The following is a 248,139-nucleotide window of genomic DNA, read 5'->3' as shown; positions in this document are numbered from 1 at the left end:
AGAATGTGTTTTCATTTGAAAATGACTACAATCGAAAGCCAGTGGATTGCATGGATATTGGCTGGATTTAGTCAAATGTCATAAGACAGACACTGTTTTGCTATGTAATTGTGCGCACTTTGTGTTATTCCTCAAGCTTTCAGTAACAGAATCAAATCAGTAGTCGGGCATACCACAGAAACATCATACACGTATGCATTTTTTTCATCCAGGCTTTCACATGCTGTTGTAAAGCCTTCTAGGACAACATATTGAGCCTGTCCAGTCCTCAGCTCCACACCTTTTTTTTACTACCTCATCCAGTGGTAGCTGTCAGATGTAGAGATGTAACACAGATGATACTAAGGTCGTTGATGTAATATCGACACCTGATTCCATGAAAAATGTACGCAGAAGAAAAATGGAGAAAGAGAAAACGCTTTTCTCCCAGCTTTCAGAAGACAATAATTGTGAACCTACAGATGAAGTGGAAGTACAGACATAGATGCCAACGGAAAAATACAAGAATTCTTTTTGAGAATGACATCAGTGATAAAAATATTAGATATGAGGAAGCTGAATGCAATGTAGCACCAAAGCTAGAAGTAAATACTGCAGAGATGTATGGGCCACATACGTCACTGAAAGTTTGGTTGCCTCATTCTGAATCGCAGAACATAGCGCAGCACATACCAGGAAATGTTATCTATTTTTTTGGTGTAAATTGGAGGTTTTACAAAACATTACCCAAACATTTACAACACACATTGTACACATTACTGTGTACATTGCACTTTTATTGTGGTTTGAAGTGCATTCATCAATGCTGATTCTTTCTCCCAAAATATAAAAATAGTTGCAGTTTCCCTTTAAAGCTCTTGTTTTGTTACCATGGAGCACTGCAACTGGAAAATGAACTAATAAGTTAATTTACCAAGTCTTAATAGACTTTTTTTTTCTGTTTTCCTGACCTGAAATCTTTTCCAGGACACTCAAACATGTTCTGACGTGCTTTCTTTCAATCTTCCCCTCCCAGTTTTCATGTGTTTTCAATAGAAATGCACAACATTCACAATTGTATTTAATACAACAAATCCGTCATGTAGCTCAAAAGCATATTTACAAAACTGCATGTTTTTTCCCTTACCACAATGTAAATCTTCTTAATTATTGATGTTAAACGAGGTAAGCTGCATGTTCTTTGACTTAACCAAGTGATCTGGTCTGCACACCAGTCATTTGTCTTCCATTTTCACCTACATATGAATACACTTACATTTCACAAAGTTTTGGGCTCTTGGGAGGTATGTTTGTAATTTTGGTAGATGCCGCTCTATTAGAGTATACAGTAAATTAATTATAGGGGGAGGACATTTGAGTGGCTGTTCCTTTTACAGTACCTGGACTTGTGCCCAGGACAAAAATAAGGAAATTGAAATATGGACAGCTGTACCGATCAATAAATAATGAAATTGTTTTGCGTCAGTGATAGTAAATGCTGAAACAAAGGTCTCAGAACTCAAATAAATGACAAGAAGTCATCTTTTATTTTTTCTAGAGAAGTGCCCCAGGACAAAACTATTGTTTTACCTCCCAGGAAAAAGTGAAATGATTTGGGGGCAGTGATTTTAAATACTGGGACAAAGTCCTTGGAAATATTTAAAGTGAATGTGGTGATTCTTTTCCCCTGGACGTTTTGTTATTGTTTTTTTAGAGAAGCAGCACAGAAATGTTTAAAAATACATTGTTTCAATTTCATATTAATTAAAATGAAAGAGCTTTCATAGAATCTTGGCTTCCTTCCACAATCTGCTATAAGTTTTGCTTTGTGTTCTGATTTAACTAGCTTTTGGAAAAGTGCCCTGGGAAAATTTCCAGACCTTAATCACCAGAAAAATATATGTACTCAACCATAAATATATTAAACACACATGTCACAACAGAATATACAGTATTATAGCCACAACAGGTTAAACAAGAATTAGTTATTACATTATTTTGCAAGTGAAGGTGAAATAGCTAGTCTAATTTTACTTTACACATTTTTAAAATGCATATTTGAGCATCTAGTGACTTAAAGTTCTAATTTTTATTTTGAATATGTACAGAGAGTCATTAAAATATAACACTTTAGTGGTTCTAGTGCTTGTCTGTTGCATTTTCATGTCTCTCTGTGTACAGTATATGAACCTTTACTTATCAACAATTTTTTTTCATTGTTAAATGTAATATTTTAACTTTTGGAATGCTGTATGTGCACCATACAATTTGCACAGAGACAGAAGGGGGCGTCCAGTGTCATAAAAGCAGAAAGGGAAAATAACACCCTGGTCTGCTGATGAAATCCGGGGATTTGCTACAATTATCTTGAGCCGGTATTCTGGAAGAAATGAAATGGTAGATGCTTGAAGTAGATTGAAATGAATAATAATGGGCACTCCAATCCACTTGTTGCATGATGTTTTTCAGTTGGGACTCTAGGAAGTTAAATGGGCTTTCCTTTCAGAAGTTCAAATTTCTATGCACAAAGATCATGCGCAGGGAAATAAAACAGACTGGTAAATTTCAGTAACCCCTTTAGCTTTATGGAAAACTGACTGACATGATTCAGAACAAATACTCTACAGGCCAGTGGTTCTCAGTCCTGGTCCTGGAGCAGCTCTGCCGAAACAAACAAGCAGATTAATTAATGGCATTAATTAGCACTGGTGAGTGAGGAACAAAATAAGGTGGAACAACCACCATAAGACACAAGTGTTACTCAGGACCAGGTCTGAGACCTAGTGGTATACAGTAGGAAATATATCTCACACCAGGAGTTTATTCCAGAACAGTGTAGGCAGTGAAATTCTCAAACAACCGAAGCTAAAACTACTACAACATGCTTGTAGTAATGTAGTAATATTTCTATTTATTTTACTTACTGATTGATCTACACCCCAGGGGCTGTTTCAGAAATCAAGATTATACAGGTAACCAGACAACTTTAGTAAACATGTTGACATAAGCCTGGATTTTCCGTTTCACAAAGCAGGATAGAATTTCATCTGTTTAAGTTACTATAGCAGAATCTCCTCTACTTCCTGCTCCAGGCGGGTTAAGTCAAAATTAGCCCGACTTTGAGGCTAAGAGCTTGACTCCCCAGACCAGTCCGCTGCAAAAAATGAGATCACTTTTTCGTCAGAGAGCTAATTGATATGAGAGTTTTGTGGAGAGAATGAAAGTTAAGAGATCTTCAAAACTCCAGTTTGCTGATCATTTTTATTTTAAAGATAATTTCAGCACCATTTCAGCAGCCAGGATATACTTTAACAATCTCTTAAACCAGTACATTCTTAATAGAGCACTGCTTGTCATAGGTCAGTGTTCAAAGAAACTAAAACTCTGTGCATAGGGCTGAGTTTGCTTGTGACTGGTACAGTTTTTTACTGTGTTGGTGATTCAGAGCGTTTCAGTAAAGCAACTGTGTCAAGCATTAGGGAAAGTGCTGTTTGCACTCAAACAGTTCTTGTCTTCATTCACATTTCCTCACCATACATAAGTGAATACCATCAAACAGAGGTCACTCTACTCAAAGCACCTTACAGGTAATGGGGACTCCCCTCCACCACCAATGTGCAGCCCCACCTGGATGATGCGACGGCAGCCATAGTGCATCAGAACGCTCAGGACACATCAGCTATTAGTGGGGAGGAGAGCAGAGTAATGAAGCCAATTCATAGATGGGGATTATTAGGAGGCCATGATTGATAAGAGCCAATGGGAAATTTTGCCAGGACGCCAGGGTTACACCCCTACTCTTTTAGAGAAACGCCCTGGGATTTTTAATGACCACAGAGAGTCAGGACCTCAGTTTTATGCCTCCTCCGAAGGAGCTTGTTACAGTAGTGTTTATGTGCAAATTGATTTTTAGGGGCCCCTTTCCAAGATCTTGCGCAGAGCGCCCTAAAAAGCTAACACTGTCCCGTATATACAATGTTTATCCATGAGGTGGTGGGCAGAGTTAGCAAGCCATGCTGATGAACCCCAATCATGAGCTCCTAAGAGCTGCTTGCTAACTGCAAAGTGCTCAATACAAAATTAGACATTTGTTTATATGGTTGTTAATAGGGCTAGAGATCATTATAAAAAGCCAATTATAACAAATGCATGATCTTACAAAAACACCACAGCCCTGAAGTATGTTTTTTAGGAGTGTACTGTATAAGCTTACTGGAGTATTTGTCCACAGCACTTTTCCTTACTTTAAATTTATGGAAGTTATCCACTGAAGTTTGGGAGAGATAAGTCAGTCTCACCGAGCTGTTCCTAATCATAACTGGAATTAGCTACTGTACATCCAACAAGAACACCTCCCTACACATTTCTCTCATGCATAACACCTCTCTGAAGAAGGACCCCTGCCTCCTCCTCCTCCTGTGTCCAGAGGGCTGCCCCTTAACCAAGTGGGTTTAGCCAAAACTATCCCATCAAAACAATACTGAACCCTTCACAAAATGTTGGATTTTTGGATGTTCCTGTCCTTTGTGAAATGCAATTTGGTCTTTGTCTTTACCAACAGGAGTTACCCCAGAAAAGTACATTTTAAAAAGCCCATAATACATTGCTTAGAAATAAATTCTAAGTAATATGATAACAATGAAATACTTAGAAAATAATTAAATATACTCCACACGATCTTCAGAAAGCTACATACTACATTGGTATGACCTGATTTTAAGATAAGATCACTTTATTGGCCATATACAATATCTTGTATTAGGAATTTGTCTTTTTGCATGCCCCAGGTTGCTCTCCATGAGACACACAGACAGGGAGAGAAGCTCAGGGTCAGAACGCAGGGTCAGCCATTTATACAGCACCCCTGGAGCAGGGCTGGGGATAAACTCAGGGGCCCAACAGAGGAGGATTCCTTTGCCGGCAACGGGATACGAACCGGCAGCCTTCCAGCCACAGGCGCAGATCCTTAGCCACCGCTCTGCCATCTATTCGTTTTAAAAAATTAGGCCAGCACAGGGAATTGTTTCGTTTTGCAATTACCAGTAGTTTCATCTTATGCACCGTTTTCCAGTATTATCAGTAGAAACCTGGCATTCCAATGACCTGTCAGCAGTCAATTGCACATGTAAAGGAACGATCATCAATTAGTCGTGTGAAGTCACTTCTGCTGAGCATTCGCCCTCGGGGAACTTTCATGACATTCTTTAATTGCAGTCATACAGGCATCAAAGGAATGCTCCCGAGGATAAATACAATTAAGTTTACAACCGTGTCTTCACATTTAATGATAAGGAGACGGGTTTTTTTTCTGCAGGAAAAACGTTGCTGTTACCAAAAGCTGACGTGTGAAGCAATACTTACGGTAAATCTACATCCACTGCGCCCACGCCTTAATTTCGACTGAATACTTTAGGCTCAAGCAGCAGCATCGCACGTGATGAGGCAAGTTGCACATCCTCTGTCGCAGAGCGTTAGTCACGTGTCTCTAAGGCAACCACCTGCTCAGATTTTCCATCGCCAGTCCTTAGGCTCTGCAGTCCATGTGCCTTTCCTCGCTGTGATTTTATTTTCAGAGCACAATCTGAATTGCAGAATTAGCCAATTCATTGCTAATTGGGTTAGATAAGACCAAGGTAAACTCTGCATCACACCTCTTCAGTATGGGCATTGAAAAAGAGAAGTGGTGAGGCATTATTCAATTAACATTTCCTTTTGGAACAATTTGCTATTCAATCTTGTAAGCCTCAGGCATGTTTTGTTTAAAAAAGGAATAGTAAACATACCACATACAAATGTGGTATGACATTTTACTAAATTAAAAAAAAAATTGAATGCCTAAGTAATTTAACATTAACCTTTTGGGTTTTAAGCCACTCCAGTGTGGCTATTGCTGTATGTTTTGGGTCATTGTCCTGTTGGAAGACAATTCATCTTCCAAGACCCAGTTCTCTTGGGGATTGCAGCACATCTTCCTCCATTCATTTTTCCTTCTATCTTTGAGTTTTCTAGTCCCTGCTGCAAAGAAGCATCCCCAAAGCATGATGCTGCCACCACCATGCTTCACTGTAGGGATGGTGTTCTCAGTGTGATGTGCTGTGTTAGGTTTGCGCCAGACATAGCCCTTAGCATTGAGGCCCAAAAGACCATAGAATCTTCCTCCAAATTGTTGAGTCTCACATGCCTTTCAACAAACTCCAGATGAGATGTGATGAGTTTCCCCCCCCCACCAACAAAGGCTTTCTTCTTGCCACCCTTCCATACAAGCCAGATTTATGAAGCGTGCATGCTATTGTTGTCTCATGCACAGTTTCTCCCATCTCTGTCATGGAGGACTATAACTCCTTTAGAGTTGCCATAGGCCTCTTGGTGGCTTCCCTTACTACGGCTCTTGCCCAGACACTCAGTTTTGGAGGACAGCCAGTTCTGGGCAGATTCAAAGTTGTTCCATATTTTCTCACCTCTTTAATTGACTTCACTGTGCTTCAAAGTATATTCAATGCCTTGGAAATGTTCTTATATCCTTGTCCTGACTGGTATTTTTCAAGAACCTTGTATCAGATCTGCTTAGAATGTTCCTTGGTCTTCATGGTGAAGTGTTTCCTTGGAAAAGCACTAAGTGGGGAAGCTCCCAGACACAGGTGTATTTATTCTGAAATCCTGTGAAACACCTCAACTGCAAACAGGTGGACTCCAGTCAAGTAATTATGTGACATGGAGAAGTGAGTTGGTTATTCAGAGGTAATTTGGGTGTGTCAAAGCAAGGTGGTGAAAACTTATACATTCAATTGTTTTCAGTTTTTTATTTTTAATTAATTTAGTAAAATGACTGGATTTTTTTTTTCACTTTGACATTATAGAGTACTTTGTGTTCATGAGTGGCACAAATTTTCAAATACATCATGGTTCCATGCTGTAACACAATAAAATGTGACAAAGTCCAAGGATGGTGAATACTTTGTATAGACACTGTATATGTTTATACTTGTTCCTACATTCAACAATTGAAATATGAAGCCATCACGCCTTGTTGACTCAAAACTAGGTGACAAGTTGTTAGAAACAAATGTTGTGATAAGAATTAACACGATGTGAGAAACTTTTCCCTGAGCTCCTTGTCATTTTCCACCTAATGTAAAAGCAAAACATTTCAAACAATAAGTGTCAATAATAATAATAATAATAATAATAATAATAAAAAAATAATAACCACTTAAAACAATAATATATATTATAATAATATACATTTGGGCAGCATGGTGGTGCAGTGGTTAGCATAAGATGCCTCACAACACTAGGGCTCTGAGTTTAATTTCTGGGGTGCTTCTATAATTTCTATGTGGAGTTTGTATGTTTTCCCCTTGTTTGGGTGGGTTTCTTCCAGATACTTTGGTGACCTCCAGAGACATACTGGAAGGTTAATTTGCTTCTGGGAAAACTGTCCCTGGTGTAAGTGTTTATGTTTCTGTCTTGGTGTGGTCTGCAATGGACTGGTCTAACCTTCCCTGCACCTGTTGCTTGCTGGGATAGGCTCCAGTTCCCCCATGACCCTGAATTAGGTGAAGCGGTTAGAAAATGGATGGGTGGATAAATATTCAATTATTTCTTTTGCAATATAATACACATTTTAAATACACAATTTGAGTGCTCTGAGGCGTACTTTGATATGTTTTATAAAAGTGCTGTATAAACTTAAAAGATTACATGTCGGAAAAAGGAATGCAATGTGCATTGTTTTGTGTAATAAAAAGTGTTGAAAGCATTTTTCTCACTTCTACATAATAGAATGATCTTATGTACCATTCCATTTTTAAGAAACGAAACAAATGCTAAATTTTAAACAATGAGAGGTATGCTTCAGTTTATGATGATTGATGTAAGAGCAAAAAAAACTGAAACAAACCTAACCTGTGTATTGCTGTGCGTATTTCATATCACAATAGACTTTTGTTCACAAGCATGCAAATAAGTCTTCGAGCAGGATGTAATGTATTGTATTCCTCTTAGCTTTCTGATTTAATTTTGCATCATAATACTAATCTTCCATTATCCAAACCCAATGTTAATATCCCGAGAGTGGAAAGGTCTACAACTCTTCTCCCTGGGCTTTCTGCCTTCATGGGTAGTGTCCACTTACAGTATGTTCTTTTCATTGCCTGTTGTCATTTTGTTTTATTCCAGGGAGTCTGAAAGCTGTCTTGCAAATATAAACTTTAAGATTTTGACCAGAGTAATATCCGCCAGGATATTACATCCAGACCTAAGCGATTAAGCAGGTTTAACAGTACAGACAGATGCAGACTTATTTTTGACACTTTGTGCATTAGCTTTATATTTTGGTCTTTTCCTCTCGTGGGGTGGGGCTGATCAAGCTCTCAGTTTTGGTCTGCAGCATGCAGACTACATTCATTAGGGAAGCTGCAGGTGCTGCAGTATTCTTGCCTGGACAGGTAACCTGTTCAAAGGAACATAATGGGAAAAAAGTTTTCTTATCTTTGTCAGTAAATGACAGTTAGTAAAAAACCTTCTGGCATGTGAATATGTTCTCCTTGATTGTTGTGAAGATGTGGATAATTATTTTGGTGCTCACTTTTGAAACTGGAGAAAAGCTAAATCTGAGAAAAAAAGGGATACTCACAAAAGTGTTGTAGGTTTTTTAATTTCAATTATTTTTCCTAATAATTATCTATTTGTTTTTCTCTTGAATTTTGTTGGTTGCAAGGTCACATTAAAGATGGGGGAAAGTGTTTGGCGTGATTTATCTTGATTTCTGGCTTTACATCACAAAAACCTGCAATTTCAATAAGGGTGTGTAGACTTTTTATAGCCACTGTACATTCACTAGGTTTCTCAATTGTTTTATTTTACTTTTATTTTTTCTCATGTATTTCAGTGATTTTTTTATCAGATAAGACCATGTCACTTCAGGTACATATGGGTTTCATCACATGGTTATATAACAGGAAAATAGCATTGAATATCAAGGACTTATGCCAAATGAAAGATTACACATATGGAACATCTCTACCCAGTTCTTACAGTGACTGACGCAAACCAATTTCCAATCAGAACAGATCCTCTTTTATTCTTCACAGAAGGAATGACATCCTTTTCAAGCCTCACCCTTCTGCATGAATCACTCTGCTGGTAAGACTGTCCAATCCTGTCCAAAAAATGTTTCATTAAGCATCAAGTCTTTGACTTGGGAGTTTTTTAGTTGCTTTTGGCAATTTCATGTATTTTCTTTTTATATTGCCAATGAACTCTGCTAAAAACTCCCAAATGTGTATTATCAAACTCAAATGGTGGTCATAGGGTCACAGTGTCCTGATCATACCAGTTTTTTTATTAATCCTAATTGTCACCCTTAGGTGTTATATCCACTATCAAACCACTTTTCTCACCACACATTTGGCTCCAACTTTATTGTACTTTTGTAATGTACTTTGAATGTTCTTTTTTGTACATTTAATTTATGTACTCTTCCTGGTGGGGTAAGCAATCATCGCATTAGCCTTCATCTTAATAATGGATACATTGATGAGATATCTGATATATTTTTTCTAAACCAGTTGGTGAGATCAATGATCTTTTAAATTCAATCTATGCACAGTTCTCTCTATTTCCCTGTGATATGGTCCTGAGTGTCTTTGCTTCTAGCTCAGCCATCTTTAATGCCCAGTGGCAGTCAAAGTGACTTCCAGAAGCTTCAGGCTTCCAGAAATCTCTCCAGTGAAGTTTTGACCTTGTAGCTAAAAGAAAACCTTTCTTTGCAGTTTTAGCTTTTTAAAAGAAAGAATAGTTTTTTTAGCTTTAAGATTAACCTGTACTTTGCTCCATTCCTTTTTCCCTCAGTCTTGACAAGATCCCCAGTCCCTGTGGTTTGGAAGCAGCCCTAACACTGCTGCCTCCGTGCTTGACAGGTAGGAATGGTGTTGACTGCGCTATGTGCTGTGTTGAGTTTGCATCAGACTTAATGCTTTGCATTCAGACCAAAATATTTGCCGTATCATGTAAACGCATTGTTACGAGCTCCACACAGGAGTTGAGGTTATTTTTTCACTACTGCTTCCTTCTTGCCACTGTCCTTCCACGGTTTCTAAATTTGGAGGGATAGTCTGATACAGATGGTATCTGTATGAAATACTACACCTTCCACTTCTTAATAAGTGAAATCACCACGCTCACAAGGATACCGCGTGACATTCTACAACTTCTTCCTTGTTCTGTTTTAAAATTTCTTTGGTCTTCATGTTTGAAATTTTGCTTTAAATGCACTACCTGCATTTATTCTAGAATCATCTGAACCACTACTGTTGTACTCACTACTCACTATTGATGAGCATAGGTGGCATCTTTCCGGCCTAAATGTACATTATCAGGCCTGGAGAGATTACTTATCTGAATATAAGGTTACTATAGAGTCTGCTAGATCCACCTACTTCTCTCACATCATTGAAAATCACCAAAACAACCCCAGACATCTTTTCTCCACCATCAACAGACTGCTCAAGCCAAACTGCCCTACCACATTACCTGCCTCATCACAACTTTGCAACACATTCTTAGATTTCTTTAGTTCTAAGATTGACAACATCCGGCATCACATTCTCTCCACTACGGATATAATTTCCATACCTCCTCCCTCCTCATCCAACTTCTCTGGTTCCTGTCTCTCCAGCTTCTCTCTTCTTGACTCAGCATCCCTAAACAAACTAGTTACGCGCATGAAACCCACCACATCTATTTTAGATCCCATTCCCACCACTTTATTCCAGTCCTGTTTCTCTTCTCTCTGTCCCATTGTCCTCAATATTATACATGAATCCTTGAGCACCGGCATTGTACCAATGGTCCTCAAAACTGCTGCTATTACCCCCGTACCAAAGAAGCCTAACATGGCTCTCGACAATCTTAACAACTTTCGCCCCATCTCCAACTTACCCTTTCTCTCTAAAATTCTAGAACGTGCTGTCACACTTCAGTTACATAACCACCTCATGACAAACAACCTTTTCGAACCCCTCCAATCTGGCTTCCGTCAACTTCACAGCACAGAAACTGCCCTGGTCAAAGTCACCAACGATCTCCTAATAGCTTCTGATTCTGGTTCTTTTTCCATACTCATCCTTCTTGATCTCAGTGCTGCCTTTGATACTGTTGACCATAACATCTTACTTTCTCGTCTCGAGACTGTGTTTGGAGTCTCTGACACTGCCCTCAAATGGTTTAAATCTTACCTCACTGATCGCTGTCACTTTGTCTCTCTCAATGGGTACAGGTCTGAAATTGGTCTTGTCAAGTCTGGTGTCCCCCAGGGCTCAATCCTGGGCCCCTTGCTCTGACGATACTCAAATATACATCCATACCAAACCTGAGACTGATGTGGCTGTCTCTATTCTACCTAATTGCATCTCTGACATAAAAATTTGGATGACTCAAAACTTCCTTCATCTTAACTGTGACAAGACTGAAGTCATGCTTATTGGTACCCCCCATCAACTTTGTAAAGCCAGTCCTGTAACCCTATCTATAGATGGCTCTGTAGATTGAATCTTCAATCAAAATTGAAAAACCTTGGGGTTATATTCGATTCTGGCTTAACATTCGACCCACATGTACAGCATACTGTCAAAACATCTTTTTTTCACCTTAGAAATATCGCAAGGCTACGCCCTATGCTATCATTAACTGTGGCTGAAAAGCTGATCAACATATTTGTATTCTCTAGAATTGACTACTGCAACGCTCTACTTGCTGGGGTATCTAAATCTACTCTGAACAAACTGCAGTATGTCCAAAATTCAGCAGCCAGAATCCTGACCAGGTCTAGTGCAAGTGTTCACATTACTCCTATCCTGAAGTCCTTGCACTGGCTTCCGGTCAAATTCCGCATAGACTTTAAAATCCTCATGCTCACCTATAAGGCTTTACATGGCTTGGCACCTCAATACCTGTCTGAACTTTTATCGCCCTACTCCCCACCTCGCAACCTCCGCTCTTCAAATTCTGCCTTCCTTACTGTCCCCCAAGCCCGTCTACATTGTATGGGCGACAGGGCCTTCTCCTGCTATGCCCCCAAGCTCTGGAACTCTTTGCCCAAGGATATCAGAGAGTCACCTTCTCTGAACTCCTTCAAATCCAGACTCAAAACCTTCTTCTTCAGAAAAGCCTTTACTTAACTGGTTACATTCTTCACCCCTCTGCTCTTCTTAGTACCACCTTCCACGGTCTCCTCTATTGTTATTGTTGTATTGTTGTAATTGTAATTGTGTCTTATCTTGTGAAATCTTCTTATTTATTGTTACTGTCATCCTGTAAAGCACTTTGAGAAGCCACCTTTAAAGGTGCTATATAAAATAAGTTTATTATTATTATTATTATTATTATTATTATTATTATTGCACTCAGATTGAAACAATTCAACTAATTGTATAGCTTATCAGAGTAATTTTGTGCACCAGACATAATTTAGGATTGCCATAGCAAAGGGGGTGAATACTTGTGCAGTAAGTATATTTTTGTTAGATATATTTTTTGCAGTTTAACTTTTTTACTCATGAAATGTTGAGTTTGAGCATTCAATGCTCAATTAAAAATATTCACTTTAATAAATACACCATACAACTTTTGTAATTCAACAAATGTAACACCTTTGGAACAGAAAGAATACTTTTGTAAAGCTCTGTACATCATTACCTTTTGTTATTCCACTGAAATGTTCAGAACTCCTTTTCATACATTATCACTTTTTAATTCCTAAACACTAAATAATCTTGTTGTTTAACTTCATTTACTTTGATAAATCAAGGTTTCAAAGTCATGGACAGCCTGAATAAATTTGGAGGCTACTGTAGATGAATCTACATCTGCAATAATAGATCTGAAAGATGAAATCAAGTATAATCTCTCTCGTACCTTGTTGACATATTATTCAACTTGTCATTTAAATTGTTTAATCTCTTTCTTTCAACCTTCTTCAGAGCATTAATATAATCAACAAGGAGTCCCTTCAGAATGTGTGATTTTGAGCTGTGTTCAGTCATCTATGTCTGATGTTCTTTGTTTTGTCACAGATCACAGTAGACCAGCTTTCTCACTTGAAACTTGGTGAGTTTCAGTTACGTTTTTCAAGACATCTTTAATTTCCCTCTGCTCCCCTAGAATTGTTTCAGTTGGAACTCTGTGTTGTTGATGCCACTATCATCACTGCCAGCAGGGTCAGATTTCCTGCTTTTAATTCTAACATTTTTTGGAGGATCTTGTTTTCAGTTGTGGTCTTTGTTTGAATTCCAGACATTATTTATTTTGCTTCTTTACAAGAGAGGGTGGTGTTTAAAATCATTAAGTATATAAAATAACCATTTATTAGAGTTCCTCAACACCAAGTGACTCTGTATTCTCACAAGATATTATGCTTCCCATACTCACACCACTCAGGCATGAACAGGTGCACTGACACAAAACATCTTTAAGAGCAGGCAGGAGGAAGGACATGAAATAAAAGTGCTGGTAATATTAACCATATTATTTTATTCACAAATACCCTCATTCAGGGCAATTTACAATACATGTCCTTGTACAAAAAATACAGTAAGAATCATATCCATACAAGCTGACAAAATGGAATGAAACATATAGAATATATCACAGGTAGTAATAATAATTTAGTTGGCACAATCATTTCCATTCAAACATAAATATGTAAAATATAAAATATAAATGTGTGAAACACACAAACTAAAGAAATCAAAACTAAACAAAACTTAATAATTTTAGAGAATTCAATGGCAAGATCACTGAATAAAATTATTCAGATACTAGGAATTGTAATTACAGCAACTATACTTTTGAGTTTAACAAAAGCAATATAATAAAAATAAAAAAATTGCTAAATTATTCAATGATCCCAAGGCAAAGCCTAGACAGGAGAGACTGGAGGGGGGCAGAGGTGTAGTGTTAATATTTCTAAGTGCATGGTTCCACCACAGGGATTAAGGGGAAAACAATGAACACAGGAAGCAAGAGACCGTGGAAGGAGAATGAATATAAGGAGACAAGAGGAACTGCAGAACACAGGAGAAAAAATAAAAAGTAGGATAAAAGACCATGTGTTTCGGATCTGAGCATAGAAAGGGTGAACAGAAGAGGGGTGTACTCATTTGTCACTGGTGTGAGTGCCATACCAACCTTAGGCACAGCCCTCAGCCTCTGGTTTCCAACTACACAAATCTGATTGGTGGCGTTTTAGCTGACCTGCAACTGGATTTTATGAACCATAACTGTAACTTTTAACCATAAGCCAGTTTGCAAGCAAACCAAGACTTTATGCTAAGTCAATAAGCCATCACATGTAAACCATAAGCTATAACCATAAGCCCATTCTCTCTATGCAATCTTAAACCACAGCATCAGTTTTCTCTATTACATAACCTCCTCCAGGATTATTGATAACCTTGTTTTACATCCCGGGAAATTCTCAGTTTCACACTGTGATGGGGCTTCTTTTCCCCAGGCGACCGATCATGAGGAGTGGTCCCAGACTACCACCTCAATGCCTTCTGAGGGTTAACCCACTGCAGGATTCCCCAACACCCAACCAGCAGACTTACGCTCAAGGGACCACTCACAGCTATCTAGTGACGTACGGCAGAATTATGCCATGTAGGAGCAGTCTCCCTTCCATATTCAGACAACAACCCAAATCTCCCCCAGGATGGCCAACATCCCCTTCTGGACCCAAACCCTGTCTCTCCCTCATTCTTAAGGCATTGTTCAACCTTAACCTTAAATAATTTTCGCCAGCAGTAGCTCAACTTGTCCTTTCTGTCCATGGACGCTAAATATAACCCATCCTTGTTCCCCTAACACAGCAGCAATCATGTCTGTTACTACTTTACTGAAACAAAGCCAGGCCACACCCCACTGGGTGAGCTCATTACAGGCCTGTCTGTACATGATCTGTGAATCACTCCCATAGTTCAATCCACTCAGTTCTCTTCTTTTTCTATTCTTTCTTTTCTTGCTTGCCCTTCACAGCTAGCTCATAACCTCTGAAGTGTGTTCTCTCTCGCATCCAGCCAGTCTATGTCCAGCACACCCTGTCAGAGAGCCAGGAACAGACAGGTAACACCCTCCACTCTTTAAGCCCCACTTTGGTCTCCTCCAAGCTGCTGTCTTTTTACCACCTTTGTTCCTCACACACTCACGAGTTTGTGCAGCCCACAGCCGATCCCTTGTCCAGACCTACCGCATCACAGGTGATTGCAGCCAACAGCTGTGTAGACATTGGTGTCTATCCATGTGGATAGCTACATATTACTGGTGGTGGAGGGGAGTCTTATCCCTCAAGAGAGCCACCCATGCTTCGCCCTTCAAATTAGCCTTAGCATACACATCACCTATCCCATCTAACCTTCACAACCGAGAGACTGCTGATAACCACAAAGCAACCAGGAGCACAAACTGTCTAATCATGATGTCAAACCTTCACAAACCTAAAACCCTTTCCCAGGCACTACAACTAATAAAACCACAGCTGTCCTGTTACAAGGGGTTGTGTGAAAGTGAGGCAGAGGGGATGATAAGCATCAAATACTAAGACTAAATATATAACATGCAGTACATATTGAAATGAAATGGGGATACATTCATAATGAGGAAGGATAAATAGTGGTTTCTCCATTGCACTGTTAAGCCTATTGTTCTTGTGAATTACCGTGCATCTTCTGTCCTCTGGTAAAGATTCACAATTTTGGCATCATGCAGTTTTTTCCATGTTCTGATTTCCAAATCATAGTCATGATTGAGGTAAAAAATAACTTCAGTTTTTTTCTTGTCAAAGTAGTAATTGGGATACTTTGCATGGTCTGCTGTGATGAACCCATAGGCATCCACCTGAAAGTGAGACAGATTGCAATCAGAAACTGTACTGTACTGTGTTCATGATCGTCTGAGACAATTCTTTTAATATAAATACAAAATGTATGGCCTTTGTTCCTTGTCTGCTGTGATAATAATTAAGGTAATTTAATCAATGATCTAGAGTCTAATATATTTAGTAAACACGTTTGCAGATTATTTCTAAAACAGGAGGACAACAGTGCAGAAGTGTAAATATCAAGTGCAAGTTACTCACAACATCACAGGTGTGAAGTGCCAAAATCATGGTGAATGCCCCATTGGTTGGCCGGTAGATCTGCCAGTCTTCAGTGTTAAGTTGGCTGGCCCTGAGGAACCTGGATAGCAATAAACAGAATGATGTGACATTTCATTTGTGTTTTATGATCCTTTTCGGTATATTCATTGGGGTGTTATCAGAGAATGTATATTTTACATCCTGTGGTGTCTCCGGGGGAATAGTTTATGTAAACGAAGGTCGTACTTACACCACACTTTACTGTCCTCCGATCCGTGGCGTTTCTTCCAACAACTGTCTTCCTAATACAGTCCGTAATCCGTTCCCTTAGTCCTGATTCGTTCCGAGTTCCAAAAGTTCGTAATAAAGACAATCCGCGATGTATCCTAAACCAGTGTCCGTAATCCAAAATCATAAACCTTTCTCCTTGCAGTCGTTCGTTAGCCCGATCCTTGACATCCACCTCTTTCCACTATTTTCCTCCAAAACGCATTCACCTTACCGGCTGCCGCGCTGTTCACTGCCTCCGGGCCACTTATATCCCGGTTCCTGATGCGTCTCAGCTGTGTCTCGTTGTCTCTTAAGGTAGACCCTTTCCATCTACTGGTCAGCTGATTCTTTTTGTCCGCCATCTCGCTAAGGTCCATCTCTAGCATTTTCAGCGTTTCGTTTCGGAAGTACCTGTTAGAGATGACCCTTCCCCGTGTCCTCTTACATTCCCTCCCCCTGAGATCAGCCCCGACCCCGGGCGATCTAGAAAAAAACAAACAGTGCATTCGGGAGAGGGCGTCTACATTTCCTTGTTTCCTTCCGGGTCTATAGACCGTCTGAAATTGAAATCTTTGCAGACTAAGACCCCACCGCGTAATTCTATCGTTTTTATCCATATTTTGTAACATCCATGTTAATGGCGCATGATCTGTGTATAATATAAATTGTCTTCCCAATAAATAATACTTCAAATAGTCTAGGGCCCATTTGATTGCTAGACATTCTTTCTCTATCGTGGAATAGTGTTTTTCGGCCGGATTCAACTTACGGCTGATATATAGAATAGGATGCTCCAGTCCTTCAATCTCCTGCGACAGAATGGCTCCAATCCCAGTGTCTGAAGCATCAGTTTGTACCATGAAAGGCTTACTGAAGTCTGGTACCTGTAAGACGGGTTGAGAAGTGAGAGCTGCTTTTAAGTCTTGGAAAGCCCTCTCTTCCACGTCGGTCCATTTTATTTTCTCCGGACAGCTCATCTTCGTCAGATCGTGTAGAGGGGCGGCCATGGCTGCAAACCCTGGGATGAAACGCCGATAGTAACTTGCCAGTCCCACAAACGTTCGAATTTGCTTCTTGGTAGGGTTTGATGCTGGTTTGGGCCAGTTCTTGATTAATTGTACTTTCTGATCTTGGGGCATGATCAATCCTCTCCCGATCGTATAACCCAGGTAATTGGCTTCCCTAGCCCCCAGACAACATTTATTTGGGTTAGCCGTTAATCCTGCTGCTCGCAACGCTCCAGTCACTGCTTCCAGGTGATATAGATGTTGTTCCCAGGTCATGCTATGGATTACAACGTCATCCAAGTAGGCGGCTGCAAAATCCCGATACGGTCTCAGAATTCGGTCCATCAATCTTTGGAATGTTGCGGGAGTGCCATGCAAACCGAAGGGCAGGACCCTATACTGATATAGTCCTTCAGGTGTGGCAAAAGCGGTTTTGGCTTTATCTTCTTTGGCCAGCGGCACTTGCCAATATCCCTTTGTAAGATCAAGGGTGCTGATGTATCGAGCGTTACCTAATCGCTCGATTAGTTCATCTATACGGGGCATGGGGTATGCATCAAACCGCGAGATCTCATTTAACCTTTTGAAATTGTTGCAAAATCGGATCGTTCCATCCGGCTTGGGGATCAGAACTATCGGGCTAGCCCACTCACTATGGGATTCCTCGATTATTCCCATCTTCAGCATTTTACCCACCTCTTCTTTAATCAGTTTCCTTTTGGCTTCTGGTACTCGATACAGGGGTAGCCTTACCTTTTTCCCCGGTTCCGTGACGATCTTATGTTGTATAAGGTGGGTTCGACCAGGTGTCAGGGAAAAAACATCTTTGTTTTGGGACAGGAATTCTTGTAGTTCCTGTTTTTGTGCCGGAGCCAGGTCTCCCACGGCTACCGCACCTGTTTCTTCTTCCAGAGGGTCTGGGGAAAAGTGGGTGAGCAGAACTTCGGAGCCATGCCATTTTTTCAGCAAATTGACGTGGTAGATTTGATGCTGCCGTCTTCTGTCATGTTGCTTGACCTTATAGTTGACTGGCCCCACCTTTTCCACCACTTCATAAGGTCCCTGCCAGGATGCCAAGAATTTACACTCTGGGGTTGGAACTAGCACCAGTACTCTGTCCCCAATCTGAAATTCTCTCGCAACTGCTCCCCTATTATAAATTTGTTGTTGTTGAGCCTGGGCTTTCTCCAGGTTTTCTTTCACTAAGGGAACAATAACATTTATTCTTTCTCTCATCTGTTCCACATGCTCAATGATAGTTTGTAGAGGGGAAGGTTGATGTTCCCACGATTCTTTGACCACGTCCAATAGGCCCCGTGGTTTCCGAGAGTATAATAATTCAAAGGGGGAAAATCCAGTCGAAGCCTGCGGTACTTCTCGAACCGCAAACATGAGATACGGGAGCAGCTGATCCCAATTTTTGCCATCCTTTTGCATCGTCTTCCTAAGCATGCTTTTCAGGGTCTTATTAAAACGTTCTACTAGACCATCGGTTTGAGGGTGATAAACAGAGGTTCGGATCTGCTGTATACCCAGCAGCTTACATAAGTCTCGCATGACTTTCGACATAAAAGGTGTTCCTTGATCAGTTAGGATCTCTTTAGGAATTCCGACTCGAGCAAACAGTTGTACTAGCTCCCTAGCTATGTTTTTGGCGGTGGCAGCTCTCAACGGAATGGCTTCGGGGTACCTGGTAGCATAGTCTACTATTACTAGAATATATTGGTGACCCTTGGTGGTTCTGATCAGGGGCCCCACCAAATCCATCCCAATCCGTTCGAAGGGGGTTTCAATAATTGGGAGGGGAATCAAAGGGTTCCTATAATAAGGTTGTGGCGCACTTTTCTGACACTCGGGGCATTCCCGACAGTACTTCTCGATGGCCTTATAGATCCCTGGCCAAAAGAACCTAGAGAGGAGTCTCTCGGATGTCTTCTTTACCCCCAGGTGCCCACCCAGGAGGTGGCTATGGGCCAAGTTGAGGAGTTTCATCTGGTAAGGCCGGGGAATAAGGAGTTGTTCCACTTCTTCCTGTCCCTTCTGCTGCACTTGATAAAGGAGATTATTCTTCGTCATAAAATATGGGTAACTCACTGTGTTAGGATCAGTACACCACTCCCCATCAATTTTCCTGACATGTCCCCACGCATGTCTCAAGTTCCCATCTTCTAGTTGGGCCGTCCCAAACTTACCCCGACGTTCTGGGGGTACCCAGTTTGGTAGTTCCATATTTCCAAACTCAACTCCAAGTTCAGTTCCGCTTTCTTGTGGGTCCGTCTCATCAGGGTCGTCGGCAGGGGCGTCACCACTGTCTTCCGGCCAGGGGATTGGTCTTGGCCTAGCTGATTGGATCGTGTTCCAAATCTGGAGGAAATGGGGACAGTCTCGTCCCAGTATGACAGGGTATGGCAACTGCTCAACCACTCCTACCGTTGAGCGGTAGGTCCCCTGTTCTGTAGAGATGCTCAATTCGACCGTCGGATAGTCTTTGGTGTCCCCGTGAATGCAAGTAATAGGTATTCCCTTTGTTCTTGGAATCTCTAGTCCTCCCGGAAGTATTGTAGGGGTCACCAGGGTCACCGCACTGCCAGAGTCCAATAAGGCCTCGATGGGTTCTCCCTCTATCTTGATGTTCGTAAGATGGGGATCCTCGCGGGTCGGGATCCCCGCTGTAAGGTAGTTGCATAGGGCTTCATCTCTGGGGTCTACCTGCATGGGTTCGGGCAGGCCAGGGCAATAGCTGGCTAAATGCCCTTCTTCCTGACAATTAAAACATCGCCGGGTTTCTTCCCATGGCCGGGGCCTTGAGTCAGACTTCCCCCGAAGGGTTTTTTTTAACTGTATAGGTTCCCGATAGTCACTATACTTTATTGGCCGGTACTTTAGTTCGGTTTCCAGACTCTTGGGGCTTCTTCTCTCCTCCCTCCGAAAGTCCCCTTTTCTCTCCCTAATCAGGGCCTCTGTGGCATGGTGTCTGTCCACCCAGTCCACGGCTTGATCTAGGGTCTGGGGATCCCCTTCACTTACTTTTCTTTTCAGGTGCACAGGCAGACTCCTCACGAAATGATCCAACACCACCCTTTCTACCACCTGTCCTGGGTTTAATTCTTCTGGCTGGAGCCATTTCTTTGCCAGATGTACCAGGTCAAACATCTGAGACCTCGTAGGCTTGTTCATCTGGTAGCTCCAATTGTGGAACCGGACTGCTCGTATCGCCATGGTTACCCCTAGTCTTGCCAATATTTCATTTTTCAGAGTCTCATAATTCTCTGCATCTTCTTCTTTTAAATCATAATATGCCTTTTGGGCTTCTCCAATTAAATAAGGGGCTACTCTCCCAGCCCATTGCTCTTTGGGCCATGCATTTCGAGCTGCAGTTCTTTCAAAAGTGGTTAAATACGCTTCCACATCATCAAGCTCAGTCATCTTTTCTAGCGTAATTTGTTCTTCCTGAGCGGTGCCTCTCCCCGCTACCGGGGCCTGCCGGATTTCTTCCCTTAACCTGCACAACTCTGCGCGTATTAATTTTTGCTCCTCTATAATTCGTTCGTTGGTTTCTTTTTGGATTTGGTTCGCCTCCAGTTGCGCTTCGTTAGCTTCTCGTTGTCCTTGCAATGCCTGGAATTGGGCGAGGGTGGCCTGGGACAACTGCTGTATTAATTCTTCCATAGCGTTTCTTCACACGCGCAAAGCGGAACCCGCACACACACAAAAAAAAAAACTTGCTCTCTTCGATTCTCAAACCCGAGCGGGAGCTGCCCGCATCCTCCACCAATTGTGGTGTCTCCGGGGGAATAGTTTATGTAAACGAAGGTCGTACTTACACCACACTTTACTGTCCTCCGATCCGTGGCGTTTCTTCCAACAACTGTCTTCCTAATACAGTCCGTAATCCGTTCCCTTAGTCCTGATTCATTCCGAGTTCCAAAAGTTCGTAATAAAGACAATCCGCGATGTATCCTAAACCAGTGTCCGTAATCCAAAATCATAAACCTTTCTCCTTGCAGTCGTTCCTTAGCCCGATCCTTAACATCCACCTCTTTCCACTATTTTCCTCCAAAACGCATTCACCTTACCGGCTGCCGCGCTGTTCACTGCCTCCGGGCCACTTATATCCCGGTTCCTGATGCGTCTCAGCTGTGTCTCGTTGTCTCTTAAGGTAGACCCTTTCCATCTACTGGTCAGCTGATTCTTTTTGTCCGCCATCTCGCTAAGGTCCATCTCTAGCATTTTCAGCGTTTCGTTTCGGAAGTACCTGTTAGAGATGACCCTTCCCCGTGTCCTCTTACAATCCATATAATATAAATGGAAATGAACGCAATTATATATTTTCTGTCACAGATAGGAAGGAAAATCCATTCTACAAACTCCATTCTTAAAACATTATATAAAATATCACTATGTATATATTCATATCGCACACCTGTTCCAATTGAAACACAAAGTTTAATATAAAAGGAACATATGTGAGAATGCTCTTTGTTGATTACAGCTCAGCATTCAATATCATAGTTCCCTTAAAGCTTGTCATCAAGCTCCAGGACCTGGGACTGAACACCTCCCTCTGTAATTGGATCCTGGACATCTTGACGGAACATCCGCAGGTGATGAGGGTGGGCACCAACATACCCTCTACCCTAACTCTAAACACTGGAGCCCCCCGAGGCTGTGTGCTTAGCCCTGTCCTCTACTCCTTATTTACCCATGGTTGTGTCGCCAGGCATAACTCAAACTCCATCATTACGTTTGCGGATGATACAACAGTCATCGGCCTGATCTCAGATGGTGAAGAGTCTGCGTACAGGGAGGAGGTTGAAACCCTGGCAGCATGGTGCCAGGAGAACAACCTCTCTCTGAACATCAGTAAGACTAAGGAGATGATTGTGGACTATAGGAAACACCAGGGAGGAGATCACACACCTATCTATATCAATGGGACTACAGGTGAGGTCAGCAGTTTTAAGTTCCTGGGAGTTAACATCTCAGAGGACTTAACCTGGACCCACCACACCAACACCGTGGTCAAAACAGCACGGCAGCGCTAATTCTTTCTCCGTAGGCAAAAGACATTTGGCATGCCATCACATATCCAGGGCAATTTCTACAGGTGCACTATTGAGAACATCCTGACTGGTTGCATCACTGCCTGGTATGGGAATTGCTCTGTCCGGGATCGCAAAGTACTGCAGAGGGTGGTGAAGTCAGCGCAGCTCATTACCGGCTGTGAGCTGCCAAACATCCAGGATATCTACTCAGCCAGATGTCTTAAGAAGGCCAGGTCTATTCTCAAGGACCCCAGTCATCCCAGTCACAAACTGTTTTCTCTCCTACCGTCTGGTAAACGGTACCGAAGCATTCGGTCAAAATCCAACAGACTACGGAACAGCTTCTACCTCCAGGCAATAAGACTGCTAAATAGCCAACCTGGAGCTCCTTCAGCAAATCACCTGTAATGGCTACATGGACACACAGTTTTCATTGTATTCAGCATACTGCACTACTTGTATATATTGCATACACCGTGGACACATAGCAACTGTATTCATATTGAGTTTTATTCAATTTCTATTACATTATTATCTATTATTATGTAACCTTAATTTTGTGATTTTTGTGATTCTGTGAACTCGCAGAAAAGACATTTCATTCCCAGCAACTACTGCTGCACACTGTATTGTTGTGCATTTGATAAATAAACTTTGATTTGATTTGATTTGAAGTCTACTTTTATCACTACAAACTAATGTATACATACAGTTACTGTATGTGTAATGAGGCATTAATATTCTGAAACAGCAGAATGGGACATGCATTTATTGAGTCCAGCAGATAATGACACAGTTTTATAAATTACGGATTTTCAAAAACAAATATCCACCTACTTTCCATAGACAACTGAAAGAAGGCAAAACAAATAAGGACAAAATAAGTATTTTGGCCATATTAGTAATAGCATATTACTATTATTAGTGATATATTATTAGTGATTAGTGGTGGTATCATATCAATAATGTACAATAATACAAAAAAGATCAATAATGATCAATTCATGCTTGTGAGGAGTGAATTTAAGATTTGTGCTACTAATCTCATCAGACAGGTAAAAAGGCTAAATATTTAACAAGTAAGCTCATCTGTACACAACCTAAAATGGTTATTCATTCTGTAGAATTTACAATGACAGACTTTGATCAGCCACAGCACAAAAGGGATACATTTGTTCAAGAAAGAGCTCAAAGATGAGACAGACAGTACTGAAAGCTGGGTTCCAATCAGAGAAGCTGAATCTCCCTCTGAAACATACAATGATCTGCAGGAATGGTGACTGAGGTACCTGGATATTAAACTTTGTAAAGGACCAATGAAGTCAACCCAAAAAGCATCTCCTTGTGTAAGAGTTCCCTTTGTGTAACACAACCCTGTTACACAATCATGTCAGACTTTGGTATGATTTGGAGGTCTGACCACATCTGCTAAAATGCTGCAGATGCAGAATATAAAGGTGACCTGGTGAAAAACTAATTGGTTAGAAACAGGAAAGGATAAGGATCGTAAGATTCCAAGTGTGTTAAAATTGAGTCCCTAGCCTGCTGTGGTAACACTCCCTTTTCAGATGATTGGTCTTTTCATTAACTTTTTTTGTGAACTTTGTGCCATGAGATGTAGGCTCTCTGAGTTCAGACATACACTACATTTATGCTAGGGAGTTTTCGGTACACGGAGAAAATGCCAGGATGAGGAAAAGGCCGAAATAAGAGTCTTCGGTAAAACTGGAGGTCTGTGGGTCATTAAACCGAGTGCACCATGTCCTCTCTCGTGTTCTTACCTGTTCCGGACGTATCGGAGGAAATCAGGGTGAAGCACAAAGAATCTTCTTGGATCAAACTGTCCACTATAAAGCTTCCAGGGCCTGGAAAACCAAGACACAGATGATAGCGCTTGTAGTATGTGTGTTTGTTGCAATAATGCAAATATTACTCAGTGTAGCCCTTGAGGTTACTCAGTTCCCAACCTCTCAAGGCTTTGGTTTAATGGACTTGAACATCAGGGCAGAACATGTTTACATATTTCATTGCAGAGCCTGCAATCCCAGGCTCTCTACAGAAAAACTTTGCTGCTTCACATACTATACTGTATATCATACTGTACATTGCACTGAAAAACCCTCCGTCACGCACACAAGCTAACCCATGGGTGTGCTTACTGTTCCTTCCTGTTTAGCTGGTTCTGTTTTGTACTGCAGGTCATTAATTTGTTCCTTAGGTCCACGTCTTGAATTCTTGTAATTTATTAAGCTGACATGATTTTCAGTTAAATCGACATTGAATGACTCTCATTCTGCAACCCATCCACTTTAACAGCAAAATCTTGCTGCCTTTTCTTACTCAGTAAATATCTTTTTTTTTTATTTATGCCTTGTCCTTCCTGCCTTTTCTTTCCCTAATTTATCCTTTAACTTAATCACACGGACTGTAGACTTGAATGTTTATTTTAGCATTGAGGATACAAAAACACAACTCAATTTTAATGAGTAATAATGTCAGAGTGGTTTGTAAATTCTTGTCCTACCTGAATCCCTTATAAGGTCCAGTGGCAACAGTGGAGTTCTTCAACAGGCCTGTGAGCCACTGAAAATCACGCATGCCTTCCGGGATCATGACGTATCTGATGCCCTTGAAGAAGGAAGGGAACTGTCAATATGCGATACGCCAACATAAATGATAATCTAAAGGATGCTAGTTTCCAAAAGACGTGGAGCTGTGGACTCAGCTTAATTCTTAAGAAAAGACAAAAGGGTTCTAAACATTATCAAAGCATATTGGAGCATCATCCAATGCCTTCACTAATGCAGTTAATTTAGTTAAAATCAAGTTCATGTTTTCTTATCATTGAGATCCACAGGAAATAATTGTAATATTTATAACAAGGTTTTAATTGTCTATGTTTTCAGAAGATGTGGTCTTTGTATTATCTCAATTCCAGACCTGGGGTGGTATCTGCATGGAGTTTGTATGTTCTCCCAGCGTTCACATGGGATTCCTCGCCCACTCCAAAGACATAATGTAAGTTAACTGGCTTCTGGGGAAACTGGCCCTTGTGTGAGTGTGTATGTGTTTGTGTCTGTGTGTCCTGCGATGAACTGGTGTCCCATCCAGGTTGTATCCTGACTTGTGCCCATTGCCAGCTGGGATAAGCTCCAGCTCCCCTGATACCCTCAATTGGATGAGGCATTTGATGAAAATTGATGGAAGGACGTTTTGTGTTTTCAGTAAGCCACAGATCATGTAGCAATATACAATTATTATTAATGATACTTTTAGTTAACATAATGCCTTTGTCTTTCACAGGAGCAAATACTCATTCGAACGATTTGTGGCAGGAAAGCAATTAGCCGTTTCACGTTTGTCGACTTTTTACTATCTAAAAGACGGCAGATGAAGAGAAGCTGTGAAATGTTATTCCAAAAAATGTCTACTATTGAAACTACATGGAAAATAATTCTAAGATGAATAGGAGAAATGTTCAAGTATATGTGTAAACGCTTAGTATCAAACAGTAGTACCATTCCACCCTGACTAAATCCGAACTCGTTTTCAACCGTTTACTACTGTGTGAGAGGCAACAGTTTAAGAGCTACTGCTCTAAAACAAAATAAATAACTACTAACCTACTGCTTTAACGTGGTATCAAACAATATATACTAGACGTTGCAATATATTGTAACGCTTACGGCCGACAAGCAGTGTGTGTAAGAGCCGGCGTACCAGAGCAGGTGACGTCACCGCCCTTCCCTGTGATAGTAGGACCACAGCTACTGGGCTGTGGAGAGATCTCTCTTTAGCTCACGGGGCTAGGTCGCTGCAGAGAGACGCGGAAGTCCCGGGTTTCAGTCGGGATGGGGCCGACCAGATGCGGGAAGGGCGCCCGCCTGAGCCCCCGTTGCGTTACAATATACTGTATGTTATAGCTAATGAAGTATAATGTAACACAACTGCAGCAGCGCTGTTGGACGTTTTGATCTGAGACTTTCAGCGCTGGTTTGCGCTGTTTCAGCGAGCGTCTTTCGATTTTGCCCTGAATCTGAAAATAAAAGCACATCTAAATCAAGCGACTGGACTGCAGAGCCTAAACAACACATGACCAACGCTCTGTTACAGAGTAACTTGTCGTAACTTGCCTCATCATGAGGGATGCCGTTTGCGCCGAAGAAGTATTCTGCAGTAGTCAAGGCGTGGGCACTGTGGACGTAGACCGACGTTTTGCGTCCCACGTCCTCTTCGTAGCCTTTGGTAACGGCAAGGTTCATTCTGCAGAAAAATCTCTTTGTCATTAAATCATTATATAAAATTATTAATTTAATATCTATTATTAATTAGCAACTATGGTATGTCATTAAAACCTCCATGCGGGAGTTGCTAGTTGCCAATGGCTACTAAAAAATTATATCGGAGCCTATTTACTAATCAGACGACTTAATTGCCAACAATTCATATATTCCTTTTTAATTAAGTCATTTCTGTTCATGTAGTGAACTGAAGTAGTGTAAATGTAAAAAGTTAGTGTACTCGCAATTAAACATTTTCTAAAACTAACGTCACCTGTAAAGAAATCTGATTTTCTGAACTGAGCTTTATAACGGAGAAACCTAACCAGCGCGTTCTCTTCCTGGAGTTATCGTGGAGTTTATTTCATTCTTTCTGTGATTTGTAACTGCTTTTCTTTGTTCTTCTTTATTGTTCATCTTTACTGAAAATGTAACAAAATTCCAAAAACAATTTTAAACATTATGCGAATAATCCAGTAAATGTGTACACATAGATCTCGAGAGGGAATTGTACATGAGAAAAACAAAGACAAACACTGTAGTATTTCTCCAGAATAAACAGTGAAACAATATCCAAAAGAAGTACGTTTTGGTTTGTAGTTTGGAACTACAGACAAGAGGTTTTTTTAAAGAAAAGGAAGGCATTTTTTTACACAAAAAAAGGATGAGCTAAATGACCCTATTTGTAGCTTTTCATACAGTTTTGTACTACGTTTCCTAGTTTAAATGTCCATGACTGTACAAGCATAACATTATTTACATTTATGCTTTTTTCCTATTTCTTCTTCCTGATGTTAGATTTTAATTTTTGAAATCCATGGAACTGCATTGGTCTAAAATGATCTTCATATATGTTTCTAGATCTAGTATTGCTTTTTTACATCTTTTCTAGACTAAAAAAAAACAATACACTTTTCATATGTAGCAAAAGACAGAGCCTGTATAGGATGCAAAAAATTAACATAGGAAATTCTGACTCTAAATGCATCCAAAAACCCACATTCAACTCAAATAATCCTAGACATGGATTTACATGGATTTAATCCTAGACAAGATTTATATTATTATGTTCCCAATTTTCAGTCACACATATTTTGTTTTAAACTTTAAACATTTAAACAGTTTTGTAACAAAAATACAGAGGATTTTTTTTATTTGAATCCTTGCATAACGAAAAGACCTTGGTTTATTAGGAGAATGAATATAATACTATCTGCCACCTGTCTGTGCAAGAGATTGTATGCATGTTTTCTCCTCACGAAGACCCGTCCACAAACAATTTAGTAAAACAGTGAAAACTAAAGACTCTGTATATAATATGCTGTTGCACTGAAACAAAAAGGACAGAAGTCAGAGCTTACTGCCTCAATGTAATGCAAGCTTCCAGTCTACCCCCACCCCAACACCACCATCCAACAATTTAAATAGTTATACTGTAGAAAGAGACAATATATATATAAACTATAGGAAAGACAAATTGTGTGTAAAATGTTGTTTTAATGTTGATTTGAATTTGAAAGAGGTGCACATTAGGTGGCACAGTGGTTAGCATTGCTGCCATGCTCTGGGGCCCTGGGTTCAGTTCCAGTCCTGGGGTGCTATCTGTGTGGAGTCTGCATGTTCTCCCTGCATTTGTGTGGGTTTTCTCTGGGTGCTCCAGTTTCCTCCCACTGTCCAGAGACATACTGGCAGGCTAATTGGCTTCTGGGAAAACTGGCTCTGGTGTGAGTGTGTGCATGTTTGTGTCTGTGTGTGCCCTGCAATGGACTTGCATTCCTGTCCAGAGTGTACCCTGCTTTGTGCCTTTTGCTCGCTGGGATAGGCACCAGCTCCCCAGCGACCTTGTATTGGATAAAGCCGTTGGAAAATGGATGGGTGGAGTGTTTTAGTTCTGGCTTTAGCTCTAAAAGGCCTCTTTTGTGTTCAGTGTTGAGGCCTCTCAACACTGACAATATTCTGTTGAAGGATCGCTCATCACACGGAACATCTTACCGAAATACGTAGTCATGGTCATCAATTTCTTTGCCCTTCCGGGAACCGTTCAAAATCCCTCCACTTGCAACAACGGCACAGCGGATACATCCCTCTTTGTCAGTTTTGGGAACAGGCAGAAGCTGATAGTTTTGGAGTTTTGGGATCAGTTGCACAGCCTCCCGAAGTACTGCAGGGAGCATCAAAGAATGACATTTTCCTGAATAAGCACTGACGTGAGTAGTTGGCAAAACATCAAAAAGAACACATGACAGAACCATCCAAGCACACCTAAAAAGAAAAGAATTAAACTGCCAAATTTGGTCTGGAGTGTCCTCCTGGCACGGGCTGTGTATGTTTACTCACCAGTGTAGTTAGCATCCATATAGCCAAAGGGGTTATTGAAATGTATCAGCCGGTTCCATTCCTTTATGCTGAAGTGCTCCTTGTGCATGAAGATTTGAATGTTGGGAATGAAAGCCTTCTTAAATTTAGGATCTTTAGAGAACATGACAGACTCTGGGCAGGTCTGAAACACAATAAGAACAGTGATTTTTTCAAACCCTAGTTTTCTTCACTGAGCTCCCAAGCAAAGTCAGCCCAGTTATAAAACAGGACTTAGGATCCCTGAATCGTTTAATTAATGTCACTTAACATTTTGCACAATATTTACACCACACACCCCCTACATAACCTGCAGAACGCTGGCTTTCCCCCTAAATTCCCTGCTATTTAAAGATTTGGTTCACGTTTTCAACTGATGAAAATTATTAAAGATGATCCCATTCCCCACCACTACACACACTCACTGCCTATGGACTTCAAAATACTTGACACAACTTTTGATATTGTAAAAAAGAAACATTACAAGTTTTTTTTTAAATACATGTAGAAAATGAGAATGTTACCTCATAATTATCACTATCCATTTCATTCTTTTTTTCACAGATTCAAACCAAACAAACCCAGAGATGAAGAATTCGGCATATATCCAAAGGAATTTATAGAAAGAGTGTTTTACAAACTTCTTTCTATAAAACTAGAATTGAAGTTATAAAAGAAAAGAATGCAGATGTGCTCAAATGTGTAAAAGACATTGAGAAGTATGTAAAGAGCATGAATGTTATCATTACAGATCTGCTCTATTCATATCAGAAAGTAAAACATAGTTAGCGCTAGTGCCGGAATCTATTCCAGAATACAATGTATTTTGCATAAAACCTGCAGCAATATCATACCCCTGATTACTCAAGCAAATTAATTTAGGCTGCTAGACAGAATCGCTCAGCTCTGTGTTGACGGTTATAGAGCTGGTGAGCGAAATGGCGTTATGAATGCTTTGCGGGACGCTGTGGAATTTTTACCTGGTGTGGGAATAATAGCTACATCAAGCTCATTTTCTGTGCCAACATATAAAGGCTGAGCTCTGGAGTGTTTAGAGCTTTATTTCTATAAGTACTTTGTAACCTGTGTGGGTTTAGGAATTGTGTAATCTGTCTCTGAAATGTTACAAATAAAATAAAACAGATTTTATTTCTCTTGTCCTGAGAGCGTTCTTTACCTCTACACCCCATTGTGTGTTTTGAAATGGATCCATACCCTGTGCATGAATGGTTTCAATTTAATTAAATTCAGTTAAAAATTCCATTCAAATTTTGAATGCAGTCTCTTCCCTACATATCACGCCTCATTTTAGAGTACACACCACTTCATACGTTTTCCTAAACTGTCTGATACTCCTCACTGGTGCCTGAGACGCTGAAGGTGAGATTCAAAACTTCTAGGCTTTCGGACACCTTTATTTTTCCCAACCACACTTGGTTTTCCCGAACTGCTTTGTCTTTTGTGTTTGAAACACTTCTCTGGTGCTTAAGACGGTGGAGGTGAGATTCAAACCTGTGAGCTATTCTGACCCTTTGCCCACTCAAACTAGGTTTCCCCCCTGAGCTGCTTGTGCTCAGGCCCTGCATGTCGCTGGAGCTCCCTGACTCCTTACGCCTGCTTTAGGGACATCTCCAGCCCTGGTGACCTTCAGGCTCACACCTCAAAGACCATTTTCAAATGCACACGAGTACCAAAGGACGTCGGCCTATGACATGGGGCAGGCCCAGGGGAAATAGCCCCTAGAAAAGGGGGGCATTGCCACCTGTTAAAATGTTTGACGATGAGTGTATCTACCCACTCCTAGCAGGTGCTCACCTTTAATCTGCTGAGCATCAACCAATCTCTGCACATCATGGGAAGGAATCAACAGTTTGCGTACATGCAATTGTTAGGAATTACACTAAATAGTCATGAAATGCTCAGTTGTTGCATTTTCTTTTGTTGTACCATTGTACTCATCATCCTGTCCTCACTGTCTGTCCCTTTCCTTCTAGCTGCCTGACTATAGTGCATGTCTTGTGGGATATTCTATCACTGTGTGTATTCTAAGTGATTACTACTGGTTGTGCTCTGTGGTGGATAAGTACAATATGGAGTCTGAGGAAATAGCTCAGTTGAAACATATCCCAGGGTATGAATAACAGTTGAAACATAATTCAGAGGTTTATTAAATACAAAATCTCAAGACTGTGAAAGTTACATTTGACTCACAATGGCTAAACATAAAATGGGTGCCTGAAAAAAATTCTATTTTGAGAGAAAGAGTCTACTTGACTCCCAAAGTTGCAGGCTGTTTCAAGACACATAGGAAGCAAGTTTCTTACCGTCTGTCTGTGATGGGGATCGTGGAGATACACATTGTCATAATCCGAGTGGGGCATGAATTTAAAATCATCTCTCTTCAGTGGCGGCAAAATGAGTGTATCGTCCACAAACAAAAATCGCGACCATATATCACCTTTGCTGAAGGTATAGGAAACAATTATGATGTGTTTTTATTGTATTGTCATTAATCCATTAAATATAACTTAATGACATAATGTTAGTTAAAAAGTAAATATACAGTACTATACATACATGTATATATACACTACATTTTCTTAATAACATCCCTGTGTGTTTTTCCTTCTAGCTTATTGTGAAAAAGTGCCCTCAAAGTACAAGGTTCAAATTTCACTTGAATTCATACTTGCAATGTCAACTCCATAAAGGAGCATCACTTTGAATCACAACATCAAGTTTTCAAGATAAATCACGATCAGATAAAAACTCTGTGCACATAACTGGTTATTTTCCTTTGTTTTAGTTTCCTGTCATCAGAGCCATGATTTACACATTAAACAAGGCTTTGCTGTCCACATGTCGTATCCACTTCAGTATCCCCTGGGAATCTGTATCCTCATAGTCACCCCCTCGGTAAAGCGCACGCTCTCCACCAACCTTTCCAGGATAATGAATGATATAGGCATCTCCTCTTCCTGCGTGCACGGATAGGATATGGGTCATTACAATATGAATAAAAAGGAGCCCGTTGTTTGTGTGTGTTTTATATCGCTTTATTTAATGCGAACCGTACTTTTTACTCAAGACAGAGGAACACGAAAGAAAGCATACAAAGGTAATGTGCATCTTTTGTCCTGTGTGTTACAGTACATACAGTATACATCATTTTATACAGTATGGGCCTGATGAGAAAAATCATGAGATAATTGCTCAGGAGTGGGATACAGATTTCCAGGGAATACTGAATTTGATACGACACCGACAACTGCAATCATTGTTTAAGGAGTTTACTGACAAACTATCTAAAGGCATTTTGTTGCCGAGGTTGCCTGGTTGTGCGACAATTTTCTGGCAGGTGCAAGTTTTATTTTAATATTCCGGACACCCCCCCTTAAAAGTTTATCTTGCATATTTAATTTTTACAATATGATTTAAAACTCAGCCTCGCGAAATAAAATCCATACTGAATTACCACCTTTTGGTACGGTTCTCGCACTTTTTGATTGACATTTTTTTTACCAAAGAAGCGCTTTCTTCAAAATATAGAACTACATAAATAGAAAATGTTACAAACGCTGTCTTTTAGCCCAACTAGCCAGTAGGTAGGAGGTAAATTAATTGTTTCAAGCATCTTATCCACACTGTGAGACCAAGATATACCTTTACACTCGGAAGCGCATTTCTCTCTAAACTGACTCCAGATTAAAATCGTACACAATATTCTAAATGAGATTTTACCAGACCTCTGACATTGTCTCTGTATTGCTTCCCCGCATTGTCCAAAAGATGACAGAGATTTATCAAAGTAAACACTTATCTCTTTGAGAATCAAACCGTCGTTTGAGTTAAATCTCATTTGTACGTGTACGGTGAAATACAAAACCAGATATTTTATATGGGGTGCTCTGCACGCTACCAGCAATAGAAAAGCATATGGTTATAATAATACCCAAAGCCATAAATTGTGGAAACGATAAATTCAGAGCTCAGGTACACCAGTGTCATTGTATAAGGCTTTAGCCAACAGTATATACTCATGTTGAACAATAACCAGTTTCAGACAAGACCTCTCGCAGATAGCTCATCTTTGGCAGGGAACCGAACTGGGAATGTTATAGGTGAGTTGTTCCTAATTTTTTTCTTTAATTTCTAATCGGGGGGACAGATTTTCTGAACCACTCCTTCAGTTCCCACTTGTTAACCACTTTCTCCTTAAGAAGCTCCACTGTTATTCACTTCTATTCCTTTAAGAAACAGGTGTTTAAAACTTACCGAATGTCGTAAATCTTCTTAACATCGAAAACGAAGCCATAGAGGATCAAACATATCAAAGACATAATCAGTGTTAAAAAGAAAGCTTTCCGAACCGTCGTTTTCATTACGTACTGGCACATAAGCTCAAACACTTGCACACAGGCTAAACAGCGAGGTCTAAATAAACCTACAGCTCCCTTCTGGGCTATGATCAGAATGGAACTACGGACAACAACAGAAACTGTAGCCAGTGCGAATATTACCTCGTCAGTTATGCCTCCTGTCGCATACATTCAGGTCTCAATTCACCTGAGTTTGAAAGCACCGCCCTCTCTTGTGAAAATACCTGGAGTAATTTTAAACACGAGATACTTTTACGTAAAATACAAAAGTTTTACCTTTTAGGGACAAAATCACTTTTTTATATAAATTGAGATGTAACCAACATGAATTTGTATTACAGCTGTGTAATAACAGACAAAATCCACAGGAATTTACATAATTTAATTTAATTATTTAATTAAATATTCAATGTGCTTTACTTCCCTATAATTACTGGATTTAAGAATAACAATATGAACATGTCGATTATCATAATTATGTCACGGAGCCAATGGTCGCTTATGTTGTATGTCATGAAGAAATTTCGATAACACTTTATTTTAAAAAGTTATTTTAACGGTATCATCCCACGTTTTAAACTGGAAGAGATTTGCCCATCTGATTACATTGTTGCTCTGCATTTCCACTGCCAGCCCATAGTTTCTGTTCCGTTTCGTTTTGTTTGCACGGGACTTGTATTGGTGCTGCTCATTTTATTTGTTCCTTATTGTGTCTGCACGATTCCTTCTTAGTTTTGCACCAGGTATTATTATATTCTAATCCTTCTTTCTAAGAACTACGTCATGCAAGTAACTATCCAGTATTAATGAGCAATAAACTTTTATCCTGTATAAAATTCTTTCATTCCTTCATTAAAAAGATTTGCGACCAAATTTCGAGACAGGAAACATTATTTTACGACTTGTGGTCTGGAGCACTTCCAAGCAGCAGGTGGAAAACGGAATATGCCCTTGACAGGCTGCCAGTCCATCGTTGACTACACACAATCACAGACACAAACACAAACGTGCAACGTTTCCTGCAAATTAACCTTCCAGTATGTCTCTAGACTGTGGGAGGAAGCTCATGCAAACACTGGGAGAACATACAAACTCCACACAGATGGCACCCCAGGAATAGAACCCAGGGCCTAGCTTAGAGAGGTTTTGAAATGAGCTAGTAGTAGTAGTAGAACTATTTCTACTACTACCCCACTTCCTCCTCCTACTACTACTATTATTAATAATAATTAAAATTCCTTATACTTACACTCAAAGCGCTTTACAGGTAATGAGGACTCTCCTCCCCCACCAATGTGTAGCCCCTACCTAGATGATGCGACGGCAGCCATAGTGCACCAGTACTCTCACACACCAGCTCTCAGTGGAGAGGAGAACAGAGTGATGAAGCTGGTTCATAGATGGGCATTATTAGGAGGCCATGATTGGTAAAGGCCAGCGGGAAATTTGGCCAGGCCGCTGGGGTAACACCCCTACTTCTTTTGAGAAACACTCTGGGATTTTTAATGACCACAGAGAGGATTTTTAATGACTCCCTGTCACTATACTGGGGCATTAGGGCCCACACAGAGTGCAGGGTTAGCACCCCCTACTGGCCCCACTAACATGGACATTAAATGGAATGTAGTGGACAGGTCCTTCTGTAGAGCACAGTAAAACCATACTCTAAATCCAGTCTTTTTCCAGGACCTTTTGTGAAATATTAGCTATTTTGATTTAATCATCTCAAACTTTCACATTGTTTACCATTTACTGCATTCTTAACAACTCTTTTGCTGTTATAAGACTAAAAAAACCTTTTTTCTTGCTTTGTGCCTTTCTTCTGCTTTGTGTGGTAGAACTCCGATTAGTCTGTATTTCTGGGACTAAGGGAACAGAACTTTGGCTTAAGAAGGAAATTATAAATGGTCTGTGGAGACCTGCCTCCTATGGGATACTACTGCCCGGCAACCAGTTTGTCTCGGTTAAATCCTGTTCAGAAGTTTGGTAACAGCATGTACAGAGAGGCTGACCTGGAAAAACATATAATTCATTCTTCTTCAGGGTAGTGTACAGTGACACTAACATGTTTGTATGCTTGAACAGACAAAGCCATATTTAAGAGCTAACAAAATCTATAGTCCATTGTTTTAAGAAAAACATTGTATTTATCTAATACTATACGTTAGAAATCTCAGCATATCTAATGTAAATTGTGCAATTACTTGAACCTTAAGGTTACTGCACTTTCCTCTAGTTTAGAGCACGAATCTGGTAGACCCAGTTTTATTTGTGCTGACCAGTGTGAAAGGGCAAACAAGTTCGGAGGGGATGGCGTGAATGGTATTTAAATGAATGACGTAATGGAAAAAAAAAACACCTGAGATACTGTTGTGGGAAATTCTTCATCAGAGGAGCATTACACAGTCTTTTGCAGATTCAGTTTTATTGAGCTCAACAAGTCCGACAACGCGCGCTGGGTCTGCTCCACAGAACAGACAAACTGCAAGGGTTTCCCAGCTCTTATATGCAGTCAGAAGAAAGTTTGTTTCACAATCTGAGTGCTTGTCCTGTTCTTTGATATGTAATTATTGCTTGTCCTACGCTGTCTTGCTCTATGTTCTGTCCTTTGATATGCAGCAGACATTGGTCTGCTTTATCCTGTTTGTGGGTGTTGTTCCTGTCTTTTATTATGTAGCGTAAAGCCACTGGGGCTGCTAAAGCAAGTCAGCTTTATGGCACCTTAGTGTAACTTTTGTTTGAGGCTAAATTAACAGACCCCATCAACACCTCTCACAATGTGCTTAAGTGGTGATACTTTGATGCTGGATAAGTGAGATATATACATATCCCACTTCAGATACCATCATGCATAAATGACAGTTATGGGAGCTGTTATTAAGTGCAATATTTTGGGGCTCATGAACCTATCTTACAGATACAGATAGGAAGATGATATAGCTATTGATGATACAGTACATGGTGATATGATAATGATAAATGATGATAGAGCTGCTGTCACATGTTGAGTGAAGTAGCATACACCAGGAATGTTACACACAACCGTTCATACAGAGTTATACATTTTACTGCATAGTTCATACATTTGATTTGACGGGGGTGCCTGCATTGAGCTGAGACAAGGCTTTGAGATTTTGAGGAGATCGGTGTGCCTGTATTGAGGTGAGACAAGGTGTTGAGACCTCGAGGAGATCGGGATGCCTGCACAGAGGTGAGACAAGGCATTCAAATCTCAAGGAGATGGGGACCTTTGTTGAGGCTCCAAACAAAGCATCAACACTTAGAGGAGATCTCTCCTATATGGTCTTCTGTATCCCACATTTACATGGGATACCCTAGTCTACAGGAAGAGAATGAATACTCATTGCCCCTGGAGAGGGGCAATCAACTGTTCTCTACAGAATATGGAAAGCAGTAATAATAATAATAATAATTGCTTACACTTATATAGCGCTTTTCTGGACACTCCACTCAAAGCGCTTTACAGGTAATGGGGACTCCCCTCCACCACCACCAATGTGCAGCATCCACCTGGATGATGCGACGGCAGCCATAGTGCGCCAGAACGCTCACCACACATCAGCTATCAGTGGGGAGGAGAGCAGAGTAATGTAGCCAATTCATAGAGGGGGATTATTAGGAGGCCATGATTAGTAAGGGCCAATTGGAAATTTGGCCAGGACACCGGGGTACACCCCTACTCTTTTCGAGAAGCGCCCTGGGATTTTTAATGACCACAGAGAGTCAGGACCTCGGTTTTACGTCTCATCCGAAGGACGGCGCCTGTTTACAGTATAGTGTCCCCATCACTATACTGGGGCATTAGGACCCACATGGACCACAGGGTGAGCGCCCCCTGCTGGCCCCACTAACACCTCTTCCAGCAGCAACCTTAGTCTTTCCCAGGAGGTCTCCCATCCAGGTACTGACCAGGCTCACACCTGCTTAGCTTCAGTGGGTTGCCAGTTGTGAGTTGCAGGGTGATATGCCTACCAAAAATAATTATAATAATTCAGTAAGTATTAATACTCAATTTATGCAGTGATATCCAGTTTAGTGGAAATTTGAAATATGGCTTTGTTTGAATTTGCTCTATTATGTATGGAAGCCCGTTTCCGCCAGGGAGTAAAAAACAATGCGCTATGGTATCTCACAATTGCGACTTTGTATCTCAGTATTGCGACTTAATATTGTGCAATTGTGACGTTTTATCTCACATTTGCGACTTCGAAATGCCCACATTTCATTGTCTGTCCTCGTTATTGTAACTGTTATCCAGCTGCTTTCAATTCAGGCAACACACCCGATTGAGGGCGGTTCTGAAAATAAGAAATTATTACAGGATTGACACCAATTACAATTCCCATCTGAGCTTTTAAGAGCTGTTACCACAGATGCCACAAGTGAAATCAAATATCCTGTGATTAAAAATTTGTCTGGAGAAAAAAACAGCAGACCCAGTGATCTTTCAGGACCAGGGCTGTGAACACCTGGTCTAGACAATGACCAGCCTGCACCATTCATGTTCTAAATGGTGAAGGACTCAAATGAATTTAGACAGAGTTTTCCAATGTCGAACAGTTACAGGTTTAGCTTGATATCTTCAAATTCAAGTTGGCATCTGGAAACAAGATTAAAAGGAGGAAATGAAATCTCCAAGTAGGAATTCTGGGATTTGCTTTCAGAAAAATAAGAAGAAAGAATAAGTGGAATGAGTTGTCCCTTCCAGGGTGCAGTCCCTACCTGGTTCCCTACACTTACAGCATGGGATCTATGGTTTCGATGTCCTACCTTGGAAGACATAGTCTGCTAATGGATGGATGCAACAAGCTGTAAGGTTTTATGTGCAGCTCTATAGTAAGTCAGGTACTGACCAGCACTGTCTTGGCATTTCAACAGGGTATCAAGTGGCAGAAGCTGTCATTTGATCTAATTCCTTTATTTTCGTTTGTGAGAAATTTCATCTGTGAATTAAGAATTTAAGGGTATTGATTTAAGTTGTTGTTGAGTTACAAGGCATTTCAGAGCACCTTGCAGAACTTGTGCCCTCGCAGAATACTGTTGAACAAAGACGGAATGTTAGGGGCATATACTTTGAAAAAGGGTTTCACTTTCTTTTGTTGTAAGGAAATGTAAATACTAATTCAGTGTCTCCCTTACATTATTATTATAACCATTATGTAATGGTCACATGAATAAGACATTTCTCATATAGAAACACAAAACACAAAGATATTAAAATGAAAGTAGAGACCTTTGTTTAAATTATCATTTTTTTAATATAATAAAGCAGTTTTAACACATTTTGCCCCAGAGGTTGCAGTACAATTCGCAAACCGGAGAAATCCTTCAGGTTGGCTTTATACTGAGGAGCAATGGCAATGCAATATAATTACTACTGAATTTCTAAAACTTAAGACAGAGACTGGTATGTTCATGAGCTTTCCTTGTTTCCCAACAGACATGGAATCATGTTACAGCCATTTTCCCAGCATATGACTTCATTTCACTTATCATTCAAGATGACAGCACACAAGGGCAAAGAGAGAATGGAAAAGGAGATTATTTCCTATAAGCAATTTTTGAAAATCAAGAATATGGAAGAAGAAAAATTTAAAAAATTAAATTGAAAATAACTACTATTTGGTACTTAGTAGATTTCAGGTCCGTAACGTTTTATCGTGGGCTTTTTAATTAGCTGTTTGGCTTTGTGTTTGCATGTGTTTTCAGTAATTACTGTATACGTGAAGTAACCAAATCATTATTGCAGCTGTTATGTACAGAACCACAATGAATTGATAACTACATTTGTGCTCATTTTAGTACAATGCAGTCTATGTCCCAATGAAAGAAGATAAAGTTTAAACAAATGAGCATATTTTTCAATATTCAGGTAAATGTACTGTATGATTTGCATTTGAAGGTATGCACTGGCATTTACCGTCTTACTTAATGCTGAAAACAGTTTACTGTTTTACTATACAACATATTTAAATCACTAGGCATGCACTGAACTACAGAGTTCCAGCTCCAGCTATATAATGTTCTCTGTAGGTGGAAAGTACTTGAACCTGAACAGGATTGGCACATACTTCACAAGATATTGAAATACAGTATTCCCACAGTCTTGCAGTTGAGGTTGTGACACGTACTAGATAATATCTGCAACACTAATACACTTCACAGGTTTCTGTAGGTTGCAATATGATTAAGATCTGGGCATTGCTGATGGAAATCTGAGTCTGAAATCATGCCAACCCTTGAATGAGTCAATTTATTTGGGAGGGGGATTTGGGACATCCTAATGTTTTGCCACTGAATGTAAAAAAAATATATAATCATTTTTATATATTTTGGGGAGCTAAAAAAATAAAGGGTGTTGAAATGTAACATGACACAACATACCATGCTTAGCAGACACTGTAATTCACAAAATGAAACATTTGTACCTATGTTTTGTCATTGTCTTAAGTGGAACCAGTGAACTTAGTTTTTTTTGTTAAAACAATATATATCGGCAATTAGACTGGTAGAAACCACTGTAGACATATAAAGTGTGCAACAGAAAATTCAACTCATCTAACAAACAGACTTCAGCAATTGATATTTTACCATCACTGCCAAGTGTAATACCCAGATTTCTACTAACTGTTTCAGATCAAAGGGTATTTAGAGCTAAATACTGTAGCAATAACTGGAAAACCAAGTACGAACGCTATGAGAAATTAGCTATCAGTGCAACTATTAAATGTTGTGTAGCTGTCCCTAACATCCTGTTTCATCACATAAGCAGCTGATTATCACTACTGTGCAGTGTGGCAGGTCGCTTGATGACCTGAACTCAGTTTTCTACAGGAACTCATGCACCACAGTGCCAATTCTTCACATCTGAGGGGAGAAGCCACAGCAGGGACACTCATCGAAATGAGAAAAGGCCGCTACCAACAGAATAACAGTTAACAGAATAACACACTATATGACCGATAGAAAAGTCCTGAGAATAAAACTGAAAGAAAAAGCCAGAACACATTGACTGTGCAGCTTTTTCCGGTCCATTCTGAATATTTTCACACCACCAAGTGCCCACATCTTAGGTTACTTGTTTTTTCCTTTTTTCAGGGAAGTTGAGAACTGATTCTGATGAAAATTTAAAAAACTGGAGGAGCACAGCTGTTGGGCAGCTTTTCTCCTGTGAGCTATGGGGTGCCTGCAACATTGGCATCAGCAAGAGAAACAGTGCTGCTCTGATCGGCGTTAACCGTCCTGTAAGGCACTATAGAGCCAGCACGGCTGATGGCTGAGCCTAATGGGCGTGTCAGAGGGGCACGTCCGCAGTAGGAGCTGGCTCTGGCCCACTCACTGTCCTCACCGTCCCCGTGCAGTACAGGAGTCTGCCCTATAAAGCCGAGTAGGAAAAATGTTGGCGATTCCACATGGAGATGGTAATAAGAAACAAATGCTTCTAATGCTTTTTTTAAAAAATGTCCGGTGAAGTGATAAATGAGATGAGGCAAGGAATGAAAACAGATGTCCTCTTGCAACCCTGCAGGAGCTGAGTTGTATACTCTGTTCTGGACACGTGAGCTTTCGGGTTCACCCTTTTCCGCACCGATGTAAAAACGCCTGTTTTGTTCTCCACGGTAAAGGGTGAGCTGAGCCCTTCTAAATGGAGTAGAGCTTCAGTTGTTCCTCCACGTCCCCCTCTGTCATCTCCCCGAACGTGTCCTTGTTCTCCTTCAGGAGTCTGAAGATGGCAGCCAGCTGCTCCCGCTGGACTCTGAAACACACACACACACGTCAGCAATCTGAGCAAGCTTTTAAAGTGACTGGCACAACTTAAGACCACACAGACAGGATCGGAACATCACAGGAGAGTCAGCTTGAGCTGAGCTGCTGTCTGATTCAGCCGACAACCTTCCTCCTCTGCACGTTCTCCTGGGACGACTCTCAGGGTCGAGCTTGGCTAGGCAACATGATCAAAGACCTTCACACCTGCCTTGAATGCCCGTGACAAATACATGGCACACATCTGCAAAGGCCACTGTAAAATGGAGGCTGACCTGCTGTGGGAACTGCCAAAACCTGAATGGGAAGTTGATTTCTGAACATGCAAACGACTTTTCGTTCAGCAGTGCCAGCTAACAAGGGCTCATAGTGCAAAACGCAAACCGTACAGCCTGAAAACAGGAAAATGAGACAGCCCCTGATGCACATTCCCGTAATTTTCACACTCAGTAAGCAGAGATCTCTATCACACAACCTCTGCTTGCCGACATTGTAAGACCTTGTTTTAGTTTATGTCTTCAGTTTCAACGAAAAAATGACAAGGTTGTGCAAGGCATCTTAGCAAGTAGCTCAATATTTTAAATATTTTCATTTGAAAATAATTGTGGGTTTGTGCATGCAAATGTTTCATTAGACAGTATGGTAGCAATCCCTTTTATTTTAACAAGCCTTTTATGCTGTAATTAAAAAAAAACATGAACACTTATTCAAAGAATCAGGCCAGAATATCCTTGTAGGTGAAGTTATATTTTAAACTAGCATTTCAATGCAAACATTGAAAAAAAGAGTTCCAAATACTTCAGTTAATTTCAGTGAAATATGGAGCATGGGGTTTTATTTTAGAGCTAACATTTATACTGGGGTTTAATAACATTGGGAAATCCTTTTTTAATGGTGTCAATATACCACATTGCTCAACAGAGAGCAACTATGGAATTTACATCTGAGCACCACTTTCAGCCCCTGAAAAAGACACTTGAGGAACCAGTGATAAATCAGGTCACTCGACAACGACCTTCAGTACACACACTTCAGATAACAAAAACACACCAGAAACTCTAAGAACCATTACAGAATTTATTTGTCATCAAACAGTTACATATTATAAGCATATGTAAGCCTACACAGTAGTGTGCATATTCACTACATAACCTCAAGATCTTCCATTTATAAAGCTTTGCACACAAAAATGCATTCATTTACTACAGAAGGTACTATTTTTGTGAATTCATGTTACATTAAACTCATTCAAAGCTAAATCTCAGCTATGCCTTAAAGTGTCTTTAATGCTAATATTTAGTGTAGCCACCTTGGCTTCAAAAACAGACTGACATCATTTTGGCAAGGTACCTTCTAAATCCGTGCTGCTTTCCCGTGATTGGAGTTCAGTACATTTCCCCCATGACCTGCCACTAGACTATCTCAATGTTACAATTACTACAGAAAATGCTTATATGGACAGTAACAGTGGTCATGCACATTATGATGATCTAGTTAACTCAGAAAAACTAACAAAAGCACTGCACCAGCATGGTAAATGAGAGTAAAACTAAGATTCGGTGCACATGAGAAGTCATTAGGCATATTTATGGTGGTAAACCTTAAGAACACAAAAACATGAGAGTAAAACTTAAGATTCGGTGCACATGAGAAGCCATTAGGCATATTTATGGTGGTAAACCTTAAGGACACAAAAACAAACAAGAGAAAGTTGTTCAACATATCTTTCTCACTTCATTGCTTGGTCCAAGAGCTTGTCCAGCCATGTTTTAAGTATCTCTGAGAAATCTATATATAGATAGTATAGCTGGGCAGCTTGTTCCATCCCACTACACCTCTTTGTGTAAACAAGGGATTCCTTTACACACAGGGTTGATGTGATGAGTGGGATCTTCCACTTAGCCTGTACTCCTCAGGAGTCTTCCTTGGCAAAAACAGAATTCAGCTCTACATCTGTACCAAGCTGGGATACGTCCATTTTGAAATTAAGCAAATTAAAAAATTACCATAGAGTTCTCAGGACTAGAGCACTATATCTCTAGTGGTAGAAGGAGCAGCTGAACACTTTCCAGAAAGCACTCCTTGACCGAGGCAGCTGGAGGTTTGTCTCCTGTAGGTTCTGCACACTACAAATTCATGACCTTTGGATATTACTGACTGCGGAACTCCTGAGCAGCAAATTATTGTTGGACTTGCACTGCAATGTATCTAGCATGATGGGGACAGCCAGCAGTTTAAAAGGATTTCCAAATACTCTCCTCTTTGAATAGATGTGTGACTTAGCACTGAAATTGCACAAGTGTATAGAATCTGAAGTACAGAAAAACCTCCTCGTGTTTTAGGCAAGCTATTTGCTTCTAGAGGCTGCAGATTACTTGGAGAAAGTGGATTAAGCTAATCTGATTTGCATTATCAAGTCATGCACATAATTCAGCCCATTGTTTATATGCTAAAAGGTCATATGGATCATTGAAATGCACAGAGAGAATTATCTTATTTCAGTTCGCCAGGACATACAATTTTCACTGACTCGTGTGCAAAGTAAAGACCTTTACTGGATTACTTGAGATCTCCTTTACCTTCCCTGTCCTTCTACCTCATAAATGGTGCAGCCAGCACAGAAAGATTCAAGTTTCAAAGCTTTAGCTTTTTAGCAAGGGCCTGAAAATCAGGCCTATATGTCTGAGTGTTCATTTTGCTCACCATCAATATGTCCAGATAAATAAACACGATTGGTGATTCTTTCTTCCTTCCATCCATCTATGCATTTTCTAACCAATTCATCCAATTTGGGGTTGCAGGGGAGCCAGGGACTATCCCCACAGAAAAACAGACACAAGGCAGGATACAGCCTGGACAGCACACCAGTCCATCACAGGTCAAACACAGACTCACACAATGGGCCAGTTTTCCCAGAAGCCAATTAACCTACAGTACCAGTGTGTCTTTGGACTTGAGGAGGAAACCCACATGAACGTGGGAAGAATATACAATTGCCACGCAGATAGCGGCCCTAGTCCGTAACTGAAACCATGACCCCAGAAATGATGTGATGCTAACCCCTTCTTATTACCTTGAAATGGCAGATTTTTACTCCACTTAAGTGGTCTTAAGCAGAATATCGGAAAAACGTTTGCAGCTGAGTAATATTCCACCTCAAAAAGCAGTGAAGGATAGAATGGACCTCAGTTGCTGTTAGCACTACATCCACTTGACTTTAAATTGCCAAATTACATGGGCCTTTAGCATGATTCCAAAACAAACCTTAAGAAACGACAATTTGTGTTAATGCATTCACATGCACTGCTACAATAGTCACTTTTAGAGATGGACAACTAACTGCTGTACTACTAGCTATTTGCTTTAAGGTAGCCATGACAGGATCTCCTGAAGATGATTCTTATCTCTTTAATGTTGCACACTGAAAGCAACAATAATGAGTCAGAAAGACAATCTTAATAGAACCTGTTTCTCCCCCCCCAGCACCTCTGCCTTTTACAAGTGCTCAGCTATTGCTATAAAGAATGATTACACAATAAATCCACTGAGACTTTAAAGACATGGGCATAGTGAAATCTCTTTAACATGAAGACCTAGGATTAAAAGAGACAATAATCAGATCTCTTTTTGGAAAACCTACTGCATACTGTTTAAAACTATACTGGAACTTACCATAGAAACAAGCAGCTGTGTGAACAGGTACATATTAATTGGAGATCTGACTCAGGGTATGCACATGTGGAATAAAACACTAGTGCCAAAGTGAAGAGTAGCTTTTCAAGAGGTGTTCCGTAAGCAGGTGGATGATGATATATAAGCACAGAGAAGGGGATGCCACTATTAAGGTTGGGATGCCAGTAGCCAGGGATGTAGTTGCTGTTGTTATTGGTCATTTTGACCCCCGGAAACTCAGCAGTTTAAAATCCTTTGTCTTATGACTTTTGCACAATAAAACTTTTGTAATATGATCTTGGCAGACCTTTAGTGTTTCTAGACTAGCTCTTCTTGAACAAACACACTTTGGCACCACCAGGCCTGTTTTATTCTTAGAGGCTACAGAGTTCCCAGTGCATGACTAATCCTCTGACAGCTCTGCCACAGCAGTACATATCAGTTATGTTATGCATACTTTTAAATCTCATTTCCTCAACGTTGAATCGCTGTCAAAGGGAAACCTGTTTATTGTTCAATGCCACTTAGACTAACATTCTCTCGATTACAAAAGGGAGGGACTCAGCTGCTGGATTAGTGAAGAAACTCCTTTAGCTAGGGCATCTCATTTTGGCTTATCAAATGGAAATGATTAGTTAACTTGGAGTCAGCAATAGCTATTAAATAAGCAACAATCGACCCTAATTGCTCTTTGAACCTTCAGCAGGTCTGTCAGTTTCACCAAATTTCATAATGTTCCCCCAATTCAAATTCTAGTTCTCTCGTCTCCCACAGATTCTAAGTTTTCATTTAAACCAAGTTCTCAGTTACTTAACTGAACTCAAGTTCCTAAATTAAAATAAAAAGTAGGGTACGTTGTGAGTCTCCAATGTAATGGCCAAATGGAAACTCCAGCTACAGTACATTTGAGAATTTAAATTGAAGTAAATCATAGTAGCTGTTCAGTTAAGGGTTCTGAGAGCTCAGCCAGAATTAAAAGCTTTGTGTCTCTACTGTAGATGAAACGGGGAACTATTGCCAAAGAGTTTGAATTGCACACAGAATGGGAAGATGCAGATAGAGGAACAACCCCAGTTATACACACAGGAAAGTGTTTTTCTAGAAAGGAACCTTTCCAGAAGAGCAACCAAGTAACCAATATAATTCTAGAGCTCACCCTTCTTTAGTTGTGATACATAAGGGATGTTTGCCTGAAAGGTAATATTTAACAAGGTGTTGCAAAGACGAAGGCCAGAAGAACTCAATCTTAGCATAAAAGGGTATGCAAAGGACAATGAAACATGACTCCTTTAATCACAACATCCAGAAGCGGTCAAGAAGTTTTTAAGCACCCGTCTTTTATGTACTCACTTCTAAAATTAAGAATTTATTTTTCTCTCATAATAACCCATGGAAAGGTAGTGCAATAGAAATGTTACAAGCAGGGCAAAGCACACAACTCCATGCTCTGTATGTTGGCCATTCTTCAGCGTGTATGCAACAGTTAACCAAAGGAAAGACACATGCATTTGAAAACAAACTTGATGTTGAAGCATACTGTAGGATTAATTAATCCCTCCCAAACTTGATTGATTTTATTTATTTTTTGAAAGTTTGAAGCCTTATGCTTCTGTCCATCAGAAGAATAATGACAGTTTTCAACAGCAGAGTGCATAACAGAGATTGGAAGGGATAAACTGCTCAGGAAAGGTCGTCAGATTCTTCTTAGGGTTCATTTCTCTCAAGAAAGTGTGAAGGTTCTTTTAAGTCTACTCTTCAGGTCTGAAAAACAAAAAAACAAAAAAAACAAAACAGGATTAAACATATCTGGTATGTTCTCTCCCTCTCTGTATTCTTACGACACTCCAGGAAATAGAAAAATTAATAAATTAAACAACAAATCAAGTTCAGACTTCTCGCTTCAAAACTGGAAATGACCTTTATTCATAAAATATCACATCACCTAAATGCTCAGCTGCAACCTGTCAGAGATAATTAAGGGTTACAGTACTGAGGATGTTTTTTGTTTTAATGTGAGAGCAACCGAGAAGACGACAATACACAAAAAACACAAAACAAACAGTGGTTGAAGACTTTTACCTCATCATTAACTGGTTTTTCCCTGCCTTTAAAATGATCTTTTACTTTCCAGAAGCACCACTTCTGCCAGCTGGTACAAGCAGACCCCAAAACATCCAAAAAGCAATGGGGACCTTTTTTTATTCCACATTTTCCAAGTATTTATTCTTTCCAGACACTATCACTGTAAAAATGTACTGCCCAAAACTCACCCCATGACAATCACTGAATGGGGATTTTCAACACTCATTGATAAAACCATGAGGAAAAGATTCCTCTTAGCTGTTTTTCAAACAGAAGCATTTACATTTTGCAATTACTGTTATTAATAATTTTTACCCATAAAATGGGATGGTTTTAATTACACACTACAAAATACCTCCTGAACCTAATTATGTAGAAAGACGGAGATATGCAAGACACTCTAAAATAACTAGTCCTCAACTGTCCTAAAATAAGTTAAGTGTAATTTGATTTTTAACCTACAATTAAAGCTATAAACATTTAACACATCAGTTAATATGATTAACCATCATAACAAAATTGTTCTCATCAATATTCAGAAACAAAACAGATACATTACAAAAATGAAAGCTTGTGAATTTTGAGTCTTTAAAAGGAAAATAACGTCTTCATAAATTAAGTTTCACGGACCTGGTTTTAATGCCAAATGTTTACTGATTAAAGTGGATTCGAAACATCTCCTTTAACTATTTTATTTTTTAAGTTTAAATCAATTTCATACTCATTGCACATTCTCAGTCTTCACGTCCAAGGGATGACACTACTTTCTGAATCAGGAAACAGAAGAATGGATTCTTTAGCCAAACAGCATTCCTGTTTAACTAAGCAGTCATTATAAATACTACCTTTATCAAAGGTATTCATACAGAAACCTTCACAGCGTTATAATCAATACATGTCTTACAAATCCATTAACAAACTGAACAACAATCCTGATGACATGTCATCTCCTATTTAATAAACATTCACAGAGTTCCTACGTGTGCATTATGCCCTACACTTAAGGCAGAACCCATGTATGTAAATATGCATCATTGTTGGTTTTACTAGGAGTGAAATTTGACTAAACAGTGATGACACCTTTTAAAAACAAAGTACATTTAAAAGTAAATTTACAGGATATTACCATACAGCTGGATAACCGATAGACTGCTCAAGCACAAATAGCTTCTGGGACATGATTCTTGCCCTTGAGTAAAATTTTCAACAGCGCTGCCACTAATTCTTCGATAGAGTCCACTGACGTGCTTCACTAATTTAATTACTCCCCACACATCCTGCCACACAAGTTTCTGTAGAAATGTATTTGACAGAATGCCAATTCACCTCACCATGGCAATCAAAACACCTGACAAACACACACTTGTTCTAGTCAAGAAACGGTATACAAAAAACAAATGGGTGAAATAACTCAAACGTGAATTTCAAGTTATTGCTTAAGTAAAGAACGTACAAACCAACTTACCTTCACTACAATAGAGCACTGGAGTTGGTGTCCACCCAGGGTCATTAATCATGCAGGGGAAGAAGCAATCTAGCATGAACTGCTGTAGCCCAGCGACGCAGAGCAGCACCATTAAGGTTATCAGAGAAACGGCAGGCTGCTTATGAACAGAACGTGCAGGTCTAGTGCTCAAGGCTGGGGTTAAAAAAAGGGTTAGAAGGGTCAATGGAAAATGAAAAGGGTTAGTGGAATTTGTTAGTTTCCAAAGGTTGCATGTTGGTCCAATGTGGCTAATTAATTCAGCAGGGCAGGAGCATTGCTGTGAAAGCAGTATTCAATGTCACCAGCAATTTTCATATTTTCAGGCAGCTGGCTTTCTTGCGAGCATGGTTATTGTAAAAATCTAAATGCAGTCATTCATTAATCATGTTCACTTCCTATTCAAGCAAAAGAAAAGGACTGTGCTGCTTCAGCAGATCTTAGGTCACACACGATCCAGCAGAATGAGCTCAAAGGCCGCTTTTCTGTTGATCTAAAGTGGTTATACTGTACACACACACACAACATGAATCCTACATCTCGGAACCAGGGAAGCATTTTAGTATAACACTCGCTCAGATTGCCATCGGTTGTGGTTCACTCAAAAGCTACCCCTGCAATCTTCCTGGCAATCTTCTTTGCGAGTATTTTTAGAAATGTTTTTGCAGGAAATTCAAAATCTGAGCAAAGCCGCGTGTACATATTGTAGGGTCTGTAAAATACTGAAAATTTAAACCGCAGATCTTAACAGAAGCTACAAGAAAGTGTTCAACAAAACCCTCTGTGCACTCTCGTCATCCTGTTGTTCGTTTCATTTTTCTCAGGTGAGTACGTGAAAGTGTTAACTTCATTAATTTTCACAATTAACAGCAGTCAAAAAGCTAAACCAAGCCTTGGATTTCCCTGGACATTTTACTCCATAATTCCAGACAGGTGAACAATCAGTAGTCATGACAGAAAACAACAACAAAAAATACACTCAAGAGCATGAAACAAAAATATAAAACATGTTTTCAAAATGCTTTCCTCTAAGGGCAAATATGAGTCCTGTTTTGCCCCAAACAGAGGAGCAGGTCACATTTTAAAAGACATTTTGTTTTTGCTTTTTCGTTCAAGCACTTTCCTAGATCTGAATGAGGTCACTCTGATGGGCTGCCTACACAACCTTCCAAGAAAGGCAAAGAGACCCCATGCATGTTGGTTTACGAGTCTTTAACTAATCCTACTTTCGAGGTATGAGAGGATAAAAATTATATTTAAGGAATTTTACATTCCACCACTCAAATATTACTTTGGAAAAAGTTGTATAGGCACACATTTATTCTAACAAGTTTCCTACCAACACTGAGTGATAAACAAGAACCAAATCTCAGCAGATCTCCAATGATCCTTTCCTTGAACACAGATCAATACAGTTCACTTACAGTTTCCCTTAAGTGCTTCTCTGAATAATGCAGAAAACATGATTGATGGAAACAACCACTCTTTTACCGAACAAGATTTTTTTTTTATTCATTCACATCCTTAAACAAATGTTGAGCATTTCATTCACTTCATTCCTAGTTGCTGTTATGCAAGTGTAACGAGTTATCAAAGCTGTGTTTCTCTTTTTCTGCTCATGATCTCATCTCAGATGCGCAAAGAGGGAAAATTCCAATGTAAGAACATAGAAATAGTTTTGTTGCATGTCAGACATTGAATCCCAGCAAAATTATGATGGCAAATTAACGATAACCCACTGTTTTCCACATCTACCAGCCCTAAAGCTCACTGAGGACCAGCCTTAACAGAGCCCAGTCTGTAGACACAAGACCAGTGAGTCATGCTCTTCACAAGTTTTGAGCATTGAATTTTGGCTGTACTGTGGGAGCTCAGTTTTGGCCATGATCACAGGATGTTATAAAAAAGATGCCCATCAGTTTTCATTTTGAGCGACCTGTTCTATTCAGGTTTTAAAAATACATTTAGATTTTTTTTCCTACATGTGGTTGTAACACAGTTGTGTGGAACCTTGTGCATTTTAAAGGGTCTAGAACAGGGGTCCTAAAAAGGTACCTGCTGATTTTCATCATATCTGAGCTCTTTGTTAAATTAATTCTTAACTTAAGAAACATAATGCATAAGAACCAAAAAAGAAAACCTCCCAGATGTTCAGGAACTAAAAACAATTCCAGAGTCCACACTTAACCTATTTAGTCTCCATTTGGTATTCAGTTATTTAATAGAGTGCTCAGATGGAACAAAAACCAGCAGGTCTATGAGTTCCCAGGACCAGGATAGGGAAGCCGGGCATCAGGCATCAGGATAGAGGGCTTTCAGTACAAGTACATAAGGGACAGTCAGGTCGCCAACAGCACTGTACAACTTATCACCAAGATGTTAATATGGAACTAGAGTGAACTGATACCAAATTATAAGCCAGTTTAAGAGATACTTAAATTTTAGAAGCACCCCAAGATGGCTCCTCAGAAGGACTCGAGGATCATTGGGCATGTGAAAGAAAAAGTGTCCTTCGTTGGTACTTTTAGACCTTGATGACACTGAAAGCTCTGAACTGCAGGGAACCAAACTGAAAACTGTCTGTCTTGGATCAGGGTTCCCAGTTCCTTGTCCTTGGAAGCCCATACTCCTGCTAGTTTCCCTTCCAGCTAAACAAAGCTGGAATTGAACTAACAAATGGCTTAATTTGAATATGTGCCTTTTTCCCCCCCCATTAAAAATTTAGCAAAAAGTAAAAGTTTGGGATTTTATTTATGGAATTTTCCTCAAACAAGCTTCAGCTTCAGCTTGGGCCAAGCTTCAGTTGTCAGGGCTCAGTTGTGTAACCGCGATTTCAACCCCTTGAAACATTGTATTCTCCTGCAATGAGGGACACAGTCTTGTGGAGGTCGCCAAAGTCTCAGTAGTGGCGCTGCGTCTGTGTTCTCAGCCTGTGAGCAACTGCGATCGAATCCTGACATGATCACGGTAAGGCACTGGACAACCCCGCATTTAGTTATGTGCCACAATGATGCAATTGGGTGTCTGGAAAGATGTAGAGCCTTGTTCTCTCACTAGATTGAGCCCACCATTATAACAACCATCATCTTTTTTAACATACTCAACATTTGCAGCAACATCTGCAGTTTCCCCCCCCAAGTGTCATATGAATGCAAACTGTGTTATTGTGAAGATTTGCAATTTGCGTTATCACATTTTGTGAACATAAACATAATTATTTCCCAAGAGATAATGATCCAAAACCCACTGCTAATGTAGTCACACCAGAAGCTGAGCTGGAAAGTGTTGGAAATACTTGAATGTCCACTACAATGTCTAGACAAATATCTGACAAAATGAAAGAGGACTCCACAGAGTCTGAGAAAAATAAGAAAGATCCTTAAACCTTAGACTTGAGGAATGCAGAACAAGACCTAAAACTTACGAAAATCAACACTGGTAACTGTTAAATGTAGACAGACTGAGGACACTAAAGGGTATAAAAAGCAGGAGTGTTTTTCAATTCAATTTATACACTTTTTTGCAATGTTTACACAGTTCAATATATTTTGCTAAAATTATTTTTTTTGTTAAAAAAACAATACTTTGATGCAGCAGTAGTAAGTTCTATGTTCTAAGCTCTGAAACATGTGCACTGTCTTCACCCTGATTGTGCCAACACAAGGAATCTTAGCATAGGGTTATAAAATGAAAAAGGTGCATTTCAGAGTTTTTTTTAAAGAAAGGACCTATCCCACATTCTAACTGAAGGGATATATTCTTAAAATAGTTACTGCCCTCCTTTTTCACACTCAATTTTTAAACCAGAAAAACACACAGGTGCATAATACACATGCTTACAAAGCTCTGTTGAGTCTCCAAAAGCTCTTTGAAAGTGCAGTTTTAATTAGATAATGACAAGGAATTTTTTTAATTCAGTCCAATACAGAACAAATGAATACAAACCAACTATTTACCCAGCTCAACACGCCTTGTGTGTAGGAAGAACAATTTATTTTCAGGTTCAAAGGTTCTCAGTTCTTGAAATCCACACACAAACAGGCCAAGTCAGACGTCACATCCACATCGACTCAGAAAAGACAGCCTGTCGTAAATTATCTACTAACAAGAGGGAGTGTCAGATTGCAGTCTTTTAACCACCTCTTGCCACACTGGGCGTTAGTTTTTTAACATGACAAAATTATTCCCATTGTAGAGAAAAATGATGTAAATGCTGAAGGACTGCAAGTCAGACTCTACAGATGTGCAGTAAATGCCCAGAAATATAAAGCCAGCAACTTACTACAGATTTTGAATATGACAATCGCATGCCATGATAATCTTTCACAAAAGGAGCAATGATCAAAACCAAAGGAAAAGTCAATATCCTCACACAACTCAATGACTGGAGACCACAAACAATTAATGAAGAACTCTAATAACTGCAGAGGCCAAGACTTAGCTCTTAAGCAGCATTCACTCTGGAGCCAATTTCAGCTTCACATCCATATCAATCCTCTCCAAACCAAAGAATCGGCTTGAGGAGCTGGGGGCTGCTTTCGTCCATGAAGGCACTGTGCTTGAAACCGAAACTCTAACCACCCTAACTATTTACTTTTCAAGCAATAAAAATTCCTTTTAAGACCACGGAAAACAAAACAGACAACAGAAAACAACTAAGCAGATGCAGCAGGTCACAGGACCTGATAAGTGATTTTCAAGAAGTCAACAATCAATGCAAAGACCTCTAGTCAGGTATGCCGGGGTATCTGAACCGTTGCGAAAGTGACAAACAGTCCAGTTCACTGTGGTGATAGATGTTTTCACACACAGATCCACCTGTGAGATTATTTCCCCTAAAACAAGACTGAAGGGTCATTCAACTGCCAAACAAGTAAAACAAGTATTTATAAGCAACATGTTAGTCCTCTCTCCTTTAAAAATAAAGAAAGGTTTGGCTGGCATAATTAAATCCCGTTCCTGACCTATTCCACCACACAAAATGGGTTTCAAAGGAGATGTCTGAAGATATTGGATGCCAATTAGATCTTCCTTGACTTAGTACAAAATCCTTCTGCTCCTCATTCCAGCCCATCACTCCATTACATTAGATCCATCAGAAATGTTAGGAGCTGCCTAACTAATTGTTTAATACAATTAATTAAAAAACACCTGACTCATAATGTGGGCTCCAAAATTACAGATGTATTCCATTTATTATGCTTGAAATGCTTTCATTTTTCAGAAGAATGCTTTCAGTAGCCATGTACCTCCACATCAAAGGTCTGATTATTGAAAAGCAAACTCTGGCAGATTATGACTCAGCTCTCCAACTCAAAAACATAAAACTAGCAAGAAACAGCGCACTTCTATACAATCTGACCTTGTTTTGGTTCTCCAGACTGTGACAATTGTTCTCTCCAGTTACACAAGAATTCTCTTCCGTCATCATCGACGATGTTTGTGATGCATTCTTACGTTTTTTGTTTTGTATTACAGAGTTAACAATTGGCTTTGTGACTTATTACCATTTTTTTTTTACTTTGCGAATTTGGAGCCAAAAATCAACACACTTCTCTCTTCTTCCTCCCAAATTCATTTTCAAGCTGGCAATTCAGCTTAGAGTCAAATGAACTTGTACGCCACAGGTTATCCTTCAGAAGCAAATAAATTAACAAACCCAGCAGAGTAAGAAATTGAAGATGAGCTAAAATGTCATAAACATGAATCTGCAGTTACACAACACTGAAGCTTCCACTTGCAAACCAGCAGGAAGCCTAAAATTCAAATCAAGACAAAACCTTCTTCAGAAAGACTAAGTGGTTCTGTGCCTGCTGTCCTTTGCTTTCCCACTATATTCCAAGCCCTTATTGTAATTGTGTATTTCTGCTGTTTCCTCTCATTGTGTGTTTTTTTTTATTTCTTACTGGCAGACACTTTGAGAAGCCATTTTTAAAAGCAGTATATAAAATAAAGATTATAGAAATCAGGAACACTTTGAAATTAAGGTAAAGCCTAGTCGGCTTTAACTAAGAAAACTAAAACCATCACCAGTACTACTTTTAATACTTTTCTGCATGTAATTAACCTCTACTTGTTCCTTTGCCCTTACATAGAAACGTTATAGTTAGCCTACAGCCCCCCTAGTGGCTGAAGAGGAAGGTACAGGGACTCTCCCATGTATTGTACTGTACTCTGACAGTACCCGCACAGCCTTCTTGCAATATTATTATATATTTATCAATGCCTTGTCGTAGCCATGGATTCACGAAGACTACGCATAACCCTCATCATTCACAAGCTTCTTTTAATTACTCAGCATTTTTACATATTTGGAAAAAAATCTTGAACCGGCTTAATTAATGGTCCCCAGTGACCAAAAGAATTCAGCTGTTCATACTCAAAATCTGCAATACCAGAAGATAACACGGGGCTTCATATGTACACCATCCTTGTAAAATACAAGAAAAACGGAGCACTAACACAGAAGGGCGCAACCCTGTACTTCTTGAAAATTCATCCATCACCCTGCAACTCACAACTGGCAACCCACTGAAGCTAAGCAGGTGTGAGCCTGGTCAGTACCTGGATGGGAAAAACTAAGGTTGCTGCTGGAAGAGGTGCTAGTGGGGCCAGCAGGGGGCGCTCACCCTGCAGTCCATGTGGGTCCTAATGCCCCAGTATAGTGACGGGGACACTATACTGTAAACAGGCGCCGTCCTTCGGCGGAGACGTAAAACCGAGGTCCTGACTCTCTGTGGTCATTAAAAATCCCAGGGCGTTTCTCGAAAAGAGTAGGGGTGTAACCCCGGCGTCCTGGCCAAATTTCCCATTGGCCCTTACCAATCATGGCCTCCTAATAATCCCCCTTTTTGAATTGGCTACATTACTCTGCTCTCCTCCCCACTGATAGCTGATGTGTGGTGAGCGTTCTGGCGCACTATGGCTGCCGTTGCATCATCCAGGTGGAGGCTGCACATTGGTGGTGGTGGAGGGGAGTCCCCATTACCTGTAAAGCGCTTTGAGTGGAGTGCCCAGAAAAGCGCTATATAAGTGTAAGCAATTATTATTATTATTATCTTCTAACCACTTTATCCATCTCAGGCTCGTGAGGCAGCTGGAGCCTGTCTTGGCAAGCGATGGGGATAAGGCAGGATGCACCCTGGACAGGACACCAGTCCAATCGCAAGACACAGACAGTTAAAGGCACAAAAACACACTCAAACCTGGGCCAGTTTTCCCCAGAAGTCAGTTCACCTAACTGTGTTTTTGGTTTGTGGGAGGAAACCGTAGCACCTGGAGGACAGGTAAAACATGCAAACTCCACACAGTTAGCACCACATATCCATAACTGAGACCAGGACCCCAGTGTTGTGAGGCAGCAAAGCAAACCACTACACATTTGAGTTCACCCTTTCTTGGAAATCTATAAATCTAATTTACAGCAACATTACATTGAAATACTGAAAATGGAAATAGAATGCCATCCGTTCCATAATTGTAGGATAAAACTCTCAGGGTGAGATGTGTCTAAAGTCTTAAAATGTTTTAAGTTCTTAGAACAAAGGGTATTTCGCAGCTGTTATAACTAGTAGTGGCACGCACAGAAAAAAAAATCTGCCTGTTCATCACCTAGGATTTTGTAACATTTTTAAAGACAAAGATTACTGAAACTGTTAAATATTACAGCATTTGTCCACTAGAGGGGGTGGTGAATTAACTATTGTATTTGTGCTGAAGGGGAGAATTAAATATTGCACAGCCTTACATGGGATGAACTGAATCCATCTGTGTAGCTTACTTTCAGAACCTTCTTGAAACACTAATGGTATTTCCGAACTCAAGCGTAAGAGGTATGAGACAAGAAAAATGGCCTTGATAGATTAGCAGTTGTGCAAAAACGTTTAGCAGTTGTGCACTTTCCTAAACATGAAACCAAGGCGAAAAATATCTGGAAAAATAGTCCATCCTATATTTTCCAATTATAAAGTCCCAAACACAAAGTTCACTTACAATGTCATTGTTCATTATAACTATAAAGTCATGTTTATGACCCTTCATTGTGAAAAGTCTTGTGTTCTACTGTACCTCCCGTTTCTTTGTGTACCATTTATAGCCACATGTGTCCTATAACCGTGCTGAATAGAGCCTTGTGTCCTGCCATCCAGGGCCTGGAGCTCCAGCTGTCTCTGGAACTACAGCAGGCAGAGTCAGACCTTGCTTTCTTACAGGGAAGCAAACACAATATAACAGGAGGCGCACAATGCTGGCCCTGAGGTGGAAGAGTTTAAATTAAAAACACAGCTGTATGCGCACATGTCCACGAAAAGGAAATGGGATTGTGTGTCTGCACCCCGTCACCGTGGCAATGAACATGACGGACCACAAAAATCATTGAGCCTCGGGACCAAATCTCCCTATCCAGTCTCGACTTGCAGCCTACAAGGTTTAAAGTTGGCGAGTATGTCTCTTAGGGCTGGGGGCAGTCCCAGTTTCTGCGGCTTCAGAGTAGGCGAGATTGATGGACCACGCAGTTGTGTTACAGGTTAATTCCTCCTCTGAACACTTGTGAGTATGTACGCAGAGCTGACAGCAGGCAGCCATCAGGGTGACGTTCTTTGCTCCAGCTTGCACTGGAGCCACACTGCTTCCTATGGAGGGAGCCCAAAATATGTCTTGGCAGTTTTGAGTCAAGTATCAATAGTTAAGTTAAACTGCAAATTCATTCTTGCACTCTGCCCACAGATACTCAAAGAAAGGTGGCTGCACCTTCCTCAGTAAGGAACAGGAGCAACAAACACGCTGTTAATCTGAAGAGCCTTAGCTTCGCAAACCAGGGGTCTGCTGCTACCACTGCCACAGCTTTCGTTAACTACAAGTTAATCAGCCTGTCAGTGTGCACACAAATGTTTTCAGTGGACTCCACAAGTTCATTTAGCACTTGACACAGTTCAAAGTGTAAGCGAGTTTGCATTTGCCATTTCCACCAAGCAAGTGACAGATTCCAGACATCTGCAGTCATAATGTCCCAGATTACTGCCAGCTCTGCCTCAGTTACTTTCAATGCAAAGCAAATAAGGTCTTTCCCTGCAGCTCTCTCTTTTCCGTGAGCCGGATGTGAATACTTGGTGTATCCCCAATGACATAGCCTTATTGGACGACACCATCTGCCCTGTGCTTTCCCAGGATTCCAGGGCTTGACTGTTCTCCAAACACAAAAAAAAAGCTACCAGTTACAGCACATCCATTAATCTGGAGCTTGGGAGGCTTCAATAATATTCCTAGAGGACTTCAGTTTCAGAGAGGCAACATTTAGTACAATATGCTTTCATCATAGAGGTTCCACACTGCAAGACCATGAACACAAAAAATGGTACCAATATGTCCCTGCTGTTACGTCCTGCCCTCAGCTCTGCCGATGGGAGGAAAAAGCCGGGGGTACAGGTCCTCACATCACAGATCAATTCTATTCGGACAACTTTGTTACAATATTACAGATTGCTGCGCTTTGTAGACATTTTATAGGACTGCCATAAAGAGAAGTAAAAAAAAGGTTGTTATTTTTTGGCATTTAAGAACACCCTTAATCAAAGACACTTTTGGTCAGTTTGCTGTGGCATCAAAAAATCCACAATGACAAGGTGCTGGGATTTTTTTTCAGGAATTTTCAGCATTCATTAAAATCTGTCTCCAAAACAAAACAAAAAAAAACTAAGAAATAAAACCTGGTTCCTAATACCGGTCCTGGAGGCCCACATGCCTGGTTTTTGTTCCAGCCATGCGCTCAGATACACATCTGAACCCTTAATGGACTTCGTTAAGAGGCTTCATTTTTATTTGAATTGGTTTCATTTCCAAAACATGCAGGTGCTTCCTTTTATGAATGCTTTTGAAATTCATAAGCAAAATAAAACCCTGAACCTCCAAGTAAAAAAAAAAACAACAACATGCAAATATTCCAGTCAAGCATTTTGTTAGATCAATTGATCGGATACATTAAGGCTTCAATTAGGTAATTAAGCTTGGAATGAAAACTAGCAGGTGTGTGGATCTCCTGGACCAGGATTGGGAGCCACTGACCTGGGACACTGTGTAATGTAATGTGGAAATGCACCATCACACTGGTGTTATATGTCACACAGTATGGTTATGTATCAGAACTGGCTACTATCTAAATGACAAGACAACACAGTCAGTATGAAAATGGCACTGCTGTTGAAACAGAGAGCAGTCTGTTCTGGCTCCAACATGGGACAGACCTTGTTTATTAACTAACTGTTGCATCAGAAATAACTGGATAACAAATACAACTATGTGACACTGACAATGTTGCTGAATTATAGAGGTTGAGAAAAAAAGGTCATATGAAAAGCCAATTTAATAAAAAGGATTGACAAAATAGGAACACGGCCCATTTTGAGAACTCCAGTTAGTTCATATTTGGAGATGAACGCACGAGTAGAATTAACACAGCAGAAAAAGGACATGACTCATCTCTTGTCTGGAGTGAGAGGGTGGTTTTTAAATATGATGGGCGGAAGGACAGGAACAAGCCTGTCTGAGGAACGACAGTCAGATCTGACCAATGGGAGCTGCTGTACAGAACTGCATCTTTCAGAGCTGGTTTGAAAAATGATATTGACCACTTGTGTTATCACTATTTCTTCCTATGTCAGGCAATGTAAAAAAAAAAAGTGGGTCTCAGGCTATAAGGTACAGCTTGTAAACACACAAGTCCAAAAGGAGAAAATGAGAAAAATGAAATTGGTCTGTTAAGGAATCATGGTGTGGAGGGGTGGGGAAATTTAAAGTGAAATTTATACTTTACCAAGGGCTTTCTAACACACACTGCTTGTCCTTGTTGTTTAAAGGGAAGTAAAATCGGTTGTGAACTCTATCCTGGAACGATAAAGGCAGGGAAAAGCCATTACATTTTGGGTGGGAAGCGTATCCGTTTGCCTGCATCTTGGGGTGCTGGTTTGTGTGCTGCTAACCTCTCTGTGATGAACAAAAAAAAACCCACACATTTAAATCTCAGGAACATTAGCCCTTGTTATATTAAAATGGGCGTCCTCTTATGCAGTGGAAGTGTCAGATTTCCCACAGCTGTTCTGAGCTCTTGGTGTAAAGACACCAGGCAATCCACAGAGAACTGTGGCAGTTTTGATTTGAGGTTGGAGGCTCCTCCTTGTCTCATTTCCATGATACAGGTCTTCATTTCAGTACGGCAGGGGCTCAGTACCTCTAGCATCAAATTTTGAAGACTCCGGGAAGGAAAAAAACCAACAAAGAACTGGTTAAATAAAAGTTGTTTTCCTTTTAACTCCATGATAAGCAGGTTATGAGGACAGACAATTGAAGAAATGTGGACCTGTGCAACATCACCTTTTATTTTCACATCTTATACTTGTGCATCTTCAGAAGTAACAGTTTTTGGTCAGGTTTCTGGTCAGGTCTGTGGTTATTCAAGATACCCTTCTGCATCTCCCAATTCCACAGCTGGCAGCTTCCAGAATTTTCTGTCCTTGCCAGCATGCTTCTCTAATGGCACTTGAGGGGGCAAACTAAACACTCCAACATATCTATGAACTCCACAGAACACAGCAAGGGGAAAAAATAGTATTCACAGGAGAGAGAGAGAGAGAGAGAGAACCATATTCAAGGTTTTCTGGCACACCGAATCCCTGCTGCAACATTTTCGCTTTCCTCATCCATGGGAACAAAATAAATTATCAACACAGCCCCTGCCTTTCCACTGAGAGATTATTTTTAGGCATGATTTCACTCCCCTGTTAAAGATGCAGTGCTCCAGTGAAAGCAGGCTTGAGACATCTCCTTCTTTTTTACCCAACACTCCTTCTGGACAGCATCTGTGAAAAATGACCTTTACCCACAATCCCAAGTCTTGACAGGGCTCTGAAAGCTGGAGAAAAGATAGGAGGAACATTGCTGCCTATTTCTCTATTTCTATAGGGACCTCCAGTTTTAACACAAAGAAGTGATAAGCGGACACAAAAGGCCTCTCTTCACCAGATGGTTCAGTTAAAGCTGAATTTTATAATTTTGAGATAAAGGCTTTTGTAGAGGCTGCTTTCTTGGCTCACCAATCCCCCTTCATGCTCACGTGTGCTGTGTACCAGCCCTGACAGCTGCTGCACTTCAGCTGCTCCCAGAAACCCCCAGTTGTTCCGTTTCATCGCAGCCCTGTCAAAACCACGAGCATCACCCAAATCCCCCCCAAATCAGAAGAGTCATTGTTGTTCGGATCAACACTGAACTGTTCAACCAAGGTGGCAACTAGGATTTCCTTTTGTTAAAATGCCATTCAGGTAAATATGTGGTCATATCAGTCACGATTTTATTACAGCGTACATATTAGTCTCAGCCAAGGTGTACATTTTAGCGAAAAGATAAGATTTGAGGTTCAATACTGCTATAACATAACAATTCTAGCCTTAAAAAGCTGATTCCAGTTTTCCCATTGCAAAATTCCCCAAAATTCGACACTAAATCCCTCAAAGGGCAGACACTGTATTGTATAAAAATAAGTCATTTGGGGATCTTCTTTTTTTGAAAATCCACCAACAGAGGTTGAGACTGGACTACACACTAATAGCAGTTCCTGCATGATCCTTTATAACTATTATAAAGGTGTGGTTTTAGCAGACCCTAAGGGCCTAACACAGACTGAAAGTTGACCATTTGAGCCGTGTCTTACAGTAAGACCTTGGTTTTACTTCTCAGCTGAAGGAAAGACCACACTGAGGTTCAGTGTTCTGTTCGGGGTTTGAACTGGGAACCACAAGCCTTTATGCTACACCAAAGGACCACCTATGGAAAGGAACGCTGGGAAGTATAGAAACAGTGTTGACCAAATACACTCACAGGCACTATATGGAAATACATTTCTAACTGGATCACATTTAGATCACCTATCCATGGGAAACAGTAGGAAGCTAACTTCGATAAATGCTTACTTATACAAGATATTGTTTCCTCCCACTGCATGAAAGAGTGAAGTGTTTTACTTTGTTCTTATTCTTCCTATAAAAGCCAAAGGATTCTACAAAAATGGACAAATCCAACAACACACTAGGCAATAGATACTGAGAAAGCTTAGATTTTCTTTCAAAACAACAAAAAAATAAAAATCCTTTGCAGTGGGTGTGTTTCGATAATTTTTTTAAAAGATGATAACGGTATGTTATCTGGACACCACCCTGACTGCCACTTCTGATTAGAGAGACTAGTAGGAAGTCTCTAGCCAGGTTTTATCATTACCATCTGGCTTAGAGAAGAGTGCTTCATGACGACTAGCTCAGTGGAGCTAGCTATTGCACACGGAGCTTAGGAAAAAAAACTGGGGATGTAGGTAGTCTTTTTCTGATGTTAATTTATATACACAACAATTATGGTAATTTTCATTTAATTCCTTATTTTCACTGATATGGACTGCGAGTACATTTCTTCCATTATACAGGACTACAGTATGTGTGACTGTGTTCAATGCACTAACTAAAGACTGTGCACTAAAATAACTGCTTGTGTGCACCAAAACATAGCAAAGACATAGAAACAAGACATGAAGGCTCGTAAGGAGCATCTCTTCCTTTACTATTTGAAAGGTAGACGTGTGACCTTCTGTAACAACACAGCCTTACAGTGACATTCTGATTTAGGCATGAGTGCATGCATTCATCCCTCTTTGACCATTTTCCACCCCCGGGAAAAGATTTTCAGGTCTTTTTATCAAGTGCCAGACACTACTACTACTTGCATTAATGGGATCGCACAAGAGCTGACAGCAACATTGTCATGAAGGGCTCAGGTATCAACGCGTCCCCTCCTTTCCCTGTAAATAACATGCAGCAGTTTGAATAAATGGATGCACAGCGCCTTGCCCTGCGTCCGGCTGTGCTCATGCCCAAGCCTGAACAGCTCAGATGTGATCTATACCTCTGCTCCTCCTCCAGCTCTTCTTTGGTCATCATGTTCTCATACTGACTGGCCCTCAGCTTCCCAGGACTGTACTTCAGAGACAGCTGGACCTCCTCCGCCTCTTCAGCCACGGCTGTACCTGCAGGGCACACGGAAACATCCGCTCAGCACACAGCTGCAACACGGGGCGCAGGGGAAAGTGACAAACATTACACATTAAATTTAGGGGGGGGAGTAGAATTTGAAACGATGACCCATTACACATTACAAAAAGAAACTCTAAGAATCACCTAACAGCGATCTCGCTATAATGCATGACCCTGAATAGCACAGGAACAAGGTCTTCACTAAGACTTTACAATGTCAAGACCTGCACACAGGCAAACTGCTTTCTTTCAGGGAGTCCAAATCTATCTATTCAGATAACACAGTGGCATCTTGATTGCCATCAAAGTCCACATTAAAATCGGTCTGAAAAAAAAATAATTTCCTTCTTCAGACTGCATTGTAATGATACTTGTAATGAACTACATTTGGGAATGTAGTTGTTTACAGTCTAGTCCCACTATATATGATCATATAAAGGCTGAAAACCTCCTAAGTTCCTCCTAAGAGCTTCCAAGCATCTGCTGCTCAGGTTTAGTTAAGACTCAAACCCATTCTTTGTGTGAATCTAAATGCATAGCTTTAACACAGCAAACCTCCTCTTCCTCTACTTGTGTGCTGGTAATGTGTTTTCAAGCCAGGCAGGACGACTGGATGCCAGTCCATCGCAGGGTACATCCAGAGACAAACAGACACACTCACAGCAGGCCCATTTTTCCAGAAGCCAATTAACCTACAGTACCAGCATGTCTTTGAACTGAGTAAGGAAACAGGACAGCACCCCAGGGCTGCAGCTGTGAGAAGCAGCAATGCTAACCACTGGGCCACTGTGACACCCTGTTTTGTTGACAATTAAGTGAGGATGATCATCTTCTTAGGACAATGGCAACAAGCCTTTATTGGTTCTGAGCTCTAAAAATGAGTCACGAACTAAAGCACAACTTACCCGAGATCCAATTCACTTGTGAATTTGCTTGTGCTTTAGTAGTGCCTTGTTGGTATGTCAATATTCATGTTTGATGTCTGTTAGCTTTTTATAATTAAATTAAAACAAACAATTAAAATGTTTTTAAGCTGTGGTTTTACTTAGAAACATCTCATTGTTTGTGGCAGGTAAGTGAAGAAAGAGGGTCTCAAATGTGAGAGAATAGTAAGTGATATGCTTGTGCTGTGCAATCTAAGTATAGAACACAGAAATTGGAATTAATGCAGTTATACTTCAGACACACAAGCACTCCAGTAACAAATAAGTCTTCATATTTGAATAGTGAAGAAAATATGGGTTACAGTGCAATAAAATGATGCCAACAGTACAATTCCCTTCTGTGGAGGCTTACTGTACTTGTATTGTGTCAAGGACTTGTAAGATTCACCCGAGGGAAACATGCTTATTCTCCTGGAACTATAATAATGAACTGAGAAAGAAGGGTTCTTTAGCTTTCCTGTTCTGAAGTCTTCGTTTCCCCCTAGAGCAAGTGTTAAAGAATTCGCAGTTCACAAGACCTTATAAACGAAATCAATGAAAGATAAAAACAGTTAGGTTATAACGTTTAAATACGCTTTTGTGACATGAGCAATTTGTGCAGTTGCAATCCAATTTTAGGTTTCTGGATCCTTTTTTTTGTACGGAGAAAATCCTTAATTGAATAAGTGCTTAACCCCCCCCAACTCGCTTTAGCAACCATGGCAACAAATGTCTGTCGGTAGCACAGTCATTTAATGAAATCAGTTTCCCATATAACTGTCAATTTTAAGATAAGGATACGGCCATTACATGCAAGTCCTAAAAATATTCACCTTTGTGCTAGTACAGTATAATCCTCAGGAAAGACCTACTGTATTACAACTGAATTAAAAAGAAGGGATCCAGGGAACAGCAACACCATTAAATCCTAGACAAATGTGCCAAACTGTTTCCCAAATTCATTTTTTTTTTTTTTACAATGAACACGAACAACATACCTTTCTCGTGAGCTGGTGCAGTATTCTGGGACTCCTCCTTCTCTGCCTCATGATGGGGTACCTTAAATGAGAATTTAAGAAGGATTGTGGCATAAAAAAAGTAAAAAAGTCAAACGCAACTCAAACTGTATGCTGGGCAGAACACACACATGCACACACACCCAAAGCTCTTGCAAGCCAAAATCAAAACTATTTGACAAAATCTGAGCAGCCTTAAATATCCATTGCATATTCACAGACAGATTATCATTGATCAGACCTTCTGGGTAAAAGCAGAATATTACAAAGGACAAGACAATGATAGGGCAAATAAGCTGGGCTAAGATAGGAAGTCATTTCTGTGCAGCAGAAGTACACTGACATTTCTGCCATACTGCTGTTGTACTTTATGGTAACAGATGTGGGGAAATGTATTTGGTCATTATTAGCAGTGCAGTTGAGTGGATAATTAAACCAGAAAAAAAACCTTTACCTCTGTCAGGTCAGGTAACATCAAAATAAAAAACAAGTTACTAATACTCACTGCATCCTGCTAAATGTCAAAAAGGCATTGGGAAAGAGCTAGTTGCCCACCCACACGCTAGGCTTGCTTGGGATTCAACTATAAACTGTTCCTGACACTTAAATATTAGTGCCTGTAAAACAGAATTACTGGAAATAAACTTGAATCTCTGGATTAATCATCTCTCCCCCACCTTCTCTATGTTATCCTTGGGTAAAATAAATTATAACAAAAACCACAAACACATTTCTCTTAGTTCTGACTGACAGGTGACATGTGCAGCCATCTGCCTTTCTCCTACACAAACACGCAGTGCCAGGGCTCTACACAGCTCGAGCTCTCCTCACGCCTGCCTGTGACATGGAGACAAAAGGTTGGAGCCCACTCCAGCCACACAAGACCTCTCCTGCCTGCCTCAGCCCCAGCCTGACCCTGACACCCACAGGCCAGAGCCGCTCCGCCAGGCGAGCTCTTCCACTCCTACGTCCTCAGACTGACGTTCGGTCACACCTCAAGCGAGCACAGCAGAACATTTGTGCTGTACAGGCAGACAAAGGAGCAAGAATGGTTCATGAAGGGTTACCTCTCTTTTTGATGTGGTAAGTGCCTCTCACATATGCACTCCTGAAGCAAGAATTCCTAAACTAACCTCCCAACAGGGGTGCCACTGCCAGAATGTTTCAGAAAGGATCAGGCAACTCCCAGCCACAATTTGCTGAAAGATGACCAAGTAAAACCAGCTGTCATAGTCCGTCTGGTCTAAGGACCGCCTTAAAATGAACTGCCAATCAAATTACTCTCTGAAGCTTGTTAACTCGAGGGTCTGCTCCACAATCATCTCACCTCCAGGACTTTGACATCCCTCTTTCATAGCTGTGATTGTGAGCAGTTCTCATAGTCTCCTAGAATGGGTCAAATGTTTTGATTTTTTTTTTAGCAAAATCAGGCCTGTGAGATTCCATATCATCACATTTTTGGTTAGAAGGCAACATTCTATTTTTTTTTTTAACATGAACACCTAAATCACCAGCTTCATGCTTATTAAAACCTAAACAATGTCCTTAGACAGGTCCAGTTCCTGTTACTCTAAGGGAAGTAAATTAAATATTATAGTACTCTCAGCACCACATCAGAAATAACCTTTTCCTACATATTAAATGAGACCGTAGGTGTTTGACTGGGGGTTATGATTACAAAGTTTAAACACTTTGTACAATTAAAAATAAAAAAAAAAATCTGACCAGACTATTCCCCCCAGCACAATATAGCTTCAGAGTTTCAGTACTGGAACATTAAGTGCTCAGCTGGCTGCTCATTTAACCGTATTGGAAAAATGCCATTAAGCTCAGGAACTAAGCTTTTTTCCCCAGTTACTAGCCAGATCTTACGGAAGAAACAGCTGAGCAAAATAAAGTGTTATCAACAACATGCAGACACTGTCAAAGTAGCTTTAGTGACGTACTTCTAGTTCTTTAAGCTTAAAATCCTTAATGATTGAAAACAGAAACAACAGACAGTTCTAATCCTACCAACCCCTCTTCTTGTGACCCATCAGTCTAAAACAAAACTCAGTAAACAAACCAGGGAGGAAAGAATGCAGAGCTAAATATGAAATAAAACGCCAAATACCTAACTAAACATAAAACAGGCTTCCAGGTGTTTACAAAGAGGCCTGTAGCAGATTACACTCTGGGCAGAGATCATTACATTCATGAAGACTTTTCTGACCTTACTGCAAAAAACCTTATGTTAGCTGGTGGGCTTAGCCATGAATTCCTAAAACATTTTCTTCTTCTAGTATTTATATTTTTACCTCTTGGCAGCCCTTACAGGACAGGACTGGACTGCAGTGAACAAAGCACCAAAAATTCTTTTCTCATCTGGCACATGCTTATCTTGTAACTAGAAGGAATCTTAATTGGTTACACTTTACCCAAAAAAGGCATTTTCTAGCAGTTTCCAGTGGCACGTGCTCTTTACAAGCAGAAAGACTTTACAATGCATCAGTCAGATACAAATAATTGTGGTTTTGAGTGCCATCTTACACTTAGCTGTCCCCACAGCAGGGGGAACTGGGCAAAGCACAACGGTCTCTCTTATCAATCAGGAAAAGACCTCGAACGGGTCAATATCAGCCAGACGTGCTGAAAGAGAACATATAAAAGTCATCTGGAGGTTCAGATTCAGCTGGTTCTATATAAGAGATGCTGGTCAGACAGTAAGATGACACTGAACAGACCAGTCCTTCTGTCATGGGTCTCATACAACAACATACAAATAACACTGTCACATTCCATTGTAAGAAAACGCAATGCAAAAGACTCCAGTAAATTACATACCAAACAGCACCTCACTAATGAGGTCTCTCTCCTTGTTTCTTAAACCTAAAGCAAGGCTTCACAGTTTCTGTCTTGGTCAACACTGGTATTTTAATTTGCATTACAAAAGATCTTTAAAACACATTTTTCCCAAAAGATTGTTTAAAATTTGTATTGCATATTTGGTATATTTCAATTACGTTTTACCCCTAGGAATAAAATCTGATAAATTTCACTTCACAGGTCACACAATACAGATTTCACACAACCAACCACCCTTTCACAAAATACTACCAAGTCATTATGAGCAGAGATACCAGAGGCTCATTGTCTTGAGTGCTTTCCGTGATACGCAGACGGCCCATGGTTAGATACCAGCAGAGCAAACCGTTAGATAAATTCATTAGATAAGCTTTGTACCTCTTTAGGGGATGTATTCAGCTGCATTGGCAGAGATCTTTGTGGTTTCTTTTTCGAAGAACTGTGGAGAAGGCTTGCGATTTGGAGTCACGTAATGACTGCACAAACACCACTTTCTGAATGTCACAGAACACCAAATTCTAAATCCAAGACTGCGAGACATTACACCACCTTGTCTTGGATTTGATCATTGCCAACAAAACCTTTCAGCCCAAACCTTTGCTTTTGGGTATCTGAGCCACAATGGATCCAATTTTTGACCGAGTTTCATACAAACCAAGGCAAGCCTCAGGCACAGCAGCTTACAAAACTGAAACGGTCAAAATGGAACATTTTGTCACCACAATGTCACCACAATCATTTTGTATGGTACAGAGGACTGACTTATGAATGTTAAACTTTAATTAATGTCATCTCTCACTACATTCCTGATCCAACCAATGGATCAAGGTGCATGTATTTAAAAGTTAGCAATCACACAGTGGTTTAAATAAAAAAATCTACCCTGAAGAAGTGAATGGCTTTGTTGCTTTCGACGAGACTACAGAATCTTAAGGAACTGGATACATTATTTATATTCATCAGATTTTTTATTATGGGTTATAGGCACATTTATTGTATACGTCCCTGTCTAAACTGTATATAGGGAACACATCTCAAACTCATTACATTATTTTTTATGTATATTTATTCCCATTTATAAAAGTCTTTTCACTTTAAGTTGCATTATTTAGGAATGTAACCTGGAATAACTGTACAGTATAACGGGACCATCTGTACTATATTTGGTTAGCTGCAAGTGAAACACACTCGGTCTAAGTTATGGTCCCTGGTCCAACTTTATTCTATTAGGTCTCATTGGAAAAGCCCACATTAAGTCAGAGTAAGGACTTTGCCCATAACAGTCCTGAACCCCCCATGTTTACAGTATCCTAATGTTAAAAAAACTGTTAAATACATTATTTTGCTACTATACACGTTGCAACTTTCGGTTCCCTAAACCCAACGTTTAGTATACCGGGTCTGCCTGTATTTGGTTCAATTAGATACTACTAACCAAATGAGCCAGACTAGGCCAAAAGGTTCTCTCATTTATAAGCTTTCAGTAACAATAAACACAACAGAGATCATAAGCCTATTAACTTGAGGGTAGCCAAGGGTGCCCAATTGTTGCTCCACTGAGATTCTTGTAAAGAAACTGTAACAGAAGAAAAACAGAAGAGCCAGCGATACTGGGCCATCATAAAGCCAGGTGATGAACCTGGATACAGGAATTCAGTGTCTGAGCGCGTCTCAGATGGAAACAGGCAGGAGTGGGTCAGAAAGGCAGCCAGACCATCACGTATGTGGACAAGCATCATGGAGCCACATTTCAAGCCACAGATCAATCCTCCGCAGCTCAGGCAGTCAAGGCCGCACTCGCCTGGCGCAGTGGCCTTCAGAGTCTCGCAAACAGATAAGCACTTCCGTCTGCTTTACGCTAGAAGAGAAACAAACAACGCAAATAAAAGAGATAAAAAGGCTTGACTTAAGCCTGTTACTTCCTTTGGATTTTTTATCAAATCACCCCAGAGCTGCCTTTTGTACAACATATATAGGAGCTAAATATTAATGATCCCATTTTGCCTGTGGCGGGGACATGTCTAAGCTGCTGTCCAGCCATCGGCAGACAGTTAATTCAATTTCTGAATCTGGACCGATGTCGATATTTGTCTGTCAAGGTACATTCTTGAATGACAAAAATATGTAGCCTTTTCCTTTCTTCTGAAGTGTCAGGACCTAAGCCTTCATTACTTGCAACAGAACTGATCACCGGTTTTTGTGCCATGATGAGAGATTATATCAAGAGCTGTGAGTCAGACAATAAATCCTGCCTGTTACCATCTGTCCTGGTTGGTCTTTTGGGGACTCACTACATCTCATTGATTTGACAAGCTAGGTGTGTGCAAAGCAGTGCTTTCAGCTGAGGGGCGTAGGTAACTAAGTGGAACTGAAACTCGGAAATAGGCTGGGATGTTCAGGGTAGGTCTGCATTTCTTAGAACCGTTCAGGGGCCACAAATCAACAGCGGGAATCACAAAACAGTGAAAGACTAGGGACCCTGCTCAGTGGATGGCTGGTCTGCTAAGGCTTTAGAATCACCAGCTGAGATTGCATTGCACCAAGCAGAAGATGGGAAAGAAAGAAATGTGACTTTCAGTGAGCTTCCTAGGATCTGCTAGAAAATTTGTGACAGAACTAGTCTTTCACGTAGCCGAAAATGCCTCGTGATGAGGGCTTATGCATTTATTTGCGTTTACCCACATCCAACACGTTCGTCGCCGATTTCAGTCGACCACAACTAACACGCTTTGAGACTCCTCTCACCGCACAGCAGTCACTTGCCTCCGCTGTGGGATCACATGAATGCGTTGCGCATGTTTTAGCAGGAGAGCGAGCCAGCCCTACACCCCACAGAGCAGGACTACACCCTGTACGAGATACCAGCCCATTGCAGGGAGCATGCGAGAGCACACAGGGACAACTGCAAGACACCGAATAACCCAGGAAACATTTCTGGGACATGGAAGGAAACGAGAGCATCAGGAGAAAACCCATGTGGGTATGGGGGAACAATGTGAACTCCACACACACGGTAACCACAGCCAGAATCGAACCAAAACCCATGAGCTGTTAATGACTGCTAACCACCATGCCATTGTGATGCCCCTAAAAGCAATTCATATATGTGAACAGAAGCCCAGGTGAATATTATATGCATTAAACCCCAAATATAATGGAAATAAGATCCTTTTTAGGATATGTATGTCAATAAGGTTTTTCAATGTTTACTAGTTCAAACTTTCAAATCTTTTTGTTCCGTTTTTGAGAATGCCCTGTAAATTATTCCCGGACAAGAAGCGATTTTGTGAGTGACGCGTTTGAATTTATTGAACCGTAACAGGTAATCCAGTATTCTTCCAGGTTTAAATTCCAGGATCCCAGAGTGAAAGGACAACAAACAAATTAAATTCCAGAATTCAGATGAATCGGATTTTCGTCTTGGCATAAAAAAGACAGATAAAAGCCTGCTGCAGACAGCGGCATTCTGCCTGACTGCACATAACCTTCACTGGAGCCGAGCCACCATCAGGAAAACTGTCCCCTACTTCTCTGGTTTGTAGCCACATCCGTTCTTTTTAATCTGACATTACCTCTGTTGGACAGATTAACAGACTTTTTATCAATCATTCACTTTCAAAACTATTTGATTCCATTCAATAGTTCGTTCCATGAGCTAGCGGAAGAAGTACAGCACACTCTGGTAGCAGTGACTTAGGACTCTCTAACCAGTTTACCAAAATAGGTCTCTGGCTTCACTGATACTGTTGAGCAGCCTCTTTTGATCACCATTATTATACTCTGAGTCATCTGGATTAAGGAGAGAAGCCAGGCCAGTGAAAAATGTTCAACAAAACATCCAATTCTCATCTAAATCAGGAAGCATTATTTTTAATGTGATTTAGTGATGACTACAGGGCTGTGCATTACATAAATATCAACAGGGAAACAACTCAGTCCATCTAGCTTCATTTGCTAGTAGCAAATTGATCCAAGGAGTCTGATCATCAAAATCAACCATTTCTTCAAAAAGGTCAGGATATCAGGATTGACAACACAAAGGGGTAGTTTGTTCCACAACCCAAATCTGGGCCCTTATGCTGGATATAATTTGTGTAGCAGTATATAAAGGGATGCTACAGCATAAATGTAAAGCATCAGGCTTTTGTGAACAATTTTCCATAATTTTCTTGCTCCATTAGCAGCTAAAAACTGCAATAGAGAAAACCAGTATGAAACATTCACTGGCTATACCTTGTGATCAAGGATGTTGGTTTTTTTACAAACCCAATGATAACTGATAAGACAAACTCTGTTGATTCTAGACCTATCTGGTCTTGTACTGGGCAGTCCAGTCATGACAGTTTATCTTCACCACTTTCCTTCCTCATTCCGATAAAAAATATGAGGCTCCTGTCCCAGATATATCTGGTTCATAATCTCCCAGGAGCCGATACCGATGTTGCATTTTTTGCTTTCACAATGTTTCTGTCCTTTTTGGAGGAAAAACAAAAATATAACTAGAAGTCTCTAACATGTATGCCTAACCCACCATTTTCTTTTGGAAGCTGACAATGTTTTTTTTTTTCATTTGAAAGTGCTCATGAGAGTATACACACACATCAGAGCCTAACTATGCAATTTAAGTGTTAAGCCATATTCATTAGAAACACATTTCAGGGATGAAAATTATTCTGAAGAGCTGGATTCAACACACCTCTACTTAGGAGAAACACCACAAGTATCAAACCTGATAGGAAATGCTGAGGCCATAAAATAAAACTAAAATAAAAGCCAGATGCAAAAATCTCTTCTCACACTTTATCTCGACAGTCCTAACTGCCAACTCTCTTCACGTTATATTCATTTATGAGTAAAAATGAATTGGATCCACTACTTAATGAGGTTGTCCCACAGTGGAACATTCCCACTGTAGTTTCAATTTGAGCATAATTGTGATCAGCAAAATATACTGATCATCAAAAAAAATTATCATTCTATTTATGTATGTTTTTTTAAAAACATAAGTGTACATGTTTTGGTGATTATTAAACATTTGTGCCGTTTAATAGATCATGCACAACTGACCACAATACAAGTGACTTTGCTGCATAAGTACTAAATCCACTCATTATGGAGAGATTAAAAAATCTGGATGTCAAATTTGGTAATCTACTAAAATCTGCTAATTCTTCTAAGCAAAATGCAGAAAGGAACCAAAATAACTAACATGGTATCAAGAGAGCAGAAGCGGCATGCTATTGGTACAGTGCTTTGAAGGCCAGAGCAAGCCACCAGAGGTGACTACTGTAGAGCCCAGTCTCCTTCAACGATCAACCATGGTTTTGCGTCGACCGCACCGATGGATGTCGGTAAGTGCGACGCACCAAGCGTGAGCAATAATTATCTAATTGTTATACAAAAGACAAGTGAATTGGAAGTCCAAGTATGATGGGCTGGACATGAGCATCTAGTCGGTGCAGATTCCCAACTGTAGAGATTTTTTTTCAGCCAGAAATGTAAAGGAATAAATCTGAGCAATTTTCTGGCATAATATGTTCTAATCATCATCAAATGCTCATTTCCTGCAAAAGCCAGTGATGGGGGGAGACACCTCCTCTAAAATAAGTCTGCTTCCTCTCCTACCTCCTTTAAAACTTTCCTTGCAAGCTGTACACCTCCTCAAAAGATTATTTTCTCTCCATTTCCATCAGAAACGTTCAGCTCGCCCTGACCTGGCAGATGCTACCATCAACTGAAGTGTACAACCATAGATTACAGAGCACTGTGATGGTCAAGATCTGCAAGGCTGATCCACAACTAAACAGTAAGGAAGCCATTGCAGGGAATGCACATTAAAGCAAAAAATTAACACCAAGTACCACAGAAAAGAAAGTGTTTAGGATTTACAATAAATGTAGTGAAAAAGCAGCACTTTGCGTTATAGGATCTTCACTAATAGTGCTTATTTTACTAGGTAAGATACAGGAGGTTCAAACAGGATTGAGAGTGTAGTAGTTAAATCTCTGAAACGGTAGAAAATTCTCCAAACTGCATCCCCAACCCAGTTTAACCTGTGCTAGTGGACCATGATACTGAAGTAATTAATCCCACAACAGGCTCATTCCTTTAGCCAAGTTGTACTCTTTTATAACAGGAAGGCTGCAGGACCCAAGCATCAATGCACAATGCTGGCTTTGTATGCCATACTGTAGTCTATTTACTTCTGGCACAGCTCTGGTACCTTAATATTGCCACTGTAGGGCTCTGGGATTGGGAGTACCATGCAGAGAGCTGACACCACACACTGTTTTCAGACATGCTTTCACAACTTAACAGGCTGGAGACAAAGGTGTTTCTTAAACCAGGGGGGTTATACCATTTACCCTCTCTAATGTTTTATCAATACATTGGATTCTTACTGTATATATCACCTTTCAAACAAAGGATTCTCGGGTTTCTGGAAGTTAGAATCGTCTCTCCATATTTTCCAAAGAACAGTTTACGAAGAGAAGACATCTTTAGACATTACTTACGGTTATTAGGTATTTATTTATTTAAGTAAAACAGACATCAGCTGGTTACAGCAATTACTTTAGAAGATGAAAAAGGGTTTGAGCTCTAAGGATCATAGTCTCACCTGGTTTTGTAACCAGATGAGGTTCCAAAAGGGAGAGAGGAAAGGAAGATATTCAAATTGAAGATTCAGCGATTATCAGCAGAGTAGAAACTGTGCTTTCAACAACGCAAAACGATTTTTAGAAGGATAAAGTTTGTGAAGTGTTCAGAGATTGCTTGTCTGAATTTGTGTTTACCATCTGAGATGAGTATTTCTCAACAGGCAATTTAGCTGAGGATCAAGAGGGTGCTGAGGTGAGCCATGACTTTCTCAACTCCTCTGCCATTACCTGGGACACTGCGGGATCATATTTGATCAATATGGGTCATATCTGATTAATAATTAAATAGTTAAATGAAAGCTTGGATTCTTCCTACCCAGACCTAGATGTGTTAATAAAGTTAACATAATATTAGTAAAAAACACTAGTGCAGAGTACATAAATTGATGCTTATAATGTATTGATTGCAAGTGTTTTCTGAAAATAAGCACCAAACGTACAACCAATTCAAGATATTTTATCAGGAAAATGACAATGTTTTTGGTAATCAGGTTAACAGACTTATTGAAGAGATACTGCAAAGGTCGATTCAATATGCTGCTGAACACGTGTCAACAGGATTGATCAGTAGTGGTTTACTGCACAGCCCAGACACTAACAGTGCGTGTGCCCACTATTGAAAGCAATATACAAGTCTTACTACTGTAACGCACGCTTTAGAGATAGAGATTATTGCTTTTTCACATCACCACTATTGGAGACTACAAGTGATAAAACTGAGACTACTGTCTGCAGTAAAGCTTGTATATTGTACAGCCTGAAAAGAGCTGTGACAGGCCTGAAGTAATCCATCACGCAGGGTCTGAGATATTCTACTCGGGCATGGGACAATCTGACTTTTTCAGGGTTGTGACCTTTTTAAAATGGAAAGGACGTAGACCAGCACCAGCTGGTGCACCTCTTGTCCCTGAAATCAAGATGAAAGAAGCAAATGACTAGAACGCATCTCAGTTTTAAAACATGTCAGTGACAAACAGTTGGGCTGAGTAAACAGACGTTTAAAGCAGCACAGACGACATAACCAAGAATCATTTAAAACTTGGAAAGTTGCAAACTGACAAGCAAAGAAGAGGGTTCCGATTGCAACTCAAGTGACAAAACTGCGCAAAATAAAAGTGGCGCCTCAGTCTGAGCCCCGTCCTTCATTTGAGTGCTTTCATTCTGACTCAGAGGAAAATACAAAAAATACATTCCTCATACCTATCTCATCTCCTCTAAACAGCAGACAGTGGTGTGTTAGTTAACAAAAACCAGCAATAATAATCAGTGACAGAGAATGCCTTTCTTCACTTCTCTCCACACAGACTTCACTTGTTCCTGCTTCACTGCTCTCCTGGTTGTAGTAGATTACAGTGCGAGAGGCAGATCACAGATTTAGACAAATCAGAGCAACAGCAAGGATGGACAGGAAAGACTTCAGTCCCGTATTCTGAAACGGGAGATGCTCGCATCGGGCTGGTTTACACCACCGGAGAAGTTAAAAACAAAAAACTCTTTCAAAGAAAATGAGAGAAACCAATGGCAAACAGATTTTTGTGTCTATCCGAAATGTTTCTTTGCATTATCCGTAACACAGAGAAGACTCGTTTCATCGTGCTGCTGAATTTTCCTGAAATCGCGCCAAATGAAATGGACATCAGAAAGCATGAAGCGGGGATACCTAACCCTGCTTTACATACTTCAACTGCAAAGAGTAGCACAGAAGTCCACGCCGATGGTATAATCACACTGCGGGCAGAGAATGAACGAGGAACAAACCCACAACACATGGCTTGCCTGATGCCAGAGTTATATCAACTCAGCTTTTAAACATGGCTCTATTTGCACAAACATGAAAAGGGAAAGGGAAAAAAAATGTTCCTTTTGGCCCTATGTGTGCACACCCAAGGATTTCAATTCACAGTGATGTTCGGTTTTCCAGATACAGATGTTGGATTAGGCCACTAACTAGGACTTTCCCTTGCTACATGTTTCAGCATTCAGGACAGTTACACAGGTTTCATGTTAAGAGGATTGCTTTAAGAAAAATGAATTACTTTTGACATTTCAGGAAATGGTCTGTGTAGGCAGACATGAGCAGGGCTTACATGAGCTGTAAGAGAGTTTCCAGGTTATAAAGCTATCATTTTTATTGTTTAAGATCAGCCAAAAGCTTACACAGGCTTAGCTGAGCTTCACACCAAGGTCCTCTTGGGAAATATTTTGGGGTGCACAGTGCAGGCTCAGTACAGGAAAGAAAACAGGAAGTTTATGGTGTTGCATATGCACGTGAGCTCACTTTATTAGATACATATGTACCATAGGGCCTTATGCAATGCAATAACGCCACTCATACAAAGGGCTCCTGTATTACTTGTTGCCGAAGGGAAGGCTAAGCAAGTATTCAGAAAGGAAATTTAATCACTCCAGCACCAGTACATCTGTTCTACTTCAGTGAATCACTTAAAATTGGTATTCAGTTCTGAAACCAGAACTAATAAAGCAGAAAGACAGGAACTAGGCACAGCCAGCACTCAAAGCAATAGGACATTACATCAGACAGAGGCAGACTTTAAATGTTCCTTCCATTCAATGAATTTCCACTGTCTATTGTGCAACATAATCTTTCTTAATCAAAGGGAACACAGACCACAGGGTCTTCAAAATCAGGATTAATTAAGCGAATAAACTCCTAGATGGGCCAGATAAAAGAGTAGCTGCAGGAATAACATACAAACTCCATACCAAAGGTGCACCAGACAAGAACTGAATCTAAGAACCAAGAGCTGTGAGGCAGCTGTGCTAACCACCCTGTCACACTGGGTCCCTGCCTCATGTATTTTACATTTAATACATGTGGTGCAGAATATGCAAATGTCAAGTGCAAACAAAAAGGTTTCAGACTTGCTATGTATTCACATTTAAAGGTCTTCATACTGTATTTGCACTCCCAGCTCTCAATTGCTTAATTTGACAAATCAGTCAAATGTAAAAGGATGTAAAACGTGAAAATCCTTGATCCACCCCGTAAAAAGTCTTTCCTACACATAAAGCATTTTTTTTATGTATATTGTTCGTTTTTTAATCTGTGCTGTATACCTGAGTAATCCCACTACAGCAGCTTCAAAACAAGTTTAGGAAGCCAGGCAACCTCATGCAATTGTGACATCAGTTCAGCTGCCTTCAAACAGGAGGAGGTACCACTATCACTTCTGTGACATGCCAACAAATGGCTTGAAATGGATTTGCTATTTGTCGATATGACTGGTCTGATCGTAAAAAAAAAACAGAAACCCAGATCAACTATTGAAATTGCTGCATCACCTTCCTGAGTGCCAAGATGAAAGTAGCAGGCTGAACACAGGTTTCGTACTCTGCCTTGTTTTGGACTGCAATGCACTTCACACATGGATAGATTATCAAAAACACATGGGTTTTAATGTTATTTGGTGCACATGAGCATATTGTTTATTTACAACTAAATCCACAAGCACACAATTGTGGAATTATAGTGAAACTTCCATCTAACCACTAAATATACATCAACCGAAAGGAATTAGTTTCCTCCTTGTGCAGGAACACGGACCATTGTGCCAGAGTCCTAGCTGAGACTGACTGGAATATGACCTCCTTTTCCATCTGTAGCTTCATCTCTGTACTGAGCTGGGGAGCCAAAACTGGTTTGCCAATTTGAGTGTCACAATATTGTATATGACATTCTGAAATCAGGATTTTGATGGCCTTCGCCCAGTTAAGCGGCTCTTCTGGTCTTATTTCCCACTCCTTGAATAACACCCTCTCAATCAGGAAAACGTGAAAAGCTATTTAAATTTAGTAGTTCAAAAGGGTGCCACTGGCCCAACAGATTCTGGCCATTCACTTGTTTCCTGGGTGCAGTAAAAAGTTTTGAATGCAAGCGACAATTTTCCATGTGAAATAATGTAGGACACTAACCTTAGCCCTAACCATGAAACTGACTTACTATCTATATATGCATTAATAACATTCTGATCTCAATTTTTAGGAAATTAACCATTAATTAAAAACCTAATAAATCTGTACGCAACTTCATCTGTGACCAAAAACGGCTATCTCCGAGACCAGGGAGATCAAGGCCCCTGCCTGCCTCCCTCATTACTGCTCAAGGAAGGCTGAGGAGAGCGGCACAGAAGGGAAATTCCATCAGGACAAGGTCAATGGAAACAGACCAATAAGAACAGAGACACTCAGATTCCATTGTAAGCAGAAAATACCAGGAGAAACACGAGGAAACAAGAAATGGAGGAATTTCCTGGAAACTGACCATGGTGGAGTTCTTTCCTTCTTATATTCAGTATACCCCAGGTTTAAACTAATCAAAACTTTAGATGCTGCGCAGGATAGAAAAACAACTGCTAATGAGATATATACACATCTGCCTTCTTTGCTATAAAACTGAAATATTACTGTCTTTTCCTTAAACTTCTCAGATTATCAAACTGGAAAATTCTGTGGATTTTACTTCCCCTTCTGTGGAATCGATTTGGAATTGATCCTATATTTGACAAGCTGCCATTGTAGACTTGTTGCTTACATTGTTTCAGTGTCTATACTGGCAGGAGAATACACCTTTTACTTATTTCAACCCTGGAAAGCTATGTCTTAACACTGTAACCATCACCAGATTACACAGATACCACAGCACCCAGCGCACCTCTAGATGAAAGCTCACGTCAAGAAGACCAGATTGGCTTGAATTCCCATTTCATACCGAGACCTCCCAAAAGCAAATGAATTAGCTGCCCAGTTTTGATAATCACAAGAAATTTGACAGAAACAGTTAAAAAGGATGGCAAGCAGGACAAAAGTACAAAGGGAAAATACATTTGTTTTTCTGTTAGGAAAGGTTCTGCAGGTTCTTACATTGACATACAAGAGTACTCAGCTGTCTAGTGCATTATTAAATGAAGCACAGTACTGTAACCATCATTCATCAGTATACATGGGTCTGTGGTTCAATTTTCAGTTTTAGGACTGAGACTTTATATTCTGTAAACCTGGCTAGTGACATACTCTGTAAAATTAACACATATCGGCACAGCGTCTCTCTATGGCAAATGTGTACCCTACAATTTGACTGGCATCCCATCCAGGATATATCCTGCCTTGCGCCCAATCGCATGCTGGGATAGGCTCCGGCTCCCGAGAGATCCTGACTTGGATAAAGAGGTTAGAAAAAGGAGACATCTCCGTGACACAGAGTAATTGTGTTACACAACTGCTCTAAAGAATATTTCAAAGTCTCAATGAAAGAAAAGTTAAAGAATTCTAAATATACTGAATGCCCACACATGCTGTTTTCTACAGGTGCAGCATGGCCCTTCTGCAGAAGAAGTTAGGACACCGGCGCACTCATTCAGCTTATAAAGAACGAACCGAGATCCAGTTACATACACTATTCTGCCATAAGTGGATTATCACCTTAGGATTGAAAACTATGTTTTAACAGGTATATAACAAACATACTTAACATTACAGTTTAAATGCGTATTGAGAATGCCTTTATTTCTTAACAGCTGGATCACTGGTATACAAATACTGCTCACATTACTACAGGAAATTCAGTCTTGTGCACAAACGCAGCAGAAAATCTAAGACAAATGTGTTTATAAAGAATTGCAAGTCATCTACATAAGTAAATAAAATATACAAAATAGGACTGTAAGTACACTGGTCCACCCACTGTGTAACCAAAACCCATTAAGTAACGTAAATTATTTAAAATTCTGTCTCGGGGGAAAAACACGATTAAGTACACTAGGCTAAAAGAGACTAAATTGAGGCGCTCTGTAGTGTGCCAAAGAAGACTGCAAAGAATCTGGCAGCAGGGAGAATTTTTTCCCATCTGAAAACACATTGCCATTTAGGGTGGACTTTTCGTTCCAGGACTGATGCAACCACATGCAAGACTTTCACATGATTCTGGGGGGGGGGGGGGGGCTGAGGTCTTCAGAGAGATCTCATTCGCTGAAGAGAACTGGTAGTACTGATGCCTTCTCAAATGGGAAGGACAAACAAGGAGGCAGAACCAGAAATTAAACAAAATTCCCCCCCTGCAATGCCATAAAATCCAACCAAAATATTGTTTCCATATGAATTCTTACAACCTAAAACAGCCAGTATGATCCCATACAAACGCTACTATAATACTGCTGCAGCCCTTGCACCTGCCTGGGAGAGAAGGGAGTGACACACATTAGAGTATGTAAGACATGTGCATGGCCCAGTCATCGCTTTCTTCTTGTTCCAACACCTCAGAACGCTAGCAGCAGGCCTTGCCCATCGAACAGTTGGAAGACATTCCCCTTGAGACCAACCCCTCCTTGACAGGACCTCAACAGCCAGCTTTGCTCACCTGAAGTTCCTTTTGCCATCCTATACCATCCTCCAACAACTGTGGGCCTGGCACCTCAACAGTCTGGACCTGCCCTGCCAACCTCGAGGTCAGAAACAGTGCCAATGCACTTTCAAGTAGTCTTTGGTAAGACCACATGAACTATCAGCTGAACAGCAATTTAAGAGCTGCTTGTACCAAATAAAGGATAAAATACTATGGGGCTGGAAGGTTCAGCGTTTCACACAAAAAGGATGCAGGTTAACACAGAACCCCTCATCATCATCATCATAATCTTTTTGTGTTCCACAGCAATATAAAGTAAATGAATTGGTTTAAACAATATAGCAGCAAGAATCCAAGAAAGGTTCATGGACGTCCTACGGGAACAACTCTCTGAAATGCAGACCAAAAGCATCTGTCTCCAGTGCATAAAAGAACAAAGAATAGTTCCAGTGGCTTTACCTAGCAACTCGGCTGCCCAGCAACCTCAGCTCTCTGCCAGTGTGGATGATGTTACACGAGTCCAAGGGTCAATAAGCAAAGCTGGGCATTAAAGCCATGGAAAAAGCAAACACCCATAAATCTGATGCCAACAGGCGACACTGTACAACATGACAATTCTCCAAGCGCCTCTATTGAAATGTTTTTTCCAACCCCATTTCCTTCCTTTGCGTAGACTTGAGAAGTGAGAGAGGCAAATGAATGACCTGTGTAAATAAAAACCTCATTTAAAAACCAAAGTGTCGTATTTTTCCGTACAGTTTGATAATGGAGCCATTTTCAATAAATCAACAGAATACAAATAAGGTTCTCTTCTCCCAGATTAGCTGAGACAGGCGTGCAAGAGGAGAAAAGAAGCATTTCAAAATTGTCCTGTCCCTTAAAAAACACCTGCTCATCACGCCACAGAGGGTCTGGGCTGGATTAGAAGGCTACTCAACACTGTAAAAGGGACAAGGAGGAGAAACAGTCTCTCCTGTGTTATAGAAAAGGCTTTTAGAGATGCACACTGACTGTTAAAATCAGAGATTAAGCAGAGCCATTTGCCCCCTGCTGAAGAAGTTGGTTGGTGCTCTCTCAGAACACTGCACTTCATGAGAAACCACACAAGCCATTGATTCCTGAGAAGCCATACAAAAAACTGTGCCTAAACTGTACATCATCTTGATACAACCAATTCCTTCATCAACTGACAATTGGGGGGTGATCATGAAAGCACTATTTTTGGGGGGGAAGAGATTTCCGTGTTAGATGGCAAGAAAGCAAACCCATGGCTTTTGAGTAAAACTATTTTGTGCATTTCAATAGAACACCTTGTGTTTTTGCTGTAAATACAGCATGTACTGTACAATGGCACATAAATGAAAGCGAAAACAGGTTAAATATATTTTGTAAACACATTTACTGCAAATTACGTAAAAACACAAATGTGTTTTGAGAATGTAAGATATGTTGACAGAAGTGAAGAATGCTGGCCTGTGGTCTGTCACGTTTGATGGATGACCAGAGATGATAAACATTTGTTCCTAAAGGAATCTTCTGGTACCAAATTTCTACCTTCTGACTTTGGAAGGTCAGCTTTACAGTAAATTAACACAGCCCTATTCTTCATAGAGGCTTTACTTGTGTTTGGAGCTTGCTGGCCTGGTTTAAGATACTTTCTCTCTAGAAAGAAAAGTCAGTATTTGTGAAGACTCTATTTTGGTAAAAACTAATGGCTCTAAACTCTTGATTCAAATTTTCTAATGGATTTACAGAGCAGAACAAGGACACAGTAATTACAAATGTAACATCTATAAAGTGATACATTTAAAAAGTTAGTCAAACATTTTTTTTCTAGTTATGATGTCAAAATAAGTTTGCTTTCTTGATATTTTTGGTAAAGCATCAATATCAACACTTGACAGCAACCCCCCCAGTTCAAGGTGAAGATGATTCTTTTAAGACAATTCCATCTTCCAACAGTGTGATTTAATCACATTTTCCTGTCTGGGAGCTGTAAAACTACACTAAACAGAATGGTTTTGGTTTAAATAATCCTTTAAACTTGTTTATTTCTTCCTCAGTTCTTTCTACTTAACATACCAGTTGACTGTATCCCAGGTCCTCCACACCCGACAGAAATGTGCTCTTAGCCTTGGTTCCTGAGCTGTTTCTTCAATCATGGCCATCTGTGGAATGCTAGGCCATTTTTTTGCCAGTGTTTCCTGGGGTTTCACAGTTTGGCAGTGCCTTATTCCATGGTCAGCAGAAAAGGAACGCAGCAAAATGTGTTTCTAATTATGCACAGAAAAACCACACAGTGGAACATAATCGGCTCTTATTTGGTTCAAAATGCAAATGTTGGAGATTGTTTAGGTGTTTAGCAACAATGTTAATGCACTCAAAAGCTTCACAAAGAGCAATACCTACCTCTGTAGAAGTGCTCTCTGAAACATCTTCCCCTATTTCTCTAAACACCTTTAACATCTTTTGACTTAAAACATCAAAGGCATTCTACACCTAGACAGAGAAGCAGACTTAATCTGCCCCCTGCCTCCATGCAAAAGTTTATTATAGTGTTTTATGCACAGGCCTGTAATTAATCACCCTGTATGCAACCAACAATTCCATTCACCTCATTACTGCACCAAAGAAAAATAGTTGGGAATTGTTCTCTGATATATCTGCTAAAGGATAGTTAATATAATATTAAATACTTCACTAAGACTAGTCTGTGAATTTACAGCACCCTCATTTTTGACAGGTGGCATCTTATGATGACAGTATAAGTTCTATCACTCTTATCCTCAAATAAACATGCTGACTTCCAGAAACACACCGATACGTTTTTGGGGAGTTTTGAACAAATCTGAGTCAGCTAAGCTGAGTAAGCTCTGTAGGACCTGGGCTGAACACTTCAGGGCATTTAATTATTTAATTTCATAATCAAAACAACACAAATAGTCAGACTGAGACCTGAACATCTTGCTATTCTGCCCAGGACAATCAATTGGCCAGTTTTCTCAACTTTATGATGCTTTGTGCAGTAAAGTCACAAGTGGGTTTTTCTGTACATAATGAGAAAACTGACAGCTCAACCTCTTGTCTATAAGAGACTGACTTTGCAACAATATGTGAAACTAATGCAATTTTAATCATCAAGTAAATGGACACCAATCCTGTTCAATATTCAAACAGCAGAATTTCTAAATGATTACCATAACCCCTTAGACCTTTTTTTTTGTTTTGATTGATAGGCAAGAAATCACATGCCTTAACACAGGCAGGACAACGTCCTAAAGAGTCACATCCAAAATACCTGCCAATATGCCAGAGACGCTGCTGGAATTCTTAATGCTGATGAAAGACTGGGAAGCTGGTCAATACGATTGGCAAAGCTCTGCACATTTTTTACGCCAAACCAAAGGGAATCGAAACCTCACCAAACTGGAGAGATCAATAGCCGCTTTTAAAATGCTTGCAAAGCATGTTATGTGGGTATTTTAGCCAGCAATGAATTTTGTTTTCAGTAGCAATTCTGGTCCACTTGAGCAGGACACAGTTAATCCTAATGAAGAAGGAAGATGAGAAAGCCATTGAGCCGATCATGCTTGTTTGGTTGCCAGTGGGTGACCACCCCAGCTGAGGTATCCGCTTTGACAACGAGGATAGGCAGCTTGCTCCACCACCACCCCCTAAAATAAAGACATTTCTTCCATTCCCAGTATCAAATGCCGCTTTCACTTGTGTCCACCCACTTGAGCATTGTAGCAGAATGCAGAGTCATAGTTGTTGCTTGTTTATAGGAGATTTGGGAATGCTGTTACTGTTACAGTTATTAGGAAGCAGACCTCAGGGGATTAATAACCCATTTCCAGGACTGCCTGAGCACAATCATCACACACACATTCCAGTCAATCTTGTGGAGGAAATGGAAACTAGCAAATGTGAATTCTAATGGGGTTAACTCACACCCAGCCAGCACCCCAGGAGCCAGTCAGGACAGACAGCTGTCCACTGGATCTGCAAGATCTTTTCACAGTCCATCGGCTTCTCCAGTGCTGCGATACAGCAGCTGCAAATTCCATACCAAGGATTCCAAACACTATGGGCACTCATCGAGGCCCTGCCACACTGTCACATCACTTTTTGCCAGCCACAGCATGGCACAGATAACAGGCTCATGTTTGAGAAAAACCAATGAGCTCATTCACATGATCTTCACAGATCATGAGCAGCCAGGCTCAGACACTAAACTTATGAATCATTGACGTAGAAGAGTACATAAATGTCAAATTTCAACTACATTAAAGACGCTCCTTATGTCGCACCACTCCACTCCTCCTAAAACATCTCGGGCAAAATACGAAGGTTAGCTCTAACTGGAGATTCTATACTTTTAGGGCTCCCCCATTGCGGACTGAAATTGCCAACATTAATATCAGCTGTCCATGTTGATGATGAGGCATTCCAATCACGACGCACGTTTTTCCTGAAAAAATGCAGAACGTTTCTGACACCATCCAGACTGAGCGCAAGACGCCTTACAGTTTGAATTATAACGTTGTGCAGAGAGTATCAGGTCAATACTCAAGGCTGATTTCTGCTCTTATTACCTAGTTAAAATAAAAAGTCGGGGTATTAAGTTGGAGATGCCAACATCATTCGAAATAGACAGTAGAAAATGCACTCCGCTGTTTTGAACAGACTAATAACGCCAAGTTCATTTCAGGCATGCGTGCTAAGAGGTTTGTGTACATTAACTGGGATAATCTTGAAAAACAGAAGGCGCACCATGTGCGAAAGAAACGGTTTTTATACATGAGCGGTTCTATGCCTTCGCCACTGCCTGAGAAGAAGCTAATACATCTAAATCATTAAACGTCTCGGAAGGGCGGATTATTCTAGAAACAACCTGGAATCCCCGCGTTACAAAGTAGCGTCCAGACATGCAAGAGGGTAGCTGGCGTTCTCAGGATTTCTTGCCTTAAGTAAAAGCAACAGTCCATTTTGAAATATTTGCTGTTGACTAGCTACCCAACTTCTGGAAGAATGTATAGTTAGTATAAATAATGCAAGGCGAAAGGAATTTGTTTTTGGCCAGCTGACAAGTTTTTCCTCCATTTTAAACAACAATGATGTTTAATCGACTACAACGACATGGGGTCTGCAAACTTCGTGCACTATACGCGTGTCCAACATAAACGCATTGCATTTTGGCGTCTGCGTCCTGAACGGGAAAGTGGACCCCACCTTTTTAACAAAAACGTAGTAAAACAATTGAGTTTTCCTTACTTGACTTTCCGTTTTCGCAATACTCTCGTCGAGTACCGTGTCTTCCCGCACCGATGCTTTCTCGGCTTCTTGCCGCGTGTGCTCCTTGTTCACCTCTCCATCCTCGGCTCCTATCTCCTCTACACCCTTGGCACCTCCAGCGACTGTCTCTGCCTTTTCTCTCGGCTCAGCAGGCTGCTCCGTCTTCGCCGCGTCTCCTTTCGCCTCTTCGCCCTTTACGTCTTCCTCTCGACTTACCGTCGCCGGTTCTTTTTCGTCCGTTTCGGACCTCTCCCCGTCTCCAGGATCCCCCTCCGCGTTTGCCTTGTCACTCTGAGCCCCGTCCGCCTCGTCCTCAGGCTTGCACGGTTCTTTTTCGGCTGGGGCAGACTTCATTTTAAGAAATACAGATGCTAAGATAATGGCAAATAAAGTGAATATAATTGTCGATGTAACTATGTACATATCTATGGCAACATCCATGATGATCTATTGCTCCGATTTTCAATTTGTTTTTCTTGGCTGTTTTAAGTGCAGTCTCGCTTATACGCTATTCTTTGCACGCAGCTCTGCACAGTCCGGCAAATGGCCCTGGTCTCCTTTCAAGCTCTAAGAACTGTGCTGGTCAGTTGCGCTTCTGTGTAGCATCACTACTGATTCCACAGACAGATGTTCTCGCTGCACCGCTACAACATAATGCGGGATCCTGTTTCAAAACAGAGCGTCATTTCCTACAGCCCTCCCAGCGCACCGCCTTCTTAAAGGAACCGTTTCTCCCCGTTTTGTTTTGTTAATTACTATTCAGGAAAAATGTGTTCGTCACTGTTTAGCCAGTTTAGCCTGACCCAGCTGCGCGGGGGTTAAGTTGTATCAATGAGGCGCATACTAAATTTACTGTTTTAGACACAGAGAACTGGCATCTACGAATATACGAGTTAGCGTTAAGTCTTCGTGAAAGGACGACACCTTCATTTCGATTATTCCCTGTTAAATAATAGAATGAACTAATTATTAACAGGCCATTCGTTTTTAAAGGTTAAAGCGATGAGACAGATATGCAGTTTGTGTGTTACACTACAGAAATCTGTCACAACAATGTAGCTATTGTCTGTAGTACTGCAGACATACACTAAGTGTTAGTAATGGCTCAGTACGTTACTTAAGACACAGTACGTTAAACGTTATGTTTTAAAACAAGATATTCCTCGTATACTTATGCCGGTTTGGCGCCGACTAACCTGCAAACCTATATAAGACTACCTGGTTATTGAAAATGGATGGATTAACATAGGAATTTGTTCCAAAGATCTCATCCTGTTTTGACTTTATGAATTAGGTGGCAGGTCAGCACACTGGTTAGCATTGCTACCTCACAGGGCTGAGGGCCAGGGATCAATCCTTTGGCTGCAATCTGTGTGGAGGTCTTCCCAGGTGTGTGTGGGTTTTCTCTGGTGCTTAGGTTTCCTTTCACAGGCCAAAGATGTATGAGTTAGTCAACTGGCTTCTGAGAAAAACGACCCTGTAATGGACCGGTCCAATCCAGGATGTACCTTGCCTTGTGATCGTTGCTTGCTGGGATAGGCTCCCCCCATGACCTTGTATTTTGGTAAAGCCACTAGAATAGATGAGCATCAAGGAACTTGCTTCAACAACATGGCAGGGTAACTTCTCTCAGACACACACAGCCCTTTCTGTAAAGAATATCTTCAGTCTTGAATGCACATCCTCTTTATTTGGTATTTATACCTCTGGAACCATGATTACTTGTGTTGTGAAGAATACTTGACCTTTGTTTTGAAGTAACCTGACTCCACTGATCAAGACAAAATTAATTAATTAATTGCTTACACTTATATAGCGCTTTTCTGGACACTCCACTCAAAGTGCTTTACAGGTAATGGGGACTCCCCTCCACCACCACCAATGTGCAGCATCCACCTGGATGAGACTCATCTGTTCCCTTATTCAATGTATGGCATTGCTACAAGTAACCCAGTTCCTAAATTGGAACTGAATGCTTTGCACTGTTCTTTTTGTACCATGATTGTACAATAAACAATAAAAACAATACTTTTAAACATAAGACATTACTACTCTATTGTACAGTATGCACAATCCTGTATTTCAAACACTGTTACATAAACCTCTGAATGTGAGGCATTTCCCAATCTAACAAGCTTGTTTTTGTATACCTTTATTAAGAAAAACAGTGATTTTTGCCTCAGAAATATCAATATGTTCATTATTTGGTTGTAAATTATGAGTTACTAAATGTGGTTCAACAGCTGGTGTACATTGAAAAAGCTTTTAATAATGGTATAGAATTTCCAGTTTAATAGTGAGCACTCAAGTGCATTTGCCTAATGCGAAATTTCAGTGCACATTATGCATACATCAATTTCTCTCTGCAAGCAAAAATAAGTGCTCTGTTTTTAAAATATCCTTATCAGTTACAATATTTATTATTTTTTCTTTTTTCTATTTCCATAAACAATCAAGGTGTAAATATGAGGACTCATTTGTGGCAGGAGACAGAATGTTAAGCCCTTAGGTGGAGCTGGGTGTTTGTGCTATGCTGCACCACTGACCCATACCCCCTTAAAACCCAGCTATAATAAAACTCAATAAAACCAAATCTCCACCACAATCAGCAAGGCAATGACTTCATTTCAAACCAGGAAACAAATCTTAACAGTATCCATTCAATGCTACAGGAGTGTGGAAAAAAAGAAGAATTTTCTACATTTTCACCCTTCAGTTTTTGTCTGGAGTTCATTTATTATTACCCAAATTCCCTGATATATTAGCATTGGCCAGAACAACTCCCCCCAATGCACACAATACCAGCACCATCTCACACAATGATTAAAACAATGCTTTAAAACCCAGGTGCCATTTATCCTTCCTGTTTTCATTTTCCCACATTTTTAGAACCTTTAAAATGTTTACGACAATTTTAACCATTTGGAAAATGTAGCAAACACCTCAAGGAAAATTGCTTCAACTCATTCTGTATACAAAAATTAAAAGCGTAGCAAAAACAATTAACCTTAACTGCCTTTAGCAGATTTTTTTCCAGGGCTGCTTTAAAGTAGAAATTTCAATTGGTTCAGCATGAACAGGCACTTATTAAAAAACAAAACATAAGATAGAACTGTAGCCATCTAGCACGCTCAACAAGCATACACCAGTATTCAATGTATTAATAGCAAATTAACATTAAATATGTTTTTTCTGAGGGGAAATAGTCATAAGGCTGTTTGATGAAACTTAACAGGTACACCAAGAAAGTTTCATTTCTAGCACATTACATTTTAATTCAAAAGTGAAAAAAACATCATTCTGGTATAACAAATACTGGTGAAAGAAGTACATGCTCTTTTTTCACACTGATTTAAAAACGTATACCATTTTCACTAATAATAAATGAGTCAGACTGATTTTAATATTCTGCCACTAGACATACAGTAATTGTTTCCTAGAAAAAAATCAGAAATTATTTAAAATTTTCATTCTTTCCATTAATTAAACAATGAGTGAATCTGGGGGACAGATTGCAAAATAGAACTCTCATGAATGTTTATGGGAAGCAAAAAAATGTTTCTGATCTACTGTATATAATAATGAAAGGTTGGACCCAGGTGCTTCTTTAATTCTTCCTATAACCAAAACCTATATTAAGTTAGATTTTGTACACTGACTGAGCTGGCTTCTCTTGGGATTACCAGTCTTGCCAGTGTGTGGCAAATCCTTGCAAGGCTATATCCATCATGAAGATTTTCTAGCTTTTCTTAGGCTCATGCAACACAAGATTAGGATTATGCAACAGAAGGAAACTGACTCAAAAAAATTTAGGGATTGACATAATCCCTCCATTTTTTACAATTTGTTATTTTACCAATATAATAAAAGTCAAAACACCTATGTTGGATCATGCATCTCAAATTGCTACTTAAACGTGGCCTAGGCAAGCAGCAATGAGCAGTTTCAAAAAGTTGCCAAAGGCCAGAAAGATGGGCAATAAAGCTTAGCTGGCAGGAAAGCCAATAGACTGTAGACAAAGACCAGAGCTGGCCATACTATTTACAGATAACTCCAGTCATTATATTGTTATTCTAGAGCCATGACTTTATTTGCCAAAATAATAACAAAAATTACAGTTTGTCTTTATAACTAAGAAACTAGTAAAAGAAAAAAATGAGACTTTGTTTTCTTCAAATAGGTAGCCAGCCATCCAGTGCATTGTTTTCCCAGACCAAACTCCATACCACAAAGATCCTTCAATAATAATTAAAGACTCTACTTTTTGTAATTTTATTACAATTTCCACTGATTATGTATTTATATTGCCGGTCTCCATCTAAATAAGCTTACACCACATCAAACCCAAGTTTTATCAGGTGCAATAAAGTGCCCAAAACACAAATTTAACCATTGTAGTCAGGTAGGAATGCCACTTTACAGGCTAAACACAACAGTAAAGGTAATCAAAACGAACCATGGCTTTATTTTCTGCAGTTCCTGAACAGTGTGTAACAGGCGTGTGCCCTTAAAACAGACACCCATTACAAAGGTGCAAGAACAATGTACTCTATTCACTCCCTCAAATCCTTACCTTCAGCATAAAAAAGTACAAAGGGATAAGTAATTCTTATAGTTTGATGGGGGAAACTACAAGGTGAAAACAACAAAGCTTTCTTGCTCATACTTTAGCACTACGACAATAAATAATTCTAAATAAATCCTTGTTTTTTTAAATGTCAAGTGTTAGGTCTTTGTCACAACTGAATTTAAACCGTTAACATTTCTGACAAGCTGACTTTTACTACTGACTTATAAATAGTGGCGTTTTTAAGGCTCCATTGGCTCCTACTACTTCTTTGATAGTTACTGTTCAAGATTATCTATAGCACTCAAATTATATTTAACTGCTCTTGAAAAACCTAGATGTATTAAGATATGAGCTCTATTTAAGAGCAGAACTTGAATGGTTTAGTGTTGGGCAGTGGATGCTGTCAGACTCCCTGTCAAGCAGCAGAGAAGACAGTAAATTCCACGTATATACAGGAACCGTTTCAGATTTGGGCTTAAGGCATTAAGGAATTCTGCAGTTCAACTAACCCCTCAGATAAAAAAAAGTGATGTGCAGTGGAAGTAACATCCGCTACAAACTTGATGATGAGAGTTTTAAGCAATAAAGCTATTCCTAGTGCACTAATGAACAGTTTTCCAGGATAGGCACATCAAAGGTCAGGATAAACCTTACTGTCTGCTACGAACCTCAGAGGGTGTGCCTGCTATAGGACAAAGAATATTAGATCTTACTGCCTATGCTACATCAGACTGAGAAAAATAAATTCAGTGAAGAGCAGTACAAAGTGTTTGCACCAGCCCTTTTCTGCTCCAACTCCACAGACAATTTTAGACGTAAGCTTTCAGATAGTATACAGCCATGGAAAGTTCTTTCCACACATTTTTTAGTATTTTACATTTTTTTTAAATCATTTTTGTATTTATGGTTAAACTTAACCATTCAATGTTAAATAAACCAACCTTAGGTACAAAAAATGTAAAACATCTAATCTGGCAAATGATATACAATACAGACATTTCAGTATTTTTTGACAAGTCTTTCACTCACATGAAGTAGAGGCAACCTGCCACTTTTTCTAGCCTTGGTATGACCACAAATTAATCCCACAGAACACAGTTTTCTTGTTAATTATCAATGAACATTTTTTTTGAATTTTCAGACTTAAGCATGTTCTGTTGCAGATCAAACCCTGTTACAACTATCCAAATACCCAATACGATCAGATTTCACTGTTAACAAATTACAGACTGCTAGTTTTCCACCCAGATTTTCAGATAAATATGACTAGCTGCTCGTCAAGTGAAGATTAAAGTCACTACAGAGCAGATGGCTCAGCCCTAGGATTACGTCCAGTCTGCTCCTGCAGAATTTTAACGAAGTGCAGTAAAACACACATGATCCCCACAGGAGACAATACTTCCCCAAATCTTTGCGCTGATGATCTATCAAAAAGACTTTTGTGCAAGGAAAAAAAAAAAGACTTGCTCATTTTGTTATTGGTTTCAATATAAAAAAACATTTAAGTGACATTACAACTTTCATCTCCATCTGGCTTAAAACACAACGGTTTGTTCAGTCACACAAATAAGACAATAACTTCCAGGCAAACCTCTTATTAAAACAGTAAGAAGCATAGGTTTAAAACTGCATGCCTTGCACTCCAGCAGTTTGTGGATTCTGCTTTTCCTCGGGGAGGCAGAAGGCACACACCCCCTTTTCCTAATAGTTCCTGCTGGGAAGGACCGGGGAAAGAACACTGACATGGGTGTCACCGGGAGGAGCTGCGCTCTTTGTTCACACAGTCATCCTGAGTTGTTGAGTCACCATTTCCCATCATATTACAGGTCCTCCTCTTTTTTCTGCGGTGCGACATGGTGTCACCCTCTGAGCCAGACTCACACTGCAGGAAAAAAACATCCATCAGTCATTACTGCTTCCCAAGTCATACCAACAAGCTACTGCATGGCTGTTATGAATCCTACGAACAGGCGCATTATAAAAGAAAATGCTTGAAATCACTGTAATCAGTACTGCTTGAAAGGAATAGTAAAATAAATCTGAATCTAAAAAAATGGATGTGCACCACCTTTAAAATATTATAAAAAGAAAGACAGTTATCCACCTCTACAGTGTTACACAACAACAAATAGAAACAAGTAACAAAAGCCAAAAGATAAGTGACTATTACACTCATTCAAGTAAACAGCGGATTTCTTCATTCATCCAAGTTAATCTTATTATAGCTTATTATTCAGACAGGAGATTTTTTTCTCAGTTCATTTCATTATTAAGCAATTAACTACTGTACATGACGTTTGCCAGTAACATAGCCTCAAGACTAAGGACAAATATTTCAATTAAAGACATGCTTACAGCCACTAGATGTCATCATATGCACACAAATATGTAAAAGTTTGTCATTATGGGGGTCCAATGTTTAAAGTTCTACACAAGTCAGGTCTTACGCACCTGTTGTGAAATGTAGGAGGCTAAAAACTCAGGTCTAGTTTTCTTTAAAGATTTGTCCATGAACAAATAAAGACTACAAAACCTGGGTACTATTCAAACAATTTTCCACAAACGCAAATATGACAAGAGGAGGCAAACAAATCCTGGGAAAGCATACTTGGAGTATCACTCAAAATATCTTAATTATGAGGTACAAGATTAATAAGAAATAATATAAAGGCCTGGCCAAAATGAAAGTGTAGCAGTCTATCAAGATATGTAACCAATCCTTAACTTAAAGGGAGTGAAAAATTGTTTGTAGAAATCACACCTCTTGTGCTTAGATGTCAGAATTCTTTGTGACAGAAAAGTAGATCTAAAGTAAAAATATGCAATCAGAGTTTAGAGGAGGAGTCCAGGACTTCAAATTTAAGGCTTCAGAAGGAAATACTTAAGAATCAAGACACATTTCAAATTTTGCATTTTCTGGTGTAGACAAAAGGTAAAAATGTTTGTTGATTTTTAATTTGAGCTCGAAATTTCTGAATGATTGTCTGAAGACAGAGAAGGAAGTTCAACTTAATGATGTTCCACAATTGCATATAAAATTTGTAAGATGCAGGAGTTTCTAATCACTGGCTAATGATTTCGCATTATATTTTTGCATTGCAATACCAAGGCTTCAAATGCTCATGAAAATGATCGCTCCTATCAATGCACTCTCCGTGCTAACTCAATTTGGATTTCACTACTACTTTCAGTAGGAGTCCGTGGAGTCTGTCAGTGCTGAGCTGAGGGATGATGCGCTATCCCCTAAGACGTCTTACTTGAGAGTCCGAGTCAGAGGAGCTGGAGGATGAGGAGGAAGACGAGTCGCTGGAGCTGTCTGAGGCAATGCCCGTCGACTCCTGCAGATCTACAGAGTCTGCTAACGCAGCCAGCTCCGGGCGTTCTTGCTTCAGGATCCTGGCACATAAACAGAGATGTCAAGTTATCTCTGTAATGGCTATGCCTCTAATGAAATCATAAGAAAAAACGATTTATATAAACCTCATCACTCGATTAACTCATTCTAAAACCAATAATTGACTCTGAACGAAGAATTTGCTTTCACCTGCTCCTCAAACGTAAAAATGGAATAACCCAGATACGGGGTAAGCAGCCTTAAAGTGAAGCCAAGTAAAGATTTCTACCTGTACCACTTCCTCGAAAGTTTGGGTCTGCCTCTCACAGTCTTGTGCCACACAATGGGGAAATTAGTGGTACTAGCAAAGTTCTGTGTGACAGCAATTGTCGTGTCCAGATTGAGAACCACATGCCACCAGCCACCTGCATGTTAAAGGCAAGGAGCAAGACATTAATAAGATTCAGCAAGATTTTCTGTGTAAGTATTAAGATATGTATGTACTATTATACATAATCAAAAATAGCTGGAAACCCATAAATATCGAATTAGTGAATAATTGCTGAATTGATACAATGAATGATTTAGAGATATGATCCTCAGACACTACAGTCACAGAAACTGGCAGATTACAACTGTTGCTCCTACAGCATAAGATGAAATTCCCACAATAAAACTATTCCCCCTGTCCTGTACAATTGTGAATTACATGAAAAGACTACAATAGCTCTACATAATATGGAGCACACCCATAACAAAGGAAATAACAAGTGAATCAAGACACAGCTTGAGCATTTCTCTTTACATGGGGGAATTCAGATTGGCCGGGTTTCATCAACATGGTCAGGATACAGCACTGAGGGCAAAACTAGGAACAATACAATATTTTCTGCAATGCAGCAAGGCAGATGCATAAAAAGTATGCTGAAATGGGCGAGCTGACCTGGAACAAAGACAGTCTCCCCAGGCTTTTGCAGGATCTCCAGTGGTTTGAACTCAGCAGGCCAAGTGGGCAGCTGAGTCCGAGGGTAGATGACACTGAACCAGGTGATGGCCTCATCCTGCTGGTTTCCCCCTTCGTCACGAGTCACTTTGATGAGCTCGCGAGGGGTGTGGGTGGGGAATAGACACCAGCGCTTGTGACCTTGGACCAAGGAATTCCAGGCACTGGTGCCCAGTGGGTCGATGTGAATTCCGGTGCCTGAGCGTCCTGGGCCCATCACAAACCACCTGCACGTGACAGACAAAAAACAGCTTGATATTCAAGGCTGTGCGTACACACAGCAGAGAAACAAAGGTACATGCAGCAATGCTTTTTGTGGTGAACAAGGGATCAGGTGCAAAACCTTACATTACTTGGCACAGATATTGGTGGCAATATCATGAAGAATAAAAAAATGATACTATAATAATAAAACCTTGCCTGGTAAAACCTTTGAGTATTCTATATAAAACTATAAAACCATAACAAACTGAAAAATTAAAGAACTACATAGAACTGTATTTTCGTAAATATCAGAAAGCTTTCAGTATCTTCCTACTTATTTACTAATTTTAATGGGTTATTTGGTAGGAAATTATCCTAAGAATGAACTTCCTCCTCAATTGCATACAGTACATGATAAAAGCCTTTTGCAAAATATTCTCCTGCCGTGTAATTTGGATCTCTTCTTCTGAAATGTGATCAATTGATATGTCCCGAAAGCTAGTCTGCCATCTCCTCCTTACTGCTCCTACCTGTAGGGTGGTCTGCGCTTCTCCCCTGCGAACTGGAAGAGGTCGTCCCTGAAGAAGATGGGCACTTCGTAGTCCTCCAGCAGCTTGCGGCGCTTGGCGTGCTCCCCGTAGCTGCTGTCGAAGATGTAGAGGGGGCTGTCGTCTCGCGTGGACTCCATGTACTCCACGTAATACTTCATCTTCATCTTGACCGAGTAGCCGTCATTGTCCTCCCCGCACTTGAACTTTTGGTTGCGATATTTGCGCTTCAAACGCTCCAGGGTCCACTTCTCCTGGCCCGGCCAGTTGTTCTGGCAGCTGAGCAGCACCACGGGCTTGTAGGGCTTCTCGTAGCGCTCGATGAACTCCTCTGGAGACAGATGTCGGCTGTCCACCCTCTCCACGTTATCCTAGAATAAAGCAGGGGTTACATTTAGCACAAGTTCTGAGAACAGCAGTAACACGCTGACCTATACATCCCAGTAGCCGGGCAAAGCTCAGTCCTCCAAGAGCACAAACACTCAACAGCTTGGCTAAAGTCTGCTGATTTTGCACAGCTTGGAGAGAACACAAAAGGGACAGGCAGTGATATCAGAGGATGCACACAGGGACTACAACACCAAAGGCAAGTCTGGTGTGAACCAAGGTGCGAACTGGGGAAAGTGGGGAGGGTGGGCACAGAAATACAGTGGAAAAAATAATTTTATATCTAAGGTTACTGCACATGTGGACTGAAACCACTGGAAATTAATTCATTTAAAATATTACAGCTTATGAAGCAAAATGCCTCATCAATAAAAAATAAATAACCAATATCTGATTAACTCAAGCGGTCCTGAGTAAAACGCAATTCTTCAGGAAAAAGCCCCTCAGGTGCAGCAGAAAATGTTTGCTTGACCTTGAACTTCAGCTTCAGATGTGAAATAGAAAAGTGGCATTTCTAACCTCATACTCTAAGAGTACATATTCCAAGAAAACGTTTCCAGAAGGTTATTTAAAGTTTACATAGATATATTTAATCAATAAAATATTATTTACAGGGGATACCTAGGAGAGTGGCACGGATAAAAGTGGATACATTTTGCAGAATTAAAATCTTTGTCACAGACAAAATAACACATTAAAGTTCCTTTCTACAAAAGTCTAATACCAGAAATCCCTACACTATAGGACCAGTATCATGTTCCAAGCCTAAACTGCTCAAGAACAGAAACAGCCCTAATCAGAGTCTCAGGGGCCTGTGTCAATGTTTCCACTCACAGCCTCACTCAACTCATTTTAAGAGCAAAATCATGTTACTTCTGCAACAGACAGCAAACAGAACTTGTTTACTGCCAGACCTCTCTAGCTCGCTGCCTCTGCTGTTTCTGTGTATTAATAGCCGCCCCCACCAGGAGACTGTGTTAAGTGTGCAGTGCTGCTGGAGTACAGTACGTGCAAGACATGAGCAGGCCATCTCCTCTGCATCGCCAGCATAAACTCTCCAGCACCTGACTGCTAGACCAGGCACAGAGGGCCAGGGGAACCACTCACTGCTCCTGTTAAAACCTGTTATATCTTCGCATGCAAGAAGGGAGGTTTGTTTCATTACAAACTTTTCTTGGCTTGACACCAATTTAAAAAAACTCTCAAGGACAACAGGTCTATAAAAAATCCTATGGTAACACATAAAAAGGTATTCAGAAGAAGTGTTCAAACTAGGGAAACAATTTCTCCTATACTAATTGACCACAAAAGGATGACATTTCCAGCTTTGCAAATGGGGAGCTTCTAAGAGTTTCAGCTCACAGGTAGTTAAGGTCCTTTTGTTCCATGTGTAATCTAAGAATATTGGCACATAAATGGTAAAATGCTCTCTTTTGACCACTTCAGTATCACATGTGGGTCACATGTGAGTTGGGCTGGTTTGAACATGTTAATCGAGTGAACTGATTCCATTAATCCAGGAATGACCAAATGTTTCTCAGTGTTCCTGAAACTATAGGGCATCAGTATTTGCATTTCACAGAGATCATTAAATTACATAACATGTACCACATCACCAGCTTCAGTGGTCAAAGCTGCTGAGGAACTCATGATTTAAGGGTGACCCATTAAAACCTGCTGGCTTGTGGTGCTGTACAAAGGAAGGCCACCCCGATATACAGTATACTCTTTAACAGTAGCAATTAATTGAAGATTCACATGACATTTGCAACACCCACTGAAGAATACACAAGATGGGAATCATACTGAATAATCGGTTTGGAGAATATCTGTCTTAATTATAATTCTGGCAATAATCCTCTTTTAGGAGGCGAGATCGAGTCTGTGGTATCGATTTCAAGTTAGCAAATTAGATATTTGAACTGAAGCCCTCAAACAAATTTAATCTCAATCTTGCTCCTGAAGAGCAAGACACACCAGGAAACGTTTATTAACACATTTCTCGGGATCAACCGCACACATTTTGAATTACGAGTAAGCTACCCAAATGCCAAGTATGAAGGTTTTGCCACCGAAAAATATAAACATCCCGCCTAGCTCTGATCTTAGACGTCGATCGGGCGGCTCTGCGAAAGACACGTCCGCTACCTGTTCCAACCAGATGCGCACGGGTGGCCAATTCAGTCCTAAGCCTAGTTCAAGACAGTCTAACGAGCTAACCACATGGCCGAAGAAAGCTTCTTGGCAAGGGCTTGGTGACTTTAAAAAATAATCACGGGGCATCACTCAGGAGCAGAGGGGCGCAGCAAAAATAAAGGAAGAACTTTCGCTAGTTTTAAAAGCAGTATTCCTCTGAACCCTAAGCGCTTTATAAAAGGGGGAGAAAGAAGAGTTGGGCTGGTTGATGACTAGGGAGGCGAGCTAGTTACACACGTAATCGTGCGCCTCCGCACGTTCTCCAGAAAGTGTTGCCGGGACGAGCACAGGCGCACGTCTCTCATCCCCAACTTCTCACTTACTCGGTTACATCCCATACGGAGAAACACGTCGCTAGGGGGTTACCTTGACTGTCCGGTGTGATAAATCGAAATTCTCGTAGTACCCATGTTTCGTCCAGTCTAATGAGTCCTTCAGTTCGGGTCTGGCGCTCTTTTTCGCCTCTTTAATCCGCTTCTTACTTTTATGGTTCATTTCTTCGCTGCGACAAAAGAACCGGACTGTAGCAAAGTGATACTGCTTTATTGACACTGTGCTTAGAATAAACTAATGAACAACAAACAGCCTAAGACGAAGATACAGCGTCTGCGAACACTTTTTTTTTGTCGTGTTCGCAGAAGTCGAACCTTTTACTCCGGCACCGAGCCTCAGTTTTAAAACCCAAGACCCTTCATTTCTAGAAATTTCACGCCGCCACACTCGCTGCTTGGAGTTGAAACCAAGCACGCGCACTCCCTCCCGCTCCGCCCTCGTGACCGAAAGTGGTTGTTGATTAGTAAACGCTCGTGGTTGGAAGCTTGGCCTGGCGATTTGATTGGACGAGACAGAGTCCCCGCCTCCGCCACCGCGGGCTCATCTGAACTCTCATTGTAAAGGTTGGTTGTCGCGGGAAGCTCCTTTAAGAAAAAACTGCGTTAGTGTCGGCTAAATAATATCCAGTTTCCTGATTCGCCATGTTGAGAATAAGGAACGCTCATATGTCATTTTACATAATTATTTCTTTTCCATATATATAAAAGTTTTTCTTTTTGACTGGGTTAGATCACACAACTTAAAAGGAACAATTAAAAAGTGATAACAATAGGCTATACTTTCATTACATCATCTTTGTCGTGCTGTAGCCAGAAGAACGCACAGTGCCAGATATTATCACCGTTATATAAAGTACCCTAAGTTTGCTTAGTTGCATGTTCTATTGCATCTATAAATAATGTTTTAGGTGTGAGCGGTGTGCGTAGGCGTAAACGCGAGAGATGGGGCGGAAGTGAAGTTGAATTGTTGGAACGCGGACTCCTAGTTTCCCACAGCAGTGATGTCTACCTTCTACTATCGCTGTAGACTTCACTGATCTTCCACTATAACTGCTGTATTTTAATTGTCGTAGTTGCTCATCTGTTTCTTCTGAGGTGATAGTGAGGGCATGATGTTTCCGTAGTTGCTGTAGTTAGTTTAATAGTAGAATGAGCGAGGCGGAGGAGTTGAGGACTGGACTGAAGCAATTTAAGTTCGAAGACGAGGGACAGACTGAATCACAGTCCTTGATTGTTTCCATACCTGAGGTTACTATGTTAAAATGTGTTAATTTTTTTCATTTCTTAAATATGTGATTCAAGTAATACAACGCAATTGGGTAGTCAATGTCACATTACCTTGATGTTAACCTAACGGCAATACCAAGTCTTGACTTCTATCGTTTACTTGAATGTTTTGTTACCGATAGCAACTATGTATACATCATATATGTATATATTCGGAAGTAATCTGAGTGAAGTACCTTGCTCAAGGCTGCAACACCATCTCACCTGGGATTTGAACCCAGAAATGAAACAGCACAAGGAAAACAAGTACTGTATAGTGTTTAGTAAGAAATACATAATGTACGATGGATTGAATACAGGTGTTTAAATTATACCATTCTAACAGTTACTAATTTGTCAAAAACAACATGTTCTAATTTTGGTATATGGGCAGAGTATGTTTTTATATCCACAGTAGGGGGGTGTCTGCTAGCCGTTGACCTTCCTTAGCAGAGAAATCTGTTAGTAAAAAAACTTTTAAAATAAAATGGCGAAACTTATACTATCATTAATCTCTAGAGTAGCACTGGTGGGTAGGAGTGTGTACGTATTGGGTAGCATTTTAAGGCATAAGCTCCTTAATAGATCTGTTCACTTGAAGCTGGGTACACTGTCCAGTTCTGGTACCTAGATTTGAGGCATCTTCCCGACTCCCATGCTAGGCTGTATGTGGTGTGTGAGGGGTCAGGAGCTGACCTCCATTAGCCCTCTGAAGAATCAGCCACCGTTTCTGCGAATCTCTTGCAGGTCGTGGACCCCCAGTATGGGATGTACGTGTGGCCCTGCGCGGTGGTGCTGGCGCAGTACGTCTGGGGGCACAAAGAGGAGCTCGGGGGGAAGGATGTGCTGGAGGCAAGTCCTTTAGAATCTGCTGAATGAAGTGAGGCCTCAGGATTCAGAGCGCTGCAGCTTACGAAGAGACTGCGGCTTGGCGCCGTTGCATGAAACGAGTGCTTGAAATCGAACTCTTTGCTCTTTGCTAAGCGGATGTACACTGGTATGAAGAGTACAGTGCTTTTATGGGTCCTGCCCTGCTGTATGGATATAGTAGGCCCTGCGTTCCCATCATTCACTGAACCAAGGCAACAATAAAATTCGGGCACAAATCACAAATAAACTATATACCCATTGTCTTTTCCCATGCTGCCATGTGGGGACAGAGATAAGGTTAGAAGGTTGCAAACATGCATGAGGGGGTCATTCAGCCCATCTTGCTTATTTAATATTTTAATAGCCAGCAGGATCTAAAATTGTATCCACACCCATTTCTTGAAGCCTAGGGTTTTGGCCTCAGTCACACTTGACACCAGACCCCCACTATTGGTTGTTTAAGGAAGTGTTTCCTATTCTGTGGTCCCGACTGGACTTCCTTTTAGTTTTCGGAGACCCCTGTCACACTTGGGTGACGCCATCTCTTGATCCTTTTGTTTTCGATTAAAGATGTAGCTCGTACAGCTTTAATTGATGTGATCTGTAGCACAACAGGGAAAATGTGGTTACTCCTTCTCCAAATGCTGCAAGTGATGGACTTCGCTACCAAGGTCAATGTCCTTCGGCCAGCGCCTGCGGCCTGAGCTTTGTAGTGTCTCGATGTCATTGAAACTGACCTCACTGCGTCCCTGCTGCCGTCCTGACCAGGCTGTCTGGTTCTGTAGATCGGATCGGGGGTGAGCCTGCCGGGTGTGGTGGCAGCGAAGTGCGGGGCGCACGTGATCCTCTCGGATGACGCGGAGCGGCCGCAGTGCCTGGAAAACTGCCGGCGGAGCTGTGAGGCCAACGGCCTGTCGGACATGCGTGTGATGGGGCTCACCTGGGGGAGGATATCTCCGGACATGCTGCTCCTGCCTCCGCTGGACATCATCCTCGGGTCGGATGTCTTCTACGAGCCGGAGGGTGAGCCTGCGGTTTTTTGGGAGCATGTCTGTCCTGGTTTCTTTCTCCACCCCCCCTTTTCACAAGGATATAACAGAGCACATGACTTGTTGTAATGACACGTCATCAGTTTCAGTATTTCATCTGTGTCTTAAAGGAGAAAAGCTGGAGAAAATGTAAGGGGGAAATGCTTTTGTTTATCCCAAATACACCTGCGGTCCAATTCTGCTTGTGCCCTTGTGTTGTTTAGTCTGTGAGCCACAAGTAGACCTTCTTGACTAGCTTTTAGGATGTTAAAAATATTTAAGTTGGCTCTGCCAACTCTCATGTTCAAGACCTAAGAAATTCATTTTCTTTAATCATTTTTGGTGTGATATTTCTTTGCTAGAGATGGTTCCAATTTGTATTTCATTTAGCTCATTGCTGTGATACAAAAGCAGTAAGTTCCTGTTCCCAATTTTGGATGAAGTACCACAATCTGACACTCGGGAAGGGTTAGTGGTTCCACAGGAGTTGACTTTTTAAATTGAACTCCCATTAATTGATGATCCATGAATCCTGCTTTCCTTAGGAGGTACTGGCAATGCATGTGGAAAATTTAATACCAGACAATTCGTTCATTTTAAGTAAGATCAGAAATGGAATGAAAAGACAAATCCTCTGACCCTTGAGGACAACCCTTGACTATTCTATCTCTAAGTAAGATAATATTAAGAATAAAAAATTACAGCCTCCTGTTTATTGAAATGATTTATATAGACATCACTAGAATGTTTGCGTTTCCTCTGCAGACTTTGAAGATGTCCTTGTGACCATCTCCTTCCTATTAAGGAGGAGCAATCGGGCACAGTTCTGGATGACATACCAAGAGAGAAGGTGAGGGTTTATAGACGTATACTGTACAGTGCAATGTGAAAGCATTGTTGAATTGCATTTTTTACATAATTGTTTGGCAGAATAGCCCCCCTCCAAAACCTGCTTTTGTTTTATTCAGTTACTGGTTTATTTTGGTTACCCTCTTGTGTACGATGGCTAACTTGGTTCCAGTTTTACCTCATTAAAGCCTGGTTACTAATGACTAAGTACTAGTGACCTGTCTCTTAGCCAGCATGCCCAAACTGCAGCCTTGTGTGAATACCAACTTTTTTTTGTAGTGCAGATTGGTCCATAGAAGTTCTCCTCCGCAAGTGGAACCTGCAGTGTGTTCACATTCCTCCAGAAGCATTTCATGCTGATAAACAGTGCTTGGCAGGGTCAAACCTGCCCGGAAACCACACTGTGCAAATGATGATCATCACTATGAAGGAGCCTTGAAATAGTGATGCTGAAATTACATGTGGAAACAGATGGACCTCATCTACACTGTCCTGCCAAATACAAACCTACTCATTTAGTGTAAGCATAAAGAATACTATGAGCACTTTGTGTAAGAATTAATCTTAATATTAGTTTGCTGGAATTAGTTTCAAATACCTACAGGTGTATGTTGTATGTCTAAATTAATAAAGGTTTCTCTCCATCATCACGTCTAGGGAAATGATGGGGTACCAGAAGTCAGGAATAGATACATTTACTGTATAGGCAAAACAGCTATACAAAAAATAAGCACAAGCAGGTTCCAGCATCAGAATTTCCTTACAAGTTTAGTTCAGAACCACCCCAAACCTCTAAGCATCTTCCCTTAGATTCTTAAGATTTGATTAGTTATAGTTGGGAGAGATTTATTGAAGGGCTATTCTTCTCTGTGGTTGTCATCCTGGGTTAATGGAGACTTGCAGTAGTTATATTTGATTTTTATTATAAATTGTACTATTTATATGGGAGAAGCAAATCACACAGACAAAAGTACTGGGTGATAATTTGAAACATTTCTGCTTGAAGCACAAGGAGAATGACTACTTCACTAAGCATAAGCAAGTCCAAGCATGTTAATTTGGCTGGTACTATCTCCCCTTCCCCAAGGGATTTCCAGGTGTAACCATTAAAGAAAATGGACATTTCACAAAGTCCAGGTGAAAAAGTGTCCAGCCAAACATTTAGGCTAATTAAAAGGCAAGAGCCCCATCTGCTAATCTCTACTACTGTTTAGGTAAGACTAAGATGACTGCATGGAATAGTATACAGCCTTTTCCAGTCATTGCAATTTTTCTTGCTTGGTAAAACTGCTTAATACAACTGAAAAGGCTAGTTTAATATTGTGCAGGTCAGCACATTACAAACTTACAGATTAAGTTTACATTATGGTATTTGAAACCCTGTACTTCATATAATGTAAATGCTGTACATATTAAAAACTTGAATGTCTCTGCAATAAAGTTGTACACTAAAACTTGGCAAGAACTCCAGTATTTATGGTTAATCTACTGTACAGGTAGATCACAATCCAATTTGACTACAACCAATTCCTTCTTCATTCCAACTTCAAAAGGCCTTTTGAATAACTTGCTGTAATTCCTTTGTTCACTGAAGTGAAATTTCATGAAACATTAATCCCACCAATAAAAATGTAATCCTACTAGTCCAGTTAAAATGAGATTTGTATTTGCATCCAACAGATCAATTCCAGGTCCAAATTGGTAATGCTATTCAACAGCATTAAGGAGGAAAATACTAAGACTTAGGATCCCAAATCCTAAACTGGAATATCCTAGAAGAAAAGCCTGCAGAACTATTTTTAGCACAAAAACTATTGGAAGTAGGTTATTCACATCAACCGCAGAAGTAACTGGGTTCTAAAAAAACAGATTAACCAAACCTGGAAAAGCATCTAAAATTTAACAGCTTGCATAAATTTTGATCAAATACTATAAATCATACTCCCTTTTCTTGTGGAATTACCGATAAAAGTTTAGGATGCATGAACACTTAGCTACAGAAACACAGTCTAAACAAACTACTCAGGTTGTAGTTTTGAGCAAACTTTTAATGACTGGAACGGTATGGTCTTCTACATATGTATTGTTTGTGGCACCCCCCCACAATTACCAGCATTCATGCAAGAAACAAAAATAAGGTAAAAAAACCATTACACCAAAAGAATTTTAATAGCATTCACATGAGTGGTTATCAGTACAGAATACATCATAGCAAAAGAATTACAAGGGAATGCACCAAGAACAATGTATAGAATGCAATTAAAATACATTTCTCAGTTTAACAAGTTACCATTACTGAAAAACCATAAGGTGTGTATAAGAATGGCAAGATGTGCTCACTGTATGCTCCAATTAAAATTATCTAAATGAGGGGTGGGGAGTTGGGGGGATGACCCATGGTGCAGCAGACCGGCATTTTAGAAAAGAAAAAATCTGCAGCAGCCCTTTTATGCATCAGCACGCCAAGGCATCGTTACACTGGAGCAATCGGGAGAAAACTGGAAACAGCCAAGCACTCTGCACTGCAACACGCCACCTTAACAGCTAACCAGCAATACTCAACTGCTACACAACTGCGCCTAGTGCACAAAAAATACACAAGAGAAAAGATTAGAATCACAATAAGAAAAACTGTCATTTACAAAGATGCAATTCATTAAATCAGTGCTGGATTCATTTAAACTGAGCTACTCAATATTGGTAAATCCTAATTTGAGAAAAATCAGCTCTCTCCTGGCTCTTTCTGGAGAAAAATGTGTGCTAATAAGAGCACCTAAATGTTAGAAATATCCAAATGTATCCTGCAAAGCCAAAATTGGAAAATAGCATTTTTAGACTACCATATGCTCCCTGGGCCACGTGTTTATACTCAAAACTATATACAAAAAGCCTCAGCACTGCATCACATTAAAACAGAAAAACAAATTACCTCACTTACAAGCCCATAAAGTATCTGACGTTCTTCCTATTCAGTGAATTACAAGAAATTGGAAAACATGGCACAAAATAAAAATCAGCCTTGTTATTCTAGGCAACTCAAAGCAAAAGAAACTCCTTTAAAACCTTGGAAACTAATTTACAATAATAACCTTTTAGCCAGCAAATTTCTCTTGGGGAAAGGGGGGTCCTCAGCCTGAGACCTTTACTTTCGATGGGGTGTCCTCAGTGGGATCGGTCATTCACGTGAACAATCTAGAAAGAAAGAGAAAGGGGTGAGCAAGCAGCAAAGGCAAGAGAAGCGTTATGGCTGACTACCTTTACTTCAGAGGCACTATCTAATACTGTACATTAAACTTGGAAATCACTATACATTCAAAGACTAACTCAGTTTAACTGCAGAAGTCATCATTTAGTTTGCCGTTACCTTCAAGTTTGCAAGTGAGGTGGTAGACACTCCTCAGCCATGCCAATGTCTAAGTTACTGATACATGTAGGGCTTAGACAAGAAAATTCTCAGTGCTTGTGTAGAACCAGCACCATAACCAGCCTATAGATGTAGGAAAGGCAACCAAAGAATTCATAGGTTTGTATTTTTACTGTAAAGGGATTTTATACATTAAGTCCAATGTTTAGAAAAAGTCTTGGGAAAGTGCAAATTTTACTTAAACAATAGTTTGACCTTTATGTCCCTGACATGAACAAATAGGCGCACAAACCTTTTCACTCTCCTGCTTTAGTGTGTGAGCCCACAGTCATGACCGCATGACCTGGAGGACAATGCAAGGCTCCTCTCCATTGTCCTGCAGACGTACCTCAACACCACCTCATTACTGACTGTGACCGACCTGCTCCAAAGCATACCCCAACAGCAGGAGGCGGCCCCTGGGCGGATCACACAACCTCTAACTGCACAAACTGCCCCAAACTCCACTTTTGCAAACAGGAAACAGCAGCTTGGAGGAGAAAATTCCACATTTTTGGTGAATATATTTTACTTCTGTACCAGTCTTAACTGCAAAATATTTACTTCATGTACAAATACAAATTGCCGAAACTGAACAATTTTCAAAAATTACATCAAAGTGATGCAAGTTGTATATTCATTATACAAACTACGGCAAGTTCAGAAATGTACAGGTCAAGTAGCTTTCTCCAATCTATTGCACCTTCAGTTAACATCACAAAGCAAGAAAAACAATTCAAAACCTTTTGGGTTTCTTCCAGAAAGTTTCTTCTCAGTCTTGCCTTTTAGGCAGAAGTGTCACATAACCGATACAAAAGGCTGGAGAAAGACTACTATTATAGAACAGCTTTTTAAATCATGCTTGAAGCAAACCATAAGGATGCCATACTCCCAACCCCCTCCCTCAACAGCTACCCCCTTACCACTAACAGTACAATCGTGTTAAATACATGCTGCCCTACTGCTGCTGCTCACTCACATGCCCCAATGCCAACGAATGTACTCATTCAGCTGCACTTACCATAACTTCACGAGGAAACTGCTCCTTCCTCCTCTGGGGACTTGGGCACACTCTTCGACCTCGATCTGGACTTGGAGTCTCTGTTGGAGGGCGGCGTGCGACTTCTGGACCGGGAACGGGACTTGGACCTGGAGCGGGATCTGGACACGGACTTGGACTTGCTCCTCCGTGGAGAGCGGGATTTGGAGCGGGATCGGGACCGGGAATAGGAGCGGGAGCGGGATCTGCTATAGCGGGATCTGCTGCGAGATCGGGAACGGCTTCTGCTTCGGGACCGGCTGCGTCTACGGCGGCGAGGACTGCAAAAAGAAAAGACCGCAAACCCTTATCTTGGCCCCTCCTATAAATACCGCTTCTTTTTGAACGGAAGGAATATCGCCATCTAGGCGATACATAACTTGACTACCTGCTCCCCTGCGACTCAGTGTAAGCCCCTTACCTAATCAGGAAAGATTACTCTCCGTAAGCACTACCAATAACTGGAGATCTTCACATAAGTGGAGAATCTTTAAGATCCCTCCACAAAATGTAACCTGAATGCAGATTATGTCGAACTTCACCCCACGTTTTCTATAAAAGCAGAGTGTGCGCGCGTTACTACACTTTGCAGTTCTTTGTTCTGCATCCAGGAGTCTCCCCCACAATGCGGTTTATCTAGCCCCGGAGCCAGCGCCGTTTAACCCGCTGAAGCTCCACCGCCCAGCCCTCACCTCCTGCTCCGCCGGCCGTAGCCACTGTACCTCCGAGGCGGGCCGCCACGCCGGCCGTAGTGCGACTCCGGTGGCCGGCCATATCGGGCCATCTGCACCCGCAGCTCCCGCCCGTCCAGCACCGCGCCGTCCATGGCGTCCATGGCGTCTTCGGCGTCCCGCTTGTCGTGGAAACGGACGAAGGCGAAGCCGCGGCTCTCCTTGGTGTACCGGTCCCGGGGAATGTAGACGTCTCCGACCCGGCCGTACTTCTCGAAGACCCGCCGAAGAGTCTCCGGCGACGTCCGGTAGGTCAGGTTATCCACTTTGAGGGAAGTCATGCCCTCGACATCGGGCGGCGGCCTACCGTAACTCATTTTGTCTCAAGAGGAAAAAAACAAAAACACACCGTCTAGAAACTCAAACCCGCTCAGACACCCTACTTACTTGTACTTTCACTGTCGTTATTTTCAAGCTGATAATCTACCCAATAATAACCATAGTAACACTTAGTACAAAAAAACACGCTACGCGCACCAACAAAGCACCACAAGCCCTGCTTTCGCTCTCCACACCAAATGGCGGATTGAGCGCCCAAAAGCTGCTATTTATAGACACTCTTTTAAAACTATTATTATTTTATTCTAAATTAATCAGTATCCACACATTACGGTATAAACATCGCTCTTGAGTCTGTAAAAATATTTCTAAAATAAAAATCTTGTTATTTTCAGTTTGTTTTTGGTGATATTTTGCCTAGCAAACCGGATGTGACACCGGAAGTTAATTATATGAACGGTCATTAGTAGGGAAGTTTGAAAAATCGATTGAAACTCCACGTAGAGTGTTAAAAAGTACATAGTATTTATCTCTTAGTATGAAATGTGAGGTACAATTTTGCCTTCCTGTTCTTTCAGTCATTAGTCATGTTGTCCAGAGCTTTTCCAAGATTAGGAACCATTATCGATTAACAATGCCAACAACTACCGAAACATGACACCGTGTAAAGTTATAACTCAGTAACAATATAACAGTTATATTACTGTATATGAAACGATGAATTATAGTTTAATGCATCTGCCAATGTCCATTAAAACGAAACAGTCAATATTTTTGCAGCTGTGTTTCCTCTCAGATTTTAAACCACACTACAAGGAGAGAGAAAGTTAGTAAAATGCAAAAAAATCTAGATACGGGTGGAAAATAAACCGTGTTTTAGGGCATTATTGGAGCACTACGTTGTAGGTTAAAATTGGTTTCTACTCTACAGAATGGTTACTGAATGTACACAGTTCTTTTATAGTTCAATGACAGATTAAAGAAGAGATCTGGCAAGGGTGGTTCTAGTACTGTATGTATTTAAATCAAGCAAAAATACAGTAACCTGATGATGTAACCAGGAACTTAAAAATACGATATTTGCCCTATGTAAGTTTCTTTTTACCGCCCAGAGGACCAAGTTCACGTACACTTGTCATCGTTGTTATTACTATTAATTTTAGAAGCAGTAGTAGCATAGCAGTAGTACAATTCTAGTGGTACCGCATTTGCAGTTCAGTAACAGTAGGACTATAGAGTTGTTGTTCACAGTAATCGTAGCAGCAGAAGTATAGTAGTCTATCGTTTCATTTATCGATATCGTTTTATATTATAAACAGTAAACGTAAATACTCGACTTCTAAAAAAACATAAAGTTTTAAAAGGAATAAGTTCACAGGATCTTAATATAGACTATACAGTATATGTGAGTTTTGGGATCTTGGCATGCCGTTGTATGTCATTCAAAGCACACCATGCAGAAAATACATAGTAAATTAACTCGAAAGTTACACGAGGCACGTGCAGTGTCAATAACCGAAACATTAATTGTATATAAATAAATCAAGCACAATATGAAGCCAAATATTTCATGTGAGAACCTAATTAAACTAGCTGACGCGGTTTTGAATGTTACTGTTTATATGATCTAATGTAATAAGTTACTTAGCCGATAGAGACTGGACATTTACACCTGTTCCTGCGTCTCCACAAAGTATCCCCTCGCCGAACTCTCGTTACCCTCACAAAAACGTAGGCTTTAAAAAAAATAATTTCATTGTGATTACAAATACAGTAATTCTAAATATATGATATACTAAAATACCGAGCATTGTACAGTGAAGGTAAAAGGACGAGCAATATTTCAAAGATTGTAGACTAACCTCTTCAACTGGAGAGCATATGACAAACTATTAAACTGGTGTGGAAACTAAATCTGTGCCCTTCTGTCTATTTATGTACTACGCGAACTTTGTGTGCTTTCCAAACCCTATTACAACACTGTCTCCGGGGTCAGAGATACCAAAGACTGGAGCAAAGCGTAAGATTCTAGTGTAAAAATTGAGACTCCTTACTGGTTTCCTGAATGTGAGAAAATGTGTGTGTCCCGTTTGATTCTGTTCTTGCTTTTTTGATAGAATGGAGCACACACCAGTTTAAGCGATTATTGGTTATTCTCCTCTTTAAAAATGTTAACACATTAAATAATTTAAAGAATAAGAAAACTGTAAAAATGTTTTAATTGCATGTGATATTCAATCAGTTTCTGTAGTTAAGGGCTGATGTATTATTTTGAACTCTGAATCACACAACCTGACAGCACAATTTTATATAGGCGTATTACTCTACTTGATATTTAGTTGCGTTATTTTATCTCATAAACATTCATGTAGATTCATGTACACGTTTCATTTCCATGATTAAATACAGACATTCAATTCCTACAGATACAGACTAGCATATGTGTCCGATGTCCGGCTCTGGCTAGCGAAAAAGCAGTGACAGTCTTCCTGACAATAAGGGACAGACACTCTATCCTTGATTGCTACTAAGACAACACATAATACATTAACTACTCCAGAGCACCATTTTCAGTTTCACTCCAGCCTATGACAGACTTGGAGTTTGCATCACCCTAACTCAGGACTAAAAATGATAAGTGATAGTGATAGTGAGCACTTAAGATAGGCACTTAATTAGCATTTTTTATAACTGAAAAATGTCCAAATACATTGAAGAATTTGTCATTTATAATCAACTTTCAATGTGTGTCAGTACTCCATGCAGATCTCTGTAGACCAGCAAATCGCAATGTCCCTCTTGGATCCATGGCGGTGATGCAGCATCCAACTCAGATGATGCCCAGTCAGGGTGCCATCTGGACATATGGGGAGGAGAATAGGATAGTTTGAAAATAGGTTTTCAATCTGGATTTAAATCCTTTGATTCACCTGGCATCCCGTACGTAGGCTGGCAGACTATTCCATAAACTAGGGTCCTTGTAGCTAAAGGCTTTACTGCCAGCTGTTTTTTTATTAATATGTGGAATAAAAAGAAGACCTGCATTCTGTGATCTAAGTGGGCAACTTGGATTGTATACATTAATCAGCTCCACTAAATAGACAGGTGCCTGACCTCTGAGAGCCTTATAAGTAAGTAAAATAATTTTGAAGTCTGTCCTGTAGCTGACAGACCAATGGAGAGAGCCAATGGAGAGAGCTAAGTATAGTTGTTATGTGGCCATACTTTTTACTACTAGTAACAATTCTAGCTGCTGAGTTTTGAATTCGCTGTAAGGTATGGAAAGTTCGATAGGTGATCCCTGATAGTAGGGCATTACACTAATCTAATCTGCTGTATACAAAAACATGTATTAGTTTCTCTGTGTCTTGGAAATACCTTAGTTTTGCAATCTTTCTTACCTATAGGAAGCACACCTTCGATACTGCATTAACATGAGAGTTAAATGAGAGCCTTACGTGCCGAATCTTTGAGGCAAAGTTTTAAGAGTTGAGTGCTGAGGTTATAGCAGTCTTATCCAAACAACAGCAGTAGCCCACAAACAACAGAAACTCAGTTTTATCAGAGCTGAGTGACAAAAAGTTTTCACACATCCAAGACTTCACTTAATGCAATTAGCTAAAGTGACAATTGACAAGTTAGTCATTAGTTGTAAATTAAAAATGTATATTTTAGTGTAGCATAGGAATGAAAGGTAATATTCTTCATAATGCTTTCGTATTATCCTACCTAGTGGCAACGTACAGAGAGAACAATACTGGTCAGAGCACTGATCCCTGTGGTACCCCAAATTTGACTGGTGACAGTGACAAAGCAGTAAAAATATTAGATGTTTTAACATAGTGAAAGGTTAGTTAAATAGGAGGTAAACCACTTAAGGACATAGGCCAACCCTCAGACTCAAGCCCGTGTAGCAAAATACAGTGGTCAACTGTGTCAAAGGCAGCACTAAAATCTAGGAGCACTGTTGGATTCCCTGCGTCAGTTGCTAACAGAATATCATTTAAATCTCTTGTTAATGCAGTTTCAGTTCTGTGGCCTGGGCGGAAACCAGAATTTCTCTGGTTGTTTCTTTATAACTCGATTGCGGCCGCAGCTCAGCGGGAGGTAAATTAAAAAACTACACATCCCAGAAGCCTCTTTGCTGCGGTCTCGCAGATCAGCTGAGCTCCTCACATGACAACTCATCAGTCTCGGTCTTGCACACACAGTAAATTACAGTACTTTATTACCGGCGGATTATAGTTTCCATGCCCGACGGAAAACCGTAGCTACGGATAGATCATCTGACTCTTCGTCTGGGCTGAGACGATTTCAGAATGGTTACCAGCAGTACGAAAAGCTGAACTGCGGACATCCACGCCCGTCCCGTAACGCCGCATAGATATTATCCGGAGGTATGCTTTCGCAACCGTATTATTAATTCATATCTCAGGAGGTAGAGGACGCAGTTCTCGGTTTTTTAACCTTTCCCCAACTGTCATTTTTACAAGTAACTAAAGATGTGTGATGGTGATTTCAAGCAAACGCACGATGAGTATAATATGCCCCTATTGCGGTGAAACCAGTGATTTCCTGGTACAGCTGTGTGGTTGTTTCAGGGTGTACATACCTGTGAACGACACGAACTCTGAGGCACATAACTACTGATTGCTGTCTTTCACCCTGTAGGATTTGCCGAGGTCCCTTTGCTGGGTACAAGGACAAGATCGCGAGATGGGTCCGGATAAAAAGATGCTTCTTAATATCGTCATCTTGGGGTTCGGGTTTATGTTTATGTTTACCGCCTTTCAAACCTGCGGCAATGTGGAGGTAAGTTAGTTGATCCACGTCCTTGTCACCCACGGGTAAAGGATCTCAAGATCGCTATTGTAGAATCAGCAACACCTTTTCTTCAACGTTTTTTTAGTCTTTGGCAGCGAGACGCTATCCCAGCCACCACTATGTGTAGTAATTCATTCACTAAACCAAATATATAACTATTTCCAAACTAAACGCCGAACTTCAGATCAAAAACCCAGAAACAGACCTGACGTCGGAGATGTTTTACTGAGGGGCAATGTTGATTTTTACACGCCGCTACATTTTTGTGTCCACTCATGTCAGCCTGAGGGAGCTCCTCGGTTCAGAACAGCTGATGTTTCAAACTGCACATTCTAGTTGCTTAAAGTCTTACTGTCACAAGGAGAAAAGAAACTCCTACATTCACAGAGCCTTTAGTCTAGTTAGGCTTTCCATCAGATTGCCATTGAGTACAGATAATAATCCAACTCCTAAAATCCAAAATAACCAGTAAGGAAGGTGTCTTACCTGAACTAGGTGCTTAGTGTATCCTCCTTTGTTTTTAAGAGATTCTGGACAAGTAGGAAAGATGTGCTGTTAGATACTTGATGTGAATTCAAATACTTTTCAGTAGTGATGATTCCTCTGATCAGATAGTGTAAATATGCCCTTCTGAAATTAGGCAATATCTCTGATGAAGTAATACATCAGGCAGGCTGCGTTTCATGAAGAGGTAATGAAGCAAATGCTGAAATATTAAGAGCCAATTTGTTTTGCAGCCCTTACATATGTTTTCTGCAAGTAATTGGTTAATACATAAATTTAGAACCAAGAGTGTACATTTATTTTACAGCATGGCTTGGCAGAGAAAATAGTCTTGCCTTCAGAAATTCGTTAACACACTTTGTGTAAAATCCATGTAGATATACAGTAGTATGTTACCCGTGTGTCCTTGGGCCAAAGTCTTTGTGCACACCATCTGTAAGAAAAGACAGCCAATAGTATTAATGCTATGGCACATGCAAAACTAATCTTTGCTACAGCAGAAAATCAGGAATCTAACGTGTACATTATACATTTGCAAATAGAGACGTACTGCACTTGCCTTGTGACCGTGCTTCACATGCATTTGCTATTTTCAGGACTGGTTCCTAAACTGGATTTTTTTTTTTGTTGTGTTAACAGTTTTTCCACTTACATCGTTTTAATGCAGAATTGGTCATTTCAGCAATGTGGGCTAATTTGGGACGAGACAGTAGTCTTTTAGGTTGCAGAGGAGCATATTGTTTTTCAAATAGCTCCAGCGATGAGTCATATCGCTTCCTAGCAGGGACTGGCAGAGGCCTGTGGTCGGCCATTTAGCTTGATATTCAACAATAGCTGCTGATTAATTAGCACTGACGCAAACAGAGCTCACTGGAGGCAGACTAAGCTCTGGGGTGGGTGAGAGCTGACTCGGAGCTTCTCTGAATTATATTAGCAGATATAACCTAAGAGGGTCTTCTATTTGTAAATATTTTTTTTCTATCTTTGCAGCAAACGGTAATAAAGAATTTTAACAGCTCCGAGTTCCATGGCAGCGGATATACAAGGTATTCCTTTTTGTTTCTTAGTTAATAGCTGTTTGATCTGCATTCATAACAGGACCTTGGACTGTTTTATCTTTCTTTACTGCTGTAGGCCGGCCTTCAATTCTGCTTGTTAAGGGAGCTGTTCACATCATTTATGTCAGATTAGTACAAATGGTATAAATGTTAAACTTGTTGCCTCACAGCACTGGGGCCCTGGGTTCAAATCCCTATGGTGCTATCCGTGTGGAGTTTGTATGTTCTCCCCATGTTTATGTAGGTTTCCTCTGGGTGCTCTGGTTTCATCCAACAGTTCATGGACAGACTGGTGGGTTAATTGGCTTCTGGTCTCAGTCCCACCTTGCTCTCATTTCTTGCTGGGATAGACTCCAGCTCCCCTGTGATCCGGTATTGGATAAAGCAGTAAGAAGATGGATGGATGAAACAAATTTTTTAAAGCTTGACTGACTTATTAAATCCCCTAGCCAGAGTTTGTGGGTCTCAACCTTTGAACAGAGCTCACAGGTCAGGTGAGCTTCCTCAAAGGGTGTGTTTCATTTATGTCAGTCTTCCATTAAAGGCTGCCGATTGCTCTCAAGCAGGCTGAACCTGTTTTCGCAGGGGACACATTACACTTCCTGTGTGTCTCATGACCGCCATGTGATGAAAATACACTGTTGCTTTCAGCAGAAATGTAGGAGCCCTACTGAAATACTGTGATCCAAGCAAAATGTGAAATACACGTTTCAAACTGTGACCTTGTTTTTAACACAAGAGTAGAAGACAAAAACAGTCCATTTCGAAATATTTTAGTTCACATGTTTTTGTCACCTGTTGAAATGCACTTAGGTAATACAAGAGACAATTCCAGTGGGTTGCCTTTTTTGGATAATTCAGAAAGCAAAATATGTCAACATTTTAGTCCCCACCCCACCCCGAAAAATGAAAGATACTTTAAAAATCCACATTGGACAGACATTAAGAAATAGTAGCTTTTTTGCAACGGGTAGTTAATTAATGTGTTATATACTAGTGGATGACACAGGGGCAGGATGGTCAGCATTGCTGCCTTGGAGGACTGAGGCCTTGGGTTCAATGCTTGGGGTGCGATCTGTGGAGTATGTATGTTCTCCCTGGGTTCATGTGGGTGTCCACTGGCTGCTCCGGTTTCCTCCCACAGTTCAGAGACATACTGGCAGGTTAATTGTCTTGTGAGTGTGGGTGTCTCTGTGTCTGTGTGTGCCCTGCGACCGACTAGCTTCCCTTTGCTTGCTGGGATAGGCTCCAGCTCCATCACAACCTTTTATTGGATGAAGTGGTGAGAAGATAGATGGATGAGTGGAAATAATAGTGGGTTCCCACAAAGGTATGCTAACTACCCCTGTTGGCTGGGTGGAATGCCCCCAGCCCTGGCTTTGTCCCTGAACCGCACATGTGATAAGTCAGTGACTGTATCGGTCTAGTAATTGACTGCTGTAGTTTCAAATTCCCTATTACTACATCATCCACCACTTGTTCTTTTCTGGCTGTTAGGCACATGATTAACAATCTGGGACTTAAATCTGTTAACAAAAGGACTGATCCAAAAACCTGACTTCTTACCCAAAACACTGGGGATCATTAAGTACCCACCCAGATTCTCATTCAAATCAGCTTGCCCCCTCACTTAGAGCAGACTTTGAAAACTTCATAGTTACTAAACATGCAGGTCACACAGTCAAGTCTCAGGAGGAATCATATGGGGTTCTATAAAGTACCTAGAAAGTACTCTGGAGCAAACAATTTTAAGACAACATATCCCTTAACACTAGTGCAGAGAGCCCGTTTTTAGATGTAAAGGACAAAAACCCTCAAATAACTCATTTTGATTACTCCCTGTGGGGGTGTTTCATTGTTTGAAATAGTTTTTTACTCTATGTAGCTTCTCTAAAATGTGTTTAGACATAAGTAGAAGTGTTATTACTGAATTTTCCAGTTTACCGAATAATGAGATCAGTTAAGTAAGTGGCAGTCTGGGTGACCAGTTAAAATCAAGTACCTTTCTCAAGAGAAAGGTACAGAAGCAGTGTTCCACCCATGATTTGATCCCAAGACCTGGCCCAAACCACTACTCCATGCCCCTGTCTAGGTACTATATGACTTGTTGCGTATCCCTGCCTGCAAGGAGTAGAAATGTGACCTAATTGTCCATTCTGGCCTTAACAGCCATCTTCTAGGATGCTCTTTCAGAATAAATTTAACAGTTCACTGTAATTGTCAGATATACAATATTAATTAATTCCTTATTAATTCCTCTTGGGAATACATTCTCATACATGGAGACCCATAGCTGTCCTGGAGCAATGTGAGTGAATTACACCAACCACACATTTGAACCCACAACCCCGTGGGCTGGAGTCCATAGTACTGGTCAGCTCTCCACTGTTTATTAGCATCATATGGTCTTCTCATGAAGTATTTGTTTAAGGAATAATTTTCTTGGGTGTCAGAATTTTAGCATATGCCTTTTCATTAAAATCTCTTGCAGATCTGCTTTCAGTGTTAAAAAGTGCAGGGAAACCACTTATCAGGCAGGCCCACTGCACTCTAGAATGTGTACACTTCACTGTCTCTGCTTCCTCACAGCATGGCCATCATCTATGGCGTTTTCTCTGCATCCAACTTGATCGCTCCCTCCGTGGTGGCTGTGGTGGGGCCTCAGCTGTCTATGTTCGTCAGCGGCCTGGTGTACAGGTAAGCAGGGCTTTGTCTCAAAGATTATCGGGGGGGTTGAGCTTTAATTGGATAAGGTGACTTTTTCTTATGACAAGAATAGTCCTTCTACCTAGGTCAACAGGTCTTGATTGGTGTCGAATCTCGTACCCTGGCACAGTGAAACACATCCCCACTTTGGTAGTTTTCCCTGAAGGTGTGAAACCAAAGTTCAGAGTAAATGCTAAAAGACGTAATTTTTCTGCCTCCTGGCCAGACTGATTTCAAATTTGCATTGTTGATTAATATGCAGTAACGAACCATGTCAGCTTTAGAACTTGATTATTCTTAACAATTTTTAGTACTTATTAGTTATAATATACCTGACCATATTTGCGTAACTATTTACGTTGATGACACTGTGTTTGGCACATGTTCCTTAAAATGATTGTGTGTGCATGCTGTACCACCAGAGAGTGAGGGGTCGTGGGATGTTGCTACATTGCGGAGAGCTCAGGGCTCTTCATTGTTGTATGTGCTGTGAGGCCATATGGTTTAGTTGTGGAATAGCTCCAGCCCGAGCCTTCATTTAGCTCCTCTATTGGCTTTGACTGCAGGATTTCTTTTTCCCTGAAGTGAGATAATATGTCTTCTGTATGTGAAAGAAATCTGGTGGGGGGAGTTTTCCCGAAACCAAAGTTGAAACAGTAGTTGGTCAGTTAAGTTTGAAGCTGAGATGGAAATATGAAAGTTTGCAAATGAGAAGAGCTCATTCAGCCCATGTATTCCACTCAGTTAATGAAAGGACACGAGAGCTTGCTCTTGTACACAAGGTTCTGTAAGCAGCAGATACTGTTGCCAGCTCACGCCGTGTGCTTCTTAACTTTGAGCATTGTTGCATAGATAGACATACAGAGAGAAAATTTAAGTATATTTTTGCTTTCCTGCTTCATCAGTACAACTTCTACCACAGCCTACAGTAGACATTTTATTTCCTTCCTGAAAAAAATAATAATTTGCGATGTAGCAAAGATCGGTACAATTAGAAGGCATCATTGACAAGTTAATTTTAATGAGCAATATGTGTTTAACTAAATTTTTCAGAGAATATGTTTGTATTCATCAGATACAGGGAATGGGCTTCTAAATTTCTTTCTGCAGGCAGCTTTTGAATCAAAGTTAAAATAATTTTGCAAGGGGGAGAGAGACCTGTGTTTCATCGTGTTTCTCGCCTTGTATAAATGTTTAAAGATGTAATACTATTGGTTCTTATTAATACTATACTTGTACTAGTACTATAATAATACTTATTACTACTATCCTGTACATAACCATGCTATTTCATTTCTAAAAAGACCATTGTAGATGACTAACTGAACTGTTGTAAATCACAATGATTTATGGCTCTTTGAAAACAAGCTAACAAGAAACCAGACTTCAATGTATTGTTATTTTTATTGAAATGTTAGCCAGGACTTCCTTGGTTTATTGATAAGGTGCCACCCCTTGACAGTATGATATATAGCCCTGTTGTGCCTATTTCTTCTAACCTTATGTGCTTTCTTCCCCTGCCCTCAGTGGTTATATTGCAGTGTTCATCTATCCCCTGACCTGGTCTTTTTACATGGCCTCTGTGCTTGTCGGAATAGCGGCCGCAGGTAAGGGGGTGTGTCTGTGCCTTTTCCAGTAATCCTCTCCTCGTGCAGCAGCCAGTGGGGAATTTTGATGTCCAAGGTTTGACTTCATGCCTGGAAAGGCACGCAGGGCAACCCAGAGTGGCTCAACCGTTTAAAAGCGCTTGTTTGGCATGCAGTTCAGGCTCCACAGTCTAAGTGTACATCTTGGGTTCGAGCTCATGTCATGAAATGCCTGTGGGTAGTAAAGCAGTGGCATACTGGAGATGCTGAACAAGCTTCAGAACCCAGATGTTACAAATAAGATGAGGCTCTTTGGCCCATCTGGCACTTTTGGTAGTTGGTAGAAAAGAAGTTAGGGTTTCAATTTTAACAACATGGCTGGATAGCTCGAACTTGAACTTGGTTGCCATACTGTATGTAACTGGTACATGTACTGGTACAATGGAATTCTTACTTACAGAAAGTCTCTCGATTTGTTAAAAAAAGTGTAAAAACACAAGGTGCAGACCGTGCATCAAGACAATATACTGTACAAACAAACAGTAGACAATGTACAAGTAAAGAAATAAACAGTTTGAATGTAAACAATGCAGACATGTAAACAATGGCTGCAGATGTGCAATAAATAAGAAATTCTAATGAGGTAGATGGTGTAGGTGTGGTCCGAGGGACATGGCTAAATGTGTTCTCCAATTGCACTGCTTGTGGGTAGGAGCTATTGAAGAATCTAGTGGTAAGTGTTCGTATGCTCTTGTATCTCTTGCCTGAGGGCTTGCTCTATACTTCCCCAACTCTGTGCGTAAAGTACTACCCGCCTGGTGTTCTCGGATTTAAATGCACGTGTGCATTGTTCCCAGTTGAATTTAGCCTGCCACGCTAAGCACAGCGGTGGAGCCCAGGCGCTCCAGGGACTGGGGTTCTAGTCTGACCTTGGTTCTTGAGCTCACAGAGGAGGATAATGTGGTTTCCCGAGGAGAGAGGAAAACATTCCACTTCCGTATCACCTCATATTTCTATCACAGTGTTGTCTGAAGCCCCCCTGCTGCAGTTGAAGTGTTGCTTAGAAACCTATACAGGCATCTGTTCATACCCTTTTGTGTTATTGTAACCTTCAAGAGTTTCTGCAAGCTTTTAATGGGGCCTTTTCAATCTCAAAATGCTACATCTCATGAAATACTGCAGTAATGGGGAGTTTTAAAATCCATTTCCTACAGCACAAACATTGCTTCACCAATTCTGTTTGCTACAAAGCTCTTAAGTGATATTGTATAACTACCTGTAAACAACATTTGTAGTCACTCTCAGTGAAAGGGGAGTAAATCTAGCTGAGGAGCAAAGAAAAGGTTTTGAATATCGCCCTGAATGTATGGGCAAAAGAATGAATGAATACTTAATTTACTGGAGTGGTATGCAGACAGCTTTTTTTAATGAAGTATTGTGGGTAGACAGGCTTCTGTATATATATATATGATACTGGTTTGGTCTCCCTGATCTTGCATCTCTCCCCCATCAGTGTTATGGACTGCCCAGGGTAACCTCCTGACAATCAACTCCACAGAGCACACCATTGGGAGAAACAGTGGAATCTTCTGGGCTTTGCTGCAGTGCAGGTGACCTCAGTGTTTTTTGGCAGTTCATTGGATCATAAGATTCAATCAATTCAATCAGTTGATCATAAGATGAAATGGACATGACTACACATGATGAAAATGCTATCTTTCTCCATCATGTGTGAATGACAGGATGAATGTATGAATAACAGGAGAAATCCACATCTTCACAGACACATTTTGTTTGTTTGTAACTCTGTTTCAAAGAATATCAGTAAATTAATATTCCATACTGTCTCTTCTCAATGTGTTTATACCATTGTTCAGATTTTATTAACAATTTCCATATGTTTTCTAGGGCCTCTTTTATATATGGGGGTTGTTTACTGGCTTCTTCATCATTAAGCAAGATTGCTTTCTCAATATATTTGACTAACCCTGAAGGGCCGATGAATAAACGTATGCCTTTTATTTAGGTGCTCAGCTTTATTTTTAGGTGAACAATACAAACTCTTCTCTTTCAGCTTGTTCTTTGGGAACCTGTATATATATTTTGCTTGGCATGGCAAAGTCCACATATCAGGTATGTAGGCAGAACACAAGCCACTCTTTTCTTATTGATTATTATTATTAGTATTCTTTAGATTTACTCCCCCCCATGTAAAACAAAAGTACACTGACTTGATTTTTTTTTCAAAATATAAAGAAACAAATTCTTTAGCACTGAATTAAGGGAAGAAAAATCATTACTGTATTCCCAAAATAAAGATAACGATAAAGCCTCAGAAGATACTGTGCTACTGCAGTAGGGCTGTGCTGGATTTCAAAATTCCGCCTGAAGGCCCTAGATTTTTTGCCTTCTCCCCTGTCCTCAGAGACTGCTGAATCTTGAGTGAATTAAGAAGACTTCAAAAGAGGCACAGTCATAAAATATTTATCACCTTAATACATTTACACCTGCCTCTCACACAAGAAGAAAACAGTGCATTGGCAGTTGTAAGAGCTCCTAAAAAATAATGTTGGTTTAACATTTCCAGGAGAGGACTGAAAGTCCCAGAGATTTAACAAGGAAGTGTTAAACTCTTTTGTGGAGACAGGTTGTTCTGACACATGTGGCCCTCAGATGCACTATAAATTAGACAGTGAGAAGTCAAGGATGAAGAAGTGATCAGTTCAGCTCTAGTGATCGATTTTTAGAATATATGGCTTCTGTAAAAGAATCGGCCCAGGTGTGAGTGTGTGTGTGTCTCTGTGTTTCCTGTGATGGACTGGCGTCCTGTCCAGGGTGTATCCCACCTTGCACCCAATGCTTTTCGGGGATAAGCTCCAGGCCACCATGACATTAAATTGAATAAGTGGTTATTGAAAGTGATGATGATGTTACAAAAGGGGTGTGGTTTGTACTATATAAATTAAAGTTTAAAGCAGTCCCTGTAGGTAGTGTTTGTACTATATAACAGTAGTGCAGCCTCACTATTTACACTTCTTTCTTCTGCTCCCTCAGACAAGGATCGCCGGACGGTCTTCATCTCCCTGACGGTCATCAGCCTAGTGGGCAGCTTCCTGTTCTTTCTCATCAGAAAGCCCGACCCCGACGCGGGCGTCTCCGAGGCGTCCGAATCGCTCCTGCCACCCGACGGGGTCTCTGACAAGAGCCCTGAGCCGTGAGTTGCATGCTGCCCCTGTCAAGAACATCTCTTGACATTTCAAACTAAGGGACCATCTTCTGCGCATTCACAACCACACGTCTCAGCCTTCAGAGAAGCTGGCCGGGACTTGAGCCTTACGTGGGTCCACTTCAGGAGGAGCAGAACTTGGTGTTTGTGTTTGGTGTACACAGACCCTTTGTGGGCAACATTAATAGTGTACAATACATTATAAATTGGCACAGTTAGCAGTGCTGGGAATTAAATTCCAGACCTGTGGTTCTGGTCTGTGTGGAGTTTGTCTACTATCCGTGTTTGTGTAGATTTCCTCCAGGTGCTTCATTTTCCTTCTGCAGCCCAAAGACATAATTGTAGGTTGATTGGCTTCTGGGAAAATGGGTCCTGGTGTGAGTGTGTTTGTGTCTGTCTGTACTGCGAGGGATGAAACGCCAGTCCAGGGTGTATCCTGCCTTGTGCCGTTGCTTGCTGGGATAGGCTCCGGCTCCCCCACGGCCCTGAATTGGAAGGTGGATAGAAAAGGGATGGATGGATGGATCTAAGTTGGATCATGAAATAAGGGCTTCGGAACTGTCGGACGGAGTTAATATTTGTAAAATAACATTGCATTTTCTTTTTGTAGGTCACCTCAAGGGCTATGCTCTCAGGCTCTGGAAGCTTTCAGTAAGTGATCAGTAACTGCAGCTCCATTACACAGTACTGAGGTTTCAGTCTGAATGAGGCTCTTGAAGGGGAGGTGTTTTAGCCTGTTTGGATTTGCATGAGCAGATGGAACTTCTTTCACTCTTCTTTTACTTCTTTTAGTGGGGAGGAAGGGTGGGATCGGTTGAACACGTGGTGACTTGTGCCAGTTTCTGGAGGTGGGGTACCAGGGGAAGACTTTGTGGTTGAACCTCAAAGCCCACTAACAGGTGTCTTTTGCTCCTTCTGCAGAGAAAGCTATGAAGCTGTTTTATACCAAGGAGATGCTGTTGCTAAGTGCCTCCATCGCATACACAGGTATGAGCAGGGCTTCACAACTCACTGCCTTCCATTAAGAGCTCAGGACACTAGTCTGTGTGAAAGACCTATTTTTCACATTAAACCAGGGCTTGGTCAAGCTCTAGATCCTCAAGGCCTCCATGCCTTCCAGTTTACATTTCAGCTTGAGTACACGGTTAAACAATTTTCTCCAAGAACAAGATCAAAGATTTGGAAAGGGCATTTTGCATCTGAAACACAAGCACAAGCTTTGCCCAGCTGGTCATTTTAAGTGCTGTCAGCTTTTAAATGCAGCATACCTTTGTCCATTCATTTAGCCTGTGCCATGTGGTAAAAAAAGAAAAAAAAACATAATTGCTAGGGAACGTATTTATAATGCTGTCCGAACCTCTTAAATAATCTGCATTGTTTTGTTCTTTCCACCTGCTTTTTCCTCCTTTGCTCAGAGACACAATTTTGTTGTGTTCATCTGAAATTTTACCCATTTTGTTTATTCTTAATCTTGTATTCTTAATCTGTAATTTTAGGTACAGAAAGTACAGTAGGCTTTTTAGCTTTATGCATATGTGGAGAGGAACAAATAATTTAAATGATAAGGAGTAGCTGACTAAGTTAATTACATTTGATCAATTTGATGGACTGGCTTTTTCTACAGTTCAGATTGACTGCTTAGTCAAATGTGAAGAATTTGTAAATGACGTTTTTCACTGTACAAAAAGAAAACACCTGATTGCTTCTTTTGCAAAGTAGTATATAGTTTGTAAGCCCATACATTTCAACATTTTCTGTATCTTAACATAGTGGCGCAGTGATTAGCATAAGGCGATGAATGGAAACAATTAAAGTAATTTTGATCTTGGATGTTGTAGATTTGTAGATGTAAGAATTTCCTAACAAAAAGACAAGTTTTGCAGAGCTTTAGGCTTTCTTTGATACTTCAGTCCATCACTCTTTTGTCTGGTTATCTGTGCCTATGCCACTTTTCCTTACCTCCTGGTCATTCGTGGGGACAGACAGCACACATCTTGTTCCACTAGTCTGTAACCTCAGCTGCACCCCATCCCTGTACCCCTGCAGGGCTGGAGCTGACGTTCTACAGCGGCGTCTACGGGACCTGCATCGGCGCCATGACTCGCTTTGGGGAGGACGCCAAGGGTCTCATCGGCCTCTCTGGCATTTTCATCGGCGTGGGGGAGATACTGGGTGAGTCTGCAGAGGCCACCAGAGAAACACTTTGTGGGATAAAAAATGTTAAATGTTGGATTTATGATAGCATTTGTGACAGTGGTTAGCATTGCTGCCTCGCAGTGCTGGGGCCCTGGGTTCAATTCCTGGGCGCTCTCTGCATAAACTTTGTATGGTTTCCCCGTGTCTGCATGGGCTTCCTGTGGGTGCTCCGGTTTCCTCCCGCAGTCTGTAGCCATACTGGTAAATGAATTGGCTTCTGGGAAAACTGGCCCTGGTGTTAGTGTGTGCTTGTTTGCATCTGTGTGTGCCCTGTGATAAATTGGCATTGCATCCAACATGTACCCGTTGCTTACTGGGGTAGGCTTCAGCTCCCCCATGGCCTTGAAGAAAATGGATGGACGGATTTATGACGGCTCATTGTGTCTAGCAGATAAAACACCTGTGCCACTGTTTATTTAAGAGGAAATTATTCTCACTCTGTCTTTACTGGAGTAGAAGCACAGCTAAGCAAATCCAAATCTTCTGTCCCGCCCTCACTCATGCCATCCTCTGGAATGAGTGTGCATTTTAATGACAGTGAAAAAGAGCTTCTTGGTCCATTTCCTCCTACCTCACTGTCCTTTTGTGGCATCTGATTAGGAGGTAGTGTCTTTGGGATGCTGAACAAGAGCAACCGATTTGGGAGGAATCCAGTGGTCCTGCTGGGCTTGTTCACCCACTACCTGGCTTTCTACCTGATCTTCTTGAACATCGCCAGCGACGCGCCCATTGCCCCCGAGGAGGGCACAGATCTGCAGGCCTTCTTAATACCGAGGTAATTGTAGAACAATTCTCAAACAATAAATGTGGCAATATTTTAATGCACTTATCTTGAGATCTCAAGCGCCCAGATCCCTGGGATTCCACAACATATCCTGAGATGAATCCCAGGGTTGTCCCTGACTGTGCTGTGCTGTGATTTCAGTAAGGAAGTGGCGTTGCTGTGCAGTTTTCTGCTGGGTTTGGGGGACAGCTGCTTCAACACCCAGCTGCTGAGCATCGTGGGATTCACGTTCCCCGAGGACAGCGCCCCAGCCTTTGCTGTCTTCAAATTTGTACAGGTGATCCTCTCTCATCAGACAGGTCTCCATGCCAGAGTATTTGTCATATCCTTTGTCTGATAGTCAATCCCAAAGCATAGAAAGAAGCCATGCATAGCAGGAGACTGCAGGGACCATTGCAGTTATTTGTAATCCCTGTTTATTGCACTGAAACATCTGTGCTACTATAGCCCTGTTTTTATGAATTGTGTTATCAACAAGGTCTCGAGGCTGAAGGACATTTGCAATGTCTGCATTTCCAATGTGCGTTTGGATCTGAATTTTGATGCGTTTCCTTTAAATGATATTCAGATTTCAGAAAACGACAAAGCCCCTTTGGAGACAATAGCCCAGAAGTTTGATTTAAAGTTTGATTGCACTGTTTTTATTGTGATTGGATTATTTGGACTCTTTGGCATGTGGATCAAAAGAATAGTAAAGTATCTGCCTACGTCACAGGTTTTGTGAAAATGTAAGGTCTATATAAGGTCCGTTGTGTTCTCGTATTAACAAGAGCGTATCACAGGGAACATGCGTATCTATAGCAGGCGTGGCCACTCATGGTCCTTGAGATTTATTCCAGCACATCTTATACTGTAGGTCACCTCTCAATTATCAGTTTGCAAAATGTGTGTTTTGATTAGTTGGCTTAGTCAGCTGTGGTCCTTGAGAGCTAGAGGTTTCTCATTCCAAAATAATCTCTAAACGATTTAATTGGACAGATCACTAGCTCAAGTGGTTGAGACGAAAGTGTTGGGTAATTGAGTTCGGAGCGATCTGCTGGGACTGGTGTTGTTCGCCTGCGTCCCGTATCCTCCCCTGTCCTCCCCTGATAGGCATCTGACCTGTTTGGCGGAGGGGATTTTGTTCATGTCGGAGGGGGCTGGGAGGTCTGGGGGCCGGGAGGAGGCCGGATCTCGGCTGGGGGAGGGAGCTGTGCGCGGCCCGTCTGCTGTAACTGTGCCGTGACTCCAGACTCTCCCGCCTGTGTTGCAGTCCATCAGCGCGGCGGTGGCCTTCTTCTACAGCAACTACCTCCTCCTGCAGTGGCAGCTGCTCATCATGGTGCTGGCCGGCTTCTTCGGGACCCTGACCTTCTTCATGGCGGAGTGGGTGTCCGTGTCCAAGCGGCGTGACTCTGACTATGACAGTATCTGACTGGAGGGGGGAGGGGCGGAGCGGAGCGTACTGGTAAGTGGGGTGGCAGACCGGTCCTGATCAGTCCTGGGGGACCATCCATCGACAGATCTCTTCTGCCCACTACTCCCACCCCACCTGGCCTCCTGCCCCCTGGAGCTCCCCGTTCTTCAGTGCTGCTGCCAGAGGAGGCTTCACACTGGAACCCACAGGGTCCTCACAAGTCCTTCACCTTCTTTCCTGATCTGAAAGAGGATGTTTCTTCTGCACTGAAGAGTGGAATTTTCCAAGCTGGTTTAATCGACTTGCATGGGACAGCAGTGACAGTCTGGCTTCAGTTCTGCTGAATATGTGAAATGAGCTCAGGCGCTATGTTAGGAATAAGTCTGTGTAAAGTTTAAAGAAAACTTCTTTTTACCACAGATCAGTCTGGCTCGAGAAAAAAAGGACAGCAACAGCAGTGAAGCAAATATTAGCAGTTTTATTCAAAGGGGGAAATGATAGAATCGTTCTCTCTCTCTACCATATATGCTATATACAAAGAAATGAAAAACAGCCATCACAAGTGGAAAATTGGGAAATTGCACATAAAATACTGAATATTCATCCATTTTGGTGATTCAATGTACTTCAAATTTTAAATATTTACACAGATATTTTTTTATTCATTTTTATTCATCGGTTTGGATGTTCCTTTTTTTTTAACTTCCACCAGTTATCTGAGCCATTTTGCAAAACGCACGATGTACACGTAATAAGGATTTTAACTGTCTGAAATGCAGCTGTGGGTGAAGAACTGTAAAAGCAAGAAGAGAAATGGACTTTGATTGTTGCAGGTAGTGAAAGCATTTCACTGTAAACAACACAAAACAACAATCATTTGGAGTTGCATTGTTCATAGCTATCGTGGCTTACAACCTAGAAATCTTGGCAGCCTCTAAATGATGTGGAAGCTCCTGACAGAGAAGCCAGGATAAGACTCCCAATGCATAGTAGGTTCTCCATTGTAGGTTTTATGCAGCTCTCAAATACATCAACTCATGTCAAACTTCTACCCTATAGAAAATTTGCAATGACAGATGTGATCAGATATTATCCCAGGCTTAAAGTAATGTGCCACCCTGAAAGCCATGTTTTTGAAGCTTATACCTTAGCTTCTTACAAGACATGACCGGATCACTCAACCGCTGGTACCCAAATGAGCTAAAAGGGCAGAGTGGTGCCCTCTCATTTGTAACCTTTATTAAGTTCTGCTGATTGTCAAATATACTGCTCTGCTGCTCTGTCATTAGTTTGACCAAGAGTCTGTTTGCTCATATTGCCTATAATGGACTGAAGTGTTGCACTTTGGGGAGTCTTTGCTGTTGCCCTTCTATGTTGTTACCCCTTTGTTTAAAAAAAAATGCAGATGCATGCATGTTGTTGATTTATTGATTAGGAGGAAGGTTGGTGTTGTCCTACCAGCATCCTTGCCAGAGGCTTCGGTTTCAAAACGTGATGCTGGACTTCTCTGTTTGGAGTTAAAGATTTTATGGCTGCCTGACATAAAAGTGCCATAACTTAAGTATCAGTCCTCCTAAGTTTTCATATCACTTTGTATCCTGGACATATTTTCCAACTCAGTTTTGACTTTTGGGATTTTTTTCTCAGGGTAAAAAATGTTTTTGTTTTTTAGGTAGATGGACAAATAGCAGCAAGAACATATGACACATTTTCCCCAGAGATCAGGGAACCCCATTCCTGGTCCTGGAAGTCAGTGTCTCTCCAGATGGACTCTCAGTGACCTGAATCACCTTATTATTGGCTTAAGTGACCAGTTTAACACCCTCTTCCAGTGCTGTAGGTGCTGCTGCTTTAAAGAGACCTGGAAAAACTACAGACACACAGGCCCTCCAGGACCAGGACTGGACACCCCTAGACTGAAATAAACTTCAGTCTAGGTCTGTACTGTACTAAAAAAGGAAATCTTATTTAATTACCACTGTAGAGGTTGCCATATATGAAAAGCTGCTCCTAATTAATTGAACAAGAATGCATCTGATTTAAACTAAATATCAGTGCTGACTCCTGCCCTGTTGGTCGTGTTCTCCTGTTGATAATTGTGAATGCAGTGCATGGTGGTGCATAAGTGCACAAGAGCAAACTCCATCATCCTACACGCATGGAATAGGGGCAGGACCACTTCCTTTCAGAGCAGGGAAAAAATGCACACAGAAGCAGTATCCGCCAGAGATGTACATTGTGAAAGGGATACTTACAATGGACTCCATGACAGGACTCCACGAACACTGAGGTGTGCTCCACCCATGGGGTTCATTCTCCAAACACTGTCCCCCATGTTCTCCATTTGCAAGAGAAAATCCTTTTTGATCTCCCCCATGCTTCTTTATCACTGCCTTCCCAGCTGTGACATGCTGATGTTTGGAGCTGCAGTTCCTCTTGCAATGGGTTCAGATTTTTTTCTCGTTGGTTATGTTTAAAGGTGCAGAGTGTCTACATTTCTAAACACAGCTATGAAAGCTTGGTGCAGACAGCAACTGTGCCAGTTAAATGGAAATAGTGGTAAACAGGGAAATATAGGTCCCTGTATTCAAAACACTGAGGTGCTTCAATCACTATAGGATTTAATGGGAATGGGAATTTAATCGCATTAGTGTTTCAAAATGGAGTCTATAGTGCCCTTGTGCTCTATTCTATTTCACAAATCATTTGATCACATAACTTTTTTCCAGGATTCCTTTAAGATAAATACGGTACTGTATTCACTACAGTGTTTGTAAGATAAATGCATTCAATGAAGAATAAAGCTTTGCAACAGGAAGCTTGAGAAACAGAAATCGTGGGTATAGTTTTTATGTTGAATCGCTCGGTATTTTTGTTATACCTACCAAATTTGGAATCGCGCGTTGTGAAGTCTTCAGGTCTTCACGATGTGAACCAGCACCAGCAGTGGCGCATGCCTGCAATAACCTGGTAGACCACAAGGGGCGCTGTGTCGCCGAGAATTGGAGAGAGCCCTGGTGGACTAATCACATCCTACCTTCGGTATTGCTCAGCTAGAGATAAAGACTCGAGTCGAACCCGGGATCACAGAGCTCAGAAGTGGTAATTGTCGGGGGTTTCATGACAAGCAGGCCTTTTCTGATTATGATTACCTTGATCAAGTTTAATGAGGGGTAAAAATTGAGCTATTGCTGCAAAAACTTTGAAGAACGATGAAATGAAGACAGTCATAGAAGGATTCTCTCCTCCCGATTAATTAGGATGTCCATTGTGATGAGGGGCAAATTAGAAAGCAAGAACGTTTGTAGCAAAACCTCAAAGATCACCCTGGTAACAGCACAGCAGACGTATGTATTATAGGAACACCATCACACTACTTATTAACATCCCTACTTGACACAAGGTAAAGACAGCACAGTTCTTTATAACCTTTGGTTTCTGAATAATCAATGGGTATGAAAATCCATTTCTCCAGACCGTCATGTTCTGCGGATACAAGGTGACATTTAATGTTCAAGCGCCCTTTAATACATTAAAGCGATGTTGATCATGAATCGCTGAATGTCCATTTCACCTAGTGACCATTTCCTTGGCATGTGGAATGCACGGCTAGTTCAGGAAAGAGCATTGAGCTCTGATGTTACTTCAACAGTTTCCCCGCAGGTGCCGCTCGAACTAGGTATTTACACATTTAAGTGCTTATGGGATATTGAGAGCGGCTCCTATGTTTTACAGCATATCATTATTTAAACGTGTCTAATATGATACTTGAATGTAAAGTATATGAGAATGATCTCGGTTTTGCTGCTTTTTGTTTTTAGCCTGTTTTTATCCTTCATTGGCTTCATACTTTCAATACAAATAAATCCCGCCCTTAGTTCTAACTGAAAGAGTCGCTGATTCTTGACCAATTCATTTCCTCCCTAAGGTTGGCTACTTTTGTAACTTGTGTATTATTTTCAAGTCCTGCCTCTGTCCTTCTTGTATACCTGCTAACCCTGATAACAGCGCTGTTTAGAGAATTGCGCCCACCCAGCCCCTTCATCTCCACCCCGAGGTCATAGAGGAGCGATTTTGAAGACGACGACGTGGGATTTCAGCCTCTCCCCCTTCAGACCTCCAGACAGGTGTGCTTTCTTTTTGCCTGTAATCAGTTGCATTACAGTGCTCGGTATATGGACACATTCGGATCAACTCAAGAATGATCTACCAGACGTAATGTATATAGGAAGAAATCTGTAAATATACAGATGGTCCATTTTTAAAAGACGCCAAAATCTGTCTTTTGTGCGGATGCTTATTTGGAAAATCTTGAAGCGGTAAACGTTACACGGGTTCACTTGAACCTGTGCTAAAAAAATCTTGGTGAAGATAACATCAAACGGAACAGGCTGCAAAAAGTCTGTAATTGCAAACAGCAGATCCCTTATTATTTTATGATACTGAAAAGGGCCTCTGTAACGGAGCCCGGGAGGGGCCATTAGTAGGAAAAAAGGTTATATCGAGGAAACGATTTACAATTCGTGCGCACGAAATAATGTTGTCTAACTCCCCCGTTTTCTTTTTGTCACGATAGTTGCACGCACATAGAAAGCTTCTAAAACGCCAGCATTATCCACGGTTCCTAACAACTTTATCAAACGCTAGTTAAAACGTTATCGCGTCTTTATATTAGTACAATAAAGCCTTACTCTCTGACACTGCTGTAGATTAGGATAAAGTATAAAGATGAAGTGATTAAGTTTTATTTTGGTTTGGGGATGAGTTAGTAGGGCATTGTAGCTACTGTACTCTTGAACTACTAGTTTAGACTGCACCTCTCTTTCACTGCTAATGCCTCACCTGTCCTTGCGAAGGAAAGAGTTAGAAAACGTTATTTCGTGCGCATGGATTAAAGAAAATGTAAATCGTTCCCTCGATATAACTTTTTTTTCTCCTACCGATGACCCCTTCCGGGCTCCATACACTGAACTGCCCGATGTCTGTGTGCTCTGTACAATGCAATTGAGAGTTTGCTATAATTATAAATACGGAAACCGCTCACTTATGAAGAAGTTTATGTTAATTTTTTACTATAGTGTTGAAACGTTCATCACGACAAAGATATATCATAATGAGATTCAAAGTGCTACATGCAGAATTATGAATAAAAGAATTATTCCTGCCCCGTGCTCTGGGAACTAACCCCGAACCCACATGGACGTGGGGTAACAGCGGCTGTTGCTTAGTTACTTCAAACGCTATGACTCAACAATCATGGATGGGCTTTAGAGTTGATTGACAGGTTGTATATCCAACAGAATAGATGTAAAGAATTTACATCTATTGTTACGACCAATCCACGGTAAGCGTGGGCGTGGTCATCGACTGGGTAGGTTGAAAAAACTTGGCAATAATTAAAGCAAAGCTGGAGCCGTCACAGGCGTGATTAGTAACTCTACAGGTCGCATAGCTACAGTTATTGGCTTTTCAAATGTCACCTGTAATTTAAATTATATAAAAATCTATTTGGAATATATAAATACAATCTCTTTAAACGGCAGCGCGTTTTTAATAACTAAGATTATTTGATACGGCATAGTTAATTTAATTAAATACAGAGAAAATAAGGAAAATATCCTTTATTTTTAATCAACTAATTTAGCAGCTTTTTTTTGCAGCCATGTAGAACTAAAGCCAAAACTACCTGAAAAGAATGGGTCTGAGCTACTAAAATTCTACTACTCTTTTTTTTCCCCCATTTTTACTAATATATAATCACAGAAGAAAAACCGGTCATGGCTGCGGTGGTAAGTCTTTTTGACTTGGCCAACTTGGCCATTGGTAGCCCAGAAGTTGGTGCCGTCAATTTCAACGCCCTGCACGCCCTCCTGCACGCAATTCTGCGCCACCTGAAGATTGAGGATGTGACGGCGGAGTGGAGAGACGAGGAGCCCCAGGCACCGTCCCGGCAGCCGCCGCACGTCCGAGGGAAACCCAGCCCCTACCATCACATGGAGGACAAGCTGCGGGACATCGAAAGGCAGATGGCCGTCCTGAGCCAGTTGCCCACCGGCGCCGACCTCCTCACCCGCTCCGGCCCCGGCAGCACGCCCGTCAGCGACATGTGGCAGATGATGCAGCTCGCGAAGAGGGTGGAAGCGAACTCGGACGGCACCTCCAAGGTAAGTCGAGAGACCCGCTCTTAGCGGTGCCACCTAGGTGAGCAATCAATATACGACCACTCTCGGAAGCTGTGGCACTGCTGTTCCTGAACTTCGCTACCACGGTTTATAATAGTAATCGGCACGGACGTTCGGCTTCGTTTCTGTATAGAAAAACTACGGTTATACGTGAAATCTACTGCGCAAGAAATCCGGGTGTATATTCTACATAATCTTACTGTGTATCATTTCTCTCATGCTATCATTTTTTTGTTTTGCAAGGTCGCCAGCATCTACAGTGCCAGTTGTTGGGATTGTATAGAGACGCGTCAAATACAGTGTTGGAAAAAAATACTTTTCAAAACCATAATTCTTTACAATTTCAAGTTACTTGTACAAGGGGTTACTTTCTAAATTTACAAAAGAAGTAACTGTTTCAGGGCACCTAGGCTGTCTGTCTAGCTAATGTCCTCACTGTGTCTAAGTAAAAAACAGTCCTGATTTTCACTGACTTTCCTGTCATGCCTTCTGCTGTGTTTGCCTTTAACCAGCTTGTTGGTGTCTAGCCTGTTAATATAAGTAGATGCGTAAGTAAGACTGCTACTTTACCTTCAACATTACTGTATGTGTATTTTGGCTTCTGTTGTTACCCTTAAAACAGAGGTAAAATTACTTTCAATATGACAATCGGTAAGGCTTTTGGCGGTATACAACATACAATTATTACACAATATGCTGTTCAATTATTACATAATACACAGGACAACCAGGTGGTGCAGTGGTTAGTGTTGCTTCCTCACAGGCACTCCCTGGGTACAGTTCTTGGGGTGCTATCTACAGAGTTAGTATGTTCCCCCCATGTTCATGTGGGCTTCCTCCAGGTGTTTTGACTTCCTCCCACAATCCAAAGACGTACTAGTAGGTTAATAGGCTTCTGGAAAAATTGGCCCCGGAGTGACTGAGTGAGTGTGTGCTTTATGTATCTGTGTGTGGCCTGTGATGGACTGGTGTCTCACCCAGGGTGTATCCTGCCAGAATGGGCTCCAGAAAACCCGCGACCCTGAATTGGATAGAGTGTTTAGGAGGAGGATAGATCAAAGTCAGGACAGGATCACATGTCACAACTGGAATTTGAGGGGAGGTGTCATTAGCATTGATAATAACAGGTACTTCTTTGCAGAAAGAGTAGCAGGTGTCCTAAAACAACCCATACTGTTATATTTAATAAAACAGCCAGGTGGCCAGATGATAACAAAACGGGAGGATTAAGAAGCACAGTAGAAGTAGAAAATCAAATATATTCAGTCAAAATTCAGGACTGGGCAGATGACATTTAACATGGACAAGCAGGGATTTACACGCAGGTAGTGAAAACAAATGATAAATAAAAAATGGGAAATGGTGAGCTTTGTATGAAAGTGACTTAGTTGTTTATGGGTACACATGCACTGTATTTACATCTCCTAGACAATATGGGGAAGCAATAAAAAGGCAAACAAAATCTTAAGATGTATAGTTAAAAGTGTAGAATTGAAACTGAAATTAGGGGACGTTATGTTCAATGAACTAATAAAGCCCCATTTAGAATATTATTTACAGTTTTTATCACCATGTTGTAGAAAATATATTGCTGCTCTGGTAACCATCCAGAGAGGAGCAACCAGATTTTCGGTGCTAAAGGCACTGTCCTACACTGACAGGCTGAAGGAACTGGGCCTTTTTAGTCTTGAAGAGAGAAGATTACTGATTCAAGTATTCAAAGTCCTCAAAGGCACTGACAGTCAGTGAGCACAGCGAATGTCTTCAGAATGAGCAGAAATCACAAATGGAAACTAGTGGAAGTGCGTGTAAACTTGAGAACAGAATGCACTTCTTTACCTAAAGGGTTGTGGGTGTCTGAAACAAGCAATGGGACAGCCATGTTGTTAAAGATGATATGATAGATATTCTAAAAGGAAAAGATCCATCAGATAAGATGATGTCACTTTCAATGAGGATGATGACAGCTGTCATTTCATCAACTGCTATGAGTGACATTAGAGTGACAGATGCCTCTAGAATACAGACGTCTGCATGAATACAGTTTGACTTCCGCATAGTGGGTTTATAAGTAACGGAATACTGAATGAAAGTGAATAAATTCAAAATTCCAGAGCATTATATTTAAGTATTCCTTCAAACACTTCATGATATATAGCATTATACTGTTGTTAGTCTGCTATTATCTATGCTACCCTTGAAATATGCAGCTTGGATGTCTAAACTTGGCCATCTAATAACTTTTTCTTATTTTCCTTCTAAAAAAACAAGTTGAACCTCTGCACTTTTGTCTTTTAAAATGTTTTAAAAGATCACTCATAGTATATTAAAAGAATTCAGCTCAAAACCATCAAAGCATGTTTGTAATCTTCTTAGTGTCGTTCTTATTTAATTTTCTTGGGTGAAAAAATACAATATCAGGCTGCATTGCCCCCAAAATACAAACACCCCCACGATGACACTCAGCCTTTTCCAGCACGTTAAGGAAATTTTAAGAGCTAAATGATCCAGTGCTCCAGTTTGCAAAATTAAATCAATTTTTATAACTGAACAACTGCAATGATTAAAGGAAAATCCCAAATTCCTAAAGTGCTTTGGTCCTTGACATCTTAGTCACACTAAAATAAAATAAAACAGCACTGTGTTTGTGATAACTGGGTAGACTGTGAATTATTTCATAAATGCTCATTCAATTTCCTTATTTCATTAGAGAGAAAAACAATTCAAAATAACAATCAGAATTAATCATTTCTGGGAATACTACTAATAATGACACAAATAATATTTTAAAAGCACGCTTTAGTCAATAATGGTAAGTCAGCAAAATCCAGGAAAAGATGTATTAGATATTGCTAAGACCTTTCACCTCAGACAGGTGTTTCTCTGTTTATGAACAAATTTACAGGCACAGACTCTGTGAAGAGGTTCTAAGATCTTTCAATTTACGATAAAGTACCTTTGGAATCCCCCATTCTTTTAATTCTGTAAATCTATATACTCGTTGATGATAGCTGCATTGGGGAAAAATCGCTCCACTGTAGTTTTTAACACAGAGACATAAAATGTAAGGAATCTAAGCTCTTGGTAACCAAGTGAATCATCTCTCTGCAGGCAGCTTCCCCATAAAGAGTCACACTGCTCTGAAGGCAGTGCTGTGTCTGTTTACTTATCCTCTCATCACACAGAACAAGTCCCAGCACAGCCTTCAGGGAATGAGCTGTGAGCAGATAACTGTATGTCTGACCTGTCTGACCTCCCATGACTGTTCTCTCCCCTCCTTGGACTGCAAACTGCACGAGCATTTTATACTGCCGTGCAGGGGATGAAAAGGGGTAACCTGTTCCAGCCTCCCACAACCTTTTGTGTAAAGAAGTGCCACCTGTTCTCAGTTTTAAATAAACTTTCCTGTAGTTCCCACCTCTGGTACAGGTATTTGTTTCACTGCCAATAGAGTAACCTCTTCTGGGTCACCCTATCACATGAAATGTGTGCTTCTTAATAATGTCACTTCTCACTTGCATTACTGAAAAAATGTGGCTCAATGTACACTTTATTGTTAATTTACTTAGCTGATGCTTTTTTCAGGTTTCGATTAAAGACATACTGAACTGTAAAACAGACATACAGTCCGAACCAAAGAAAAGGAATTGTGGGTAATATGATGAGTGAACCAATACGAAGCAAAAGCTTTTTTAACAAACACAGGAAGGAATTGCAGGATCTGTATGGTCTGCACTGGTGAGTCTTGAAAAAGGCTACAAGTATGCCATAGTTGGCCAAGATGTTTCTGGCAAAGCAACGAGCACAAGGTGGGATACACCCTGGATTGGATGCTAGTCCATCACAGGATAAACACACAGACACAGACGGCAAAACACACACTCACACCAAGCCAATTTTTCCAGAAGGCAATTAACTTACCAGTATGTCTTTGGACTGTGGGAGGAAACTGGAGCACTCAGAGGAAAACCTATGTAAAAATGGGGAGAACATACAAACTCCACACAGGTAACACCCTGGGAATTGAACCCAGGTCAAGGCAGCAATGCTACCCACTGCTCCACTGTGGCACTCTTAATTCTTTTTGGTTTCTTTTTTTCTTGGTATAACATATAAGGCCAGCGAACAGCCAGGAACATGGCAGTTAGCACCTTGTTTCGATAGTAAAATAAATTAATAGAATTTCTAATATCTAGGATGTCATCGTACTGAGCTTTTATTCTCTTAAGAAGTACTGCAAATTTCAAATGCGATCAATTACTTTGAGTAACCTTGCACAGTTATACTATACAAAGCTGAAGCAGTATGTTTATCTCTGCTGCTTTGAAAGCTGAAAGTATGCACACTTCTGTTCTAGAGAGGTGTTATATGAAGGTCCCTGGCACTGGAGAGATTCCATTACCGCAGAACCAGAACTGGCATCTTACCAGGCGTAGTCCTGAAGGCAGTGACATCCAAATCCCAAATCCCTTTTATGTCGTTCAATACACAGGGTTGTCAAGGTGAGCACTGCAGGGGGTCAGGGGAGCTAATTTTACACCCCCGTGTCCCTGATTGCCCCCCGATGACAGAGTCGAACACAATGAAGCCAGCAGTCCATCGTCTCAAATGCCTTCTTCACATTTCTCCATTTACAGGACTCACTTCACATCCTACCTGATCGCTTGTGAATCTCTATTATATTTTGATTGTGCACTGTCCTCAACCTATTTGGCCTCCTCAGCCTAAAGTGTTAAATTCTACCAAATATATTTACAAATCGTTCCTTTTCCAGATAAAGAAGACAGGCTTTTAAATGGACGTGGCACATGGGTTTTCCTAATCATATTCTGATGCATTAAGTGATAAAATGCGCTGTTTTAATGTTTTTGCTGTCATCTGCTACAGAATGCGAAGCAATTTCTTTCAATACATCAGTGATCCAAGTCTCGGGACCATGGTGGAGGAGATGGTAAAACCAGTCTTTCCTAGCGCAGTCATGTACCGTACTGCTGTACAGGCTGGCTCCAGAGCTGTGGGGGATGTCCATCTGTGGCTAATTAATCCCAGCAGAGCCGCCTGTCGGGGAAAGAATAGGCTCAGGTGATCTGAAAGGCAGTCTGCGGGTGGGGAACAGGTTCTTCTTTTAGAGCACTCTCAATAATTCATGGTAGCCGGTTGGGACTGGTGGCTCATGGTGTTATCTGTTTCCCCCCTGGCCTACCCTGGTCAGAACATAAAGGGCCTCTTCTGTTTAAGGATCATTTCACCAGAACAAGCACCTCCCTTGTCAGAGAACCTGCCCTGATCCTTGTGCCCCTGGTGGGCCTTCAGATAAGGGTCTTGTTCAACTTTTTTCTTCTGGAAAGGTCAGACACAGGTCCCACATTTTTGTGAACGGTTACTGTGGTGAATTTGCTTGTTAATCTCGTACTTTCACAGGGAAGTAATGCAAGACTCCAATTGCGTAGCACTTTGATCCATGTCCAGTATTTTGAGCCACCAGTGGGATACCTGCTGTTGAGTAGATTATCAAGAGTTTTTTGGGGTGTTTTAAAAAGCTCCATTTTCCTTTTTTACCTTATAACTTGAAATAAATTGAGTCTAAAAAGCCTCAAAGCTCAGACAACTTTATAATGGGAGTTTTATTAGTCACTCTGATTTTATGATTTTTTACAGTAATTATGGTTTCTTTTTAAGTATACTTATGGTTTTGCTATGTGTGGACTGCACATTGCCAAAAGTGACCACTAGAATGATTTACCATAGTAACCATTAGTTATTAAGGCAACACTGGTCAGCCCGTACAAGCACTGTCCTTATTAAATCCTGTTAATGCTGGAATCCTGATTAGTAATGCACAGTGAAACTAAGGTGAAACTAAGAAGTGAAAATACTCATTTCACTTCTGTTGGATGTTTAGTTCACTCCCAAACACATTGCAGGGGAGATTCAAATTCCCTTGACACCCAGGGGAGCCACAGAACGCAGGAGTGTGATTACTGTCTCCTCCATTTTCTTTTTCGACTAGATTAAACTCTTACAGTTAAATGCTGTAAATCATTCGCAAGACTGTAATATTTGTTCTTCCCTGAAATTCTGCTGCTCTTTATTTCAGACTATCCAGACCATTAATGATATCATAATGCATGTGTTCTTTCCCAAAACAGTTTGGTTTCAGAGTTAAAAGTTTTCCAAAACCAACCAGCCAAACTTCCCAGTTTTAATCCTCCAAGGAGCAGTGTGTATAACCTCAGTGTTCTGAGCTTTGCCGTTCCCAACTTATGACTTATTGTATCATTCGTTAGACTGTGGCTGTGTTGTCTGTGTTAAGCTGCTGTTGCACTGCAATTTCCCTCATGGGATCAATAAAGTATCTATCTATCTTATTCTACACCGAGATATGCAGTTAGATTTGCCACTTCTGACTCGCAGAAAATGGGGACATTATGTAAATCAGTATTAGCTTGCTTAACCCTGTGCAGCAATGAGTACACTTACTACAATCTTCAGATGTACTGCTTCGGACAGCCTTTTTCATTTTTGGCTTGCGAAACCTGTCTTATTAAATGATTTTAATGCTATATTAACCCCTTTTGTCATGGACCAAGAGCAAGCATGTCGGCAACAGTTTTGTCAACCACTTCTCTGTTTGTGGACATGTTATCATTTAATTTTCAGGATTCTTCTGCCCTCTGCGCTCCCAAATATTCTACCCATATACTGTGTGAAACTTGTCAAGATGACTTGTCTGTTGAATAGAACGTCACCTACACCGTTAATTGGCCTTAGCTGCAGTGTCCAACCAGTCACGTGCAAGAACTGCCATTGTGTGGTGGACTTATATGAGCTTGCAAGACCTCATTTGATGCTCACAATTGTGGAAGAGTGGAGAACACCTTATAAAAATGCATATATCATGTTTTGAAACAATATAAACATATTGTTACTGAGATGTGCTAAACTGATTTGAAGAAATCTACCAAAAGAGAGACATTTAATGTCATGGGAGGTATTAAAGATTTCTCGAGACAGCCATCTCAGAAAGAGAACAATCCCAACACAACCTGGACAGGTCACAACCTTGTATACAGTATGTGTAGGGCCCAGCTTTCCCTGTTTCTGTTTAGAATATATGCCACATCAAGTGATTATTTCAATCATAAAGAACTTATGATGAGATGTGGATTGCGCTGGATTCTGCTTGCAGGGTCACTCACCGGACTGTGACTCAAATTCGCCCATGTTCTGTATCCCCTTCTCTCTGAATGGTACATTTATTATAAGGTTGCTTAAGCATGCAGTTCACAGGAAGGTATCAAATAATAACAGCCCTTGTGCAGCAGGGTAAACCATATCAGTGGCCTAAGCTGTTTGCTCACTTCAGAATAGAGGGAAAGTGCACGGAATGTGTATGGAGTATGGAGGCACTTCTTGGAGTTATCTTTAAAGTGTGGGAAACCCCTGCTACATGGGAGGCAGCGACGGTGGGGGGGCTTTTGGAGCAGCCGTCATGAAAAACAACATTTTTCCGTATTACTGTGTTTTGCCCAAGGAAACACTTGGGTAAGACAGAAGAATATTAAGCAGAGAAAGTGCAGATCTATAAATTGTGTTCTGTTCCTGATTCGGATCCTTCACGCTATCCAGGAGAATCTCACTTAGTGAGGAGAGAGATGTGAGATCAGTCTCCAGACCCCCAGTGATCTTCATCCTCTTGCTGGAGTTTAGAAATGAATGTGTGTGTCAGAAGACTCTCACTTCCTTCTGAGATATACATACAGGTCATTTACTGTCCTTTAAGGACCTAAGAACCTAAGGTTACAGGATGTCCTTGAGTCTAACTAGCTCGTTTGATTGCTAGTAGGTGATAGGTCCAAGGATCCTGTCTGGCTGTTTCTTGAAGGTGTCACCCTCAACAATGTGGTTGGGTAGTTTATACCACACTCCCACATCCTTTTGTGTAAAGAAATTCCTCCTGGTCCTAAGAGTGCCCTTGCTCCTTTTTGACACACCCTAGTTCTGCAACCTCTCCCTCATAGCCTACCTAAACATAAACGTACCTCACTAGTTTAAAGCATCATTAAGCCATGAGTGGACATTAGAGCTCATCTAACTAGCCATTTTAAGGAACATATTGCTGACTCAGTAAATAATATAGGCTTGGGTCTTAATATACAGAGACAGCAAAACACTAGAAACTGTGCCACTTACTCCTTTTGGAATCATTTCATGTTTATTTAAATTGTACTAGCTTATCTGCTGTAAGGTTTCAGATTTGCATTTTGATTTAGTTGTGCATTTTGGGGTTGTCAGGGGGATTTTGGAGGCATATAGGAAAATGGTTTTGACTTGATTCTTTCACTTCCCTGGAAGGCCATGCTGCATCATCAGTTTACTGTCTGTTCTTAGTGAAGAAACCAAACCACCTGTTGGTCTTTCATGTGACTTAATAGTTGACTACTCTTCATGTGGAATTGACAAAGAGTACCCATTAGTGGAACAGATCAGCCCTCTGTGACTCAGACCTGCATAGCTCTGTCTTTAGAACAGAAAAAAATAATTTAAGTTCAGTAATTTCACATTTTTCTCTCCTTGGTTTGGATCTTTCCTGGTTTGATTGGGTACGGGGTTCACGTGGGTATTTCTGGACATTAGTCCTATGCAGGTGTCAAGATTTTGGAGGTCTCTTTCCTGATACTGACACATTGCTCTATTTACAGTAGGAACCTTAGACTTTTGAAGAATGATTCCAGAAACAAACAGGCAAATCTCCAATGCAGGGCCATGTTCAGGATTTTAAAGAGGGACCAGGTAATTACACTGATACCAGTTGGGCAGCGGTCCTGTAGTTTTTTCAGAAATGCGAAAAAGGGTATGAAATAAATTCTGATTGCCGTGGGTCTCCCTGAGTAAATTTTTTTCTGATTTATTTTCAAGTGCAAGTTTCTAATCCCTGCCAACCTATTTAAAGTGTTTATAGAAAATGTTCTGTTTTGGAATGTGAATGTGTTAAAAGGCAGAGATTATGATGTAGGTGGCTTAAACCCTCTGTGTATTTATTGTTATTGCAATGGCTAAGTAATAGACTCACTGTGTGCTCTGTTTCGGAAATGGTCTCTTGGTGATGGCTAAATGATCAATAAAACAGCAGTTTCTGTTCTCCCGCATACCGTGACATCAGTGTTGTTTTGAGTGCTGCTCTGTGAGTCAGACAGCAGGGCGATGGGTAACTAATTAATAGGATGCTATTCACTGGGATGAGCAAACACCAGCTCAGTTTTGTAAGTCTTAACCTTTGGTGCGGAGTCAGCAATGCAGCATGTGGAAAAAGAGCAGTCTCCTACTTGTGACAGAAATTAAAGCCACCAGGAGTCAAAAGCTATTATGCTGTTGATTCAGTTATCACCACAGAAAAAAAAAAACAGAGTCATAAACTGTGGTTGCTGACTGACAGCTATGCCTGCTTTTAAATATTTAAAGTGCAAACAAAAGATGTTGGTCATTGAGTTAAACTGGCAAGAATATGGACATCAAGGATTGTGGTTAGACAAATCCCTAAATACAGGGAGGCCATCTTTAACATACACAAATTATATCCTAATCCAAGGGCTCTCCATGCTTCACTGGTTTCAATGCAGCCAGAAGTTAATCATTCTGTTCTCACTTAAACATGAAACTGTCACTTTTCAGTACAAATGAGGAAATGTGTGTGTTGTACCCGGAGTGTGTAATAATTAGCATTTTTGGTTCTGGTTCGGTGGTATGGTGGATCAAAGACTGTTGGGGGAAAAAAGACACAGAAGACAATGGCTGTTTCTGCTCTCTAATGGACTGAGAATCTTCCTGGTGTTGAAGAACCATGCTGATGGAAATGCTAGACCAGTGATAAAACATAGGACATACTGTTGTCTGTGGCGTTGCAACAGTCAGAGAGAACACATGGGGGTATGTGATGTAGTCCTATAAAATGGTCAAATACAGTTCATTTCATTATATTATACAGCTATTACATGCTGTAGGTGTGTACATCTAACGTGTTCTATTAATGTGAGATCAGATTAGGGTTAGGGTTCACTGCTGTCAATGTGGTAACCACCAGGAGTTTACTGGAAGATGACACCTTGGATTCCTTCCTGTCAATCCTTGTAGTTCTTCCTGAGTCGCACATTTGAACACAACAGACAATTTTCAGAACATTTTGCCCGAGCTCACAATTTACTCTGCATTCCCTTAACTGTGATTAGACTTCAGCTAATTTTCCACATCTATTTTATTGGAAAAAAATACAAAACTGGGTAAAAAATACAGACATCAAGCTTTGCTCTGGAGCAAATAGCTCTTAGATATGCTTCAGTTGGTCAGTTTGAGGACCTTCAGCTGGTGTTTCCTGGGTGACCCTGCAAATGGATTCCCTCTGCACATGGCCCTGATCTACTTTGTTCAAACCTGTCACCCAAAACCTTTTCAATCTGACCTCTGGTCTCCATCAAACTCTCGTTTGGTACTTTGAAGAAGCTTGGTCAGCCCTGCGGCTCCTGGCTCCTTCCCCTCTTGACTTCCAGCAGGTTTGTGTGTTGCCAAGGCGACAGTAAACAGGCCTCTTCTATCTCCTCTGGAGTCTCCTTTGGCCACATGTCAGAAAGGACAGCGTCACGGGCGCCAGGTCTTCACAGTATATGAGACAGCTGCCTGATCAAGGAAAGATTATTTTTAAGTGTCTTGGTGATATTGTACATTACAGTTACTGTACTTCAAACTTCTAACTTCAAACAAAGAGTTTTCAGCAGGATTTAAATTTGTATATTATTTTCAGATTATCTGAATTGTAGAGCCCCTTTCGTCACTGCAGACTGCAGGACTAATGGTATCTAGAATATACATAAAGAAACCTGACCAAAGAAAGTGTGTTCAAAAAGTTGTGCAGATGGCTTCAATTTAGTCATGGAACATTTAAAGTAGCAGTTTTAAAGTATTGTAAATGTATCTGCTGTGAATCTGTTTTAATTTTCCAGTATTCCTTTTTTTTCAACCTGCTGCTGAAATGGTATATAAAATGAATTTGTTTTGTGCCGTGTACAGGTTAAGATTACAATGAACACTAAAGTTTGGCTAAACGTATCATTTTGTTTGTTTTAAAATGCAAAACATACAGTAAGATTATTTAGCATGAAGAAAGGATGTTCTCAAAGTTTTCATTTTTGACCATGATCGACTCAGCTTAGCAAAAACGGCAAAATTGGGCCGAATTTCTTTTTCGAGAAAACAACAAAACAACACTTTTCCTGCATTTCAAGTGCATCCAAAAGCACAGCGAATTCATCACAAAATGTCTAGGTGTTGTCCAAACTCTAACCCTAACCCTAGCTCAGGCACCAAAACATACTGTATTATCTCTCTGTGTTAAATAATTTACCCAATTGACACCAATTTAATCAGAGATATTTAAAGTAGCAGTTTTACAGTATTTTAAATATATCTGCTGTTAATCTGTTTTAATTTTCCAGTATTTCCTTTTTGCAACCTGCTGCTAAAATAGTGTATAATTTGGCCAGTTTTGTGCCGTGTACAGGTTAGGATTACAATCACCACTAAGGTCTGTCCACAACTTGCCAGTGTAACCTTGCCAAAGTCTCATTTGGTACCAAGCCTGCTACATTTATTACCTTTGGAACATGGATTGCACTGAATAGTCTGCATCAGACCCTGCACGATGTGCAAAGCCAAGCCTCAAGCCATTGGATGTGTTTGTGCGCTCTCTATGTTGTGCTTAGTATTATACCACTGTATCACATGAGGTACCTTGTGTGTATATATATGTCCCTGGAAGTAAACAAATGAACAGAAGCAAGAAAATGGCCTATCCTAGATCAAGCAAAGTTGGTTTTCAATGTAGTGTCAGTTTGATACCCTCTGAAACTCTTTTGAAAGATGACTTTTCAGAACGGTTGCTTGATCAGACCGGTATGACTGGTTCTGTCAGAGCGGACAGATTTATTTAGTCTATCCCATGTGCCAGGCGATGACCCTCATCCAGGACGTGCTGAAGGAGATCAACGAGCTGAAGAGCTCTCGAGACGGCCTGCGGGACGAGACCCGGAGGCTCCAGGAGCAGCTCTCTGAGGTACAGTGCTTCAGTGTGGAACAAGCACAGGCCTGTGACCATGTCTGCTGCCATGACAGCTGATGCAAATGTTACTGCAGTCACCTCCTTAATTATTTAATTGGTAACTAGCATTACCAGTTTAACAGGACAGGTCCCAGTTGGATTGCGGTGCTGTGTCAGGGGGGATTGAAACAGGCGATTCCCATGTTTTGGAGTGTAGAGGATTTTTGAGGACACTGGGGAGGGGACGCAGGAGGGCAGGGGGCTCTGTTATGCAGCGCAAGTCTTATACCCAGAGACAGTGCAACTACATACACTGAGACTGAACAACAGGCCAAAGGCTTCAGGCACATCTCAGCTAGTCATTCGACATTTTCTTTTTATCCAATCTGACAAAGTACAATACTACACGATCTCTAATCTGATAATATTGTACTACAAGGGAACACGTTAGACAAAATTTAGCTATGTGAATTAAAGTTCAGAGCTAAGTTCAGAGCTGACTTCAGAGCTGGATGAAGGGAACCCCTTTGTATACTAAAGCTCTTTCGGATCATTTTGGATAATAATAATAATAATAATAATTGCTTACACTTATATAGCGCTTTTTCTGGACACTCCACTCAAAGCGCTTTACAGATAATGGGGACTCCTCTCCACCACCACCAATGTGCAGCCCCACCTGGATGATGCGACGGCAGCCATAGTGCGCCAGAACGCTCACCATACATCAGGAGAGCAGAGTAATATAGCCAATTCATAGAGGGGGATTATAAGGAGGCCATGATTGGTAAGGGCCAATGGGAAATTTGGCCAGGACACCGGGTTTACACCCCTACTCTTTTCGAGAAGCGCCCTGGGATTTTTAATGACCACAGAGAGTCAGGACCTCGGTTTTACGTCTCATCCGAAGGACGGCGCCTGTTTACAGTATAGTGTCCCCATCACTATACAGGGGCATTAGGACCCACATAGACCGCAGGGTGAGTGCCCCCTGCTGGCCCCACTAACACCTCTTCCAGCAGCAGCCTTAGTTTTTCCCAGGAGGTCTCTTATCCAGGTACTGACCAGTACACACCTGCTTAGCTTCAGTGGGTTGCCAGTTGTGAGTTGCAGGCTGATATGGCTGCTGGCTAAAAAGCAAAATGATAAAAAGCATTATATAAATGTGAAGAAATGTAATTTGTAATTATTCTATATCTCCTGATATCCAAAAACTGGATAATGATCAGAATTCTTTAAATTACAGTGCCGTAATTACTTTCCTGTCTGTGTAACCAATGTTTTCTTTCATTTTTTTGCAGCTCAATATGAAGGAGCTGCTGGACAAGACTGCAGCCCTGGAGAAATGCTGCCATCGAGTGGACAACCTGGAGAAATTGCTAGTAAGTTTCTCCAAGGCTGGGAAGAAAATTCTTGTACACGATAAGCTTAGGCAACATCTCTCGAGTATGTCGGTTGCTTCATATCGAAGCATGTTAGGAAATATGGAACAAACTTACTTATAGAGCGAATTGGAATCTGGTAATGAACATTTCAGTCACTGTTGTAAACTAGGCACAATTCTCCTATCAAAGGGTGGCAGTGGTTAGCATTGCTGTCTTGCTGTGCTGGGGCCCTGGGTTCAGTTCCTGGGGTGCTCTTTGCATAGAGTTTCTATGTTTTCCCTCTGGTGCTGCGGTTTCCCCCGGCAGTCCGAACACAACACTGGAAAGTTCATTGGCTTTGGGAAATCTGGCCCTGGAGTGAGAGTGCGCATGTTTGTGTCTGTGTGCCCTCTGTGATGGACTGGCATCCCGCCCAGGGTGTATTGCAACCACTGCTTGCCCAGGATAGGCTGCCCCTCAACTCGGCATTGGATAAAGTAGTTAGACAACGATTGAATGGGTGGGCTCCTGTCAGCAGTTCAACTGAATAAAGCTTGTAGCCTCAGTGACAAATGTGCTTCTATATTTTCTGGATTCAGTTTGGATACCTTGTCCGTCAGACCTCAATGAACTGGTCATGGACGCATCTCAAATCATGTTCTAACATTCCTGAACATGGAAAGGGTGTCTTTGTCACGTTTTGGTGAATGCGGAAGAGAAAGAGGAGCAATGGGGCGATCTCCCCTGTTTCCCCAGCATGACCTGCAAGCCAGGATGAGCCTGTACCCAGAGGACTTGGACAAGTTCATCACCTGGGACATCCTGCAGGCGACCCTGGTGGACGAGCGGGCCCAGCTGCAAGAGGTACCGCTTAGCTCGTCTGCCAGCGTCCACCGGAAAACGACAGCCCGCTGGCACACTGTGGTCTGAAGTCATTCGCAAGAATGCATAGCTGGCGAACGCCTCCTTAACCATTTTCCATCTGTACGCTGCAGAGTCCTTCCGCGTTAAAACGAGCATCCCCATACGTAAGCTGATGTACAGTTTTGCCATAACACATAATACCAATCTGAATGAGAACCAGTGGCAGACCCCACGTGGTGCAGACAGCCAGGTTGCGGTCGTGTTTGTGCCTGCTCCTTGTTGTGCCACACCTCCACTCTACAGTTATTTTCACACTCACGTTTGCAGTTAACTCTATTTTTAAGTTTGCAAGTGAAACTCTAGTACTGCACTTCTGTAAAGAATGTCATTAGCAATATTATTTCATATATTAATCATTGATAATGTATATGCATTGATTTTTCTTTTTTCCTTTAAATATCCAGCAGCTCAAGGCCCCTCGTTCTAAAGCCCAGACTCCAGTTCAGGCTCCAGGCCAGTTTCAGGGCACGCTAGGAGCTACTTCTGCCACCCTTCCCTCTGCCCAAGAAAGCTCCGGCTCTCCAGCCCAGCCTCAGGCTCCGGAGTCCCAGCCAGAGGCGGAGACACCCTTGCCCTTCGCCAGCCCGTCCCAGTCCCCCCTGCCTCATGGCAGCCAGACCCCCGGCCAGGATGCTTCTGTCCCCGTTCCCGGCTCCTCCCCGGGTCAGACCTCACAGACCCATCCTTCTGGGACGCCCGCCCAGGTCCCGTCTCCAGTTCACCCTGGTGCCGCCTCTCCGGACAGCCCCGCTCCCAGTGGCGCCAGCCCACCCTGCGATGCCGCCTCACCCCCCCGCGCCCAGTCCGCGCCGAGCAGCGGCGGCCCCTCCGCCCGGGGGTCGTCGCGGGCCAGCAGCGGGGCGGACCGCTACCCCGAGACGGTGGAGGCGCTGCGCCACGTGGGCCAGCTGAAGGAGCGGCACGACGCCCTGGAGGAGCGGGTGGAGCTGCTGGAGAGGAGCAAGGCCGAGCTCAGCCAGCTGCAGCAGCTGCGGGGGCACCTCGCCGAGCTGGGTACTCCCCCGGAGCCACGGCCTACTGCTGGGGGAAAACACATTAGCGCTGGCAGTTTCCGTATATGCTTCCACATCCCGTCTTGCTTCTGTGGGTGGCAAGGTGGTTGGCAGTGCTGCCTTGCAGTGCTGAGGCCCTGGATTCAATTCCTGGGGTGTTGTCTGTGTGGAGTTTGGATGTTCTCTCTGTTTGTATGTGTTTCCTCCGGGTCCTCTGGTTTCCTCCCATAGTTAATTGTCTTCATCGGAAAATTGGCCCTGGTGTGAGTGTGTGTATTGCTGTCTGCGTCTGTGTGTTTATCCTGCAGTGGACTGGCATCCCATCCAGGGTATATCCTACCTTTTGCCCGTTGCTTGCTAGAAACATCTACATCTAAACATACAAAGGCAGTAGTAGGTTAATTAGCTTCTGGGAAAATTGGCCCTGGTGTGTGTGCCCTGTGATGTACTAGCTTCCCATCTATGGTGTACCCTACCTTGTGTCCGTTGCTTGCCAGTTCCCCGGTATCCCAATATTGGATAAAGCGATTTAGAAAATGGATGGGTGTTGCTTTTGCAAAACATTTACTCTGGACTGCAGTTTCGAAGAATGAATAATGCATGAATCCTATTTAAGAACTCCCATTCTTCACCACTGCTTGTTTGCGTTGTCCAGTGATGCCCTTCTGCGAGCTCCACACAGGCACTGCACATAAATGAGACTGCTGACGTGCTGGCACAACCTGCGCATTTCTGTATTCTGATCGCTTTCTTAGATTTTCCAAGCCGTGACCATAAAAGTTCATTTTCCTATTAAAAAAAAGTTTAGCAGACGTTTTCCATGCTTGGGTTGCAGTTTTCCTCTCTCTCTTCACAGCCAAGAGGGACCTTCCTGACAACCTGCTGGAGCAGCTGAACTGTCTGACGGCCACGGTGGAGAGCCTTTCCACGGACAGGGAGAAGGTAACATGTTTCCCCCAGACACTCAATCGATTTGTTATTTATTAATGACGACACAAAGATATGCAGGGCCAGAGTCCTACAGCGTTAAAACGAGCAACTCCAACCATAGCTGATGTACAATCTTCCCATAACACATAATTCCAATCTGAACGAGAATCCGTGTTGGGCCCCAGGTGGTGCAGAAAACCAGGTTGCTGTCATGTTTGTGCCTGCTCCTTGCTGTGTTTGGTGCTGTGTCCCATACACATGACGTCTGTTTCAAGTCTGTTTGTTTTCACGTGCGGTTTCATATTAATGCCCAGAACATAATGTGCAGTTCATAATGTTAAGCATATTGAGAGTGCCCAGTCCTTGGCCAAGGAGAACCACAGTGTCTGCAGTTTCACTCTTTGGTGTTTCTTGGCTTGATTCAATCTGAGTCTTTAAGGTACCATCTTATGCCTTACAATTTTCTTAGGTTTTCCTTAAGTGTTATAATTTCCTGGCAACTTTTTTTATTTGCTAATTTCTACACGGCTTTGAAGGTGGAAATTTGTCAACTTGCACATGTACTCAGAATTGAGTCTATATTCTTTGGTTCGCTTCGGTAGACTACTTTATATGCAAAGTACCAGAAGCTGGTACAGCTGATGATGCTGTAAACGAAGAATTTCTACACGCCAACGAAAGGAGAACACGGCCACCATCTCATACTGCATTTCATTACATTTCACAACTATGGCTCTGTTTCCAGAAGCCAGGTCTGGAAAGGGTCTTCTCTGACAGTATGATGTGATGGTTGAACAGACATGCTTGTCACTGCTGGCTGATTGGGGCAGAAGGACAAACAACCTGACTTTACTCCGGGTGTTGTTTCACAGGAAACTCGGCTGTGCAGTTGGAGTTGGTTTAACAGCTGAAATGTTTACCTCTTGCAAGATGTTGCCAAATAAAAGAAAACAGTATCGCTTCAGATTAAGTTATATAAACATTTTTTAAATAGGTATTGTATTATCAGTTCACTATCAGTTGAAGTTCTATGTTTATAAAGTGAGCCACTTTAGGAAAACCTGCAGTAAAATCCTAAGAGGGCTACGTAGTTTCTGACCTTCTTGAAATCCAGTCCATTACAGAATTGTGCTGGACATTTTTATTTGATAAGTAATAAGTGCAATAGAACAATTCATATTGTGGTTGAATTATATTGGTCTGAACCAGAAACTCTGTGTTTTTATAGGCATTCGGGAAGAGACTACTACTGTGGTTAGGTGTCATTATATAAAACCTTTATATATATATATGATTTCATTAACTACATTTTACAGTATAGTAGTAATATTGTAACATACATTACTATACAAAGGTCTGCAAATGCAGGAATAAAGTCCTAGATGCTGGTAAGGTGCTTGTGCTCTATATGTGGAATAATGAACCTTGGATACAATGCATCTTTGCCCTCTCCAGACTAGATCATAATGCAAGCTGAGAACCCTAACATCCAGCGCAGTGCTAATGCTGAAGAAAGCTGAAGCAGAAGTACAGTATAAAGACTGGACTTTTACTTGCATGGTCAGCAGGGGGCAGTAGAGACAGGTGTTCTTGTGCTTGCAGCAGAAGGAGTTTCAGAAGCTCTTTCAGACATTGGCTGGAGCTTCACCCGGGAAAGGAGAGAAGGCAGAGCAGGGGCAGACTGTGGACGGAGAGATCAGTTTTCAGATATTGTACCTCAGGTAACTGCAGCTTTCCCAGGAGTGAACTTGTGGACCTAGCAGACCTGACATCTGACTAAGTAGTCTAGGTTCTCCAGCCAGTCTGTTGAATTAACTTTCCTGCTTTTGCGTCAGGCAGACAACATCATCAGTATCATCTTTCTGCCTTTAAGTGCGAAAGGTTGTAGAGTACAGATGCTAGAGAGTTGCTTCCAGCAAGCGTCTAAGGTCTTCTACCATTTAAAGAAAAAGATATTTCTGTAGGCCTTGAGGAGCAGATTGAATTTAATTCTAAACTAAAAGAAAAACTAAAAACCATTGACCTTTGACCTTTGGCCCCACAAAGGTCTGCTGTGCAGGACCTAGAGAGAGAGGTAGAGGAGCTCAAAAGAGAGAAGCAGGGGAGCAAGGAGAGAAAAGAACAGCCCAGCACCAGGACAGACAAACATCTGCAGGAACAGGTCCAACAGATTAAGAAGAACCGTGTCATGTAACTGTATTCCTCTAACTCAGGAATCTCTGTTCCTTTTCTGATCCCCACTTTTTCAGGAATTATTAACTAATTTAGCCAATAGTTGATTCAATTAAGTAACTTACAGCTGAATGGGAGTAAAAGACTCTCCAATACTAGGTTTGGAGGCCTGCTCATCTGTCTTTGCAATCAAACTTTTCCTTATTTAGGAATCATGTACGTTTGGGACTATATTTCTGTAACCTATATTTAGCATAGTAATTGCTTATGGTTATTGGAAAAATATCCATTGCAAAACAGTGAATGTACTGGAGTTACTAAAGGTTGTAAAATCTGCTCTTACAACATGTCAAGTACATTTAATGTATTTTTTTTTCGTTGTTCACGTCCAGACAAGCTTTTAGATTTTGATTTTGTCAAACCTTTCACAATTCCACCTTGTGAAGAAGAGCATGCCATCAGAACAGTTTATTGAGAAACATTAGATTACATTGCAGTAGCATTTAGAGAAATTAGTTTCTCCAGCAGCTATACCTGCCCTGTCGTCTAGCGCATGGAAGCTGACATCTTGGAAGCTCCTGGCTGTATAGTACATCTGCCCTGAAGTCAAGCTGACTTTCTGGCCTTCATCAGAAGAAACATGACATCATAAAAAAAAGGAATTTGAGATTAAGTGTATTTCTGCATATAAGTGCAACAGGAGTGCAACTGAAACTGATTTCAGGTTATCTTTTAAGAAGCATGTGGGTGTGAACAATGAGCATAGTAACTCAAAATGATCTCCCTCTGTTTAGAACTGCTCTCATGTATTTGTCAGAATGTGAGCAGTGAGAAAAGAAAGCAGAAAGGCGGGCTTATTTAAACAGCTATAGCAACTTGTGATGCTGCCTAGCATATTTCTGAAGGCCCAGTACTTTCTCTTGAAAAGGTAGCCGTGCTTTGACACTGTGCTGTGTGGGTGGCTCAGGTGCAATGTGCTCACATTCATGTTCATACAGCTAGACAAGCTGAGAGTGACCCTGGAGAGCACGATCTCTTCGTCCTCCACGTTACTGCAGAGGAGCCTGGCTCAGCAGGAAGAGAGGCAGGGCCAGGGCGCAGAGGAGCTGGGGGGCAGACGGGGGGATAGGTCCCTAGGGAGCCGGGGGGAGAAGGAGGACACCACCTACCCCTCCTGCTGTGTGGATGTCAGCAGGAAGGTCAGCCAGCTGTTCCGGCGCTATGAGGAGCTGCAGGGGCTGGTCAGCAGTCATCTGAGCAGACAGGGAGACAGGGTCAGGACAGGGCCTCTGAGCCAGGTAAACATATTGAAAATAAAACACGTAGAGTTGTGCTTATATTAAGGCCTTATCTTTCACTACCTACTGTTCAAGAAAACAGTTTCGGCTAAAGATGATAAGTTTAGGATAAATTATATTGTGTACTTTTCCCCCCTATCTTAAGTTCAGCATAGAAAGCCTCTGAAATATTTTTTTAGATTTTGGCAATGAATCTTTATTGTACGAAAACCTTTACAGAAGTGCAAGCAGGAAAAGGTGATTTAATTCGAAAACCACAGTATTATCTCAGGTCAACATGCAAATACATACGACTTGCATGTATGTAGAGCTTTGCAGCGCTAAAGATCCTGAAGCTCTTTACACACAGGAGGGGGGCTGCTTCACCCACCGATGTGGAGCAGCACACACCTGGGTGACACGCGCCTGCAGTCCCACTACACAGTGGCTGAGGTGGGGGAGCAAGAAACTGCTTCTCCTATTGAGCTAAGGCGGAACTTTAGGCAGGAGTGGAATTTAGCCATAACACCTGAGTTAACACCCTTCCAGTTATGAACAATGACGTGAGATCTTTAATGATCCTGATTTAACACCTTATCTGAATCACAATGCCTCCCACAGGACAGAGCCCCGTCATCATAGTGAAGAAGGCTTCACAGCCAAAACGTTGTGTTTTCTCTCTTCTCTTTTCAGCATGGAATAAACCTATTACTTGTTACTATTACTTACATCATCCATTTATCCACAGTATATAAGTGTAAGCAATTATTATTATTATTTTTATTATTATTACAGCAGCAACTTGGGTTACCTTGGAGGACTCCCATCCCAGTTCTGACCAGCGCTAGCTTTACTCACATTCTAAGATCTGACAAGATCACGTGTGTATACAGATTTAGTGAACATTTTCGTCAGAACGCAGCACACCAAAATGAGCACACAGACAAACGCATGGCCTCATTTTGTTTTTGGCAGAGACGCTGTCTTTGTGTTTTCAGAACTCGGAGGTGATAACTCAAGTGCAGAACGCCATCCTGCAGCTGCAGGCGGAGTGCGAGAAGCTGAGCAGCACCGCCAGCCACCTCCTGCAGGAGCACAGCCAGAAACAGCAGGACATCGCTGTGAGTCGAGGGAGCGGAGGCACACAGGAAGTCCTACAAATGAGCACTTGGAGTCACTGGGGTCAATTTGAGGAAAAAGAAAGGGAAAAGTAAAGCTTTAAAATATCCCAAAACAGGCAAAACTGTCATTGGTGCATTACGCAAAACTCCATGGTCCTCAGTTGCCGATGTAATATTCTCTACGTTTTAACATGATGTGATGATGGCAGACATTTCTTGGTTTGTCATGTACCAGATGTAATATTCATGTACCACACATTTTAGCACCTTCAGGGCTATGACTTGGCAAGATTGGGGGGGGGGGTTGTTGTATTGATGGAGCTACTGAAGTGTAAATTGTGAGAAATAACACCTTAATTACTCTCCAGGTGGATTTAGAAGTAACAGGACATTTACTTCAAGGTGGGCAGTTAACCTGCAGTGGAATATTAAGGGCTTCCTGTTTTCTCTTTCTTTACAATTCCATGGATTAAATCTTTGCTTGGGAGAGTTTTGTTAACAGGCATTGAAAGACTTCAAACTGTCCTGATCTTTAGAAATGAAAAAAAGTAGAGTTTTCTTTGGATAAGAAAATGCCTCTATGTGAAAATGCCTATATGTATCTCCTACATCTGTTATTGGAAGACAGAAACACTGTAAATGTGAGAAAAGGGGAATCTAGATTGATGCAGAATGACCAAAGAATCTTAATGATTTTAGTAGTTTGAATGAATGCGAGAGAAGGACAAATGCGTATAAAGTATTTGGAGAGGCTCGCCTAGCTCAGGGAATGTCAGAAGCTTGACAGGGAGTTTGCTGCAAGGGTGTAGAGGGGGAGGCGGAGAGGATACAAGGGAGAGATTTGCGAAAGGTGCAAGACTTGTATACGTAGGCGAGCGGAAGTTTGCAAGATTAAGATCTAACCTTCCTCACAAATTTCTGTTCCATCTTACTGTATAATTCCATTCATGAGCTAGGTCTTAATTGAAAACTAGATCCGATTCCTGGGGACAACAGTGGCCAGCCTCTATCACAACGTTAATTACTCAAGAGTGACTAATACCTTATATAGATGAACATCCTTCCGAGTTAGGGTAGTCGTTAAGAGCAGAAGTCACAGCTCAAAGCAGCTAGCTTCCGAAAAGAAAGTATCCAAACTACCATTTGAAGTCAGCTGCAGAGAATGAACCGCAACAAAAGGTGACTCCAACTTGCCACCAATCAGTTGAGTGCCAAGTGAAACAATGTTGTACAGTCAGATGAAATGAAGGTTGTGCTTTTTAGAGCATTATGTTTGGCATAACAAGGATGAAGCTCATTTTGAAAAAACATTCATGCCTATTGTGAAATGTGGCTGAGGGTCTTCTCTGTTTTGGGGTAGTTTTGCATCCACATGCCCTGGAACCCCTATTACGATGGGGAACCATGAACTTCAATATGGACCAGGACATTTTGGACAGAGATGTGGCTTTCTGGAACGAAACGCAAGCTCTGAAATGGACATTCCAGCTTGACAATCATCCAAAGCATATATCCCAAATTGAAGAAGCAATAGTTAATGTGGTTAACATACCAAATAAATGTTCTTGACCGGCCATTTCAATCTCCAGACCTCTATCCACATTTGTGATTCTAACTCAGGATGGCATTTGGAAAACCAAAGGAGGAATGATCATAAATTTCCCCTCTGAAGGGGTGTGAATAAATGTGATTCTCATGTTTTCTGGACTTAAGTTATTTTTGGCAAATATGATTTTGCTCTGTGCAATGCTATTAAGATTACTGTATAAAATTTTAATTTTGTTAGGATATTAGGACATTTTGTTTATTCAATAGATAAATCATTCTGTTATTCCGTTTTTATTAATCGCATTGCAGCATTGCAGGATATATTTGGAGGGCACTGTGTGTATTGTGGGCATGACTATTAATTAGGTCTTTGGACAATCACAATACAAAAGGACACAGCTTTAATGACTTCTCATTCTGCCTTTGTGCATATATTAGTCAGAATTAGCAGACACGGACAGAGATCTGTCCTTATCGGAGCTCTTGTCCACAACTATTGCCTGTTGTTGTTCCAGTCAGAAGGTATTAAAGCTTTTTTGTGTTGCATTTTCAGCACTTGTACAAGTCCATGGAGATTCTAGAAGAAAAGAAAGCTGACAAAGATCGTGTGGAGATGGACATTGATGTTGTGAGTCTTCTCACATTGATTTCACAATAGAGACATGAGTGCTGTTTCTTCAGCTTTTCCCCAAGTAGATGACCCCCAAGTATCTCCAGACCCTGGAAGGACCTGGAACTAAGAGGGGTCCAGTGACCCACCAAAAGGCTCCTACTAGCCCACAACACTAATTGTGCTGTCATCAGGTGGTCTAAGGGGGCAGTACTTGTCAGACTAATCCGAGTTCTCTCCCACAGAAAGCAGACAAGAGGGCCCTGGAGTTGAAGGTGAGCCGACTGCAGTTTGACACCACGACCGAACAGCTGAACAACATGTTCCAGGAGTTATTGAACAAGATCTCTGGGCAGGAGCAGGACTGGCAGAGGGTGATCGAGAAGATCTCTGCTGAGATGGATTGCAAGGTAGAGCAAGTCAATGGGACATCCCAGGCCTGGCCTGACCCATTTCCGAGCCTTAACTACAGTGTAAAAAAACAACAATGTCAGTCTGAAGCTAAGGTCAAGAAATTCTGAAATGCTTGTTAGAAAATGCAAAAAAGAATGCTCAGTGATTATAAAAACATCGGATAACTTTAGAAATAACCACAGTCAACTCGTAAGAAATCAAACTGCGTGTTGAAAGGGCTCTCAGACCATTTTGCTTCTTGTGGCTTCTAATTATACATTCTTTCACTTCAGCTACAGTGTAATCAGCTCAGAAATTTGAGCACAGTGTGAGCAATAATCTGTCTAGAAGAATTTTCTTGGGTGTTCTAGCCAGACTTTTACTGTCTTGCAGCTGAGAACGGAGGAAAATTTTATGACATTCAGCAAAGCTTGCCATTTTCCTGTGAATGACGCGCTCATCAGAAGTGAACTTTGAACAATGCCAGAATCTTGGTCTGCTTTATTATAGAATTCTCCAAGTTGAAAATGAAAACTCATTGTGTAGCTCTGTGGAGAAGATAGTGTAAGTCCTGGTGTGCTGGTATCTTCTGTGCCTGCAGCTGGACCGCATTGAGTTGGAGCCTCTGAAAAGGCAGCTGGAGGACCGCTGGAAGGCAATCCGCAAACAGCTGCAGGAGCAGCCCACCCCCCAGTATGAGCTGGACGACGCTGCTGGTATAAGGAAGTAAGGAAGCAGCAGGCCTGCCATGGCAGAGAGCTCTTCTCCATCCCTAACCTGTCCAATCCAACACGCTGTCCAAGAAGAACCCGAAGACGCAAAAGAAATCAAAAGTCGGACTGTCATGATTTGGTATCCGCTGCCAGTTAAGCACTTAGCTGCTGTCTTGATATTGATTGCTAAACGTCTCTTCTCTCTCACAGGCAGCTTGTGGCTCGATTCCACTGTATTTCCTGTGACAGACCAGTGGACATGTTGACTCCTGGACCGTAAGTGCAAGGATTATTTAACCTGTAGTATTTTCAAGGCTAAACCATTGAAATCCTGGTCTTCAATGGAAAGGAAGTAATACAGCTCAGTGTTCAGGCCTGATCTGAGTCTAGGATATCTCAGCCATTTGTGATATTAATTTTATATAAAAAAAAAAATATTGGTATAGAAAGAAGCATCTGGACTGGGAATTGCTATCTGGGTAATGAATACTCATGGCAATAGTTCTGATGATGATGAAATTGTATTTATTCTACAAGAATTGTGTTGACAATTGGACCTGGATGAATAAGTAGTACTCACGTGCTCGTCTGGGACATTTTGAATAGTTATGTTTCCTAAGGCTGTACATAAAACTAAATAGCATAAAAGGAAAATAAATAGAAGTTATTCAGTTTGTAAACCAGCAGCACAATGGCCTTAAGTCTGCTACATAATGGATGATGAAGTTATAGATCTCAGCTTCTTTTAACCACATTATGGAAGTTTTATGTACTACTATTAAGAATTAGTAGGAAGAGAAACCCTAAATAATGCTATTGAAGTAAAGCATTTTATTCAATAAAATTTATTGCTATGTCTTAGTTTAGCATGCTTTGGGGGGAAGACCTCCTAACTACATGAGCTAAGAAGTCAGAACCCCCTATAATAACCCAGGGGATTGCAGTATTGGAGGCATTACATTTCCTTACCAGTCTGGGATAGTCAAGGGATGTTAGTGTGATAAATTCCTGTAAATCATGGTCTAAAGGCGTGTTTCCACCTTGAAGACGTGTGATTAGTGGAATTTTTTTTGGGGGGGTGTCCTTTTCACACAAACTTCCAATATGAATTCCTGTAATAATAATAATAATAATAATAATAATAATAATAATAATACACATTGCATGCATAACAAAGCGACAGTTCCAGTTGAAACATTTAAGACACTTAAGCAGGAACTACTTTGGACACTGCAGTGCAAGAACAGACCAATTGATACACCGTACAGGTTCCAGCTGTAACCCCCAGTGGCCCTACGGGGCTTCGTTCACAGGCACGTCGTGACCATGCCCTCGGTGCCCAGCCTGCCCTTGCACAAGTCCAGCCGGCCCTACACCGTGTATGAGCTGGAGCAGGTGCGCCAGCACTGCCGGAGGTGAGAGCTGCTCACTGCCCTGGGACACACGCCCACCCCTGGGCCTGCACATCCGCCTGATCCAGCCGGATTCGTGTTTGACGGATCGCAGCCGCATCACCCCGGCTCACTGGACTGTGGCTACTGGGGAATGCAGGCTCTCCGTAAACACTGCAAAACTGGGGCGAAATCAGATTACACCAAAAAGAACGCTGCTTTAATAATGTGACATTACTAATGCTGGCCCAGGAGAGACAACCCGTAGTCATGTCGAGAGAGCTGTTTTATTGCTTGTGTTCAGTATAAGGGGGAATGACCTTGTGATTTGCATTGTATTAGTGAGTTCTTGCAACAACCAGAACTAGCCAGCTGTTCAGCAGATCTCCTAAATTGTTGCAGTGCTTCTTATTTTCATTCAAAACGCTAGACGTTTTAGAGCATTCTGCTGATTGTATCATAATAATCCATAACATATTAAAACAATAGTTTCTGTTCCTGTTGATATTTCTGTTTCCAAACCTACTTTAAAATGATCTAATTATGGTCTTGTATTTCCCATTCATGCAAATGTGAGAGCTTCTGAGAATAGAAAGACTCATTGAGTGTGGCAGTTTTCATATTTTAAATTCTTTCTGAAAAGAATAGCTCTTCTACACAGTTTGAAGGTCTTTCCTGTTTCCTGTGGATAACACAGCACATGTGCAAAACTGTCAACAAACAATTGTCTTGTTTTTTCTAAAAGAGTACAGTGCTGTTAGGTCTTAACAGTTCCATCTTCTCCAGCTGCAGATTGTCATCTTTCTGTGGAAAATGTGAGAAAAGTATCAGGTACTTAAAGATTTCAATAGTGTTACTGATGCCAGTGAGTGGTTCAGAATAAGCAGAAGAGATGAAGTGGGATAGTTTCTCTCATCGTATCTGTTGCATGCTCTTGCGATCTCAGAAAACAGATACTCATCTCAAGAAGGCCCACCTCAGGACCACGAGAAAAATGTGGTTTGGTTGTGAACAAGCCTATCTGCTGCACCAAACAAAACTAAACAGTGATGCTCTTGCACAAAAATGCATTGCATTGCAGACCTAGAACTGGTGTATTTATGGTCAACTGTATTGATAATTGCATCTCCCTATGACTTTAAGTTCAGCATGTCCTGTCTTGGATTGACAATATGGAATATATCAGCTTAAATTACAAGAAGTGTTTCTTATGAAGTTGTGTAACAACTCTATTCCTGGAAAGCTGCGGATATTATCCTCAGAAATTCATTCTATTTAAGTTCTTAGTTTTTGACCTAATTATTTGACCAACTACAAAAAACCAGCACATCTCTCTAGATCACTTTTTAGTTGTTGTGGTTGGCCCAGGAGTTCAACACCCTCTTCCAGCACAACATCTAAACGTCAGGAGTCTGTTGTCTGTCCCTGACCTCCCCTGTGGGATACGGGGTCACACGGCTCGTTTGTAACGCCCGGTTTCCTTGTTTAGCCTGAAGCCAGGGAGCAATCAGATCCACTTCGAGATGGCAGCGTCAGAGAAAAGGATGGTTCACACGAGGCAGCTCCACACCCTGCTGTGCCGTCAGATAGATAGGGTCCAGAGCCAGTTCAGGGGGTCAGAGAGAGTGTCGAGCCAGGGCTACAGGGAGCACAGCCAGATGCGCTGTACTACAGCTACAGGGCTGCCACACAGAGCCAGCGACAGTGTACCCAGGCAGTGAGTAAGATCAAGACAGGTCCCAAAACCCAGTGGAGCTTCATTTACCCCTTAATTACACAAAGTGGACAAGCGCATTGTTTATTTCAGTGTTTAATACTCCAAATGTATTTGAAGCATTTGAAGTTTAGTTTAGTGGTAATAATACACCAGATTATGAAGCTTAACCCACATGCTTCTCTATCTGGGTCTGATCTGATGCCGTGGTTTGAGAGACCAGTGGTCTCACCTTACCGATGAATCTCTTATCCAGAACATATTAATGTCAGCATCAAAAACATCCAAGGCTCTGTAGAAATATGAGCTGTAATTTGACATAATGACAGTAATCCACACTGATATCCAATTAGTCTTGATTATAATTTCCATCCTTCCACCTAATGACAATTGTAGCAGATGAATTGCTTGTTACGGTTCATAATGTCTATTGCCAGTGACAGCTCAAACCGAAGGAGACATTACAATGATGCTGACAACTGAAAAGAGTACTTTCCATCTGATGAGTTTCATGGCTAAGATTACAGGAAGATGCTTATTTGATCTTGAATTAGTGTTTTTTTTGTTCCTAGGAAATCAGTCACAAATTAGATGCTGTAAAACCTTTCGCCAAATTTTTTATTTTTCTTAATTGTTGTGGTTCCACCCATAGATAGTGCTTATCATACAGTGGTTCTCAAGAAGTTTTTGTGTTCTAGAAGATGTGAATACACCACTGGCAAACAGCAGATCGGGGTGATGAACGAACTACTTCACTGTTTTTTACGTAACCATACATAACAGTAGTGGTGGCATGGTGGTACAGTGGTTAGCATTGCTGCCTCACAGCACAGGAACACCATATTCCTGGGGGCTATTTGTGTGCAGGTTGTATGTTCTCACTGTGTTGCATGGCTTTCCTCCCACAGTCCAAAGTCATACAGGTAGGTTAATTGGCTTCTGGCATAATTGGCCGTGGTGTGAGTGAGAGAGTGTTCGTGTCTGTGTGTACCCTGCGATAGACTGGCGTCCCATCCAGGGTGTATCCTGCCTTGCACCCGTTGCTTGCTGGGATAGGCTCTGGCTCCCGCACAGCCCTGTATGGGATAAAGTGGTTAGAAAATGGATGGATGGACAGATGTAAGAGTGGGCCTAGGTGTAGGATTTAGGTCCTGAGAGGTCAGTGTGGGAACCTGTTTCTTGTCTGTCCCAAAGCGAGCGGATCCCGGAGCTCTCCGACTACGGCTACCTGGCTGTGTCTCGGAGCTGTGGGGGCAGCCACACGCTCACCTTTCCCAGCCGGCGCTACACCCGCCTGCAGCACATCGCCCACTTTATCCAGGCGGAGGAGGAGGCCCAGCCGGCCCCGATACTACGCCACCAGGTAGGCTCCTTAACAGCTCTTGTTCTGGAATCGGGAATTATGGGTTGACTGTAAGCACTCTGTGAAATGATCGAATATGTGTGTGCTATTTCTCACAGGAGGTTTGATTTATGTACTGTTAGGACTTGGTGAGGATTAGGTGAAGGTCAGGTATGTCTTAATATGTAAAACCAGAGAATCTTAAGAGGGTGTACTTTCTTTTTCACATCGCTGTAGGTTAATTGACTTCTGGGAAATGTGGCCCTTGTGTGAGTGTATGTGTGTGTCTGTGTGTGTGCCCTGCGATGGACTGGCTTTCCATCCAAGTTCTATCCCACCTTGCACCCATTGCTTGCTGAAATAATCTCTGACTCCACCACGACCCTGAATTGGGTGAGGTGGTTTGAGTGAACGTATGAAATACTCTGTATGTTTGCCCAGAGTATTTGATGTTTACATTTTTGCCAGGCACAAAATGCCGTAATAAAACTAAATGTTTCCAGAATTAGTTAAAACCAACTTTGAATCCAGACAAATTTTGTAGTCTGCCTAAAGATTCCCCTTAAAGTAATAACCAATCATAAATTTAATATTGTATTAATATCAGTTATTTAATAGGGAAATAAAATAGCTTTGTATTACTTTATTTCCTTACAAGACACACAGCTGTGAGCCTTTGATAGGCTGTTACATTAGTAAAACAAGGGAGGATGTCAAATGAAAATCGTCACAGTTTCTCAACAGAATATATTTGCAAGTTTTAATGAATTCCAATAATTAATAGCATTGTGCAATTAGTTTTAACATTTAAAGAACATTTTAAACTAAAGGCCTTTTTATGTGCTCCTATAAGTGTTTTACTCTGCATAAAAGATCAGGCTAACTGTCTAAGCCCCTTCTTTTCCTCGGTCTCAGCCAGAGGAGGTGGACATCCTAGGACTGGATGGACACATCTACAAAGGTCGTCTGGACACCAGGGTCACCTCTCGAACAGAGGCCAAACTTCCTACCATCTCCTTAAAAGACAGTGAGTAGCAAGTTTGTATCAGTAGCAGCTGCACAGAGCCCTGGGGTGCTTTAAATATGTAGAGACCTGCACAGTGCTACCAAGAGTTTCTCCTGTAAACCCAGCATCTCCAAAACAGTTACTAAGAGTTGGAGAAACCGTTTTGCTGGTCATATCTGTAAGATACAGAGGTAGTAGATCTGCTGAGCTGGAGTCAGTATTTCTCAAAAACATGTCCTGTAATGTTATTTTAATCTGTCTTGGTCTGCATAAATATTTTAAATTATCCACTGCCAATAATGCCACAACCTAGTTTCTGGACAAGCCTCCAAGAAACTGCATGTTCTGCTTTGTTTCCACCGCTGTTTTAAAGTGATGGCTCCTAATGCCGTTCACTAAAAGCCAGCATTTTTTCAGTGCCATTGAGGGCAAAGCTCTCCTGTGTTCTAACAGTTGAGTTAGTGATCCGTCCTCAGACATAATGTGGCCATCTCCATAGTACCTCTGCTCCTGCAGCACAAATTGAATGATCGCCTGCGTCAGGCCCTGTCAAGCTGGCGTCTTGTCACAGTTGAATCGCTTTTGTGTGAAAAAGGGCTCATTATTTTAATCTGTGGCTGTTGCAGTACTCAGGCTGATGATGTTTGACCTCACACAGGCAGAAAGCTTTAAACAAACATTAAATCCTGTTTTTGTGGATCACAACTTACTCTTGAAAGGTTTGTGCTCTTGAAATTGAAAAAGGAGGACACGTGATTTGATATAATAAGTAATTGTGACCATGTCAATCCTGCAAAATATTTTAATTAATCTTGAGCACAGAATTTTTCTTTGAAGTGCTTCAGGATGGGTGATCCTAGGCATGCTGACAGATTGTTTTGATGTACTACAGTACAAGGGCTGAACTGAAATATAGACCCAAATAAAGGCTTTAGTTTATTAAGGGCCATTGTTATGCCAGAGGAGTGCTAAATCTGTAATTCCAGTCCAAAATCAGCTGGTGGGCAGCGCAGAGAGCTGAACAAACTGTTCAGTACAGGAAATATTTATACCTCAAGTACTGAATGTACTTGTCAGAGACTGCTGGTTGCTTCTGCAGGCTGAACTGTTCTGACAGTTCACCATAGTGGCACACTTGAGCTGTTATCAGCAGGCCATGTGGCTGACTGCCTGTAAGTGGGACAGGCAGTCCATCCCAAGAACCTAGGGTAAAATTCCCAAGGATGTTCACATATTTCACCTATTTGAAACCTAAAATGTTATTCGATTTTAAATTAATGATCGCTGTAACCCAGTTTGCTCAGTATGAAACCTTCTCAAGATGATCATTTTACGTGTTGTATCTGTGCCTTCTTCACTTACTCCATCTGCATTTCCAACCTGCTGGCTAGCAGGGGACTTGAAGATTAATAACCTCATAGCAATATGTTGGCCTACTCCAGGCACCGCTTTCATTATGTAAACATTATGTAAGCCTGTTGGTACTTGTTTGAGAATGTTGTCATTAAAATAATGCAAAGCACCGTCTATGTGTTCCATTAACAAGGCCATGGAGAGCTACAGACCCGCAGGTTCCTTGAAATAGTAAATGAGATGAGGCATGGAGAAGCATGTTAACTCACACTACACTAAAAGCTGAGATGAACTGTATTCCATGCCATGGGTGAGAACCCAGTGGGGAAGATGAAAGGTGCTTTTGCATTCCAGAATGACGAACGACCCCCTCTCATCTGTGGCTGCTCTGACATGGTTTTTGCAGGCAGCAACAGGAACAAAGACAAGGCTACCCGGTCACTGCCCCAAAAGCCCAGCACCCCCGAGATGAGCACTGGAGCCCCATCCCGCCCCCAGAGTGCCAAGACCCAGCGCAGCCGCTCAGGTACTCTCAGCAGGGCCCGTGGGCCACCTCCATTTCACTGTCCCTCGAACGAGCCTCTGGCACGCTGATGTGCTGAAGGGACTGTCCCTATCGCAGAGAAGAAACCAACAAGCACGACACGGAACAGAAGAAATTGTCTGAAAGCATGGTCTCAAGCTGGTGGCTGGGTGGATGGTACACCAGGAGTAGATGACTAGACGGATGGTACACCAGGAGTAGATGGCTGGGTGGGTGGATGGTACAGCAGGACCAGATGGCTGGGTGGGTGGATGGTGCACCAGGAGTAGATGACTAGACGGATGGTACACCAGGAGTAGATGGCTGGGTGGGTGGATGGTGCACCAGGAGTAGATGGCTGGGTGAGTTGTACACCAGGAGTAGATGACTAGACGGATGGTACACCAGGAGTAGATGGCTGGGTGGGTGGATGGTACACCAGGAGTAGATGGCTGGGTGGGTGGATGGTACACCAGGAGTAGATGGCTGGGTGGGTGGATGGTGCACCAGGAGTAGATGGCTGGGTGAGTTGTACACCAGGAGTAGATGACTAGACGGATGGTAGACCAGGAGTAAATATTACAATTATTGCAAGGTTGAGGAACATAATCAGCATTGCAATGTAAAAGATATTGTCTGTATTCTTTACCCAAACTGGCTTATGGATCCTAGTGCAATTGAATTACATGTAAAGGCAGTTACTTGCTGAGACAGGCTCTGACTACCTTGCTACCCTGTATTGGATACAGTTATCCAGAAAATGGAGGGATGGATAATGCAACATAAACAAAAAGTCTAATAACTTAAATACAGCATAAATACTGCTCAAACATAATACAGAGGAGGAGAAAGGCAGATCTAGATATGCAACATAGTAGATAAGGAGAAATGATTACAGTTCAGCCCACTTGAACAGTAAGGCGTCTTGGAACACAGAGGTTGACAGCAGGTGCTTGCAGTGGGATCGTGTGCATGAGATAGGGTCATGTGCTTGTTAAGATAATAGAGGAGCAGTTGTTGAAAAACAAAACAGGTCAGAGAGATGGGAGAATGGAGCATCGTTTTATATGTTAACATTTTATAAAGAACAGCTGGTTGGAAAGGATCCATAATCACCCCTTTCTCTGCTCTTTCTGTCCTGGTCTAACCAGCCTCTGCGCGGTCATTCAGGGATCGGCCCATGTCCTCATTAGGCCGCCTGTCCCAGACCACCATTGTCCAGCACCCAACGCAGTCCACCAGTGAGAGACAGGGGACCTTGGAGATCCGTATGGACCTCAACCAATCAGCAGAGGAGGAGCCATTGACAACGGTGTGATTGATAGAAGTGAGGAGCCTCACTACACAGCAAAGTTTTTTTAACCTTTAAAATAAATATGTTGGCATGACAGTACGATGGATCTAATTTGTGGACTATTAGTGATTGTAAAAGGCATTACAGCAGGTTTTCTAATGTCGATGCCTATGTCACACTTCCATGGACTAGTAACAATAAGACCTTAATTCATATTGATATCCACTTTAAGAACTCAAATGATGTCATGTATTAGTGACATCGCAATACAAAAGCCAATTTTAAAAAATCTGTAACTTAGTACTGTAGTTGCTATTCATCATGTGTTGACTGATAAGGTATTGTTAGGATGAACAGCTGATCTGTGTTATTTACTTAATCTGGGAGATCCTGTGCAAACAAGGAAAACATTATTAGTAGGAATAATCAATTGGAGCAAAAAACTTCACAGGATTGAAAAGGAGGAAATGCAAAATGTTTTTGTTTTGCTCTTTTTACGGGACACTACTGTGTGCTCATGCTTTCTTCCAGTTATTCAGGAACAGTATAATTTTTATAAAAACTTAAATCCCTCTGCTAAGAGCTTTACCAGGATCATGGCCAGTGGGCAGCTTAAGGTTAAACTGTGGTTCCCTGTTACACACAACAAGAATAGGAGAATAATAACCAATCATTGCTTCCACTGTACACACAAGCACACTCACAGCTGTGTAAATACACAGAGTGATGGCCAGAGCAGGTCTTTTAAAACTGGGCCAGGGAACCCCCATATTACTCATCTTGTTGAGTCAGTTGTACTGTGGTGTTCAGAAAAAGGGTACCAGTAACCGGAGTGTTTATGTTTGGGCAATGACTGCTGTTTTCATGAAAACAAACGCAGTTGAAAAAGAGAGTGGGATTGCTCATTTGTGAAGTACAAGCTGATGTGACCTCTAGACATAAAAAAGAAAGACTCGCACCCACACGTACTGCCCTCAAGACTCAAGTTGTGAATTCAGCCTCACATAGCTCTCTCGATTTGACCACGTCACTGTGCACTTTAAAATTGTTGTAAAACTGCGTGCTTTAGATTAAAACTAGATGAATAGTGCTTGTGTTTCTAATATAACTTATAGTTTTCTTATTTTTACATTTCAAAATGCTATTTGAGATGGCATGTTGTGTAATACACGCACTGTGCCAAGTTTTCAGAGCACAGTGACCAGTGTGATTAATATGAACAGGAAAATTGCAGTGTATTGTAATTGAATGTCACACTATGTACAAAAACATTGCTGTGTGTGTGATTTAACAACCAGATCTTACTCATGCAGTTGCATCTAAATGCACTCATATGTAATAAAGGTTTTTTGCTTTTTTGAAATCTGGAAACACTGAACCACTTTTCTTGTTATATTTTACGTAATTTGTCCTGTTGTAAATCCGCTGTAAAGTCCTTCCTAGATTTCCCCCCTTGTAGCTCACTGTCCTATCCAGTCCCCCCTATGAAACTTCACAGGATAACAGGTTTGTCCCTTTTCCACCAGCAGGACAGGCTGGTTGCTTTAGATCAAGGTTTATTGTGTAAAACAAGTAATGATTACTTATGTATTAAGACAATAGTGTATTTGTATAAGTGTTTAAGCACTTTAAAAACACAAAACTGTCAAATTCCAAAAATTATCCCCGACACATTCAATTGGACACACAAAAATAATGAAATTGTCTTTTTGGATCACTGGATCTGTACTATTGGTCATCATACCCTATGTACTATGTACAATTGGGCACTATCATGCCCGCCATAATAGGAAAGGGTAAGCTACCCTATAGTGCTTGTTTGTGCTCTAGTTTGTGCTTGTGTGTTGCATACTGTACATACAGTACTCTCATTATTTTAGAGCTGCATTTTTTAACTATTTTAATATATACACCACCTTTCCACCTGAGATTATTGAAGAAGGGTCAGCCATAGTTTTCTCATGGTTGTTCCTGAGTATTATCTAGCGTAGTAATTTTAAACACAGACAAGGCAAACCATCAACAGTTTAAAAAAAAGTACCAGTTTAATGCAAAAATACATGTTCTGTAATATATGTACACACAAAAGTGTATGGCCTCAATTACATTGAATTATATAATATCACAGCAGCACAGTGACACAGTGGTTAGCATTGCCTCACAGTGCTACGGCCCTGAGATCAAATCCAGACCTGCTGAAATTGCTGTACTGTCTGCATGGAGTTTGTATGTTCTCTCTATGTTTGCGGGGGTTTCCTCCCACAGTCCAAAAAGATACATTTTAGGTGAATTGGCTTCTGGAAGAACTGGTCCTGGTGTGAGTGTGTCTGTCCAGCTCTGTCCAACTTTGTATGAAGTGGTTGAGAAATGGATGGATGAATGTATAATACACTGTATTTTAGGGATTAAAGAGGTTTCAAAGAAACTGGTTTCAAAATACACCTCCCAAAAATGCTTAGTTGACTTATTGCATGTGACAAAAAAAAAGCTAAATCAGAGAAAAGCATTGAGTTGACCTTGTTTGTTGGATTGCCAAGTAGCTTCTTGATCTAAAAGTCTTATCAACCCTGGAAGAAACCCTGGTTTCTCTGGAAGAGTATCTAGACGTTAGCTTCTGTGTCTATGTAGAAACGTTTGTGTTATACGCCCACAACTACTGTATCTGTGCGATGGAGTGCCTCCTGTTTCTGAGGCCTATACATAATGCCTACACTTGTCCTTGTTCCATTTAGGAGCTTTTGAGGTAGACTGTGCATCAGACCTTGTCACAGCTTTTGTAGGAATTTGTATGTTTAATTAAATCCCAAGGTTTTTTTTTCCAACATCTGTGAGCTTTCACAAAATCCCTGGAATCACTTGAAGCAACAGGGAGCACAGTGCTACAGTGTGGGGCAGAAAAGGTCAGGGATAGAGGAAACTCTCTGACCCTTAGTGTTCTGGGATAAAGGCTGTCTTCTGAATTGTCTGATTCATCAAAGGGCTGATTGGTACTGTATGTGACATTCTTTGTATAAGCACTGCAGTAAAGCTGTAAAGTTGCTGTTCAGTTTTAGACCTGTTACCTTGGTAAGAAACCTGCTGCTGTCAGGTCAATATTCCGCCTGCTCTCCTAAGTGGGATAAAGCCAGGTACTTTCAGTTGAAAGTATTCAGTAGTAGATGAAGCTTGGCAGAAAAAAAACGTAACAACATTCCACAACCGGCTGGGTTTCATTGAGGGCTCTTGCTTTTCCTTTAATTTTCAAATGTGATCTCTTTGTCCACATTCCACTGTGCAATTTTCTGCTTTTCAGAATAAGAAATGTTCCACCATTATCAACCATCGCAGGCTGATGTTTAAGGCCTTTGTTATTATTTTTGGTAGAAACCCAGAATTCAAAACCATTTCTATGCTGCACAACAACCACTTTAAAAAAAGGTCAAATATATGTACATTTGCAAGAAAAGGTGACATTTTGGAATGTTGATATTGTGCTTAGCAATATATAGTATATTTTTTAATTCAGTGGAATGTTTCAAATGAAAACAAACATAATGTCTGGGGCTGTCCTTTGTTTAATGCACTGTGGTAATAAAAAAATAATTTAAAGCATTTTATAACTGGTACTGCTTTTTTCTAATTATTATTTCTTATAACCGGAGTGGCAGATGGTGCACTGGTTGGCATTGTTGCCTGGGTTCACTTCTGTTGTCTGCAAGGAGTTTGTATGTTCTCCCCGTGTTTGTGTGGGTTTTCTCTCACAGTCCAAAGATGTACTGGTGGGGTAACTGGCTTCTGGAAAAAGTTGTCCTGGTGTGAGTGTATCCGTGTCTGTGTCTGTATAAGGTCTTGTTCCTGGAACGTAAGGTCTGTAAGGTCTTGTTCCTGGAAGTCCATCGCAGGGCAGACAGACACAAACACAGACAGGCACACACTCACAGCAGGGTGAATTTTCCCAGAGACCAATTCCCCTGCCAGCGGGTTTTTGGACTGTGGGAGGAAACCAGAGCACCCAGAGGAAACCCACACAAACATGGAGTTAATATACAAATGCCACGCACTATTTTGAAAATGACTAAAAAAAGTTTTTGAAAATGCTTCACAATTACACATAACAAATCAATCAGGGGGTAACACTAGAGCAGTGTCACAGAACGAGTCAAATCTAAAACCGGTGTGATTCTAAATTCTCAGTCTGTTAATATGGGTAGTCTAGGATGACTCTTCTTTTTCACACTGTGTGTGATAGCTCCTATTGTTATTATTATTAAAATATTGAGGTCTATATATGAGGCTTTCCCCTCTAAATTTCCTAATTTCTTTTGCAGGATCTGTAACCACCTCACACATTTTCTGGAGGCGTTTTGATTTGTTGCCAGCACTTCATTCTTTTATCATGTTTTCCCTTGATGTTGTTTCTTAGATCTGGGTACAAGAGGAAAGCTGTCTAGTTCTGTTCCTCCAGATATGGGCTCAACTGTATTTAGTCAAATGGTTTAATGATGTATTCTCACCTATTGATCAAGCTGCCATCAGTCAATCACACAGCCAACAATCACCTTCAATTCAGCTCAGACTTACCTGTTTAAACTGGTGGTATAGAAGGTTCTAATCACACAAACCTCTTCTTTGGTTCTCTTGCTTTACAGTACATCAGAGTACACAATGTAAACATCCATCCATTTTATAATCGCCTCTTGCAATTCAGGATCGCAGGAGATCCAGAGCCAGTCCTGGCAAGCAGGCGCAAGGCAGGATCCACCCTGGAGGGCTCACACAAGCACAGCCGGGCACACACTCAAACCGGGACCAGTTTTCCCAGAAGCCAATTAACCTACCACTATCTTTTGCACTGTGGGAGGAAACCTATATTCCACCTATAGGAAACCCCATTGAACATGGGGAGAACATACAAACTCAATGCAGATAGCAAACCAGGTCTGGAATTGGGAGGCAGCAATGCTAACCACTGTCACTGTGCCATCGTGCAACTTTCAACTGCAATAGATTCACAACATTACTTTGAGGAAAATGGACAGAAATGTTACTGAACAGATAGGACATCAGTAAATTCATTATGCTGTGTAAGATTTGTCATCTACAGGACCTCTACTGCAAAAGTCACAAACTTGTAATGCAGGTTGCTATTGTTATAAGCAATACCGTATCTGTGACGCATGCTTTGCAGATGCTGTCTTGGATGCTCCCCATTTCTCTTCTAGTGCCTGGATAAGCTTGAGGCTTAGCTCTGATCTCTGAGCTAAGGTGAGGCACATTGTCTCAGATCATTCCACCAAGTCAATGTCTGGTGACTGGGGCATCCATGGAGTAACTGTCACATACTCATCTCTACAAGCCCATTAGGATTGTAGCCTATCCATGATGGATGAGTGATCCTCCTGAACTGGTGCCACATCAGGATGAGGTCCAAGCACGTGAGTAATGTTGTGTCTTGCAGTCTGGTTGCCGTCATTCTCTACAAGTGGAGCTGTATAGAAACTCCCACACTTGCTAAGCCATCTCACCTGGATGATGATGATCGATCTTGAATCAGTGTACATACTTGTGGTATGTAGCCTATTCTGTAGCCTATTCATGATGGGTTGTGTGCCTTGCTAGGTTTCAAATTCATGGCTGTGAACATCCCAGACAGTGAGTGACATGGCATCATCTAAGGTCAGTCTCCAACATATAGGTGACGAGAGGGTGTTCTCTTGATAAGTAGACCATATTGGTTCCCTTCTGTGTTTTTTTTACCCTTGATTTTCACCATTCTTGATATTCATCAGGTTCATTACCTCATGACCTCAGCCTAGTTAACTCCCTCACTAATGAGGTGATTCAGTGATTATGCAACAATGTCATGCAAGTGTAATGTGGTCAATTGTGAATGGTCAATTAATCAATACATCCATCGTATTTTCTGGTGGGTAGCTGCATCAGCATGTGTAGGCTGCAAAGGAAAAAGTAAACGTTTATTCCATGCTGAAAAGAGAAGAAGGGAAACAACATTTTGGCTGTGGAGCCTTCTTTGGGTGGGTGTAACACCCGAAGAAGGCCCCAAAGCCGAAACGTTGTGTTTCATTTCTTCTCTTTTCATCCTATTTTCTAACCATTTTATCCAATACAGGATCATGGAGAAGCCAGAGCCTTTTCTCCTTGAGCCTTTCAAGCAATAGGCACAAGGTAGCATACGTCCTGGATGGGTTGCCAGTCTATCACTGTGGTCAATTAATCAAGATACCAAAATGTAATCAATATCCAAAAAGATCTGTACTTTAACTATCAAAATCGTACATGCTTTGAGTGATATGTTTCTTCTGATGTTCAGCCATAAATATATACTCAATACACAAGAGACTCCAGACATATTTTGACCTGGAGCTGCTTTATGTTTTGACTGTTGATTTTTTCATGCTCTTGCCAAGTAAGACAGACAGACATCTCGGGTGACTGCAATCCTCTTACATCAACAACAACAAAAATGAAATGATATTTATGCTGCAGAAAAAAAGTTCCAAGACAAGAAGCAAAGAGTCATGTGAATAACGAGGACAGACTGAAAGAGATCAGTGTTTTATCAGGAGATTTCACTGGCACATTCTATAGTTTCATAAGACAACAAGGTCACCCATATCAGTTGTTTCAAATTATGCTCTGCAAGCACAAGATAAAGGCAAAACTGCAAAAATCAGTTTCATGCTAATACTAGAAAAGCCTTTTTTGACTGAGTTTTGAACATATTGGGCAGATCAGGTATGAGATAGAGTGGTTAGGAAATGGGGGCAGCACGTAGGCACAGTGGTTAGTATTGCTACCTCACACTGCTGTGGCCCAGGGTTCAATTCCGGACCTGGGTTGCTGTCTGTGTGGAGTTTATATGTTCTCTCTCAGTGCACTTTGGTTTCCTCTGGGCACTCTGGTGTCCTCCCACAGTCAAAAGACTTGCTGATTGATTAATCGGCTTCTAGGAAAAGCTGGTCCTGGAGTGAGTGTGTGCTTGTGTGTGTGTGATAGACTGATGTGCCCAGGGTGCACCATGCCTTGTGCCCAGTGCTTGCTGGGACGGACTCCAGCTTCCTCACGACCTCGTACTGTATGTGATGAAGCCATTCGAAAATGGATGGATTGTTAGGTCAGGCGTTACCAATCCTGATCCTGGAGGACCACAGGTTTTCCTTCCAGATGAACTTAGTCACATATTTGAAACATCAATTGAACTAAAAGCTTGCTTGAGTGAAATATTTGCAACTTTTTTTTTTCCTACTCAAAAGTCCCATTTTATTTTACTCATGAAATGCACAATAAAAGGCCAACCTCCTGCAGGTTTAAGAGCAGAAAACAGTCACACAGTTTGAATTAGTCCTATAAGTAAGTCTGTTAAGGCTTCAATTGGGTGACAGAGAGCCAGACTGGAACACAAACCAGGTGTGTGGGCCTCTGGGACAAGGTGTAGGATCTACACTGTGAAGTGTCATTGTGAGGTGGTTAAGCTGCGATCTTGTTAAACTAAATTTTGGAGCTGAGGGGTTTATCATATTGTGTAGTAAAAGGGAAAAAGTGCCTATGGGCTGATCGACATATTGTCATCACAAGGTTTCCTGATGTTCTTCACATTCTGTCTCTGTGATACACTCTTAATGATAAGTACCAATGAATGCACAGTTCCAATCACACTTCCAATATATCTTTCCCTTGCTTGCTCCACCATATGGCCTAATCAAAACAGAACAGTGTGTACTTTCACTTCGTTTTCCTCTCCAGTGGTGCTGTCAAAGTGCAGTGAAGCTCAGTGCTGCCTGGAGATACAGGGCAAGATAGAGGTGGGTGACATAACTGCTGTGACTGAGGAAGCCCTTCAAAGTCAAGTGACACTTGACTTTCGATAAGGGAAATCTGAGCAAGTGAAGTAAAGGGACTTAGATTTCAAAAGGTGGTTATAACCTCCTGTGAGTGATAGTTGCTTATTTTAGTCAAATGTTACATCACTATGAATAGATTGTAATAACTATGCTATGACCCAGATAAAAGCTGGGCAGCCTTTTTTTAGTTTCTGGAGGGTCAAAATATTCCCTAAAAATAAAGAAATTTCACTTCAGTTACGGGTCATGTTCTTTTTTTAGTGTTACACTTGTGAATAGTACAGATCGTGGCCCTAATTGTGTACTTTTTAAAACACACTTGAAAAAGAACATCAGCTTGGTTTTGACTTCCTCTTTCTGAGAAACCAAGTGCGAGAGGGTTTATTAGAAAAGGTTTGGTTTCCTGATATGGGGGTATTCCCAGAAAGCTTTTTAAAGTTCAGCACTATTTTTTGAGATAGGCAAAACAGTGTCGATAATTGCAGTAGAATAGTTGCAGATGTTGTAGTTTCCCCAGGTTCATCTGGAACTGATACAAACCTACTGATGGTAATTTTCTAAAGTTTGAAAACAGCATCTGTAGGTGCTTTGATAGGCTCCTCTTTCCGTTTCTCTTTCAGCAAAATTTTAACCACAGCAAATCCACCTGTGGGGCACTCACTCAATAAATGTGGAACAGACATTGTTTTGGTGGACTATATTGTTTTCCCACACTCATCCCCTTCTAGGATTCAATTCCAACCATTTCAGTAGTCTGGTGAATTCTAATTAATGTTATGAGACTGACATTTACTAGTGTAACACGTTTAAAATGGACTGTAACTCACCTGGGGTGGCATGGTGGCGCAGTAGTAACATTGCTGCCTTGCCGCACTGTGGCCCTGGGCCTGGTTCCTGGGGTGCTGTCTGTGTGGAGTATGCATGTTCTCCCTGTGTTCACATGGGTTTGCTCTGATTTCCTCCCACAGTCCAAAGACATACTGGCAATGTACTGGCTACAGGGAAAACTGACCCTGGTATTAGTCTGTGTGTGTTTGTATCTGTGTGTGTCCTGTAGTTGGCATCCTGTCCAGGCTCTATCCTGCTTTATGCCCGTTGCTTGCCAGGATAGGCTCTGACTCCCTTATGACCCTGTATTGGATAAAGTGATTAGAAAATTGATGGATGTAACTCTCCTGGCTGAGGGAAACCCAACCTGACACATGTCACATGTTTACAAGAGCTTCATTAAATTAAGTATATTACAGTACCTCAAGTAGCTCAAGCACTCAAAGTCTCTATTCAGACCATGGGTATGGACATACAATGCAAAAGCCAGTGGCTTGAATGTTAGGCTATGTCTTCCACCAGTGGGGTACTACAATTGGCTCAGCAGAGTGGGTTGAGTTTGACATTGGAGACAGTGTCAAACGCAATGTCTTTTGACTCCTTTGTAGTTAAAGCTGTGTTAACTCCAACTGTGTAAGGAGTTGTTTCATTCTACAAAGATGACTGAAATTTGATTGATTCCTCCAAGCCAGAGAATCAAAAGTAAAATACCAAAAGAAGGAAAATTATTTGATTTAAAACACACACAAACATAGCATTCATCATCTGGAAAGGATGATGAGATATAGGTTGCTGGCCAATCATTTCTTGTGACGTGAAGCAATACTCTTGGGAATATTCTAAATGTTGCATTCAAAATCATTAAATTCCCTAGCTCACAGGGACCAGAGTGCTGCCATGTAGTTCCTGAAAAAAGTTTATGAACCCTCTCGGTTGTATATTTTATGTATGTTATCTTACTTTGAATATTTTAGACCTAAAACATAATTAGCCCAAACACAGTCCTTGTTTACTTAGTACCCAGTTATTCTACCACCTGATTCTAGTTATCCCCTCAATTGTGCAAGATAGACTACGACTTCAGCTACACTGAACTTATTCATTTTTTTTCTACATCATACATCATTACATCACACAGAAAATACTGAATTGGTCGATATAAACCCTTTTGGCTATTTAAGAAAAGACCACTGTTGCTTAAACAAGGATAATAAATGGCGATTTCCATAATTATATCAGGGATTCACATTTTCTTGGCACTGTGCATGTTCCAAAATCATACACAACCCTCTAAATATCAACGTCATGTTCTGATATAGAGCTTTTAACTTGGCTTAAAGACTTTTGGAAAGACTTCAGAACAGTGTTGAGAAACTATGGAGAAAAGTTGAGTAACAGGTCTACAGTGCACAGCTTCACAGAAAGACCTAAATATTAAAAACAAAAGAATGAAAATATATATATATATAATTTACATAAATTACACATTAAATTGACTTAGTACAATTTTACTATTAGTGAAGAAAAACACTGTACTGTTGCAATTCAGGGTACCTGCTCAGCTGTATTAAGCAGATTTTAAAAAATTGTTTGATGTCGTTTAAAGGTCAGGCATTTTGTTGACAAAGCTCCCTTTACAATAGCCCTGCTCACAAACTGTAGCAACAGGTGGCCCTTAAGAAGAAAGATTACAGAGAGGTAACCCTTCTGCCCTTTAATAGATTTCATCTAGTGGTTTCTTGAAACAAACCAGGGTATTGGCTTCAAAAACATGGCTGGGTAGCTTGTTCCATATTGTCACAGGATGGCTAACTACTCATTGGAAGAACCTGTTGATTCACAGCTGCTCTTAATGAGTAATTTAGCACATGGCATTGCATGTGAAGGAGAGGAGCTGGTTTCAAAGGCTCCGTGTGGGATTGGTCTGCATCTAGGCTACAGCATGAAAAAAGGTAGAGGAGATTCTGTGAAGACGTGTTCAATACTGAGTTCTAGGACTGCAAGTGTAGGATTGTGAAGAAAAAAGATTCAAAGGTGGTTATTGAGTAGTTTGTCAGCCTCAATAAGGCGGTAGTGGGCTGCAGAGAATCAGAGTGGGCCAGTTGACCAGGGCTACCTGAGGCATTAGTGTTGAAGAGTTAGGCATTGCTTATTAGTGTAGAAGTGCACTGTTCACTTGGCGATGAGAGCAATCAGACTATCAGTGTGGGCTGAGTCTTGACTACTTTCTGGCTTTAATGTCGGCAGATAAGTAATTGTGGATGGTAGAGAGAACTTTTAAACCAGCTGCTGCAGGCAGGGGCACAACTCCTTTACGTGAGAATGCTGGCCCTGGCCAAACTGGATCCGCCACTACACATACTTATGGGGGAAATAGCTGAACAAGCTTGCTTAAGAAGAGATGAGAAATCGTTGAAAGGATTTTATTACTGTGAAGGTAGAGAACTGGTGTTAAAGTTTAAGACAAGCTCCAAGCTTTGTATAAAAGTGACAATTCAGTGAATACTGCAAATGGATGACTTTCACGCACTGACTCCATTTCTCCTTCTCATGTTAACTTAATGATTGAGAAGAAATTCTATACATCTACTGATGATAACCAAGTGAAAGGCTTTCCCAACAGTGTTGCTTGTTATATACTGGGAGTACTGCTGTTGTTGCCCCTTAGTGTAAAGAAGTGCCTCTTGTTCTTGGTTGCAGATGTGCTTAGCTTCCATGTGTGCCCTCTGTTGTCCCTCACTCTTTGTTCTGAAATAAGGTTTAAAAATGTCAGGAAGGCTGGTGAGTGAGTAGATGGATTGAAAACACTATTTATTAGGCCATTGTTTCCTAATAAACCAATCACACAGAATAAAATACCAGTTTACCTCATGGCTTTATGCCTGTATTACCCCACTATACAGCTGGGGACAAATAGTTGTGTGTTTAAAAAGTACTATTATCAATCTTGATGAATCTTAATCTCACTGTTGCATTTTCATTACATAACATTGGCATACTACCATTATTTTTTAGATCTTACAATGTAGAGGTAAAGAACAGATGAGTATGTACTCTAGAACAGGCTACTCCAAATGTTTTTGTGTTAGCTATAAACCAATTCCAGACAAAAGCACAAGACACAACATGGTGGTAGCAAATAATACTTTTTTTTTAAATATATAAATACAAATTTCAACAGGGGAAATAAACAGGAAAGAAAAGCAGTTTGTCCTTTTATACAAAAGAATTTTGGCCTCATTATTATACTTTTGTTACTCCCTCGTACTGTACAAACTGGGACAATCATTGGGACATCTGACAGAAAGCCATCATTGACAACATTATTACAGCTGCAGATGTAGTGCACCCAGTGGTCACTGGGATAAAAGGTCCAGAGCCATCTAAACAGCATTTAATCACAATTCTGAGATAAGGCCAGTTACTGTAACTTAATCCTAGTCAAGCTTAAAGTGTGCATATTTTGCCAGCTGGGACAGAATGTTCGAAAGGAAAAGTCACTATACAGCTCAATCAGCTGACTTATACATACAAATCTACAAAATGTTGGTAAATGTGATTTGATGGAAAACTAAAATCTGTGTGGTGACTGATCTGAAATGAGTATGCTACAGTCTTCGCCATTCACACCCTGCTAGAATTTGTAGTCAGTGTGATCAACACATTTTAACATACAGTATACTCTTGGTTGCAGGTTCAAAGGGTCATCGCTGGAGTCCGAAGGGTACTAGGGCCTGACATAGGGGGGTATCAAGTTTAGGATTACACAACTGAGTCATAACACTGATCTAACACTTCACCAGAGATCTCTGTTCCTGAGATATAAACAATTACATTGTAAAAAAAAAAACATTTTGAAGGCAGAAATTTTTTTATATTCTATTCCAATTAGTGGAAAGAAAGCAATTATAGTAATGAATGAAAGCTTAACCCTTTTGACCCAAACATTTGACTTTTGTTTCAAAATGTTAATTTAGCAATTATACAGTTCTACAGTAGGCACTTTCATCTATTACAGAATTCTCGAAAACAATTTCCACAGCATTTGTAGCCACTTCAAATTGTGTAATGTTACTCATAAGCAACAAAAAATGCATTTTCTAATGTTGTTTTTAAAGCCTGTAGACACAACATATGCAACTGAACACGTTTCTTAGCCCACATATTTCAAAAGTGTACAGAAGTCACATGGCGGTTATGTTTAACTTTCCACAATCAGCTGTAGTGTGAATGCACCATATTATCAGGGTTATCTAAACTTGGTTCCGGACACAACTCTCCATTATGCATTACAGACCATTAGTCATCAATTTTCAACATTGAACTATTGTAGTAATCATGTGGGGAAAAGTCACAAAATGTTTTCATGTTTTTCATCAGTGATGTACTGGTAAGTCTATGACAAGAACCCATCATGTGGAGTGGATAAACATACTGCAAATATTAATTTTTAACTTTATAACATCTACAATTTTTCTGAACTGAAAGGTTGGAGAATTCTCACCTAAAACGATACTCCAGATTACCATTCTTCTACTATTATAAAATTGACCACTGAGATTTCAGAAAATCCGTCCAAACTGTGTCCAATTTTGTGACATACGGCGACACTACCTCGTTGAACTGACACTCAATCACCAAATTTCTAAAGGGGTTATTGTCAAAATGACTTTGTTTGATCTGGCATTGCAGAGGTGTACAGAGGTAACTGGGGTGTGAAACGGAGAAATGTGATAAAGACAAAGTGCTACACTACGGTGTGTCAACCAAACAGAATTGGTACTGGCCTTCTCCTAAGTGTGAACCTACATTAGTTCTCAAGAAAAGTACTGAAATGGAAATATTCCTTGCCTTGCTGCTGAGGTTCTGACTTACAGTATATCTGCCTATAGTTTGCATAGCTGAACACCTGATGGTTTGCTCTGGCTCTTAAAAGATTTCAAGAACAGTGGCCATTGCTGGAGCCAGGCCTGCTCTTACACCTGCAGTGTTCAGCCAATCATTCACCTGGGAACTGAAGTGCCAGTGTTCAGGCAGCTTTCCAGGGTATAGAGCATCAGGCTCCCTCACTCACTCTTGTAGCTGTTTAAGTAACAATCCTGTAATTTCTCTCCAACATGACCATCCTGACAACTTTTTACAGATGCCGTAAGAGTTTCCCAGGATCTGTTGTGATGCTAATGTTGGTAGACTGAGGCACTCTGAGTCCATCAATTCCACATTCTGGAAATTTTCTGGAAATTCTCAAACAAATCCATAAGTTTGTTTTTTCTCTTAAAACGCAATGGATCGTCACTGCAGTGTTGGCAGCTCAGGGAGAAACAATGGACGCTATGTGTTGTTTTTTTTTGTTGGTTTTCACCCCCTCTTCTGTATGGGGGTCAAAGGTGACAGGAGGGAAACATGCCCTGGACCCATTACTGTAAACCTACTGAGACAAAGTTCAGGTGTTAAAAACACTGAGAGGATGCCACTGCAGAAAAAAAACAGGACTGTTCAACAGCTCAGGGTAAGAATTATAACACGTTTCAAAACCTTCTTATCAACTCTTTTAACCATTTCAATTCATTTATTGTACAGTATATTAAATAGTAATAATCTGGGCTTGAAAGACATTTCAAGAGGATATTTTTCCCCCCCAACAATTTCCTTCACAATACCTCTAAAAATATATCAGAAGTATTTTAATAATCTCTATTTCAATTTTCTCTGCCAATATAGTTCTATAAAATGCAAATGTTGTTAGAAACAAAATCATAACCTAGATTTTTTTTGCACTGAGATGGAAAAAAGCCTCAACTACCATTTTCATGAGCTGACTGAATAATACATTATTGCTGAGGCTCTGTCCAAGACTTGTTGTCAACTGGCTTGAATGGAAGAGAATGGAGCACTGTCTCCGGACAACGGTGTATAGGACTGATGACTTAATGACTTTCACATATACACCTCAACACCAGGAGCTCAGGGCAGCAAAAAACTGGGAGGAAACTGGAAACTGTTGCACAAAGCTAGGATACCTGAATCAATCATCAATCGGAGCGTTTGTGCCCCTGCCAAAATAAAAATAACTACTTCCAAGCAGTGTTGAAGCTACAGTATTGTCATTCAAACCATCTGTTAAAACTCAAGACAGATGCATCATGTAGTTTTATAAAAAAAACATCAACACATCTCCCTGTTCCAAAAGCAATCAACAAAAAAGATCACTTTCTCAAAGACTTGTACAAAGTGACTTTGTGGACAGGAGAAATAAATGCTTGTCTCTGGCGGCAGACAGTTTCCACACAGAGGACCGTGAAAGGAGTCTTCTGGACAATGCTGGTGATGGTCTCCGAGTCACATGGCAGTGTTTCCTGCTCTTAGAAATCCACACGTTTCAAAGTGATCTCTTGATGAGGTCCATTCCAAATACCCACGGGACTCCAAAACTCCCAAAAAATAAGAAAAACATCCTCCAGACCAAGGGCATTCAATTCAGGACTTGGAAGGTCAGAGTGTTCATAGGCTTTCATTTCAGCTTGCCTCTTAAGAACCTAACTCAGCTTGCTGTTAACCTAAACTGGACCAGTTTAACAACTGCGTGCGGTGCTTTGGGTACCAAGGCTTTAAAGAGCTCTAGAATACCTGTAGACATACTGGCCCTTCAGGACCATTAGATATTGTATTAAGAATCTCCAGAACAACTGTGCTGAAACACAGATGCACAAACATGTTTGTGAAAGGATATTGTAACGTCTCTATGGTTCCTTAAAAAACTGAAACCAATTGATAAACATGGATTTCTACCTTCAAGCAGACCTTAAATATGGCTCCAGCCTGACCTCAGATCCCTCAGTATTATCTCTGAATTTCTCCATCAACATTTTTTGTGATGACAAGTTAGGTCTCGTCTTACTATCTCCAATTCTCACTTAGTCAAGACTAACCTATTCAGGTTATCTGGTAATCTAGCAAAAAAGTTGTCATAAAAGTTCCATTTCATCCTGGCTTAGGTTTTCCCAAACACCATCAACAAATGTGTTTCAGAAACAATCAATAATCCAGATATTACAGCAGTGAAACCGCTGGTTACTTCACAGCAATTTGATCCACTGCAAGCTGTAGGTTCTTGCACAAATAGCTCTTAAAAAGCAAAATAGCCAATGTTGTTACAGTTCGCCCTGCAATCTCTTAGATCCTGGGTCCTTGGCTTCAGGAATTCGTGTGAATTGCATGAATCTGCATGCATTTCCTACGTTCACATAGCTTTCTGACAGCTGCTCCAATTGTCTCCTGCCTCCTAATCATATGCAGGCCACTCTACTTTGCCCCTTACTGCCAGGGTCCTCCAATGGACTGGTGCCCCTTCTAGCAGGGGATCAATTGTGTACACCATGGATCTGGGTGGCTGGATGTGACTAATGGAAATATTGCAATTTCCAAAGCAGCTTGGTAAACTCAAAGTTTTACCCAGTGGTATCGTTTTTTCATGTTACCTAATTCAGGTACTACACAGTGACTGAGAAATCCCCCAAAACTGTGACTTTAAACTGGCTTACCACTAATCAAAAATACTGGATATGTAAAACTAAAAGCTCACACTACTGCTTTCTGGACAGAATTAACAAACCGGCTCTGGTTTACTGCCAAGAAGAGGAACTTCATACATCTGTTCCTGCAAATTTACCCAAAATACAGTAAGAAGCTGGAAACAACCAGCACTTTGTATTCAAGTATCAAAGACTAAATATTTAAACCTGAAGTGGATCAAAGTGCTGCAATCAAATGTTTTCCTCCGCTTCAATGATATCGACAGAAATGTTTTAAAGGGAAGTGATGTCACACCAGTGCTCAACACCCACTTTCATTGCATCTTTCCTACAGATTCGTACACTTGACAGTCTCATGTCAAAGGAGATCAACCACAGATTTGCAAATATTTTGACATACTGGGAAGCTTTATGTCATCTTTCAAATCTAAATCTTTTCCCCATCACTCTATTTCATGCTATGCAGCCCTCCAGGCAAATATAACTGGTTGTAAAGAGTCTGTATGGCTTGGGAGTGTTGCTGGAGGCCTGTAACGCTCAGGTCCCTGAAACAGTGTAAGCTGTCTCTTGAACCTGTCTTCACACTCTTCAGACCAGTGAAATGTACCTGGCTTTAGTGTCTTTCAGCATCACAGCAGTTAAGATAAGAAAACAAACCATTTTCAGTGCGTATTTACCACCAATCAGAGGTAGATGCAGTGCAGGATATTGTGCTGATTCTGGTAAGAAACAAAGGTTTGTATTATTGAAAACCAGAAATTTGGCAGAATCCATAGAGATTCCCTAAACAGACATCAACCCCCCTTCGTCAAAACATTTGCAAACTAGGTTTAGAAACGGGCATTTTCCATTCGAGCACAGTGACTTGACTCTTCTATTTGATCACTTAATTCGTTACCCAGGGTTGCACAGTGTCAAACCACCACACAGATTGCAACCATTAGTTTCAACTGTTTCAAGATTTATCCATTTAAAAAACTTAAATGTACATGAATGATCCTTTCTGGCATGCAGCCTGCTGGGGTAATTACCACAACCAGCCACAACACCACAGGAAACTCCACTGGTAACTAAAAAGACGCAAGTTCTGAATCATATGGATGCTGGTGCAGAACAACCAATGTGTTAATTACAGCTGCCGATCCTTGATGCAGTTTAAAAGGTGTTCCTGTGTCCATTGAGTTCATGTCATTTTATCATTAAAAACTGTAATTTTCTATACAGAAGGAACATGGTTTGTAGAATCCTTTTAGTCATAAGCTTAAATAAAGCAGATTTTCATGGGGTGTGGGGATGTCAGAATGTCCACTGATTCGTTCAACAATGGAACCTTAATAGTGGCTTCATATTCTTATTGCTTCCAGCACAATGACCTGACGAACACAACAGTGGTCCAAAACTTCTTTACTGCGTGTAGATCCTGATGTTCAGGTGGATGACACTGACAGAACAAGGGTCCCGAAGACCCCCATCATGATTGAGACTCATTTTCCAGACAGGGGCAGTGCGCGTTACACACCTGTAGGTATAGAGCTTGTGTGGGCACTCGGGGAAAAGAACTGGCATCCTACCTTGTCGTTTTCCAGCTACTTACAGAGGCTGCTGCAACAACTTCAAGGGAAGCAATTAAGACTTGTCCTCATCTTTCCAGAGGGGTGGAGAGAGAAGAAGGAAGATTAATACAACAAAAAGGAGCTTTCCCCCTGTTTTCCTGGATGCTGGTCGTGGCTGAAAAGACGGATGTTATCCTGGCGAAGCTTGGTGTGAAATCCTGAAGACTTTTTGCAAAGGAAAGAAAAAGAAACTGATGACCAATGGGGAGAGAAAACAACAGTCCCCATCCAAGCACTTGAGTGCCATTTTGTGTCTTCGGAAGAGATGAAAACATTCCAGTGCTTTGTCTCTGTCTTCTCTAATTCCAGCCCCCAAACCTTTCGAGGAGAAGAATTACATGTCTACTTCCTATCATCTCTTTTTTGTTAGTGGTTCTCTCCCCTGGCTTGGGTACTTTGCCGTACATCAATATGCACACACACGAGAAAAAAAAAAGGTCTTCAAAAGACAACAGTTCTGTCATTATTATTAAAAAAAAGGAAAAAGTAAAGAACGAGAAAGGTACCACTCCCCTCCCAGATGTGTCCACCCTCCCAAGAGTCTCATCTCTGCCCGTGCAGGGCGGGCACCACTGGTGTCTGCTGGGCGCTGCTGGGCTGGGATACGGGCGGCCACATGGGCGTCTGGTGGTGAAGGTGGTGGTGCAGGTGGTGGCTGGTGGGGGAGGAAGGCGGCAGCCAGCCGGGCTGGTGGCTGGGAGGCGAGGAGGCCCAGAAGGAGCCAAAGCCAGCGGGGGGCGAGCAGGCCATGGAGCCCGGGACAGGGCTGCTGTTGCCGTGCATGCTGTCCGAGGCCCGCAGCTTGGAGAACATCGTGATGGCGTCCGGGAAGTTGGGCGGGGTGGCCGGCGTGTTGCGTGGAGTGCACATCTAAACGGAGACGAGGAAGAGGCGAAAAAAAATAATTTCTTTTCAAGAATCCTGCACACGGGAAACAACAGCATCTGCATCATCCCGTGCTGCATTTTATAGTCCACTTGAAAATCATACACACCTTAAGGCAAAGCTTTGATTTTCCCCCCCCCCACTTTGGCAAAATCTCTATAGACACCGAGACAAAATGGAGGACAAGACATTCTGTATTACTGAGAGCTCTCCACCTAACCTGGGAGACAATGACCAAATTAAAAATTAAAAAGTTAAATTACCATTCAGCTGTAAATGTGCACATGTACCAGGAAACAGCTGACAAAATTTAGAGTCAGAAAAAACGTTGAATTATAAAGGCTATATCAGTATTAAGAACGTGAACACAAGGGGGGGTGAGATAATTCTGAGAATTGGGGAAAAAACTAAAAAATACAGTTACCTTTCCTTTCGCTTTACAGGGTCATGTTTAGCACATTTAATTACAAAGCAGAGAGAGCACTGTTCAACAACACCTAGATCACAGCTCGTATACAGCTTTTAGTTCTGATTTCTCCATCAGAAAAATAAAGTCAACTCCATGTTATAATATTATTAACTTAGGAGGACAGCTTGGTAGTGCAGTGGCTAGCATTGCTGCTGCAGAGCACTGGGGCTCTGGGTTCAATTATGGACCTTCTGTTAACTCAGATTCTATGTTCTCCTCATGTTTCCTCTCACATACCGGTAGGTTAACTGGCCCTGAAGTGAGTGTGTTCATGTCTGTGATGGACTCGTATCATTTTCTGGGTGTTTCAAGCCCGTTGCTTGCTGGGACAGGTTTTGGCTCCCCCACACCCCTGAATTCGATGAAGCCATTAGAAAATGGATGGATGGATTAACTGTGGAAGCAGGTGTGAATAGAGGACTCTCAGTACATGGCCACGCTGTGAAGGAAATTCATCTCGACGCCGTGATGGAATAGCCGGGTTCAGATGTGCTAGATGACTGGGCTGGTCTTGCCATTAAGAATTTCTTCTGTTGTGGCTACAGTAAACACTGGCATGTGCCCTGGCGATCAGTGAAGAGAACGAGCAGGGCTGGCTGGCAGCTGCTCAGGAAGGAGCTTGTTTTTCAAGTGGTATTGGAGGCTTATCTGAAAGCACTAACTATAAATAACACAGCAGTCCATTCCATCACACAGTGTGTAAAAGGTCGGGTCAAGCCTTAAGCACTGAGCAGAAGCGGGCATACCAGTAAATAGGACAAGCCTGAGACAATGGCATGCTTAAGAAAGCACCCTTTCAGGAAGACGAGGTCTCATTTTGAAACGACAAAGGAAGAGAACACTCTAAGCAGGAAAGCACTGCAGAATGCAAGCAACTGAATGGTTGTGGTTTTAATTTAGATCTTAGATTAATAAGTGACACTGTTTCAACAGCGAATATTAACAGAAGTATAGCGTTTCATGAGGTCTTAAGCAGAGCATTTTGTTGAATCAGTGGAATTCTGCTCATGCTTAAATAATATCCTAAATTAAAAGGTACCAAAGTTACCACAACGAAAATAACACTAACACTAAGATTTAATTTCCTGTTCATAATGCCGCCTCCTTGCACAATGTGTGAGAAAGCATTAAAGCTGTGATATGGGCCAGTCATGTGCCACACTGCTCGGCAACAGCAGTTGACAACACCGCATTAATCCTCAAGGCTGGGTTTCTATTTGTAAGAAAGCAGCTATTAATACTAGTTACAAGAATGAGAGACAATGCACAGGTGCTGGTGACTCAAACATGCCCTCCTGAAAGACTGCAGGGAAACCCCCTATGGCACCCTCACCCTGCTCTAGCAGTGCGCTGTGAAAGGGTGCAGAGCTGGAGACTCAACGCACTCTCCAGAAAAAACTGAACTATTTCGAACAAGAGGTGACCCCAATGACCTGTGAGCCACTGGTATTGTCCTCTGAAGGCCGGTTAATTCACCTGGCACCCGACTTCCACTCGCCAGGTTTGTGGGTTTCAATAAAAACGCAGGGCCAGTGGGGCCACATGGGGGCATCCTTAGGGTAACAGGCACATGGGCTAAACTGTTTTGGGGCCTTCCCAACATCAGACACGAGCTAGAGTAGTGGGAAGTGTCCTCTTTTGAGGATCTGAAATACGATAACCTTGCATCACACTATTTGAGCACAAAAAAATGAGCTTCAGCATGCTGTAGCTACAAAACAGAATGTTTCCGCTCCAATTGTCTGAAATATTTCAATTCCTTTTAACAAACGTTTCCACTTAACACATAAAACCTCATCAACAGAGATGAATTCTTAATGTTACTTGTGAAACATCTCGCTTGCGGACACACATACACCTGAACTCTTTTCATCAGAAGGGTTTTTCCCGATGTGGAATTTTCTTTTGACACCCACAGCGCTGTGGACAGTGGCCCAGCTGTAAGCCTGGCCCTGGCACTCTAGTCAGAAAATGTTTCCAGTTCAACTATAACTTCTTACATACAGGGAAAAAAATTAAATCGTAACAATGTCTAGGATGCTAATTAAGCACAAGAGTTTAAAAAGCTTCTTTTTTTTAAATTAGGAAGTTATTTACGGTTTTTTTTAATCTAATGAGAGGCTTTTGAGCATAGCCCATATCAATATGTACAGTGTAATAAGAATTTATTAACCAAAAAGTAGTGAAGATTAACTCGACTGAAGAGCGCAAAGACTTTTGTCTTAACCTGCAGGTGTTAATATACATGTGCAAAGGGAAAATGACTTTTCCAATGGAAACACCAAGATGTTGATAGAGGTCATGCCATATGAAATCAAACACCTGTTGACTAATTACTTTTGAAAATTACTACTGAGGAGACAGAGGTGTTCAAAGTTAAACCTACCCATGATACACGAAGTATTGAATTTAAAGGTTACAAAATGAGTGAAATGAGGTCATTTTGACCACTGACCTCAATTATCTCATAACACAACCTCAGGTTAGTTCATTTTACACAGGCTTATTGAGTGAGGTCAAAAACAGACGGTTTGTTTTTATACATATTGACCCTACATGCCTCTGTAAAAGTGTCCTATTATGAGAACTGACACTGTTGAGCTGTCAGTGTTTCCTCAATAGCATAAAAAATATAATTCAGACATCCATCCATCCATTTTCATAAGCTGCCCAGTGCAATGCTGGTGTATTGACCATTACCAGTACAATAGCCGAAGTGGGCAGGCAATATAGTGGTCTATAAACCTAAACCTCGGACAGGCCACCAGTCCATGGCAGGTCACACACTCACTCGCTCGCTCACTCACTCATAAGGGAACAACTAAGAGTCGCCAATCATCCTAGACAGCTTGTGCGCTAGACCATGGGAGGAAAGCATTGCATGCAAACTCCACACAGAAGGCAGCCCAAATGGGAATAGTAACCATGACTCAACAGCAGTGGGGCAGTAACGCTAACTGACGCACTACAGCGCCATCCAATTTACAGTCATGTTGTAGATAATTTTAAATAAAATATCTTTCATGTAACCTACCTTGTGTTCTGTATGCCCCCATTTACTGAAAGGACAATAGACAGGCTCAACAGCAACCAAAAATCTCACTTATTCATTTGGTCAAGCCAACACATAACAAGGATCGGGGTCTGTTGATGTTTTGTTCATTACCGTTTGCGATTTGCCCTTGAACAGTACAAAATAACCACCTCGGCACTGCACCCAACTTCATTGCACATACACAGGACCAATCTGATAAGAGCTTCTTTGTGGTATGCTTGGAGTAAGTAGCTCAATGTGTCACTAAGCCTAGCCCAGTACAGAGAGCTGTTCTCTTTGTGGCCATTTCTTTATCGCATCCTGTCAGATAATCCTTTAAACCTGACTGTGCACGTCCTCTGCCCTCATCCCTCACAGCTTTTGCGAGGCAGACAAGACTTTCCTGCATTTTGCAGATCCTTCTAAGGAATCCTTAAGGAAGTGGAATGGGAAGGAATATATACACCAACATAAGAAATGTTTTAAAGGATATGTATTTTGTATTTTGGAAGCTAGTAACCTTTTGGTCTTCTTCTTGAAAGAAGTCAGGGTTATCAACAATATAGCTGGCTAGCTTGTTCCAGACTCCAACAACCCTCAGCGTAAAACACTGTGTCCTTTTTTCAATTTTGAAACCACGCTCCCACAATTTCCGCTTGAGTCATTCCTTTTATGTTTCACTGCAGACTCCGCGAGGGTAATTTTGCCTTTGATTTTGAATGCCTGAATCGGGGGTAGATTACCCCTGAAGGTAAGAGGACACATAAATATTTTAGAAAATGAAAGCACAGAAAATTGCTAACCAATGCGTTCCTCTCAATCAAACTGCAAAATGGGCTCTGGCCACACCATTTTGCAATCACAAAAAACGAGTCTTCCTATTGTTTCGGGAATACTGCCATTAGCATGTGACAAGGATAATGATACAGTATGTATGTGTATTATAATGACATTATAATACAGCTACATACTGTACACAGTAAGTAAACCATAGGACTTCTATGTGAGGTAAATGTCTCTGATGGATTGATGAATTGATGAAGTGAAACATTCATTGGCTGAGATGAGAAGTGAAATGCAGTCCACCTTATTACGAAACTAGGGTCTGGAGAGACGATTTAAAACACACTGATTGCAACACTGGCATCTGTGTTGGCGAGTCTGTTACTGCTCGCCACACATTTGGCCTCACAAAAAGTACATCCGTCTGATATGACGTGGCCTTCATTCACTAAAGTGGTGCACGCACTTTGAAGTTAGAATGGAAAACGGTTGATATTACTGTTGTCCAATAACACATGGAGGAGTGATCACACATAGGAACTAACAAGTCACCTCTGTGACTGGTAACACTGCGCTAGAATGACTTGAAAGGTATCCGATCCAGTCGAGTGTCTACGGCACTAGTTTGAGGGAAACTAGTTTTAGTTTTTGCAATCTGCATCCGTTTTAAATATTCTATCAAAATAACTTCTGTCACTGGAAATTTATAAGAGTTCATTCTTAATATTTTAGGTAATTAATTATAATTAATAATTGCTTACACTTATAAAGCGCTTTTCTGGACACTCCACTCAAAGCGCTTTACGGGTAATGGGGTCTCCCCTCCACCACCACCAATAGGTAAGATACTCATTCTACAGGAAATTGTTTCAGAAGTGTATCCTTCGAGGGAAAGCTGATGACAATGCAAGAGCATGTCCAATCCAAATGGAACTCTATGCATAAGCTTAGCCACTGTTTTCCTAGTCTGGGATTCATTTAAAGAAGAAATCCCCCTGAACAACAGATTGGTGCTCTCTGTATGGCCAATGCAATATAAAGGTCATTTACGCCTGAAGCAATAGGGGAGCACGAATCAGACCCGGTTTTCTGCTTCACTCACAAGCTGTGCTCTGCCGCACTCGGCCTGCATGGCCACAGAGCCTCCAGCTACCTTTCACACTCAATCCGTCTCTGACATTATTAGAGGTCTGGGCTGAACCCTCCCCCCCCACTCCCCACCCCCCTCAGCAAAGCAGCCTGTAAACCGCAGGCTTTTATTTCACTCCCCATAAGTGGGCACGCCCCCCCCCCGAACCCCCACTTTTCTCTGAAACCCTTTCCCCAGATCTCCTGTCCCGGGAGCCGCAGCGTGTGTCACAAGACTGCTCCGCTTGCGCACAGGGAAAAGCTGGCAGCAGACACATTCTTCCACTGCCCTGCCCCCCTCAAGCTCCCTCCAGTGGTATGATGTAATGGCTGCACCCAAAACAAAAACAAACCAGGCTTGCACTAACCTGCACACACACGCACACTCATGTGTACATCCGGCTGCCAGCTTTTTCAATGTTTCCTCTCAGCAAAGACTCTTGCTGTTAAAAACTCTATTGTCCTCTCAGTCCCTAAGCTCGGTATTACCCAGCTGCAACTTTATGTAGACTCCTTTTTTTAATAAATCAGCCTTTGTGCTTTTCAGTTTTCTTAAGCACTGCGTTTTGGTGTTCACCTATTTGTTTTTTTTGGTTTTGTTTGGAACAGTGTGTTATAACATAACCAGTATATCCTTCTGCTAGGGGTGGGGGACAAGATTTTCAAGAGTGTTGTTGTGTGACCATACAGCTAGAAGACTGTTTGGACTGCTTTAAGTGTTAGATTTACAGATGAGAGGACTCTGGTTCATCATTTTACCAATTCAGAAAATAGTTCCAAGTTTTTTCATATTCGTGTAATTTATGAAATGATGAAAAATGTTTTGGTTTTTAACAAGGAAAACTAAAGAAACACTCATTTAAGATATACATTGGGTTAAATCCTGTGGCCACAGACAATAATATATGCAATAATCCATAACATAATGAGAGCACTAAGATTACAAATAAAAGCAGACAATTCACAATAGAAACTTGCTCACTAGTGAATGTGACCATTTCTGAAACTCTTCATTCCTGGTCATAATTTTGGCTTTGATTTGACTGGAAGATCAATTAGACTGCAAGATTTGTTTCTTGGAAATGACTAAACATTTCAATCAGCTGTCCACTTCCAGAGCTGGAATAACAGAACTTTCTTCAAAGTGGCTCAGCTAAATCCCTACAAATCTAACCACAGCAGGAAGTTGCTCTGGGCTGAGAGGAAGAGGGATGCTTTTAGGATGCTGGCAGCTACGTTTTACAATACCATTATTTTGACAAATACATAATTAATATACTTATATCACAACAAATGCCATTGGTTCCAATACTCATTTGTCACAGATTTGGAAGTATTCCTGAAGTTAAAGTGGGGTGATATGTCAGGTGGTACACTGCAAAGGAACATAATTAAAAACAGTCAAATCCTACTTAGTGTTTGACAAATTTCCAGGAGCAGTTTGAAATCCATATCATTTCCACAACAATTCAAGTCCCAACTATGAACTTGGGGACCTTGCTTTGCTCTTAAGAAAGGAACAGAAAAACAAAAACCCATCAAAGCACATGTACACAGACAAACCCAGGCACTCTGGGCTGTGCCTTCTGAGTTCAAGAAAAAAAACAAGCAGGGAAAGAAAAATCTCTTCCACATGCAGTCTCATGCAGATACCCAGTAACAAAGTTCACTCAAAACAGAGCCACTCCATTCAGGTCTCTTCAACAAGCACAGCAGACCAAGGTCAAACTCTATGGGACAGGAGCCTCCACACAACCCAAGAAACACGACACGCATGTGGACTACAAAGAGCTTCTTTGATTATTTTTACAATAACCCCTCTCCTCCCAAATTTCTAATTGCCAAGTGTTAATCCACTCCGCCATCCTGGGTGAACTTTGCTGCAGGCATGGATGTACTGCTTTATGACGAATTTATGCTGAACATGTGAAGAATGTCTGTAAAAAAAACATTTTGCACTACTGCTTAGTAAGCCTATTTTAAAGCAAAAATAATGTATCTAATTCTTAACAAATATCTGTAAATGCACAGACTATTGACTGCTCAAGGTACGTGCACTGATAGAAAAATCTGTAAGTGCACGTAACCTTTGGTCAATAAGAAACAGGTATTAGTTATAATGCAAGGAAGACTGGAAAAGCACCTGAACGTTTTTCCCCCCTTACTTTCCAGAGCACCACATATAAATGAACTTTGGGCCAGATTTAATTTCAGTGCCGTGACAGAACACTAACACAGTTCGAGCACTGTGCTAGTTTCTTTCTCCTTTCTTCCTTGTGTTCTGTTAGGCTATTAACAATGCTTCCAAATGAACTGCGAGATTAAAAGTCATCACAGGAGGCAATGAGGGATAACAGTTTTTTTTTTTTTAAGAGAGCAGCGATAAAATTAACTTACCATCTGAGGGTGGTGACTGGGAACATTAGCTTCTTGGAAAAAGGAGCTTAGTGCCGTCTAAATAAAAGAGAGGATAATTTGCATTAAAAAGCAGCAGACAGCTTAGGAATCCTTTACATACCAAAATATGTAAATGAGCTAAGGTTTTGTTACCTCAGAAATGTTGTGCACAGCCCCAATAAAATGTCTAGACTGTGAAAAGGACTGTTACTCAAAAGTAAACTGGAAGGAGCGTGCAACAGAAAATGTCTTTCCTGCTGCATTTCTAGCAGGTTGCTTTTAAAGTAGCTCTTGTTTTCTTCAACTCTTTCTTCAGCTACAGATCCACGCAGCTCGGAAACCATGGCATTTCATTATCAAGGGAAAAATATGATCAATAAAAAGCCAGGAGGCTACTTTTACTTTTCAACACAGTGCTGTGCTTTACACATCTACATCGGTACACCATGAGCACCTCCAAGACGTTTGAAGAATAACGAAAATAGACCTAATACACTGTTTCTTCAGAAACCAATTTTATTTGCTGTATAGGGATGGACAAGTATAAATTTAGAAAGATTTTTTTTAAGGCAAGTTGCACTGGTCTCTGCAAATATCAACACTTCCCTCTACTGTTTGTCAACAAAGCAGCACCGCAGCAAAGGACACTGGGACTGCCTGCTTCACAAACGTGACACACATATCAACTGCTCTTCTGGGATGCATTGTCTCTGTCCCTAGGGCTGCCTGGCTCACATCCTCCCTGCGCGACAGTCTCCTCCTTATCAAAGAGGAACACACGGTCCTGCATGTTAACTGCTGGTTACAAGAAGAAATTACATTTCCTGTGACACCCACACACTGGATCACAGCACCAGACAATCGTTTTTACCTCTGTCTTCAATCACAGAGGTTCCTAACAACAAAGCCACTCAAGTGCATCAGGAGAAGTAGGAACATTCCCGTCAGTAAAGCCCGATGCTACTCTCACACCCCAGCATGGATTTACTCCTGCTTTGTCAAATATGTTGCTCGCAGGGGCTACATTGTTTCTATTAAACATCTGCCATAGGAACAGGCTTCAAAAAACACAACACTGATTTTCTGCTTGTTTGGAAATGAACACAAAAATATGTTGTGCTGACAAACCTAAGTATGTTCTGTCTCAAACGAAGGGTAAATGATGGGAACTTATTTTTAGACTGAACAAACAGTACACACATGGGACAGTGCCTATGGCAATTGCGTAGTTGTGCCCCTTTCGAAGAATGATGCAACTGGCTTGCAACTGTAGCCTGTCTGTGCTGCACATAAGAGTGCGCTGTGAGAAAGAGAGATCTGCTGGATGTGCCCAGATCTCTCTCTTTTCCTATCCAAGGAGCAACTGAACATTGTGCAACATGCTCTGATTCATTTTATTCAGATCACAAGTTTGTTTTTATTAATCAATATTGGGTTTAGTAAAAGCCACTGGCTGTGTTTTCCCCCCCCAACAGAGGTAACCTACACTCATCAGCGTCTATTGTCATGATCAATTTAGCATCAGCAGAGAGAACTGGCAGACACTCCTCCTTAAAGACTGCAGTCCAGGATCCTTATTCACAGTGACTGCTGAACACTTTAGTCCTGGGAAAGCGCTAGTTATAGATGACCAATAAAACTTCACTGGACCAGAGTTGACAAATCCTGCTCTATATTATGTGCCATATCTCAATGAGAAAAGAATGGCAAACAAGATTTAAAATGTACCAATGACTTCAACAGGCCTTTTTTCCCCAGTGACAATTTTTTTACACTAAAAAAAAAAAAACACGTTGTGCATTATGCATACAGTATGTGCATCTTTTTAGTAATCAACTATTTTACACTGCTATGTGGAAATTAAATCCCACAGTCAGGCTCTTCTGCAGTTAGTATTTAATTTCCTCCACCATCTCAGTCATTTCAGTCTTTCATTACTGCAGCAGGCACAACACCTTTAACTAGAGTACTATAATCGGCAGGGCAGTGGAGCTGGCATTTATAGTCCTAGAAAGGTGATCATCTGTTTGAAGCTGAAGAACATCCTGTAAACTATTGGTACTAGGATCAGCATTAACCTACTAATCCTCTTCACTCTATTTTGTATATAAGGACAACATATCACTGCTAGTTTCCTGGTTATTTTCTCCTGAGGTGGAAACTGCCCATCAAACCTGCATTTTCAAATCTAAATTTGTCAGATTGGACACAAATCTGGAAAGATATCAATAGGGTAGCTTGAGGGCTACTGGGTCTTCTAGTTTTTACTCTTGGTCTAAGGTATCAGTAGGGGTTTCTGAAATTTAAGAATGTTTTTTTTTTAAACACGCAGAAATAATTTAGTAATTCAGAAGACTTTTTTGGCATGTACACAAGACAAAATCTTCAGGCAAAAATCAGGTTTTATTCACAGAAATAAAAAAACGTTTAATCACAAAGAACAGCTGACTACTCTCTGTCTGAAAGTAGTGACAAGATCGGTACAAAAAGCTCTAGTGGTTTTGCCACCATTCTGCTTTGTCCTTTAGTTATAAAAATCTTAAAACACCAACCGATTTCTGAGTGACCTCAATCTGAAAACGTTAAGCACAAGTAAATACTTTTAAAAAGTTTTTATTCCATGATTTAGTTTATATAAAACACACCATAAAAGGATCTTTTAGTACTTGTGTATAAAAGACACAATATTAAGAATCTTTTTGACAAAGGAAACTTTGCAAGATCTGCCATTTCTAAACGAATGTTGACTATTTTCCAGAATCTTGATGCCATACTGATCACACACCTATGTATTTATTTATTTTGTTTGTCTTTTGTTTTATAACTATTCTGATGTCTGTTTTGCTTGTCTTGGGCTGGACTGCTGTAACACATCAATTTCCCTACGGGAATAATAAAGTATTATCTATCTATCATCTAGCTCAGGTGCAATTAATTAACATTTCCATATCACTGCATTTAATGGACGTAAGACTTATCTCACATACACACCTGGAGAAGGCTCCACAGTGGAAAAGTTGTGTTTCTTCTCTTTTCAGCATGGAATTAACCTTCACTTATTCCTTTGTAAGAGTTATCTACAGGTTTTCTACAGCTACAAAAGCTTTTTTTACTACCCTTTATTTGAGTGACTGTTGGAAGAAGTTTGTTAAAGGCCTTGTTTTCTTAGGTACATCTCGTAGGATAACATCAGGCCCTAGAGATTTATCTTTAAAGTGCTTTTAGTACATTTAACATTTCAGCCTCTTCTAGTAATCATACTTCTATGCACTTTTAACAGACTGAATGTATTTACAAAGAAAACCTGATTCCACTCCATTAAGGTTAGCATATACCAAATCTGTGCTCACACCACTACAAAAAAAATGTAATAACTTGGATAGGGTCTTTAAAAATAGGTCAAAAACAAAATAAATCCTTTGGAGGCATTTCTCCATTACAGTCCACTTTTATTCTACAACACAACCACAAATACTATATTGCACTAAAAAAATAAAACGAACATAGAAACAGTTTTTTATGTGCCTTTTCACCAGGATTATATATCAACTGTTACAACTGAAGACTCTCAACTTAAACACAAGCTCATTAAAGTACTGAGAAGTGGGAAAAAATGTAAAATGCAGCTTTGAAATTAAAAATCAAAGTGATAAATATTACATTGTGTTCCAAGTAGAAAGTGGGTTTACTGCCATCAGTCTCAGTCTTACACATAAACCAGACAACTGTGCGTGCTATTATTAATGTACAGACTTCTGTCCCTGGGCGTACTTTTCAGATTTCACCAGAATTCAGAAGCAAGCCTTCAGTTAAAATCCAGAACTCCTAAATGAATACTTCTGGCTATGTCTTCTTGCTCATTTGGAAATGTACTAAAAAGCTTTCTTCCAAAGTATTTTGCATTTCACAATTGAAAAGATGCACTACATGGTACATAGTCTAAGGCCTGCAGAGAAACATTAATACAGACTTTAGACACATTGCTCAGATGGAAAAAGACTGAGGCTCACAGTGGGCTGAGTTTACAATCCTGATATAGGTAAGAAACCATTTAAAGCTTGAGAAGAAAAGGAAAGGGAGGGGAGAAGGACTTGTGCACCCTGACAGCTGGTAGGATACGCTAATGCTCTCAATATACTTTTTTTCTAAAGGTTTTCTGACAAGACAAAATGTTCTCAGATCACCAGTGTTCATATTTGTGCTTAGGCTCTAAATAAGGAGATAGAGAGAGCCCTGCATCCTGGCATTCACTCAGAATTAGCACCGGATTTCCTGTCCAACCTCTGACATGCAGGAATCCAAAAAAGGGGACCTTCAATAAATAAGTACCACAGAGGTACTCTGTGTTGGTACTGACACAGTGGTATCTGCTCTATACTGACCACCAGAAGACTGTTGCTCCTCGAGAACCGCCTGGTCCTGAGCTCCAGGTCTCACACATGGGGAGAACTTCACTAAAACAAACTTCCTCACAAATGTGGACCGGCTGCTTCACTTCCCAGTCAGCCCACTGCCACGGTCCAGGTTAGCTTGAACTTCTCAAAATCACCGGGGCCTAAAACTGGGGATACGATATAGTTTAAACGCAAGTTCTGCTCACTCAAACAAGAGGCCTGCACAAGATGCCATAATTCAAAGACCTAACAAAACACCTGGAAGGATAAAGTGGTCACTGCTTAAGTAACACCGTTTCCCTGTTACAAAGTCTTCCAGCAGGAAGATAAAAAAAAGAGGGTATTTTTCCTCACAAAGCATGTACAGACTGCTTAATCCCCTGTGGCATGGTTTTCTAAATCTTCCTAATCAGACATGGAAACAGGGTACGCTGCCAATAAACTCCATCACAATAGAAATCCTAGGAGTGGTTTAGGACTGAGCTTAAATCTTTACTGTCCTTTTCTTGCAACAAAAGGGCACTGCCCACATTTCTGCTGGGCGTTGTCTTTCATTTTTCTTGGGCTTCCACATCCTTGCAACCTCACCCATTACGGGTTTATCGGTATACCGTAGTGAAAGCCAAGAGGTGCAAAGTTCCCTTCAGTGTTAAAATAATCAGACTGACAATAAATGATGGCAACTGCCACAAATGTAATGGAAAATAAATGTAGCTGACTATAGTCTCCCATCCTTATATCAATCTAATACCAAATGCACAATGATGTGTTCTTGACACTCTCGATATAATTAAACATTGTGTGGACATTGAAACCAGCTGAATTAGCAGATCTGATGTTGAAGTTAACATTTTACTAAGACTCAGTGTTTTAAGTGACACCTACTGACATCATTCATTTTAAAGAAACCTTTGAAAACGATGAGAGAATCGTTTTACAGTGAAAATGAGGTTATGTCCTCACAAAATTATAAAGCTTCTGTAACAACACTCTTCAGGTTGTTATTCTGAACTCACTTAGTTAATTTATCTTATCCTGAAATTATAACATATAGCCCATTGTTTAAGTTCCTGATCGCTGGGATCTTCAGCCTAACCACAAAATCATAGCACAATTTAAAAATAGCCAAGATCAGCAAACCATTAGTTTAGCTCAATCCCTGACAGTTTATAAGGAAATACAAGAAAGATAGAGACAAATTTAACTCCTAAACACATTCATGGGAAAGGATAGCTTGTTTTTGCCTCCAATAGATACCCCTTTCCTCTATAGCTTCCTCTCTTCAGATTACAATGTGTGTGATGTCGCAAGCTTCTTCGTGCAATGATTTGGGAAGGTACTGCAGCTGAAGGTTTTATTATTGTGTGTTCTTACCCTGTGGAAGATTTGTACTAAAATAAGGTAAAGAAAAATGTAAAGAAACAACATTTCGGCAGTCAATTCCATCTCTGAAATGGACACACCTGCCTTCTCTTACACTCCGGACATTGCTGTCCTGGTCCTGCGCCGGACACCGGTCACCTGACCGCTACAACATGTCCCACACGGCTGCAGCCCTCTTCAAAACAAAACCAATAAAACCGGGGCTTGGAATGCGAGGTGGAACAGCTGGAGGATAGTGTGTCTTTAGCAGGTTTGCTCTTACTTGCCCAGGCCTAAATATAGCGTCTCGCATTCTTCCGGCCGTGGCTGGGTTAGTGCCGCGAGATGCTCGCTGCGCCCCCCGGCCCCTGCCCTCCGACCTTGCTCGAAGGCAGAAGACACCCTCCGAGGGGACCGCTTGCCATTCCAGGCTGCTCTCTCGGGGAAGGGGCTCCTCTAAATGGTGGCGCAGCAAGCTTCAAAAGCTACACCTCACCTCGGCGAGAAACCGTGTGAAAGAGAGGAGACGCGCGCGTTCAACTGCTCGCTGACTGTCCCCATGGCGAGACGGAAATACCCCTTCAAGAGCAGAGCTCTGGGGAGCTGACAGGTTTCAGGCGACCTCTTGAAATAAACAAAGGGAATCTGAGAGCTCATGCTCGGGCTGACATTTGCATAGTGACAAGGCGCACGAAACCCCCCCCCCCAACTGTAATTCACAACTGATACTGCCGAGACCACAGGGTGAATTATAGTGGAAACATGCTCTACAACACATCGAGACACTCAAACAAAGACAGGGAGGCAGATCTGTTACACAAGAAACCTCTGTTCTCTGCATTTATCGTATTCTAGCCCTCCCTCTGATATTAAAGAACCAGTCTCACACAACCTTAGAAACCCCATCATTGTAATTCACTAAACTATTTACAGCACCTTTATTAGGGCATGAAACCCTACATATCCCAGCACAAGACATTTCCAAGTGTTATCTTTCTTTAAAAATCAACGTAAATGCTGTATACAAAGGGCACTAGAGGGTGAAACGTTCTTTATCAGACATCTCACTGGCATATTGTGTTTCTATGGTTTCTCACTTACTGCATCTCTATTTTCACTGAGGCATATCTGACACAAGACATATTTGACATCTCAGTGAAGTTTTTTTTTACTGCACAACTCTAAGATTTTACAGTGTACAGTTCTCTACTTGACTCACTTTTGTTAATTTAATTTTTGCTAGCAAGCTTTAATTATAAGGCAATCTACTCTGATCACAACAAAAACCTATCACTTAAACAGGCAGGAAAGTATTAGGGCCTGATGAAGGAATTGTGACAGAAGGGTGATGGCTCCTCTTCATTGCTGTGTGGAAACAAATAGACAACAGCAACTTATGACTCTTAAATGGTAACTCCTACTAGCTTGAGAATTACACAATCGCCAAACAGACCAGGCCAGCTGTTTAACAGAAGATTTATCTCATAAATGTTAGGTTATAATATTTCACTAAAAGCCTCAACAATGCACTTTCTTAACCACCTATCCAACTAGAACTGGTATGATTCACACCTATTGCTTCATTGTTGCAAAACTACTGATTTATTTGGGCCAACTACATTAAACTGCTGAACCTACAAATGTTTGGGGACTACTTCAATTTGTTAATCCAAAACTCCGTATGACAGACTCCTTTTTTGATTAAGGGCTACATATGTGCTGTGAAACCAAAATTTTCAGCTTTTTACAGTGACACAGCTAGTACATTTGTTATGAAATTTAAGAAGTAGTGTCACTCTTGTTTACTAGTGGCAACAGCTTTTACCAGTCATGGTGAGTACTGTTTCCTACACACCCAACAGGCCCTACCAGTTATTGTTGCACTGTGAAAATACAGCTCGATTTTTTTTTTCAGGAATCAGGTGTTCAAATCCTGTCATGAAGTATGTAAACAAAACGATGCGCTCCTGGACAAACAACCTATCGACAAACTGCCCGATCCCAGTGATAACCACACGGCCTTAGATGTTCCTATTTCATTCACCTGCAAGAAGCACCGTTAAATGCTTCGAAAATCACTCTAGGATTGTAGTATAATTTCGGTCCATACAAATAACCTTTAAAAGACTTCCAGAAAGAATCGTTTCTCCAAGACACTAACTGCGATGATGGTATTTATAGCATGGACCGAGCTCGGGTCCGCATTCGAGAAGATTTCGTACGTGGGTATGTAAGTGTACGAACAAGACTTCTGTTGTTGGCTTGAAATGAATAGCTTACAAGCTACCGCTGTACTGCACTAACGTCCACGAATGTGTGGGATCAAGGGCACACTAAAAATAAACGTACTACAATTCCTGATGTCCAGAGTGTCGCGAATCGGTCTTCCGCCTCTTTCAAAACCCACCCTTTTCCAGTTTCTTTTTATTTCCATTACTTTCAGGGGATTGAGAGGGAGCCCCAGTTCACTTGGGTCTTTTATTTCCGACGGGCTTGTCTCTCCAGAAGATCTTAGATGCCTGTGTGGGAATCGCTACTGCTCTGCAAGCCAAGTCGGGACTTGCTCGATCAACTGATCATTTTAAGACACGTTATTAGCGACCGAAAAGTGTTCTTACAGCCGCCTTCCTGAGGTGCGGTCGCCGTCTGAAGAAACGAAAGCACTGTTTAATATCAACAACAGAACTACCATCTATTGTTAGAGGGAGGCGACTATGATAAACAAATACCAGTACCCTTAAAAAGGGGAAACTACATCTGCCGTCCCCTTCCTCTCTCGTAAAACCAGCCACGGCGTGCTTCCTAACTGCTAATCGCTCAGAGGCATGTAAACAAGGAAATGATCGATCGCGGTGTTGCAATATGCCAGGAACAGCCAAAACGAAATATCTTTATTTCTTTAATATTTCAGAGGCGGTTGATTTGAATTGCCTTGAGCTTTCCCGAACAGGTAGATCGCCAATGGATCACATCAAAGTCCCGTTTGGGCTGGCTTGGTCGAGGGTTAAACTCGCTGGCTATTTCAAGGGGAAATCTTGAAATCGCCGTACGTTCAAGCAGCGTGAGTAAGACACACACACACTGCACCAAAATCAGAGTATACGGTATATTTTTAACACGAAGGTAACGTGTTGAAAATAAAAACAAATGCCGATCAGAAGCAGAAGCAGAAGCAGAAGCAGAAGGAGCCCCCCCCCACCACCAAAAACCTCGCCTCTTCCGGGCATACATTAGCCCACAACTAATGTCAACGACACAACTTTCATGCTTTGTAAGGTAAAAACCGGTGTAGCTGCCGGTGTAGCGCCCTTCCGCCCCAGCCCTCTCCCCATTACCGTGCGGTCCGACCACACACACCTCGAACTGCCAGTGAGCTGCCTGGAGGAGCTGTTTAGCCTGGTCGGCGGCGCAACCAGCAGTCAAAACAAACTGGTTTATCATCACCTGGTGCCTCAGCTCGTCCATATTCACCGACATCGCAACTTACACTTCGAAGAACGAAAACAAAAACAACAAAAACGCGTAGAAAAAGGACGGTTAAAAAAAACCGCAAACAAAACAAATGCACTGGTATTCTTCCCCACCGCGATCCTCCCTGCCACTCGGCTTCTCGCCTGAACAGCAGCAACAAAAATATTTTTCAGCGTCACAACCAACAACACGGCCAGTCCTGCGCGCTGATTGGACGGCTGTGAACGGGAGCACACACACTTTGCGATGTTATTGGCTACCGATAACTACGATTCAGTAATGTTCAGGGACATGTGACGTCTGATTGGCCACGGGGGTAGAGAGAGAGGGAGAGAGAGTGAGTTTGTTGAAGACTCACTTCCATTGGTCGTTTTCACGGGAAGGTACTCAGCCGGCGGAGTTCATTGGCCGGGTTTTCTAGAAATTTGGGATTGGCAGGTATTTTTTGTTTTGTAAACTCATTGTTGGAATTGGATAATCCGCATTCTGTCGACGTTAGTGCTTCTCTCCGATTGGCCATTGATCGACATTTAAATGTCCGTTACACCACTCAAATGTCCATTCAGGTAATGAGGGATTTGTGTCTAGTGCTTGCTTTTTCCGCTTGATAGTAAGGCGACGCCTTCCCTAAGTTAGGTTTATTTACCTTTTTTTTTCGCTTTTACTTAAAATATATCCTGCATTAACGGGTAGTGGTACGACGTTATTTACAGTTATAATAAAGTGGGATATCCCTTATTTATAGCTTCTCTTGATAGCTTGCTAGCGCCATCACACGAGGATTTTGTTAATACCGAAATGTGTCACCGTAACCCATAAAATTTCAGATGAGGAATTTGAGTCCTAGGGACCGCTGGTGTTAAACGTTTGTGTATTATTTTAACATGTGAGCCCTGTGTGACACCGGCACCCTACACTACAGATCTCAGTTGTGAATTCTGCTGTGTAAATGTTTTCAAGATTGGATTAACTAAAATCCATTGGAGTCCTTCCGACAATTTTGTTAAATACACAAGAACACTTTTTTGGGGGGGTTTGGAACAATGGTATTCTTGACATGATCAACAGAGCATCTTTCAAGTATTTTGGATCACCTTGTGTATAGTCGGCGTTGTTGCAAAGTAACTCCAAAAATCCTTGAAACCCTGTCAGAATTGTTATATTTATGCAGTTAAATAAAAACGAATAAAGAGATGCAATATGTAAACGACAGCATGGGTAATACACATGTAAATCAGGGCTATCAGATACTGTTGCGTGTAGGCACAAACATCTTCTGGCTTAACTGAAGGGGCCTTCAAATGCTTGATATTACACTTGATCTTAGCCAAAAGGCCGAGAAGCAATCCATCACATGCTGGATGCGTAAAAATTGTGCATTAATTTAGGCCCAGCTCGTTACTGGAATTAAATCAAAGGTCTTATACGTGCTCTCAGGGTCTAGTGGTTAGCATTCCTGCTTCACAGTTCTGGGGCCCTGGGTTCAGTTCCTGAGGTGCTATCTGCGTGGTGTTTGTATGTTCTTCCCTTTTTCCTGTGAGTTTCCTTCGCGTGCTCCAGTTTCCTCCCACAGTCCAAAGACACACTGGTGAGACAATTGGCTTCCGTAAAATGTGCGTTTGTGTGTGCTCTGTGATGGACTGGTGTCCTGTGCAGGGTGTGTCCTGCCTATCACCTGTTGCTTGCTGGGATAGGCTCTGATGCCTCTGACCTAGTATGGTTAAAGCGGTTAAGCAATTAAATGGCTGGATAATTTTGCTTTCACTTATAGTCATGCCAAATAAAATCTCAGGCATACAAAGTGGCTTCTACAATTTCAGTGTTTGGAATGCCAGGCGAAGACTATACCTTATTGAAACTCTCACCATTAAAAGAGTTGTCTCATCCCCTCCCCCATCAACAGATAGCTGATCCACTAGATTCAATGAGTGACTCTGTACCAGTCAGGGACAATATTTCAGCCTGCTTCATCAGTGGTGCATGTGGGCAGACCCCCTTCTGCGAGTGAGGAAAGCTGTGGATAATGGATAATATAATCCTTGAATACTCTTTTCACTCTCTCCAAGGAGGTCTTTCAACAGTTATTAATCTTAGACTGTAAGTGACCTAGTGGCAAGACTCTCTGGACATCAATCTATTGTGCGGACCACAAAAGGCCATACAAAAGAAAGAGGCATAACAATGCTCGTGAACTGTTACAGAAATACAAAGTCTTACATCACCTGTACACCAGAATTGCAGTAGAGGAGGAATTATACTGACTGCACTGAATAAGGTGACAGGCCCGTGAAAGCAGCAGGAGCAGTTTGAACTGACTTTCAGGTCACATCTGACATTAAATCCACATTTTTTTGCAGTCTTTGCAGCCTAATCCCCTTGCAGTTGTCTAGAGGGATTGCCTTCACTGCGATGAATGTAATGGTGTGTGGGACGGAACTCCACATTTCATCCGCTCCACCAGTTTTCAATAGGAGTAAGATCTGGGGATTGTTCTCTTCAGGGAACATGGTGGAAATGTGTCTTCCCCTGCTCAACGCAGCCATGCCTGCCACTTATAGTATAATTATTTGAGTGGGGTAGTCTTAATTCGGGACATCCTGGGACCTTATTTAGTCCATCTATTAGCTATATTGTCCAAATGGTCTCTTCTCAGCTTTTCTTATGTTTTAACATGTTGGTGTGCAAGTGTAAACAATGTATCCATAGTATAGGCCATAGTATCTTCTGGCGTCTGCCCAAGCCAAGATATCAGCCACATAATTAATCTAATTAATTAACTGAATGAACTTAATACTTTACTTTGGGCTCTCACAAGTTCTAAAGAACTCACGTCATCACTCAATAAACATTTAAAGATGACAATTACAAAATACAAAACAAATCTTTCAAAAAATGTCTTTAAATAAATGCACGAAAGTAACTGATTTAAGTAAGTATTCTAGGTGGAACGTGAATCAGTAAATACATCATGCTAAATAGGCGACACTGTGGCACAGTGGTTGGTGGGGCCCTGGGTCCAATCCAGATCTGGGGATCTGCTATCAGTGTGGAGTATGCATGGTCTCCCTGTGTTCATTTGGGTGTCCTCTGGTTGCTCCAGTTTCCTCCCACAGTCCAAAGACCTACTTGCAGATTAATTTGCTTTTGGGAAAACTGACTGTGGTGGGAATGTTTGGTTGTTTGTATCTGTGTGTGCCCTGAAATAGACTGGTATCCTATCCAGGGTGTATCCTGCTTATTTCTTGCTAGGATAGGCTCCAACTCCCATGTGACCCTGATTTGGAAGAAGTGGTTAGAAAACTGATGGGTGGACTGCCTACACAATAATGTTGTAACTTTTTCTGTTGGACACTAGAGGGCCTTAACTGAAAATGTTTCACACGAATGGTGACTGAACACCAACGCTGGAGGAAAGAGTGCTCCTTTGTTTCAGGTTGTAATACACATAAAGACACACCATGTTTGTTTAGATTGTTTCATAGAGTAAGGTTTGTATTAAAATGAGAGCAAGACAATTTCAATGATTGAAAACACAGAACAGCCTAGGGCTACTGAACTTGCAGCCCTCCAGTCCTCTCCATTACAGTAAATTGATAGAGCCAGCATCTTTTTTGTGATCTTGAGTCTACTAATAGTAAATTAAAATAATTAGAAGGCTGTCTGTAACACCATTCTGCAATGGAATGATCTGGAAGGGCTGCAGATGGACAGCTTCATGTTTTGTTGTTTTATTAAGATAAGACGTCCTCATAACGTTTGCCAACAGTGTAAATGATAGACTAGGTATTTTGAATTTATCCTATGATGGTTTTCCTCTAATATACTTAAGTATATTAACATAAACAGCTGTAGTCTTGATCGTTTTCAACATTGACATTTTAGCTGTGCCTGAAACAGTATAATAACACATTTGTCTACTACAGTAAAGGGGATTGTGTTAACTTAAGTCAATTTAAACTTTTTCGGGTATCCAAAACATGAGTGTGAGACAATTTAAAATGTAGCCCACGACTTTAAAACTTATAACAGCCAAGATGCATTAAAACAGGGCCTCCTAGTCCTGCCCCTGGCTGACCGCACACCTGCTGGTTTTTATTACCGCTGAGTTTAATCACCAAGCTGAAGCCTTCATTAACAAGTGGCTTAAGTGGAATATTTAAGTTTTATATAAGTTTAAGTATATACGTTTTTTTAACTCCAAAGGTTGGGATATTCTGTTACCTATGAAATGAAATGCAATAGTTGAAATCCAACCTCCAACAATTTTAAGAGCTAAAAGCAGTCAAACAGTTCAATTTAATCCTATTATTAAGTCAATTAAGTGTAACTGGTGGCTTTGCCGGAACAAAAACCAGCAGATGTGTAGACCTCCAGGACCAGAACTAGAAACCCCTGCATTAAGGAGTAAGTAAGATGTAAAAAGAAAGTAAGAGTGTGGGATAAAACCTCATCCCTTTTCTTCAAATGTTTCTCCACAGATCAAATTAAAAGGCTAATTAATCTATCAGTGAACAATCGTCTCTTTAAAAGCAGAAACTCCCCATCCTCTGGTTCATCCCGGGAATGCAATTATAACAAAACCTTAACCTCAAGCCAAATGGTCTCTTCTCATTTATAATCTTTCTTATGTTCTAATATTGGCTTGATGCAAACAGTATTGGGTCTATTTCATTTTACAGTATTGCCATCTACCTTGAACATAAAAATTTCATTCTGGAGGGCATAATTCATCCTGCCATAAGAGTGTGTGTGTGTGTTTGTCTGCCTGTATCCTGCAGTGGCCTGGGGTACACTCCAGGGTGTACCCTGCTTACACCCATTGCTTGCCAAGACAGGCCCCGGCTCCCCCCTGAACCTTAATTGAAGTGGTTAGAAAATGGATGGCTGTTTCAGGATGGATTTTCTGTATCAAAAAATGCTGCAAAAAAGCGTGTGAAATTAGGACTTCAGCAGGCCTCACTCAAGCAAGTCCCAGCTCTTAGCTCCAGAGGACAGATTTCCTCCCAAAGTGATTGCAAACCACATCACACCCCAACATGGTGGTGATTCCAAGCCGTCCCACTGCAAACCAGCTCCTTTACAACTTCAAGAGCTGGTTGTATCATGGTACGTACACAGAAAGGACCAGAATGCCTGCAGGTTGGGGAGCCCCAATTAAGAGATAGCACACCCCCAAGAATGATATTGAGCAAAATGAGAGCCCCACTACTGGGAAGCAGGAATGCCAAGTGAAACACGTTAGAGGAGCTGCAAGACGAATACTTCACTTTCTTCCTGTGGAATTTAGTAATGTAGTAATAACATAATTGTCTTCAAAAGGTTTAAGAAACAAAACAATAAATATTTAATCTCCCCCCCCACCGTGTTTGACTTGCTCCTTGTTTACGTATCTGTGCAAACAAACAACATTGGGAGATACCAGCAGTGCTTACCAGCAGGCCGCACCTTAAATATACCGTGAAACAATAAGATACCGTAACACGTTATAACACTAACACTTTAAAACTCAACTTCTCAACATTATTTTAACACCTATCTTTTTAACACATTTTCAGAGTAGGTAAAACTGCAGGGTGGAAATAAATTACCGAAAAAAGAAAACGAAATTTATGGGTTTTAACTCCAGGTTTGTTTTGTCCCAAAATGATGTTTAGAACATAATTTAAACCACGTACAACATAAAAACTGCCTTCTCTTTTTCCGTTATCTGCCTGCCCATGAGTCCACTTCAAACCTGGAGCGGCAGCGTCACTGCCCGTATTCGGTTTTGCTTTACCCTTGGAAGAACATACTGTAATCCTGCACTGCAGTAAAATAGTCCGAGGGTCACGTTTGGAAACATGGAGCTGGATTACGCAGCGCAAATCTGGAGTCTGGAGTCTCGCCGTTTACTGGAGTGATGCTTGACGTCAGAGGTAGCCATTAGACCCGTCCTTTGACAGTCTAAGGTTGGAAGTGGAGTACGGAGAGATCCCGGCACACTTATCACAGCTGTGGAGGAAAGAGGAGGCTGCAGGATGCTGGAATCGCTCCTAGTTGCTACAACCTAGCGGTTTGCTTTCCTTTGAACCAAGGCCTTGTGTGCTGCATTTAAGAGCAGACCGCTTCCGAGTACACAAAGGATAATAGGAGTTTAAAGGAAATGTTAGGTACCCTGCATTAAAACGTTTGCAGGTAGAATTCAGCCAGGAGAAAGCGGTTCGTGGATCTTCTGGAGAAATAAAAAGAAACACAGACAGACGAGGGGAGATGACGACGTGAAATTTCCTAATGAAAAAAGAGTAATAAATCGCGGTGGGAAGGCGGGACGGGGATTAATAGTTGTGAATGGTAGCTGGATTTTATTTCGTTTGACTGGAAATGGGAGCGTTGACGAGCAGGCAAAATGCTGGAGTGGAAGAGGTCGACATCCCTTCTAATTCTGTCTACAGATATCCGCCGAAATCCGGTAAGTCCTTGACGATGCGCCGCTGGAGCTCACACGAGATGTGACAAAGCGACGAGGATAAAGGACGCCTGTTTTTAGATGGTAGTCACCGATGGTAGTGAAATGATTTTAAAAGCTTATCATGTAAATCACATGTTTTTTTATGTTAGTGTGGCTGGTTTCACTGAGCAATAACAATAACTGGGAAAAAAAATACCAAGAATTGCAATAAGCAAAGTATTAATCTTTACCTTGCTTTTGATATTAAAATAATATTTCTTGGTAATGATGGATTTCACAGTTAATCTGTCTTGAGTTCTCTTTCAGTTACCCTCTGTGTTTAGTAACCCTCTTTTGGTTATAATAGTTAATTCTATATCTTAATGAATTACATAGCGCAGTTCTAATTACTTGATTAGGCTCTTTTCCCGTGTCGCTCACCCTGACCGTAACTGCAACACACTGAGAATCTCTTCATCTCGCAAATTAGCCAGCCACTTTAGTACAAAGGTTACGGCAACTAGCTTTTTGCCCTAGAAACCTAGGTCAATAAAAAGGATTCATTTAGCATTTTTGTTGTTTTGCATCGTTACGTTGGTTTGAAAGACCTGTATAATTTATATATATATATTTCTTAAAATGATAGCATGGCGTTTAGCCTAACGGGGGGATTCGTTAATTTGTTAATTTCTCAGTTTGATGTTACGAAAAGGTTGACAACAAGCTTGTAACATTGGTATCTCATTTTCGTAGTTGTTATTGTCAGATGCAGTTTCTTATTTTCGGCCTGAAAATGTACAGAGCGAACACCGTACTACCTTTCCAAATTCCAAAAAGAACGAACTTCTCAAAGAAAATAGACGTTTCTGATATTCTTGACATGATTTGTTTGATCACAGGATCGCCAGAGCTCATTCCGTCGAGGTGGTTATGTTTTTTACCGTGTCGGTTTGGCTTATGAGTTCAGATCTGCTGATAGGAAAACTCCGGAGCTGTATGGAAGTGTTAAATATTGCCGTAGCGATTACGTCATATATTGGTGAATATATTTTAGTAAGCGCAGTAATTTTCAGAGGATAGTCTATTACCATTGCTTACAACGGTACAGATGATCACCTCCATAAGCTCCGGTCCTTTAGCACCAATAAGCGCTGCTGTTTTTTGGTTAGCTAGTTAAAACCGTAGAGTACTGCAATATCTCTGTTTGCTGGACAATTTGACCCATTTCAGGTTTTAATATCTGTGCAGTGTTGGGTAAATCGTGCTGAGGTAGATCTCCGTTTACTTTTCATTTAATATTTATTGCTAGTCCACTCCGTGGAAATTTAATCAAAATAAGGGGAAAACATATATACATACACCTTAAACAATTGCAGGACACTGGTGTATTGGTTAGACTTTCTGCCTCACATTGTTGTCGCCCTGGATTCAGTTCCTGGGGTGGTATCTGTGTGGTGTTTGTATGTTGTCCTGTTTGCATGGGTTTCCTTCAGGTGCTCTGGTGTCCTCCAACAGTCCAAACACATACAAGTAGGTTAACTGGAGTCTGAGACGATTGGCCCTGGTGTGAGTGTGTGTGGCCTGCGATGGACAGGTATCCCGTCCAGGGTGTAGTCTGCCTTGTGCCCTTTGCTTCTCAGGATAGGCTCTGACTCCCCTGCCACCCTGTATTGGATAAAATGGTTAGAAAAGGAATGGATGGAGGAATTAATACTGTAGTGTATACATTTTAAGAGAGGATGCTAAGCTATTTGTGTGATTTCCTTTGCCATCTTTTAAATACCAGTTTACAACAATTTGTGTTCAGTGTCAATGAACACCCTGCAACTCACAACTGGCAACCCACTGAAGCTAAGCAGGTGTGAGCCTGGTCAGTACCTGGATGGGAGACCTCCTGGGAAAAACTAAGGTTGCTGCTGGAAGAGGTGTTAGTGGGGCCAGCAGGGGGTGCTCACCCTGCGGTCCATGTGGGTCCTAATGCCCCAGTATAGTGACGGGGACACTATACTGTAAACAGGCGCCGTCCTTTGGATGAGACGTAAAACCGAGGTCCTGACTCTCTGTGGTCATTAAAAATCCCAGGGCGCTTCTCGAAAAGAGTAGGGGTGTAACCCTGGTGTCCTGGCCAAATTTCCAATTGGCCCTTACTAATCATGGCCTCCTAATAATCCCCCTCTATGAATTGGCTACATTACTCTGCTCTCCTCCCCACTGATAGCTGATGTGTGGTGAGCGTTCTGGCGCACTATGGCTGCCGTCGCATCATCCAGGTGGATGCTGCACATTGGTGGTGGTGGAGGGGAGTCCCCATTACCTGTAAAGCGCTTTGAGTGGAATGTCCAGAAAAGCGCTATATAAGTGTAAGCAATTATTATTATTATTAATGAAAGGCACCCGTAACATTACCTTGATAATGGATTACTTTCTAGAAGTGATTTGTGTTTTATTACTTTATTGATAAACCTCCTGGTGATAATTGTCCAGTTTTCATTTTGGGTGGACTGTAACGCTGATTTTATGATTTGGTTGCTGTTATTTTGTAGCAGGGTAATAAAAGGCTCCCCTTTGCATAACATACAGAGTACACGTCTTTTCAGACACGTTACACCACATTGTCACTGCCTGTACTGTACCCTGCATGATAATATGATTAAATACCTGTTTCCAGAATCAACCAAGAAAACCTATGAATTAAACTTTGTTTAATGCCAGCCATGTTTTCAGAGTTGAGCTCTGTGAGTTTCAGTATTTGCTCACTCTACACTCACAGTTTTGTGCTTTTCAATTAAGTTTGTCTTGGCTCATATAATTGCAAACTTGACCATTTTTTAAGAGTAGCCCTTTAAATAATTCTAGTAGATGACAGTTGTATGCAATGAAACTGAAAATAAATGATACCTTACATGAAAGTTCTGGTCGACATTTTCTTACGTGATGCTGATTTTAAAAATGCAAAACTTTTTATTTTACTGTTATTGGAAAACACATACATATCTGTTCATTCAGTGTTGTTTTATTTTTTTTAGAATTTTGGTTGTTGACTTTACAGCTTAAGCAAACAACGATGGAACGGTTTTCAAATCGCAGTTTGTTCATTCCCACATTCATTACACTTTCCATGTGCTTTTAAATGCCCTCCTGAGAAACTCTTAGGCTGACTATTAACATAAAGTGCTCATACAAGGCCAGTAGAATTCTTCATGAATGCTTTTTCTATTTTCAGTTAAGGTCTTATTTCAGTTTCAAATGCAAACAGATTTCATAGGCTGTGACTAGCCTGAACTGAATGACCAGTGATCCATATCCTTGCATCGCACTTTTCTAGGATTTCTGTGAGTTTCACTTACACATTAATAGTTCTTTACACATTAAAAGAATGACAAGATTGATCAATATAATGTATTCACTACTATGTTTTGTTCCATTAGGATGCTGACTTTTGAACTTCATTAGTGCAGTAAAAGATGGCACAGTGGTGCAGTGTTTCGCATTGCTTAGTATTGCTGCCTTGCAGTGCTGGAGCCCTGGGATTAATTCCAAACTTGTGTTTGCATGTTTGTGTGGGATAGGCTTGTTGGGATAGGCTCCGGCTTCCCCACAACAATCCGAATTGAATGAACTGGGCAGAGAATGGATGGGTAGTGTGGGAAAGTGAAGGCCTAGCTACCTGATGTGGAAAGCTCTCCTCTCGGATAGGTGGACTTGTGACAAGTCTCTACACAAATGTTGTGGGAGGATGGAACAAGTGTTATTAAAGACTTGGTTCTATCAAGGAAACAAGCTGGATGAGATCCTCAGCTCAATGACTAGCTGCCAAATGAGGGTGCATGTAGCCCTTGTTGTTTATCTGACTTTTATGTTCTTAGCTGTTTATTGGGCAGTAAGGCAGAGTCTCAAAGAAAAGGGAAAGGTTCAGTTTCACTTGGGCTGAAATTATTATCACCCATAAAATGACCTGAGGGAGAGCAAACAAACTGAACTAGAAAACTAGCAAACTAGAAATGTGTGGCCAGAATGAATGCATTGTGCGTGATGATGTTCAAATATTGCATGTTGCTGTTGTCATGTTCTTCCGCTTGCTGTTGGTGGGGAACTCTGAGAATCCCTGCTGAGACTCATGGCTTGAGGAGGGATCTGTCTGCTGGTAAATTTTGTACCCCATCTGGGACAAACTGTGCTGGGAGGCAGAGTGAATTCCCTGTCTGGCTATGCCCGGTCTGAAGTCAGGCTTTGGCGCAGTGTTGGAGGACTGCCTTGCTCCGCTCCTGCTCTTTGGGTTGGAGCAGGTGGACCTGGCTGTTGTCTTGCCTGAGTGCACTGAGAGCTGATCTCTGCAGCGACAGTCCCAGTGCAGAGCTGTGTCGCTGCTTTGCTCTGGCTAAGGGAAGGTGATAGCTGGTGACAGGCAGGCATCAAGATGGATTGCAGTGTTGCCGACATGGGGAACAGTACATGCTTGGAGGCAGAGAAGCAATGACCAGGAAAGTGATGTAGTGAGAAAAGAATGGATTAACAGCTGGAAAAAGCAGCATACTCCACTAGACAGCTGTATATTTTAAAATTACAGCTGCATCACCTGTAGGATCTATGCATCTTGTTTACTCATTTTCTACTGCTATGTTTTAAGATTTAGTTAACAAATCTGGTGTCTGAAGATTCTCAATACTGCATTATAAATAACGCATACTTAAAGCAGTGCTAGTGTTTCATCCATTTAACTTTCAGTCTGACTTCACTACTTGTAGAATGAGATATCCCGGCAATATTTTTTAGCACTACAGCAATGCATGTACAGTAGGGTGCAATAATCACAATTACTATTATTTAAAAACAATTTTTGTGGTTAATGATACAAAACAATCGTATACACTGAGGACAGTGGTTAATTTGGATCTAGTGAATAGGCTTTGGCTGCTAAATGTGCTTTATGTCATTTTAAGATAAACACTGAAGACTAAATGTGCTGCAGTCAATGTTAACATGGACTGTGTAAAGCCATCCTTATCCGATGTCTATTGAGCTGCTCTGATTCAGTGATAGATGAAGCAAATCCTTCTCTACTCATGAAGCAGTAGAGAATCCTGTGGGATGAAAGGAACTATCTAAGTAAATAGATAAGGCATTTATTCATTGGTGTCCTTTGTGAGTTTTTAGTTAGATGAGTCATGTATTACTGGGGTCTTGTCCAGGGTGTATCCTGCCTTGCACTGGTTGCTTGCCAGGGTAGACTCTGGATCCCCCGCCACCTTAGATTGGAAAAAGCAGTTAGAATGTTAAATGAATGGATGTATAGTGCAGTAGTGCATGGGAAAACAAGGCAAAAACTATGGATACAACATGGTTAAAGTACAGAATTCATAGGCCATGTCACTAGCCAATTGTAAACTGGATCTGTCCAAAAGTCAAGCTCAATTGGCAGAATAAGATGGTCATGCAGTGTCCTCTTGGCTTTTAGTACAACACTGACTTGCCAGGCGTCTAGAGGCCTGCAGCGACATAGTGAATAACCACTCCTCCAGTCAGGGCAAACTCTCCTGAGTGGCATTGTGGAGCAAAATATGGACAAGTTTGTCAAGCATGCAAGTCATAGGAGTTTTCCGAAATGCTTTCTCCCTGGGTACGCCAGTCATTGCAGGAGAGCTGAGTCTTCAAGCCCTTGGCTCTAGGTGTATGAGACAAAAAGACGATGGCCAGTAAGCCCACATTTGTAAAACTTGTGCCAGAATCAACGTGTTTGGTTATTGTGGGTACCTGTCGTGAAGGGGGTGTGATCTGGCTCGTAGCGGCACCATATTCACAGGTGGCCCTGTCCTCCACAGGCAGCTACTTTGCCAGCCACTTCATCATGGGTGGAGAGAAGTTTGACTCCACGCACCCCGAGGGCTATCTGTTTGGAGAAAATGCAGACCTCAACTTCCTGGGAAACAGGCCTGTCCCGGTAAGTACCATCTGGCTTTGCCCTGCCTCCTGATAAGATACTGGGTGGGTTACTGATCAGGGTCATGGGGTCATTTTTGCTGGTACTACATACTGCAAACAGTATGGCTGCTTTTAACTGACCTTAAATCTGTCCTCACCTTTAACCTTAAGTCTAAATCCTGTGACTGTTGGGACCACTGGACAGAGACCAGTGTTTTTTAAAGTTGCCCTTAAACTGATGAAAGGTGGTATAAGTGATCCTTGTTCCCTTATTTCTATGCACGGCATAATTACACAATAATCTTTGTATGAAATACAAAAATAAATAGTTAATGTATGCATTTCTTTTGGCTGGTAAATGTATTTAAAGTTGCTGTTTATCTTTATATTCACTAACACTAGTTACAAGATCAACTCAGTTGTGCTGTACAGTACCTATTGGCTGTTCAAATGGTCTGCTCCATGAAAGGACTGATCAGTTTTGCTTATTTCAACTGCACAGTAATTCATGTATAATGTAATTAAGCAATGAAATAATTTTTAATTTAGAAGTTAATTTCTTTATGTTAAGCAGGGGAAAACTAAAAAAATGTTTTGTCCTAAAGTATGCTTATGGGTGTCCTAATGAGGCTGGATGTTTAAAACCCCTCATTCTTGATAATGTGATTCAGATTTCTAATAAAATAAACCCAAGTGCTAAGTCCTTGTCCCTGTCCTTGTCCCTGTCCTTGTCCCTGTCCCTGTCCCTGTCCCTGTCCCTGTAAGGACACCATGATCAAATTAAATAGAAATGTGAGTTTCCTCCAAATTCACTCTTTTGGTTGACATCTACAGTACAACTAATCATCTTCCTCTTAATTCAAATGCTGTTCCAGACATGTCATTTTCATTTATTGACAGACTGTCATAAAAAAAGACCCCGAGTCTCCTGATTTTAATTTTGGAGGCTGTAATGACAGTGTCATCTGTTTGCTCCATTGATCCATACAAATTAAATCCAGGTCTCGTACAGTAATGGTGAATTTGCTGCACAGTGATCTCATTTCAGGTTTCTTTGCTCTTACATGGCCATTCCCTTCTTGCTAATAGGGATTGGAATTGTTTTCAATGTGAACGTGCCTTTGTAAGTCAGTACTCAATTAGCAATTGGAAATTCTTCAGTTATTTTGCCTTCAGGATTTAACACAATTTCAATTTCACAGTTCAAGTGGATAATACCAGATATGGTGCTGTGGGAATTCAAAACATAACGAGCATGTTTTTTTTTCCAACAGTTTAAACAGGAGCTGTTCAATAGTTCCTGACTGGCTCTGAGAAATGGGCAGGAGGAAAAATTATCGGGCAGAGTTTTGTAATTCATGCTGAAAAAGTGAGAGTTGGTTTGTCAAACCATAAAATACTTAAACTGGAATCAATAAAGAGGCATTTATTTGCATTCTTGGAGATGCAGGTTTAAATACAGTATGTCATTTGACCTGTCTGACACATCCTGTTTCGCAGTAGGTTTATTGATCCAGGAGCTTTTTGATCCAAGTTCAAAGTCAAAACCATCCTTCTCCTACAAGAAGTGCAAAATGATTTTTCATATTGGATGCATGCATTCACAGCCCTGTGAACCAAATAATAACCACAATACAATATAGCTGTCATCATACTAAAGATTCTTAGCAAGCAGAGGCCAATATGCTGACTATAGATCAGCATTCATAAAAAGAAATGTATCACCATACTTGCACCGCTTATGCTGGTATGACGAGCCGCCTGCTGCTACTATTGGCACAAAATAAATTAAATATAGCACTCAGAATTATAAAATGTCCAAAATATCCTGCGTTATATTTTTTCCTCCCTTGCACAGCTACATATTGTTTTTAGAAATGTCTGCCTTCTGCTTGTGAAACGCTCCTTCCTCCCTCTACAACCCAAGAAATCTAGATGACTTACAGTAATTAATCGATTTGTGAAAATGGATGTTCAGTGTGCCACAGAACTGCTCTGCCTTTAAGTGCACCTTTTCAGAGCTCTCTTCCCTTAATGATGTTATCCAGTCTCGGCTGTTCTTATTCTGTCTACCTGGGAAATCTTTGATCCAAGTGATTGGGTCAAAGGGGGGTTGATGTAGGGCTTTGGAACGTGATTTGAACTGAAATGATTCCTATCCTGGAGCAGGAGAATCTGTAGCTGTGGAGAGGTACTGTACATAGTGGGTACTTAAAGCACCATTGTACCAGGTGTTTTACAGTCACCACTTGCACATACCGGGTTTATCTGTTCTGGCTGTAAAAAGCCATTTCTTTTATTATTACATTAATTCATGTATGTTTTTGTTACTCTCTGTTTGATATACACAGCTACATTGTTCTCTGTAATCCTCACTTCATCTGCACCGCTTAAAGTTTTATGGTCAGAAATCATGAGATTGCAACAGTAATGAAAGAAAGAACTATCTTCCTGGTTGTGCGAGTCAAGTTCTGAAAGACTGAAACCCATGAGGGAGCTATTTAAATCACAACCTGAAATCAAAGCATCCAGTGTATAGGCTACTGCATGGTGTGTCTTTATTTCAAATTGCTCCCTTTCTCTGGAATTCTCTCCTCAGAGACTTTGGGATTAATACTGCCCCGCCTTTGTTCAAAAATAGATTTCAGACATTTCGTATTCAAAGGGATTTTTACAAAGGCATCACCAGACTATAAGGCACCACAATGTGCTTTTTATACACTTGGAACACTGCGGAGAATTAGGGAAACGTACAATTCCCATTGCATACCAGTTAATTCCATTCCAGGTTTTACAATTAGCAGCTGTCTTATACAGTAAATGCCTGTGTTAGTGCAGAAGTACTTTAATCTCTGCCATATTTTGGTCAACTTTGGCGCAAAATACAAAAAAATGATTTAAACCAATAATATAATGTACAGTATTTCATCTGCATGATTTCAACAAGATTCTGCAGATTTATAAGTCCTGGTCAGGCTAACACTACAACATGATGGCTCCTTTATCTGTTCTCCTGAAAAGCAAGGTGATGGGTAGTTTTTTCTAACCCCCACATGGGTAGCAGCCATTAAATTATCCTCACTTCCTTTAGATCTAGAAATACCAACCTTGCTCCTGATTTCTTTTGAAGATCAAAAACAAATTTGGGATAAAAGAAAGGAATTCCTTCTGAAACTAATGCTGAGCCAACAGCCCAGTCAGAGTTCAAGTTGGAGTCGGAATTAAATTTTCAACCCACCACCCCAACAAGCATTCAATTCAATTCAATGTATTTTTATATAGCGCCTTTCACAACAAGGTTGCCCCAAGGCGCTGGCTTTCCTTAATGGCCTTTGGCTTCCCGAAGGATTCTCCACTCTGCCTGATGGGTACCTGCCATCGGGCACTTCCTCCTGGACTGGACCTTGATGGGGGTGGTGGGGAATCAGTTTGGATTTCGCCCAGGCACAAAGCTCCAGTGCTGAAAGGATGAACGGATTTAATTCAGCACTTTTACAGTTTCAGTAGATCTGTACTAGTTACACCGTTGCTTTCCAATGGTGGTTAAGAATATTTATGGTCACTGTCCCTGTCAACTTGTAGTTATTTCTGGAAATGAATATAATAAGGTGTGTAAAACAAGGCGGGTGGTGTGGTGGCACAGTGGTTAGCATTGCTACCTCGCGTGACTGGAGCCCTGGGTTCAATTCCTGCGGTGCTGTCTGTGTGGAGTTTGTATGTTCTCTGTGTGTTCTTGAGGGCTTCCTCCCACAGACCACAGACATACTGGTAGGTCAATTGGTTTCTGTAAAAAGTGGCTCTGGTGTGAGTGTGTGAATGTTTGTGTCTGTGTCTGCCCTGTAATGGACTGGCATCCCATCCAGGGTGTATATTGTCCTTGTGCCTGTTGTTTACCAGGATAGGCTCTGGGTTCCCCTGTGCCTCGGTACTACAAGAAGCAGTTTAGAAAACGAATGGATGGATGAAACAGATGGGGAGGAATTTCTGTGTCATCCCTATAAAAAGAGTGCAGCTCGTGGACATGAAGGATTGTGCTTTTTTTAACATACCCTTCTTCTCTCTAGAAGATGCACAATGAAACAGCTCTTCGGAACTTTGGTTTCATAAGCTTACCTTTCATAGGCACAGTGGCAGAATTGTCCTGTGCTGCATTTTGAAGGAGACACTGAGGAGATTGTCCCCGGTTCACGGACAGCAGGAAGGATGGGACTAGTGAGAGAGAGAGTGTGTGTGTGCGTGGCACTGCATGTGAGGGACCCAAGCCAGAGGCTGTTACGTGTGTGCTGGTTATCCCCACAGCGGATTAACATCCCTGTGAGCAGACGGGTCGTTCAGGCATCGGTTTATCAATCCGTCACAACCCAGAGCTCCAGCTGACGGCCTGCGGGCAGCCCCGTGTGAGCCGCAGGCGACAGAGGGAGAGCTTTCCAGGCCTCTTCGCCGCACCACGTGGCTGCATGGATTTGCTGGCCCAGGATAATCCCTGAGGCTGGTTGCAGTAATGAGAACTCGAGCTGCTCCTGTTTGTGGGAGGGGTGGGGGGCACCTTGATCTTTCCTGCAAGCCAGAAGCAATTCCAGCCCTTGCCTGCACAGACTGCTCTGCATGTTTATCTGTGTTCTCAATTTTCAGAAATCTGTTTGACCCTCTTTCCTCAGCATGCTGGGCATTTGTTGAAATTTACAGCCCCCTTATACTGAAGTAGTTTTAAACACCCAGCAGTGCAGAAGCCTGCCATACAGAAGAGATGTCTGGTATTTTGGTGGCACTTTTATTATCCTTGAAATACACTGTGTGCAAGCCTTTTTGATGAGCTTCTGTGTTGGATCCAACGGGCTGTGTGTCTTCAAGCTCCAAGATAGCAGTGTGTTAGAGTCTCACAGTCTCAGAGTGACACTTTGTGTTGTTTAGTGCATTTTTTTTTAATATGACAAAACTGTAAGTAGTTGTCCAAATTGGATCCGCTTTCCTTTCAGAGCTGAAATTGTCCCTCAGGGCAGGTTTGCGATTCACTGTTGGTTATAATTCAGTGTTTAAATTTCCAATTTAATTTATATTTTAGAGCTATAAACCTTATAAATAAAACACATCCTGTGAGACAATAGTTTTGAAAATTGTTTGTACTTTTTCGTCATTGCTTTATGGTCAGATCATTTCCATACTGATTCTTTGTGCACTTGAAGAGATAATGAGAACTTCAGTGTGTATGCTTCTTTTGAACATGAACCAAATTGTTATAGGTTTTTTGCATCACTATAATAACATATATCCCTGTTATAATGCCTTGTTTAACTCTGCCTTGAGATGTCTTGTCATTTAAGATCAAGCTGTCATACAAAACAACTCATGTCATGTGGTGCACATTGAAGAATGCAACCATATAGTAGCTGTAAAAGAACATCTGGCCACAATTTGAGTGCAATAAACCACCCAAGGTATTAACCCACATCCTCTTGCTTGAAGAACCATCAAAACAGTGGTTTCCAGTGCAACTTCCTGTTGAAAAGAAATACAGAAAATAAACATTTATAACAGTGGCAGATATCTTAGCTGTTTTAAATGTGGTCCAATGTACTGTAATCCTAAATACATTACAAAACCATATTGTTTAACAATCTGATGGTAATTACCCCTATTCATAAATTTTGCACTGTATAATGTTAATTTAAAAGAATTTTTGACTGCTTAAAAATGGATTGTAAAACTGCTTGGTGCTAACTTGTAATAGAGAAAATTTCAGAACGCAGAGATTAATTCTGAGTTCATGAATTTCGTGTCTTGGGATTTAGCTTGCTTCTCTTAATTCTCATGCTTGGACAAAATATTATGCAGTTTTACATAGTTTATGCAGTTTTCATAAACACATTGCTCAGAATTTCAAGGGTACAATAAAATGAAAAGACACCAAGGTCATTTTGCAAAGTTAATTGCTGTAGCTGCTCTGCATTGTTTTGGAGCGCTCAGAAGCTGGAGTTCTAGCCTTGCATTCCATAATAAGAATTGGAAAAAGTCCCCTGAGGCAGACACACAGCCATCGTCATCCCAATTCCATGAGTTTGCAAAATGCCCACTTCTAAGGGCAGTAACTCTGGTTCTGGTAAAAATACCATGCTTATTTCAGTCATGGTTTGTTCTGTGGCTCCTCTGATCTAAAGTTTTTTTTCGTCTTCAAAGTGAGTGGTTTTTGGCATTGTCTGTAACGTATGTCAACAATTGTATTTGAATTTAGGTCACTGGGCACATGAGAACAGTGAGCATATTTGATAGGTTTACTGCAGTAAGGACCATCTGAACTGTAAATCTTTATTCTGCAATATGTATACTTTATGAAAGTGTGCTTGGGGCACCAGTGTCTAATTTAATTGTTTTGTTTTGCGATCTCTAGTTTCCCTATACAGCTCCTCCTCCTCAGGAGCCAGTGAAGACCCTCCGGAGCCTTGTGAACATTCGCAAGGACACGCTGAGACTTGTCCGGTAGGTCCAATGAACTGTTTCCCTTGACTGAGGAGATCCCAGAAGGTTTTCTACAAGTATATTCCTAGTAATAGTTTACCATGGTAAATTCTGGATTTTAACTGTGACCTTTCTTGTGACATGCTGGTTTTTCTTCTGTGCTCCCCCATCTTTTCCAGGCCTTCAGTCTAACTTCCTTGACAAGACCCTTGTATGCCATATTGAAATCTAATAAGGGGTTTTCAGTGTTGCCCTTTTCAGAATTTATTCATGGCTAATCGTGGTACACCGTGACAATGACAGAGAGAAATGACCAGGTGCTGTATGTTTCCCCTGGTTGAGGTGTGCGAGGGCTTTAATGCAAGTTTCTGTGGTCGTGCAGGTGTAGCGAGGATGTGAAGACGCCCAGGGACGAGGTGGGCACCAAAGGCAGAGCCTGCTACAACGTGGAGTTCACCTTTGACGCCGACACTCAGGTCGCCATCACTATCTTCTACCAGGCCAGCGAGGAATTCCACAATGGCGTGCCAGTGTAAGGAAATGTCCCAGAGACGGGGTCTGGGCAGCTTTCAGAGCTGTGTGCTGTGGTGCAAAACTTGCCTGCTGTTTTTTTACTTAAAAGAAGCTCTAGTTCAAGAATGAAAAGCTCCAGTCCTCAAGAGCTGCAGAATCCATCCTATAATTCTGGCTTTAATTCCATGTCTGATTTTAATTACCTAATTATTTAGGTAAGAAGTCAAATCTCCTGTTTTTTAGGTCTTAACCAGTAGCTTATTGTAGGAGTGTGTAAAGTTTGCAAGACAGTAGACATCCCTACTCAAGGTAATATCTAGTATTACTACATTGAACCCATTAATGCCTGCTTTTGTGTATTTGACATTTTATTTTAATTTCATGTTGACATGGTGGAGCAAACAGGTTAATGTAATTCTGTAGCACACGGGGGTGTTTGGGGATGTGTTAGCTGATGTCAAGGTGTGTGTGCGATGCAGGACAGGAGCCTTGGTGATGACCTTAGCACCCGTTCCTCTTGCTGGTTCCTCAGCTCTGGAAGAGTTGTCACAGTGCCGGGGTGTGGTCACAGCGGAGTTACTGACTAGGCGTTTGGGTCTCCGCAGGTACATCCCTCAGGACAACTCCCTGCAGTCGGAAACGGTGCATTTCAAGAGAGGGGTCTGCCAGCAGTTCTGCTTGCCATCGCACTCCATCAATCTCTCAGAGTGGAGCGATGATGAGGTAGCTGGGATGAGAGATTACTGATGGAAAATGATAAAAATAGACGGCTCATGTTGGTGATTTTCATTTCACTTGTTTATATGTTGCTGTGGACTGGCACCTTATCGTAATCCTCATCTAGTCTCAGCCAGTGGCCTGGAAGTGCTTTAAATGTACAGTTTAAGTGCTATAAATATAAAAAGGTTTAATAAAAAAGTGTCATATTTCATGGTTTTAAATGCTATTGCAAAATCCAATTAATCCAGTTTGTTTGTTATTATAGTAAACATAATATCAAAGTAGCATACATCATTCATGCTGTAGGTGTTATGTCTCAGACACTCTTGATATGTCAGTTTTAGCAGGGTTCTCAGACCTTTTCTAGCTTTTAATAAATCTCTTGAAATCATCACCTGCTTCAGGTGTAGGTAAAAAGTGAAATTACTTTAAATAAGTATAAGGATCAATGAAAAACAGTAGATCAGACATTCCTTGAAACTGCAGTTAGACCCTGGCTCTCAGCTAGACAGCTCTTTAGGCCCAACTCAGACTGGTCCAATGCTATAATCCCGCCCCTAAGACTTCATGAGGATGTGTGTCTGCCTCCCTGCAGCTGGTTTTTGACATGGATAAGGATATCTACCCCATGGTTGTGCAGGCTGTGGTAGATGAAGGAGAAGGTAAGCCATCCCTTTTCCGAGTTACTCACACACATAAAGCCCAACGACCTCTTTTGACTTGTAGTTTAAAGCATTGTTTTTGTAGCCATTAAGCAAAATGCCTCTGGAGTCAAATCCCTGCAGGAACATTGGCAGTTGGTTTCTCAATAAGGGTGTAGATCCCCTCATGAACAACCTAGCCTGATATGAGTCTTGCAGACTGTGAGGTCTGGGATTCATTTTGTGCTGAAGGCTGTAGCTGGCTCCTTGCTTCATAAACCAAAGATACTCAATGTGAAACTGATCAACCAATGTAAAGCACATCCGTTAGTGATTATTGAGAATGTCTTCTACGGATTAGTTCTGATATCTGTTACGATGTGATCAGGGACACTAAAGCAACAAAAATTGTAGTTCTTTCTTTGTGATATTTAACATCAAATGAGTATTCTTTAAACCAGCAGAAACTTGTGAATGTCGCAGTAAAAGCACAAAGACAAAAAATAAGTTTGAAAAATGGGTAGATGAATCAGAGATAACTAAAGGAGGGCAGTGCTTCTAAGAAACACATACGCATGCAGTAGCTTCTAAAATGCAGCAGAAATACATAACAATAAAGGATACAAAGGGTATAAAGATAAAGGAGGAATATTAAATATTTTTCTTCCACTCCTCAGAGCATTTAGGTCATTCCCATGTGCTGTTGGCTACATTTGAGAAGGTAAGTGAAATATCTTCTGTTCGTTTTTTTGGGAGGAGGGAAACAAAATGTCTTGTGCTGTCATAGTGAAGAAGCAGCCATGTGGAAGAGAAATACCTGCTGTCCTTCAGGGCGCTGCAACACAGAAGCAACCTCATTAAATCTCTCTGTTGTATAGGAGAGGTAGATTTTGACAGGGGCATTGCTTAGGAAAATAAATTGAAGAGGAACCGGTTTTACTGTTTCTTGCTTAGTGATTTGTAAGAAGCTTGTCTTTCAGTGTGGTAGTGTACCCCAAAGCAAAAGAAACACTGTGGCCCCACGGAGGACCATAAGTAAGATGGTGTGCCAGTTTGAGCTCTGGATTTGTAGTAGACCGGTTGGGGGTTCGAATCCAGCTCTGTTGTTGTACCCTTAATGTACTTGTCTCAAATTATTCCAGTAAAATGTGCAGATGTATGAATTTGGTACAAATATAAGTTGCTTTGAATCGAAGCATCAGCCAAATTAATACCTAATGAGAGTGCGGGAAGTGGCAAATGCTGAAGTGTATTTTCCTGTCTTTACAGCATATGGATGGAAGCTACTGTGTGAAGCCATTAAAACAAAAGCAAGTGGTAAGCTTGAGTTTCTTTAGGTCTCATTCCTTACAGATTCCTCATTGTGAAGATTGCCGCTTGCTTCACAATGCTGCTAGGAGCCCTTTACTCATTAATACATTCACCACGTTTAGTGTTGCGCCAGGATATTTTTAAAGAGTTAAAAAACAAAACCCAAAATATATTAGAATTGAGAATGCTGTATGAGACTAGATGTCAAAAACCTTTCCACCCACAGTGCGACAAAGACAACATGTACAAGACTTCCATAATTGACATCCTTGTGCAGCCTCAAGCTTTTCCTTCAATTACAGTCATGGTCATCCAACCATATACTGGACAATGGACGATCGATACTCACAGGACGTTCTGTGGTGTCCCATTATTCCAAGTCTCAGGAAGGTGTGCTCCATTTGGAAACAGATTAAAAGTGTGGCACACGTTACATTTCTCCAGCTGATCGAAACTGTCTGAGTACTCTTAAGAGAAGTAGCACTTGGTGATCTAGTGCCTTCCCTAGCAAAACTGGCACATTAAGTATGACTAAACATACTTAATGTTTAAGCTGTAAAAATTACTCACAATAAGTCAAGTGTGGTGTTTGATGAGGGGTGTTAGAGAAACAAGCTGTTAAAGGTGCATTCCTAGTAGGTAACCAAATAGTTCACGGCCATTTATTTTGTTAATTGGAGCAACGAGATTACTTGTCTAAGCATGTTGTCTCTTGCTAATATTGTAGTTAAGGTTACCATGGTGTCACTGGCTTTTTGACGCTATGTTGGACAAACCTGGGAGAGACTCCTGCAGTTAGATCCAGATATTAAATTGATGAATGCTGAATATGAGCAGATACATCTGGTTAGGTGTTGATCCAAGAGCTTTGAACATAAAAGGAAAATTGCATTTACATGCAATCAGTTATAATTCCATTTAAGATAGTAAAATCCTTTTTGGTTTATATTGTTTGCATTCTCAGCTGCTCATACAATTTTTAAAAACATTCCAGTACCATTTAAGTCAGCTGTTGGTCTTGTGAGATCAAAGAAAGGTATTATTTTGGAATGTTTGAAGGAGTGACTTAATTATACGTGTTACACCAATAAAGAACAATAATGCACCACAGGGAAATCGTTCTCTTGTAGGTAACTAGAGTGCAGTGATGTGTTGTAGTGGTAATAAAAGGAAAATGCTCAATTATTTAAACAATTAATGTTAACCATGCACTTAATTGAAAACTCAATAAACTGTCAATTAAATATTGTAAATAAAATACGCAAGTTCTCTATTTGCTTTTCTCAATGAGCTTTTTAATATTACAAGAGAACAGGCTTTAATGCCATTTTTTCCAATATAACGCAGTCATTAACTGCTGAAAACAAACAGTTCTTTTGGATGATCGGTTTCTAATTTTCTTTATTATTATACTCTATTTCAAGTAGAGTGTGGGATCAAAATGTATATGCTATTTTGCTGTTTGAGTCCAAAATAATATTCACTCATTATATCACCATTATATTTTTGCATATTAAATGTGCAGGTATATGTGTGTGTACTTGTACACAGTTTCCCAAAGTGATCTTTACTTTCAAAGTGATTGCAACAAGTCACCTCAATTATTTTATGTAGTATTATTTTATTTTTATTTGCTTTTTCACACAAATAGTGAATTTTGAACTTGGCACAGACTTTGGCTCTTGAAATCTTTTATTTAGAAATTCAAACAATTTGTAATATAAGAACAATTTGTTTCTTGCAGCCACTAAGACAGGACTGGCGGGCAGGATTTCATAGCTTCTGTGCACACACATGACACCTCATTGGGCGAGAGTCCTTCTCAGTTGGTGCCCTTTGAAACTATCCCAGATGCACCTTTAAAGGCTGATTAGGATACATCCATCCATTTTCTAACCGCTTCTTCCAATTCAGGGGTGTTGGGGAGCTGAAGCTTACCCCGGTAAGCAAATGGTTATATCCTGGACTGGATGCCAGTCAATGACATGGCAGACAGACACAAACACAGGCGCACACACCAGGGTGATTTTGTTTTTGAAGAGCCAATTAACCTACCAGTATGTCTTTGGACTGTGGGAGGAAGTCCTCACGATCACAGTGAGAAAATATTCCATGCGGATAGCACCCCTGGTCCACAGTTGAACCCAGGGCCCAGTGCTGGTAGCTCTGCAACACAATGCCGCCTGATTAGGATACAGTGCTGTTTTATTTGGCACATCTGATTAGTGAGGTAGGACACTGAATATTTTAGTTTAGGGTAGAAGAATCCTTACCTGGCTTTCAAAATCCAAATGAACTTGATGTTGTGTTGCTTTTGTGATGCATATAACCATGTACAGTATGTGGTTCAAAAAGTGTCTTTGGTCTTTGCCCTTATTCTTCATATCTAGCTTATTGCTCTTCACTCTGCTGGGTGCAACAGGGTGTAGTTTTTGCTGTTTATGGCATGTAAGTTATACAGTGCCTGTTCTTTGAAAGCACCCTTGTTTGCAAGCCTGTTTGATGGAGTACTGACGGTCTCATCTCTTTTTTTTTGAATTTTTCAGGTGGATGGGGTCAGCTACCTCCTGCAGGAGATCTATGGCATCGAGAACAAGTACAACACTCAGGAGTCTAAGGTACTGGACTGAAGCCCTGGCAGGCACGGAGCTTCTCTGCAGCTGTAATGGCTGAGCGAACAGCAGGCAGAGTGATATAAGCAGCTAGAGTGTAATAGATTTGGTACAGTGTATTGGAGCTGAGGCTCAGCACAGCCATCTACAGTATAGGAGGCTATGACATGCTGTATCTATTACAGACCATAGAATGGTAAAGTACAATCCTGGCATAACAATCAAGAATTGAGTTAAAACAAAGAATATACAGTACATAAATGTAAGATATGATAACCTTAAATAAGAATAGCTCATTGGGTTTTTAGTAGCTAATTGACACAAGTCTATCGTCCAACCTATTCTTAAAAGAAGCTAGCATATTGGCTTCAACAACAGAGGAGGGTAACTTGTTGGAGCCTTTCACAAGTCTTGCTGTAAAGACATGCCTGTTTCTGATCTCTGATTTGTGTTTCACTGATGGTGTTGAAGACATTCATTGTGTTAATTATAAGCATGCCTTTTATAGGAATACATTTTGAATACCTGAATACCTTTCATAGTCTTTGTGATTAAAAAGGCTCGGTTGTTTTAGCCTGTCAGCAGGGCACGGTTTTGAGCCCAGCACTGTACCTTGTTGCTTACCTCTGGACTGATTCCAGTGCAGAGTTAGGTTTCTGAAAATATTTTCAACAAGTAAAATAAGAATAAAACTGTGCTACTCCAGAAGAAAAGGAATAAAAGAACAAAGCGCTCAGATCTTAAATATCCTGATATCTATCAAAGATACAGGAGATGCTACAATATTGAACGTTAACCCAATATTCTGGGACCTGTCCTTTTGTTTGCCCAGGTGGTGGATGACGAGATCAGCGATAACAGTGCAGAGTGTGTGGTTTGCCTGTCTGATGTCCGGGATACCCTCATCCTCCCCTGTCGACACCTCTGTCTCTGCAATGCCTGCGCAGACACCCTGCGGTACCAAGCCAACTGCTGCCCCATCTGCAGACTGCGTAAGACCCGGTGCTCCACACTGAGGCTCTGTAGGAGGGAGGGGGAATGGCTAAATTTAGATGGAGGACAGCAAAAGAAAGTGTTTGCAGCTCTTGTTAGGTTTAACAAAATTCCAGAAATGATCTAGCTGGACATGGTTACATTTTTTCCACAGAAGAATTAGAAGAAGAATTGTCTGCTAATTATAGCAGTTTTCATTTACAGCATGGTAGTAAAAAGTGACAAAAAGATACTTCAGTAAAAGTTTTACCGGCTATCAGAATCAATTCAGTGTGCAGAACTGAGCCCATGTATAATGGGTCTTTTTGAAAGATTTGATACCATTTTTTTTTTAATTTGGTTTCTTCTAATTTGGTGCAGTGTAGGTTTTGGAAGTAATGTGTTGAAATGCTCACGCTAAATAGAAGGTCCTGGAAAAATTACTTTCAAGACTTTAACACAAGCTTTGTGGGATGAAGCAGAGCTGTTCTGGTTCTGAATTTATTCATGTTAACACTAACTTCTCAGACTCATTTGACCAATTAGAATTAGTTACAAAATGTTAGTTATACTATGCATCTCGGAGAACATGACCATCCTATTACCTGGAGCACATCTACCAGCGCACTGTGCATCTTGTGTATAATGACATTGCATAGTGACTTGTCACAGCATTAGGTACCCCTGCCGAATAAAGTTGTAAGAGGAGCTCAAATGGAATGTGAAATATTCCACAAGGTTTTAAAGTATCTCCAATCCTGGTCTTCAGGCCTCTTTAGCTCTTAAAATATTGAATGGAATTTGAAATTGGTTGTTGATCTTTTACTGATTTTGGTGTTTCAGAATAATGTTTCATTGTTGTGGTGCCTTTGAGCAACTCCTTTCTCCTCATCAGAGCCTGAACTAGCAGCACACTTTTCAATTCTTGATTATGCCTGATTTAAGAAACAGTCTGAAGCATACTTGAATATGTTCTATTAAAAAAAAGCTTTAATACTAGGATTAAAATAATATCTAAAAGTTCTGCATGAAAAAGTGAGAAAACAAATTTAATTAACATTTTATAGCTTTTTTGTTGCCTTTTTGCACAGGGACTGTTCGTATACGAGGTTACAGCTAATACTCAAACTTTAATCACTCTGTCCTTAATCCACATTTTCTATTTTCCAGCCCAGCGGTTTTACTGTAAATTCTTTCTTGTCTGCATTTCACAAGAGGGTTCCCTTTAATTCCCTCTAATCCTGAGTAACCCTAAGAACAATTCAGTTGTATGGGGGAATTGCAAAACCCTTTTGCACCCAAGGACAAAAATGCTTCTGCTTGTCTGACAGGAAAAAGGGAAACGGAAGTTTTTTTAAACGGAAGGAGTTTATAGGTGAAAATATCTCAAGAGAGGTCTTTGCAATGAAAAGAGAGCTCAGCTGATTTTGTTTAGGTGTTCAACACCTTCATACTTACTATAAAAAGAGGGGGACATTTTTCCATTAAACGGGAAGCAATGAAATTCTTCGTTTTCTGCAGATTTATTATAGACTTTATGAATCTGAACTTCTTGCTTTGCTTCTGATTTCTGAAGAGATGCATTTGGCAGTTTGCTTCCAGCGGAAACAGCAGGAGACATAGCTAACAATGCGCTGGTGTGTCATTAGCATTCCAAATGCAGTCGTATAGCCAGCTGCAGACAGCGCTGCTCTAATAACAGTTATTCTGTGTCTCTGCCTGTCTTGTCAGCCTTCAGGGCACTGCTGCAGATTCGTGCCATGAGGAAGAAGATGAGTCCAATGTCCCCCACTGGATTTAACCCTGTCATTACCTCCCAGACCTCAGACTCTGAGGAGCACTCGGTAAGGCTAGTGACAGGCTCTAAAGACTGAAGTGCTGTTTCTACTGTGGAGTATCTGTCCATCCATTTTCTGTCTGATTTATCCAGTACAGGATAGGCTCCGGGGTCTATCCCAGCAAACAACTGGCACTGGAGGGATATACCCTGGGTGGGATGCAAATCCATCACAGGGCACATTCCGACAGACACACACACTCACACCAAGGCCAGTTTTTCTATAAGCCAGTTAACTTACCTCTACGTCTTTGGACTCTGGGACGAAACCTCAGCAACCAGAGGAAACCAATCGAACACAGAGTGAACACACAAACTCCAAGCAGACAGCACCTCAGGAATTAAACCCAGGGCCCCAACCCTGTGAGGCAGCAATGTTAACAACTGCACCACCATGCCACACCTCCTGGATATATATTCATACATCTTTTTTTATACATAGCAGTTTATAAAACATGTTTATTAATAATAATTCAGGATTTGGCTTCAGTTGTACCCTCAATAGAAGATCAAAGGAGGATTCCCTGAAAGGTTAATAAGTTTACAATATCAACCTTGTTGCAGGGCCTCCTGATAAGCTTTTACAACAGAAAAAAATAATTTGCCAAGCATAGCTGTCCTCCAGAGTGCTAGAAAATTTATCAAAGGAGGATAGGGGATAATTATGATTTATCATAATGTATTTCATACAGATTCAATTTCAATCAAATGTCTGGTTTAAAAGCACCTTACTGGCTTGAGCCATTCGAGACCAGCCCTTCAGGCAACCATTTTTGTATTTCTGCCATAAAAAAACATGCATTTTTATCTATTTAATGTGAAACCTATATGTATTATTCTAATGATTTTCTTCTTGTGATTGTTTCCATAATTGGAAGAAGAAGCCAGGAAAAACATCAAACTTGTCCCAATTTCACACAGTGCTGCCATGTTCTTGGCATTAATATGGGCCTTCTGTGTGACTGTAGGCGTCAGGCCATGTTTTCGTGCCTGGTGTTATGTGGCTATTGTGAAATCTCAGGCTCAAGCATGCTTCTTTATACATGACAAGGAATTTTCTTTTTATTTTTTTAGGGGTCAGATTAATGTTCAGTTTGTTATATGCACAAGTGCAATGAAATGCTTATTTGCATGCATGCTCCAATACAAAGTACAAAGACATTAAAGGAATCACCAAAAACAAACACAGAACAACAGCGGCAACAACAAGTTAAAATAAAAGTCAGACAAGCAGTTTGTAGAAAAAAACATCAGTGTGAGCTAGGGGTGGAGTTCAGTAATCTGACAGCTTGTGGGAAGAAACTGTCTCTGATTCTGGACGTTCATGCCTTTATGCTCCTGTAACGCTTACCAGAGGGAGAGAAAATGAGAAACCAGGATGACTGGTATCCTTAGCGATACTTCCAGCCCTCCTGAGTCAGCAGGTTGTAAAAATGTCCACAATAGAGGGGAGCTGTACTCCAATGATGGACTGGGCTGACCGATCACCCCCTGTAACGCCTTCCAGTCAGACACCAAGCTGCTGCCAAACCACACTGTAATACCACACATGAGCACACTCTCAAAAGCACACCCGTAAAATAGACCAAATTGTTTTTAAGTTAAGTTTGCCACCTCTCCAATAAGAATAAAGGTGGGACAAGGTACTTTGTAAAGTCTTTATTTTGCAGATAAGAAGAAGTCGTACATGCTGTCAGGTGATTTAAGTGTTTTGTTTCTTTGCTGTGTTGGCACTGTCTGTTTCAGGCCTCCGAGCACATTCCCCCTGGATATGAGGCAGTGTCGCTGCTGGAGGCCCTCAATGGCCCCCTGAGCCCCTCTCCCTCTGCCCCCCCGCTGCACAGCCTGACTGGTGGCCACGTGTCGGGGGCCCTGCCCTCATATGCCAGCGAGGGCCACGGCCTTCCCGCGCGCGCGCTGTCTCCACTGGAGCGCTCTGTTGACTCCAGCCAGGGGCTCAAGCTGAAGAAGAGTGGCTCCAAGTGGGTATCGTGATGTCACTTCCTGAATGAAACAAGACTGCTATAACTGCTCCTGCACATCTTTTACTCATACAGACATTTATTTATACCTTAGTTCACTTAAAAACAATCAGTGTATTGTCCACTATTGGTCTTCTTCCTTCAGATATGGTTTTAATAAAGCCAACAAAAAAAGATGGTAGCAATTTCTTATGGTTTTCTGTCTTGAAGACAATGCCAGATGACCATCTGGCTCTGATATAAACGGTCCAGTTCCACAAAGTTTGTATTAACAAATTTCAATCAAGACCTTTCTTGAAATTTGCCGTACTAAATCACAGTCTCCAGCATGTTGTGCTTTCTCAAGCACAATATAATATTATAGAATGAAAACAATATCAATGGCAGCAAACTCAACACTCAAAAAATGACTATAACGTGCTGATTGCCTCTTTCATCATAAATATTCTTTTTCTTTAAAAAATTAGTAATTTTTTAAAAACATTTTTTCACGTCTTTATTGTCCCTCTTGGCAGTTGTTTTTTCTTGAATGCAGCATGACTGACAGCGGGTCTTAAATTCAACAGGACTCTTTCCCAAAATTCCTCAATCCTGGCCGAAGAAGATGACGAGAAGTCCGGCAGTGAATTGGAGATCAGGACATGCAGGAGAAAGATCGTAGATGACCAGCATGAGGTAATGTCCAAGACCAATCAGCGCTGTCTTCAGCGCAAAGCTTCTAATGATTGTTTAAACCTTATTAATTGCTGTTTGGAAATCTATATACTGTATTTCATGTCATACACTTTATTATTATGAACTGTACTTGCTGCTTGTTTGAAGGCCTTCCCTTTCTAAATCCATGTTGGAATTGCTTAAAATGCAGTTTTGTGAGTATTCTTTTGTGTTTAGCTCTCACTGTTGTTTCAATGTCTTTAACACAATCAGAACTAAAACTGAATGGATTGGTCTATAGTTCTTTTATTTCTCGTTCTGCTTACATTTGCAATTCTCCAGTCTGTACTGTACATACTGTTGCCGTTCGTAGCGGGTTAAAATATCTATGGCGGACATCCCTGGTTTACTTATGTATAACTTGAAAACACCATTTTAAGTAAATCACACTGTGATTTTGTATTTAGTTGCCCTTGTAGAACCTGAGATGGTTATATCAAAGTTGTCCAATGCCGTTGGAGTTCCTTCAATCACATGGCGCATTTTTTATTCAGGCAGCATTATGGAATAGTGGATAAGATTATAGAGTCCTGACAAGAAGTGGTTTGTGGATTCGAATCATGGGTGGCATCGTGCTGTTGTATAATTACTTTACTTTACTTTACTTTACTCCAGTAAATGCTCTGCTCTAACTTGTCTAAATTAAATAATTTTAACTGTATTCATAGTCAGCTTTTGTGTTCCCTGTCACATTATCCAGTTTATCACAATTTATTCCAGTCCCAGTCCCAAACTATTAGGAGTCCTTAACCATGTGAGCAGACTGTCTCAGTGGCAGGCAATGTGTGGTTAGCTAGAGAAACATGAGACAAAAGTCTATGACCTCCCCCAGCCAGAACAATCCCTAGATCTCAATCTCATCGAAAACAGGTGGAATGTTCAGATGAATGATATTCACCATCACAACACCTACTAAAGACCATCCCACTATCATCTTGTCAAATACAAGCCTCATCAAGGCCAAGGTGTGCCTGCTGCTCATGAATGATTTGGTGGGGTTTCCATTCAGTGGGAAGTCTTGTGGTTATACACAGCTTTTATGTTGTTATGCACAGCTTTTGATCCAGCTTTTGAGAGCAGAACTCTGGAGAAGCTCTGCAAAATATTTCTAAATCTCGCCTTTAAATGTAATTATAAAGGAAGGGTATGTGGGGAAAACAATCTTCTCATTTTGCTGGCATGTGTTTTCATTCTTCAGCAGCTACATGGACAGTCAATTGATTGTTGTCCATGAAAAGGTTTTGTCCCAAGAATAATGTTGGAAAGTTCATAATTCCCCCACAGCTTGATTTATCACAGCTTCTTGTCAGAATATAAGCACTGTCCATGACAACCCAGAAATGCATCAGCAAGGTCATAGAAAGCAACAGTCAAAAAACAGTGTTAGATTTCAAGAACCACCCCAACACATGCTTTTTTCCCTCTGCTTTTATAATAAGGCTCTGTGACATTATTGTATTTGTTTTGGCTATTGTTGTGGGACAGGCAGGGGCAACTCCTGAGAGTGAGAATCTAACCCTGTCGTCCTCTGGGGCCATTGACCAGTCGTCCTGCACAGGAACCCCACTGTCTTCCACAATCACCTCTCCTGAAGGTAGGGCTCTGCAGGGACACCCCACTGTCTTCCACAATCACCTCTCCTGAAGGTAGGGATCTGCAGGGACACCCCACTGTCTTCCACAAACACCTCTCCTGAAGGTAGGGCTCTGCAGGGACACCCCACTGTCTTCCACAATCACCTCTCCTGAAGGTAGGGCTCTGCAGGGACACCCCACTGTCTTCCACAATCACCTCTCCTGAAGGTAGGGCTCTGCAGGGACACCCCACTGTCTTCCACAATCACCTCTCCTGAAGGTAGGGCTCTGCAGGGACACCCCACTGTCTTCCACAATCACCTCTCCTGTAGGTAGGGATCTGCAGGGACACCCCACTGTCTTCCACAAACACCTCTCCTGAAGGTGGGGCTCTGCAGGGTCACCCCACTGTCTTCCACAGTCACCTCTCCTGAAGGTAGGGCCCTGCAGGGACCCCACCATCTTCCACAGTCACCTCTCCTGAACGTAGGGCTCTGTGGGGACCCCACTGTTTTCCACAGTCACCTCTCCTGAATGTTAGGCTCTGCAGGGTCACCCCACTGTCTTCCAGACTCTTCTCTCCTGAAGGTAGGGCTCCTCAGGGACACCCCGCTGTCTTCCACAGTCACCTCTCTTGAAGGCAGGGCCCTGTGTGTGTAAGTGTGGGGTTTCTCACTGTGTTAATCTGAACAAATAATCTCTCCAATTGTTGTAAGTGCAAGGATGAATAGTTCTCTAGGGGTCTATGCTTTCATTATTTGCTATTTGGGAAGAAAGCATTTGTGAGCTTCTATAAAAGCATTGGAAGATCAGAACAGGTGAGCTTAACCTGGCAGGTGGGCCTTCGTCTTCCAGTCACCCTGTATGTTCCTCTGCAGACCCCGTGAGCAGCAGTCTGGCCCAGTCAGTGATGTCCATGGCCTCCTCCCAGAGCCACCACTCCCAGCTCAGCACCGACACTATCTCCTCCATGTCGGGGTCCTATATGGCTGGAGCTGAAGGAGAGCCCCCCGAGACCCCCGCTGACAGTAGGGGTCCCTCACAGAACGGGGAGGTGAGTAGTGTGCTGTAGGTTTAAGGATCATGCTATTGCCAGTAACCCTGGGAGAAGTCCTTGTCCATTCAGAGGAAGTGGTAAAGACTGGAATTAAGGGATCTGAAGAGGTTGTTAATAAAAGGGGATTCATTATCAGATTTATTGGAGAGATGCTTGTTGTAAAACATTCTTTACTTCTTGGATTTTACTGTTGGCATGGTTCAATCTGTTTTTTAAGGGAAAAGATAGTAGGAAATATGAGTTTTCCGGGAAAGCATTTGAAGACGTTGGTGAGATTTGATACAGAATACATCAGAACCAAAAGAAAAGGTGATGGATTTCAGACAAAAACCCTGGGACACTCCTGGAGAAGGCTCAACAGCCCAAACATTGTGTTTCTCCTTTCTATTTTTCAGCATGGAATTAACCTTTACTTGTTGTTTTGCAGCCAGTTCACGCTGACCCAGCTCTCTACTCTAATATATATAATTTTGGATGTGTGATCTAGTTAAGAAAACAAATGCTTATGTTTCACCAGGTTAAACTGACATTAACATTTTCATATATTAGGAACATCATACAGACTGGAAATTGCCTATACGTTTGATAATTGATTACAGCCTGTGAACCAAAAACATAATCTGTCCATCCATCTTCAGAAAGCTTCTCCAGCAACCCAGAGTCTAAAGACACCAGTTAGCCTTCCCAATATACTGATGAAAGGGCAACTGGGAAAACAGCATGTGAATTTAAGAACCCTAGAACATGCTGTAATCTGTGACAAATGCTACATTTTATGATGAATATGCATCTTTTAGGCGCAATATTTATCTACCTCATCAGATCACATTTGATGGTGGAAGAGTGGTTAGGGCTCTGGAGTCACACCTGGAAGGTTGTGTGGTCTAATCCTAGGTCGGGCACTGCTGTTGTAGCAGTTGTTCCACTGAGATCCCTTCACTATATTACTAATATACTAGGTGTGTACTGTAAGTGGGTAGAAATCTGTATCAAAGTGTCAGTCAAATAAAATCATAATAGTGTGACCTGGGCTGTTTCATTAAAGCCCATCATACTAACACTGATGATATTATCACCCACATGTCTGTCTTTTTCTTCTAAGGCTATAGCTCTTCTCTGAGCCCTTGGGAAAGTTTGTATCTACAATAGCACATTCACTGTATTACAGCTGTTTGGGAAATTATGCTCAATTACAGCTTGATGAGACTTAATGTGCTCCTGCATGTGTTATTTAGGGAAGTATTGCAGATGAAGTACTCAGGGATATGTCCTCTTGAGTATGGAAGACATTATATGAGACAAACATGTTTGTGTTGTAGGAAACGCCCGTGGAGATGAAGGAGAACAATTTCCTTGCCATTGTAGCAGAGGAGCAGGACTCTGAGGTAACCACAAAGGCCTAGAACTATAGTGCAAGATGTCAGCCCACTGAAACTGTCCTATGTTCTCTCTGTGTCTTATGTTTGATCTTGGGGGTGCTAAATAAAGTCAAAGTGAGACCCACTATTCCAAAGTTTAGGCCTACAATGCTGATTATACACTGAATATATACTGTTCTCCTGAATAGTTCTTATTTTTTAAAAGTTTGTCATAGCATAGAGACAATATAAAACCGATCAACAGTAATTTTATCAGCAAGCCAATTAAGTGATTTAGCAAAATAAGATTTTCCCTGTTGGTAGACCAATAATTCCTCCTTATTTTAAGCCCCCAGCAATTAATAGCCTACATAATCTAGACCATTGGATTCAATTATTTACCTGCATTCAGCAATCCATGCGTATAGAAGTTAACATACAACCATTTAACAGACGATCATTAGTTCCAAAAGCAATTATCGATTTCACTATTTTAGCAAAATCGATTTGAAACTCAAAGGCATACTATTTTTTATAGTTTCGGTTATAGCTGCTCCATACCCGTTATCAACAGTGATTCTCTAGATGAACAGTTCTGGCTCATTTGTTCTTATCCTGAATTTGTCTACTTTCACATGTTGACAAAAAGTCCTAAAAGATGTGAAGGTTGGCAGACCTCCATCTTAAAGCTGTTATGATTTATTATTATGGGGCACAAGCTCCATTTCTTTTAGCTGGTCGTGAAATGTGAAATTCAAAAGCAGCGGACGCCAACTGTGCCAGCCTTAGTTAAGAGCACTTCGGTTGTGTTAAATATTAACATGCATGCGTGATGGTTTGTCGGAGGCAGACTACTGCAGCTTGTTAGTGCCAACTTAAATATAGCAGCAGAGCCTGATTCACAAAATGAAGGGTAGTGCTGTTTTTAGAGTTTGTAGAGCACCCATTGTCCCGAAACCAGAGATGTTTGGCTGGAGGGAAACGGTGAACAATGAAGTAAATGCAATTACTTGGAGGTGACTAATCACAGATTGCACATTGAAATTGCTCAGCATGTCTAAGCTGTTTTCTCCTCTCCCTGCAGGGAAATGATGTAACAGAGGAAGAGTGCCCCTCGCCCACACAGGACCCGGGTAACTATGAAACCGTGGGCCTGCAGGGAAACATTGGAACTGTTCACCAAAGGCTGCCTGCTCTTCGGTAGTGCCAGTAGGCTGTTCACCATGATGCAGCCGCGCAGTGTACCTCAGTGTGAGAACGTGCTAGAAGCCATTTGAGTTGTAGTTTTCTCTCAGTGTTTCATGGAAACAGTATTTTGGAATATTTCAGATGTGAAAGAAGTAGTTTCAGACGTATGCCTCTCAAACTGGAGCTTAAGACTAACTATTTTCACTGCAAGGGAACCAGGCATCCATGTATAGGCTGAGAGATGAATTCCAAAAAAACTATGTATGGAGTATGGAGTTTGTGGACTAGTACCCTTTTCTGTTTTTAGATGTTGTGCAGTAACCACCAGGTATGACAAAAAAGCATCTCTGTGGTTTCATGCGTACTTGGACTTGAGGATATTTAGTTTTTCTTGGCAGTTGTCATATCACACATTCGGCAGTAGATGGCGTAGCCTCTCTTGAAAGTTTATGGCAGAACATGCTCTAAATAAGTCATTTTGTCACCTCCTGCTTTGCAGAAAATGTATGAAAGGCTCCACTAACTCAGCACTTAATGTCTGAACTGTTACTTTACACTTTCTGTGTGAATAAAGCCTTGGACACAGGTACGTCTGATATGTTGGTGTAATGGCCAAATGAGATTTCTGAAGTTATCTTGAGTTTATTTAACAGAAACCAGATGCCAGTGTCAGTGTTTTGTTTATAGCCTTGGTATACATTATTGTTTATGGAAAATTGTCTCAGGATTGTTTTGGAAGTCTTAAAAGACTTCAGTGTCTTTATAGTTGCTTAAACTGCTGTTTTTTGTCTTGGACAGAGTTATTGTTCAGCAGTACCGCTTTATCAAGTCTGCTCCTTCGCTCATCTTAGACATTGATAAATCAGGTCTGTCTACAGTGTGAGCTGCTTACAATGACTGTATGCAGTTTGTATTAAGCTACTAGTCCTCTACTTCTGGATATTCTACAAAAGTTATTCTATTTTTTTTGTTTAAAGTTTCATGTGTCATGATTCATGAGGAATTAGGACATCCATTTAAAAATAGGCACTTTGGAATATCAATTGAATGTTAACCTGCTTGGCAGAGGGTGAATCAACTGGCTGGGAGACGAGGAATTTAGGACCCCCAGTGAAGAATAAGAAGTAAACCCAGGGTTTACTGGCAGCCACACATCTTGAGAGGGGGTGATAGAGAGGTGCAGAAGGATGAGTGCAAGGAAGAGAGTGGCTTGCCATTATAGTTCTAGGTTTTCGGGAAGTAATATGATAGATGACTGCATGTTAGAGCAGCAAAAGTGAAGGAGAACTCAGTTGCTCCTGAACCTTCAGTAAAACTTCACTATCTGTGATGATAATATTGGTGTCTTTTTATTGCATTATTATACACAGAAGTACATTTCAAGATAATAATACAATTGAATTTGGTCCCTGCTAGAGTTGCATGGTAGTCGGTTTCTCTCTGTGCATTTCTGCTCAGCTTGTGCATGAATGTCAGTTGTTTCAGTGTCTCTTTGTGCTGCAGTGGGCTTTCTTCCCCTGTCGAGAAACTAACACACAGCATTTGGGATGATCTTTTGTTTAGACTCCTTGAGAGGAATGCATACACCGTACTAACTCAGTGCAACACAGCAACTTCCCAGATCCCTTTTTTTAACCAGAGCTTATCAGAGGCAGCAAGTTTCGCCCTTCCTGCTTCCATAGATGTGGAAGATACAGCGCTTTTCGGCCGATTGGGAATTCAGACAGACGACTAAATTTTAAAGGAAACGGGATTGGTCTTAGCTCCCCACCTCCGGAGTTTGTCTGGAATAAGTGTCAGGCTTTCTGACAATAATAACAAATGAGATGTTCTTGGATGTATTAGAAATGCCTGTTGCCCACAGAATATTTGTGAATGATGTTGCAAAATGTCTCCTCCTGATCCCAGCGGACATGATTGGTTGACATGACTGATGTTCTTTTTTTAATCATCACCCTAACCCTCAATAGAAGCCACTGTCTTTGGTCAGAAATAATGTGTAATGGCTTTTGAAATACAGCGGCCACTAGGAGAAGCTCTCTTGCCAGGAGTGTACTCTCCAAATATAAATAGGCTTAAAAACAGGATGTTTGCTCTGTGCCAGTAAAGGGGGTTTCTTTTGAATCCAGATTTTGCACATTCCAAATCTTTGTAAAAAATAAGAAAACCAATGGCTAATGCCTTTGTTAAAGGTGCCCATAAGTGTGCTTAAGACATTTTTTTCTGAGGGGGGTGAGATAGTGAGCATAAATATACAGGGCCCATATTAAAATGGACTGTTTTGACTTTGAGATGGGACACAACACCAAGCACAAAAGGAGCAGGCACAAACACACCCACCATGCCTGGCCTGATGCAGAAGGTGATACAGAATGCTGATATTTATACTGTAAGTAATTATCAGGAAGAAAGAAAACAAAAACTGATAGTAAAAAGATTGCAATGAAGAAAGAAAGAGAAATATAGTAATAAAATCTCATTCACCATATTTTACACTAGACATTAGTGCATTGTTTCTCAGATGTGTCTTGGAGGTCCTCCTGTTGTGCAATCCAAATAGCATTTGATTGTCTACTTTACAATGTACACAGTGCATTAAGCTCTGTCCTGCTGCTTGCTCGCTGTTCATGCATACTGTATTGTAATGCACCTGTGTAAATTTGTAATTTTTATTTGCATCAGTTTACAAAATACAAAGTGGAAATGTATTTGCCCCATTAGATCAACTTTCTTTATAAAGCTGCCAATCAAAAATTAATAATTCATGGGAATATAAATAAAACCCCTCACTGTATTTAAATATAGGCCACGTGCGTGCTTTATTTACAATGGGAAGGACTTAAAATGTACATGATTTCAGGTGCTGTATGTTCAGGAATTGATATCCCAGACAGATCTGCCATGTCCTGGGTTCCAGGAGTGGTTTGAGAAGCACTGGATTAATGTAATCATCTATTACAGTCGCTAACAGATCACATGTAACCAAGCGCAGCTGGCTCCTGACAAGAAGAGCTCCCCCTGCAGGCTGGCCGCAGGTTTCGTCCCGTGAGCCTGCGCCTCGCTCTGCCTGTCCCCTTGTCCACACTGCTGCCCCCTGCCGCTCTTGTCTGACCTCTGACCTCGCTTGCAGGTGGGAGGAGGACGAGTGAGGTGCCTTGTCCTGAGTTTGACAATAACAATCAGGGCGTGACCCCCTGCTTGACAGGGCTCGACAATGAGCTGGTCCCTGACGCCTGCATCGCTGGTGAGTGGCAATCCGTTGAACATGGACTTTCTTCAAGTCTCCACATCTTTGGATGGAAAAGAGGTGGGGTGAATGGTCAAACCATGCCACAGAAAATGCTCTCTTTAGCCTCTGGCCTATTCTATTAAGTATCAGCACACCACTCTCTCATATGTGGCAACAGCGGTGCCACTTCAGCAAGATGCTTACCTGGCAAATCTGGGCACCAGACTACTCATCCTGGCAGACTCAGGGCAACAGGGATTTAGCTGCAACGGTGAACTGATGCCATTTCACTGGCACTGCTCTAAAATACACAGAAGGGAAAAATGAAGGATGACATTTTCAAATGAAACAAGTACATTTTATATGTAAGGCACTATTAAAATAGTGTTTTGTTGCACTGTTAAATTCTGTTATTTAATGAACTTGAAAATGCAAAGAACTATACTTCAAAATACAATGATAAAATGAAATTGAACCACTTTCATTGGCACTTATAGTGTGTGTGTGTGATGTATTTTGTGCAAAAACATTTAAAAATGTCAATTTATTCTTGCTGTTTATGATGTGTGTAAACATCGCAGTACATTTTGAATATACTTCCAGAATGTTTCTTTGTATTTCTCTTCTGTTTGTTTCACTGCAATTGTGCCCAGAGCCTGAATAGAGCCTCAGCAGGTGAGCGTGGAAGGTTTAAGTATAAACAGTATCTCATATATCCGAGCCATAGCAGGATTAGTCCAGCTGTTTCTATTGAAGTCCAAGAAGAGTTATACAGTATTTCTGTAGACTTTATTCTTCCCCACATTTGACTCAGGATTCTGTAGTTTCTGTGTTTGCTTCTAGCTGCTTTTCTAAAAATCCCTTTTTGGAAATCCTGGATATAATGTCAAAAGCAGAAAGACTAAGCCTTTGTCTCCATGTTTTCTGAAATAACCACACTAGATTATTTGTGAGAGATTTAAGAAATACACAGTGCTGACTCTGTGAAGTTTTTACAAAAATCACACCTAAGAAGTACAATACATAGCTCATTTAAACAAAAACAGCGTTTCTGGTTCATACTGTACTTCTCATCCCAGTCTCTTTCTCCACTGTCTTCCCTCTCCTTGACAAAAGCCTTTTAAGTTGGAAGCGTCTGTGTCCAGTCCATCCAAGTGTGAAGTTCATGTTCAGTGTCTGCCAGCTCCTGTTTGCTTTGCTGAGCCTTAGTTTGGACTTGTTTGTGTTGCGTTTCCTTCCCTGCCATTCCAGTTTTGTCCCATGAAACCTTGAGGCCATTCCTGGAATGGGAAACCCCGAAAAAAAAGTGGTTTTCTTTCTGCTTGCACCTGAGCTCTCCGAAGGCCAGGCCGTTTCTGCCAGTTTCTCAGGTGGCTGGAGGTTATTCTCAAGCCTTAGAACTGTTGGTCCTAACATATTGATCTTGTGGTTAATCATACCTGGAAAAGTAGTTGGTTTTTAAAAAAAGTTTTATTGGGGCTTTTTTAAAAATCTATGTTTGCCTTTCTAATCAGGTTGTTAACACTAATTTACAATATATTGAGAATTAGCCTTGAAGAGCCTGTTTGTCTAGAGCAGAGGTAATATTAACTTAGTTGGTTGTAAGGAACAAGGGCTACTGTTTCCCCCCCTGACATTTACTGGGAAGGTCTTGTCTTCAGCTTTTCTCAGGGCTATTCAGTCCTGATAAGTAGTGTTTGTGATTCCTCACAAGCAGAATTTCCATCATTTTCAATTTCTTTTTGCATGCGGCTGCCAAAACAATTAATCTCCCCGTCTTTAGAAATGCTCTTATGTTTGATGTGTTTCATTGTAGATACTGGACTAAAGTTTTTACTTGGGGAAAATCACATGTTCATGTACATTTCTGACACTTTAATCCTGCAGTGTTTAATGCACTTGTGAAAATCAGCACATATATTTGACTTATTAACCTGTCTTGTATTTTTTTTCCAAGAAAAGCATCTGCTGTGTGATCTCCTGTATGAATGGGAGATACTGCCTTAATCTCAATTTCAGATCAGACAGTTTGATTTTGTATTTTGTTTGGCAACCCCTGCAGAGAGTCAGTTTTTTTCTTCTTCGATACAAATGTAGGTTTTGAGGAAGTCAGTCTCCGTCCCAATGAATGCAGTTCCTGCTCGGGTATATAGAGTTATCTAAATGTATTAGATAAGACTTCTGTTTGGACACAAAGATTAGAAATACAGAATGGGCAAATGGAAAGTATCCAGAATTTATTTTCTCAGTGTGTATAAATGTACACTAAACCAGTGCGCTCAAGTGATTGAAATGGACGTTACACCTATGTGTGTCATGCACTGATGATAGCTAACCTGCTAAACAGTGTACGACATACACTGCCTGGATACTTCCTTTTGTATGATGCAAGTCTCTTCTTGTGTGGCTTATGTTGTGTATATCATATCATTTCAAGACTTTGTGAACAATGGCCAGGAAATACCTTCAATGTATTCCAATTCAGGCCTCTGCCAAGCCTATGGAATGTGTGAGTTTGCTTGAATGGCCATGCTCATAGGAGGAAGGCTTTCTTTCTAACACCTCTGTTATCTGAACCATGCTTGTGAGCAGGCTCTGCATTCATTCTAATGACTTCTGTTTTCATTCACAATTCCTCCTGGTTGTTCTGGTCCAACAATGTGTGTGTGTGCTGTAAATGTGTTTTGTTCTTTCTCTCCATTTCTCTTTCCCCATTGTTCCCCCTTTCTCTTCTTCTGTCTTTTCCTCCTGCTCTCAATGGTATGGACAGCTTTGGATTCATGCCCAGTAAACATTGAAGAATAGGTATGGTACCATAGCTGTTAAAACACATATAACGAGGAATGTGTAATGAGATCAAATGGGTCTTTAAAATTGACTACAGATGAAACTAGCATATGTGTAAAACATATAAAATAGGTTAAAGAAAAGAAACCTGTGACGTCTTCTGGAGAAGCAGCTTTCAGTCTTTCTTATATTCTAGCACCTGACTTGAAAGCGAACACTCTATAATAACAGCTTAAAGGGAATGCAAACTACAATATTAGTCACTTGGAGCTGAGTGAGTGGTACTTTTATGAATTATGAATCAGATTGTGTTTGTGGCTGTCAAATTGAGCCATTGAAACTTTTCTTTACAAAAAGGTTGTTAAGTTTGACTTCAGAATGCAGACTGTCAAAATCTCCAAGCATGTTTCATGAGGGCAAGATGTACACTTCGAACTGTTTCATTTTCTCTTTTTAAGACCATTGCAGATATAAATATGGATGCCCAAGATCTGAAGGTTATTTGGGTGTTTGTGAATTTGCGTGTTTGCGTGTTTCAGATATAGTAAAACTAGTTGTTAATTGAATGTTACTTGTTAATTTACTAACTCTGCTAATTTTATTGTGTCAAGAATCCTACCACCTCACTTGATTGATATGATACCTGCAAATCTAAAGACTTACTACATTTTTGAATAACCTGTTAATTATATTGAAATAACTTGTATAAGAACAGTTTTAGTTACAGGGCACTGTTGGCAAATGTGTGTCAGGGCTGGGACTCTGAAATAAATTATTTAGAAAGCAGAATGACTAAAGATATGTATACATGTTTTTTTGTCATGAAAGATTGTGGGAAAGAAGTTTCTGCAGCTGTCTCCTGGAGCCATCTTGACGGTTTTGTCTCTGCCCCTGCAGGGCTGGTGTTCCGAGGGGATTACAGACTGGGAAGGGGGCTCCTGCAGCAGCACGCCTCCACGAGCAACATCAACCTGGAGGAAGAGGAGGGTGAGGAAGAGTGCAGCATTCCCCCTCAGACGTCAAAACGTGGACCCCTTGCCGTGTGACCATGCCCCAGCCCCTGCACTCCATAATTTCGCCCAGGACCACTCCCTTGACCCCATCACAAAGCACCCCAACACCTTATCTTACAAGTGTCGGGGGACAAAACAGCTCTCCTTTCCGTCCATCGCTCCCATACTCAGCTCTGGAACGATAGCTAAAAGAGGTGAATTGCCAGGTCATGGCAGGAAACATGAGCCCTGTGTGGCTGGATCTGTCCATACTTTGAGCACTTAAATATTGGGGGTTTGACTTTGTTTTCTTGGCATCGTCTTTTTTTTTTGCTTCTGGCAACTCCTCCGCATCGGCAGCCAAAACTTTTAAAATTCTGTGACCCCTGTGTGCAAAACTGCCAGAAACCGCACTGTGAAGGACGTGTGCTGCACGAGGCCATTTAAGACTTGCCATCAAGCCATGCTGTAGGAGAATGAATACTGTACTGTTGCAGGTTTGATTTCTTCAACTCCAGCTTGTAACCTTTCTCAAGAGACGTTTTTAGTGGGAATATGTGGGGCCTGTGATAGCCCTTCCCTTCCTTCTTAAGCTCAGACTGGCCATGTTGACCTATTTAATTATCAAAGTCTTCAAAGGTCTGTTGGCGGCTGATGCACAAAGTGAAATGGGGAATAATGCTCTTTGTGCATGCTATACAACACAGTAATGGGGTTTATTGCAAGGGTGCAGAAATAGTGGACATTCTGAGATGTGCCAGTGAGGACTTCTGGGGACAGCCAGCTCGTATAGTCTTGAAAAGCCGAGTGTTTTAAAACTCATTCCAGATCTGCAGAGAGAAATGTTAAGCTGCAGCTACCAGGGAGCAAAGATAAAAATGAAAATGCAGGAGCAGGAAATCTGTTTGGACTCCATGGAGAAAGTAAGTGTGGGATAGGATAGTTTTGGTGTCTGCCAGCACAAAAATTGAAGGAACGAAATTGAATTGAACTTCATTTTAGTGTAGTCAGTTGTTGTTTATTTCACATTGCGGGGCAGATGATGAAGGTGGGCTTCACTAAGCTGACAAGGTCTCATTTTTTAAAAATCCACCGTGAAGTTAGCATCTCTGGCATTAAGTGCATTGGCAGAAGAGGTCAGTCCATGTCAAAGAGGAAAGGTGTGACAGGAATTGACGTTCTCAAAGCTGTGAGTAGGGAACAAGTTGGAGAGCAATGAGCCTGCGGTCCTGAATCCCACTGAACATATTTCTTGCACATTGTGTTACATCCCTGGGACCTGCTCGTGTAAAAGCATCTCATCACTGGATTTGTTTATAAATTGGAATAGATGTACAAGTAATTTGCCACTCCTGGTGTATTATTGTGGAATATCGCCATGCTCCATCAATCACCAGCGTACATTCTAGAGTTCTGTATTGTGATTTCACAGTGGTCATAGAGTCATTTTAGAGAACATAAACTAGATATTAAGAGATTTTTATGTGTGGGTTAGCATTTTCCACCCTGAAGTAGTTTGCCGATTTCACATTTTGTTAGCCGAAAAAATAAGATGAGCAAGGTTAGTAAGCTTCATGAAAAGTGCCACTTTAAAGGGTTTTCTGTTCTGTGCTGAAATTCTTTAAACAGAAATTAGACAGAGGATTTGGCTTTATCCCATACTATAGTGACACTTTATTAATACAAAACTTCAGAAATCAGCCTTTACAGACCGGGCTTTACCTAAAGGTCTGTAACGCTGCCGGTAGGATAAAGACTTAAAGATATTGAAAATACTGGGAATTCACTAAATAAACATTGGAAACTTTATTTGAGCGGAACGTCTGGGAGTTCCTGAGGCCCACCGAGGTTAGAGAGGAATATTGGGGCTACTTCATTTTCAGAGGCTTTTAAAGCACACACTTTGAACCCTTACTGTGACAAATGAGAGCTCAAATATTCTAAAGTCTCGGAGTGTCATGTAAGAAAAGGGTTAAATCAGGGACTTCGAACCGTCTGCCCATCGCAGATTCCAAACATGTCCGTTGAGGCCGGCCTTCTGTTTCAGAGGAGGCTTCCTGTGTCTACCCGGCCTAAAGCCGCCGTCGAGCGCTGGATCTGGAATTCTGCGGTTGGCGGGTGGGTTTAATCCGGGGTCTGAGACTTTCAAAGGGGAAGCCAGCAGCGTAAGCTGCCCCAGAGGTGAAGCATGTTAATGAAAAAAAGCCAACGGGGACCCTTTGGGGGGGAAAAAGAAAAGGGGCTTTCCTGGACACCTTTGCTTGGCCGTGAATGAATCTCTTTCACAGGCGTAAGCACACACACACACACACTTGCACTTTAGCACTCTGTCCGGGAGACTGGGGGGATTGGATGTCCGTGTAGTTTCGTTGTTTTTTTTTCTTTGTGTCGTTGTTTTTTTTTTTGCTGCTGCTGGTGAGATTCCAGAAACCTTCCACAAAGGAAACAGTAAAGCAATAAAATGTCTGCCGCTTGGCTGTTCAACCCTGTCTGTGCTGACCTGTCTTCAGGGTCGTTTCTGCCCATCACAAAGCCACAAGTACCCCCCACTACACTGCTGGATTTAAATACCCCTGCATGCCATTTAAAAATGTAATAATTACCATGCTGCTCTTCCTCCTGCCAGTCACAATAATATGCATGTGGTATAGAGTGATAGTGGAACTCCGGAAGAGGAAATCTGTACACTGTGTTCTCTTACACAGCTGAAACCATCTTCACATTCCAGTAGCTTATCCAGACTTGCATGTTATTGAAAGAAGTCTTTAACATTAACAAATTTACATTCACAAAAGGAATAAAAGTTAACTTGAGAATATGCTGCACAAACTACAGTTTCAAGAACTGCAGAAAGGCAACTTTTGAAAACGGAACAAGTGACGCGGATGCTGCTCTTTTCAGAATCCTCACCTCTGTGTGTAAAGGCATCACGGTGCTGTTTCAGAGACCTGTGGTGTTTGCATGTATTTCAACTAGCTCACTCTGTCCTACCATGGTATTCTGAAGCAGTACTGTGGTGTGGTTTTATAGATGTTAAATGCACTAGTCCTCTCCTTCAAATGGTTTTGATTTTAAAACAAATGCCTGTTTTGAGATTGTTTATTCATTAACAGTTGTGACTGTAAAGCCAGAACCTATAATTTTATGTAGAAGTTGTTGCTTCTCTGTATAAGGATGTTTAACTGGTTTTACTCCTCATGTTTTGCAGAAGCCCATAGTGTGAGTTTGTATGTTGAGGATTTGGTTTACACCGAGCCCATGAATAACAAAATGCAAGCTTCAAATCAGCTCAAACTGAACATTTATGTGGAAACTTGGTCTTGGATGTGGTTATATGGTTCTGATTTGTTCTTATGAAGGATAGCATATAATATAACTCGCAACATTTGGAGTTTACGCTAGTGGGGAAAATGTTGAAGCAAAAAAATGTATTCACAGCATCATCACCTCACTTTCTCTAAGCACTTATCCATTTCAAGTCCACGGTAGCCCAGAGCCTATGCCAGGAAGCAAAGGGGGCGGGGCAGGTTGCACTCTGGATGGGATACCACTCAATCGAAAGGCACTCAGAGATACAAACGCAGACATGCACCCAATTACACCAGGGTCAGATTTCCCAGAAGCCGGTTTAACCACCAGTATGTCTTTGGACTATGGGAGCAAACCCACATAAACAATGCAAAGGCATACAAACTCAGATAACACCTCAGGAATTGAACCCAGGTGATTAACAAGTGACACTGACACATGAAAAGCTCAGCTCTAGGAATTCTTCCATGCAGGTGCCTGGACAGTATCCTTACTCGCACTTCTGTTTGTGGGACAAGCAAAATGAGGTACAAATTGCAATTTAAAGCTTTTTCTGTTTTCATTTAATTGGTTTCAGTAAAACCTTTTTCAAAGTATTTTTGTTGCTGTTCAGCTGGCTTGACCAACATCCACTTTCTGGCTCTAGCAGTGCAACTGCAATTTAAATCAGTCAGGGATATGAGCACAAATGATTTAGTCTGAAGATCATTGCAACAGTGAAGAGCAGTATATTCCCTATTATATTGTTCTCTATAGTAATATAATATTCATGCTCCCTAGCTCCCTGTCCATTTGAAAGCACTAAACAGTTCTGGTCCACATGTGCACTTCATTCTCAGTCTGCCTCGTTTGTGCACAGCAGGTTTGTTCAACTCTGCTCTACTCCAGCTGTGCTACTGGCGCTGTCCATAAAAACCACAATGGTGCACTTACCAGCTGCCTCTGTCCAAGACGAAATGGCTCAATGCGTCTCTCCTTTGGTAATCTAATCACCTGTTGAAAACATGAGGACTTTGTATGAAAAATGAACAATTTGCAACCACTCAGTGGGTATTGGTGTTATGTGTCTGTGCTATCTGTTGAAACAGTTGTGAAAAAAAGGGAGAGTGAATGCACTACTAGTCTCACTGGACCACAGATGAAAGGGTGCATGTGCTTGAAGCTCATGTAGAAAAGCACCTTAGTGTAGCTATGTCCAGACCTGTCGATACCTCCACTTAGTTCTTGTGTACATTTGCACTACACTTTTAACCCTTTCCTTATCTGCAGTGTTGACCAATACCTCTGGGCCTATTCTGAGCCTACAGCTGCATGTTAAAATGGGCAAATTAATAATTGCTTTTCACAAAAACAGATAAGTGTGAAGATAATGAAAGGGTTAAATCTCTTTAAGAATGACTTTTATGGAGTTCCGGTTCAATAAACTTTTTAAAAACGCCTCACTGGCTATGTTTTATTTCTGCATCTGTGTATATCTTTTGATTTGTTTTAACCCTCAAACAGCCTAGATGGTTAAACCCTTTAGTTTGTAACCTAACTGCACCACTTTCACAAACAACAGCTGAACATATTTCAACCAGTGTCCTGTATCAGAATCTGTTTAGATCCTGCCTATGTATCGTGATGCTAACGTACAGCACCTTGCAAAATTATTCTTTTTGCATAAGACTTAACTAGCTTTGCACACTGAGATGGTACAATCCCATTCTTATATGCAACTTGTTTATGCACACTCAAGTTGGTTGGAGATCATGTGAGATTGATCGTCAGCTTTTTTCAAGTCTTGCTGCAGATTTTCTATGAGATTCAAGTCAAAGGCATTTGCTTTCTTCTTGTTAAACCACTCCAGTGTAGCTTTTGGTCATTTCCTTTTGAAATGTGAATTTTCACTGTATACAGT

General features: G+C 41.1%; 9 protein-coding genes across 23 annotated transcripts; 4 read left to right on the top strand and 5 right to left on the bottom strand.

Annotated features, from left to right (window-relative positions):
* Nucleotides 1-13,489: 13,489 nt before the first annotated feature.
* LOC148652567 (alpha-N-acetylgalactosaminide alpha-2,6-sialyltransferase 1-like) lies at nt 13,490-33,614 on the bottom strand. Its single transcript, XM_088599470.1, has 9 exons — nt 33,347-33,614; nt 31,396-31,534; nt 29,054-29,216; nt 28,709-28,877; nt 26,570-26,699; nt 24,961-25,064; nt 24,218-24,301; nt 16,115-16,214; nt 13,490-15,873 (listed from the first exon to the last, which is right to left on the bottom strand). Exons 1-9 carry the CDS (start codon nt 33,466-33,468, stop codon nt 15,691-15,693), a joined length of 1,194 nt encoding a protein of 397 aa, XP_088455596.1. The 5' UTR covers nt 33,469-33,614; the 3' UTR covers nt 13,490-15,690.
* A 5,091-nt stretch (nt 33,615-38,705) lies between these two features.
* Nucleotides 38,706-86,249, bottom strand: LOC148652566 (uncharacterized). 3 transcript variants are annotated; one of them, XM_088599463.1, is made up of 5 exons: nt 85,610-86,247; nt 64,457-64,517; nt 62,408-62,528; nt 59,280-59,350; nt 46,244-46,668 (listed from the first exon to the last, which is right to left on the bottom strand). In XM_088599463.1, the coding sequence occupies exons 1-4, from the start codon at nt 86,069-86,071 to the stop codon at nt 59,317-59,319; spliced, it is 678 nt and encodes a 225-aa protein (XP_088455589.1). In that variant the 5' UTR covers nt 86,072-86,247; the 3' UTR covers nt 46,244-46,668; nt 59,280-59,316. The 3 variants fall into 3 exon arrangements, with proteins under 3 accessions (XP_088455588.1, XP_088455589.1, XP_088455590.1); XM_088599462.1 differs by lacking the exons at nt 46,244-46,668; nt 59,280-59,350 and adding an exon at nt 38,706-41,227 and having other exon boundaries at nt 85,610-86,249; XM_088599464.1 differs by lacking the exon at nt 59,280-59,350 and having other exon boundaries at nt 85,610-86,243.
* A 3,639-nt stretch (nt 86,250-89,888) lies between these two features.
* jmjd6 (jumonji domain containing 6, arginine demethylase and lysine hydroxylase) lies at nt 89,889-98,645 on the bottom strand. Its single transcript, XM_088599461.1, has 6 exons — nt 98,239-98,645; nt 95,272-95,660; nt 94,478-94,764; nt 93,824-93,959; nt 93,458-93,596; nt 89,889-92,082 (listed from the first exon to the last, which is right to left on the bottom strand). Exons 1-6 carry the CDS (start codon nt 98,365-98,367, stop codon nt 91,951-91,953), a joined length of 1,212 nt encoding a protein of 403 aa, XP_088455587.1. The 5' UTR covers nt 98,368-98,645; the 3' UTR covers nt 89,889-91,950.
* A 496-nt stretch (nt 98,646-99,141) lies between these two features.
* On the top strand, nt 99,142-103,671 carry mettl23 (methyltransferase 23, arginine). 2 transcript variants are annotated; one of them, XM_088599467.1, is made up of 5 exons: nt 99,142-99,452; nt 100,218-100,322; nt 101,126-101,363; nt 102,134-102,218; nt 102,502-103,671. In XM_088599467.1, exons 1-5 carry the CDS (start codon nt 99,354-99,356, stop codon nt 102,575-102,577), a joined length of 603 nt encoding a protein of 200 aa, XP_088455593.1. In that variant the 5' UTR covers nt 99,142-99,353; the 3' UTR covers nt 102,578-103,671. The 2 variants fall into 2 exon arrangements, with proteins under 2 accessions (XP_088455593.1, XP_088455592.1); XM_088599466.1 differs by having other exon boundaries at nt 102,497-103,671.
* Nucleotides 103,672-104,367: 696 nt separating this feature from the next.
* Nucleotides 104,368-107,933, bottom strand: srsf2b (serine and arginine rich splicing factor 2b). 3 transcript variants are annotated; one of them, XR_015925378.1, is made up of 4 exons: nt 107,352-107,933; nt 106,642-106,940; nt 105,307-105,409; nt 104,368-104,796 (listed from the first exon to the last, which is right to left on the bottom strand). XR_015925378.1 is itself a non-coding variant. In XM_088599468.1 (3 exons), exons 1-2 carry the CDS (start codon nt 107,705-107,707, stop codon nt 106,649-106,651), a joined length of 648 nt encoding a protein of 215 aa, XP_088455594.1. In that variant the 5' UTR covers nt 107,708-107,933; the 3' UTR covers nt 104,368-105,409; nt 106,642-106,648. The 3 variants fall into 3 exon arrangements, 2 of the variants coding, with proteins under 2 accessions (XP_088455594.1, XP_088455595.1); XM_088599468.1 differs by having other exon boundaries at nt 104,368-105,409; XM_088599469.1 differs by having other exon boundaries at nt 104,368-105,409; nt 107,382-107,931.
* A 3,879-nt stretch (nt 107,934-111,812) lies between these two features.
* mfsd11 (major facilitator superfamily domain containing 11) lies at nt 111,813-128,783 on the top strand. The gene is made up of 14 exons (XM_088599460.1): nt 111,813-112,066; nt 112,341-112,481; nt 113,988-114,043; nt 116,645-116,752; nt 118,289-118,368; nt 119,861-119,957; nt 120,422-120,480; nt 121,402-121,561; nt 122,184-122,224; nt 122,495-122,560; nt 123,620-123,745; nt 124,370-124,544; nt 124,695-124,830; nt 125,806-128,783. The coding sequence occupies exons 2-14, from the start codon at nt 112,386-112,388 to the stop codon at nt 125,965-125,967; spliced, it is 1,362 nt and encodes a 453-aa protein (XP_088455586.1). The 5' UTR covers nt 111,813-112,066; nt 112,341-112,385; the 3' UTR covers nt 125,968-128,783.
* A 1,191-nt stretch (nt 128,784-129,974) lies between these two features.
* On the top strand, nt 129,975-165,013 carry LOC148652561 (glutamine-rich protein 2). 5 transcript variants are annotated; one of them, XM_088599456.1, is made up of 21 exons: nt 129,975-130,076; nt 131,713-132,113; nt 144,130-144,234; nt 145,521-145,601; nt 146,340-146,447; nt 146,912-147,521; nt 148,377-148,462; nt 150,053-150,171; nt 150,497-150,611; nt 151,621-151,920; nt 152,898-153,020; nt 155,122-155,196; nt 155,424-155,588; nt 156,173-156,297; nt 156,495-156,560; nt 157,598-157,699; nt 159,165-159,392; nt 160,584-160,752; nt 161,647-161,758; nt 163,497-163,616; nt 164,765-165,013. In XM_088599456.1, the coding sequence occupies exons 2-21, from the start codon at nt 131,727-131,729 to the stop codon at nt 164,929-164,931; spliced, it is 3,363 nt and encodes a 1,120-aa protein (XP_088455582.1). In that variant the 5' UTR covers nt 129,975-130,076; nt 131,713-131,726; the 3' UTR covers nt 164,932-165,013. The 5 variants fall into 5 exon arrangements, with proteins under 5 accessions (XP_088455582.1, XP_088455581.1, XP_088455583.1 ...); XM_088599455.1 differs by lacking the exon at nt 129,975-130,076 and adding an exon at nt 131,331-131,392; XM_088599457.1 differs by lacking the exon at nt 129,975-130,076 and having other exon boundaries at nt 131,363-132,113; nt 155,424-155,453; nt 155,535-155,588.
* Nucleotides 165,014-176,706: 11,693 nt separating this feature from the next.
* ubald2 (UBA-like domain containing 2) lies at nt 176,707-200,819 on the bottom strand. 2 transcript variants are annotated; one of them, XM_088599453.1, is made up of 3 exons: nt 200,531-200,818; nt 191,418-191,474; nt 176,707-183,591 (listed from the first exon to the last, which is right to left on the bottom strand). In XM_088599453.1, exons 1-3 carry the CDS (start codon nt 200,648-200,650, stop codon nt 183,265-183,267), a joined length of 504 nt encoding a protein of 167 aa, XP_088455579.1. In that variant the 5' UTR covers nt 200,651-200,818; the 3' UTR covers nt 176,707-183,264. The 2 variants fall into 2 exon arrangements, with proteins under 2 accessions (XP_088455579.1, XP_088455580.1); XM_088599454.1 differs by lacking the exon at nt 191,418-191,474 and having other exon boundaries at nt 200,531-200,819.
* A 5,597-nt stretch (nt 200,820-206,416) lies between these two features.
* Nucleotides 206,417-247,678, top strand: rnf157 (ring finger protein 157). Of its 5 annotated transcripts, XM_088599449.1 has the most exons (20): nt 206,417-207,092; nt 212,891-213,009; nt 219,376-219,464; nt 219,826-219,975; nt 220,562-220,679; nt 221,272-221,338; nt 221,995-222,038; nt 222,587-222,634; nt 225,175-225,246; nt 226,073-226,232; nt 227,944-228,056; nt 229,796-230,031; nt 230,598-230,706; nt 232,231-232,339; nt 233,198-233,373; nt 234,696-234,761; nt 235,819-235,867; nt 239,053-239,166; nt 241,922-241,956; nt 242,836-242,973. In XM_088599449.1, exons 1-19 carry the CDS (start codon nt 207,005-207,007, stop codon nt 241,954-241,956), a joined length of 1,962 nt encoding a protein of 653 aa, XP_088455575.1. In that variant the 5' UTR covers nt 206,417-207,004; the 3' UTR covers nt 242,836-242,973. The 5 variants fall into 5 exon arrangements, with proteins under 5 accessions (XP_088455575.1, XP_088455577.1, XP_088455578.1 ...); XM_088599451.1 differs by lacking the exon at nt 241,922-241,956 and having other exon boundaries at nt 212,895-213,009; nt 242,836-247,678; XM_088599452.1 differs by lacking the exon at nt 239,053-239,166.
* The last annotated feature ends 461 nt before the right edge of the window (nt 247,679-248,139 follow it).

The sequence above is a fragment of the Lepisosteus platostomus genome, chromosome 11 (genome assembly GCF_059453375.1).
Source record: "Lepisosteus platostomus isolate fLepPlt1 chromosome 11, fLepPlt1.hap1, whole genome shotgun sequence".
In the NCBI taxonomy this organism is placed as follows: domain Eukaryota; kingdom Metazoa; phylum Chordata; class Actinopteri; order Semionotiformes; family Lepisosteidae; genus Lepisosteus; species Lepisosteus platostomus.
The sequence above is the reverse complement of the archived record's forward strand: the minus strand, read 5'-3'. Positions and strand labels throughout refer to the sequence as shown.

Coding starts and splice junctions, on each gene's coding strand:
- LOC148652567 (XM_088599470.1), bottom strand. CDS start 33,468: ATGTGCCAGTACGTAATGAAAACGACGGTTCGGAAAGCTTTCTTTTTA. Junction 31,535..33,346: donor AAGAAGATTTACGACATTCG/GTAAGTTTTAAA, acceptor CTATACCTTCAG/CAAAGGTGATATATGGTCGC. Junction 26,700..28,708: donor GACCATGACTACGTATTTCG/GTAAGATGTTCC, acceptor ATTTTTCTGCAG/AATGAACCTTGCCGTTACCA.
- LOC148652566 (XM_088599462.1), bottom strand. CDS start 86,071: ATGGATGTTGCCATAGATATGTACATAGTTACATCGACAATTATATTC. Junction 62,529..64,456: donor TGCACCAGCTCACGAGAAAG/GTATGTTGTTCG, acceptor TGTGCCCTGCAG/GTACAGCCGTGGCTGAAGAG. Junction 41,228..62,407: donor GAGCTGGAGGAGGAGCAGAG/GTATAGATCACA, acceptor TGTGTGTTTCAG/AGTCCAGCGGGAGCAGCTGG.
- mfsd11 (XM_088599460.1), top strand. CDS start 112,386: ATGGGTCCGGATAAAAAGATGCTTCTTAATATCGTCATCTTGGGGTTC. Junction 116,753..118,288: donor GTCAGCGGCCTGGTGTACAG/GTAAGCAGGGCT, acceptor CCCTGCCCTCAG/TGGTTATATTGCAGTGTTCA. Junction 124,831..125,805: donor CTGTCTTCAAATTTGTACAG/GTGATCCTCTCT, acceptor CCTGTGTTGCAG/TCCATCAGCGCGGCGGTGGC.
- srsf2b (XM_088599468.1), bottom strand. CDS start 107,707: ATGAGTTACGGTAGGCCGCCGCCCGATGTCGAGGGCATGACTTCCCTC. Junction 106,941..107,351: donor TACGGCCGGCGGAGCAGGAG/GTGAGGGCTGGG, acceptor TTCTTTTTGCAG/TCCTCGCCGCCGTAGACGCA.
- ubald2 (XM_088599453.1), bottom strand. CDS start 200,650: ATGTCGGTGAATATGGACGAGCTGAGGCACCAGGTGATGATAAACCAG. Junction 191,475..200,530: donor CAGCTCACTGGCAGTTCGAG/GTGTGTGTGGTC, acceptor TCTTTTATTTAG/ACGGCACTAAGCTCCTTTTT. Junction 183,592..191,417: donor CCAGTCACCACCCTCAGATG/GTAAGTTAATTT, acceptor GTCTCCGTTTAG/ATGTGCACTCCACGCAACAC.
- mettl23 (XM_088599466.1), top strand. CDS start 99,354: ATGAGCGAGGCGGAGGAGTTGAGGACTGGACTGAAGCAATTTAAGTTC. Junction 99,453..100,217: donor TGATTGTTTCCATACCTGAG/GTTACTATGTTA, acceptor AATCTCTTGCAG/GTCGTGGACCCCCAGTATGG. Junction 100,323..101,125: donor GGGGGAAGGATGTGCTGGAG/GCAAGTCCTTTA, acceptor CTGGTTCTGTAG/ATCGGATCGGGGGTGAGCCT.
- LOC148652561 (XM_088599456.1), top strand. CDS start 131,727: ATGGCTGCGGTGGTAAGTCTTTTTGACTTGGCCAACTTGGCCATTGGT. Junction 146,448..146,911: donor AGCGGGCCCAGCTGCAAGAG/GTACCGCTTAGC, acceptor TTAAATATCCAG/CAGCTCAAGGCCCCTCGTTC. Junction 155,197..155,423: donor TGGAGATGGACATTGATGTT/GTGAGTCTTCTC, acceptor TCTCTCCCACAG/AAAGCAGACAAGAGGGCCCT.
- jmjd6 (XM_088599461.1), bottom strand. CDS start 98,367: ATGAACCATAAAAGTAAGAAGCGGATTAAAGAGGCGAAAAAGAGCGCC. Junction 94,765..95,271: donor AAGCGCAGACCACCCTACAG/GTAGGAGCAGTA, acceptor TGTCACGTGCAG/GTGGTTTGTGATGGGCCCAG. Junction 93,597..93,823: donor CTTTCGAGGAAGTGGTACAG/GTAGAAATCTTT, acceptor TTTATGTGCCAG/GATCCTGAAGCAAGAACGCC.
- rnf157 (XM_088599448.1), top strand. CDS start 207,005: ATGGGAGCGTTGACGAGCAGGCAAAATGCTGGAGTGGAAGAGGTCGAC. Junction 222,039..222,586: donor TGTTGGCTACATTTGAGAAG/GTAAGTGAAATA, acceptor CTGTCTTTACAG/CATATGGATGGAAGCTACTG. Junction 234,762..235,818: donor CAGAGGAGCAGGACTCTGAG/GTAACCACAAAG, acceptor CTCTCCCTGCAG/GGAAATGATGTAACAGAGGA.